The 288,358-nt window shown below is 41.4% G+C and overlaps 1 protein-coding gene across 1 annotated transcript; it reads right to left on the reverse strand.

Moving 5' to 3' along the window:
• Positions 1-1,464: 1,464 nt before the first annotated feature.
• On the reverse strand, positions 1,465-142,793 carry TTC29 (tetratricopeptide repeat domain 29). Its single transcript, XM_056855043.1, has 10 exons — positions 142,705-142,793; positions 140,337-140,420; positions 128,128-128,351; positions 123,727-123,912; positions 94,335-94,547; positions 92,400-92,485; positions 55,094-55,185; positions 48,501-48,624; positions 44,637-44,868; positions 1,465-1,658 (listed from the first exon to the last, which is right to left on the reverse strand). Exons 1-10 carry the CDS (start codon positions 142,791-142,793, stop codon positions 1,465-1,467), a joined length of 1,524 nt encoding a protein of 507 aa, XP_056711021.1.
• Positions 142,794-288,358: the final 145,565 nt, after the last annotated feature.

The raw sequence follows: 288,358 nt of genomic DNA on the forward strand, positions 1-288,358 counted from the left end.
CACACAGAAGGCAGCTGATTTAATTATCTAGCCAATTTTTTCTGGAAACAATTTGGAATTGGTTCCAATAAACGTACATCTCAAGCACGACCTTCCTGCTCAAGAAAGCAAGGTGGCAAGAGGCCAATGGTTCAAAGGGCTCCACCATAAATTGTGATAGAACTAAGACTAAAGACCATTAAGGAACAATCTTAGGTGTGTGTGGGGGAAACGTTGATTAACCCCTTAAGAAAATGTTGTGCCAGTCAATGAGAAAACAAGGACATAGCCTTCATTAAATCACAATAAGTGAAAATGGCCGCAAGGTGAACTTTAACTGAAGAGGACGCCAAACCCCTTGAAGCAAAGCAGAGTAGATATTCCAATAATTTGAGCAGAGGGCATGTAATTGTGGACAGGGCCCTTGACCTAGCCCACCTATCAAATTGTTCGCATTTTAAAAAAATATCTGGTGGAAGTTTTCCTAGCCTGGATTAAAATCTCCTGTACAGTAGGTGTGAACATTAACTCAGTGGTTGTACTCTCCACGCCATTAAGTGCAGTCTGTGAATGTTGTGGTGCAATAACTAGCCCACACTAAGCAAGCTAGTTAGGCCAATTGTCTGCTGTAGTTATGTCGATCGCGAAAGATTTCATCTACTGAATGCGATGGAGTGGGCAAGCGAGGTCGCCTAGGTCCCAAGATCAGAATTGATGTAACCGATCTTACTGACAGAGGTTGGGATTGCGACTCTGTGCTTGGGACCGACGGAACCGATCTTGCAGATGGTGGTTTAGACTGCTGCTCAGGGCTTGGAATCGATTGGACCATGGAGGATTCTGGTTGCAGCTCAGATCCCGAGGCCAACTTAGTAGCATCGGAGGAGGTGAGAGCTCTCTCCCACAATGCAGCTTTTAGCCTAAAGGCCGTGGAACTTCTCTCCGTGGGTGTAAATTGCTAGCACATCTTACAGGTGGGAACATTGTGAGACTCCCTCAGAAACGTGAGATCGTTCACATTGCTGAGAGTCATTTTTGTGCCACATTGCGTGCACTTTTTGGACAAGGCCTTCACTAACATCCTGTGCCCTGTGAAGACGGTCAATGGCAGCTCTGATGGGTATGGGATGGCAGCCCCAAAGATAAACTGAGCTTTGGTGGCCTTTGAAAAAAAAAGAAGAGGGTAGGTCAGCTAAAACTTCTTCACCCAACGGACACAGAAGTAGTAACTGGTATAAAGAACGGGATACAGCACACTCCTTCACTGTGTTTTCCCTTTCCTACAGAGAAAAAATAATGCAAAGGAAAGATGATGATGGCGAAAAAATGCTCAAGTGGCTAGAGGTAAGCAAAGAAGCTCCTATCTTAGCAGCAGCAAGAAAAGAACTGAGGGAAGGCGATACCACTTCTCCGGAGCATGTGACGCTTTGGGCGGGAGAAACCGTTGTGCTAGCTCTAGAGGGGAGGGGCACGCCCATCGGTTCCTTAGCAGCTAGAAACTACTATTCTGCGGACAGCCAACGTGGCTGCACTGAAGGTGGAAGATGAACCTACATACAAGAAGCTAGTAGTAGATATCATCTCCATCTTGTTATCCAACAGCTGAAAAGACAATAGAAATGAATAGTTCTGCTGCTTACCGCTACTTATTTCTGGAAGGGTGACTGTACCTGACTCCCCTGTAGAACAAACAGAATAGAGATGCTGTTATTCATCCTATGCATTGACAACAAGTACTGAAATCTATTGCCAGCATCTAAGATTGAGGCTCATTCTTGTAAACATTATGAAAGAATCCACTTGTTCCCAAGGAGGTTAATGAAAACAGGAGTGCCATTTTGATAACTGCTGGCACTGTGACACCCATTAGCACTACAGCTGAACTGATTGCAGAATTGTTAGCTGATTAATCATCTATGTTTTAACTAGTTAATCAATTAAAATGAAATAAGCTTATATACAACCAAAATCTCAGCATGGGTGCCATTTTGATATAATGAAGGGAATGTAATAAACCAAGTCATCTTTAATATTTTTTTCATTTCTTATGGCAGTAACACCAGAACCAAAATATCTTCAAAAATAACTAAGGGCTCATTGCTGAGGTTGGGGGGCGATTGGGCTTAGGAGGCGTTGTGACTCCACCGCCAGCATAAGTGCCTCTTATTCCGGGATAAGAAGCACTTAACGCTGGTGGCGGGGGCAGTTTGCAGCACTCAGGCCACTCCCCCGGCAGCACAGTCTCTATGGCATGTAAATCTTGGAAGGGACATGTGGCGCCGGCATGGGGGAGGGCGTTCCTGGGGGCAGACCTGATGTTAGTCAGCTTCCACAGCCCCTCTAGGCCAGGAACGCCCCCTCCAGGAACAGCGTTGCTGCACCAGGTTTGTCCTGGAGCAGCCTCGCTGTTCGTAATGGGGGGAAATGCCCCATTTTGTCTTTTTTTTTTAATTTAAAAAAGGCTTTTTGCAGCCTTTTGGAGGCTGGGGGACTTGTTTAGAGGCGCCTTGGCCACGCCACCCCCGGCCACTGAAAGGCTCAGGAATGGGCTGCCCACGTTCCTTTAATTCAAAACTCCATGAACGTAATTGTATTTGCCATCATTAGCAGAACAGATCTATGGGATCCAGCCCACTGCTTTTCCTTCTTCTCTGTGCCTGCACTGCCACTGTGAGGAAGAGATGGGAGAAAAGAAGGAGGGTGCACCATGCTGCTGAAGTAAAAAAAAATGTGGGAAAGGGATAATGGACTAATTGGTGACTCAACAATGAATTCCTCACAGCACATTCTCTGTTGAGATTCTGCATTTTGTTTGTAATCAAAGTACCCTGCTTGCCTCCCTTCCACAGTAAGTGTGATCAGTTCAGCAAGTGATAATTAAATTAAATGTTTGATCATTTCCTAATTTTATTTTGTCTTTGAAATACCAGCAACTGCTCATTTATCTTTAAGGGACCTTTCATCACAAAATTTCACACCCACGGGTCTATTTATTTATATTTATTTAATTAAACTTGTACCCCGCCCACCCCAGCAACGCAGGTCTCAGGGTGGCTCACATATTATTGTAGCACAACTACAATAAATCACAATACAATCATGCTAAAACAATACTTATGAATAAAACCAGCCCCATAAAACCAATAGATAATATCATCACTTATTATGGCATATAAGCCTCAGCAGGGCCTGCAGGCAATCAGAGCCTCCCACATAGTAATAATAAATTCAGATAGCAATAATGCCCCTACCCACCTGATCCTTAGATACTATGGTGTGAGCAAGCAGCATGAGCCAGAGGCACCAGGCACCATGTTGTTATTGGGGAGTATATCACTGGGAGAGCTACCCTATGACACCGTCAAATGTTCCCACAGCCATCATGGCTCTGGAGGCCTGTCCCATATCCCCAGCCTGGAGGCCACCTCTTCCAGCCGAGGCAGAAGCTGTTGTTCCTGGACAGCCATGTTGTGGAGCACAGCACATATGGCAAGGAGCTTGATGAAGCCCAAGGGCTACATGGCCCTGAGGCCCCCTGTGTGGTGTAGGCAACAGAAATGCATCTTTAGTTGGCTGAACACCTGACCAGTGACCATGTAGGCCTGACCAGTGTTAAGGCTGTTCTGTGTGGTAAATCTGCCAATCATGGTGGGTGGGTGCACCCCCAGTATGATTGCTCCCATGCCACCTGCTCACTTTTGCCTTATCCTGTGTAGGCAATTCACTCAGGAGAGAGGCCAGTGCTGGGCCGTTGGGTGCTAGAGACATTGAGTAGGTTTGTTTGCACGTCAGCTCGATGATTGTGGACCTGGAGGATGATGACAACAGTACTGTTGTGGGCCCATTGACTCTGCTGGATGACCTCTCGGCGGGGCCTTAACCTGGTCACTCCTGTGTCACTCATTCTGGGGTTGTGAGCCAAAAAGAGATGGGAGTCAGAAATGGGGCAGCCATCCCCAACATGGCGGCAGCAGGAGTGGATGAGGATGGAGATGAAGTGGCTGTGTGCCCAAGATCTGGCCATGGGGCGCTGTGTGCCATGGACACACCCTGCTGATTGATGTGTTTCTCTCCATTGCCCCCCCCCCAGCTTCATCACACTGACCTTCTCTCTGTTGGTGTCGAACAGCATAGTTGTGTCCTCACCACTTTGAGATGGGCCATGCAGGCTAGATCAGTCATCCTCCAGTCTTTGTGCATTAGAGGTCTCTCCGGGGCAATTGGGTGTGGGCAAAGCATCACAGCTGGTAGACTTGGACAGGGGTAGTGCTACAGGAGTTGGGGGGGAGGCTGGTGGGGTGACTCTGTACCCAGGGACAGCTCTGGATGCTGTGGATTGTGCTGCCCAAGTGGGAGAGCGGCTCACGAAGACTGAAGTGACATGTATGAATTCAATCTGAGATTAAGAATGACGAACTAAACATTCTTCCTTTTTTTAACCACTGCCTCCATCTTCGTCCTGTCCTTCAAATTTTCTGCTTTGTCAGATTTTAGATTGCAAAATCCTTAAGGCAGGGGCCTGTCTCTTACTGTTACTGCATAAAACTCCATGCACACTGATGCCACCATATGGTTACTTAACGTTAATCTAGTGAAGAAGATTAATTAACAGTTGAACATCATGATAAACTGGCGCTTCGACTAGTATCTAAATTAATATATTTCCGATTAATTTGTCCACTAATTTGTGTTTTAATCAATTTCTGCAACACTCCAGTCAAATACAAAATTTCCAAATTGTATATATCACTCAGGATGTTCAAGGGTAACAAATAAGCATTCCTGGCACCAAAGAGCTTTCAATGGAAATTAAACTAATAACTAAGGTACTTTTATTGTGTTTGCTGTACTTCAAATATCCAAGTATAGTACATAAAATAAAACTCAAGTGGTGCTGCTCAAGTTGCTTAGGTCTGCAAGATGTTCATTTTACATAATTCCATTTGTTGCAGCGTAAACTCTATTATTTGTCAGCATGTGAGTTATCACTTCAATATGCCTAAGTGTGAACAATATACATGCTATTTCCATAGTAACATACATTTTATAAAACTTGACCAGGATTTGACAGGATATGCTATACCTTCAATTTGGCACAATTCAGATGACAAGATCCATTTCCCTATTCTCGTCCTAAGTTTATTTGCATTTTTGAACCGTCATGTTTTTTGTGTGCAGGCAGCTTTAGCGCAACAAAATAAAAATACAACAGGAGCAAAGAACCATAATCACCCACTTACACAACCTCCACACACCCTTCCCAGAATTTCTGCAGCCAGAAGCTTTAGGGAAATGAGCAGAAAAAGTACAGTTCCTATTCATTCCAATGGGCCTTCCATATAAGAACCTCTTAGGAGTCATGTTCAATGTTTACCCGTGTTTCTTGGTTTTTCTGCTTTTATATTTCATCTAATCAGTAGTAGGAGCCCCGTGGTGCAGAGTGGTAAAGCTGCAGTACTGCAGTCCAAGCTCTGCTCACGACCGGAGTTCGATCCCGATGGAAGTTGGTTTCAGGTAGCCTGCTCAAGGTTGACTCAGCCTTCCATCCTTCTGAGGTTGGTAAAATGCTGGGGGCAAAAGGAAGATGACTGGGGAAGGCACTGGCAAACCACTCCGTAAACAAGGTCGGGATATGATGTCACCCCATGGGTCAGGAATGACCCAGCGCTTGCACAGGGGACCTTTACCTTTTTTAAAAAATCAGTAGTAACATAATATCTTAACATCTTATCAAATATTGTTGGTTTTACCTATTTATCTGGAATGACTTCCTTGAAACAGGTTTATTTGGTAGTTTTATGAAAATGAAGATTAATGAATGTGTAGAATTTGACTACGCAAACCACTTTATCCAGCATATTCTATTCAGAAAAGAGTAAGCAGTACACTGTACATAAAGGCGTTGTCGAAGTTTACAGAATAGCAGCCTCAGTAGCTAACACGTTTATCCAACAAATCAAAGGTATTGTTCTCAGCTTACATGAATATACAGTAGCCATCACCTTAAATTTAAACCTCACAATGAGCGGCAAACCTACCATGGAAATATGAAGGCCATATTGTATCAGTGGAGTCTGCAGAGATTTTTTTCATACAGCTTGGCTGTCTTGAGATATATATTGCACTTGAAAGCTAAAGGGATTACTTTTGAATAGTCATCGCAACGGTTGATTATATTCGTATTTCATTTAGCTAAACCCTGCAGGCTATTATTCCATTAGCTGTGCTTCCCCAATCCTGCATTGCCAAAAAGTTGATCCTGTAAGGTAAAAACCTGGGTAGTATGTTAGGCTATGAGAAGCTGCTTAAAAAATAATAATAATAATAGGGGTGTTGTTATTTAAAACTAATGGGTTGGATCCAGACTAAATTGGCAATGTCCACCAACTCCCGCTACCTGCTGCAGACCCCCCATGCCATTCCTCAGGGCCCCTTATCGCCCAGGAGCAGCATTTTGTGGAGATTACTAGGCTGTGGGGAGGCAGGAAATTTCTGTTCTGCAACTGGAATATTTAGTCTAGACCCAACTCAATAAACTGATTAAGGCTGCTATTTAGTATATTTACTTCCAAGTATCTAGCCTTTTTAGCTTGCAAGCTAAATAGCAGCTTAGATCAGGAAAATGGCATGGCGGAAAGGGTTAAACCCTCTCCTGATCAAATTAGAATCTACCTCCTATGGAACTTTTAGTAAAAATTAAGAAATGCCCCATTTCTCATGTTTGCACTTTTAAACTATGACAGGTAGAATAGTATCATTTAATCAGGCTAAAAGTATAGAAACAGGTAATGGCTGCCAAAGGGTTTACAGGACTGCTGGAATTTGTATTGTCCCGGTTGTATTCCAGAATAGAACAATTAAAAGCCAAGTACCAACTCATTAAAGAGGTAAGTGCAACAGGACAGACAGAGCAGTCAATGTGCTATTTCTCATTGATTTGCTCCCGTAGCCTAACACAATGAAGCACTTTCAGTAACTGAACACTTGTAACAGACGGAGAAAGAGAACTGGAGATATGTGATCGGGACAGTAACAATGATTGTCATAGAAATGTCTATGTACAGTTATAAGACAGATTTATCAGTTGTAATACCTGTAGTTCAACAGTCAAGATGTCTAATTTGGTAGGCATAGGAAGCAAACAAGGAAAAAAAAAATGAGACAGAATAGTTACAGTATTCACAATCAGATGCAAACAAATGAGTACTTAAGGGGAAGAGTGGCATAGACCCACTGCTGGTCTAGGCCACTGCCTCCTGTCTCTTTGCTGCCTTTCTCCCCTTGGTTTCCTGCCTCCTTTCCTTCCCAGCTACCTTTACCACCATTGCCTCACTCCCCCTTGCTCTCTCTACTGATCCCTCCCTTTCCCATCAATGTCCCTTGTCACTGCTCTATCCTCACCTCATTCCCTCTTGCCTTGATACTCTCCTTCCTTGCTGTTGTCTTTCTTCCACTGCTGCCATCTCCCCATACCCATGTTGCAACTTTGGCTGCCACCACCAATTTCAACATTTATGGGATTGCTAGGCAACAAGCAAAATGACAATTGAAATCTTATAGTATCATGAGATCTCATTTTTTTCTCCTATAAATTAGAAGGTGTTTTTTTTTTTAATCCCCTCACCTTTTCCTTCCATTCTCAGATTTTCTACACATCTGGAAGTTCTCTTGGGTTTGCAAAATAACCCTATCTCATGGTCCTAATGTGCAGATCTTTTGACCCACACTCTGGAACCATGTTCAAAATTAGATATATTGATTTCAGAGTTAGTCTTTTTCAGGAAAAAAAACAAGGAAGAGTCTTGTGACAGCTTAACATTTATTTTAGCACATTTGGTTGGATTAGAAAAATCTATAAAAACGACCAAATCTAGAGAGTTCTTACCATCACTAGATATGTAAAAGATCCATTAGCAACTGACTTCAAATACCTCCATCTTTCACATTCTTTTCTACCTCATCTTCTATTACAATTGGACTCTTTTGTGCTTATCTGTCTTTGTGCTTCAATACATCTTGATGATTAGGTACCGAAAGGCAATGCAACTGCATCAGCTTGACTCACTTTCTATTCAAATTGTCCAAGTATCATTTGTGTAAAATAAAAGTACTAAATACATGACTTTCAGGGCTTCCAGATGAATTAAGGCAGAGGGTCTTCTGCTTTTATTATACAAAGTTGTTCAGTGTAGATTGTAAAAATGTTTTATTTGGTTCTCTTTTGGGGCTATGTATTACACGAAGCAATGAACGAGTCTTTATGAGCACATACGGGAGTCCTAAACGAAAAGCACTTGGAATGTTTGAGTAGGTAGGTTTATTTGAACATGGCTTGATTGTTGGGACCCAGTTTATGAATTGGGAGCAGGATTTATTTTATATACTTTGATATGGGAAGCTGAACCTTTGGGATCGTCGTAAGTATAATCTATCAGCTGAGATAGAGTATGTAATAGAAATCCGCTTTTCTGCTACCATTGATATGTATTAATTTAAAATAGTTCTATCCCATCTTTATAAAAACTAGTTTCTAGGGCAATTAGCATTGTAGCCCGGACATTGTTCTGGTTCTAATGAGTAGAATTACCTCAAAGACCCCTAGAGTAGCATGTATTGTTTGCAACAGATGAATTCAAATGTCATGCAGTAAATATGTACATGTTTCTGTAACTGAAAAAAGTATCTCCATAAAATTATTTTGAATAGATTGAAGAAGAGTTGTTTTTTATATGCTGACTTTCTCTAGTTAACAGTGAAATAGTTAATAGTTAAACCAGCTTACAATCACCTTCCCTTCCCCTCCCCACAACACCCTAGGAGGTAGGTGGGGCTGAGACAGCTCTATAAGAGCTGTGACTAGCCCAAGGTCACCCAGCTGGCTTCATGTGTAGGAGTGGAGAAACAAACCCGGTTCACCAGATTAGCGTCCACCGCTCATGTGGAGGAGTGGGGAATCAAACTGTCCTCCAGATTAGAGACCACTGCTCCAAACCACTACTCTTAACCACTACACCATGCTAGCTCATGCTGGCTTTTTAAATTCTCATGTTAACAGTGGTTTTTGTTTATTTGGGCAATTCACCATTTTTCCCCCTCTGAAAAATTCTGGAGAACTGATTATTATAAAGCTTTTCTAAAATCTAGCTCTACGTTCTGCATACCCCGGGAGTCCTGTGCCGGCCAATAGTTTGTTAATAAATTCTGTGTGGTGCCATTTTGGTTCTGTAAGCTTTTGGTTTGGCAGTTTCAGTGAGAACTTTGTTCAGTGGTTCACTCACAGTTCACCATCTGTGATCATCACACCTAAATTGGAAACCAGTCTTTCAAGATCTGGCCAAATAAACTGAAGCGAGCAAAGCAGAGAAAAATCCTGCAATACATCTGCAACTAAATAAGATGCCAAGGAGATTTTCTGTAAGGCCAGAGTTTTTCTTTAAAGCTTTTAAGGAGCATTAGACTTGAGTGCATCCCTTCAGGGTAAGGAAGTTTGGGAAAAGCAAGTTAAAAACACTGATGCTTTCAGAGGAGATGCAAAGTTCCTGTCACTGAACTTTACCGAAGAGTCATTTTTCCTGCAGTCAGTTTACAGAAGAGCTAGTTTTCCTTCGGGGAGAAGAAAACCACCCTTCAAAACCATCTGTTTTGAAAACCACCCTTCAAAACCATTTCCATCTTTGTATAGGGTGGAACCATTCTCCTAGCAGAAACAGTTATCTTTCTCTTAACATGTACAGGGAATATAAATGGATACTCAGGCTTCATTTAGGGAGTAGAAAGGAAAAGTAATACCTCCAAAAACACATAACCACAGAACCTTCCCTTGCAAGGGAAATGATGTTCAAAAGGGTACTGGCTGCAGCTGGTGTGGAAATTGAGGCAATGGCTCAGAATCCGTCAGGAAGTAGTTATTTAAAGGAGCCAAAACACTAACCTCTTGTTTATCACATAGCAACCAGTGTACCATTTCAAGTACTAAACAGGCAAGTGGAGAGCAGGGTTGTCATGTGGAAATTGGAGTTCCCCCCTTTTTTTACTCAATTAAACTTCCATTTTAATTCAGGTTTTCAGTTGCTCTGTGTGCAATTGTGCTAAATATCCATGCACTTATTAACAAGTTGCTTTAATTCTCTGAGTCTTTGGTACTATCTTCACTACCAAAATCAATACAACACACCATCTATTGTAGCTGACAGTGCCATATATGTAAAGTGCAGATGTCAATCTCCTGGACTTTCACTCTAAGTTCCAGACAAGGTTACCTGACAGACAAAAGTGGAGTTCTGATCCAAATCGGGCCTCTCAAGTCATACCACTTGTAGCTGAAAGATTCCCAAACTCTCAGTCTGAGGCAAAATCACAATTGGTGCAGTCCTAAACAGAGTTACGCTACTCTAAGACTTAATTAGATTTAGAAGGGTGTAACTCTATTGAAGACTGCTGTTTGTCCTAGGAACACATTCAGGGTACTGTTTAATCAAGTCAACATTTATACATTTAAAACACTGAGCAAACTTTTGCAGACTTTGTGCTGAATTCTGGTAGCTGTTCTAGTGCACAACCAAACTAATGTACTCTGCATTATCCTACAGTAATCTCTCTCGTACATAGTCTATATTTTACAGGAGCGAAAGAAACATTGTAGATCTCACGCAAAACTGCTAGGTGGCTGATAACAAGTTGACAAGCTGAAAAAGGATTGCATGACCAAACACAGTTCTCTCTAGTGAACTGCTCACTGCAGCTTTGCTTAATTCTTAATCTTTGCTTTCTCTATTTAATTTCTGTCTGCTTTAGAGACCTGCTGTAATGCAGCAGTTTTTTAAAAATATATATCCGTATGTACTCATGAGCCTCCCCAAAGACCACTAACTTGACACACAGGCCATGACAGCTGAGCTTCGACTAGCAGGAAACCTAATCCAGGGTTTCCATCATGTCAGTTGTTGCCTTTATTTCATTACAGTTTGACTCAGCCCCTAATGGATTCAGCTGTATAAAGTCTGTAAAAGAGGAAAAGAAAGCAATTTATTCATGTTTCACTAGAGCTCATTGAAGACCTGAAATTTCTCTAAAAATGCAAATTGTTTTGTGCTAGGCAAGTGGAAACCGGGCAGCTAAAGCTTTTGGAGGAAGACTCTTTCCCAGGGCTAATGTTTTTATACCCAGTGATGGAATAAATCGATTCCTTTATTATACCATCTCCTTCACTCTCTATTTTCTAAAACAACGTAATCCAAGATACTAAGAAAACCCTTTTAGCCACTTGTTAATTTTGTTATTAATCCCCAATATCTCAAAATAAACACCATAAACACATGTAGGGGAAAAAATCAATACAGATCTCTCCAATACTGGGTCAGCAAAAGGCAGATTTACTTAGAATCCGAGATGTGAAACGCTGAAGCAGAAAACAAAGCCCTCACTTATGTAACAGGGATGCAAACAAGCGCAATATAAAGCAGAAAGAAACTATTACAGGAAAGCGGAAGCCTTGTACTTAAAGCTGCACTAAAAATGACCCCAAAGACCTTATTTACCAAACCTACAGAATTTAATGTGAACAGATGTTTTTAGAATGTTTGTACCTTAAGTCCAGACACTCTTGCTATTTCATGATAAAACACACTGCAAGACACACTTTTATGTTACATTCTCCAAATATTACACTTAACAAGTATAAAGCTGGTCATAAAAACGAATAAACCTGCAAGTTTAAAAGCCATGAGACTGAAAAGTATTTTCACCACTTGTCCCTAAAGTTCAAGGATCATTTGAAATAAAACTCACATACCTAGAAGCAGACATTGCTAAAATATTTTTGAACAGTTCTTGACCACTATTTAATGTATTTAAAAGGTTAGTTTAATTTTTCTAGCTATCCAGCTATATTGACCTGAATTTGTGAAGCCCTAGTTTACTTTTGTCCCCTTTCAATAGCCACGGCTGAGAACAGTATGCCTAAACTGATTAATTTCCCCAAACGTTTTCTAAAAACACCTACCGTTTAAGTACAAGGAAGACTGTAATATGTTTATTGCTTATATGTACAGTCCCTCTATATCTTCAATACGGGAGCAGAAAATCCCAGGTGTTTTTAATGTCCTATATGTTTGTTAACAATGTAGTCATTATGGAACTAGATATAACCTCTGTATAGTTGTTCCCTATACTGCAGAGGAAGCCCCTAATTGCAGACTGTCAAAGCGGTGGTGTTTGATCGAACACTGCAAGGTAAAGATGCCATTCCAACTAGTTTAGTGACTTTCAGTTGAGCCAGTTGACCTATCCCCACCTCATATCCTACCTTGATCAATTTTAGATGAATTTCTTCCCAGGAGAAAATTTTGGAGTCTTTCTGGCGAAGATGACTTATGCCCCTCTGGTTATTTAGTACAACCTTTGGTCAAGATGTTATCTGGAACTCCAGCAATGATCAGTTAATGCTCTGAGCTCTGATCTGTTGATGTTCATCTTGGATTCTAGTTTAGTCCAGTAGCCCTGTGCCATCAAGTGTACATGATGAGCCAGTGTGGTGTAGTGGTTAAGAATGTTGGACTAGGATCTGGGAGACCCGGGATCGAATCCCCACTCGTGCTATGGAAGCTTGCTGGGTGACCTTGTGCCAGTCACACTCTCTTAACCTAACCTACCTCACAGGGTTGCTGTGAGGATAAGATGGAGGAAAGGAGAACTACGTAAGCCACTTTGGGTCCCCATTGGGGAGAAAGGTGGGGTATAAAGGAATTTTAAAAATTAATAAATGATGAAATACATCCGCCAACCTCCTAAATTGACATCTGTAGATACTGGGATGTGTACAGCATGTTCTTTTTTTTTTTTTAATTATTTTTATTATTTTCTACAATTCAACTAAAATAAACATATCTCAACAATATATTCAGTTGTAACTGCTTGTAACAAAAAAAGTTCATTGCTATTACTGAGAATATGTTATCTATAATATTCTATGCTATCTACTATATGTGACTTCCCCGCATCTTCTTCAGTCACTAATTCTACTGGTTAACACTTTTGCATTTCAAATTAATTTCTAATCCTTATTTTCTCTCATACAGACTTGCTTTAAGCTATCTATACTACTTCTATAAGCAATTTCAAGTCCTACCTAGTTATAATATTATCATCATTGTCTCTATATAACATTCTATTATTCTAAATTAAAGGGATTAGATCAATACATAAACAAATTTTCCCATTAAAAATTCATCAAAGTAAATCCACCGTGGCTCCCTTACACCCCCAAAATAAGCATCATTTTAGCCATTATCTTGTTTTGGGAGGGGATCTGCCAGTCCTTCTTTATTTCCCAATCCCCACCCCCCGTTTTTCAATATAGTAGCTGCAATTCTGGCCTCTGAAGATGTAAAAGAAGATCCCGGTGATTGTATCCATTGGCTTCTTGTTAAAATTTCCAGCATCTTCTTGGTAAAATCCTTCATCATGTCTCCCTCCATCGCTGGCTGCCAGGAAGTGTTTTCTTGGGATAATAATGCTCCTCCTGTCAGCAGTGACTCAGACAAGTAAATTGTAGAGGTATTGAGTTCTCTCATGTTGCTCTCTCTCCTTGCCAGCTGGTCACTTGCAGCTACCTCTTTAAAATCTTGGGTCTTCATATTGTGGATCTCCTCAATAATTGTGTCCAGTTTTCCATTAATTGATTTAAATAGGATATTCATCACCTCAGCTAGTTGAAATGCTTGATGTGAGAGCGCTTGTTGTTTTTCGAAGACTAAATCTTGTTGCACTGCAAACATGTCCATTTGTTTGAGTAACATCTCTTCCAACCTCTTGTTTGACATATCTGCTTGTATTCTTATATAGAAGCAGGCTTTGTAATTTTCAAAATATCCTCAATTATGCTTCGAAGCAGCACAGATAAAGAAAAGAAAGTAGACAGGAAACTGCAGTACAGCATGTTCTGATCCAGCAACCACTTTTGTGTTTGGAGATGTTTGGAATGTGCTCCAGTTCTTGCCTGTTGTAATATCTGTTCCTTGCAAGGGAGAAGTCTCTGTAGAGGTTGTGTGCAAAATCTTGCCTCAATGATTACTTCTTAACAACAGAGGAACATGTCCAGAAGTGGGGTTAACAGCATCGTAAGTTCCGTGCTTAAAAATGGAACATTTTATTCACTTACTGTGAATTTCCCTTCTTGGTGGTTTGAGGGTGCTGCAGTCTAGACTGCTGGGGGAAGCGCGTCCTTCTGGATGCAGGCAGGGTCATGATTTTTTTAGTCCAGCTCCAGTAGGAGGGGCTTCGTCTCTGCTTCCCAGAAGGACATGCTTAAGCCCCTAACAAACTGAATTATATAAACAATCAAGTGAATGGACCCAGAATCAAACAAATCTGTAGCACTTTTAAAGGTTCAAAATTGTTGTCATGTGTACTGGGCCCTGAAGTCACAGAAGGAACCGAATAACCTTTTTCTTTTCTTGATTAAAATTAGTAGAGAGACTCCCAAATAATTCTGAGTTTGTGAACGACATACCTGGCAGCTACAAATGGAAACCACAACCTCTCAGTGTCTCACCCAAATACTTCTACATGCTGTCATTACTCTTGCTGTGAACTGATGTGTATCCATGGAGGAGATGGCGAAGGAAGCTGCTGAAAGATAAATCTTTTAATGCTAATTCTTGGCCTCCTTGGGGAAATCTAGGCTCCTTGATTCCAGTTATTTGACCATAAATAAACTTCCCTCGCAAATAAAAAATTAGCACTTGAAAGGCCCTAGAGCTTCGTCAAAAAATGTTTCTTAGGAATAGCTTGATATGTTTGTCACAAGGATCTTTACATTAATCCATTAACAATATCTGCTGGAATAAATGAGTGGGAACCTAGAATGAATCCACTAAGGATATTTTTAATTTAGCTATTAACTTATATAGTCGGTTACATATTTTGAAGTAAGTCTGTAAGAAGTCTTACAATAAACAGGTGTCATCCACTCTATGTTGACCAGTTCACTAAAAAGGTTCTGGGAAAAGCAGTGATAGATCTCCCTCATAAGGTCTGATTCTGTAGGAGTGGCTTTGGCCACTGGAGCACACTGCTGCTGGAGAGAAGAATAGCTTCTTTGGCCAGTGGAAAAGACATAGGACTTTTATGCATGGGTTGGCTCTCCCTGCTTGGACCTGGGTTCATCGCGCATTAAAGTAACCCAGGTTGGGGGAAACTATACGCATTGGCCTGAATGATCAGGGACTAAACTGTGTGCTAATCGAACCATGAATACAGAAAAGCAGTCTCCCAAGCTCAAATCAAGTCCCACTTCTTTAAATGCTGCTCTGTAATTGGCTTACTTTGCAGTTCTCCTTGAGAGAAGATTTCCCTCCCCCCCAAACCCAACTGCCACATAAAAAGCATTTTAAGAACAAAAAACCAACCCCCTCCAAAAAAAACAGCAATCTGAAAGAAGGGGGGGGGGGAGAGAAATCCAAGCCTTGTTTTAAAAAAGCCTTTCTTTTGCTCAGAAAGAGCTCCGAGGTAGCAGGAAGCACTTGAATCCCCGCCTCTTTACACACTGCTTTGTGATTGGCTGTGAGAGAAGCTTAACTTCTGTTTTCCCCTCTGCATGCTGCTTTGAAGAGGGGGTTGGAAAAGGGTGGGACATGATGGTGCGGGGAAGCTCAACCCGAGAACACAGTGTGCATGCTCTGTAACTCTGAAATGAGCCAGGATGAACAGTTTAATTTGGGCCAGAAGAGGAATAGGAAAAGCCGGGTTCGTTTTGCGTTGAAACAGAGTTGAGCTTCCAAGGAATGAGGTATCATGCATACTGAAAAATTTGATCCTGGCTGAAATGAGGCATAAAGGAGGTTAAAGCAACCATGCATAAATGACCATTGAGTATCTCCTCTTCCTCTAAGACAATGGTATTTGAGCATTTTACTATTAATCTCCACAATGCTCGATCTGTTGGAAAATTGTTACAATTTTCCTGGCCAAGCAGTGCAGAGGCCAGGTTGCTCTAGCTGAAAAAATCTCTGGAAAGACTGTCCCTTGGCCTGAAGGCAAAGGAAGGAGGTGACTTGAACTGAAGGCCAGAGGGATTATCCCTGTGCAGAAGATAAGGTAGACTACAGGAACCTCAGCTCAGGATGGACCACGGAGCACTGCTGAGCACATTGGCCAACACCTGGAGCATTCCAGAAAACTGAATCTGAAAAATATCTGATTGTTTAAAAAGTGCACATTCCTAATGTTATGTACTAAAGGTTTTAATTTTTGTAGGTTATCCGGGCTGTGTAACTGTGGTCTTGGTATTTTCTTTCCTGACGTTTCGCCAGCAGCTGTGGCAGGCATCTTCAGTGTTACTCCTCTGTAGATGCCTGCCACAGCTGCTGCCGAAACATCAGGAAAGAAAATACCAAGACACGGTTACACAGCCCGGATAACCTACAAGAACCAATGAACTCTGACTGTGAAAGCCTTCGACAATGTTTTAATTTTAATTAACTTTTCTATATTTGTTTCAGCTTTAGTTACCACCTGTGTTTTAACCAGTGTAATATGTTAATACTGAACTATCAGTCCAATTTAATAAACCTGGGGAATCAAAACGAAAAAGATTCTGCACACATATGGTTTCAACCTTACATTTCAAAGACCTGTGATATCATTTAAAAAGCTGGTTACTACTCAGCTCCTGTTAACAGATTTTTTTCCCTAGAACAAATATATGCAAGCTAGCTTCTAGTACAGATTTTGCTCATTGCATGCATAATCAATGTTGAAATAAGAGCAGCATGGAGTGTTCATGGATTATATTATTTGAGCTTGGGGTCAAAGCTGCCTTGTATTCCTTTGGGTTGGATTTGGGAATTGCAGGAGACTTCAGTTGATCATTACCCCTAAACAGTTTTATTTTTTTAAAAATGCATTTGTGTCTGTTGTTCCCTTTCCCTTGCTTTACCTTTGGTATAGTATGGTATACATAATTTAAATAACCAGGGAATGTCTCTGGGCTTGAAACCACCTGCTGGCTTATATTAGCTAATTAATGGTGATTTATCTGAGTTACTAATTTGAGTAGAGCTGATTGCCTTCAGGAATCTTTGTGAACGTTCTAAGAATTTTGATTACAATTATGCTTATCTGATGGGCAGTCTACTTGAAATACTTTCTAAAAATTGCCTGCTAGCTGAAAGGACTCCCCTTCTATCATTACAAACAAATGACCTTGCATTATTTTCTAGTTTAGATCATATATTCAGGTAGTTTGCTTACCCCCATATTCAATTTTATCTCTGTCTGGTTTCTTCTCATTTTCTCTCACATAATAAGGATTATTTGCCTAGCCTCCAAACAGAGACTATTTGAAAAATAGTACTGATCTTGTACGCAGAAAGCTTAATCACGTCCACAAAAACTAATATAGTAGATTCGTTTTAGTTAAACTTCTTTGTCATGCTGGCCTGATTCCCTGGGCCTTAAAGTGTGAATTTAATGGTGATATAATCTCAGAGGAAGAAATATAATAGAAACCTCTCAGCCTATTGGATCTATGTAATTTCTCTTTTTCTGTTCTGGTCTCAGTGTCTCTTAAGGCAATCTGCTCTGAAGATGGCAAAAAGGCTAGCCATTTCTTTTAGTGTGATCCCATTGCTACTTACACTAGACAAGGAATCAACTCCCAAGATAAGATATCCGGTACACATCTGTTAAATACACACTCCTAGAGGGATGTTTACTCTATTAAGAGGTTTATTCTTTTGCTCCCCATTTAAGAGAGGATTTTTTTTGTTTTTCCAAAAACTGAAACATATTTTCTGGGAAGCAACATAAAACATAGACATCGTTGCTTCCCAGAAAATATGTTTCCATTTAAAAAAACTAAAGACCCCCTCAACATGATAGGATTTCACTTTTTAGTATCGCACTATATTAGAATATATTGTCTATAAGATGGAGGAGAAATAGCAAAATGTTGGAAACCAGCAGAGCTTTCAACATTACATTCCTGGTATTCCGAACTGAGCAAACAGATATGACAGAAAAATTGACACATCAACTTAAGAGTAGTCAAAGGTAAAGCTAAAATATCAGATATCTATGAAATGGGACATGATTGTATTTCATACATGAATCAGAAAGGTTTTCAGCATCTATCTAAGCCAGGGATGAGGACATTTTCAGTGGCCCTCGGGAGCTCCAGGGCCCAGCTGCGGAGGTGCAGCACAGTGCAGCCCTTCCCGAGGGTGTTCCTGGGGCCGCGGCACCCTTTGGACCTCCTCTCATCGACTGTTGGTCGGTGAGAGGAGGGGGGAGGGGGAGGGACGCTTCCCCCAAAGCTGCCCCCTACAGCCGCAGCACACTGTAAGCCCCTCTCGCCACCTGTCAAGTGGTGGTGGGGGGGAGAGGCCGGTGGCTCCTGGCGGCGGAACATGCGCACGGGAGCCGATGGGGCTTGGAGGGCCTTTTGTGGACTCAGGGTGTGGGGGTGTGGAGGCTGGGGTCCGGTTGCGCGGGGCTGCGTGTGCTGCCATGTGTGTGTGTGTTGGGGGAGGCGGGGAGCCTGGGGCCCGGTTGCGTGGGGCCAGCGGGTGTGTGTGGGGGAAAGGTTTTTCTCTCTTCCTCTTTTTCTGTCACTCTTTCTCCTTTCTCCTCCTCTCCCCCTTGTCTCTTTCTTTGTCTGCCTCCTTCCGTCCTTTTCTCCCCCTCCATTTCTCTGTTTTCCTTCCTCCCTTCCTACCCTGAGGATCGGCTGCGGGCTGCGCCCCCCTGGCGCCTCATTTGCTTGGGGCCCACCGCTGGCTGCCCTCCCGCCTGGGAGGGGGGAGGGAGGGGGAGCAGAGGTACCCTCCAGGCCTTCTCTGTGTGGCCTCCCCTGTGGTTGCCAACCTCCAGGTGGTGGCTGGAGACCTGGCAACTCTAGCCTCTCCCCCCCCCGCGCCGGGAGAGCTACACCTGGCTATGGCCCCCGAATGATGTTATAAATGAGCAAATGCCCTTGGCAGGAAAAAGGTTCCTCATCCCTGATCTAAGCCCTTCCTCAGCTTATGGAAAAGGAATTAAGTCCAAAATACATAAAGTTTTTTTAATCCCCAATGCCATTAATGAATTCCTCTCTTATCTGTAATTGTAAGATAAATTGAAAAATGTGTTAAATACTAAGCCCTTTGTCAATAATCTGATTAAACTTTATGTATTTTTTAAATTATATTGTTTCTATGATTTAAAAAAAGGGTTTTTGTTTATTTGGGTAGTGGTTTTTTGTTTGGAAAATTAATTTAATTTTTTTTTTAAATGGAGAATGATGTAAGCTGCTTTGAATCCCCATTGGGGAGAAGGGCAGGGTATAAATGAAATAAATAAATGTTGCCCTGATGATCTATCCCAGTGGTTCCCAACTTTTTTGGTATGGTGACCCATAAGTCCACGTTCCCTTGGTATGGTGACCCTACTTGGTATGTTGATCCATCCAAGGTTTGCTCAAGATTTTTTGATGTCTTAGGCAAACTATGATCTTGGCACCCATCTAGTTCAGAATTCCATTTTCTACAGTGGCTAACCAGATGTTTTGAAAAACCAACAAACATCACATGAAGGGCACACCTGACCTCACTATGAACCTCAAGAGGCATTCCAGCATAAACAGCCTCTGCATATGAAGGTTACAGCCTAGCCTTTGACAGCCCTCTCCTCCATTACACCATCTAATCCCAAAGATTCTAAGAAACTCAGTATAGTAACCACCAGGACACATTTTACTTGATCAACATGCATATGCAATGAAGAAAAAATATCATCTAATGCATGACATGGAAGACACTGTTTCCAGGGTCAGATTTTGGTTTAAAAGATGCAAAAGAGAGCAAGGGAAAGGACAAGGGAAGCCATCAGGGAGGGCTGGCCTGCGACTTAATTTCAGTCACTTTGCAACCCACTTTTGGGTCTCGACCTACAGGTTGGGAAACACTGATCTAGACCCACCTACAGATGGGGAGCGTGTCACTGCATTTTCCCCTGGGCCTCTCAGCAGTGTTCGATATCATCATAATGGTATCTTTCTTGACTGCTTGGCCTGTAGGCACCTAAGTGGTACTGCCTTGTGTTGGTTTCAAAAATTTTTTGGAGGATAGGTCCCAGAAGATGTTGCTGAGGGATTTCTTTTCAGCCCCTTGGTCATTGGCCTCCAGGTACCATTGGGGGACTGAAAAGAAATCCCCAAGCAACATCTTTTGGGACCTACCCTCCAAAATACTTTGAAAACAATACAAGACAGCTTACATTAAGACAGCTGATGATATCAAATGCTGTGACCCCCCGATTGTGAAATTCCATCTGATTGTGCAGTTCATACCATCCTTGAAATCTTATGGAGAAAACTGAAGAGTTTTTAAAAATTTATTCTGAAAGGCCTCTGAGCTGGTGACTGAAATGACTGATCGCTGGCTTAACTGACTTGAAATCCTCCTTTGGTGGATTTTTGTTAGTTTTAAGATGAGTTACATCATTTAAATAAAGTTATATTTTTATTGTCCTTGTTGTGGAACTGCCTCTGGGGTCTTCTTTGAGGGTGAAAGGCAGCGTGAACCCTTAATAAATAAATAAGTAAACTTAGAATGTTGTCGAAGGCTTTCACGGTCAGAGTTCATTGGTTCTTGTAGGTTATCCGGGCTGTGTAACTGTGGTCTTGGTATTTTCTTTCCTGACGTTTTGCCCGCAGCTGTGGCAGGCATCTTCAGAGGAGTAACACTGAAGACAGTGCCACAGCTGCGGGCGAAACGTCAGGAAAGAAAATACCAAGACCACAGTTACACAGCCTGGATAACCTACAAGAACCAATAAACTTAGAATGTATTGGGGGTATGAATTCTATTTCAACGTATTTATAATCAATGCTAGTTATATTAATAATAATCACTAAAGTATCCCTTTTATTCCTATTATATATTAGATATTCTCAAACCAAGTCCTTCTGAGTAAAAACCACTGTGTAGTGTTCAGCCACAAATCCTGTAAAGTCCTCTTACCCTTCCCCAATCAAATAACCAATATATCAGCCAAAATAAGCAAGAGAAAGAAGGGATTCAGTGAAGCAGAAAAGTGTTCACAGTACTGAAAGGTACATATGTTCGGCATACTTAAAGGTACAGTACGTAAAGGTACATATGTTTGGTCTCTTATCTTGAAAACCCTACCATAAATCAACTGTGACTTGACATCAATCAATCAATCAAACAAACAAACAAACAAACAAAAAAGGCCACAAAAGCTGGAAGTGCCCACTCCTCTCTGGATTTCAGAGAGGGCCTGCCCAAGAGATGCACAGAAATTGGGCCAGAACAAGCTTAGGGTGCCTGCCTTATAATTTGAAAATGCACATTAGTTCTAGCTTAATTTTTATACCAGCAGTGTAAGGTCAACCCTCCCCTCCTTTACATTGCAACTGGTCACGGAGAAGAGGTCGGGGCAGAAAATGGAGCTTTCACTGGAACTTGCTGCCCAAAGGACTTATCAGAAAATAAAGAAACATTAATACAACAGGGCAGGCAAATATCAACTTCTCAGTGGAAAACAGGAGTATGAAAAGTAAGATAATGCAAAGTCCTTTCATGCACAAAGTCAGTGACTGAGGTGAGAATAGCAAACTTCACAAGGTCTTTCTTCTGAACCACAATGCTGTGAATTGTACATTTTCAGTTTATACCTTTGCCATTTCTTCTGAGCCTTATTCACATACTCTCTTGAGAATATGGCTCTCCTGCAAGTGTTTGATTTTATAAACCTTCCAATATCCTTTGATGCATTGCCCTCTGATCTTTCTTCATTACTACTATGGATCTCTATCTGACCTCTTGCCAATTAGTTAGCCTCCTTCATTATATGTAGCGGAAATTACAGTAGCAACGTTATTAACTCATTCTTGATTAGTTCATTCATGATCTTCAGCTACTTCACATTTATTTGTGATTACAACCATGCAATTACAACCCCCACACGAGAACAGAAACATGGTCAAACTATGTTCCCTGAACCCATACAGCCCATTGCAAGTGTTCTCCCAACCATTTTGACTTGTTGGCAAAATCTAATTCTGAGGAGACTTGTCCCCCTGAGATGCAACCCTGGCCCTAAGAATCTAGCTATTTTTGCAAGGAGTACTCTCCACACTCTGCAGGCCCTCCTTGCATTGGCTGGGAGCACATGGTTCAGGAGCCGAGGGCATAGGACCCCTTGGTCTGTTCAAGTAGATGTATGATGGTTACTAGCATGATGAGTATCATCTGCTCCATGGGTAGATTGTAGCATCTATGAGAATCGGTCTCCCCACCCACCTTTAAATGACATACACACACACACACACACACTAAAACACAATTGTGGCTGATTAAAACACTTTATTGGAGCGCTTCAGGGGCCCCAGAGGAGAAAGAACCATTATCTTCATCCACGTAACCTCAGGGAAAATGGGTGTAACTCTCTTCTGAACCACAATGCTGTGAATTGTACATTTTCAGTTTATACCTTTGCCATTTCTTCTGAGCCTTATTCACATACTCTCTTGAGAATATGGCTCTCCTGCAAGTGTTTGATTTTATAAACCTTCCAATATCCTTTGATGCACTGCCCTCTGATCTTTCTTCATTACTACTATGGATCTCTATCTGACCTCTTGCCAATTAGTTAGCCTCCTTTGGTGACCCCTCAGGGGTCACCAAAGGGTCCTCTCCACAACCCTAACCCGCCCTGCCAAAGGGTCCACTCCACACCCTCACCTGTCTGGCTCATGTCCACACCAACAGCTCATGAGGTGTCCTCCTTGGCATCTGCTCCAAGGCAGTCTGCTCCTGCAAGGGAATGTGTTCAAGGAATGTGTGGTTATCTACTCCACTCAGCACCCTGGCGAAGGGGAGCCTGCAACTGCCTGAGCTGCCAGTCCAGTGCAGAGCCAAAAGCTTGGGCCCCCTCCCCTGGCAGCTGTTCCAGGTCAGTCCCAATGCACCAAATCCCCTTGTGAGAGGGGGTGATGGTGGGGAAGGTTTGAGGTTCCTGCTGGCCCCTGGGCTCGCATGCAGGAGGCGGTGTTGCCAGGGCGCCTTCCAGTCATGAACGAGGGGAAAGGGGGAAGGAGGCTGGGGAACAGTCCCCTGCTTACCTCTCAGTGCACGGCTTCTCCTTTGAGTCATGGTTGAGGAGACTGGGTACCTGTTTGAGTTTAGAACTGAGAGAGGTCAGCCACAGAGTATGGACTTTGCTCTCCCTGTTCGGTGTTTGTAGAAAGTGCTTGCCCAGTAGTGCTAAGTGTCCTCTCTGTGCTTTTCCTGACACCATGGCGCCTCGGGGCTCGTTCTAAGCCCACATGGCAGGAAGCTTTCCGACACAGTCCTGTGCTGCATGCCCTACCTGCCTGGGGGTTTTGTAGGACAGAGGGGGACATGATTGGGTGCTGGGGAAGGGGCTTGGCTGCCACAGGAGAGAGAGCTGATTGGTAGTGCCCTTAGGTGGTGTTCTAAGCAGCTTGGGGACTCATGAATGTGGCCACAGCAGTGGGGGGACACTTTTTTTTTGCTGCTCTGTGGCTGCCTATGGCCTGCACTGCCTTTTTTCTTGGTGCAACTTTGAGTCGCTGTTAAGGGGTGTTCTCAGGCTGAAAGGGGCTGTGGCTCAGTGGTAGAGCTTCTGCTTGGCACGCAGAAGATCCCAGGTTCAATCCCTGGCAACTCTACTTAAAGGGACTAGGCAAGTAAGTGATGTGAAAGATCTCTGCCTGGGACCCTGGAGAGCCGCTGCCTGTCAGAGTAGACAATACTGACTTTGATGGACCAAGGATCTGATTCAGTATAAGGCAGCTTCATGTGTTCATGTGTTCAAAGGCATTAGGGAGCAGACTAACTCTGGCCATGCCCCACAATCTTCCCACAATAATGCTGGGGCAGAGCGCTGTGCCTGAGTTGTGCTAGTGCACAGCCACCACACAGCAGCACTAGTGCCTGACAGCAGCATAGCAGCACTGGGGGCCTGTGCCGGCATAACTAGCCCTTATGCCAAGATATACCAGAATTAGGGTCAGCCACCTCCCTTAGAATTGCGCTGATATAGAGGTGATATATACAAACAAGAGATCAGTCATCATAAAGGATAACACAAACCACCACGCAAAGTTTAGGTGGCCAGGTTACTTGCATAGTTAGGATAGCAGAATAATATTAATGACACATGTTTGACTGATATTGGAGCCCAGAGTCTGTTTCAGAGGCTACTGTCATAGAGTCTCCCGTATCAAGCATTAAGTGGAGATGTTAATTTCTGAATACGAAGGATAGCTGGAGGGCAGAATGCTTTTTAGCATCTATGGGTCCATTTCCCCCTAACTAAGGAGAAAACATTTATAAAAATGTCGTTTCCTGTAAGTTTGTGTGCCATCATTTCTCACAAAGATGGATCAATGAGTTCAGTCTCCAAAGCTGAGAACCTATGTGGACGTATGGATATGGTATAGGGCAAAACTTTTAGAACACATGCACAATGAAAGCCTTCAGCTAGGAGAGTGAAGCAATGTGAAGAGAGTGTTTTCCAAGAGCTCCAAAACCAGTTGTGTTTGTCTGTGGGAAATAGCACAGCATGGGTCATAAAGGCCAGCTTTGCGAGTAGCAATTTTTAGCTATTTTGAGCAAGGAATGATGTTGCAGCATCACACTATAGATCAGATAAATAGGATTTTTGTGTATCATTCTGCACTCAGGAAACCCAGCTCTTCAGAGTTTTCATCCAAAAGCTCACTGAACTTAGCTGACTACTCCCTGAAGACCAGTTTGCATTTTATTTTACGTAAAGAGTGCTATAAAAATGAACTGCAGTGGTGGCTTTTGGGGGATAATTCAATAGATTTGCTGTTTTTACTGTAGCACTATTTCTTCCTAAATTTTCTCAGTGATCACACCAGTGAAACTCTGCCAGTAGTAACAACAGTAGAAATGCTAATGATCTGCAAAACGTTGGCTTTCAATAATTTATCTTTGGATCATCTGATCATTCAAGGAGCAAGCAGGGATGAGGTAAGAGCAGTGTGTAGCAAAATTAATAAAATCTACTTGCATTCTGGAAACAAAGACACATTCTTGACTGCTACTGCAATTCCCCATCTTGTCCAATCCAAGGCTGTTTCATGTAAGAACACCTTCCTGGGAACAGCTCCACTGAATAAAATTAGACTTACTTCTGAGTAGATCATCTTAGGAATGTTCCCTCAATCACTGATAGGAAGTGAGAAACATGATGCTTAACAGTACTTGCATAATACCTAGAAAGCTATAATTTAATTTACATGTAAGTTCAATAATGCTTATTATTAGAAAAATTGGAAAATAGGACAATTACCAGCATGGCGTAGTGGTTAACAGTGGCAGACTCTAATCTCTAGAACTGGTTTTGATCCCCCACTCCTCCACAGGAGTGGTGGACTCTAATCTGGAGAACCAGGGTTGATTCTGTACTCCTCCACATGAAGCCTGCTGGTTACTCTTGGCCTAGTCACAGTTCTCTCAGAACTCTCTCAGCCCCATCTACCTCAGAAGGTGCCTGTTGTGGGGAGGGGAAGATGATTGTAAGCTGCTTTGAAACTTCTTAAAGGGAGAGAAAAACTAACTCTTCTTCTCTTTCATTACCTGGGATATGAATAACAGCAAATATGCCAGACCAGGACAAGATGAGGCATAGATGAGTTGGAATGTTGGGCTATAGAAACGACAAGGAGCCAAAGACTGAGACAGGGGAATTTGTACTGCCAGGATTTCCATTGGCAGCCAGGATCACACTTATGCTGGCAAGATGCAAACTATATTTACTTATACATGTATACGCAGGCATACATGCACACACAATGAAGCATTTTAAAAATAATATCCATGTTATAAAAATATATTCAAAATTCTTTCCTTTATGTGTTTGGACTGAACAAATAATTACATTACAACTATTCAGCTAAAACACATTTGCTATTCAGCTATAATGGAAGGCAAAATCAAGGTAAAGAATGCAAATAAAACGAGCCAGATAACAATTTAAAATACCCACTTACAAAGAAATTTCAGTATATAGCCTATGTAGAATTCTATACAAGCAACATTTCCATTCTGTTGAGAATCAGTGGTCCAGAGTCATAGAACAGCAAAAGCAAAACCAAGGAAAAGAGGACATTGGTGGGCTTTTCCTCTAGCACATCCACAAAAGCTATGCTATGAAACTGTGATGGAAATATTAGAGCTGTTATGCTTGGGGGAAAAAAAGAAAAGCAATGATCATTTCATTCTTCCTGTCTTTTAATGCTCCAGGGTTTTGGAGACGAATAGGAGCAATAAGTTCACTTTGCAGAATTAATGCTGTAATTCTTTATCATAAGAGCAAAGCATTACCTCAATCTGATTTTTCTACAAAATGGTTCAAAGTATTTTTTAATGATGGCCCTAATTTGTTAACACCTCCTAAATTATTAATCCCCCTTTATATTCAAGTAGTTATTGCATGTCATAACAATGTATCTATGCAGGGAAATTTAATACTATTTTCTGCATATCAAGAAAAAGCTTGTTCTGCAAAATGCTATTAAAATTGATAATGAGCTAAATATTTGCCATAGCAAAGGTTGAAATTACTGTATCAATCAACCTGGATGCTCTTATTCAATAAACAAAAACGATCATATCAACTTTCCCTAGTTATAAGTTGCAAAATGTTTTTTTTCATGCACACCTAAGGACTCTGTTGGTTATCTCAGGCAGCTCCCCTCTGTAGATGTTTTTAACTGGAGACAATAATACAGGTTTTTTCATTCCCTTTTGAACTAGCGTGTACTATGTTATCTTCAAATAAGCAATACTGTTGAAGAGAGCCTTCCTCACAACAAAGAAAATACAATAAAAATCATAAACTAGTATTCAAAAGTGCCATGCTCTATACAGTTTTTTTTAAAAACCTTGCAAAAACCTTACAGGACCAGAACACAAAATATTGAATTGTACATAACATACAAGATAGATACTGGGTTGAGTCAGTATCTTTTTTCGGCCTTCTAAAGGAAACACAGATGAGAATGAAATCACGCAGCAACTCCTATCTGTTAGCAGAATACAAAGAATCTGAAATGGAGCATCATTAAGAAAGGAATATTTGTCATGGAAGGATTCTGCTCTTGCATTAAGCAGCTGCCCCGGAAGCTGGGTTTGCCTTCACTTCACACAGCGTGTGGCCAAAAGGAATTAAGATTAAATCTCTCAAGTTAGAAATTCAGCTGCATATGGGACTAATCCAAACAAAGCATCAAAGTATGGTGTTCTGTACAACCAACAGTTGTGTGAAATCTGTTACGGTTCTACAGCTAAATTATCACCCAAAACAGAAAAGTGCTGTATTAATGTAATATATTTTATTCATTTAATTTGCAACATTTGTATCTTGCCTTATCTCCAAATGCAACACTAAGTGTATTTTTGTTTGTGCAGCAATATTATTTGTGTTGGTGATTATCAGGATCTCTTAAATGCATGTATTATGACTTGCACTGTCAGAACCAAATCTAGGTAGGGAGGGTTGTAAGATAAGATGGAATCTGATATATTTAGCTGCTCTGCTGACTAGGCAGAAGCAGGTTCTAGTATTTATATCAGCTCCTTTCTAGACAGAGCCTTCCTTTTCTGTAATTTTCCTTTTAAAAATGTAGCAAATTATTTTCTCTTCATAGCATCTGAAGAAGTGAGCTCTGACTCACAACAGTTCATGCTGGAATAAATGTTTAGTCTGTAGGGTGGCACTGGACTTCTGTTTTATTTTCTTATGGCCTGCCAATCCAAGGCTATCCTTTCAGCATCTGAAGAGGACTCTGATAGTTTACACACAGCCTTATGTAACTGGCTAAATCCTAGCCAAAGATCAAGATCTTCAGGTACAGAAAGGTACTATACCTGTACTTCAGGTACAGAAATCTGAACTGGCCACACATGGATGCCATTTCAAATCACAATTCACTTCAGCCAACTTGAGATTTGAGATCTATTCATCTGTTATAGAAATTATTCTAAGTTGACTTAAGTCTGACATAAAAAAACCACAACACTCAAAAACCAGTGGGGGAACATTTTAAACTTTCAGGTAATTCCATTGCTGAGCTCAAGCAGAGAAGGTTCAAGGGGAGATTACAACATGAGATTGCTGAATTTAAGTTAATTCACAAGTTCAGAACAACGCATCCCCTCAGGGCTTAATAAGGACATAGGATTCTTATCTCACTGCAGATGCTAATTTTCTCTCCTCAAGAATTTCCCCTCTGCTCTAATCAAGTGAATTACTATATGTATTGTACCTTTGTGCCCTGACCTGGATGGACCAGGCTAGCCTGATCTTGTCAGATCTCAGCAGCTAAGAAGGGTTGGCCCTGCTTAATATTTGGATGGGAGACCACCAAGGAATCCCTGAGTTGCTATGCAGAGGAAGGCAATGACAAACCACCTCTGTTAATCTCTTGCCTTGAAAACCCCATAAAGAGTTGCCATAAGTTGGCTGCAGCTTGATGGCACTTTACACACACATACACCTTTGTATCCTGAGTTCTTTCTTTGCCTCCCACCTCCCACCCTCTGTCTGGGATATAAGGACTCAGAGATCTCCATTTCCTTCTGGTGAAAGGAGCTTTGACTGTTAAAAGCTACACCCAAAAAATCTTGTTGGTGTCTAAGATGCTATTGAACTCAAATCTACTGTTCTACTGCAGACCAACATGGCTACATTCAAGAACTAGTTTTAAACTTTGTTATTCTGAGATAACTTGGTCACTTTGCTGAAGAGTATAGGACAAGATCTTGATTCTGAGTACCCAGCTTGCTGGGCGTAAAGGGAAGATGACTGGGGAAGGCACTGGCAAACCACCCCGTAAACAAAGTTTGCCTAGGAAACGGCGGGATGTGACGTCACCCCATGGGTCAGGAATGACCCGGTGCTTGCACAGGGGACCTTTACCTTTATAGGGCAAAGCCTTTAATTAATTGATTGATCAAATGAGGGCTAAGACCCAGTGTATAGTGCTGAGAAATATCAGGTAACGATCAAGAAAACAGTGTTTTATGGAGTCACACTTAACCTTACAACAATTTGGAATTATGAGAAATTCATTACATCCTAGGCCGGTTTGAGCTCTGGTATCTCTAACTGTAGAAATTCAGAGCTGGGATGCGAGCAAAAACAGTGCTACGTATAATACATGACAGACAGACATACAGAAAGAAATACAGAAGGTTTTGTTATGATGAAGCCATAACAAGGAATCATATACGGCCTTTTTCATTTCATCTTGAAAGTAGTATGCCTTGAGATAATGCTAAAGAACTAGTTTTCAAAATGAGATGGACCCTCTCAGTATCAGGTAAACAAGAAAGAGCTGCCAGTAATGTGCTGCATTTATCCCAAAGTTAGACATTGCGTTGGCACATCACCACATTGTTTTAATGAATTTCCTTCCTATTCTTCCATAGCAATTCCCACGCTGGTCCTTTCTATATAGCTGCACAATATCTAAGTGGCAGAATATGGATTTTGTGTAAAATCAGGGGTGTGATTGAGATAGAGCTGTATTAAGGTATTTTCTTATTTAAATTACATGGAAAAAATTACTCAGAAATGACAGAATTCCCCTCACAACAGTTTCCTCTTGTTGAGTATCTCATTATTTCCGTTTTCAAGGCAAATTACAGATTTAGTTATGAGATTTTTCTACTGAAGCAGGTTCTGCTCTTCATAATAACTCTTTCTATTAGAGGTACACAACTTAAGGTAAAGGTCCCCTGTGCAAGCACCGGGCCATTCCTGACCCATGGGCTGACGTCACATCCCGACGTTTCCTAGGCAAACTTTGTTTACGGGGTGGTTTGCCAGTGCCTTCCCCAGTCATCTTCCCTTTACCCCCAGCAAGCTGGGTACTCATTTGACCGACCTCAGAAGGATGGAAGGCTGAGTCAACCTTGAGCCGGCTACCTGAAACCAACTTCCATCGGGATCGAACTCAGGTCGTGAGAAGAGCTTGGACTGCAGTACTGCAGCTTACCACTCTGCGCCACGGGGCTCCTTACACAACTTAAGGTATAGTTATATTGCATTTTCAAAAACCCTGTACTTGTACTGAACATGCAACTGCCAATAGCATTCAACAACATTTTGGAGGCTCACCGTGTTTCCTGCCTTGACCTGTATCTACGTTGTGTCACTGGAGGGCATTTAGACTTAACAGAGCAGAGAGAGGAAAAAAAACCAAGAGATTTGGGGTGAGTAATGCTTCCAGAGATCTTCAACTTTAATGATGAGGACCTTCAGAGCTGGTAAAAATATTTATTGTGGCTCAAGGTTAATAGACATTTTCATCCCAAGCGATGGCTGGAAAAAGCATCTCAGATATTTTGAGACAAGTGCAAGATAAAAGCAGCTCTTCTAGTAGAACTGACACATAACAAATCCAAAAAGTGGCTCCTCAGTAATCATAAAGATCAACAAAAACTGGGCTGAATGATGCAACATGGCCCCATCCTATGACCTCCATATAAATATGGCAATCATCAAAGATCACAAATGAATCATGTGCAGAAGCTAAAGACCGTGCAAATGGTTCAGCTTGGTAAAAGAAATGGCACAGTTACTGAACTGTGAATCCAGAAGAAAAGACAATACCGTTTCTTTAAGTTTGGCAATCAGAACTCTGTGTTGGGTGAGATGGAAGCTGGGAAATGCATTTGTATAGAACAAAGTAACTGTATCATGCAAACAGGCTGAAATTATTTAAAGATCTGACTGAGACAGGAGAATCATGTGAACAGATGCATGGCTTGATGCACAATGGACAGAAACAGCAAACAAATTATATAACAAGAGGGGATCATGATTAGAGCATGTAATAAAGTTTAATGAACCAGAATGATAAACCCATACTGAAATCAAGAGTGTCAGATTAAGTGTGATAGGATTAAGGCCTGGCAATAGAAGCCACGCTTTGTATGAAGACAATTGTAGATAATAGAAGCATTTTTCTTTCGCTTTAATTTTTTCTTCCTTCCATGCCAATAAATGTCAGGTTCCTACAAAAATTTATAGATGCTCATGGCCAAGATGATTTCAGGTTATGTCTAAACTTACCATGCACGTTTTGGTAAATAGTTTCGCTAAACCTGCCACCTTTAATATTCTTTCTATTTTTCTGGTATTGCAGTCCTACACACACATGTAGTGTGAACACAAACATGTTTGCACAGAAATAGTCACCAGTAAATCCAGCAGGGCTTATTCCTAAATAATTGTAAATAGGACTACAGCTTTATCTGGATGCAAATCCCACTGTTATCAGATTAACTAGTGTACTGGAAGTTATACCTAAGGGTGGATTCAGACGATAGTGTTTTCACAATTATCAGAAAGTGGTTCTAGTTGCATTTCTGATGCATGGATGAGTTAACAGGATTTCTATTCCTGCTCTGAATGTCTTGCAAATAAACGATTGACCTGCCTTTAAATAAATTAATAATAGAAATGATAAGCCTTGATGCTTGTGTAAACCATATCAAGATATTCTTCTCTACCACCCCTCCTTAAAAAAAAATCAGAAAAAGGAAATGCTCCATTTATTTTTAAACATGAAGGTTGACACATATTAATCACTGTCTGTTTTTATTCGCCAACTTCTGACAGCTGTCAATAGGGAGATCTGATTTCTTTATCCAAGCTTCACAAATACAACATTAGTACCTTCAGAGCAAGATCTTGTCTGTGAGATCTCCAATTTCATTGCCCCAATTCAATTACTGCATTCTTGAACTGCAATGTATTCATTTGTGGGTACTGAGGCAGCCAGTGGGAGGGTATTGATTGGAGTATAATGTCATGTGTAGCAGCGAGAGCAAGATGAAAAAGCGTTTTCTGCTTAATGGGTTGGTATTAAGTAGGTGGGAATGGCTTCTAATTAGCCAACAATTGCTGTGTTTCCCAGTTTTCCTCCTTTCCCTCCTCCTGTCGGTCACCAGCTGCCAATCTCCCTCTCCTTTTTGTGTGTGTGTGGAGTTCATTGCTCACTGCAGTGAAAGCCTTTGTTTAAAAAAGAGGGCTCCCAGGGTCTCAGCTGCCGGGGTACAGCTTGCTGCCTGCCATGAGTAGCAACTGTCAGTTTATTTTATCTCAGCCTTTTCATCATTCTGCTGAAACTGGTCGAGTGAAACCACCTGAGAGACCTGAGGATTCAGTACCTACAAGTCATTAGCCAGGACTGCTCAGCCTCTCCCCACACAGCAAGTCAACTGAATGCAGCCTAAAATACAGTCCACTTTAATCCCATGTTTTCCTATGGACATGTGAGACTTCCACTGACATCTTTTTGCCAGACAGAATGCACCCGTAATGAAATAATCCAAAATGTTTTCTAGAGCCCTCAGAGCTGAAAAATATAATGCAGCAGTGATATAGGAGGGATTCATTGCAACCTCTTTAATCTGATATGCTCTCTCATGTCTAGATTACTTTCCAGAGCACAAATACTGAAGACAGTCATGCAACCAAGATTAAATTCCCCACTTATCTAAATATTTTTGACTGCATACATTTTTTTTGGGGACCGAAACAGTGTCACATTGGTATATATATTAGATTTTCTGTATATAATAAAAAATGCTGGCATTTGCAATCAGATCCGAATTCATCTTAATTTATATCACATAGGGAGTTCATCTATTTTTATAATGTTTGTAACTGTATTACTAATTTTTCTTGATCACCAGTTCATCAAATTATGCACCCATTTCTACTACATGTATACATATCTACAATTTGTTATACATCATTTCCTTTGCCTCCACCTACATTTCCAGTTTTGTTAAATATCATAAATGGTAAAAAATTAAATTAACATCATGAAAAAACTTTGCAGTAGATCATGAATGACCTGTTGCTTTCAATATTAGTATTAATAACTGTATAGGGATCAGTTGCTAAAGATATTTGCAATTCCCATGTGATGACAATATGATTCTAACAGCTTTCCCACATCTCCTTTGTGGTTCAATAGAACAATCCAGGTAGCTAAGAGAGTCTTGTGTGTTGCTTACCCTGGATTTCAAGGAGAATTTCATCATAACAACTGTAACTTGGTACAAATGCCATGCATTATACAACCATAAAGAAATTAGGGAACTGGATACATTCAAAAAATCCTATACATATTTTGGCCCACGTGAATTTGGCTTTTGAAAATAAGATTATCCAAATAATTTTCTTAACAAGGCCATTTGGGATATCACATTTTAGACAACCTGCTCAGTTGTTTTGGTACATCTAATATAATTTATATATGGTAAAAGAGGCATAAATAAAATATATCTGTGCATAGTGCATTCACTCTGAAACACAGTTATCATTAAATATTAATATATCACCCTATGTGCTCTGGGGCGCAGTACCAGAATGAAACCAGTGCAGAGTTTGGAGGTGGAAGTACCTTGTGGGTAATAAGACAATATTTACTTCATAGTTGTAAAATGGTATGCTTCTGTGAAAAGAACAATTTAAAATTATGTGGTAGTCTTCAGAATTCAGATTTAGTTCTGCTGATCTGACGCAAAGATAACAGTGACTATGGCTGCATTGAAACATCATAACAAATTCTGATTAAACAGGTTTGTCAGCATGCATTTCTCCTACCTCCCCTTGTGTTCACAGCTTGATTGAATACTTCCTGTTTTGATCAAGATCCAGTTTGCCATGATGTCCAAATATTGGCACCATGGCAAACAGGAGTTCATTTCCCCCTACAAGCTGCAGCAAACTGAAGCTTGTTCAAACTAGGAAGTGCTCAAACAAGTTCCATTTACTAAAAGAGGAGGGAAGTAGGAGAAGCAAAGGGAGATCACAAGCACATTGAAAAAGCTGTGTTTATTTAATGCTTTTTAAACCAGCTTTCCCCCAAAAAGTACTCAAGGTGGGTTACAATGATTTAAAAATATATTTTTTCAAAATAGATCACAGAACAGACAAACCTATATGTTGTTCCATGTGGTAGGTTGGAGTGGCTGCTTTTTTACTCCCCGCTCCCATCAAAGCAACCAACAATATAGTTGCGAGTGCTGTGAGAAAGCCCCATCACACTCATGAGTGGCTGCTTTTTTACTCCCCTTCCTCGTCAAAGAATTTCCCCACAAATTACTGGGCAGCATCAGGCATTGATACTAGCTAGCACACCAAAATTCCCTCCCCACGCACATCTACCTCTGCTCCCTGACAGGATACTTAACCTCATGGTGCCTTGTGCTCCAGGCTTCCTAGGATTGCCAGCTCTGAGCTGGGAAATACCTGGTGATTTGGGGGTGGGGGGTGGAGCCTGGGGAGGGTAGGGTTTGGGGAGGAGAGGGACCTTAGCAGGGTATAATACCATATAGAGTCCATCCTCCAAAGCAGCCATTTTCTCCAGGGAGACTGATCTTTGTCATTTGGAGAGCCATTGTATTAGTGGGAGATTTCCAGGTGCCACCTGGAGGTTGGCAACCCTAGAGCCTCCTCTTCTCCAGGGGTGCAGTGGGGGTGCCATCAGCCAGGAGCAGCAGGTAGAAGAGATGCTGGCAGACTGCACCTTTGTCCTCTGTTCTAGAAATGGGTGCAGATTAGACCCTCTCTGTGCCCAGAGAGAGCTGCTGAATGCCCAGCACCTCTTCAGCCTGCTCCTTTCAATCTGAGCTGTGTGCCAGGACAAGCCCGGGCCGGCAGGTCTGTATGCCCCACCCATTCCACGACGGGCTGACCTCTGAGGTAGGTTGCAGGAAGCTGCTTGAGAACTGACTGGCTGACAGCCAATGCTGGGCCCAGTTGCCTCCAATCATCCTTGCTTCCCCTCCCTTTCCACCTAGGCACAAATGGCCCCTCCAGCCTATGGCTGGGAGCCTGTCTTCCAGCAAAGTCTACCGTTAGTGTCCCCCTTATTTAAGACACATTCAGCAACATTCCAGGCACAAGCTTTTTCAGTGACTGCCTCATGTCTACGGTTGCCAACACAGCGGCCATGAAACCTCATTGGAGGTGCCACAGTGGCAGTGTGGCCACACCGTCCCCAGCCGCTGCAGCTTTCAGGAATGGGCTGATAATTCAAATAAGCATTCTGCCATGAAGCTTAGTGGCTCACCAGTTATTTTCTCTCAGATCAACCTACCCACCTCACAGTGCTGTTGTGAGGGGAAAAAACGAGGAACGGGAACCATTTAGTTATTTATTTAAAACATTTTGTATGCTGCCTTTCCACCCAATCAAGGTTCACAAGGCGGTGGACATTAAAACAACAAAATACAGTTAAATATACAATTAAGTTAAAAACACATAAACAACACTAGAAAGAGAGCTAAAAAATGATTGTTGGTATAACAGACAAAACAAAAAAGTCTTTACCTGCTGGCAAAAGACACAGATCAAGGGAGACAGATTAATCTCCCTGGGGAGGGAGTTCCAAAGTTTTGGTGCTACAACAAAAAAGGCCCTTTCTTGGGTCATCACCCGTCTAGCCTCAGATGGTGGGGGCAATCAAAGCAGGGCCTCCAAGGAAGACTGGAGTGAGTGGGTAGGTTTGTATGGGAGAAGGCATGTTGGTCCCAGGTCATATGTATACCTCAAGGTATGTTGGTCCCAGGCCATATGTATATTGCCATAAACTCTTTGGAGGAATCTGGGTTGGTACCGAAAGTAAAGAAACAGAGAGAACTTATAGTGACATTAGACTGGCTATTTGAGTGGAATCAAATTGTACCACTAGTGTATTAGAGATGCATTATGGTATAATGTTGGTCCTGATAAACATAAGGGGAAGAATCTGATAATTGTCTTGTAGCAGCTTTATATGATCTGGCTGAGTTGGTTTATTTCTGAACCGTACCCCTGGGCTCTATGGGGTAGCCAGTAAGTGGTCGTCACTGGTTTTTTAGCTTCTAGGGTACATAATGGCCTGCCTCTTAGCCAACTTCAACCTTTCATTTACATTTATTTTTATTTTATTTGATCTATACTCTGCCCTTTCCCTGCAGAGCTGGGCTGAAGGCAGCTTACATCAATAAACTAACAACAATCAATCAATCAATAGATAAAATACAAAATTAAAACATTATATGTAATAGCATAACATCCTAATCTAACAACAAATGGTGTTCTAAACTACATTCCCACCTCACATATAATTTAAACTAATATTCAGAGGGGGAGTCATCACTGATATAGGTGATGCTAGACCAGGAAGATAATAAGAGTAACACCAAAAGAAAGATGGGGGGAGATCTAGCAGACCTAATAGGGTCCAACAGGCAGGAAGGACAGAAGGGAAACATGGGGAAGGAGAAATGGCGGAGGGACGGGGGGAGGGAAAGCCAGCTAATGTGTAAAGCCATCAGTGCCCTCAACCATAGGCCTGGCAAAACATTTCCGACTTACAGGCCCTGTGGAACTGAGCCAGGTCCCGAAAGGCATGGGTTTCACTAGACAGAGAGTTCCACCAGGCTGGGGCCAGTGCTGAAAAGGCTGTGGCCCAGGACAGCTGGATAATTCTGGGGCCAGAGAGTTGTTTCCAGATGAGTGTAAATATCGCTGGGGGGTGTATCGGGAGAAACGGTCCTGTAGATACAAGGGTCCCAGGCTTTAAAGATAAGTAAAAGAACCTTGAACTTGATCCGGTACTCAATCTGGAGCCAGTGCAGCTGGCGGAGCACTGGTTGTATCATGTGCGTGAGTGTGTGTGTGTGTGTGTGTGTGTGAAATGGGTATTAGAAGCCAAGAGGCTGGTTTATATATTAAACATCAGAAGAGAAAGATCAACCTTGAAGAATCTTAATCATCTTGGATGTATTATTGGGGATCTGGGCTAGTTGTATATCTAGATGCAACAACTCTTTACCCCCCACTTTACCTTTCGTATGGCTTTATTAATGCATCTATTATGGCAGAGCAAATCACAATGGGGTACAATAGATAGAGGTTTTAAAGGTACTTAAAATATATATTTGATTTACATACTGGCTAACGAATTAAAAAATAATATGATGCCACTATTTACTCAGTCAGAATGGAAACATAGACAGAGTCAAGAGTTTGAACAGCAATGCTAATCTACTAAAACAGAGCAAGAAGGCCGAAACCTGGATAGCTCAGGCTAGCCTGTTTGTGTCAGATTTCAGAAACTAAGCAGGGCCCACTCTGGTTAATAATTGGATGGGAGGCCGCCAAAGAATACCAGGGTCACTATGCAGAGGAAGGCAATGGCAAACCACTTCTGTTAGTCTCTCGCCTTGGAAACCCTACTGGGTTGTCCTATGTCAGCTGTGATTTGACGGCACTTCACATACACACTGCAACAAGAAACATTATCGTCTGCATAGTTTGTTTAATTTTTTAAAATGTTATAATATAATATTCAATATAAAAAGGTACAGAAAAGATACAGAAAAAACACACCAAATACAAAAACATTAATACAAAACCTACAGAATATAGAAAAAGAATCAAATAAAATGAATTATAGTGAGATTACTACTATCCATAATATTGATCTCACATGTTTAAATCCAACTACTTGATGATTACCATCTTTAGTGTCATAACTACCTTCTTTAGCATTATTAATAGACCCAAATTACTACCTGTTAATTTCTTAATAACCTGTTACAGCACAAATGTATGATTGGTTTATGTCCTCTGTATAATCTATATAATCATGAACTGCCTCTTATTTGGTTTTTCTTATTTATAATATCAACATGATACAAAACAGATAATCTTACTTCATCTGGGAAATTTATCTCTCCGATCACATACAGTGAGGGAAAAAAGTATTTGATCCCCTGCTAAATTTGCCCGTTTGCCCTCTGACGAAGAAATGACCAGTCCATAATTTTAATGGTAGGTTTATTGTAGCTGTGAGAGACAGTATAACAACAGGAAAAACCCCAGAAACCCAGAAGACAAAAGTCAGCGATTGATGTGCATTATAATGAGTGAAATAAGTATTTGATCCCCTATCAACCAGCCAGTTTAGGGTTAGGGTTAGGGTTCTGCTGTCGACAGAAGCAATCAATCCATCAGATTCCAAACTAGCCACCATGACCAAGACCAAAGAGCTGTCCAAGGATGTCAGGGACAAGATTGTAGACCTGCACAAGGCTGGACTGGGCTACAAGACTATTACCAAGCAGCTTGGTGAGAAGGTGACAACCCTAACCCTAACCCTGTCAACCTCCCTCGGTCTGGGGCTCCATGCAAGATCTCATCTCGTGGAGTTGCAATGATCATGAGATCGGTGATGAAGCAGCCCAGAACTACACGGGGGGAACTTGTCAATGATCTCAGGGCAGCTGGGACCATAGTCACCATGAAAACAGTTGGTAACACACTATGCCGTGAAGGACTGAGATCTTGCAGAGCCCGCAAGGTCCCCTTGCTCAAGACAGCACATGTACAGGCCCGTCTGCAGTTTGCCAATGCACATCTGAATGACCCAGAGGAGAACTGAGTGAAAGTGTTGTGGTCAGATGAGACCAAAACCGAGCTCTTTGGCATCAACTCAACTCGCCGTGTTTGGAGGAGGAGGAATGCTGCCTACGACCCCAAGTACACCATCCCCACCGTCAAACATGGAGGGGGACATATAATGCTTCGGGTGTGTTTTGCTGCTAAGGGGACAGGACACCTTCACCGCATCGAAGGGACGATGGACGGGACCATATATCGTCAAATCTTGGGTGAGCACCCCATCGAAAATCTGTGGAGGGCGCTGAAGGTTCGAGTAGCTACACATCAGCCTCGAAATCTTACTGACTTGGAGAGGATCTGCAAAGAGGAGTGGAACAAAATACCTTCTGAGATGTGTGCAAACCTGGTGGCCACCTACAAGAAACGTCTGACCTCTGTAATTGCCAACAAGGGTTTTGCCACCAAGTACTAAGTCATCTTTTGCAAAGGGATCAAATACTTATTTCACTGATTATAATGCACATCAATCTCTGCCTTTTATCTTCTGGGTTTCTGGGGGTTTTCCTGTTGTTATTCTGTCTCTCACAGCTACAATAGACCTACCATTAAAATTATGGACTGGTCATTTCTTCGTCAGAGGGCAAATGGGCAAATTCAGCAGGGGATCAAATACTTTTTCCCCTCACTGTACATGACAGATCTTTTCTTCCCTCTTGTCCCAAGTTTTAAGAAGAATGTACATAGTAGAATTTCCATTTATCCTGAAGTTCTTTAATTGGCCTTCTATTCACAAATCTTGTCAGTTTTGCCATCACTACATATTCTGCTAATTTACTCTTCCCATCCTCTATATCTAGGCATTCATCTGATTTCCATTTTGCTGCCACTGTGACTCTGGCTGCTGTTTTCATATATTTGAATAGCTCTTCTAGAGTTTTTGTGATTCTTGTTGATAAGATTCCCAATAACATATTTTTTGGTTCCATTGGGAACTGAAATTTAAGATTATCTGCATTTCTGCATGGATTTCTATCCAATACTTCTTGATTCTTTGGCAGGACCACCACATATAAAAAGTCCCATCATTCTCCTTACATTTCCAGCATATTCCTTTGTGCTCCCTGTTCATTTTCTGAATGTCTTTGGGACTTATATACCATTGATAAAACATTTTATACCAACTTTCTCTCAACAATTGGCTTGCGGTACATTTTATTGCTTTCGTCCACAGTGTCTCCCATTGTTGCACTGAGATTTCTTCTCCTAGATTTTGCATCTATTTCACCATACACGGCTTAACCTGTTCAGTTTCTGTATCATATTTAAGCAATAGTTTGTAAATTCTTACCAAATAAGTGATCCTTATGTTGCATTATCAGATTTAGAAAATTGATTAAATCTCTTACCCCTTCTTTTGAAAACTGAGTCTTTCTTTTAATTTGAGCATAATTGAAAATATAAACGCCATTGGAAGTTCCCCCCCTTCCTTGAAAACTTGTCATGTTTTGATTTCTCCTTGAGTATTGATCATATCCTAATATATTATGTAGTCATGTATTTCATTACAAATCTGTCATAGTATGCTTCTATTGGAGACATTAATAGTGAAGGCATCGGACTTAATCTTCTTCAGCTGAGCTCCCATATTCTCAATAAGCTATCTCTAATTATCAGCTCATTCCTGAGCCTTGCAGTGACCAAGGAGGGCATGGCTGAGGCACCACTGCGGCGCTTCCAAAGAGGTTTCCTGGCCGCTGCAAGATTTAAAAACCCCTTTTAAAAAATGAAAAAACAAAAATAGGGAAAATAGCAATTGAAAACAGCGATGCTGCGGCAAGAAAAACCTGTCACACCAACGCTGTTGCTGGAGGGGGTGTTCCCGGGCTGGAGGGGCTTAGGAAGCTGACTTCAGTCAGCTCTGCCCCTGGGAATGTCTTCCTACACCAGCGCTGCATTCCTCTTTTGGGATTTAGGTCCCGGTGAAGCTACGGCGTTGGAGGAGCACTCTGGAGCTCCGCAGTGCCTGGGCACTGATGGAACTGCCCCCACCACAAGCGTGCCTCTAATTCCATGATAAGAGAACACTTACGCTGGCGGCAGGGTTATGCCACCTCCACTCCATTACCCATGTTTTGTCGTATTGTAATCCCCAACACTTTTTTAACCCATAAATGGTTGTGTAGTCCTTCTTTCATATCTGATTTCTCTAATTTTATTAACCTTGATTCAGGATTTTTGATCCAATCTGCTATCCAGACTAATCCAGACGCTTGATAGTATAATTCTATATTTGGTAGTGCCAACCCTCCTCTTTTTTTCTCATCTTGTAATACTTTGAATCTAATTCTTGGTTTCTGGTAATTCCATACAAATTTATTTATCTGTTGTTGCCAACTTTTCAATGTCTTGTCTTTGTCATAAATTGGAATAAAAAGTTAATTTTGCGTAGCATGTTCATTTTATTGTTGAAATTCTTCCAAGCCATGAAATCTTCAATTTTGACCATCTCAATAAATCTTTTTCAATTTTCCCCACACTACTTTATAGTTATCTTTAAATAGGGTTTTGTTATGTCTTATTTTTATTCCCAAGTATCTGACAGGATCCTCAGTCACTGTGCATCCTGTAATTTCTGTGACAACAATTTCTTCTTGTCTTGATTAAAAAAAAAAGTATTTTGTCTTTGTCTTTTTCCTATTAATTTTATAACCTGAGTACATTCCAAATTCTTCAGTCTGCTCCATTAAGTATCCAAATGCCAAGGATTAAAGACAGTCAATACTACATCATCAGCATAACTTTTCATTTTAAATTTCTCTCTTTCCATATTTATGCCTTTAATGCTGGGATCTTGTCTAATTTTGTTTGCTAGCACTTCCATTGCTACAATAAATAATAACGGTGACAGCGGACACCCTTGTCTTGTACCTTTGTCAATTTGAAAGCTTTCAGTTAGTTTTCCATTGATCAAAATCTTTGCATTTTTATTTAAATATATACTTTGGATCCAGTTGAAGAATCTTGAACCACACTTCAGAGATTCTAATGTATTTAATAATAAAGTCCAAGAAATGAGCATCTAACAGTGCATTCCTTGGGGGCTGAATTGCCTTAGGAGGTGCCATGACCCCTACACCAGCATCCATGCCACTTTCGTAATGCAAACTGGCACAGACCACAATGTAGTGCCACTTTTGCCAGCTCCCCTAGATGACCACGGCAGTGAGGCTCTAGGACGCTGGCATGGCCTCCTGCTGGCATCCTCCCGGCACAAGTCCTTGCACCAGCATCCCGGGGCGGAGCTGTCATGAGGCAGCTTCCTACCCCTTTCACATCGGGAACACCCCCTTACACTGTAGTGTTGCTGCGTCACCTTTTTGGTGGTGTAGCCTCACTGTTTCTTATGAGGCATTTCCCCCATTTTCGTTTTTTCCACTTGAAAAATTCCTTTTTTATGCTAGTTGCGGCCACGAAACCTCCTTGGAGGTGCTGCAGCGGCGCCATAGCTTCTTGTCCCCGGCCACTGCAGGGCTCAGGAATGAGCTGTTAAAAAATAAACACCGCTTTTTTCTCATTTTTCTTTATGTATTCTGTGTATTATGAAACGTACATTGTCTTTCATATGTCTTTTTGGAATAAATCCTGTTTGGTCTGGGTGTATTATTTTAGTTGTACATTTCTTAAGCCTTTCAGTCATTATAGCTGTAAAAAGTTTATAGTCTACATTTAAGAGTGAAATAGGTTGGTAGGATTGCAGCAGAGTGGGATCATTTTTTTCTTTATGTATCAAGGTTATATATGCTTCTTGCCATGATGGAGGCATAATTCTTTCTTTAGTTATTTCATTCATTACCTTCTGTAAATGGAGTACTAGTTGATCCTCTAGACACTTATAATACATTGCTGTCAGAAAGTTTGGTCCAGGTGCTTTGTCTTGTTTCAACTTGTGAATTGCTTGTGTAATTTCTTGAATAGTAATATTTTGATTCAGAACTTCTCTTCCCTCCGAAGTAAAGTTCTCTAGTTGATGTCCCTTGATATATTCTTCTAGGCCATCTTGGGTAGTAAGGAACATTATCGTTGAGTCTGCTGAAATATTGAGTCTGCTGAAATGCCCTTCTTCATGAGATGACCTACCAATTACCCTGCATCAAAGTGCAGAATCCTATGTCTCAAACACCGTGTTACAAAACCACCAGGAGGAAGGTTTTAATGCTAGATGTTTCAAAACTTCATAAAAACTTCATGAATGTGAACAAAAATCATCATCATAAGTGTGCAGTGATCATCAGCCCTACATTTATATGCCTTAATGGCACCCTAGTTGATATTAAGCCTCAAATTGTTAGGGAAATTATAATTTCCCATGGTTGTGAAACATATAAAAACAGAATTAAATTGCCAGTTTGGCCTTATTCATACAGTACTTTGGTGGTGTGGTAGCTGCTAAACTCAGGGGTACATGGGCACTGGTCTACACAGAAAACTGTTTGTGTGAACAACTTCACAGTAGGGATACTTCAGTGTTTACACATAATACATTTGAACATCAAATGTATATTTTGTTCTCTCTCTAGTCAAGTACCTCTTACGCTCACAATGATGATGTGTTCACAATTCAAAATGAGCAGTGTTTTGGGTAATTTTGCATCTGTTGCAGTAGCTGTAAATTCTTATGACCCAGGGACATCATGCACTGTGTTTAAATCAGCACCGTGCTGTTTTTGTGCCTGCACAGTTCACAGCATTCATCAGTCAGCAGCATTCATCACGTTGGCATGTGGTCAGAACTTATGGGATTACACAACGGTTCCCAGATGGCAATGCAAGAACACACAAAGTATTTGCGATCCAATTTGCAATCAACTTGACTTTGGTGGTAAAGCAGGTAAAACTCACCCTGTATACCCTTCAGCAGCTTCTACCCCTCCCTCCAAAAAAACAGGATCAAAGCAACCAAGGAACACACTTTTTTCGGAAGTCAGTAATATTTTCTACTGAGCAGATGATGAATGAATGCGGTTGAGGAAAAGGAAAGTACAAATGCACATGTGTAAAACAATACAATACAATTTTGAGTGCTTCATTAAAAAGGGAACACTTTCTATAATTGCTTAAGGGTGCTGCTTGGCATTTGCACCTGCCTTCTTACATCTGCGTTAAATTGTCATCAAACATTGTCAAGAATCTGAGTTTTCCGAAGAGAGAAGTTCAGCTTTCATACTATGCTTTTGGTTCTTTACAGCTCTACAACTTTTTGGAAGCAAATAAAAAAATGTAGAACTATGAGAGACATTTTGTAATCCCTGTCACCTGTCACTTGTGTTTCTTAGGGTTTGTGGTAAATAAGTACATAGGGTATCTTTGGCAATGAAGGTTTGCTACCTGAACTGTTGCACACTCCAATGATGCAATGGTATATGTTGATACTATTCCAATAGCAGTACTTACATGAAAACCATTTCACATTCCTATTTCCCCATTAGTACCCAGAAGAAGCACTTTTTTCAGTCTTCTGCAAGATAATTTCTTTTTCCTAACTGGTAAATACGTACAGTTTAACTCTGATTTCAACTCCATTAGCTGAAATAATGCACTGCTGTTGCGTCCGTATAAATGAGGCCTGAAAATACATATCAAGCAAAGGAATCCAGCTCTTGTTGCCAAATTCACTGTGTTTTTTTCCAGTATATTGATGAACAACCTGGACCCTCTGGCCTTCTGCAGAATTAATGAGATAAAGCTTGTTTTCTGGCTGATGTGATGATAGATAGGAATGGATAACAAAATACTCTATAAATGGGACTACATCCACCATGTTAAGGGTATGAAGTAACAGATTATACAGCCACAATAAAACAACATTGATCTTTGATGTACTTCTAATAATTTTAAATTTGTAATTAATCAACATTCAGCTTTCCCTGGCCTGTTCCAAACATTATATAGAGGTGACCTGGAGAACAAGAGAGGATGCTGGTAGCTTCTGGTGAAGATATCAATTATAATTTTAATACATGTATAAACCTATTTCATTTAATTTTTTTAAAAAAGTCACATGGTCCCAAATCTAACCTCCTTGCAGGAAAACAGGATTAAATTTAGCAAGTAATTTAATAAAACTATACAAGAAAAACGACTTAGCCATTAAGGACAATGAAGTACTAATGCTAGCATCTTACCAGCTGTAAAAGGGTCAGCGCACATGTCGCTTCTATTCTCCTTCCAATCCAGCAGGTATTCAATGCCGGCGTGATCTGCAGCTTCTGTATGACTGTTAACCTTCATCATCATGTTATGAGCTTTCCCAATGCCACAGTATACCTTTGTTTCATTCACTAGAGGCAAATCAGCAAGAACATTTGCTGCGCAAAATGCTTGATCAAAATATTCACAGGCTTTGGAGTACTTCCCCTAGTAAAAGAAAAACATATGCTTCTCAGTTTTTAAATACTTAGCTTATACAAGGATGAAATGCGTTGCTGATTGAACTAGTTAAGTAGCAAACTGTATAATTCTGGATGCAGAAAAGTTGACCTTGCTGTTTCAATACCTTCAGCAAACAGGAGAAATAAGGCCGCACCAGTGGGCAGGAAAAGACAACAAGAGCAAGGTGTGAGATTAAGCATTTATTTAGCTCTTCTTGAGCTAAATAAATGCTCCTCACACATTGCTCCTTTTTTGAGCTTTCCCAATGCCACAGTATACCTTTGTTTCATTCACTAGAGGCAAATCAGCAAGAACATTTGCTGCGCAAAATGCTTGATCAAAATATTCACAGGCTTTGGAGTACTTCCCCTAGTAAAAGAAAAACATATGCTTCTCAGTTTTTAAATACTTAGCTTATACAAGGATGAAATGAGTTGCTGATTGAACTAGTTAAGTAGCAAACTGTATAATTCTGGATGCAGAAAAGTTGACCTTGCTGTTTCAATACCTTCAGCAAACAGGAGAAATAAGGCCGCACCAGTGGGCAGGAAAAGACAACAAGAGCAAGGTGTGAGATTAAGCATTTATTTAGCTCTTCTTGAGCTAAATAAATGCTCCTCACACATTGCTCCTTTTTTTGTCTTCTCCTGTTTGAATACCTTGACATGTAAAACAGAGGTAACATTAAATAGTATACATTCTAAAAAACATTTTCCTGCTATTTCTGCTATGATAATGCACTACTCTCTTCTTCTCCAAGGGAAGAAAAAGATAAAAAATGTTGCTGTCACTAGTATCTTCCTCTACCTCTTGCAGAAGTAAGAGGCCTGAACTTTAAAAACAAACAGCTACAACAGGGAAGGGCCTGAAGTACATGAGTTCCCTTGTGTGAATTGTGTGAAACTTGCATTATTGCTGTTGCCACTTTCTTCCCACAATAATCCCACTCATTACAGCAAAATCTGCCACCACATTTTTTAAAATCAACCAGGATTATATTATCTATGTAACAAATCATGGCCACAAAGATACACAGAGAGGCAATCTTGATGGCTACCTCTTGGTGGTCCAGACTCCTCTTCCACTGCCAAAGCCTGTACCTGTACGTCTACCTTTCTAAATTTCTAAAAATTCAAAACAGCTTTTGCTGGTCAGCTGACAATCAAAAACATGTTTACTCAGAAGCAAGCCCACTGAGTTCAAATGGGACTTACTCACTAGAAAGTCACAGGATTGTACCCTGAAGGGGAGGGGTAGATAGGTGGTGGCCGGGAGTGGCACAGCCGCGCTGCCTCTACAGAGGCTTCTTGGCCAGAAAAAAAATACTTAAAAGGCATTTTTAAAAAAACCTGTGAAACTTTTCCATGGAGTTTCATGGGGCTATGCCAGCTATTTTGCAATACAGAGGGGCATTCCTGGGTGAAAAAGGCCTGGGAAGCTGCCTAAAGGCAGCTCCACGCCTGGGAATGCCTCCCTGGATGCCAGTGTGGTGAGTTTCGCTGGGACTACACCACCAGGAAGGCAGCAATGGTAGCTGAGGCCTGCGCTGCTGTGTTGCTCCTCGATGCTGGCATAAGTGCCCCCAGGCCAGTGTCTGTGCCATTTATCATGGTGCAAAGTGGCATGGATGCCAGTGCAGGATCACGCCAGCTGCTATGGTGTTTCAGGATTGCACAGAGTTCCCTGCTCCATGTTCCTGAGATGCGATGCCGGCGTGAGTGGCCCCAGCACTGGCGTGCAGGGCCGGGCGCCGCTCCCCGACTGCCGCTGCTTCTCGCCGGCCTCTGGCCACTGGCACAGGCTGCGGCAGCGAGCTGGGAGGCATTCCAACCCCCAGGAGGTGTTCCCGGGGTGTAATGGCACCCGCCGCAGGGTGGGGCCGACGTTAATCGGCTTCCTGAGCACTTTCGGCTCGGGAATGCCCCTTTTTATTTTTGTGAAGATACGCTAGCTAAAAGCTATGAGGATTGTACGGGTTTTTGGGGCAGAGGTTTCGGCAGTGCCGAAACTTCTCTAGGAGGCAACGACGCCAGTTTTGCTTCCTAAGCCCGGCGCGGGCATTCCTTTTAGGAATGCGCTGTGACTCTCCTAGTTTTACCTTACTTTAAATTATATGAATCCAGTTTAAATTTGCTGGATATTCATGCACGGGGTATAGTGAAGAGAGTGTTGGACTAGGATCTGGGAGACCCAGATTCGAATCCTTGCTCTGCCATAGTAGTTTGCTGTGTGCCCTTGGGCCAGTAACACACTCTCATCCTAATCTACCTAACCAGGTTATTGTGAGGATAACATGGAGAAGAGGTGAACAATGGAAGCTAATTTGGGTCCCTGTTGGGGGAAAGGTGGGATATAAGTGAAATTAAAAAATAAATAAATAGACGAAGTGCTGCCATGTCTGATGCAGAAGTGAAGGTAGCTAAAATACACTGAAATAAAGGATTTGAAATCCTACTCAGAAAGTTGAATTGAAAGTGATTTGAAAACTGGGAAAATCCGGAATACAATATGAACCACTATTTGAATTATGTGGCACAGTATTTCAGCTACTAATCGAGAATAAAGGTTTGACTAAAAAATTCTCTAATGGGCAATGTGAACAACAACAATGAATTATAAGCACATAAAATCCATAACTGGGACTATTTGGGTTTGTTTAAGCAGCAAGGACTAGGAAGCTTCAGGGAAGACAAGTGTTTACTGCTTTAGGACTCCGATCTACTACAGCATCCAGATGGAGAAAGTGGGATCGGGCAACATTTCTATGCAATACAATGTGGAACCACAACAGAAAAATTCAAGTAATAGCTGAACCTGTTCTGGAACAGAATCCCTGGTCCCACTTCAATTGGCTTAGTACCATTCAAAAATAAGATAAAGTTGGATCCAAAAGTGCTCTTCAGTGGCAAAATGGCACTTATGCTAATGAAACAGCACTTACGACCTCCCTTGGTTTTTGTTGATCCTCCCCTCCCCTGCTGCGGAGCCCACTTTGGTTCCTCCGTGTTGTTTAAAAGGGGGGGGAGGCAGTAAATTCTTGTAGCTTGCAGGGTACCTTGGGCTAGTCACAGTTCTCTCTAAACTCCCTCAGCCCCACCTACCTCACAAGGCGTCTGTTGTGGGGAGAGGAAGACAATTGTAAGCCACTTTGAGATTCCTTACAGTAGAGAAAAGCAGGGTATAAAAACCAACTCCTCTTCTTTGCTTGCAGTACTCTAGATCGAATGTACTCTAGATCGAATGTACTCTAGATCTAACCCCTGATGTCTAAGTAATGAAAGTCAGCATTTTGATACACTGTGTTGCATTTGCTGCCTGAGTCTTAGCTTCTAAAGTTAATTGCAAGCTTTAAAATGAGTTTTTCCTTATGTCACTTATGTTGTAATCTACTTCTAGTTTCCATCTAAAAGTCAAGGGTATAAAAATCCATTTATTTTAGCAAGTGTTGCTGCTCCAAAGCTGTGCTGTTTCCAAGGCAGGGCATGCCAGAAGCTTGGAAACACAACCTGTAAGCAGTGTTCTGTTGAAACTGCAAATTTATGTCAATACAAATATTTAGGATCAGATTCTATGAATATAGATTCACTATAGATTTCACCAATCAAGCTAGTACTTACTCTTCCATTGTAAATGTTTCCAAGGAATGTACACGCATCCACTAAGCTGTGTGTCAGTTGAATGTTCTTGGCAATATTCATAAACTCCTCCAAGTATGTAATAGCTTCATCCACTTCCCCCAGACTGAGAAGAAATAAAAGAGACCATACATGTAATAAGCAAGTTACTTTCCCAAAGAATAACTACAGTTGAGTGTCTAACAATCAACCCACGTATCAACTTGACACTGAGAATTCTATAGCTTGAAATTATTTGTGTACTTTGGAGAAAAATCGCAGACAGCCGCAACTAGTACACACCATGAAGGCTCCTGCTTAGAAACACGATGCCCCCCCTCAAGAGATAATGGCTGCTCTTTATGTGGGTAAGCCAAGGGTTGCTGGTGTCACACTACCTACCATATCAGCACTGAATTGCAGGTATCACCTCTAATCCCCAGTTCAATATATGCATCCAGAGGTCACTCCAAAATCTAAGCTGAATATTGGCCAATATACACTGACAAGACATTTGCACATGTTTTTAATAAAGGAAGCTACATTAACAATAAAATATCTCACACTATAGTAACAACTCACAGGCCAAGATACTCAAGTTTGTGAGTAAAAACATCACACACTTTCTTTCATGTGTCACGGCTGGTGACCTTAATATTAGCTGTGAATCTGAGTGTCTAATGTAGTCGTGCAGAAATCAAAATGTCAAGCCACCAGTGAACCAAAAGCTCAAGTCCTAATATAGAAATGTGGAGTTAACTAAAGTTTATATATAACAATAAAAGGAATTTTTTATCATCTTTAAAAAAAAGCTCCACGCCAATTTTCATGTAGCAAATGACTGAGCTTTAAGAAATAAAAAAGTGTCATGCATAAGAAAATGTGTAAAAATATGGTTATGTTGTGCCAGTGTTCTCTCTCACATGGGATCAACAAGAATAGTAGGACATCTGCAAACCTATAAGACTGTGACAAATCCAGATGACTGAAATGCAGAAACGTAATGCTACAAGCTGACAAGGTGCCTGAAAATTACCTAAAATTAAAATGGCCAATTTTATATTACAATAAAATTGTTTATAAACATTACAATTCAGAAGAGATGTCAACTGAACATTCCTGGAATGTAAAACGTATTGCAAATATTTGCCACATGTCAAAAGGTTTCTAAAGTTTAAAATCAGAGTCACATTTTGAAGCCCATTTTTCTTACAAAGGGGAGAAAAATCAAACATTTCCACAGTGAAAAACCTGAACTGATTTATATAAGTAAAAGGACAAGGTTAAAATGTTAGACAAATATTAATTCCAGTTTTTCTAGTTTTCTATATGCAGTGCACAGGTGCAACTTGAACAGCATATTATATGGTATAATCATTAAATTCATTCAACCAGACCTTAGAGAGTTAAAAACATATATTCTGAGGAAAAGTACTCCTCGGTCCAAAGAATGAAAATGAAACTGTGCAGAATATTTGTGTATCAAGGTGATTCCAGTTTCCAACTGGGAAAACAGGACTGTTAACACCCTCATCCCCTGACAACTGTCCAATTATGTATATCACACTTGGCCTACTGTTTGCAGTAGAAGTAATCAATAAAGGATGTGGTTGAGTGAACATAGATTTTGGTTGAACCAATGCATGAAATCTTAATCATTTACTCAGAGTGGAGAAATCAAATAGAGCAGAGATGAAACAGCCACTGAGGGGTTTGTTGATTGTGCCACCAAGTTTGTGGGCCAGAGGCTGAAAGTAATAAGTCAAATGGAATCAGTGATAGGAGAAAATGTTAAAAGGTTTTCTTAATGTAATGAATTAATAGAAATGTTTTTGACGTATTTTTGGCCATAGCAATATCCTATAGAACATTTATAGAAAACAGTAAAGTTCTTAAATCGTGTCATTTCTATAAAGCAAAAAAATAAAATTAATGTGATTTATAATCAAAACATAACGTGCAGACTCAACTCTGCTACAGGATTAAAACTGGACTGAAAATGTTTACAAGCTTACTATGTAGGAAACAACTCTAAACAATATCAGTATCATTTGAACATCTGTTTACCCTAACCAAGCTTTCCTTTGTTCGTTTAAATGATTATTCATTTCCTTTTATATTTACTTTACACAGCTTAATGGACTCTCCACAGAACCATATTTTAAACAGTATTTGAACCCAACTTCAGAAGACAAAGGTGGCTGTTTGATATCAAAGTCTAGCTAGAAGGTCCAATTAGAAGAAGAGCTGATTTTTATGTGCTGATTTCCTCTAGCTTTTTAAGAAGAATCAAACTGGCTTACAATCTCCTTCCCTTCCTCTCCCCAGTACAGATACCTTGTGAGGTAGATGAGGCTGAGAGAGCTCTAAGAGAATTGGGACCTAGCTCAAGCTGGCTTCATATGGAGGAGTGGGGAATCAAACCAGTTCTCCAGATTAGAGTCCACCACTCTTAACCACTACACCACATTGGCTCTCATAAGACCTGAAGTCTTAAAGTATCTTCCTCTCATGATCTGCCTAAGGTTATAGAATCAGCATTGCTGACAGATGGCCATCTAGCCTCTGCTTAAAAACCTCCATGAAAGGAGAGCCCATGACCACCCAAGGAAGCCTGTTCCACTGAGGAACCGCTCTAGCTGTTAGAATGTTCTTCCTAATTGGTTCTTGTAGGTTATCCGGGCTGTGTAACCGTGGTCTTGGAATTTTCTTTCCTGACGTTTCGCCAGCAACTGTGGCAGGCATCTTCAGAGTAGTAACACTGAAGGACAGTGTCTGAAGGACACTGAAGGAGACACTGTCCTTCAGTGTTACTACTCTGAAGATGCCTGCCACAGTTGCTGGCGAAACGTCAGGAAAGAAAATTCCAAGACCACGGTTACACAGCCCGGATAACCTACAAGAACCAATGAACTCTGACCGTGAAAGCCTTCGACAATGTTCTTCCTAATGTTTAGCCAGAAACTCTTTGACTTACCGTGCATTCCTGAGCCTCGCGAGCAGCCCGCACCAAAGTCTTCAGGAGGCCGGCGAAAGTCCACGCCAACGCAAGGGCCCACAGCACCGCCGTCCAGGAGGCACATGCCGGCGTTTGTGGCCCCAGCGCTGGCGTGCAGGGCGGGACGCCAGTCTCCCATGTGAGCAAGCACCTCTCTGGTCTTGCTCTGGATTTTAGCTCTCAACTTGGCCACTGTTTACAGGCATCAATCAGGCCTGCCCCTCCCAAGCAGGGAGCAGGAGCAATGCAACAGCTTAAGCCCACCCCCCTTTGTGTGTCAGAACTCTTTCTGGGTTGCAATTGGCGAGATCACTTTTCAGTTGAGGAACTGCTTTGTTGCCACAGGAGAAAGAGAGAGAGGTGCTAGGCTTCACCTTCCTAGCCCCTCCCAATAGGTGCATGGCAGTCAAGGGACCTCCCCAGTGCAGGGTCCAGGGCAGCTGCTGGCATTTGAAAAAATTAACAAAAGTATTGTAGCACAAGCTTTCATGAACCAGAGACTGTTTGTTAGATGCAAAATGTTATATTTGGTTGACAGATTTACGATTTACATAGGGTTGCCAACCTCCAGGTACTAGCTGGAGATCTCCTGCTATTACAACTGATCTCCAGCCGACAGAGATCAGTTCCCCTGGAGAAAATGGCCGCTTTGGCGATTGGACTCTATGGCATTGAAGTCCTTCCCCTCTCCAACCCCGGCCCTCCTCAGGCTACGCCCTAAAATCTCCAGGTATTTCCCAACCTGGAGCTGGCAACCCTATATTTACATCTCCCAACTGAATGTAACACTTTCAGAATGTGTGTGTGTGTACACATACAAAGAAACACTAATATTCAAACAGAAGGGAAGTTATTAGAAAGGGAAGCTAGAAGGCCTGTCTTTTAAACAGCCCGATGAACCCATCACTAGGGTTGCCAGCCCCAGGTTGGGAAATACCTGGAGATTTTGAGGGTGAATCCTGAGGAGGGTGGGGTTTGGAGAGGGGAGGGACTTCAATGCCATAGAGTCCAATTGCCAAAGCAGCCATTTTCTCCAGGGAACTGATCTCTGTCGGCTGGAGATCAGTTGTAATAGCGGGAGATCTCCAGCCACCACCTGGAGATTGGCAACCCTACCCATCACTGGCAAGGGGCTCTGGCTCAGTGGCAGAGTATCTGCTCTACATGCAGAGTCCCAGCTTCAATCTCCAGCATCTCCATTTAAAAGGACCAGGTAACAGGTGATGTGAAAGACCTCTGCCTGTAACCCTTGAGAGCTACTGCTAGTCAGTACTGAGCTTGATAGACCAATGGCCTAACTCCGTATAAGGCAGCTTCATACACAGACGTGCATGCACTGCAGAGCACGGCTGAAAACAGCATCAAATCAAAAAAGTAAATGGTTTAATCAGAGTAGGTGTTGGCAGCTCCTAAATTATGAAGACTATATTTAAGATCTCTGTTGAAAAACACAACATACATTAGAAGGAATGCATGTTCTTAAGGAAGTGTTCATGTGCTGGCTCCTACAGAAAATAGGGCTGGCCTGGGAAAGGGCTTCTGCCTATTAAAATGCAGGTCAGTGTTCTGGATTAAGAGTGAATGATTCCTGAAATAATCACTTGAAAGAATTATTTAATATTTGAACAGACTTGACCCTTCCTACTAAGAAGCTGAGAGGCTATTATACACTATTCACATTTCATGAATAACTTTAGTCCTGACATATAGAACAGAAATTTTCTCTTTCAAGAAGAAAGACTAGTTTCAAAAAGCAGCGCTTCAATCACAGTCCAAATGCAAGACTTTCTTAATCAATTTCCTTAGAATATGATCACTGCAAGATGGTCCCTTACAACAGATCCTGCCAAAGCAATCTCAGTTTTTTTAAAGGATGCCAATTATAACAATACTATTTTCCCAGGATGTACTTGTCCGCAGTTTATTGCCTCAACTTTCAAAACCTCTAAAACCTAAAGGACTTGGCAGATATGTTATCAGTAGTCTCAGTCTCTGGCAAATATTTAAGGAACAATGTAAGAATTTCAATTCAGTGATTTCTCAAATTAGCTATGCAACCATACATATACACACAACAATATATAGCTTGTTCTTAAGATTCTGAATTTCTTTCTAACATAAAACTCATTACACCTTTCTAGCTGTCCAGAGGAGACCTAAGTGGAAAATTAATTTTAAAATTGCATTGATAAATAAATACTAATATTGGCATTATTGCAAAGATAATTTTACTAATAACTGAGTAATGATGAAAGCACTTGGAATGATATCATTATGTGGAGCTTTGTAGCATTTTACCAGGCCATAAAGGAAACAAAAAGACATACAAAGGTATGTAAAGGCATTCCTCTAGAGAACCTGTTGCTTACTTTTTCTGAAGTGAAATTCAGGAGACTCCCAGAATAAAACTGTTGACTATAGCGTGATCAGAAAAGTGATCACTCAAGTACTCAAGAGGTCCACCAAGGTCTCTACATACTACAGCTTTTCCATTAATTTCTATAGGTAGAGTGGAAACACCCATGCTATCTTTTCTGTTGTAACCATCGAACTAGATGTTACGACTTCCTCGAGTCTGCCATGGGGGCTCGCAGGCACATTGGGGTTTCGAGTGGGAACTCCTTTTAAAATCACCATGGGGCTGCAGGTGAACCCCCTCCTGACTGTTTTCCTGAGCTGAAACAGCCAGGAGAACATTACTTGTCCCATCGGAGGAGCTCCAAGTATACGCTTCAGTGCGCATGCAGCCCCTCTGATGGAGCAAATAACACCACCTACGCCATTCTGACTCAGAAAAACAGTGAGGGGGGGGGGAGGCAGGAGCCCCTCCACCCCTTGTGCTGCTGTCCCAGGTTGAATGAGGCCCCTATGGCAATTTTAAAAAGAGTTCCCACCAGGAACTCCAAGCCTCAGTGTGTCTACAAGCCCCCATGTGTGAACAGGACTCTGTATATACAACGGACAGTATGCTGACCTCTTGACTGGGATGACTGTATGGTTTATTATCTGCAAAGAAAACATTTAAATTAGCTCATTTTACTGGAAAAAATGTTGATTTCCACCAAGTTTCAGTGTGATTTCAAAGCATTTCCTTCCAAAATCCATATTTTTATAGTGTAAAGTTATAATTTGACTTTATGGAAAGAGAATTATATTTGCCACAGAGTTTAGTCATATCCTGAAAGCATACACAGTGTCTTGCTGAAAGAAGTGAGGCAGAACAATAGATATAAAAATTTCTGAAGAAGAATTCTAGAAAGGTTATACAGTGGCACATTTACTGAAGCATGTTATAATTTTCTGTGCATTTTGTTTTTTTTCCACCAGTAAGGGATGACAAGATGTCAGTTTTCCAGCCATGTCTTTACACTTTTTGAAAGGTAAAATAATCAATCCATCTCCCAACATTTATAAAGAACTGTTTTGACTATGGACCCCATAATTTAAGCAACTTATGATTAAGGAGTCACATGGTAAAACAGGGCATTGATAAAAATTTGAGCAGCTAGTAATAGGAAGCAACGGACCTCTAACAATTTAATTCTTTCACAGTTGACTGAATTTATAGTGACAGCAGGGCAAGGATGCACTAACCTACCTCACCAGAACTTTGGCTAAAGCTTGATATGCTCTGCCTATTCCACTGTAGTCTCCCAATATTTTGGATAATTCCAGGTACTCTTTTAGCTTCTGTAAGACAAAGAAACATAGACACATTATTAGCCATGTCTGTTTTTAAAAGTTTTGTCCTCACTGCAGGGCCGAATAAGAAATTGCTGTCTGTAGTCCCGTTCCTTTGAAATTATTTACATAAAAGGCTTTCTTGTATAATTATTCCATATAACATAAATGTATATCTGTAAATATTGTACATAAGCTTCTGACTTAATTTAAAAAATCACCATTTACTATGTTAGTAAGCCAAATGAATGGATTCTAGTTTATAAAGCAATTTACACAATTCACAAACTGTGCATACTTGCATGGTGATTATGAGCTAATATTCATAAAATGATATTGTCTGTATCACTATATGGCATGCATCACTCACACGCAGTTCCCTTATAACAGCTGTTGAGAGGATCTTTAGGTTTGTAAAGAAATCAGTAATAAATTGTATATAATTTTTTTAAAAAAGAGATAATCTTGAAAAAAAGCATTTGTATATCGACTTATTGCATGTACCTCTAATTATCTTTGCACAAAAGTGATTTGTTAATATTCATTTGGAATGCAGTCTATTAATGTGACCTCTCCTGTAAGCAAAGGATTACATCTGCCACAGTGAAACATATGATCTTAATTTAATATAACACTGACATCATCTTTATTGCATAATTTCCCTTTCCATCAATTTTTTCCCCTATCAGTGAGCGGCAAGAAAGCATGTATATATAATGAAATCCCATTCTTTCCTCCGTCCCTCTCAGTTCTTTGACCCAATCTATTACACACATGAGGACACAAGAATCCTCTAAAGACTATCTATGGAAATCTTTTTTATATGTTTTAAAGAAAGGATTAGCAAATGTCATTTACCAGGTTTGAAGGGGGATGGGAAGTGCAAGAGACCATGGTGGAGAAATCTACACAAATGGTGAAGCTTGACTGGATGTTCAGATGTATCCCAATAGGAATGGAGCCTGGGCCAAACTGACCTTGACCAGAGCTGTTTACTCATTACTTTACTGAGGTGATAAGGCAAGTCTTTCTTAAGGAATTGGCCGAAAGGGTTCTGAACCAGGTCTGTTAGAATGCATCACTTTACCTTTGTAATGCTGGCAATGCGGAATGGATTTGGGTCAGCTGCCTCCAATGAAAAATATTGCAATAACACAGTGGGATGCTCAAGAGGAAAGTGACATAGCCAGTTTGAACCATTCATTCAAGTGATAATAAAAATTCCTTGTTAGATAAAGCTGGGACAAAAAGGTACAATGCTAGGTGGAATGCATCATTCAACTCTCAAGGTGTTTAAATAGAATGACTTTCTAGTTTCTTCTAGCCCTTCAGTCCTACTGTTCAAATTTTAAGCCGCCTTCACATTCTACTGCTGTAATTCGGCTTCTCTGTTGTTCACAGTGTTTCTGATTTAAGTAAGTCCACATTAGGTTGACACTCTCATATCTGGAAAATCTACATTATATGGAGAACCATACTTCTCAGTGTACACGATAGATTACATAGAACTTCTGTAACCTCCTTCCCAATCTTACCAGTGAACTATGGGTTAGTGTGGATTGGAGCTACTGATATTATCGAAGCATCAGAAAGAAAATGGACAATTCTGGGGGGGGATCTAAAATGATATGTAACATTGTTTCCAGGTCTTTCATTCATAACTATAAAATGAATAAACCCATAAAGCTGACTCAGGTGCTACTTAATGCATTAATGTCTACTAGAATTTGCATACGGCCTGAAGCAACTGATTCGGTAAATCTAATTAAAGTCTTCTAACTCTTCCACACATCTGTATTTTATAAGATTTAATAGTATTTTTAGACAGAAAGTGTAAATCTAAATCAACTGAGTTCTTAGCTTAAAATAGGAAGAGCTTTATGTTTTAGGAATATGTGGATCTAATATTTCTTTACAGAAGCTAAATCTAAAACAATTTTCACCTGTTTTCATTTAGTTAAGGAATCACAACATTCTTCTAAGAGATGGAGTGTATCTGATTAAACATTTGCTGCTTCTCTTTCTCCTCCCTCAAATAATAAATATAGCATTTCAATTTTAAGATGGCCTCTGTAATCATATTTTAGGGGTGTTTCCAATAACCAAAAAATACCTACAAAGGGATAGCTTAATATAGTTGCTTAGGTGACACAGAAATTTGTGTATTTATAAAAAAGGATTATTTTGTGGGAAGGAAACTATGTATGGCATGAGAAGTATGCCATTCAGATGTACTATGGCTAGTCTCTTTGTACTACATCAGATCTAGTGCATTACAGATTTTATTTTAGCTTTAATTCTCTTAAGAAACATAAACAAAAGTTATCATCTTCTATCTCCATATCTGCGTAACATCAGATAAATTTATATAACAATAAAATGTGGGTACAATCTGATTTCCAATATTCATATTTTTTTACAGGTAGTATTGTGGTAAATGAAGGCTGTACTTTGTAGGGTTTAACAATAGGTTTGTGGTCAAGAAGACACATTCAGAGGCATGTGAATAGGCTTAAAACATTGTTCGCCTTCTGTGGTGAAAGCAGTTGTACAATAAGGCTAGGGAAATATTAGCAGTATGAAGGAATAACAGCAAATGTTGAAACAGAGGATGCCAGATGAATAAAGAAAAATAAAAGAAACTGAGGTACAGAGGTGATATAAGACGAGAAGGGAAAAAACTGTTTTAGTAGAAATGTTTGAAATTCTCAAAAACAAAAAGAAGGATGTTTTCTTAACATTAAATATGTATTTCCAAGGTCAAACTTCAAGATGGAGGTCAGCTTCAACTCAACACTAGAGCTTGCGAACAATGTCATACAGCAGACAGAAGAAGAGTTGGTTTTTATATGCCGACTTTCTCTACCACTTAAGGCAGAATCAAACCGGCTTACAATCACCTTCCCTTCCCCTCCCCACAACAGACACCCTATGAGGTAGGTAAGGCTGAGAGAGCGTGACTAGCCCAAGGCCACCCTGCTGGCTTTGTGTGTAGGAGTGGGGAAATGAATCCAGTTCACCAGCTTAGCCTCCACCACTCATGTGGGGGAGTGGGGAATCAAACCCAGTTCTCCAGATCAGACTCCACCGCTCCAAACCACTGCTCTTAACCACTACACCACGCTGGGAAACTCTCACACTACACCATGCTGGGAAACTCTCGCACTACGCCACACTGGGAAACTCTCTTCTATACCACTGGTTCACAAATCAGTCTTCATTCTCAAATGTGATTTCCCCCCCTTCTGCTATACATCTTGAGAACAAATGTAGAAATCTGGAAAGATAGCAGATATATTCTAATGTACCACTTGTGCTGGGCTTTAAAACAACTTTCTGAAATCTTCATGGGTGTCTTATCACTGCCCAATTCTTCTGACTTCTGAAATGGCAGAACTAAAAATCAGGAATGGAGCATAGAGAGACCCATAAGCCAAAATCGAGGAATCAACTTTGTTTGGCAGCTGCCACCCAGTCTAGGTTTGAATCATCCAAAAGACTGAGTCCCGAACAAAGGCAACAGGTGATATTTTATTACTTCTTACAGTGCATTAATTATTCAAATTACTAGGCTCCATTCAGTATGCATTTTCTAACTATATTTCCTATTGGCTACAAAACTTTCGCTTACTACTCATTGGTCAGTTAGCATCTTTACTCGCTTTTAACTGGCTGCCTTAATTCAAAATAAAGCAATATTACTGGTTAATAAAAGATCTGCTTGAAACCCTCTATTTGCATATTACAGCATATCTTTCTCTACTGATTGGTTCTAAAACAACATATTCTACACAACATGATTGGTTAATTTTGGATACCTTGTTTGCATATATAAGTTGGCACTCTACAGCATTACTTCTTGCTTTCCCTTTGAAGCCCCCAATTATTTTTCTTTTCTTGGACTTCTCTGCCTCAATAGTCCAATCAACATTCTTTCTCTGTTCCATCTTGTTGGCACGATTCTCCTTAGTTTCTGCTTTCAGGCCAGAGCACAGATTTCACTTCAACTCCCTCCCTCCAGATGACCTTCCTCTGAACTTTTTAACTTCTTTCGAAGTTTTAGTAAATTTTCAGGTCTACTGTCACACTTCCCCTAAAGCATTTCTTTCATTTATGCAGAATCTGCTTTCAGTCTTCATTAAATAACTGCAACACATCTCTTATGATTCCAAATAATTGTCACTGGAAAATGTCACTCTGCCATGACAGTGTCCATGGATATGTAAAAGGTGCTACCCCTTTAATACCTAGCAAATTCTTGCCACTGTGCATGCAAACATATTCCATAACCATACCTATCCTTTTCAAATTTCATGAATTATATACATAATTGGGTGCTACCCCTTTAATTTCACATATCACACTTTATTGTCTCCTTCATAATTTTATTGATTTATTTCATTAGGTAATATGAGACTGCATACAGCTGAATTATGGTGACCTCGTTGGGTTTTCAAGGACAGAGGTAGTCTGCCATTGCCTGCCTCTGCATAGCAACCTTGGACTTCCTTGGCTGTCTTCCATCCCAATACTAAGCAGGGTTTACCCTACTTAGCTTCTGAGATCTGACTAGATCAGGCTAGCCTAGGCTATCCAGGTCAGGGCAACCACAATTACCAACTAAATACCAAAGTAGACACCACACAAAGAAAAAAACATTCGGCAAAAAAAGAAAAGAAAAAGAAAAGAGCATGCCTTAGAATTCTGACATACCACAATGTACACAAGGAACAGTTTCACCAGATAAGATAGCCAGTGTGGTATAGTGGTTAGACTGCTGGACTAGGATCTGGGAGACCCAGGACTGAATCTCTACTCTGCCATGGAAGCTTGCTGGGTGACTTTGGGTCAGTCATGCATAACCTTCCTCTCACAGGGTTACTGTTGTGAGGGGGGAAATGGAGAAGTGAATGATATAAGCTACTTTGGGTCTCCATTGAGGAGAAAGGATAGATATAAATAAAGTGAAAAAAAGAAAAGAAAATGAGTATGTAAAAGCAAACACTAACCAGATATATGGGGAAATAAATTTTTAGAATGAAAATAACTTCTACTTTGGGGCATCTTTAATACCAAATGTTACAAGAGGTACAGCAGCATTTGTGAAAAAAATATACACACAAGCAAAAAAAAAAGACAATCCTTGTGGTTTAAAGTTTCTATCAGGGCTAGCCTAAATGATACACTGATCACTAGGAGATTTAAATTTTCACACGATATATAGGTTCATTGTTTAGGACAGTTACCTTAAGTGTTTAGCACGTTTGAGTTGGCAGCTCACCACCTTAGAAATCCACCACAAGAATTCCACAATGACTTTACATTATATTTTTTTGCCTGTTGCATTCTGAATGTTCATGTTATTCTCACTGGGAACAAGATTTTTCGTTTCTTCCACCATAGAGTTCAGATTTCAAATAATCTGACAGAATGGAGATTATCTAGCCATTTGTGTTGACGGTTCTCCTTCTAAAATACAGCCCTTTTCAACTTCCTTTAAAAAATAGCTCTGGGAAAGAGAAGGGGAGACATCCCAATGAAACTTTAAAAAAAAATCGAAGACAAAGTGACGGAAAGGTGGAAAATAAAAGAGGGGGTATCATATCAAGAGGATAAAGGGGAGAAGAGCAGATGAGGAGACAGTGGGGACCAGCATTGGGGGAAGAGAAGAAGAACAGCACACAAAGAATGAGGGGAAGAAAGGCTGTGGGGAAGCAAAAAGCCATAGCAGAAACTGTGCACTACCAGGAAATTTCCCTTTGAGTTTCTTATGTGCCTCTGCTTGTGTATTATACAATCTGCTGAACTAAAGCAAGTGATTGCACTGTCTTCCCTCCCACAAACAAATGTTCAGAATGAAAAAAAGTTCTGAATACTTGGATGGTTTCAACACTTTTCAGGACTAGATTAAAGTGGATTCAAATCATTATCATCATGAGGCAGACCCTGTGGGCCTGTGTCTAAACCTATTTTGATACTGTCCACACAATCTGTCCTTGGAAACAATCGCAGTTGTTCTTGGACACTAATTGCACTATGTCATAATGTACACATTAAGTCAAAACTGGCCTCAATAAGGATAGCTACTGGAATATTTATCTCCCGAACCTAAAACTTGTGATCTTCTCTGCCTCATTCTGTCCGAATATGGTCTAAACCAGAAGCAAGAACATAAGAGCCATTTTTAACCACATCTAGTGGTCCATCTACACCAGCATCCTGTTTCACACAGCAGCCAACCAGTTGCCCCAAAGGACACCCCTGATGGTGCCTCCTAGCACATGGGCAGATATGGAGTGGGTGGATGGGAGAAGAGGGGAGAACCATAGCCAAATAATGTAAGAAAGTATGTGTGGAAAACATATTTTTGCTATTTAGAACTGTGAAAATTTGAATAAAATAAAGTCTTCAAAAATTTGAGATTGATTAGAATTTCGGATCAAATTGCATTGCGAACAAAGGGGTGATCAAGGACCCGTAGATAGAAATGCAGGACTTTTCTTTATTTCTCTCATATTATCAAGTGTTAATGTTACTTGCTGTATGACAATTAACTAAATCAATTTATGTCATGTATCATTCATGTCATTAATAACAATTTTGTGAAATTTAGCAGAGTGTGGGCATGCACAACACAGCATCTTACCCTGAAGCCTAGTGTGGAAATTACTATCACTGCCATATACAGAAGCAGAAAACTGCCGGTTAGAAACAGGCAAAATGGAGAAGCTGGATAAATCTGTATTTCAGAATGTTATCATCCAAGATAACAAAAATTGGCTCTTCCATTTAATCAAATCCCTTGGTCAGATGCAAAGAAGTGCAAGTGGTATTATGACATGGAATGTGTTATTTTTTTTCCTGAGTCCCCCTGTATCCTGCAGCCCTCTATGCCACCCAAAAAGCTGATCCTGAGGGTCAGGGGAGCCTCAGGAGCCACACAGGAATGCAGTTCAGGGGCTTGCAGCATGTGGAAAGAGGGCTTTGAAGATATTGTGGGGCACCCCTTTGTGTGAGAAGTGACTTCTGCTCATGCAAAAGCTTTTTTGGATACAATCCCCTTTTAAAAATTAAATAAGGATTTAATTAATTTGTTTATTTATTATTTTTATTTGTTACCCCGCTCTTCCCGGCCAAAGCCAGACTCAGAGCGGCTTACAGAATATAAAAGTCATATTAATCAATAAAAGCATTAAAACATTTTAAAATAGCTTTATAAAATCATAATAATTATACTAATTTACCTAGGCGCCTCTAACAAACGAGTCAAAATACAACAACCCAGCTAGGCAAGCAGATGGAAGGCACCAGATGGAATAAAAGGTGATAACCACAATGGGAAGGTTAGGGAGGCCAGTCTTTATATATAGGAACTAGGGCTGTCGATTCAGTTCATCCTGAACTGAAAAACAGCCGAATTTCCCCTGATTCGGCGGTTTTTAGTTCGGATGGAACCAAACTCAAAAAAGGCGGGAAAACGGGGAGCCGGATTCAGTGAATTCGTGGTGTTTGGCGAATAAATTCGGCAAATTCGGGGTTCGGCGCAGCAGCATAACCGTCAGTAAGCAGCATTCTCCCCCGGCCAATCGGTGGCCAAGCTGGGTCTTCTTCTGGCCAATCAGTTTGAGCGATTGAGTGCATGAGCCCAGCTGCTGCGCGGCCCAGGAAAAGAAAGAGAGAGTATCTGTTTGTGTGTGTGAGAGAAATCCCCATGGGGGGGGCTGCTTGTGCACATTTGCTCCTTTCCGTGGCTGCAGGGGGAGCATTTTTGGGGGTAGAGATCCCAAACTTTCAGTGGAGCTTCAAAGGACCCTTCTTGCGAGACCAAGTTTTGTAAACATTGGGTCAGGGGTCCCGAGATATGGGGTCCCCCCCTTTCCCTATTGGGAAGAATGGGATCAGCCAATCCTGTGTGCATCTCGAGAGCGGCAAATCCAAGGCAAAACCTCCCGTGCTTAAATGGAATTGTATTGGATTATCCAGTCCTCCCAGTACCTCCTGATGGAACAGAAGACATCCACAGTAAGACCCCTTTTGGGGCTTTAATCTATAATTTTTCTCCTGTGTGTGTGTGTGTGGGGAAAGCAGAGTCTGTGTGTGTGGGGGGGAGGGAGCAGTTTCTGTGGGTGGGGGGGAAGCCAAAGGGGGCTTTCGCCTGTTCTGTCTGGGGTGTGTGTGCCCCCTCGAGTCTCTCTCTCCCTGGTTTGAGGGAGGGGCTTCAGTTGTGTGTCCTCAGGTTTTCCCTCATTCATAATATCGGTTAGGTCTATTTTGATGCTTGCTCAAAAATTGTTTTCAAATTGTGACTTAAAGAATGCATTTGCCTGGTCCCGAGTCCGATGCAAAAGGGGAAATTCCACCCCCTCCTGATCCCGATGCTTAGCTAGCATGCCTCTGTCCCTTTCCATGGTTTGCAAACTCCCAGGCGTCAGGTGTTGCTTTGCATGGTTGCAAAGGTGTTGCTTTGAAAGGTTGTGTTGCTTTGCATGGTTTGCAAACTTCTTCTGTCCCTTTCCATGGTTTGCAAACTCCCAGGCGTCAGGTGTAGCTTTGCATGGTTGCAAACGTGATGGTTTTCATGGTTGTGTTGCTTTTCATGGTTTGCAAACTTCTTCGCACCTGCCCTGCCCTTGCTCCCTGCAGCTCAGCTGTTTGCCAGGGCTGGGAGCTTTGAGTGGGCCGCAAGCTCTGCTAATTGCAAATGCACATTAAGGAGGGGGGACCCCTTTCGGGGCCCATATCTCAGCCCCCGCTGATCCAATCTTTACAAAACTTGGGGGTTATTGCAAGAAGGGTCCTTTGAAGCTACGCTGAAAGTTTGGGACCTCTACCCCCAAAAATGCCCCCCCGGAGCCGTGGAAAGGTGCGGTTGTGATTTTAATGGCTTTATTCGGCCAAACTTTCCCCCGAACTCCGGACCTCATGCCGAAGTGCACGGACCCGAAGCGGGGGAGTTCGGACTTTGGCATTTCCCGAATAAAACGGGCCGAATTTTGCCGAATCTGAATTTTACTGAATTTTTTTTTCAACAGCCCTAATAGGAACCGTAGCTGGCCTCAACCATAAGCCTGGCAGAATAGCTCTGTCTTACAGGCCCTGCGGAACTCTTTGAGGTCCGGCAGGGCCCTGGTCTCGCTAGCGAGGCTATTCCACCAGGCAGGGGACAGAGCAGAGAAAGCCCTGGCCCTGGTAGAGGCCAGCCGGACACTCCTCGAGCCGGGGACCACCAAAAGATTGTTATTAGCTGAACGAAGAGTCCTCTGGGGAACATACCAGGAGAGGCGGTCCTGCAGATACAAAGGTCCCAGACCGTGTAAGGCTTTAAAGGTAATAACCAGCACCTTGAATCTGACCCAATATTCCAGCTGGAGCCAGTGCAGCTGTTTAAGCACTGGCGTGATATGAGCCTGCAACGAGGACCCAGTAAGCAGCCTTGCTGCGACATTTTGTACCAGCTGGAGTTTTCGAGGCAGCCTCAAGGGCAGCCCTACGTAGAGCGAGTTATAGTAGTCTAGCCTGGAGATGACCGTCATATGGATCACTGTAGCTAAGTTGGGGCGGGAGAGGTAAGGCACCAACTGCCGGGCCCAGCGGAGATGGAAAAAAGCCGACCGGGCTGCAGCTGTGACCTGGGCCTCCATAGATAAGGAGGCATCCAAGGTCACACCCAGGCTCCTGACAGCGGGCACAGGTGTTAGCGGTACGCCGTCAAGAGCCGGGAGTCGGCACCCCGCCCCAAGGCCGCCCCGGCTGAGCCACAGGACCTCTGTCTTCAATGGATTTAACTTCAGCCGGCTTTGCCTCAACCACCCAGTCACGGCATCCAAGCACCTGGCCAGTGTGTCTGGGGCAGAGTCTGGATGGCCATCCATCAACAGATAAAGCTGGGTGTCATCAGCGTACTGATGACATCCCAACCCGAAACTCCGGACAAGCTGGGCAAGAGGACGCATGTACATGTTAAATAACATAGGGGAGAGGACTGCACCTTGCGGCACCCCACACACCAAAGGACGCCGCTGCGACACCTCTTCCCCTAGCGTCACTCTCTGTCCCTGACCATGGAGAAAAGAGCTAAGCCCCGGATCCCAATGTCGGCGTCCTTTGTAATGACACTAAGCTACATTGCTATAACAATCACACCATGTACCACCCACCTCCTGAAAACCTCGTATTTTAAATCACTGTCAAATTTTATTGGAAATACATTTATTTCGATTTCTGACAATTTAATAGAGCTCAGACATTTCACAGTCACTGAGCGGTTAAGATGCTTCTGCCTCATTTATAGTTCTTGAACATGGTTCAGACAATCAACTGCAATATTAGTCAAAGACATCACTAGCTAATAGATTCTGACAAGCACCACAGTAACAGGCTAAAGACCAGACTGGGTAGCAGCTTCCTAGGATATTTTCCTGGAGCCACAAGAGGTGTTGGTAGACAAATTGATGCAGAGGGGAGTGGGGAGAGAGGGAAATGGCTAGTTTCACAAAAGGCACAGACTTCTGACTTGCAGTTAAAAAAAAAAAGCCTGTTCATTCCTATACCTATCTTGCAATTAAACTGAAATCTATTCAGCAGGAAACATGACCACATTGGACCATTGTTGAAATCAATTTATTTAGGGCACTCTTGTACTTCTGCTGAATTAAATATACTTTCTTCAAGTTTTGCATATTCTTCTTCTAGATGGTATTAAATACATTGACTAGTGAGAAGTTTACCAGCCCTTTTTAAAAAAAACTTGAAAACAAGAAATGAGAATGCCCCAGGCTTCTAATTAGTTTACCTGCTGCTGATTTAAATCCAGGATTGAAAACCATGTGCATCTTTCCTGTAGTAGTTCTCCGATAGGGAGCACTTTTTTAAAAGAAGGGTTTTTCTACACAGCATATATTTAAAACATTTAGGAAAAATATTATTATATTCTTTGAAAGCAGTTCTTATATTATCTATTACTTTCACCCCAATGGGAACCCAAAACAGCTTACATCGTTCTCTTCCTATTTATCCTCACAACAACCTTGTGAGGTAGGTTAGGTTGTGTGTGTGACTGGCCCCAGGTCATCCAGCAAGCTTCCATACCAGAGTGGGGATTCAGACCTGGGTCTCCCAGACTGTAGTCCAACTTTTAACCACTCCACTCCACTGGCTCTCCAGTGTGTGTGTGTGTGTGTGTGTGTGTGTGTGTGTGTGTGTATATCAGACTTAATAACACCATTTACAAAAGTAGGAATGTTGCCGATTCATTTCACAAATAACAATAAAAACACTCATGTAACACCCCTAGTCCTAATCCAAAGATCACTGCCCTAGTTCAACATGCTAGTAACAAAAAATAATTATTACACATTGCTGAAGCTTGTGCTCCACCTGTGGAACGCTATATTGGTTTACTCTGCCATAACAGAGTACGCTAAGTAAAAAGTAGAGGGCACATGTTTTTTTCGCTGAAGATATACTAGTAAGGAAGAGCCCCGTGGTGCAGAGTGGTAAGCTGCAGTACTGCAGTCCAAGCTCTGCTCACAACCTGAGTTTGATCCCAACGGAAGTTGGTTTCAGGTAGCCGGCTCAAGGTTGATTCTCTCCTCATAGGGCATGGATTCCAGACTGGCGACCAGAATGGTCAAAGGTCTGGAATCCATGCCCTATGAGGAGAGACCTAGGGAGTTGGGTTTGTTTAGTTTGGAGAAGAGAAGATTGAGGGGAGACATGATAGCCATGTTTAAATATTTGAAGGGATGTTATGTTGATGAGGGAACTAGCTTGTTCTCTGTTGCTTCAGAGACTAGGACACGGAGTAATGGATTTAAACTAAGAGAAAAGCAATTCCACCTAAACATTAGGAAGAACTTCCTGACGGTGAGGGCTGTTCGATGGTGGAATGCACTGCCTCAGAGGGTGGTGGAGTCCCTGTCTTTGGAGGTCTTTAAGCAGAGGCTGGATGGCCATTTGTCAGGAGTGCTTTGATTGTGGGATCCTGCATGGTGGGGGGAGGGTTGGGGTCACTGGGGATGTGGGGGGGGAGGTAGTTGTTAATTTCCTGCATTGGGCAGGCGGTTGGACTAGATGACCCTGGTGGTCCCTTCCAACTCTATGATTCTATGACTCAGCCTTCCATCCTTCCGAGGTCGGTAAAATGAGTACCCAGCTTGTTGGGGGTAAAGGGAAGATGACTGGGGAAGGCACTGGCAAACCACCCCATAAAATAAAGTCTGCCTAATAAACGTCAGGATGTGACGTCACCCCATGGGTCAGGAAAGTACCCGGTGCTTGCACCGGGGACCTTTACCTTTTTATACAATAAAACATAATTGTCCTATACTATGTTATCAGTTGCTCACACTATTTCTCACTGCGGTCACAGTTTGTAAAATGACAGGCTGGGCACTGTAGAATTGTACAAGTGTGTGCACTAAACAGAAGATCTTTCAACTTCCACTTAGTGAATGAGAGGCCTTGGAAAGGGAACACTGATCTGTAAAAAATTTTAACAAGGCATTTTCCCTAAGAGGCTAAATAAGGACAGTAATTTACCAAGAACAGGTTCTAGAAAACAGAGATTATCCCTAGTAAGTAGCAATGGTTATAAAATATGCCACAGTAAAATAAGGGGGCTGCACCAGTCACCAAGACGAAAGAAGGCAAGGCCAAATGTCCATGGTGCTGTGGGAAATGAAAGTTTATTCATAGAATTATAGAGCTGGAAGGGGCCATACAGGCCATCTAGTCAACCACCTGCTCAATAAAGGATCATCCTAAAGTATCCTAATTTAATACTTTAAAAAGCCCCTAAGGCCCTAAAAAAGTCCCCTCATCAGGGGACCTCTAAATATGCTTATACTTAGAGCCAGCATGGTGTAAAGAGGTGGTGAAAAGCGGTGGACTCTAATTTGGAGAACCGCGTTGGTTTCCTCACTCCTATGCATGAAGCCTGCTGGGTGACCTTGGGCCAGTCACAGTTCCCTCCAAACTCTCTCAGCCCTACTCACCTCACAAAGTATCTGCTGTGGAGAGAGGAAGGCAAGCGATTGTAAGCTGGGTTGTGACTCCTTAAAAGTAGAGAAAATAGAGGTATAAAAACCCATGGTGTGGTGGTTAAGAATGGTGGTTTGGAGCAGTTGACTCTCATCTGGAGAACAGGGTTTGATTCCCCACTCCTACACATGAGCGGCGGATGCTAATCTCTTGAACTGGGTTGGTTTCCCCACTCATACGTATGAAGCCAGCTGGGTGGCCTTTGGCCAGTCACAGCTTTCTTAGAGCTCTCTCAGAAATATGAATCCTTGCAACTCCTATTTAATGAAGTCATTAAAGTTACATACGTGAAGTGTCTCATTTGTATATGTGTGTCTCAAGCAGATGAATATCCCAAAAAGGGGGAAATGTGGAGCTGAGAATTTGGCAAAATGTCTACGGCATCTTACTGGAATACTCAAAACAAGATTACCTAGTGCCTTTCCTTTATGATGTTTCAGTTGTAGAACGATTGACATTCTGGAATTAAAACTATTCTGGAATTAAAACCATTCCAGAGGTGTAGCATTCTGTTCTTGCTTGGTAAGGGTTCTCTGAGGCTGAAGAAATGTCTCAAGGATAAATGTTATAGCCCCATGGTAGCAGGTTTCCAAGGGACTTCGGTTTTCTTGGCTTTTTCCTTCCCTAATTTATTATTTATTTTATTATTTACTTTAACCATTTGTTTAAAATTTATGTTTAAGAGATTTGACAGTCTGCAGTGCAAACATTCACAGCAATCTGAATCTGGTAATAAGGAAGGGGAGTTGATACTATTATAGGCATGTATTGTAGCATGGCTCTTTTGGCTGCTGACATAGAATCATAGAGTTGGAAGGGACCATCAGGGTCATCAAGTCCAACCCCCTGCACAATGCAGGAAATTCACAACTACCTCCCCCCCACACCTAGTGACCAGAAGCTGGCCAAGATGCCCTCCCTCTCATCATCTGCCTAAGGTCACAGAATCAGCATTGCTGACAGATGGCCATCTAACCTCTTCTTAAAAACCTCCAGGGAAGGAGCGCTTACCACCTCCCGAGGAAGCCTGTTCCACTGAGGAACCACTCTGTTAGAAAATTCTTCCTAATGTCTCTAGACGGAAACTCTTTTGATTTAATTTCAACCCGTTGGTTCTTGGGCAACAGAAAACAACTTGGCACCATCCTCAATATGACAGCCCCTCAAGTACTTGAACATGGTTATCATATCCTCTCTCAGTCTTCGCCTCTTCAGCTCCTTCAACCTTTCCTCACAGTATAGCCAGTTAGGGCCAAATTAAACTTGTTATTACTATGAGGATGCTGTCACCATTTTAAAATGATTTTAAAATGCTGTGAGGGACTCATCCTGACTGGGCCTGGGGCGTTGAGTTAAAAAGTACCTCAGCCCAACCCTATGGCCACTTTGTAAACTGCTTAGGATGGTAACTAAGCCCCATGTTGATTAACTTGGAAAGACATTAGTGTAGTGCCCCACTGATGCTTTGCTTGACTAAACCCACTGCTGGTACAGCTGCACCATTGTAGAAGCTAGAAATACACAACATGGTGGGAGAGGAATGGGGCTTTGTTGGTATCTTAATTGCCCTCAGTCTAGTTCCTGCTCTAAGTGCTGGCATCATGTTACTGAAGTGAAAATATTGGCCTAAATGGATGTGAAAAACAAAGCCACTGTTTCTGTCTCCCGCCACGCCTATACAGACACGGAGCAGCTTAGAATACCAACTAAGCCTGCGACTGATGAGAGAACACCTAACCACTATATAAACCACAGACAAAATACCCATGATAGGGTAGATGACACCAGGCTGTATCTGACTGGCCTCATGTCACACAGACTTAGAATACACATGACAAATTTGAGGATGGACTCCTAGAGAAAGACACTACTCTTTCAACTGGGAATGGAAGGACAATGCAAGCCACGCAGGTCAGCAAGGGAAGGGTATCTTCTGCTTCAAATTTTGACTGCTGCCAATGTCTCTGCTCCCATTGCATCACATACGTACTGTGTAATGTTTCAACAAACATTCTTCCCTCAGCATTTGCTAACAGTGCCTCCTCTACCAGGGCAAACAAGTGTAAAATCTGACTACAATGTCAGTGCAATGTCATGCTAGATATAACCCCACATAAAAATGGTGAAATAAGGACCACAACCACATTTCTCAATGATTACCAGCTATAGGCATGCAGCGATAAGGCAACTCTACCTGCAATCCCAAGGGCTGTCAGTGCAGGTTTCAAAGCAACAGGAACCTTTCTGTTCAAAGAGAACTTGCAACCTCATTCATCTGGCTTGCTTTCAGAACTCCATTTCTGATGCTGTTCAATAAATGTCTGGACTGTTTCACAGCTGCCTCGTTGCTTTAATGGGTTTTGGTAGGTACGGGTTGATTTCCATCCTGGGTCATAATTAACCTCAGCTGTCTTCAGCATAGAAGGAGAAGGCTGAATGGGTTCCGCCAATGTTTGCATAATGGTGATCTAGCAAGGGGGAGAGAGGCAAGCTCTTCCCGGTTCACAATCCCTCTGATTACTGCTGGTATGTGATTAACCATACAATTTATATGGTAGTAAGATTAGACAGGGAAGAAGAGTTGCTGGAGTGAATAGCAGCAGGCAGAGGCACTTAACCTCAGGACTGCAGCAGGGGAATGGCTGCACAGGAAGGTGCAAAATGACTAGAGTGTGGGGCAGCCAATCAACATAAACAGCCCATTCCAAGTGATTAGGTCTGATAGTGCAAAATCTCAGCAGTATGTGAGACTCCTTTTAGGTCTGTCCGGTAGTTAACCTCATATAGTCCTTGAACCAGGGACTCCAGGCATGCTAAACCTGTAATATTCCACAGTGCTATGCTCTTATTAGCAGTCTTTCCTGCCCACAGCAAGTTTCAATGGCAGGGCCAATGGAAGATTTGAAATGCCTCACTGTGTCTTTTTCTGTTCTGCCCAGTTGCTTCTGATCAGTATGTGCGGGCCAAAGGTGTTGCCGTATTCTCAGCTGCCCTGTTGGAATGATTTCAACTCCCACCCTCCTTTTTCTCATTAGTCTTTTTTTCCTAGTGAGTTATTGAGCAGAACAACAGTAAAGCCTTCTGTGACTGTTCTGTTGTAGTTCTCTTGTTGCTGTCCCCAGTGCCTGTGTCCTCCTTGTCTTCCTGGTGCATCCCCCCCCAGCATCAACCTTTTACTGGGAGAGGTTATGCCCTTTCCATGAGGGATTTCTCTGTGAAGTGAGTCGTCAAGGTATCTGGGTGATATGGTTAGAGTGGCTAGTACCCTTCCTTCCATTTGTATCCACTGTGCAGAAAGGAATATTTTCGTACAAGGGCATTTAACCCCCCCTTTGTAAATCTCTCAGGACTGTCATAGAGGGCATGTTATGGCATTCAAAGGGTGCTGTGTTGTCTCTGTTCATTACTTTCTTGTGTTCTTTGGTAGCATCAGGGAAGTGTGGTGGAATTGCAAGGTCCTGGTTTGCTGCATCTGTACACTGCTAACATGGGGAGGCATCATTAGTATGCCACTATATGATCGGTGGGTGTTGGAGTTACAAAAATAACTCTACTTGAGTTCTTGTAGGTTATCCGGGCTGTGGCCAAGTCTGCAGTATCTTTCATGTTCACTGTTTGTAGGTTATGTTTTTTTTCCAAAAAAAAAACAAATTTTCAATTAGGTCACAAATTAGATGATCAATTTCTTCCTTGAGAAACTGCGGTTCACAGCTCCATCTTGCACGGTCCATTAATGTTTTGATTATTTTTCTTTTCTGTCGAGGGGGTGGTGGTTGGAGTTTTTGTGTAAGTAGCAATCTGTGTGAGTTGGTTTCTGGTAGACCCTGTGACCTAATTGAAAGTTGGTTTTTTTGAAAAACATAACCTACAAACAGTGTTTAAACCCACCAAGAAAATACAACAGATGCTACAATCAGCAAAAGACAGAAGAGACCCCCTCCCTCACGTCTGCAGGAGTATATCGTATATCTTGCAATTGTGGACAGGTTTACATCGGGACCACACAATGCAGCATACAAACAAGAATAAAAGAACATGAAAGATACTGCAGACTTGGCCAACCTGAGAAATCAGCAGTGGCTGAACATGGACTGACACAAACAGGACATAGGGTCTTATTCCAAGACACTGAAATACTGGACAATTCTACCAACTATTTTGCCAGATTGCACAGAGAAGCCATTGAAAGTCATAAACATCAGCACAACTTTAACAGAAAAGAAGAGAGTTTAAGAATGAATAAGGCTTGGCTTCCTGTCCTGAAAACCTCCAGACTAACAAAGACTACAGTCCACAATAGCCATGCAGATTAGCTTCGAATTCCACATGTTAACAGATCACTTCAGGATACAATGGTTCCACATTAACATACCACACCCTAATTAGCACATTACCTTGATAGTTACAGGACAATGATTAGAACATTACCTTTGATTCTTTTGCAGAATAATGACTCAGCTCAAACTCAACCCCCTTCTGACTATATATATTACTCTTCCAACACAAGTTGACACTGAGAGACACTGTCCTTCAGTGTTACTCCTCTGAAGATGCCTGCCACAGCTGCTGGCGAAACGTCAGGAAAGAAAATACCAAGACCACAGTCACACAGCCTGGATAACCTACAAGAACTGATGAACTCTTGACAGTGAAAGCCTTTGACAATAACTCTACTACAATTTCTATGATCTCAGCTCCTTGGAACTGGGTTGTTTTTCCCTATTCCATTTCTGGGCAGGATTAAAATATACCAACAGTGAACTAGCATTCATGGCTTAAGACTGAGCTGCCTGAATTCATTTATAACTTTTCCAATAATATACCTACTAGTTTGCATGTTACAAGGCTGAGTTGGTATGCAGAGAGCATTTGGACACAGTGGAACTGAATGCACTATGCATCCTTTTAAACTTCAGCAAAACAGTTAGTGTTATCAAGTAATTCCAGAAGTTTGTATTCAGGCATGGCACAGGAGATTTACAGTGCAATCATAAACAATTACACCATTCTCAGTTCATTGACCTCAGTGGATTTAGAAGGATGCAACTCAGCTAAGGACAGCACTGTTACACTGCAATTTTAGTGTTGGGCTCCACTCTAACGCTCACCCTCTTCTCCCTGCCCCCCTGCAGTGGCCACAACTGATCCCCACCAGCCTCCAGACCTACCTGGAAAAGAAGTGACGGAAAGGTGCAATACCCCTCCACTGTTCCCAGCTGAAGTTGCCGAGTGTGACCCCAACTCTGTCCCAAGTGGCTCAGCCAAAACACGAGCCATGGGCAGGGGACTCAGAGTCGCACATCGGCTGAGGGTCGGCAGGGTCACAGCAGGAGGTGCTGGAGGGTAGCCCAAGGGGCTGGAAAGAGACCCGGGACACCATGGCTGCTGCCTCTGTCAGCCCCACCCACAGGAACACGGGCACAATGGAGGAGGGAGGGCTTGGGCCAGGAGGGCTCTGAACGGGGAAGCCACAGAGGGGGAGGAACAGTGAGACCTCAGCCGGCTCCAGGTGAGGAGAGCCAGGATTTGAGCAGATAGGAGGGGCACAGACAAGACCCAGTGGAGATGGCACAAAGGTACAGGTATCTGGGGGAAGGCATACACCTAGGACAGTGATGGCGAACCTTTTAGAGACCGAGTGCACAAACTGCAACCGAAAACCCACTTATTTATCGCCGAGTGCCAATGCGGCAATTTAACCTGAATACCACCCCCACAGGGGGCCAAGAGGGAGAGGCTAGGGTTGCCAAGTTCCTCTTCGCCATGAGTGGGAGGTTTTTGGGGTGGCGCCTGAGGAGGGCGGGGTTTGGGGAAGGACTTCAGTGCCATAGAGTCCAATTGCCAAAGTGGCAATTTTTTCCAGGGGAACTGATCTCTATTGGTTGGAGATCACTCAGGGCGGGGCAGAGCCAGAAAGGCCAGCAGCTTGGAGGAACCGCGCGTGCCGGCAGAGAGGGCTACGCGTGCCGGAAGTGGCACGCGTGCCATAGGTTCGCCAACACGGACCTAGGAAGAGGGAGGAGAGGAGCTGGAGGATTGGTGAAGGGGAATATAAAGGCACTAAACGTGCTGCCAGCCGGGGAGGAGATGGGAGTGTCTTGCCAAGGAGCCTGAGAGTTGAGAGAGATAAGTAAAGGTGAGGCATTGGGGCAGAGGAGAGTGGCAAAGTAGTGAGGCTCCAATCTCCCTGCACACTCTGAGGCTGCCTAGGGCAGAAGACTCATGGGGACAACCACATCCAAGGAGGCCAACACAGAGGAGAAGGGCAAGTGCAACACAGGAACACTTTCCTAGAAATAAGTCCCAACAAATGGGCCTGAGTAGGATTTCTGAGTAGATCTGGTTAAGATAGCTCTTTTAGCTTCATCAAGGTAACTAAGCATAGATTAGTTGGATAGCCAAGACATATATAGTGCACGGTCAGGGCAACATCACATTGGTCCTCAGTTACACAATCTGGATTCAGGGTTTGATGAATCATAAGAACCCAAGAAGAGCCCTGCTGGGATCAGACCAGTGAACCATCTAGTCCAGCATAGTGTTTCAGATAGTGGTCAACCTGTTGCCCTAGAAGGGCAACGGACAGTGCATAGAGTGCAAGGCCTTCCCCTGATGCTACCTCCTAGCACTGATACTGAGACGTTTTCTGCCTCTGAATGTGCAGGATCCCTTTACACACCATCACTAGTAGCCACTGATGGACCTCTCCTCCATGAAAAGCACTGCCATCCCCTATCACTCCTCCACATATTTGCTAATCGCAGCCTCCCTCACAGAGTGCTGTGTGCTCTACCTGGAAGCAGAAAATAAGGAACCTCTGTATTCTTGGAACTTCTTGGGTTAGATGGGTACTTATACTCATCTAATTCAATCCTCTGTGCTGAGGAGGGAGCCTCCATATTCGAGCCACCTTAAAATCGAGAGCTGTTTAACACTGTTTATGAGATACCTTAGAACAAATGGTAAACACAACAGTAAATTCTGAGAAGTAAGTCATAAAATTGAGCCTGGCTTTCGCTGGGGAGGGCAGGATTTAAGTTTAATAAAATGAATAAATATTGATTTTGTGATTTTTTTAAATTCTTAATTTTTAAATTATTAGGGGACTTGAGAACCTACAAAGGTAGAAAAGGAGCATACATATGCCCTAAATGTGTGTGTGTGTTAAGTGCCGTCAAGTCGCTTCCGACTCATGGCGACCCTATGAATGAAAGTCCTCCAAAATGTCCTATCTTTGACAGCCCTGCTCAGATCCTGCAAATTGAAGGCCGTGGCTTCCTTTACTGAGTCAATCCATCTCTTGTCGGGTCTTCCTCTTTTCCTGCTGCCCTCAACGTTTCCTAGCATGACTGTCTTTTCCAGTGACTCTTGTCGTCTCATGACGTGACCAAAATACGACAGCCTCAGTTTAGTCATTTTAGCTTCTAGGGTCAGTTCAGGCTTGATTTGATCTATACCCCACTGATTTGTTTTTTTGGCAGTCCACGTAATCCGTAACACTCTCCTCCAACACCACATTTCAAAGGAATCTATTTTCTTCCTATCAGCTTTCTTTACTGTCCAGCTTTCACACCCATACATAGTAATAGGGAATACGATGGCATGAATTAATCTAGTCTTGGTGGCCAGTGACACATCCTTACACTTCAAAATCTTTTCTAGCTCCTTTATGGCTGCCCTTCCCAGTCTCAATCTCCTTCTGATTTCTTGGCTGCAGTCTCCCTTTCGGTTGATGGTGGAGCCAAGGAATAGAAAGTCTTGCACAATTTCAATTTCCTCATTGTCAACCTTAAAGTTGTGTAATTCTCCTGTAGTCATTACTTTTGTTTTCTTGATGTTCAGCTGTAGTCCTGCTTTGGCACTTTCTCTTTTAACTTTTAGCAGTAGTCGTTTCAAATCTTCACTATTTTCTGCCAATAATGTAGTCAGCATATCTCAAATTATTAATGTTCCTCCCTCCAATTTTCACCCCACCTTCATCTAAACCTAATCCTGCCCTAAATAAATAATGCATATTTTGCATATCTTGTTCTGTTTACAGCTGTTCATACCAACTAGCTATAACTTTCTTCAAATGAATAGGTTACAAAATATAGAGGTTAAAATGGTTAAAGTACAGGTTTTTTTTAAGCAATATGAAATTCTTTACTAACCTTCACTACATTATTTTTATGAATCAGAATTTACAATAATACTTATAGTATATAACACGGTTTTATAAAGGACCTACTAGTTTAGCAGGCATACTTTTCTATTACTTTGCCTCATTAGATCAGTATAAATCCAAGTATTCAAAGCCTATTTAAAATCAAATCCTAAACAATTTAAATTTTACTTTCTTAAGCAAAATTAAAGCTCTTAACAAGATCTTTTGAAGTTTATAATCTGGGACATAATATTTTCAAACAGCAGCACTGTATGGAGAAAAAAAAAGCTTTGCCTATTGCCCTGTAGAGGTGATATAGGAGGCAAAAACAATTTATGTATCCTTTCTATCCTGACAGCTGTGACAATGACTCGCCTGCCAAGAGCTTTTATCAAGTATGTTATAACAACTAGTAATAAGTGTAAATAATAAATGCCTAAGATCTTATGGGAAACAGTAGCAATAGCAAACAATTTTTGGTGCTTGCTGATGGGGGTCTGCTGATCTTGGAATTCCCTGGCTTCCCAGAAGAGTTTTGGCCTGACAATAAACAACAGTTTAATACTTTATCTAATCCCAGCCAGGAGGTGAATTCAGCAGCAAGCTTTTGCAGATGTTCACATCCAATAATCTATCCATAATTGATGAAACAGGGAGGTCAGATGTAATGGCTGCTACACTACTCCAGCAACAAATAAATGGTTATTGACAAAACAAGCCAGTGTGGCGCTGGGTACTGAGCAGTGAGAAGCCTGAAAGCAGAGCAGAAACAGAAGAAGGGATGAGAATACAGTCCTTCATCTTGAGATTTCTACAAAATGATATGAGAGTTCTTCAATATGATAAGGGCCACCAAGATACACTCAAGCAGATGGAGATGACTTTTGCAGGGGGTTCTTCAAAGCAAAGATGGCGAAGAGAACAATGAGTTAGATGCAAATAAGAGACTGGAGATCTGGGTAAGTAGAAATGCATGCTCCTGTACAGTAACAATTTGATCCAGATGTTTGGGTTGCTTTTATCTCCCCGGTATACCTAGTTATATACCTAGCTGGCAAGATGATGTCACTTCATAAGATTTTCATATGCTATATAATATTTTATACATACATAACTATGAGTTCCAATTGCTGATTTGCTTGTATATGACATATTTATATCTCTACCAATTAATAATAATTTTACATAGTAAAAATCTTCCTAGATAATGGTATTTACATTAAATTAAAATTATTAAGTAAAAATGAACTTTGCAAAATTACATTTTCTACAGATCCTGAAACTGAGACAAAAGTTCCCATTCAATAACAACATGTATTTGTAAAGGCTAAGCCCACAGATAAATTACAGGAAATGCATTAAAACACCATATTATTGATTAAATATAATATAGACACTTAAATGCAAACAAACCTTGAAATCCCAAGAACTCATCTAAATGCTAAAATACGATATTTTATTATGTTTACTAAGCAGTAACTGAAGTACAGTAAAATGAAACAGTAACTGTTATTGCCATATGGAATCGTAAAAAGATTTCAGGCAGTAATAGTTTAAATATTGATATTAGCAAATTCACTTTTAAGTTGTAGGGAATGTTAGATCAATTTATTTCACCATTTACTAACAACCCTTCTGATCAGAACTGAAACTGAGATGCATATGCAAGCTCAAAGTGGTAGAATGAACTGTAGCAAGCAATGCTCCAAAAGTTTTATTGTATAAAGAATGTTCATGATCTTAGAATTTGCTTGCATTTTCAAAAAGGAAATTCAGTGAATTATATGAACCTTCTGTGTGTCCTTTGGGGAAAGGTGGCAAAATGTATTTTCAGAGGGGCTGTATAATACTTAACATTTATATTGAGATATAATCCTCACATCAAGCTAGCTAAGCAGGGCATATTTATTTTCTCCCTTTGTTATTAATCCCATAGTTCCTACAGTTTGTCAAATATTAGCATAGTATATTAGGCATACAATAACTCTGAAATGTAGTTTATCACTGTTAGCCCCGTAATAAGCAATAGTGTATGTGTGAGTGTGGGGGGAGCTAAAATGGCATCAGAATGGCTTACAACATCTTGCAATGTAGTTCACTGTTGTAATTCACTAACTGCCCACAAGGGTTGTTGCTAGGAGCGAGCAAAATAATTTAGTACAACTTTTCTTCAACTGCTTGTGCACAGATACTTGTCCTCTTATCACTAAAACAGACTGTTGGAGGTTTCCAATGCAACCAGAAAAGGTGGATGTGTTTGTGAGGTCTATTGTGTTAACCTTGCCTTTTCTCTCTAGAGGGAACGCAGTATCAAATTTAAAAAAATTACTGAGGCACATCTTTCAGTCTACTCACTTTGCCACCCACCACCTGCCATTTGCCTCATCTGCCGTGGAATTATTTGAACCCAGGGTAAATAGCAGTGCATGCGACAAGGAAGGGAAGGCCCACAAAGCAGGATTGCTTGTATTAGTCTTTGTAGGAACAGTCATATAAATAATGCATAGTAGCGGTAAATAAATGATCGGGAATAAAATAATAAATTAATAACCTTTTATTGTTAACAACCTTGCTCAGGTCTTGCAAACTGTGAGCTGTGGCTTCCTTTATTGAGTCAATCAACCTCATGTTGACTGTAGTGCCATCAGAGAAGAACCCCTTGAGGAGGAGGGAATGGTGTTTCGGGTAATTTTATCTTGGCTTAGAGCACATTGGCAGCTAGGTTCCATCAAAGTGGCTGCAGGATCGCTTCCTCCTAGACTTCAGCCTTCCTAATAAGGGTGTGTCAGGTGCAAGTAGTAGAACCTAACTCAGCAATGATTGCCAGTCGAGACTCATACTGGGAGGCTGCACCTAAACAGGTTACGAAGTATAAAAGAGGAAGAAGAAGTAGCAAGAGGGTGTCACTGGAGACCTGGAGCTGCTGGGAACAGTTGTTGCTGTAGGAAGCCCCCCAACGACTAAAGGGATGTAACAAACTGATTTTATGCATATTGTGTCTTGTTTTTCTCCACTGTAATTAAAATATATTTGTGTTTGCGAGGTACTTTGCCTCACTGAGCATCTTTTGACCACTCAAAATCCAGCGCGATATAGTGGTTAAGAGCAGTGGTTTGGAGCGGTGGACTCTAATCTGGAGAACCGGGTTTGATTCCCCACTCCTCCACATGAGCAGCAGACTCTAACCTGGTGAATCAGGTTGGTTTCTCTACTCCTGAACATGAAGCCAGCTGGGGCATGACCTTGGGCTTGTCACAGCTATCTTAGAGTTCTCTCAGGCCCACCTACATCACAGGGTGTCCGTTGTGGGAAGGGGAAGGTGATTGTAACCTGGTTTGATTCTTCCTTAAATGGTAGAGAAAGTTGGCATATCAAAATCAACTCTTCTCCTTCCTCTTCTTCTTAAAGGACCCCTGCCTCAGGCAAGAACACAGCCTCTGGCAAAACACTGGGTCTTCCTCCTTACTGTTGCCTTCACCTTTCCCCAGCATTATTGTCTTTTCCAGTGACTCTTGCCTGCTCATAATGTGACAAAAGTATGATCGCCTCGGTTTAGTCATTTTAGCTTCTAGGGAGAGTTCACGCTTGATTTGATCTAGAACCCACATTTGTCTTTTTTGTTGTCCACGGTATCCTTAAAAATCTCCTCCAACACTACATTTCAAATGAATCAACTTTCTTCCTGTTAGTTTCTTCACTGCCCAACTTTCAAACCCATACATAGGAGTCGGTTCAAGTCTTCACTACTTTCTGCCACTAATATGGTATCATCTTCATATCTCAAATTGTTAATGTTCCTTTCACCAATTTTCACTCTACCTTCATCTAAATCTAAACCAGCTTTCCTTGTATGCTCTGCGTAAAGATTGAACATAGATAAAATACATCCTTGTCTGATGCCTTTGCTAGCTGAAGACCAGTCTGTTTTTCCATATTCTGTACTAACTGTAGTCTCTCATCCAGACTATAGGTTGTGCATCAAAACAATCAGATGTTGTGGCACACCCATTTCTTTAAAACCAGCCATAGCTTTTGATGATCACACAGTCAAAAGCTTTGCTGTAATCTATAAAGCACAAGATGATTTTCTTCTGAAATTATCTCATATGCTTCTGTAGCCAATGTAAACTTGTAATATGATCTTTAGTGCCTCTTCACTTTCTAAATTCAGCTTGAACCTCTGGCATTTCTCATTCCATACATAACAGTTTTCTTTGTAAGATTTTGAACACCACTTTATCAGTGTGAGAAATTAATATGATGGTCTGATAGCTGCAGCTCTCTTTGATGTCTCCTTCTTTCAGAATTGGAATGTAGATTGAGCACTTCTAGTCTGTGGGCCATTGTTTTATTTCCCATTTTTGTTGGCATATTCTTGTTAAGATTTTGATAAGACTCCATTTCTGTGGCTTGAAACAGCTCCCATCTAGTCTTGGTGATTTCTTTCTCCCAATAACTTTGAGTACAGCTTTCACTTCACTTTCTAAAATTGCAGATTCTTCAAAAGATTCTTCTTTGAAGGAATCTATCATTCTTTAATCCCTTCTGTATAGTTCTTCAGTGTATTATTCCCATCTTTCATTTAATTTTGTCCTGATCAGCCAATGTATTTCTATGTTGATATTTCGGCATGCCTAACCATTCTTTAAATTTCCCTTTGATTTCTTTGATCTTGTGGAACAGATATCTTGTTCTTCCTTTTTTGTTGTTGTTCTCTTCTATTTCTTTACACTAGTTATTATAACAGTCCTCTTTGTCTCTCTGTGCCAGGAACACTTTCAGACTTCTGATTCTATTTCTGTCTCCTTTTACTTTTGATTATCATCTGTTTTTAGCAAATTTAAGAGTTTAAAGGAATGTAGTTGTTACAAAGTCATTCACACATGGTATCAGGCCACAACAGGTCAACCAAGCACAATCTAGACTGTACAAGCAAATAGCAAAAGCCAAGTCATTGCAAAGCACATAACTAATGCAGGTGAATCTGGACACGGACTACACATTAAGTCACATCTATGCAACATATTATTAAAGATTTAAGTATTAGAAAGACATATATTCTGGAAAACCCATCATGTTATAAACTGGAAACACAGAGGCAGAACATTTAGTCATAAGAACATCCAAGGAACCATGGTCAAGATCTCAAAGACACATGAAGAACAAATCTAAATTTGCCAAACTGCAGATTACAACTGATCACTACATGTATTACGTGGTCAATAATTAGCTGTAGAAAACATTTCGTCAATGCACACTATCACTTTAACCTTTGCATGTATTCATTAGACCTACTAACAACTAGGGGTGTGCATATCAATATGCCGAATAAACCCAGGTTTTTGTTTACTGGCAAAAAATGGTGGCAGTAAATGGGGCCTGAAAAAGCAGGCCCCAAATAACGATGAATGGCCCCACCACCAATTTTTTAGCCTCCCCCTCCCTCCCTTACTAGCCTGTAGTTTGCTTTGGCACGGCAGCACAGTTCTGCGACTGTGCTGAAGGACTGGAGGCAGGGCTAGATGGGAGCTCTCTTCGATCTGTACCTTCTGCCACTTCTTTTGCCTTCCACATGCCACTCTATCATTAGACAATAATATGGAAGCCATTTTAAACTATACGATTTAAGTCACATGGTTTCTAGTTCTTTCTCCCACACTCCTTATTCAGCTTTTAATGGCTACAAGTGACCTGCACTGCAGAACGTGTCTAGTACTTCTCTATCAATTAGTAAAAATGGTATCTTTTTACCCTGATTTTAAAAACTACACGATCGATTTTCCCCAGATACGATATACATTGGCTGAATACTTTAAGTCTGAAACAATTTGAGCCAACAGAAAGGTAATTTTAATGATCTGAAACACTTCTCTCTCACACACAGCTTTCAGTAGTTTTCATCAGATTTCTCTGAAACCTGGATTGTTAATTTGCTTCACCAAGAATTTAAGATGCCATAATATTTCAATATTTATACGTTGCAGAAAAGTAAGGACTAATAATGCTAACGAGAGATTTGCTAGAGAGCTGCTGAACAGCAGCTGTGTGCACATTCAAAGTTGTGGACCCCCAAGAACAAAGATGCCATGCTTTAGAATGGCTTTTTAAAATGTGTCTAGTGCTGTTCTTTTTGACCAAGGGTCAGTTAAAGGTAAAGGTCCTCTGTGCAAGCACTGGGTCATTCCTGACCCATGGGGTGACGTCACATCCTAAAGTTTCCAAGGCAGACTTTGTTTGTGAGATGGTTTGCCAGTGCCTTTCCCAGTCATATTCCCTTTACCCCCAGCAAGCTGGGTACTCATTTCACCGACCTCAGAAGGATGGAAGGCTGAGTCAACCTTGAGCCAGCTACCTGAAACCGACTTCCGTCGGGATCAAACTCAGGTCTTGAGCAGAGCTTTTGACTGCAGTACTGCAGCTTAACACTCTGCGCCACGGGGCTCCTAAATGTCACTTACAGGTGCTTAAATAAATGAATGCAAGGTAATTCCTGTTGTAACTCCAGATCACCTGTATGTTTTTTCCTCAAATGCTGTGCCTTCCCAGGAAGTTTTTACTAACAGCTTAGATACGGATCGTTATAAATAATATAATGATTGTACAACGCAAAAAGTGTTTTACAAATCTTACCCTCACAACACATGAATGCTTATCTGTCAGATGTAAATTAAGTCCTTCTAAAGTACAGAACTGGCTGGAACTCATTATAATTTAGTCCTATTCTACGAATCTGTATCAGCAGACTATTCCAGCCTGAAAACATTTTAATGCTGACAAGACCATCGTCTAACTCTTTGCACAACAGTAAAACATCTAAGGGGAAGTGGCCGTAGGATTAGTCATCAGAACTCCTTGAGCACAGAACTGGCGTAAGAAAGGTAGATTTATTCTTACTAACTAATTACTTGTCTTGAAGGAATCTGTTCACTGACGTGCTATGAATGTGTTATGACTTCAGTGCCAAGATCAAACTAAAGATGCATACAAAAGATCATTTAGCAAAGGCAAATTACTCCTTAAGACACTTTCAAGCACTCTTTTAAGCATACAAACAGGACGATTAGACAGGCAAAAGATGAGCTTTTCTCATTCTTTCAGTGCATGTCTACATGTGGAGGCAACCCTAATTTTTGTAGAGAATTGGTATTAGGATACAAATTGTAGTTTGAATTGATCTGGTATGGGAAAATGTGGGCATATGAACATGCCTTTAATATAACATTCAGCTCCTTCAAGCCTTGTACTTCCATGACTTGAAGGGTCTGTAAGGCAATGAATAGAATTTATTAAAAACTAAATCCAGATGACTGAAGAAAGATAATAATGGCATGCCCAACAGAGGAAAGCAACAATTCCAGGTGACCATCATATCTACTTCCTTGCAATCCCAAAGACAGTAGCCAGACAGCAAGTAATGCATGAGAACAAGGAGACAGACACCTTTGGGAATTTCTAAGGAGGGGGGGACACAAAGAAAAGAGAATTATACAAGATTCCCAAGTCTAGAGATGTAAAATTATGCGAAATATCGAAGCTACAGACAACACCCTCCCCAACGCCCAACCCCAGAAATTTGGTGGGAAATTGAAATACTTTACTATTAAATCTAAACTTATTTTAGCGATTTAACCTAAAAAACATCATTTATAACTTAGGCAGCATATAAAATTGCACTAATTGGCATACTCATGGAATTTAACAGTATAAATATTTTCATTGTCTATAAGAAAATTTGCAAGTATACCCAATAATTGAGAAAGAATTGAAAATCGCTATACCTTATGTGTCCTGTGATAGCTTCCCCCAGAGTCCCTATGAGCATGGAACTCCCCTTAGAGAAAGAGGGGCAGTGGAAGCTGTTCCAGTGGTACTTCCATTTATAAGAAGCTTGTTTCAGCAACTGGGGCTGTTTCATCCCAAGTAAATAATGTGATTATTTGGAGTATGAGCCAACTGTAGCCCCTGGTTGTCTAGTGTGCAAACTTATTCTGCCTTTCTCTGCATGCAGACTTAAGGAATACAACCCTCTATGGCACTAAAGCTGAAAAACACATCTTGTTTTTAACTGCAAAATAGAGTAATAGTTCCAGGACATGCCGTGTGTGAGTGTGTGTGGGGGGTCCCCTTGAAATAAAAGACTATTGTGAGCAAAGGAAATGACTGTGATAAGCTCATTATTTTCATTAATTTTGTGAGACACCTTGAAAGGCCATTTGAATCAAATGTTGGGATATAATGAATTTAATTTTTACCCTCAGAGGCAAGGAAAAAAATAAAACCTTGAAAGTGTAAAACCGTAATAAACACAAGAAAGTATATTATTTGGACAGACCCACTTGTAGTCACATTAGATAAGGAATACCAGCATGTTTGGATATTAAGCTAAATTTTATAACATTGGTGAAAACACTGCTCTTTAGTAATGTATCATCATTAAGCACATTATAACGCATTAACTGTTGCCAAATCGTTTACATTTAAATAAAAACATTTGGATGACCTGAGTTGGTCCACAAATGTTTGGGACATGCACCCTGAATTGACTAGAGAAAAGAGTGCAGCGTGACCACCTGGGATTGCACTCCCAACATCACAATAGGGCAAAGGATCAGTTAGACAAACTGTAAGCCACAAGTTGACAGGGCACAACAGAACCCATGGCCAAGGTCAAGCTAAGAAGTCAGGAATCCACAAGACAGTCCAGGGCAGAGGAAAGAAATAAAGTCAGGCCGGTAGAAGTCAGGCACTAAGATCAGCAGGCTACCTGAAACCAACTTCTGTTGGGATCGAACTCAGGTTGTGAGCAGAGCTTGGACTGCAGTCCTGCAGCTTACCACTCTGTGCCATGGGGCTAACTGTATACTTACAGGCCAATTTTATTATTGGATTCTCTAGTCAGCTGCTCCCAGCAGCTCTCACTGAACATCTCCAGGCAGAGTGTACTTCCTTCTCCAGACCTTGTCCCTACGATGCCTGACTGCGTATGGTGACTTCGAAGACCTACATGAAGGTAATGGACTGTTTTTTGGATCTCCGTATGGAAAGATTTATTGCTGAAAGTGAGAGAGGTCCCAAAAAGTTTCCAAAGAGTCCATATCTGGCATCACTGTAACCTATGCCCATAACTGCAGAGCCATTCCGATCACTGAGCCTCTGGAACACATGCTATAGGAACAGGAAACCCCAAAGGAAGCCCAGGCTCAGCAGATGTAGTATTACAAGAAAAATACAAAGGCAGAACATTTACCTCAGAGGCCAAGAATTTGCTATCCCAATATATAAATGTTGATAACTGTGATTTGGGCTGTCTGTTGCTGTAAGTATGATCCTACTATGCAATTTCTGCATCATTCAATGCATCATGTTAATGCTTATGCTTTGTATCACTTCTGTTCAGATTTCTAGGTGCTTCCAGACTTCTTAAGAGTTAACTTGCTGGTTGTTACACACTTACATGCTGATTCTATAAGCATACAAAAAGCCTGAGGATTTCCAGTTTTACAAATTACTGAGAGTACTGTGAAACTTTTCAGCTGAAAGTGTATTCTGCCTGTATACAGGAAAGTATCTACATACTGAAGAAATGTAATATGAGACCACAGTACATCCAGATTCCTGTATTTGCATGCAAGATTTTCTATAATGTGAATTTCTATATATAGTTTTGGCTTGTACTACAACATTCATTATATTGCTTGTGGCAAGGATTTGTAATATAATTGAATTTATTTTGTCTCATTCACAGTGTATGCTTTGGCATTTTTTGGTTTTGGTTCCAGATTTCTGCAATGTCAATCCTATTATATTGTTTATTGGACATTCCATTCTGTTAATTGTATTAACTTACACTGTGTAATCCACCTTGAGTCTCAGTGAGAAAGGCAGACTATAAATAGCAAATACAATAAATAGTGTAGGACTGCAAGAGGTGGATTCTCTGCAAAATCTTTCCTGGAAGAATGTCACCACTCACTTGTTAATTGGTAGATGGATGGGGCATGAAGTTCCCTTTGCCTTTTAGAGCTTCTACCTCTGGAGAAATAGTAGCGGTTGTTGCCATCCCTGCTACTCTCTGTACAACAGCCACTTGCCTCCTCCTGGTTCTCATAATTTGAAAGAGTAGAGGCCAGGTTAACAAAAGGAAAAAACCTGCCCCCTTTTTCTCCTATTCCCATCTCCTGCTCACATATTCAGCATCAGCTGTGCCAGTAACACGAGGGGTAGAGTTGCTGGACACCAAATCGAGCTTATCTGCCTGCATGGAGGATTGTCAGGAGGCTGGAATTCTTTACAGCCTCCCCATCCTTAGTAAGCAACAGAGTTCTGCCCTCTTCCACCAATATCTCAGGCACATGTCCTTGGACATGTGGTTTCCAGAACACAAGATGACTTAGCTAAATACTCAGGTGCCCTGCAAAGCCATATTTAGAAGTGTCTGTGGTGCCTATTTAAGCATTTCAAAAACCAGGGAAAAAATAGAAACTACTCAATTGCCTCTGCCACTGGGTAAATTTTCAGTGAAAGGAAAGGCTCAAGGTAAGGCTAAAGAGCTCACAGATAGGGCACACACACCAGAGTATGTCTGGCTTGTGGGGAAGAGTAGAGAGAGGAATTTGGATACAGTCATGTTTCTAATGATGTCTTCGAGAGAGTGACAGGCTATGAATTCCAGAACTGGCCTTGGACAAAAAGATCTATTTTCTGACTCTTATTTTGAAAAATAGTTCATATGAGGTGAGCCAAATTCTGAGCCAAGGGGAGATCATTTGTCAACCACTACCAAAAACTCAATCCCAGTCTGATTTCAGCTAGAACTAGGCAAAATTTGAAAATGGAGCACAAAACATTAGGATTTGTTCTGACTAGACAAGGAACAGACTGTCCTATTAATGACCTAAATATCATCTACTTTACATGGCCTTGTACACACAACCCAGTTCCAGGGAAAACACCCTACTCTATTTTTTTTAAATTCACACTGAAGACAAGGTTTGTATTTTTAAAGGCTGTAGCCTTTAAATTAATGTATTAGGTGATGACCTTGAATGTATGCTTTCCATACAGTCTGAATTAAGAGAGGGGAGTAGCAAACTAAATTGCAAAAAGAACCAACAGGCAACAATTGGAGGAAACAGTATCTGAAAAAGCTGCTCCCTTTAGATTCCCCCTGAAGGAGACTGCCTGAGGTGGGCCACAGGACAAAGGGATAAAGAAGATGAAAACTGTGATGCAAAGCAGGAAAATAACTGCTGAGACCCCCAAGTGTACACCTAAATAGTCCCATGCTGTGTGGCAAGACCCCTTTAGCATGCTACAGAAACTGGTGATGAACTACACATTACCATGTGGCAAACTGGCTCCTAGCTGTATTGTTCTGCACATTACAAGTAATGATAACCACTGGTCCTCTGGGAGCCGACTGCAATGATTTCATCTCTGTAAGCATCTGAGCTCCCCTTGGATAAAGAGACCATTAAACTGAGAACAGAAGGGTAAAATTTAGCCAATGATTTCTAATTGGATAGTAAACCTCACTGAAAACTTTTGGTATTTTACTGACGTATATATTGATCACTGCTGAAAATTTAAAGAACCTTTAAAACAATTCCTATTTCTACACTAATCTCCATGATAGATTGTGTACTTCTTTCTGCTTGATAAAATGAAAAAAACTCACATTATAGCTATGATTAAGCTTTTCTATAGAAATACTATAAAAAGGTATACCATTTAGAATTACACATTAGTATAAAAGTAATGCATTAAGGACTAAACTGAGGAACAGCTGCTGCTTCTAATTCACCCTCTCCATATTCTAATTCCTGTAAAATAAAAAAAAATAGGTTTATGCTTAAGGATAACAATTCTGCTTATAGCTTATTAAGAATTGTAATAGCCATCAGAGATGATGGTTTGGTTTCAATGAAGGGAACCTATGCTCCTATTTTGAGCAAAGTGTTCCTAGAACTGAAAAAAAAATGTGCATGCAGATTTTTAGCTCTATCAGTTTGTTTATTATCTTAACAAATATGTATGGCACTCATGAGAAATTATTTTAAAAGAAGGGGGATGAAAAAGGTTTTGAGCTGGTCTGTCCTTTAAAAGAACCCCAAGAAATCAGATTTAGTGAGTCCTGTTATGCAATAGCACACACTAAATAAATTTCCAAATCTGTTTTGGAGCACTAATTGAAGAAAGTCTGCAGTTCAAAATACCTTCAATCACTCCCACAGAATATAGCTCTTGGGCTTGAATTTTATCATTTTACGTCATCTGTATGTTCACTGTATTGCTAGAAAATGAGGACTTAACCAAAACTCTGCTTTTATCTCTTCTTCAGAATGAAGTCAATTTTAAATGTTTGTACAACTATATCTACTACGAACTAACATGAAGAAGATTGAACGGTACAGTTCGACAAAGTGGGTCTGTAAGCCTTTGTCTCCATGAGCTGAAATCTTTAAGTTCACTTTGAATTTAGCTACACAATTTACACATCAGAGCGATCACAACGTCTGTCTCTAAATCCCTGAGCATCTTGTAGGGTTCCATCTACACAGGCTCTTAATTTGCTTCAGGGCACAATTTAAGATGCTGTTATTGACATTTAAAGCCCAGCATACCTGAAGGAGCACCTTCTCCTATATGAACCTACCTGTCTTCTGAAGCTAAACAGATGGCCATCCAAGAAAGTTCCTTCTTTGCCATGGCACCAAAACGCTGGAACTCTCTCCCCAGCAAGATTCGTCTGTGTCCTTCTATCATCCAACAGCAGGTGGAGACTTTTTTGTATTGTTTGGCAGTTAACGTATGGCCATTTTGTTCCCACAAATGTGGCGAATTTTGCAAGTCAGCCAGCATCATTGTTGCCCGGCTGCTAGATTGTCCCACCCATTTCTGGGACTTCTACAGGTTTTCAAAGTCCTGCATTGTCATGATATAAATGGCTGCTTCACTGAAGCCACGGCAGTTTGCTGGTGCGTTTGCGGAAGCTGGTAAACTCCCCTGTGGGAGAAGCCACTGCTTGATCCCAGTGGCAGCAGCAGCAGCGGCAGTTGTTTGTTTACACCCCCCCGGTCCCATGCCTCTCTCTCTTTCCACTCTCTCCTCCCCCCTGCCCCCAGCACCAGCTGGTGTTTGAGCCCACCTCAAAGCAGGCTTCAGCCTACAGCCCGGAGCCCCACAGTCAGAGGCGAAGCGGCGGCAGGGGCTCCTTCCCAGCAAAGGTGACCCTGTTTGTGTCTTGTGGAAGTGCTTGGCGTTGGCTCAGGAAGGACCCGCTGCTTTGCCGGCAATGCCAAGCACTTCCAGATGGCGCATTCGGGGGTCACCTTTGCCGGGTGGAGGCATCAGTGGCTGGAAGCATGCTGCGTTGCCAGCGAAGCAGCGGCACCCAGCAAAGGCGTCCCCCAAATGCGTCAGATGGAAGTGTTTGGTGTTGCTGGTGAAGCAGTGGCTCCTTCCTGCGCCAACGCCGAGCAAAAGCGACACAACAGAGCCGCTGCTGCCACTTCGCCTCTGACTGTGGGGCTCCAGGTTGCCGGCTGGAGCCTGCTTTGAGGTGGGCTGAAACCCCTGCTGGTACTGGTGCTAGGGGAGGAGGGTGCGGGAAGAGAGGGGGAGAGAGAGGCGCGGGTCCGGAGGCAGAAAAGGGCCGCTGCTGCTGCTGCCCCTTCCTCATTTGTTTGTCCCTGTCTCCTGTCCCCATGTGTTCAATTTTCTGAATGCGGGATTGGAAGGTGTGAGATATGACAGGGACAAACAAATGCAAAAACAGCCACGAATTAATGGCCTTTGTTTGTTATTCTCCTACTAACTGTTATTGGTCCTCCTCCCTGGTTGGGTTATTATGTATTTATATGTATTTATTGCTTTTATTCAATTATTTTATACGTGCTTTGTTTTAAATGTTGTTTTAACGTCTCATATGTTTTAATGTTAACATGTTTACATGTTCACTGTCTTGGGTACCCTATGGGAGCGGAAAGGCGGCCTAGAAGTGTTTTAAATAAATAAAATAAAAATAAATAATGACGGTCTGATTTACACCTTCACAAAAAAGCATGTGATAAGTCCTCACCTCTCTACTACTTCAAAATACAAGTGGAGAATCCAATGTTCCAAAGTCAAAAACATCCTTCATGTAGAAATCAAATGTATTAGCGAGAGGGTTTTAGCTTAGCCTCCTTCCAGATGTTTAGCAATCTCTCTTTCATTTGTTTTCATTTCCTCTGTTCTGCATAATCTGATGTAATGCCTGCCCTATTTGTTATTTTCTTCCACTCCTGTTCTTTATTACTTTAATTATGCTACTTTAAAAGCATGGAATATCCTTCCTATCTCTATTCATCAAATCACTTTCCCTTCCTTCTTTGCGGCTCACTTCTTTTACACAGTATTTCCTGAGGATTCACTTTGACTTTATCAAATCACCATTCAACTATTATTTTGCTCGCTTTATTTGAAACGTACATTGTTAAAACCCAGATCTTTGCCAGATTGCTATCCTAAGTCTTTTTGGACAGGAATTGCAACTTTATGCTCTGCAAAGCACCTAGCACACTGTTAGCACTATTTGAACACATGAAGCTGCCGTATACTCAATTAGACCACTGGTCCATCGAGGTCAGTATTGTCGAAGGCTTTCAAGGTCAGAGTTCATTGGTTCTTGTAGGTTATCCGGGCTGTATAACCGTGGTCTTGGTATTTTCTTTCCTGACGTTTCGCCAGCAGCAGTGGCAGGCATCTTCAGAGGAGTAACACTGAAGGACAGTGTCTCTCAGTGTCAAGTGTGTAGGAAGAGTAATATATAGTCAGAAAGGGGTTGGGTTTGAGCTGAATCATTGTCCTGCAAAAAGTATCAAAGCTAATGTGCTAATCATTGTCCTGTAAGTATCAAGATAATGTGTTAATGAGGGTGTGGTATGTTAATATGGAACCATTGTATCCTGAAGTAATCTGTTAAATGTGGGAAACCAAAGCTAATCTGCATGGCTATTGTGGACTGTAGTCTTTGTTAGTCTGGAGGTTTTCAGGACAGGAAGCCAAGCCTTATTCATTCTTAAACTCTCTTCTTTTCTGTTAAAGTTGTGCTGATGTTTATGAATTTCAATGGCTTGTCAGATTGCACAGAGAAGCCATTGAAATTCATAAACATCAGCACAACTTTAACAGAAAAGAAGAGAGTTTAAGAATGAATAAGGCTTGGCTTCCTGTCCTGAAAACCTCCAGACTAACAAAGACTACAGTCAACAATAGCCATGCATTGGTTCTTGTAGGTTATCCGGGCTGTGTAACCGTGGTCTTGGTATTTTCTTTCCTGACGTTTCGCCAGCAGCAGTGGCAGGCATCTTCAGAGGAGTAACATTGAAGGACAGTGTCTATCAGTGTCAAGTGTGTAGGAAGAGTGATATTCAGTCAGAAAGGGGCTGGGTTGAGCTGAATCACTGTCCTGCAAAAAGTATCAAAGGTAATGTGCTAATCATTGTTCTGTAAGTAACAAGATAATGTGCTAATGAGGGTGTGGTATGTTAATATGGAACCATTGTATCCTGAAGTGATCTGTTAATGTGTGAAATCCAAAGCTAATCTGCATGGCAGATTTTTTGCAGGACAAGAATGCAACAAATAACAGCAGGTGCCCAATGGTTCTTTTTGTGTTTTATTCTTTTAAAACACATTTCCACACACGCACCCCTGCCCAATACACATTATCCTGGGAAGCCGTCCTGAAACTCAAGGAAGTTTCACAGACAGTTTGAGATGTGGCACAAGAGTTGCTACTCAAAGGAATGATCTAGTCCACCAATTTAAGAAACAAAACAAAACATTAAGAAAAGGGTTTGAAAGCCTCAAGAGGAACTTTATGGACTGCATTTCAGTAATAATTTCTATAGATTAGCGAATGCCTCAGAAGGAAGACTGCAGCAATGCAATCGAAGAGTTACAGCCTTCTAAGCCCAAGCCCTTCAATGGACTTAGAAGGGTGTAACTTTGCTTAGGATTGCTCTAGAAAACACTTATCAGATAAACTTACCAATATTGAGGTGTCTTCTTCTCCAGCTTCATGATATGCCAGACCCAAACGGAATGCAGCTTCTGCTTCAGTATTCCTGTTGTCCGCTAAATGAGGAGGGCTACAGTTACCATTAAAAAGAAATTAAGCTACAGCTAGCTGTACATGCAGTTTTCAACATCATGGTTTTTCTTAATATGTTATCTCCTTGATAAATATTGAATTTTTCTACTGACAAAAGAGGGAAGATATTCTTTAAAAGCATTGTATGTTTTCATAAACAACTCTACAACATACTATCACTTGTTTTATATATCAGGGAGCAATGTGCAAGGAAGCTGAGACAGAATTATGTTACCAGGAGAGTAAGTGGCATGATCTGTGACCTTAGGAACAACAGCAAATCTCACGGATGGGAAACACCTTAGGTTTCTTGCTCACTGACTTGAAAACCATAAAACCCACCCCTTTCCCAAACATATGACTAGAGCATCATGTACCTTCACAATTAGTTCTGTTGAACTCTTATTTCCAGAACAGCAACAATAATGTTACTAACATTTTTAAAAATTCACTATGCATAAGTAAATAAATATATCCTCCAACAGTTAATGTTTTCAGTAGTATTCAGTTTTAGAGTCCTGCAGAACATGTTCCTTTGGAGGGAGATCTGACAGAACAAATCTCAAGAGAAAACCATTTTGTGTTGAAATGGAATTAGGATATACTGCCTAAGGTGTGATTCCCATGGAAGAGAAGAAAAAACTCTGAACATATAATTCAGACAGATGATCTCTAGAATAAACATCTCCCCCCTTCCCTCCAAAAAAAACACCATGCTGAAGAACAATCTTCAGTTACAGGCTGAATGGTAAAATAGTGTTTTCTTTCAAATAACCTGGCGATCATGAACACAAGCGAAATTTGTACCCTAGCACTGTGTGGTTCCTCCCATACCAGGGGAAAAAAGACATTTGTAAAAACAGCTGGATGTGAAATTTAGTCCTGCATTCTGCTCTCATAATTAGTTAGTATCTGTGAACTGGATTTCTTGACGAGTAATGATAGGGCCAAGGTATGCTAGCTTTCAAGAATTGAATTTATCCTGCACCCAGAATTTTCTGACTTGCAGTGCTTCAACTGCTGATTACCAATGGGTCTTACTAACCATCTCCAACATTTGGTTGCATATTAGAAGCAGGTATGGTGGTCAAGAATCATAGAATTTGCCCCAAGCACAGTGGCTGTAATACATATAGCGCATCCAAATGGGAATCACTACAATTATGCAACCCCCCACATTGATTGGTTTGTGGGTGGGAAAGAGAGAATGGAGTGATAAAGTCTAAGCTACTTTGAGTATTACATTTTACCTGAGTAAATCACAAAGTGTATCTGACACACACATTATCTTCTCCAGGTAAAGGATGTTTGTCTCTACAGTAAATCAGCATTCAATACCTTTACTACAGGCCCCATCACCAAAATCTTTTCTTACAATTATACTTTTGAAATTTGTCATTTGTAAGAAACCCAAAGTAGTACACAAACCTGTCAGCTCTAAGATACAAACAAACCATCTTATTTTCATAATTAGCTAACAGCTTGTCCAATATGCAGTGTTAGTCAAGAAACAGTGAATAATCAGTGAACCGCAACCAGAAATGTTGCCAGTGACCTTACTTCCGATTATGGTCTCATTGTTTTACCACAGTACTCCCAGAAGACTGCATTTTCGGAGTTAAAAGCTTTCAAGGAATAAATGGATTCCTAGTTGTCAGCAAGTAGGTACTTCTGTTTTACAACAAGATTTAGAAATATATTGATAGCATTTGTCTTGAATTTCATAGAAAATAATCATCAAACACTTGCCGATGTTTTTTTTTTACTTTACTCCTGGGAAAGCGAGGCCTGCACATTAAAGAAAGAAATGCAGGAGTGTTATTTTCTACCCACCTTCTTTTGCCATTTGAAAAGCTTTTATTAGAGTTTTAATGGCCTGTCGGTATTCTTTATTTTGTAGCATTTTGTCTGCTAGTAATGTGTAAATCCTCCAGAGATGCTCACAGGCTAGCGTATTAAGAGTCCGATTGGTCTCATCTTTCCATATCCGCCCCACTGTCAAGTGATAGAACGCTTCATAATGTTCTGCAGCTTTCAGGAACTGACCTGAAGAATACAAGTCAGTCATAATTATAAGAAATGTACTTTACAAAATATTCTTTAAAAAAAAAACCTCACCACAAGATAATCCCCATAGCATATTATGTATTGATTGAAAGTATCATGTATTATAATAAAACAGCAGAAGTTATGAAAAACTGAAAATACTTCAAAAGCCCATTCCCAAAACATAAGGAAGAGGTATGCTCACAAACACATTAGAAGAACATTATATAAAATAGGATATTTGGTTTGTCAATATGCTGACATTAATGGTTCGAACAGGAAGGCAACATTTGTAGAAATTGCAAATAAAAATTATTTCAAGGGCAAATATATTATTCAAAATGTTATCTAAACAAATACTGAAATTAATATTTCTCTAAAAAATCTAGAGATCAAAACCAACCCATATCATTAATCTGGAATGCCTTCACTCTTGTGGCTCATCAGGCAGTTTCCCTACTATCATCTAAGCACAAGGCCAAAACATTTTTATTTACCCAGGTTTTTAACTTAAGTTTTATCTCATCCTTTTTCAGCTGGTTGCTATATGGCCGGTATACTGCTGTTTTTATAACTATTGCTGCCTTGACCTTCTGATTCTTCATTGGGGTTTTACCAACAATTTCTTGGCTAGTTTTCAATAGTTTTTATTTATGGTTATATGGTTTATGTATTAAGAACATAAGAGCCCTGCTGGATCAGGCTAGTGGTGTGTAGTGGTTAAGAGTGGTGGACTCTGGAGAACCGGGTTTGGTTCCCCACTCCTCTCATGAAGCCTGCTGGATGACCTTGGGCTAGTCACAATTTTCTCAGACCTCTCTCAGCCCCACATACCTCACAAGCTGCCTGTTGTGTGTGTGTGTGGGGGGGGGGAGGGAAGAGCGATTATAAGCCTCTCTTATGGTAGAGAAAAGCAAGATATAAAAACCAACTACTACTATTCCTCGTCCTCCTCCATCTAGTCCAGCATCCTGTCTCGCAGTTGCCAACCAGTTCCTCTGGAGGTTAATAACAGGGCATAGAGGCCGAGGCCTTCCTCTGATCTTGCCTCCTGGCACTTGTGTTCAGAGGTTTACTGCCTCTGAATGTGGAGGTTCCCTTTAGTCACCATGGCTGGTAGCCACTGTTAGAACTATTCTCCATCAATCCATCTAATTCCCTTTTAAAGTCATCTATGCCTGTAGCCATCACTACAGCCTCTGGCACTGAATGCCAGATTTTAATCACTCATTCTGTAAAAAGTATTTCTTCATCTTGAATCTACTCCCATCAGCTTAATTGGATGCCCTAAAGTTCTAGTATTTTGGGAGAGGGAAAAGAAAAGGAGTTCTCTTTGTCAACTGCCTCCAACCTGTGCATAATTTTATAAAGCTCTATCATGTTCTCTTTTGATTGTCTCTTTTCTAAACTGAAAAGTCCCAGATTCTTCAGCCATTCCACATGGAGGTGATTCAACCCCCTTAAAATCTTGGTTTTTACTGTTTTTACTTTGTTAGCCACCTTAACAAGTTATCTGAAAAGATTGCCTATACACTCATAAATACATACAGCTACTGTGTATGGTGGGGAGGGGGAAACGATGGATCTAGTCCAGCAACATAGGCATGCAATAGCGGGATGCTTTACACTTGGACCCTCAGGATGAAAATCACAATATTAGGAGTCGCTCTGTATCCTACCATGCCCTATTCCCATGCTTCTTATTCAACACTACTGCCCAAAATTTATCTGTGTGGTTTGTATCCTGGAGAAGTCCTTTCAAATTAATGAAATACATTGTGTGCACAGTTCCATATGCTACTAGGGATAAATGCACTTCAAAGAATTACTTTTTATCCTGTCCTTTAACCAAACAACCAAGAGTGGTTTTCTTCCTCCCTCTCTGCTTCATTCTCACAACTCCACTGAAAGGTAGATAAGGCTGACAGAATACAACCCCTCGAGCTTTACAGCTGAGTAGGGATTTGAACTTTGGTCCCCTTAATTCTAGTCCAATCATTTCATGATACTAGCTCTGAATTTAATGTGCATAGGCTTCTAGATAGATAACACAATATAACTATTTTCTCTCTATAGTTTCCTATTCAACATTGCACCTAGTAATATAGAAATGAAAGTGACTCAAATTAGCAGGAAATATATTACAAAATCCCCTGTTTCTAAACAAACAGTATTTCTATTTAGTTATAAAGCAAATAAGATTTGATATAAACCTTATAAAATTTATCCCTTTACAAACTGCCTCTTAAAAGTGAATCTTTTTGAGAATAACATCTTCTGTTTATGCCAGCAAAATTAGATGTAAGGGCTGAACAGAAATAGGTTATTTCCACAAACCCTATGCCTTCAAAAGATAGTTGGTAAAGAAAACTTCTAAAAGTTACCTTTTAAACTGTGTCAACACTGCAGAAGTCCCAAGAAACAGTATCAAATAAGATTATTATTTTTTAAAAAAACTGCTATTTAAAAGCTATCAACTGATAGATTAAACACTCCTGTACAAAACAGCTACATTTTCAAGATCAATCATGAATTTATCACAGGCAAAGAAACCATGGGTAGGAAAATCCAAGGCTTCAGATGGAGTGAGGGCACCCTATCCTGATGCCCCTGAAAAGCCACTCCTGAGGGTCAGGTGGTCTATCAGAATGGTACAAAGCAGGGGTGTGTGTTGTAGAATAGAGAATCTACTGAAATCACTCCTTCACTTATGCACAAGTGGTGCAAGCCCCATGAAGTGAGCAAAAGCTTGCAGACAGCAATTTTCATCTGGGCTTCTCTAAACAATCTCGAAGCAACCTGGCACTTTGATTCATGCGTCTTCCACTTACCTAGTTGTACACTGGAGTTTGCTGAAAATGCGAATAAATAAATAAAACTTCATGAAAAATATTGTTGGCAAACAATGGAGTTGCATGTCTAGCCAGCATGGTGTAGTGGTTAAGAGCGGTGGTTTGGAGCGGTGGAGTCTGATCTGGAGAACCGGGTTTGATACCCCACTCCTCCACATGAGCGGCGGAGGCTAATCTGGTGAACTGGATTTGTTTCCCCACTCCTACACATGAAGTCAGCTGGGTGACCTTGGGCTAGTCACAGCTCTCTCAGCCCCACCTATCTCACAGGGTGTCTGAGGTAGGGAGGGGCAGGGAAGGTTACTGTAAGCCGGTTTGAGTCTGCCTTAAGTGGTAGAGAAAGTCAGCATATAAAAAACCAACTCTTCTCTCTTCTTCTTCATCTAAAGCACTGGTTCCCAACCGGGGGTCCACGGACCCCCAGGGGTCCACGAGAACTAAATTAAGGTCCGCGAAACAAAGTTATAAACCCATAATAAATTAATATTTTCAGTTAAAAGTTCTCTATTATAAAAATATATATTCAAATATTATTCTAAGTTTAATGTTCAACTAACAGTTATGATTAAAGTTTATTTTTCAAATTCTCAGAATTTTTATTTTGGACCTTGGGGTCCCTGCACCGAACAAAAAAGTCCTAGTGGTCCCTGGTCAAAAAAAGGTTGGGAACCACTGATCTAAAGCATCTCTATCTTCTGTGACATCAAAGCAAAGCCATTTCACGTAGTCTTCCAAAATACACTGCGTTCTTGACTGCCCACTGGGCATAAATGTTGGCTAAATGTAAATATGGGCTTTCAGGGCTAAATCTGGTGACTCAATTCAGCAAATTCACTTTCAAATTCAAATTTTATTTGAGGGGGCAGTCAGTTTAATATGTTAAACTAGAAACTGTGATCTTGAGCTGACACCTCTCACGCTCATAACTCTGAGAGCCATTAAAGAACAAACTACAAAGCATTAAAGAACAGGGACAATGATTCTGATTAAAAGAGTGCCAAGATAACTAACAAAATGAAAGAGTTCAAGACAGCAGGAAAACACCAGGATAAAAATCTGGGCAATTATACATGAGAGAAGATGCTAAGTAACAGCTAGAAGGATTTAAAGCAAGAAAGTAAAGGCTGGTTTTATGTTTCTTACAGTGCAACCTTAAGTATGTATACTCAGAAATAAATCCCAAGGAGTTTAATGGGACTTACTCCCTAGTAAGTCTCCTTGGGACTGTTGCCTTACAGTGCCATGCTAAGCAGAGTTATACCCTTCTAAGTCAATGGACCTAAAAGGGTGTAACTCTGTTTAGGATGGCACTGTTAATTCCCCATATTGGCTTTGCTATGTGAAATGCATGCTCACATAAGTAGTAAGTGAGATAGTCACAACTAATGGCAACAGAAACATCATTTATCCACTGGGAAAACGCGCACACAATCACAGGTGCCCCTGGCAGTGAAGCAACTTCATCAACTGTTCACAAAATATATTTACTAATCCAAGCAGGCATTTGGGGATGTCAAGATGTTTGGGAGTATGAAAAAAAATCACCCATAATCTCAGAAGTTGTTTCTGGCCTTCTGAATCATCTGATTCACACATTACATCTGGTCACTTGGGGATAATTGTGACAACTTGCAAGAATGAGACAGTTATGTAATATCTGAATCAGATCTCTGAAAAATAGAAAAATGGAGTTTTCAGAGTTTCACAAGCACACTAAAAGTTAGAATTGATTTGTGCTAAATTAGAAAAGCTAATTGAAATGTTAAATACTATTACTGCAATTTCTTTGCAAATACCTACTGCTACTAACAATGTGTTTCAGCATTAGATTTAATGAAATATTAGAAAAAGAATGAGGAGTATTCAGAAGCAAAAGCTACAAGGTACCCAAAAAGTCCAAAATGTATGGTTCTACATTTTCAAAGCCAGCATTTAAAAGAAATCAGTTATCTGCAGAGAAAATTATGAGTGGAAGAAAAATGCAAAATATCTCCCAAATATCTGAGCAACAAACCAATACAAAGTTAGAAGTGCTTAAGCACAATCACTTCTCTGTGCATAAGCCTTTGTTGGATAGTAGCTCCACTGAATAAAGAAAATCTGTAAAAAAAAGTTTAAATACCTAAACATAAATGCTATTCATGCTGTCATTTAAAAAGGATCTAGCTATTCAATTTCCCCAAGCAAGGTTTTCAAAAAACCCACTAATGTAACATAAATTTCAAATTAAAAAATAGCAGCACTTCTAATACACAATCATGAGTCAACAACAAAAGCTAAAGCATTGCTAACAATAGTCAGAATTTAACAGGGCCCCAGGATACAGCATCAAATTAACAATCAGTAATCAATTCTTTTTAATAGCTAAAATGACGTATAACTACGTGTTTCTTTCAATAGGAGGTCCCATTCTAAACAATTATATTAATGCAAACACATCACATTAAAATGAATTAAATATCATAAATCATTCATTTTTCATAGAAACAAGAAATTTGAGTACAAAGGATTTCTGTTAGTCTCTTAAATAAGGTTATAGTTTGAACAACAATCTAACAGAGTTGATAGAAAAACATCCTTCCTGGGCCTTTTGGGGGTAGGTGGAAATGGGGTAGGGGTTAAAAAGTTTGCATGCAATAAATAGAAAACACACACCACACATATATATCTATGATTTTTCTGAATACTTTTCTTTATTTTTTTACACTTATTCTACCTATTTTATTAAGTAAGAAATATCTTAGGCAAATATGAACTGAAAAAAGAGAACGTATAAGATCTCTAACATTCTGCACTATTTTTTAACAGAAAGATTGACTAGATATTAACACAAATGGGTTTAAATGTGAAGCTGCCATAAAAGCAGGCACATAAATGTAATTCTCCCAGACGCTATTTTGATGCACATTTTTGATTCCATGAATATTTTATGAAATGGCCCAAACTAAAGCCATATAACATTCCTGCATTACTGATGCTTGCGCCCGTAAGCTACAAACATTAGAGGCATGATTGAATGCATTAAAATGAACTCATTCAGCAGCACATTGATTACCTGAAGGCAGGGGAAGCAAAAGAAGAGTTACTCCACTTAAGAAAACAGTACACAAATTTGAAGTTTCCAATACAGAAAAATAAAGATAGGTGATTGCATGAATGTTATATTAAATTAGTAAATAAATGCAAATATGTCTTACGTCTGTATAATACAATCTGACATTAATTAGATAAGCTGTTAATTAGGTCCAAAGATTGCTTCGAGTATTATTCAGGTACGGTAATTTAAAATGTCGCAATCTGCAAGATAACTGACTGACCTGTTCCAGCTTCATGTCTCAGCAATACTGAGCGCAGCTAATTATTTCCCTCTCTACCAGACTTTACATTTTGCAGTGAAAGTAAAACAGCTGAAAACAATGGCATAAAAATAATCCGAGAAGAGTTACAGGCACATTTGTTCAGCAGCTCTCTTATATAGTGTCAACACTGTATGGAAATCTTGTAGACACTGAGGTATAGAGACTCATGTACACTATTTAGTACAATTAAATCTAGAAATGCTGGAATCTTGTGGTATAAGTTACTGCACAGTAGATAAAAACTGTTTGGAATCAATATTCAATAGTAAGAAAGATCATAATTAACTGATAAAGTCTTGAATTCAAGTGTATTTATATTCTGTTTAGCCAAATACATATTTAGTGCTATTAAAAAGTTTTTTTATGGTTATGCTAATAACCAAGTCCTTTCCAAATAGATTCAACTTTGTATTTCCTGCCACAGAACTAAAACGCCATATTGAACTGGCAGTCCAGACAATGTTAATCAAAAACTCATAGTGGTAAAATCAAGAGTGTACATAGCCTTCCATCCTTCCGAGGTCGGTAAAATGAGTACCCAGCTTGCTGGGGGTAAAGGGAAGATGACTGGGGAAGGCACTGGCAAACCACCCCGTAAAAACAAAAGTCTACCTAGTAAACGTTGGGAATGTGACATCACCCCATGAGTCAGGAATGACCTGGTGCTTGCACAGGAGACTTCTACCTTTACCTTTTTACATAGAGCATAAATGCATTAAATCAAAACACACGAAAAGATTTCTATGAAACTGCGAAGCAATACAAAGAGGAGAGAAGTTAGTCTTGTGCAAGCAACAGTCTAGGCAGAAGACCAGTCACCTGGACTACAAATAGTGTAAATAAATAAATAATGAGGTAAATAATGAGGAAGTACCCTAGACAGTGGGGCCAGGAGTATCCTCTTTTGGGAGATCTGTCACAGTATTACAAAAAGTAAAGTACTTAAAATAGGCATTTTGGCAGTCAGACTTAATTCAGAAATGCTATCAAATTTGGCCACTGAAAACTGAAGTTAGCAGCCCAATTCAGCAACGTGAAATCCTTGTGAATTAGCAGGGGGTACATTTAAGCATGTACATCTTCCACGATAGACTTATGGACAAGTTTAAAAGTGCTTATCTTTGACTGGATGGTGCCGCACTTTGGATTTATTAATTTATAATAATTATAATAACTAGAAACATTAGCAATTTACAGCAAAGCTTTTCTACAGCCACGATAATTAGATGTGTCCTTTGCGGCGGTCCCGCTGAAAAGGCCATCTCTGGCACAAAAACTTGCCAACTACTGCCAATCAACTTTGCCTTTCGAAAGGTTTATTTTGTATCACAAGAGCTGCAAGTTCTAATGGAGGTTTCCAAAACCTTGTGAAGCTTTGAAGCAAAAGTAAGGGAAAAAAAATTCAGTTCAGGACGCTTTGAATGAAACTTCATGATCTCAGTACTACTCATTAAACAGTAAATAATTAAAACACCATGGAAGCAGATAGGTAAAATACAAGCAGCAGTGTCAGTAACAGACTTAAAAGAGAAGAGTGGGAAAATGAATTTTAAAAAAGCAATGAAATAATTCATTTGAAGTTTTAATAAATTTCATTTGCGGCCTTGTTTAAAGATATATTAGACTTTAGGGATGGAACCTAATTATGATCCAAATGGGCACCTGAATTTTTTTTTTTAAAAAAACAGAATTTTCTCTTTAGAAGCTACTGCTGGAGAAACCCAAACTGCTTTCTTAACTCCCGCAAGTTCTAAAAGAGATTTGGGGATTTAGCGTTTCCCTCTGTGTGGAATTCCAGCCCCCCTCCCCAGTTTCCCTTGATATTGTTCACGTGCCCCGTCACCAAACTGCCCCTTGAACACAGCTGAGCACAAATCACGGCTTGGAGACTGAATGGAGGCAAAAAACAGACAAAACAATTAGGTGTGATACATGCATGGACCTTCTGAATTACAGGCTATATTTTCCCACAAAAAGATCTTGGACTTTGGCTAGTGTTAACGAGACAAACATTTGTGATTAACAATGTTATATTTTTTTCATTTTAAATATTATTGTATGTACATATTATCATGCACATAGCAATTGGAATATCTAATAACATGCTTGTAAATCGTCAATCTAATAATAAAGATAAGGTATTAATATGCTGAGTGAAGACTTTCCAGCAACAGAGCATGCACTAGGCAGAAACTATGGGTTGGATCCAGTATAAATTAGCAAATTAATGCTGTTTCTCACCTTCCTGCTGCAGATACCCCTCCTGTCATCCCTCAGGGTACTGTAACCCTCAGGAACAGCATTTCATGAAGATCAGTGAGTTGCAACGGGGGAGAGGCAGGAAAGTTCCATTCTGCCACTGTAAAATTTAAGCTGGATCAAAGCCAATGTGATGTCTACATCAGATAAGGAATGGGGGTCATTTAGAGCATGCACTTATCACTTCCTCTCAACAACCATACTAGAGATTTCATTCCCTGCTTACTCAGCCTCTCTCAGAGTCAACACGTCCCCACAAGAGAGGTAAGAGAAAGCTGGAAATGAGATATGAGTCAGAGAAGTGAGGGAGAGGAGAAAGTCAGACTTTTTTTTTACTTGAACCACAACAACCTGCCTACAAATTAGTGTCTTACCTCACAAGAAGGCAGGGATATGCTCACTCAGAGATGAAATGCATGACTCACACACCCTAATATTTGCCCTGCCTACATCTCTTCTGCCATCCTTTGAGATGACGGCAGGGAAACCATTTTTGTCATGGAGAAAATGGAAGATGACATGAAAACACAGATTGAAAGGATCTTGGAAATTTCAGTTGGTACCAAATGTTGTGGCACATCTGCGTACAGGTACAAGATGAAGAGTACATATTATACCTATACCACAATGTCACCAGTTGCCTGTGCATTTCCAGGCCAAATTCAAGATGCTGATAGATTCAAGATGCCTATAAAGCCCTTCACAATCGGGTACCCATAACAATCTGGTACCCACAAACCTCAAGGATCACCTCTCCCTTTATCAGATCCACATGCCAGATGAGAGCCTCCTTGCAACATGGATTGCACATCCTTCCTTCTTATCATGGTGTTTGATCTGAAGTGGCAAGCTCTCACTTGTTCAGTTTTGTCCAAAAATTTTTGGTGTTCCATCATTAATCAGATTCCATAAAGCTTGTAAGGTGGTACTTTTTTCTAAAGGTTTGTGTGGATTGCTGTGGGACTTTTGATCACTTCAGTTGATGGTGATGATAGCAGTGCTGTAATGTTATTTATTTTTATGTGTTTTCATGTATGGTAATTTTTTTTATTCTGGTTTTCTTATGTAGTATATGTTGTAAGCCACTTCAGAGAATGTCGAGTTGCAAGGGGTAAATAAGCATTAAGCATGTATCTGCAGAAGCCCCTCCCCTTCCATTCCTTTCTACTCAGAAGAGGAGCCAGACCTCTCTGCACAACTTGTACAAGTTTGATTCCTCCAATCTAAGCAGCCCCTTGCTTCTTATAGGATTTCCCTCCACTCTCTCACACCACAATATCCTTTACTTCCATAGAAAGAGTGACCTAAAGGGAGCATATGGCCTAAAAGGAAGCAGGATATATGGCAGAAAATGGATGGCTAATGAGCAGGGAAATAGACTTCAGGGTGGTGGTGGGACTCCAGGTGGTTGCCAGGCAGCATTAGCTGGGTCACTATGTGATGAAACCAGAGTCCATCTCTGATTCCTCCAGGCTTGGGCTGTCCAGTTAGCAGTATAACCAAGGTATCCTGGGTATGTGCGGATATAAGCTGGGTATACAGCTTATAGGCATGGTATCTTCCATTGAAATAATTTTGCATGTGATTTCTAAAAGGGTTATCTGATCCTTCCTACTCCTGTGACAGTGTGGCAAGAAGGACAGATCCTTTTCTTGGGCCTCCTATACTAAGGAGAGAACTATTTCCTTAACAGCATGCTTGGAATCCCCCTTTTTGTCTATGGAGTGGTTTTACCCAGCAACCGTAATGGCACAGTGTGTCACTCTCATATTTTAAATATACACATGGTTCTGCGAGATGTTTGTAATTAATGCATTTTTATTAAGCACAATGTTGTTGATTCACAGAATCAAACTATAGACCCCACTGAGTGTAAATAGTAGAGCATACACCTGGTTTCCTAAATGTCTAGCTCGTTGATTGATTTCAATCTACTGACAACCCAAGCAAGCCTAATTCACTCCTGTTCACACTGTCATCCTTACCATTAGCAACTGTAAATGAGAAAGCTGTGGCAGGTGAGGGAAAGCTGCTCCCTTTCCACTCATGCTCCTGTCCTTCTCTGAGCCCAACAAATGCAAAAGAATTATTGGTTCTTGTAGGTTATCCGGGCTGTGTGACCGTGGTCTTGGTTTTTTCTTTCCTGACGTTTTGCCAGCATCTGTGGCAGGCATCTTCAGAGGAGTAACACTGAAGGACAGTGTCTCTCAGTGTCAAGTGTGTAGGAAGAGTAATATATAGTCAGAAAGGGGTTGGGTTTGAGCTGAATCATTGTCCTGCAAAAAGTATCAAAGGTAATGTGCTAATCATTGTCCTGTAAGTATCAAGATAATGTGCTAATGAGGGTGTGGTATGTTAATATGGAACCATTGTATCCTGAAGTGATCTGTTAATGTGTGAATCCAAAGCTAATCTACATGGCTATTGTGGACTGTAGTCTTTGTTAGTCTGGAGGTTTTCAGGACAGGAAGCCAAGCCTTATTTATTCTTAAACTCTCTTCTTTTCTGTTAAAGTTGTGCTGATGATTATGAATTTCAATGGCTTCTCTGTGTAATCTGACAAAATAGTTGGTAGAATTGTCCAGTCTTGGTAGAATTGACACAAACAGGACACAGGGTCTTATTCCATAAACATCAGCACAACTTGGAATAAGACCCTGTGTCCTGTTTGTGTCAGTCCATGTTCAGCCGCTGCTGATTTCTCAGGTTGGCCAAGTCTGCAGTATCTTTCATGTTCTTTTATCCTTGTTTGTATGCTGTGTTTTGTGGTCCCGATGTAAACTTGTCCACAACTGCAGTGTATACGATATACTCCTGCAGAGGTGAGGGGGTCTCTTCTGTCTTTTGCTGATCGTAGCATTTGTTGTATTTTCTTGGTGGGTTTAAACACTGTTTGTAGGTTATGTTTTTTCAAAAGTTTCTCCATCCTATCAGTGACTCCTTTAATAAATGGTAAGAATACCATTCCTATGGGAGACTGTTTTTCCTGAGTTTTCCGATTTTTATTGTCGAAGGCTTTCACGGTCAGAGTTCATTGGTTCTTGTAGGTTATCCGGGCTGTGTAATCGTGGTGTTGGTATTTTCTTTCCTGACGTTTCGCCAGCAGCTGTGGCAGGCATCTTCAGAGGAGTAACACTGAAGGACAGTGAAGGACAAACAAGGATAAAAGAACAATTTTAACAGAAGAGAGTTTAAGAATGAATAAGGCTTCGTTTCCTGTCCTGAAAACCTCCAGACTAACAAAGACTACAGTCCACAATAGCCATGCAGATTAGCTTTGGATTCACACATTAACAGATCATTTCAGGATACAATGGTTCCATATTAACATACCACACCCTCATTAGCACATTATCTTGATACTTACAGGACAATGATTAGCACATTACCTTTGATTCTTTTGCAGGACAATGATTCAGCTCAAACCCTACCCCTTTCTGACTATATATTACTCTTCCTACACACTTGACACTGAGAGACACTGTCCTTCAGTGTTACTCCTCTGAAGATGCCGGCCACAGCTGCTGGCGAAACGTCAGGAAAGAAAAAACCAAGACCACGGTCACACAGCCCTGATAACCTACAAGAACCAATGAACTCTGACCGTGAAAGCCTTCGACAATATTTTGCAAAAGAATTGTTTTAGCTGTTTGTGTGTTGGATTTTGGCCTCTGGTCCTCTGTTTAACGGATCGAGAACATCTAGTATAGGGCAAACAGAGCATTTCTCAGGTTTGGCCCAGCCCCTTCTAGGATATTTGTACCCCTGCTAGCAAGCATCAGAACATACCCAAGTGACTGGCTTAGCAGAAATTTCTGTACATGCTGCAAAAATGGAAATTTTGCTCATTGCAAGTATTTGCTTCCCTATCTTAAAAATGTTTAAAAATATCATTTTATAATATGAACAAAACAGTGATAGACATGGCTGTTCCATGACAAATCCTTTAAATCCGTTAAAGTCCCAATGAAGTTTAGCCCTTGCATGTATTTTAGCATGGTTAAGATTAAAAGGATAACGAAATATCTACATACTTTTCTGCCATGTCATATACAGCACCATTTGTAGATTTCAATATATTATTCATCTAAACTGTAGATACAAATAATCATTGTGGAATCAATTCAAGCTAATAGCTGTCAGTTCAATATCTATAGCAATATATTACTTCAGTGCAATAAGATTACATCCTTTATCTGAAAAAAAAAATCCTGTGCTTGCATGGAGATGAACTGAATAATCTAATAAGTCTTTCAATCATGCTGCTCTTCAGACTTGTCACTCTGGATTTATGGGTGCTTCCCTCTGGCCATGGAATGGCAGGGAAATGCACCAGAGTCATTCCACATTAACATACTGTAGAACCTCTCATATTGTCATCTAAAGTCAAACTTCCATTTGCTAATTAAAATAGTTACATGTTTTATGGAAACTGGAAAGATGAAACACATGCTATGTTACAGTAAAGGATTGTGTGCTGGTATCAATTCTCAAAGTAAGAATAACTTTCTAAAATGGGTTTCGAATAGGGTATAGCATCTGACTTCCATCTAACATTAAGCAACTATCTTAAAAAGGGTAGCACAGACTACCCTGACTCATAGTGACAAAAATGGACAAGAAATAACAAACAGATAAATGAGGGTGATGTCAAAATTTTGTATTTGTAAAACATTTACACTGGCAAGATTACAACAATAGATGGAATGTCTGAATATCCAAAATGTCTGCATACATTATGCATCACCAAAAGGGCAAAGCTAGATCCACAACTCAGGTATTCACCTCAGCAATAAATTTAGGATTAGGATGAACAAGTCCTACCCGCCCATTGTCAGTCTTCTCTTCTGCCTCCCACCTTGCCAGCACTGCATCCCCCAGTAGCCAGATCAGTTAATCCTTCCAGCTCCTTCACAAACATGACAATAAGCCACGCATGACCTATAGGGATTCCCAAACTCTTGAAAAATTCCTTCCTCTCATGTGAGTTCCACCACCATTCTGGTTGCCTTGGCAACACAGGAAGGCATCATGAGAGGAAACAATTTTGTGAGAGTTTGGGAAGCATGCAAAGTTTGCTGCATTGTTTCTAAGAAGGTCTGGAAGAGCAAGGAAAGAGGAAGGATTACCTGCTCTGGCTCTCCAGCAGAAGTGGAAGCAACTAGCCCCAGTCAGCACTGTGGACTGAGATGGCTGAGTATGCACACGACAACAAGACACAAAGCCAAACCACTTCAGTTTCCTCAAAAGTGGTTTCGAAATTAGAAGAAAATGTATACAACATTGTTTCATAATTGACCTGTAATGTGAAGGTTAGTATGTGTGCCTAATTTAACCAAACTTCAGGTATAAGTTGGGTTGCCCATTTCCATTTTTTATATTTAAATTGACGATTGATTGAGTTCCCAGGCACAGCTTAGGTTTCACATCATCAAGCACAATCATGGTCTCATGCTGATTGGCGCCCCCATACAACTATCATTTTAGTGGGCGATTCCCCAAGAACCATCTTTTTGCTGGAGAGAGGAAGTTCTTGACTGCAACCTACTCCTGCTCATCCCCATCAGCTCTCGTGCCCCACCACTCCCCACCACCCACCTTCATCATGCAGGTTGCATGGCTTAGTGATCGTGGGATTGTGCAACCTGAGGCGTCTTCCCCTTGCTACAACACAATTATGCAAACATCGATTCCCTCTCAGCGTGAAGACAGCTGAGGTCATGATCACGGGAAGGTAGTAGGTCCCTATCAACCAAACCCCAATTAAACAGAGGAAAAGCTGTGACCAATCCACAAACTTATTCATCAGGACTATTAAAACTAAGGCAGTCTAGGGGTTGCCAACCTTCTTGTTCCAGCAAGACTCCTGTGTTTGACAGCTGTGCTGACAGACTACAAGATCAGAGCTCTCCCTATTACTGTATGCCCTCAAGAGAGACAACTCTTCAGCAGCTTGTAAAGGTTCAGAAGCCAGGCTAGAACAAGACAGCAGGAAACCCCAGAGCAGCTAGATGCATGCTGATCATTGTGGCTGTTGATCTTGTTGTAGGTTCATCAGGTCAAGCCACTACATTAAACTGGATCCATCCTAGAGTCTCCATTCCAGTTGGATGGCTATCTGCCAAGAGAGACACAAGGATAGAAATACGTAATGTTCCATAGTAGGAATAAACAGCATGGTGCTCTGGCATCTCTCAGCTCTTCCCCCCCACTTGGGGATTCCCACACTGTGAGATATACTTGTTGGGGAAATAGTGTACCCACTGAAGCAATACTGACCCCTTCCTTGTAGGGATTTGCACTGTACGTGTGTCTGCAGTTCATGCTAGGGCTGCACAATGAGAATATGACCCTGCAAGGCAATATGTATTATAAATGTTAGCAAGTAGAAGTAAAGGAGTGGTTGTTCTTCATAAAAACCTATGGTTCACATATGAACACATGAAGCTGCCTTATACTGAATCAGACCCTTGGTCCATCAAACTTAGTATTGTCTACTCTGACCAGCAGTAGCCTCCAGGGTGTCAGGCAGAGGTCTTGCACATCACCTACTTGCATAGTCCCTTTAACTGGAGATGCTGGGGATTGAACCTGGGACCTTCTGCAAGCCAAGTAGATACTCTTACCACTGAGCCACAGCAACCTCCCTATGTCCTCCACAACATGGTGTCCTGCTGACAATAAGGTGATATGCTGCCAACATGTATGCATGATCTGAGGGGGCACTCCCTTTGTACACTGCATCCACTTACTGATAGTAACTGTTGAGGGAGAATGGGCTGCTGATGAAATTACAGAGTAGGTACATGTGGTGGGGGCATGAAGAAACATTTGCAGCAATTAAAGTCTGAGGAACTTGCTTACCTGTGTGAGGTGCATTATCCTTGCAACCCCACTTGGAGGAGTGGGGGCTACACTTTGATGCTTGTGTCCAGAGGAGGAGTCTCTGTAAGAATTCTGAGGAGAGAACTGTTAAAAATTCGCTACAACAGTGTTTGCGCTTTGCCTTGACTGTTGGTGTAAAGTGCTCCCTTTTGGTGCAAAGGGTCCTTTCTCTGGAGTTCCAATCAACCAAGTCCCCCAGTGTACATTCTAGATGTGCCCAATATGGAGCCAGAGAGACGCAGCCCCATGTCGCTCTTCTGAGCTATGGGTGTCCTGGCTGGAGTTGATATTATAGAGTGCTCAAAAAAGCTGTGAATGGCTACAGAAATATTGGTACTCTAAGCTGCATCATGACATGGAGGAGCGGACAAAGGTATGTGTGTGTGTGTGTGGGGGGGGGATTTCACTTTCTATCAGTTCTCTGATATTTTTTCTAGTTAAGCACAGTTGCTGATAAGTAATGCTACCCAGGGCAGGCAGCATGTTAGAGAGGCCTAAGATACCAGCCTTCTCCACTCCTCTCATGCTGCCCAATTCTGTGCCAGGGTTACAGTGGTGCAGGGCCGGTGTGGTATCAGTTATAGTCTGCAAGTCACTGTCATAGGGCTTAGTCAGTATTCTAAACCATTCAGAGACAGCATAAGGATTGCACTGTTCAGGTACATTTCCTGAAAAAAAATGTATCTAAATGTGCTTTATTGAAAAGTGTATGGACAAGGAAAAGAATAACCTAGACAGAACATAATAATCCAAAATTCTTTAAACCTTTCATACAGCCTTATGGTTTAATTCTTTTAGTCTTGATTGAATTAAGGAATCCTGTGGAGTCTCCTGTCACAAATTACTCCATCAGAGCAAGGCAAGTATTTTTCCACCTTCTTTAACAATGCTTTACTTCCATATGCAAAAAAAGTTAATAAAAATAGGCCTTACACTTATATCCGTTCTTTAAGTGGAAAAACAGTGTTGCACTTACCTGTGACTGTTGTTCGTAGAGTGGTCTTCTGTGCAGGCACACATGGGACTGTGCTTGCACAAGCCAGCCAACGGAAGATTAAAAAGCTTCTTGAAGAGTTTCGCTCCCCTCCCCCCCATCAGTGATCAAGCCTCAACGGCTTTTCCCGCCCAGAGATCACTTGACAGGGGGGCGGGGGAGCACTCTTCCCTCAGTTCTCCATTTGCCGCCAAGGGTCTGAACACACAACGGTGACAGCCCACAGCGGGGACAGGAGGGAGGGATTTATGCCTGCACAGAAGACCACTCTACGAACAACAGTCACAGGTAAGCGCAACGCTGTTTTTCGTAGTCGTGGCTTCTGTGCAGTCCCACATGGGAGAATAGCAAGCTTACCATCATAGGTGGTGGGTGTGTGCTGTCACCGAAACAACAATGTCAACACTGCCCATCCCACAGATGCCTCCGCTCGGGAATCGACATCAATGGTGTAGTGTCTGATGAACGTCATCGGAGAGGACCATGTCGCTGCTTTGCAGACCCCCTGTACATTGTGGATATAGGAGAATGCTGCGGACGCAGCCATTGCTCTAGTGGAGTGCGCACATAACTGTAAGGGGCACTCCACTCCTGCTGCTTCATACACCAGTTTAATTGCGGAGACCACCCATCTGGATAACGTCTGGGTGGTAATTGATTTACCTTTGTTAGGGCCTTGAAAACAAATAAAAAGATTATTCTCCAGTCTGAATTGTTTGGTTCTCTGTAAATAAAAAAGCAACGCTGTGCGCACATCAAGCGTATGCAACCTTTTATCCGCATTCGACTGAGGATCCTGGAAGAAAACAGGTAATGTGATGTCTTGGGACAGATGGAATTTGGACACCACCTTTGGCAGGTAAGTTATGCTAGGTCGTAAGACCACTCTGTTAGGAATTTTTTTTGTGAATGGTGGATCATACCTCAGAGCCCTGAGATCACCAACCCTTCTTGCTGAAGTAATTGCCACCAGGAACGCTGTTTTAAATGACAGCTTTGCGAGGTCACAAGTGGCCATAGGTTCGAACGGTGCTGACATCAGCCGTGTCAAAACTAATGATAAACTCCACTGGGGCAGAGGTTTATTAACTGGTGGAAATAGGTTACTCAGACCCTTTAGAATTTTTTTACACATTTTATTTGAGAAAAGTGACAATGTACCCACCCCCTCATGAAAAGCTGAAATGGCTGCCGAATGAGTCTTGATCGATGAGTGAGAGAGGTCTCTATCTTTAAGAGATAGAAGATATTCAAAAACTAGTGGTAGGGGGCAATTCTGAGGTGATACTCCTTTACCCGAAGTCCATGTAACAAAATTATTCCATTTTAACCCATAAGCCCGTCTTGTGGACGGTTTTCTAGAGGCTGTCAGAACCTCTGCTACTCTAACCGACCAGTCTCCTACAACCTTATTCTCCAAGCCGTCAGGTGGAACGTCTGGGAGTTGTGGTGCAACACCTGCCCTCTGTGCAGGAGGTAATCTGAACTCGGGAGCTTGATGTGTTTGCCCCGAGCTAGTTTCCACAACACTGGAAACCACAACCTCTTTGGCCAGAATGGGATGATGAGGATGACATTTGCACTGTCTGCCCTGATCTTCCCTAATACCTTCGGGAGGAGGGGGATTGGCGGAAACGCATACATGAGCTGTTCGTTCCATTGAAATTGGAATGCGTCTCCCATAGATTCCCTGTCCACCCCTGCTCTGGAGCAGAACCTTTGGCATTTTGTGTTTACCGATGTGGCAAATAGGTCTATCCCAGGCCACCCCCCATGTGTGGAAGATGGGGTATATAAAATCCCTGTGGATGGACCACTCGTGGTCTATAGATGAATCTCTGCTCAGAGCATCTGCTTCGCAGTTGGATGTGCCTGCTACATGAATAGCCGTGATGTCCACATGGTGTTTTATAGCCCAGTAGCATATTCGGGATGCTTCTTGACACAACGCTAGGGAGTTTGTGCCCCCTTGCTTGTTGATGTAAAATTTTGCGGTCATGTTGTCCGTGGCAATGAGGACCGCCTTGAGTCGAAGAATGTCTGAAAAAGAAATAAGTGCATTCCTAATCGCCTCCATTTCCAGCAAGTTAATGTGTTTTGACGATTGTCTATGAGTCCATCTACCTTCAGCCACTACGCCTCCACAGTGTGCCCCCCAACCCCCTAGGGAGAAATCAGTAAATAATTGCACATCGTGTGTGCCAACTCCAAATGTGATTCCCTGTAGTAGGGTATCTTGACCCCACCAGGAAAGTGACCTAATGACCACTCTTGGTATGGACAGTCTGTTCCATTGTTTTCCATCTATATTGATGCGGAATGCCCTAATGAACCAGTTTTGGAGTGGTCTCATTTGTAACCTAGCGTGTGGTACTACCGCTGTGGTGGAGGCCATCAGGCCCAAACGTTTTTGAATAGATACCGCTCTCTGGAAACGGTTGTTTGAGCACACGCGCACCATCTTTTGTAATGCCCTTACTCTTGTCATGGGAAGGAATGCCGAACCCCTCTCAGCATCCAGGACTGCACCTATGAAGTCAGTAACCTTAATCGGATTCAATCTAGACTTTTCCTGATTAATGATTAACCCTAATTCTAGTAGGGTATCCTTAACCAAGTCTACAGACTGATGTAGATGACGTTCCGAATGGCCCACTATGAGCCAATCGTCCAGATACGGAAAAATGGTGCACCCTTTGGTCGCCAGGAATCCGACACCACCTTGGTAAATACTCGAGGGGCTGGTCAAGTCCAAAAGGGAGTACAGTGAACTCATATGTCACCCCCCCTGCATATGAATCTCAGAAACTTTCCACAATCCCTATGTATCGCTACGTGAAAATATGCGTCCTTCAAGTTCAAGACCGCAAACCACATGTGTGTTGACAGCAAGGGCAGATTCTCTCCTATTGAGAGCATTCTAAATTTCCTGACCCTGACGTACTCGTTCAGGTCCCTCAGATCTAGTATTGGTCTTTTTCCACCTCCCTTCTTATCTATCAAGAAGTATCTGGAGTAGAAACCATATTGCGAATCAGATGGCGGGATTATCTGAATCGCTCCCTTTTGTAACAAATTGGTGACTTCCGTGAAGAGCTCTCCATTCATTAACCCCCCCTACCGGGGGCAGGGAACATTCTGGCATAGATGTAAACTCAATAAAATAGCCCTGATGTATAACATTCAATACCCATGAGTCAGACGAAATGCATAACCATTTACTGAAGAACCTGCACAATCTTTCAAAAAACACTGGTACATCATTTTGAACATCTAGTCATGCTGCTCCTTTTTTTGGAGCCTGCTCATTGGGGGAGTACCCTCCCCTCCTGCCCCTATTCCTGGGAGTAAATATTCTCCCTTGGCCCGAGTTGGGAAATGCTCGTTTGAGATTGTTGGTACCCCCATGCATTGGGCCTTTGGAACCTGTTTTGGAAGTACCCCTGGGTCTGATTGTAATATGGTCTGGCCCTATAGTAAGGACCCGACTGCTGGATCACTCCCAGTGACTTAGCTATAGCCTTTTGCTTACGCACATTGTGTAATATTTCATCTGTTTGATCACAAAACAATGATTTCATGTCAAAAGGGAGGTCTTCAATCCTTGCCCTAACATCCTGTGTTAGAGCTGACGACTGTAACCATGAGTGTCTCCTAAGGACGATACTACAGGCCGTTGCCCTTCCCGAACAGTCTGCTACATGTCTTGCAGCTGCAACCTGTTGTTTGCCTAGCCTTTTCCCTTCCACCTGGAGTGTCGTGAGGATTGATCTTTTATCCTCTGGCAGAGAATCTATGACCTCAGATGCCCTGTTCCACAGGGTCATCTGGTATCTGCCCATCAGCGCGCTGAAGCTTGCTATATGCACCCGCAGTGCTGCTGACGAGTAAAATTTTCGGCCGAGGCCATCCAGCTTTCTACCCTCTTTATCTAACAGGGATGAATGCCCTCCTGACTTGTAATTAGCGGACAACACCTCTGTAACAATCGAGTTAGCCTGTGGCCGTTTATACAGGAACTCGCAGTTGTCCTCTGCCACTTTATACAGATTCTCAATCTTTTTTATTGAAGCTACTACAAAGGCAGGCTTCTGCCACCCCAACATAGCCACTTCTTTAATTCCCTGTACTAATGGGAGTTTAGGTGGTCCTGACTCAGCACTATATAGCACACCCATAATAGGGTCTTCCGTTCTGGGGTCTACTTGCATAGCAGAAATACCCAGTGATTTTACCATGCGAAGTATCAACTCCGCAAAAGACTTCAAGTCCTCTGAATTAGAGACGGGGGTTGAATCTCCCCCAGCGTCTTCTGGAGCCGGCGTGTAGGCGCCCTTCGACTCCATATCAGATGCTAGTTCACCTTCCTCTTCTTCTTCCCCTTCCATGTCCACTTGCCTCTTGTTTGAATGCGAGCCCCAACTTTCTTTTTGGTGCATTCTCGAGTCTCTGGTGCCTACTCGGCGCCCTTGCATCATTTCTGCAGCTTCTGCTCTCCCTCGACCTGTCATGCCTGACGTCGATGGTAGTTCTCTCTCCTGAAGTCGCACCGGCTTGGCATCGACTCCTCCTCCCGATACCCGGGATGATGTACATGGAGGCTGTACGCTCTCCCAGCTTGGATAAGGTTGAAAAGATTGCTGCCTAGAGTCCATAAATCCATACCCCGGATAAAAAGGGGGTGGGTAATATCCATAAGGCATCCATCCATGTGGTTGAGTAAGGTGCCATGGTACCGACATCCCCTCCCATGGTTCCTCCTCTTCTCCCGAGGAGATCAGCTCTGGGATGTGAATGTCTTCCTCATTCGAGGATGACAGCTGAATCTCAGCCCCCGACAGTGATGGGGTCTTCTGATGCCCTAACGCAGGCATCACCGTGCTCTGCAGGCGTTTTACTGGGCTTCTTCCCCGTTCCCTCGGGGAGCCCACTTCAATCTCCCTTGGCACCCTCCTCGGAGAGGCAGACCTGCTTCTCGGCGCCGAGGATTTCCTGGAAGGAGACCTGTGTCTCGGCGACGGGGCCTTCATCGGCTCCAACATCGTAGCCACCATACTCTCTCCCTCCCCTTTTGAGTCCCCACCTCCCTTTCTCGCCGTGTGCGCCGGTCTAGCGTCCTTCGTCTTGGGTGCTTTAACTCTGTCAGCACCAAGCGACCCTTCCTTAATCATTTCCGAAGGGGGGGATAAGTGGCGTTTCTTAGATTTATGTTTCTTTGGAGGAGGCTCAGACGCAGCCCTAACCTCCTTCAGGGGTTTCTGCAGGAATCTTTTAATTACAGGACCTGACGAATTTGGTGATCCCACCGACCTTGCTCTGGGCATAGTGATTTCTTGTATAGAGCTGCCATACGTTTTCTGGCTCTCTACTGTCTGGACTTTTGCGTGAAGAGCGCACATTCCTTACATTTAGACACAATATGCCCTTCCCCCAAGCATATGAGGCAATCTAAGTGACCGTCAATTGTGGCCATCTTCGTGCCGCAAGTGCGGCATTTTTTAAACAAAGCCATCCTGGTCTAAAGGAATCAGACCGCTGTTTAAAATTTGTCAAAATTCACTTTCTTTAACAAGACTTATCGCAGTAATTGAAGCTCCGTGTTTGTTCCGCGGCGGCAGAATAAGAACTGAGGGAAGAGTGCTCCCCCGCCCCCCTGTCAAGTGATCTCTGGGCGGGAAAAGCCGTTGAGGCTTGATCACTGACAGGGGGAAGGGGAGCGCTCGAAGGGAGTGAAACTCTTCAAGAAGCTTTTTAATCTTCCGTTGGCTGGCCTGCGCAGTCCCATGTGGGACTGCACAGAAACCAAGACTATGAACACTACCATTACATTTTGATGTTTAGAAGAACGTCTCAAAATATCTGCCATACAATGTTTCATTATTCACACAGAATTTTTTTATTTTTCCACGTTGCCTTAGATTTAAAGATACTTAAGTATTGTTATCTTTCCCATATAATGTATTAAATAGAGAGGTTATGCTGAAGATTAATAAGGGCAGTGAGCCGCATACAAAACACTACTCTCTGAAGATATAAATTTTTATATTCTTTTCTTAAAACCACTTCCTTTGTAATAACTGAAAGGCAAGGTGAAGCTTTAAAATCAAACGAATTAAACGGAGCACGCACACGCACGAACTTAAACACAAAAGCCTCCCGCCGGAGGAGGAGAAGGACCTGGCAACCCTATCTCCACCCTACAGCATGAATTTCCAATATTGGCCTTAACTCCAGTGTCCCCCACTGTTCCTGCTGCAGCTGCTGACAAGGATTCTGCATGGTTTCCCTGCCCCAGTCCCTGGGCAGTGGCCACCCCCCATGACACCTGGGGAGGGGATGCATTTGAATAGCATTGCATAGCAATTGCATATCATATCAGTCTGTGTATCAAGTTCGCTGAATTCTTAGCTTTCATTTAAAATGTTTAAGTATCTAGCCCCTATGTGGAAATATCCCTTTCCCATTACCTCTGCAATGGAAGTGGATCGAGAATGACATTTTTTTAAATTAAAGCTGAGAATTCAGAGAACCTGATACACAGATTGCTATAATGATTTTTAATTGCTGGTTTTAAAAACTCTGAGCTGGGGGTGGGGAATGGCCATCACAGGGAGAGGGGCAGGGGAAATGGCTGCTGTGTAGGCAGGACCAGGAAAACCCAAACTTTCCCACCCACAGTATCCACCTAAGGCTTTGGTTCGATCCTTCCCAAAACCTCATTCCAAAGCAGATATGGTAAAGATCCAAGAAAACTCAGGTAAAATCCAAATAAGTCTGCTTCCTAACAGCATTAGACCCAACGCAAATAACCTGTGTGGAAAAGGTCTCTCTCTTACGTTAGCACTGAACTTAATGATGGTTAACACTACATAGTATTTGCAATGATGTGGAATACGCAGCAGTATTATTCCTGGAGTTACATATTTGAATATCTACAAAATAGTATATGTCGCTGACTTAAAATTATCCCCTTCTCAGTCCAATAACGAAAACAATTCATTTGGCAACTATTTTATGTCATGAAGACAGAAGCTACTGGAAATACAAATGTCCAGTATATCATTATTTTCCCCACACTATTTGCCCTTCACCATTTTAAAATTAAGATTTCATTTACACTAACATTTCAAACTGGAGTCATTGTGCCATAGGAAGATTAACAGGAGTAGTGGCTTAGTGTTAATGCTGTTTTAATTTGGTACAGGGAATCTCCTGTAGTTCCAATAGATTCACTACAAATTGTCAGCTGAATATTTTAAACACAGACTAACAGAGTAACTTGGTCATATTTGACACAGCCACAAGATGGGGAAGATGAAGGGCTGGAGGCAAGGCTAGATCAGTAGAACCTCTCATTCATTTTGTGGGCTGACTAGAGATGTAAAATTTCCAAAAATTCTAAAGCAACGGGAAAAATGGAAATTTTGAGAAAAACTGAAATATATGCAATATTTACCTTCCTATGAAATCCAATCTTCTTTTACTGATTTAACATAAAATGCATCATTTATAACTTAGCATAAAAAATTGCATGATTGGCATATTTATGGAATTTAAAAATATAAATATCAACATGTTTTATAAGAAAAACTGCAAGTATACCCAGTACTTGAGAATGAGTTGCAAATTGCTGTACCCTATGCCACAATAGCAAATGTATATTTAATTTTTGCCATCTGAAAGCTGGGAAAAATAAAAGCTGAGGGTAGAAAACAAACTGGAATAAACAAAAGAAAGTTTCTGTTCAAATAATCACAAAAAAGTAGGACAACTGGTATGTTTGGATTAAGCTAAGCTTTATAACACTGAAAACACCCAAGTATTTTAATAACATATTATTAAACACACTATAATATATTGTCGCCAGACTTGTTTACATTAAAACAGTATTGAAAATATTGCATATGTTTACATTATAAGATGTTTTTTCCCCCTAGTGCTCCCCCAAATTTCTAAGTTTTTCCACTGGAAAATTTAAGAAAATCCTCAGGAACACACACACACACACAAGTACTGGCATCTGCACAAATGTGGTGTAAAGGACGAAGACACCCATCTAATGCCACAATGCTATTCTATCAGGCAGACAACAGGCAGAGCAGGGTGTTCCAAGACAAAAACCTGCACTTTCATTACTGAATGAGAGCTGGAGCGTGTGAGCTCCCTCATCTTGAGCTGAGGAAGGGAAAGGAAGATAATAATTGGTTCTTGTAGGTTATCCGGGCTGTGTAACCGTGGTCTTGGAATTTTCTTTCCTGACGTTTCACCAGCAGCTGTGGCATAATGCTTATGTCTGGTGCAATGACTTACTTCCTTTTCCACTCAGTTCCAAAGACCTTTGAGACCTAAGCAAGAAAGTAATGACTGGAGTCTGTCCAGACTCAGTATCTCCTTTTTCCCCCTCCTGTAGTTCAGCTCCTAAACTGTCTTTTTTCCTTGACCCAACAAAAGCAACACAGCCAATTTAATTCGAATCTTTTTCGGCCACGGCAATAAACTGCAGCTGAATTAGTAGTAAAGGAAAAGGGAGAAAGATGGAGGGAGTAAGAGAGTAGCAGCAAGGCTAGCAAGCAAAAAACTTGAAACCCCTGTTCTCTCCCCTCTTCCTCTTAGAACAGGGGTTCCCAACGTGGTGCCCACCAACACGTTTCTTGATGCCTGCCAAGTACTTTTAGAAATTGGGTGGGATTAGGGGGAGCTCCTTTGGCCAGCAGGGTTTCTGATTGGCTGTGCACATTAAAAGCCATCCTGTTACACAAGAGCTTCTGCCTGAAATCTTGAAGAGGTACTATTAGAGTTATACATAACCTCTTTCCATGATATTTTGTAGTTGGCTCCACATTCTGCAACAGCCATTTTGTGACTGGCTCCGCCTCCTCTGGCAGCTATTTTGTGATTGTGTCCACCATCCGGTGTCGGAATTCCAAAGGTGCCTGCACACTCAAAAAGACTGGGGACTGCAGCCTTAGAATGTTCTCTCTTTCAATCTAAATTTCAAATCATTTGAGCTTTTAGATGTTGTGTAAAGAAATTTACACCGTCCACCCCTAAATGTATTCTGTACTCCCCCTGTAAAAGATGCACAATGAATAGTTTTTCATCACCTAACCCCATTTCAACCCACAAGAAAGCCTCCTTCCTTCCTTCAATGGTACGGTTTTATTGGCCATAGCCTTAAGCCTAACCACAATAATTTTTTAAAAATCTCCCTTTTCCCTAATACACCCACCCTAATTATAAAAGTTTTTTAGTTTTTGTTTTATGCTGAATTACTAAAAGATAAGAAGCCAAGGACTTAGTAATATTTAGATCCGTATCCCGCAGAAGAAAGGAAAAAACTTTGATCATTGTTCATAAACTCATCCTTATGCAACAACAGGATTATCCATCTCTCTCTATCTTCACTAAATAAAGGCAATCCTGAAAGGGGGGGCAGAACTGCTGAGGAGGCGGCATGACCCCTACACCAGCATAAGTTCCACTTGTGCCGGCTAAATGGGTATGGACGCTGGCGTAACGGCACTTACACTGGCGTAGGGGTGCTGCACAGCAGCATGAGGCTTGGGCGCCACCATCTCCTCCCCAGCAGTTTTCCAGCACAAGTCTTTGCACCAGAATCCAGGGGGGTATTCCCGGGGGCAGCTGCCAAAGTCCTTTCAGACTAGGAACACCCCCTTTTGAGGGCACTGAGTTACCCTTGCAAAAAGGTGGCATAGCCCCATGAAACTCTATGGGCGAGTTTCACAGGGCTTGGGGAAAAATCATTCCCCCCCCATGCCACTGCAAGCCACTCAGGAGGTGGAACGGCTGCGCCATCCCCAGGTGCCTCATAAGGCCCCCCCCTTCAGGATTGGGCTGTCTGTGAACCAAGGTACCTATATTCTCCGTGTTACAAAAACACCAACATTCTAAAAAAGGGACTCCTGCAAATCGGCCTTTTATTTCTGGTAATGGTACAGCATTTAATCCAGCAGCCAAAAAAATATTACAGTATCTGGGAACAGTCAAAGATTTTAAATATGCCAGAAGGGTTACCGGAGGTTCTAATCCATTATAGGAAAGAAAACACACTCTACTTGCTCGCAGATGTGGACTTCTAAAATTGAGCTTTAATAATTGCTTTTTAAAACCCAGGCCAATGCTACTTTATCACTCTCCCTAGATAATAAAAAAGCAGAACTAAAGCCTAACTGTTCCAATCTTTGATCAACCACCCTCTTCCAGTCACTCTGAAGGAAGTCTTCTTGTAGTCTAAAGAGGAGCCTAGATCTATAAATAGAATCTTAATCCTGAGTCTGAACGCATCTAGCCAAGCTGCTGATTTGAATGAAGGAACTGCAAATTCTTGCAGAATAGCCATACCCAATACACATTGTCACTGGGGCAGCCTGCTGACGCTTCCTCAGACCAGCCCTCGCAAATCCCGGGTTTTACCGTTCCTGTAATAACCCAATTCTTCGATCTCCCTGGAGATCAGCCTGGGTGAAATCTTTATGCATAAGTCAAAGCGCACAAGAGGGAAGTTGGGGTGTGTCATTTTTCTCACAATAAGAACTACAGCCAATTACAAAGCAGCCTTTAAAGGGGCAGGGACACAAATGTTTCCTGATTTTTGTCTCCACCCAGAGTTCTTTCTGAGCAGACATTCTCATAAGAAAGGATTTTAAAACAACACTTGGGTTTCTCCCCCCCTCCCCGTTCCTTTTAAAGAGCACTGGTTTTTGAAATTGTTTTGTAAAATGGCACTTGGGTTTCTGCGGGGGGGAAGAGGGGAGCTGGACATTTTTCTCACAGTAAGCAATACAGCCAATTACAAAGTAACATTTTCAAGGGGCAGGGAGACACTTCTGGATTTGAACTCAATGACTTTGCTGGTGCATAGCAAATTTTGGATTTACAACAGAAAAGTGTGGGTCGAGCAAGCATCAAACCCCAGGTAAATCTCCCATGCATAAACGACCTAAGACTCTCATGGCTTGGACCTTGGAATGGACTTTGACTTGGCATCTGAACTTTGCTTCTGATCGTGACTTTGGGCCCAGATCTGGAACAGCCCAGTATTGACCCTCAAACCCCTATTCAACTATGCTACCTTTCTATGGCCCTCATGTCTGCAGGCATTCAGGACACACATTTAGGCAATCTGCCAGTTTTTCTCAGGAATTTTAATGGAAAGGAATCAATGTCCTCGAAAATACCTTCTACCCAGACTTCAGTGCCATAAAGTATCATTTGGTTAATTTTTCACAAAAAGGTCCTACTGGCTGTTAGATAATATATTCCTCCTACTATGTGAAAAAATGTGATGAAACATTTAGACATGGTGATGTCTTTTGAGAAATAAATTGAAATTGGGCTTTCCAGGACAAATCCTGGGATAATAGCAGTCTTAGATATTTAAATCTAGTCACTAGTTCAATATTAACATTTGCCACTCTCCATTTTTTTCCTTCGGCCGAGAGTCTCCACAAGGAAGCTTAATCATCAATCAGCTTACTGAATTAACCCAGTTAATGGTTCAAACATGTTTGCTTTGAAAAATGGAAACAAAAAATCAATCTAATACCAAGCCAGCCTCCTTTATCTGTGCCACCATAACTTCTGCTTCTCCCTCTGTCCACTACCATACCACCTCTTCTCTTTCCTGCTGCCCTCCACCTCCAAACTACCGATTCAACATGATTTGCATGCCTTTGCTTTCTCTCCTGGAGAAATATAACTTGACCCATTTTCTGTTCTAATATGTATTTCAATGAATATTTTCCTCTTACTTTGTATCTGAAAATAAATCCTCTGTAGTAAACATAGAAATGTTAGATATAGCAACAGATCTGTTCTTGGTCTCTGAATTCTAAAAGAAACTAATTGGATACCATAAATTGGACAGAGAGCCAGTGTGGTGCAGTAGTAAGAGTATATCAGAGTAGGATCTGAGGACCAAGCTTTGACAAGGTTAACCAGCAAGCTTCCATGGCAGAGTGGGGATTCTATGACACACTCTCAGCCTGAACTACCTCATAGGGTTGTTGTGAGGCTAAAATGGAGAGGAAGCCTATGTAAGCTGCTCTTGGCCCCCACTGAGGAGAAAGGTAGGGTATAAATCTTTCTCAAACCTGATTTACTTCAAAGTTTTGGGGGAAATCTCAGTAAAACCTGGATGGCTGCCATGTGGATGTGAAAGTTTGGATTTTCCTACCCACGTGGTAGCTATTTTCCTTTATACTGTCCACAGCATTTCTCCCCCCATACACACACACAGGGGCTTCTAAAAAAATCAGCAGCTGAATTTCCTTATATTGATACATATAACAGTTTTTCTGAATTCGCAACTTGCATTAAAAATAAGTCTCTGTTTCATTCCGTTAGGATACATAAGAAGAAAGGGATATCTTTCCTACAGAAGAGGCCCAAGGTTTACTTACTTTAAAAAAAGCTGAGAATTTAAATATGCTATTATACATAGTGTTATAACATTATAGCAATAATGTTAATTGCTGGTTTTTTAAAAAAAAACTAAAAAAACCCAATGGCCTGATGGGATGGAGGATGGCCACTGCTGGGGGGGCTGGGGCAGGACAACTGCATGAACACCTGCCATGTGGAAGCCCCATTGCTGCAGCTCTGTGTCAGCATTGGAACCAGCCACCGGGAAATCACACAGGCCTTTCCCCCATATGGAACATACCTACAATTCTCAGAAAGCCAGAAAATGACTAGATTTTACAACAAATGCCAAATTCTGCCTTCTAAAGCACAACTGCTGATCTACACCTTTGTAGAAATCTCGGCTATAACGTCTGATACAGTTATATAAACTGCATGTTACTTACCTTGCTCCTCATAAACCAGGCCCATATTTGAATGTGCTTCAGCTTCTTTCCTCCCACCATCAATTTTAATTAGTTGAGCAGTTTTGTAGCATTGTTCATAGAAGTAATTCCTTAACCATCTGTCTTCAGGTTTGTTGAAGCAATAGGCCAAACTGAGTTGGTTCAAATACATCTCTTCATAGTATTCTTCAGTAAAAAAGAAAATAATTTTATCTGAGAGATGCTAAAATACTTCCCAATAGTAAACCTTAGTAAAGGTTAATAGTAAATAAACTGACAATGTTCTGTTAATCAAAGCTATGTAACATACATTTATGCTTTTGATATACCCAGACCCATGTATGTGTATATACTCATCTACTCACACACATGCAGAAGATTTGCAGAAGCATTTTGTTCATATTCTCTCTCTTTTTACACCTAATTCATGTTACTCACTCCCCTTGTTCATATCTCACCCTTTCTTACTATTTTGTGGCAATTTGGTTGGTCCTAATAAAAAGGTATTACATTGCTATTATTTTTCATTATAACAGTTGATGGTTATCATGAAAGCACTGCCTCCTTTCTATCCATCCCATTCAACCAACAGCTCTATCTGGTCTCAAAGATCTTTTCACCTAAGCAGTTGGAATATTCATAAATATTTCATAACATGAACAGCTGAGCCAATGGCTAGAGCAATCTCATTTTAGCATGCCAAAGCCAGTTCTTACAGCCCATACCGTAGCTACCAAGGTTTCAAGATTTGTAGCTTCTCCCCTTTTGTCATTTGCCTTTGGAGAGAACTTGGCAAAACTACTAATTTTGGCAAGCACCACATTGGGGATTACTGCTATAATGTAACTATCTTCTACCCCCACCTTTACATGTGTGTGTCTTGTGAAACAGGGCTAATGAAGAAATGTTCCGTTACTGATCACTGTACTCCACTTATATACACACCTTTAAAATATCTATATAGACAGCCTCACCCTGTGAGAGTGTTAAGTGCCATCAAGTCACTTCCGACTCATGGCGACCCTATGAATCAATTTCCTCCAAAATGTCCTATCTTTAACAGCCTTGCTCAGGTCTTGCAAACTGAGGGCTGTGGCTTCCTTTACAGGTTCAATCCATCTCTTGTTGGGTCTTCCTCTTTTCCTGCAACTTTTCCTAGCATGATTGTCTTTTCCAGTGTCTCTTGTCTTCTCATAGTCTCACACTAGTCCAGCCTATTTTGTGTTGAAATATTTTGCAATATCATCAGAACGTTGCTGCTATTCTGGCAGAATGTTATTATTTACAACTATTCACTAGACCATTCCTTCTTCATTCAGATGCATCTTTTACTTGGACATTCAGGGCTTGACCCCCACCTTTTCTCTCTCTTTCTGTCTCTTGGCCAGACTATTGTGACTTGCCATAACTGGCTAAATTAGATCTGCCTGAAGTGGTGATTCTTGCCTTCCCAAAATCTCTATTGAAACTCTTCAAGTCTCTCATGCTCCTCAGCCTGGCTTAAAGGAAGATGAGCACTATGTTTATTCTCTGAAACTACTTTGAGAAGACTTGAGAGGTGGCATGATTTTGCTTTGAATAGTATGGTGTGAGGGTCAGCAAGCAGGCAGGACATGATTTTATCCCAGACCTACTGATAAGCCTGCAATTCAAATATTAGATCAAATGCTCAAATAAACCCACTTATGTGTAAAAGCAGAGTTCTAAGCATTACATGTCACATTCAATAGTCAGGCTCTTCTTAAGAATCTGAGAGATCCAGGGATTGAATGTTTATGTGAGGGTTCCCTTCCTTCTCATTTCATCCTGTGACAATGATTGTTTTTCATCACAGGAAAAAAATGCATATAATCTGTTTTATGGCCACCTTTATCTGATACTAAAATTTAATTCAGTAGTATTTTAAGATTTTACGCCTTGAAATTTAAAAAAAAATTGTAAAAAAATTGTAAAAAAAATTGATAAATTTGTAAATCATGGCACTCTTCACAAATAGAATCCTCCCATTGTTTAATGGTTTTTGGACATGAAGTTAGTTGGAGACTGAAAAACAAAAGTTATCACCACTCTTTATCAGGAGCTTGAGGTGAGCCATAAAATATTCCTTGCTACTATTGGCTGAGATCATGGGTCTGTCTCTCTGTTCTTTATCCAGGCATAGATTAGTCTGTCTGGTATGTGGAAAAGAGGAAAGGAGTTGAAGGGCTATATGCTGATTACATTTTCAGGTTAAACAAGAAGAAAATCCCTGTACCAAAACTGGTTGTACAGTAAATGTCGTTGAAGCAAAATCCAAAGCACTGATTTGTGCCCCCCTAGATGTATGAGGCTGAGGCAATCTATTCCCTTAATACTGCATCTTCAATCCTCAGAGTTAACAGTACCACCATCAATTTCAATGGGTTATATGGATTGTAAAAGATAAAACAAATTCACCTGTTCAATGGTTCCATAAAATATCATCCCACACAAACAGATTAAATAAGGGAAAAATAAAGAAAAATGGGGAAAGAGCTAATTGGGAGAAAGTATATGTCTGTAGAGAGGATGGCTTTAACTTCTCTTTGATACTGAGTATCAAGGCAACAGTTTTGTAAAATTATGCAAATAAGTTGAGGTAAGTACCCTACAATTCTCAAGAGAAGAAAGTGACCTGCGGCTGACTATTGTTACTGTCACAGCCTTGATTGAATGAACTTTAATATGACCCTCAAAGGTCTGTCCTTCAAGTGAATAAGAATAAGCAGTGCACAAAGACAATATCTCACTATAATTATCTTGGAGACAAACTGACCAAGACAAGTGAGAGATAATGAATAAAGCACAGCAATTTAAACTTTTTTTATATAGGATAAGTCTCTTTGTATTTTTAAGAACCCAGAAAAATCAGGAGATAGTTGCGAAAGTACAGTTTTCACAGACACCATTACCATGGTTTAGTTACTAATCATTTCCCCACACAGCCAACCTTGTAGATATGATTAATTTTTACTGCCCCAGTAAAGCAACTAAAATATTGGTTGTATAGTTGTCAATAATAGACAATGCCGAATCAAACGGGGAAAGCTAGCCTAGAACCTTTCTTCCTGTCATGCTCAGTGCAGGATTTTGTTTAGTTTTCCCAAAGGAGAATTCTGAAATGTGAACACTACAGGGAAGTGGCACGATTCAGGTACATGCTTACCATTTCAGTGACAACTATTTATTTATTAGCTGCTTGTAACTGCTCTGTTGGCAAATGCAGCACAAACATTCAAACTTTGACAGACACCAGCATATACTATGAAATACAATATTAAATGTTCTCATTCAGATTCACGCTAGCCCCCTTCTGCCCCTGTCCCACTTGTTTCCATTATCAAATAGAAGTTTTTTAGTGCCTGATCTTCTACCAGGGATGCCCAGAATTGAACCAATCCGGATATCTCAGATTCCCCCCAACTGTGGGATGCTGGGCCCAGACCCTATACCACCTTTAGCTTCACCTCCTGCTTCTTCCTTGTACTTCTTTTCCCACTTACAGTCTGGGCCAAAGGCCCTGCCCCTACCCATTTCCTTCCAAGCAGCTCTAAGCTACCAAACATGCTGGCTTCTTTCCAGCACTATTAATTTATTTACAATATTTATAGTCCGCCTTTCTCACTGAGACTCAAAAGCAGATTGTACAGTGTCAATCAATGCAATCAGTATGATGAGACATCTAATAACCAATGAGCTAGGACTAGGATTACAGAAATCAGAACAAGCATGGCATATTAGAACATAATATAGAATGCAGGTATGATGTCTCTTCCCTCCTACCTCAAATGCCTTTGCTTAATTTTCTACTGCAGTAACCCAGTACAATTATTTCCACTAGTGCATTTAAGTATATATAACTGAATGAAGGACTGTAGCCTAAAGGTTAAAATAACTGCAATTAAAAGTATTTATATACTGATAATATTTACTGAAGCCTAAGAACAGAGAGGTGTAGAAAAATATACGGTAAATAGAACAGCTTAGAAAATTGACATTGTTAGAGAAAATATGACAAAATAGCATAGTTACTGCATTACAGAATCAAAACAGAAATAGATTGTATGAAACCTCTGAAAGAGGTCATAATTGAGCTGCTGGTTATCATGAGTATACATGTAGCAAAACGATCCTCGTGACATCATTACACACACACACACACACAAACTGGACTCCCTCTTATTTGAATGTCTCACTAACTGTAAGCTCATAATTCAGAGTTACCCATTATTTATTTTATAAATACAGTTCAGCTGAATAAGCCTGAGATGTGCTAAGTTCTAGTAACGTTTCAAATTCATACATGAAACAATCTGGAATCTTCCCTCGGGCACTCGCTGCTGCAACTCTTGCTGCTCCATTACCCAGAATCCCTCTATTTACCTGATCGCTGGGCTGCCTCAGCCCTGGTCAGGAAGTAGTGAAGCTGATCCAGTTTATCAGGCTGCTCCTCTAGGGACTTCTGCAGCCATATGGCTGACCCAGGCCCTGAAGCCTCCCTCAAGGCATTCCACTTCTCTATCAGAGTAAAGAGCTCGGCAAAAGACTTGTGATAACCCTGCCGCAGCATGTCTATGCAGATGTTCTTCTTGTACGAATTCCGGTAACTGGGAATTTAAAAGGGATGGTTTTAATCCTTTAAATCTTAATTACGCTCTTCTAACAAAAGAAATCACGATACAAAAAAAGAAACTCGCTCTCTCTATACATAAGTGATTAAAAAGCGGCAAGTGTTGTTTTGATCAGCTCCTTTTTTTTTTTTAACCTTATTATCTGCCAGAACCCTCTCAACAGAGAAAGCTGAAACAGGAGTTGAACAGTATTTCTAATAGAACTGCATTATAAATATAATAGTGTACTGCAATTGAAATCAGCTAAGAAGGTCAACTAAGTTAACCTACCCAAGGAAAGAAACCTTGCTGGCATTTGTTTACTGAAACACACGCTCACAGTTTGCTTAAAACAGTGAGCAGTGGGGAAAACTAAGCATATACTGCATGTCAAAACAATGTATATGTTAAATAGTTTTGCTGGAGGTTATGGTGGTTTGGTTTAAAATGTCTGACACAGTATTTGTTACAACCAGACTTCGTACATATTATTTGCCTGTGTTCAATATCGGTCTTCTGCTGGGACTAATTTAGTAACACAGAAGTTTAATAATTTTACCTAATTTTAAAACCAAATTACATATCCACAGAGATACAATGAAGAATTCGTATCAAAGTTATTCCACTAATATACATGGAACAGATATACATATTAAAATCTCATGTTAAATTAAATATCTTCAAAAGGTAACATATCTTTTAAGGGATAACTTATATAAAGCATTTAAATGTGCTTCCGAATGACAGGCAACAACCATAGAACCCCATACAGCCAGTCCACGAACCCTGTGGGACTTACAATGTATGAGGTGAAGCACAGCCCTCTTAAATTGGTGCAATGACAACAAGACAAGTATATATGGTCAGAGACTGTTCCCTGAAGGTTTTCATAAGGAAGAAAAGTTTACAAGTCTCGATCCCCACCACCAAGCTAAATATATTATTTTTACCTTCTAGTAAACAGGAGAAAATCCCATTTTTAGATCCAAGTTGACTAAAATATCCAAAGCAATGCAAGAAATATATCAATTTAGAAATTGCCACTGTAGCTACAACCTTATAGATGGAAGAGCAATGTTTTAATCTGAGCTCACTAATTCAAGTTCACTACCTATGCATACAGGAGCACATAGCTACATTAAGGCCATTTTCATACAGTGGAACATCAGCCAACTATTACTGCTGAGTGTTCAACTAATTCCTATTATCTTTCTCTCTCTATTTGCAAATAGACATACTATAGCAAACATACAAATAAGAGACAGCATGAGATTTTGGAATTTGCATGGAGCAAAGTACCACTAGAATAAGAAGGGTAGCAGAAATCCTATATAGAAATGGAAGCTAATGTAAAGCAGAAAGAATCATGTATAAACATTTTTTAAAAAATAAGGTGCGGAATTTAAAATTAAGGAGAGCGCTTGTCTAGAATCTAATCAAATGAGGAATAAAATATTCTTGTAACAATTGATGTGGTGATGGTCTACATAGCTGAATAGGTTTTTGTGGTAGAGTTCTCAGTAACTGAGGGTGCTGGCAAGGAAACATTCTTGGGGACTGGGATAGAGGAAGCCCTGTTCCCTAGAGCTCTACCTCTTCTGCATCAGTGTGAGAGAAACTGATTCAGTGGATACTTCTCAAGAGGGTCCAGAGAGAGGGCCAGCGTGGTACAGTGTTTAAGGTGTCAGACTAGTATCTGGGAAACCCAGGTTCAATTCCTTACTGTGCGATGGAAACTTACTGGGTGACCTTGCGCCAGTCACACACTCTCAGCCTCGACCCTGGCAAGTATCTGAATGGGAGACCTCCAAGGAATACCAGAGTGTGACATGGAGGCAGGCAATGGCAAACCACCGCTGAACGTCTCTTGCCTTGAAAACCCTACGAGGTTGCCATAAGTCAGCTATGACTTCATGGTAAAAAAACAACAACAACTCAACCTCGGGACACTTATTTTGTTTCAGTAGTGTCCAAGAGTGGGCCCTGGATCATGACTCTGGTTCATACAAAAGGCTGGATCAAAGAGCAGTACGATGATCAACATAAATCTAGACTGTAAGAATTAACTGAGCTGTCATAGATAATTAAAGGTTTGAGTTAAGACTTTAACATAGCAGAAGTAAAAGGACAAAAGACAGACCAGAGTGGAAAAGAGTCACAAAATTACACAACAGGAAAAGGAGAAATAGATACAAAAACAGAGATAGGAGAGACATCCACACTTCAGATGGAATGGCTGGGGAACTAGCAATGACTCTACTCTACCTAAACACTGATTGTGGTTTGGAATTCTTTCATGCTCTTAGTTAACCAGGAATCCCCCCATGCTTTGGGGACCAAAGTGAGAATGAGGCCATACTTGTAAAAAAGAAAAAGAAAGCAGTCTTGAAAGATACTTGTTCTATTGGGATAAATATTATCACAGGTAATAGTCTGGCCCTCTACTGCATGGGTCCCAAAACCTTTGAGCATGCAGACACATTTGAAATTTTGACATGGCATGGTAGGCGCAGCAACAAAAAGGATGCCTCAAAATGGCTGCTACAGGAGGCAGAGCGAGCCACAAAATAGTGACTACAGCTTAACTTTTGTAACACAGAGCAGATCCTTGTGCTGGGGTGGCACCTGCAGCCAAAACAACATTTTAAAAAATCTACACAGCCAATCAAATCTTCAATAGTCAATCAGAAGCCTTACTGGGCAAAACCCCAACCTGGCCCTGCCCACTTCCTAAAAACACTTGGCAGGCACCAGAAAAAAGGTGTCAGCAGGTGCCATGATGCTCACAGGCACCATGCTGGGGACGCCTGCTCTACAACATGGGTTACACAGGAATTTCATAAACAATAAACTAACCTTCCTATGAAGCAACCTACAAGGCAATGTGTTTCCCAAACTGCCCTGGCACATGTGTTGTTAAACCAAAATTTTATTACTTTACATCTAATGTATGGAGTAAACTGACAACTTAAGTTGTTTAAATTATCAATACATTTTACTGATGCTAATAATTTAATTAAAATTACAATGAATGGAATGGAAGTTATTCATATATAGTTCAAAAATTAATTCATTCTCTCAATGTGTGATGAGTACAACCTCATTTCTCTCAAAGGCTTAGGGAAAATGCAGAATGAATGAATAATCCAATGTTCCCATACCCTTGGGTGCAACTTATATTACATTAGCCCAACTGATGTATACTTTTTAAAACAAGGAACCAACATAATCTGGAATCTGCAGCCAGGAAGTGCAGGTTGTCAACGAATTCCAGAAAACTGACAAATAAATCATTCATGATATACGAACAAGTCAGAATGCGATTTCTTAAAAACCTTATGTTAAAGATCTACCTAATTACTTATTTCTAATAATTTCTATAGCTCAGTTTCAAACTTTAAGAAATTATTAGTAACTTAAGAGTATTTATTGTTACCATGCCGCTTGCTCTTCATATCAATATTACATTGTTTTAGGGAACAAAATTCTGGTGTTAAAACAAAGCTATTTCAATAGGTAGAATGGCCTCTGGGGGCATCTACTGGAAATATAGCAATACTGCAATCAAACCCTGATATTCAAGCAAAACCTACTGTAATGAGATACAATTGCAACACAAAAGCAAGTACAAAATGTAATTGAATGCACTGGATGTGAGCCTCAACCACTAACATTAGTGCAGGTTTTTCTACTGATGTCAGTGGGATATGGATTGCGCTTAATGCAAAAACATAAGAGAACTCAGCCTACAAAGTTAGTTGCTGTAATTATGAACCATCATATTGATTGGCTATTGCCAAAATACTGTAAGAATCATTCAAAGCTTTTAGTTTTGGAATTTTTATAGCAGATCACATCACAAATTTAGATCATTATAACAGACTGTGCCTACTGTAAAGTGGAGGCTTGGCTGCACATAGCATGGGAGAGAGGCCAGTACCTCTGACTATCACCATCCATTAAACTACCCAAGTGGTTCCAGTCTACACACAGAGAATCTCGCCTGATTTACTATACTAAGCCTTTGTCTGCTCGACTCCTCCCTTTCCCCCTCCCTTTCTGTACTTTTCTGTAAAACTGAGGTAAAGGGGTTTCTTTCTCTTACTGTACCTGAAGGGATGAGCTCTGTCTCATGAAAGCTCATAAAGGAATGAATGTTGTTAGTTAGTCTTTAAGGTGCCACTGGACTTTTGTTTTGTTTTGCTACGACAGACTAACACTGCCACCCCACTGGAACTGTATGGAAGAGCCAATAGAAATGCAAAAACAGCCACACAAGAGACAAAGGTCTTGCTATAGTGGACCTCATGTTTCTGCTGTGCTTCCCAGTGGAATGTCCTGCTTCATTCATAGCCACTCACAGAACAATAAGATTTGGAGCAAAAGTTCACACCTGCTCTTTGATATTTGATTGGTGGCTGTTTTCCTTATTCAGCAAGATTGGTTTCTGAGTAACAGAGCCAGAGAGGAGTTTCTTCCTGGTCCTGATTACCCTAATTTGGCTTCAATTTGGCTTCCTCACAGTCTGAAGAGTTATGTTATAGGCTGACAAACTGGAAATTTTACTTTTAGGGTCTCAATGATGGGGAGCAGAACCCAGACCTGACTAGGAGTCCCTTTGGCTGTTGCCTCTCCCTGGGTTTCGGGGGGGAAATGAGCTATATTCAAGGGAAAAGCTCAATGAGGCTGAGAAAGATCTGTCCCCATCTAACTGCCTAATGAGGGCAATGAAGTAGGCTCAGAGAGGTCAAAAGGTAGTTTGAGGAGGCAAAAAGCTAGCAGAAGAAGGCAGCAGTGAAGCCACTAAAGGAGGAGCTTTTTATTTTAATTGCCAACACTTCTCTCTCCCCTGAGTAATAACCAGCTAATTCTAACAAATCAGTTCCTGTTACTTTTCATTCCACATCAGCTGACTTGTACCTCTCTGAGTAGATCTCAACTGCCTTCTGCTGGAAGAGTCTATCTGAACAACCTAGATATGGCTGCCTTTCAAGTCAGTCATCTTAAACCCAAATATGTCATTTGCTCTGACACCCCCACCTCTCCACGTTACCAGCAGGAAATAAAGACCAGCCACCCTCCTCAGGCTCCACCCCAAAAACCTCTTGCCACTGGCAAAGAGGGACCTGGCAACCCTGCTCATTGTCTCCTCTTCAAGGGAAAACCCTTGGAAAACCCGCATCTCCCACCCTCATACTGTTATATGTATGATGTTGTCATAATACCTAGGCACATCTGCATTAGGCGGTGACCAGGCCTATACAGAACAATTATGATGAAATACCCACAAACAAGTGGGGTTTTGTTAAGAGGCCTCAAGGGTTTAGCGTCCCTGGACTAGTTTTACAAAAGCCTGAAACACATTTGTCTGCCTCTGTCCTATACCACTATCCTCAAAGTTCACTGCCTTGCATGATGAACTTTTTTCTTTCTTCTTGCTTCCACTGTGGGCACAATTTAGTATTTGGATCTACCAAGACAGATAACCCCCTTCCATTGATATATAAAAGTACATTACGTCTGGTTAAAGAGGGCTGGTCAAGCTCAGAAGAGCATAAGGATCTGTGGCCCTATCACACACTAGCCATGTTTCACAACCAGATACATGCTAGATACACCTACTGAAAACATGGTTTATCAAACACCTGGCAGGACACAATATGTGGCTAACAGACCATGAATGATCCAGGGCAAAGAATTTGATTGTTAGACATTTAAAAATATGTCTATTTGGCTTGTACTACTATTACTGGACTGATTTAAGATTGTACAAAATCTGCAACTGAGATTTCTGAAAGACAGCTTTAAAGAAAATTAAATAGTTATAAACATTAGTTAAAATGGCATTGTATGTTGCTTGGATGATTTACAAATACTGCTCTGAAGCTTTAAATATATTTTAAAATAGTTTTTTTCCCCCAATGTCCATATCATACTGGCTACTTTAAAGACAGAACAATCTTTTAAAAAGCAAATCTGAACATCTTCACATCCTTTTCACCAGGATGAAAACATAAGCAAAGTTTTCAAAATCAGTGCAGCAGAATTTAAGAAATGTTACAGTAAATACTACTCCTCAAGTGTTCTAGATTTAATTTTTTAAGATAGTTACATAAGGTTGGTCTGCAGTAGAAGAGCTAGATTCAAATCCAATACCATCTTACAGACCAACAAGATTTTCAGGGTAAAAACGTTCAAGAGTCAAAGCTCCCTTTGTCAAGTACCCTGAATATCTTATCAGTTGCTAAGGCACTACTAGACTCAAATTTATTTTTTTTTAAATTAATGATTTGCATATAATGTCATAAATTGCTGCTTTAATGCTGAATTATTTCATAACCTGATTTTTTACATAGCTTTAACTCGCTCCTTCAATTAGTCGCTGTTTATTTTTCACATTCACATTCCAGGAAGGAGAATTATGCTTGTATCAAATTAACCTTGCATAAGTATGGATGTCAGGAATATTTTTCAAAATATTACTGTCCATGTAATTTTTTAATTAGTAATGCTGTGAAAGCTGAGTACAGAATGCTTCGATTCAAACTTAGTACTCAGCTTTAAATATTTTCTTTAAATAAATATTTGATTTCTTAAACTTATCCTATAAATGTAAGCTACAGGAAATCATCCATGGGATAATAAAGTTACAAATTATGAGGTTCCTCTGGTTTGCCAAAGTCTAAAGTTTACTAAACCCAGAATCTAATCCTCTATCGATATATGTGTTTTCATTCACTGCAACAGTTTGAAAATTTGACAGCACACTTACTTCACTACTTGCTAAACTATATTTTTCCCAGTCTGCTTGAAACATTCTTGAAGAATGGAAAGACAGCAGACATGCAACCTAGGCATCAAGTGTACCAGAGCGCTTCTTACATTTCAGTATACACTATTTTGATATACCTATTAGCTACAAATAGCTAAGATCTAATATTTAATAGCTAAAATGTGACTATAATAGTGTAATTGTTTGTACAAATACTAAATATAAAAATAGGCATGTATGTTTTCAAAATAGTAATAAATCTGTTATCATCTGCAGAATTCTTCCTCTGACTCCTTGCCTTTGTTAGCAAACTGCACATTTAACTGAATTGTGCAATCAAGTGTGCCTTCACAGCATGTCAGTAAAGATTCGTAATCAATACTTATATACATCTTTCTTTTGTTTAGAGCCACAAAACCAATAGGAATAGAAGAAATCAATTATAAACTATCTACAGAGGACACTGATGAAATTATTGTAAATGAATTAAAACACTGCCCCCATCCCACCATAGGTAAATGTAAATTCATGTTTTGAAAGGTATTTGTTCTGTTTGTCGTGTACCTTGATACCATTCATTATAATTATAAACGTCACTGATAAACAGAACTTAGTTCCAAGTAAGTTTGTTTAGAAGTGGGGTCTACAAATGATTTAAGTTTAAAAAAAAATGCTTATACTAGAACATGGTAATATTAAACCAATACAAAAATACAATGTTGGAAGAAAAAGGTCAACACTGGAAGAAAATACTGGTCTCTAAAATCAATCTCTTTTCTGTTTCTTGTAGCAGAAGTGATAATAGTTTTTTTCCCTGTAGCTGAATGTTCTAATCTAGTGTCTTTTATTAACAATGCATAGCAACTTGACAAAAAGGGAAAACCAATTGAGAGTCACGTGGCACCTTAAAGACCAACCAATTTTGTGATCTACACCCCCATTATATAGGATGCATGAAGTAGGATCATGAACTGGTATATCATGTACTATGTATACACGAACACATGCAAGTGAGTGTACAATGCTGTCAAGCTGAAGCTGACTTACGGTGACCCCATAGGGTTTTCAAGGCAAAAGACTAACAGAAGTGGTTTGCCACTGCCTTCCTTTGCATGGTGATCCTCTAATTTCAGTTTTGGGAAAGTATCTTAAATTCTTTGTGGTTTTGGCTGCAATCCTAAAAACACTTAAAAAGGAGTAAATCACATTGAACCCAATGTGACTTACGTCCGAGTAAACATTCTGAGGATTGTGATATTGATGTCTTTCCCACAAAATCAAGACCCACAAGTCTGCTCGACAGAATAAAAACATTAAGAACTTGATATGCAAAGTTACAAGTTATGTTAGGTTTACACTTTTCAATTATAATTTATAGATTCATATAAACAATTTGCCCAACCTGATGGGGTTCAGGGTAAGACTTAAAAGCATTTGTATACAGTCCGGAAGACTGATTTTATAAATTCACTCTACATGTTTTGGGGCAAATGAAAATTCCCAGTTGTATTTTGTATCATTTTACACATTGACTATTTCCACAGAAACTGTGCATCATGCATCACCTCAAATAAAGCACACTTGTTTACTTGTATACTATTTCCTAAGTATTGTTAAACTATTGTGAAATAACAGGCTTAGAAGACAGTTAGGATTCAACTTACCAAAACAAGAAGCTATATAAAAAGAAAAACTTCAGTTCAGTGTCCTTCTTTATTAAAGTATGTCTTGTATTTTATCTTTGCAAGAATTTGATGAGTTTTTGCAAGTAAAATTCTGTTTCCTCTACACTTGCTAATAGTCATGAGAATCTGTAGTTTGCACCTTCCCATTAAAAATGTATTGTATTTTTTGAAATTATTCACCCCGCCTTTTATCCAGATCATGTCTTTGAAAGGAGGAAGTAGATAATAAATGGAATAATTCATGATTTCCCATTAAATATGAAACTTTCTTTTGCAGAGTTTAGAAAATGGAACTTCTACATAATGTACAGAAGTTGATTAGAACTTTTTAACCTTTTCAAGAGAAGTCCTCGGTATTACTCAAATGTATCGGCAACTTTTTCAGAAAGGTAAACTATTTATTTGTTATGCAATTCTACTATTTAAGAGTTTCTCTAATTACACTGATATGTATATTAGACTAAGCCAAAGTCTAGAAATCACAATGATATGCATAAAGACATTCATACTCAGTCTCACACACATACTTTAAGAATTACATTCTCATTTTGAATGTTGCTCAATAAAAACATGATCTTGGTCAGAACAAGCAAGATTATTAGGAATTATTCAGACAGAACAGAATATATATTTAAACAACATTAAATCTGTTAAATCATTAGCAGAAAATGCAGACAGTATCTTCCAGTACTATCTATAATGTGTGCTACCTTATAAAAGGGAGTTTTTTGGGGGGGAAGCTTTAATTGATAATGCTTTCTGTTATTAAAAAAGGACATAATTTATTTTTCTATACAATAACATATCAATTTAAATAGAAAGGTACATATGAACAGTAAAGGAAATTAGTAAAATAGGCTGGTGAGAAAAAGATTTGAAGCAGATCATGAAAAAACTACTGTTATTTCTTAAGTCATTGCTTTACATATTACATAAGAGAAATTATGAAGATTAATTGAAGTTGCTCTTTCATGTTGGGTTTTAGTTTGTGTTTTAATGCTTAGATATTGTCAGAATTACGCTTAAATATGGTCAGTTTGTGACACAGCTGTTAAGTGAAAAAATTCCTCTATAACATCATACATCAGTAAACATCACTGGCAAAACGTACAAGTAATTGAAAGAAAGGGATAATGAAAAATAGTAGATGGTAGCAGGAAGACGAGGGAACTGGGATGGACAGGAGAAACATAAGATTTCAGTAAAAATACATTAAATATATCACTATAAAGGGGTGGAAGTTTCAGGAAATGGGTCCTATGTGCGTAGACATTCAATTATGTAAGGCCTAATTCATTTTAAGCACTCTATATATGGTGAGCCCTGACCAGGATTGGCCAGGCTAGCCCAATCTTGTGAGATTTTAGAAGCTAAGTAGGGCCGGCCCTGGTCAGTACTTGGATGGGCAACCACCAAAGCAAGGTTGGTAAGCAGAGGCAGGCAATGGTGAATCAGCTCTGTTCGTCTCTTGCCTTGAAAACCCTATGAGGTTGTCATAAATTGGCAGAGACTTGACAGCACTTTCCACCTCATGTATGGTGAAGATACATAAAGACAAAGTTCTTCCCTTGCCTCATGACATGTCTCTGGAGATAAATTAATAAAACAATATCTACGTCTGGGCTATATGTGAACTGACTTTGGATTCTGTATATTTCTAGACTCAGCCACTTTCCCCAGTTTATTCATGAGGTTTATATTTGTGCAGCAAATTAAAATAGCTTCATAGTTGATTAAGGCCCTGAGTATAATTGGTACCAGTCCTTAAGGGCCGTTTTAAAAACATACTTTGCACAATTCCCTACCATTTCATATGTGGGGGTTGTTTAGCAATAACAAATATTGGGCTGACTCTCCATTGTGTCCCACCCCACACAATGCAAGATAAAGCTGCTGATCAGTTATAAAAGAAATGGGCTAGGGCTTTTTCCTGTTAGATGGAACAAAGGAAGGCAAATGTAAGAGCTGAGACGGATAGTTTAGTTTCCCCTTTGAAACTCCCTTTTTGCAAAAGAAACATGAGGAGGCACGTGCACTGTTCACTAAACCCCACTGGATCTTAGTCCTTGTGTCTGAATTCGCTACTACTCTGTGACTTTAAAAATGGACAACTGGAATGGTACTGTGTGCTCCAGAGCCTACCCCTGAACAACTTACTGATTAAGCACTGAATGTTTTGAAGGGGGGGAAACATTTTAGGATTGCAAACTGCCTGGAGAAAATGTCTTGTTCCCTTAACAATGGATTAGTGGGATATTATTTACCAGATAATGCTATTTACCTCCATCCAGAAAATTTTAGCTGCTCGTTTCCACTCACTGAGCCTCTATTAAAGGGACACGGAATTTTATCCAGGTAATGGGCAACCTACTTTCTCGCAGTCTAACAACTTTGGCCTGTACCGTCTGCTAAGATCCTAGTGGGATCATGACCACAGTGAATCAGTTGGAAATGTAACAGAGAATTCCTTAACAGAAAAAAGGAAGGGAAGGAGACAAAGGAAAAGAGTTCCTAATGGATGGAACCAAACTATCAAAAGCCCAAATAAGCTGCGTTCCATAGAAGCTAAGGAAGTAAGACTATGGACCTGTAAGGATTCAACTTCATAGAAATCCTGAACAGATCACAAAACCTGATTACCCGAGGCACCAGGAAGCGAAATGGACCTTCAAAATGAGATCATACGATGGGTTACCTCAAACTAGTGTTTTTTTTAGTTTTCGTGCTTTCAACAGTAACCTTCTAAAAACCTGTCTTACCTTAAAGATTAAACTACTGACAGGTACCTTTGGTCAATGGGTGTGCATATATTTTGAATCGCTTAAGAAAGAAGGATACTATTAAAGAGAAAGAATGTTCAGAAAGGACATTCAGATAATAACCCTGCTCCAGGTGTACATGTTTGAGCAAAGAATCACATTCAGACACCAGTTCAACATGCTTTGTACGAAGCAAACTGTGTCAAGCACCACTTGCAACTAGGGCACTGATCTCCAAACTAGCAATTCCTGAACAAGAAGCGTGGCTCATGATAGTAATTCCAATGAACCTGAACCTCAAATGTATTTTTAAAAATGATAAGCACACAAAGCTTTTGTTTAACATCATACAGAAAAGCACTTTCTCTAGACCAGGTAGTGACTTACGCAGAACTAATGTGCATTAAAAAGTCACTGTTGCAAATCTTTATATTACTTCTGTAAGTGGTATTTCAGCCTTAAATTAGAGACTTTCAAAAACTAAGATAGAAAAACAGATAGTTTTAATTACAGACAAACAATTAAATGTTGTAAATGTTATAATACTTTAGTAAGAGGGAGAATTAACACAGGCATTGAACTAAATGCTTTGATATATGCAAGATAAGTAGCAGTGAAACATAATTATTTCATACCATTTTAAATTTTTAAGTGCCATGTTCCTCAGGCAATTTTCTGAGGAACTTTAGATTTCAAAGAATAGGGCTAGAAACAAAGAAAACAATAAACTTACACCATAAAAATGCCTCAGAAAGACCGTACTTACGCAGAAGCCTCTTGTTTTGACAATCCTTTGATATGCATGGCCAAATAACGATCTATGGCATCTTTGCCTTTGATCAAATGCATCCTAAATTTAAATTAAAAAATTAGAACTGTGAGGTGATTTAACGTCAAACTCTGGTACATGTATTATGTATTAATCTTTGCCAAGCAAAGACAGATAAATATTAAAATATTGACAAGGTATTTTATCAAACACATTTTATAAAGATGGTACAAGTATCATTTTAACTTTTTGGTCTGTTGATATTCCAAATCTTTATTGTTTGTGCAAGTTACACATGGCTTTAGCAGAAGATTTCTGATATTCCACTTTCAGTGTATATACAACAATCTATGTTCTGAAGGGATTAGGGAACAGATGTGCAGCTTTTCTTTTTCTTTAAACTTTAATTCAAGTGTGATAATCACAACTGTGCGTTGCTTGAATGGACAAAGACTGTACATTCACCGCCATCAGGAATAATTTACTCAAGTTATATTTAGTTTTTAAACAAGAACAAATATACTGACACTTCAATGCAGAGTTATGAACTAAGGGCATATTCCAATAATAAACTCCTTCGAAGAAAGCCAAGTGATGCCAACTGATAAAGACCTAAAGTCTTTGGTAAAATGTCAACTTTGAAAACAATTCAGGATGGATGCACATATTGTTTTTCAGGTATACACCAAAAATAGTATACACCAAAAATTCCCCAAATAGAATTTTTTTTAATTTTTTCCCCATTATCTTTGAACATAGGTATAAAGGAAAATTGCTTGAAGGTGTTCGTTTGCTGCCATCTAACGCTGGTTACTTTGGCTAAAATTTCTGGGCAAGCAAACAGGTGCTGAAAATGTGATAACAAAATTTGTTACCTTTTTGGAGAAATTGTGATTTAGTTTTTAAAATTTTGGACTTTCGTTCGTAAAGAAATTACAAATACAACAGGATATACTTTTGAAATGACTCCTCAGCTTTACTTATTTAATCTGATTTCAGAAGATATATATCCGAAAAATGTAGCACTGGTAAAACAATTAATGATTGCAGCCAGAACGGTGTTAACACAAGTTTGGAAACAAACAAACAAAAAGGTATCAATGGCTAATGAAGGTTTGGCACGTGATGATAGATAAGAATAAAATTACAATGTTTAAATATATATACTGTTCATAAATTTTGGTCAAGTAAAAAATTTGCAGAGGTCTGGTTACCTTTTATTAAACACTGGAATGTCAGTATCATAATTCTAACGTGAAAGAGGAGATGTTACAGTGTATTTAGGATATAATTACAGATAAGATAGTAAACTGGTATAAATTGATATTTTAAAAATATTCTGGCTATCTTACTGAACTTTGAGCATTTGATAATTAGTAAAGGTCCTCCTATCTCACTGAGATAATTAAGCTAGAAACTGTTTTCCAAGACTGATTATCAGAGAATGGAAGTTCAGTTAATTTTTGTGTGTGGAGGTTACATATATGTGATGGGGCCTTATTTCAATTACATTGACATAGATCTGGAAATCTAAAAACTGTGATTAATGACTCAATCTGCTGTTGTTCTGCCTTATTCCACTTCCTTATTGTATAATGTATATGAATATAGGTATACATTTTTTATTGGAAATAAAAAAGACTGCACACAAATTGAAATTGTGAGCAACAACAGAAAATAAGGTTTTATTTGCAAGCATGTGTATATAAATGTATGCTTCAGGGAGTCAGATGGGCGATAGCTCCCTATCTCATGTATTTTCAACTGCAAACCCAGGTCTGCAATTGCATAATGTGAGAGAAGGTTCTCCAGCATCTCTCACTACTCCAAGATTTAATTACTGGTTTTGTTTTATTTATTTTTAATTCTTTGGAGGCACTACATCCTCCTTCATTGTTAAAAAGCAGACTTAAACTGAGAAATCAGGGAGGTAGCATATTTACATGCATCAGTTTATGTGCATGGCATATAATTATTTCTTTGCCGGATCACTGCTGTAGGAGCACAGTAAATAAAATGTAATTGGGACATGCTTTGATAATTTAGAAAGGCTTGAAGTGTAGCTTTCTGAGAAACATAAAGGGTAAGAAATTTTGAGATAGGTAAATATACTATTTAAAATATACATATTTACAAAGCAGCTTTTCATTTAAAAGATGAGAACCATTTGATTTTTTTCATTTTATGCTAAAAACACACCCCCAAAAACAGTTTATACTCTGCCCTGCATTTTATGCATAACTATCATTCCTATGAGAAGATAAGCTTGCTATTGTAAATAATGTGACAAAGCTAGACAAAACTTTTTATTTCTGTTAAAAAAATTATTATATTTAATAGTTAACTGAACACAAGTTATACACACCTTGCAAGTTCTGGTGAAGGACATCTAGTCTCTTCCATATCTGGATGCGCTTGGGGGCTTTGCATTGACACAGGAGGTAATATGCTCATTTTGAACTAAATAAATTAATACAGAATAGTTTAATTCCTGTTAGATACCTTTTTTAAATATTCAGTTCAAGTGTGAATTATCCATGTAAAATTAGGTCAAAACCATTCAAGGCCTTGCCACAAAGAAATTTGTAGAATTTTTAGATTCTATGAAACTGATCACATTAGACATTTGTTGTAGTAAATTCACACTAGTGCAACTTTATATTATTATGACTAGGCATTTGCTTAACAGGTTATCTGATGTGGTCATCTAAAACTACTGGCCAAGCCTTGAATGAATCAACGTGCACTGAAATAAACATCACTGAGAAAAAGTTCCCACAATATACTTTAACTAGTCCTTAAAAAGTAGGGTCAAACTGATTCAAAGAAGAAAAAACTGGTAAAACTAGGTTTTGGAATCTATTCCAACTGTAAACTCCTCAATGAGGTCAATTGCCCTGTGATGTTTCAGGCTCCCCTTTCTGCTGTAGTTTTTTTGTAATAAATTGAAGTTTACATGCTGACTGTGTTGTGGTTATTTTTTATGACTACTTGCAGTGAATGGAAACCGAAATTGGCAAACTGGGTGACTAATCAAAACTTCCTCTCTTAATTTTCACATATTATCCCCCCCTGGTGTCCTTGCAACTGCTCTGTTCCTTTACTGCCAAAGGAAAACACATAATGAAGGACTGACCATGAAATCCTGAAAGGGGGAGGCAGAGCTGCACAGAAACCGGCGTGATACATAAGCCAGCGTCCATGCCACTTGTACCATGCAAACTGGCATGGATGTCGACACAGGGCGACTTACACTGGCCCCGGGGCACCACACAGCAGCACGAGCCTCCTATGTCTGTACTGCCTTCCTGGTAGTGTAAGACTGGCGTGAGTGCTCGCGCCGGCATCTGTGGGGTGGGCGTTCCTGGGGTGTTCCCTGGGGAGGAGCTGCTTTTAGGCAGTTCCTAACTCCTTTTGCGCTAAAAAGGAGCTATTTTGCAGGTGTCAAGATATGCCTGCAAAATCATGGTGCAGCCCTGTGGAACTCTATGGGGAGTTCCATGGGGTTGTTCTCCAAAAATACTTTTAAATTTATTTTTCAGCTTGCTGTGCTGGCAGCTGGTGGCATGATCACTACAACTTCCAAGGTTTTTTTCCCCCTTGTATGGTTTGCTTTAGCATCTGTTGGACCATCCCATACCAGACTGGTAAAGTATTCTTTTTGTTTGAGCAAATGCTGTGGGTGTATAGTTTCCAAAAAAAAATTTTTAATTAGGTGAATCTGGGATACAAAAAACTAATGTTTTGTAAAAAGCAGTTAAAATAATACTTAAGTCTATGACCAAAATATATATATGTTTAAAGGAGTAAACAAAGCATAGTAATGTTAGACATTGACATAACTATAACAAGTATGGAAAGAGCATGTCTAATCAGAAGATACATTCAAACGAATTTGGTTCTGACTTAATTTTTTTTACTGTGCTCTTCATGTACTTTTGATAACCAAAGACTTGCAGATAATTTCTAATACTGTAAATTTTAATGAAAACTGAGCCTAGATACTTGTGTTAGGCAATATTAAAACGGAGGCTTCTTAATGAAATGGACTAACATATAATTATTAACTCTATTATATCAATAGCTATGGTAAACTATTAGTTATGGAAAATTGAAGAGTTGCTATGACAACAGACTAGCAACTTAATACTATAATTAGTCTTATATGAACACGAGCTTCATTTCTTTTAAGCAGAAAACCCCCCAAAGACGAAGCAGTCTAGCTTGTCATTTTGAAGTTCATAAATGCTAATGGGACTTTTTTGTCACACAGTACTGTGTTCTTTTCCCCGCGTACTCGGCTTACACTTCCCACCATTAAAGTTACAGCTGCCACTTCCTTCATTTTACACGACTGTGATCTGAGAGTGTTAGCAGCAGGAGCACCCTTATTTTTAAATTTGGTTTAATGTAGGTATTGTAAGCCCTGCTGGCAGGCCTCAAGGCACAAACTTTTAATGGCGGCAGAAACACAGCATTGTCACACTGGAGAGGATTCTCTAATTGTTAGAGATATTGCTAGGAACGCAAGTACAAGACAAGTTGATAAAATACAGTATCAACTACAGCCAATAGATAACTGATAAAACTACCTTCTGTTACATCAGACCTAGTGAATGATGCTGACACGGTTTAGTACTGGAGAGTTTGGAATATGAACTTCTCTTGTTTGGAACTGTTAAGCCAACTATGAGCTGACCCAATTCTCTGGAAAGTTTCAGTTCAGCTTGTAATTGGCCAGAGTCCGATCTCCACCCCCTCCTGTGGCTTCCCCTTCCCAGTGAAACTCCTGTTGGTGGCAATGCGAAGGGCTGCTGCTACTGCAGTCTTCAATAAGCCCTATTAAGGACCCAGGACACCTGAAAAGTTACAGTTTCCATGAATTTTGGTACCCAGGTCACTATTCCCGCACAGTTCCAAGACCTAATTAAGGCTGCTGTAATAGCCCTTCTCATTACTATTGCCACTGCCAGGTGAGTCTTGAGAAAACGGAAGCCAGGAACAGGGGAACTCATGAGAGGTTTGAAACTTGCTTCCAGGTCTTACTGTGTTTCCAAAGACATCACTGGAACTTGGGGATCAGAACAAGAGCATGAAATGGGACCAAGTTTAAAGTAAGTTAATTTGGGACTGATTAGAACTGCACCCCAAAAAGTTCAACACCCCTATTTTGAATCAAGCTTGCTACCACTAATCAGACAGAGGATAATCTATATAAATTAGTCCTTTTGTGTAGAAGAAGTAGAAGAAACTTTTGGACTTATTGCTAAGATTGTGAATTCTTTGATCAGCAGCTGTATAGTGCCATCAACGAGGTTGCAATAAAAAAAAGCTCAACTGAAATGAAAGCACTTTCATCGATTCCGCATACGGATTCCACATAAGGATCAGAAAGCAAGGACATAAAACAAAGGGCACTTTCACACATGCCAAATAATGCACTTTCAATCCACTTTCAATGCACTTTAACGATCGTTTGCAAGTGGATTTTGCCATTTCACACAGTAAAATCCAGCTTTCAAAGTGCATTGAAAGTGGATTGAAAATGCATTATTCAGCATGTGTGAAAGTGCCTTAAGTCACCACATGAAGTCAGTTTTAATTTGCTCTATGTAGCAACTACCAGCTCATGCAGCAAAAGCCTGTCTAGCACTTTATTGGGCACTTGGAATCATTTTCAGCCATATCCTGTCCACAAACAGATGTTTTGTACTGGGATGGTCACATAAACAAACTATAGTTTAAGAGTAACTAGCTGCTGCCATCAGCTCTTAGAAACTTAGCAGATGTTATTCAAAGACTGAGTAGTAATAAATCCAAGATGGTCAACACTTACAGCTTTGCAAGACACAACTCTCTGACGCTTGTTTTGTTAAAATGTCTAAAAAGAAACAAATTACAACACTTTTCAAAAATAAACCAAAACTATTTACTTTCTCCAACAAATTCTTTTAAAACGCCTGCCATTATGATGACTGTGATATGGGTGGATGGAGGACATGTCTGCTCCAAGAGGATTTGTATGCTGCATTTAATGAAGAGACTCATCACTCCCCACAGAAACTCTGTCGGTCATATGCACAGGGCTAAACATACTATGTGTACAGGGCTGAATTCACACTACAGTGTAACACACTGCTGAGAATTGACTTTTACCCAGCCAAATTCATTGAACAGCAAGAGTCAAGTCCAGTAGCACCCTAGCGATCAACAAGATTTCCACGGTATAAGCTTATGAGAGTCAAAACTCCCTTCATCAGACGTGACAAAGGGAGCTTTGCCTCTCGAAAGCTTCTACCCTGGAAAACCTGTGGTGTTTAAGGCGCTACTTGACTTAGAATCATAGAGTTGGAAGGGACCACCAGGGTCATCTAGTCCAACCCCCTGCACAATGCAGGAAATTAACAACTACCTTCCCCTCACATCCCCAGTGACCCCAACCCTCGCCCCACAATGCAGGATCCCACAATCAAAGCACTCCCGACAGATGGCCATCCATCTGACTTAAACTGTGTTCTTCTACTACTGCCTAACATGGCTACCCTTCAGAAACTAGATTAATGTACATGATTAATCAGAGAGGGATTCCTACCTCAACAGCAACTTCTAGTTGGTAAAAACTCCCCAAGATTCTACATTGCTGTGAGTAGATTAGTGACCAAATGCAAGACTGGCCACCTAACAGAGGCACAAGCTGTTTCAAGACACCTGCTCTTGTTTTTATGATGATTCCAATTTTCCTTCACTTCCAAAATTCAAGTTGTTTGTCAGCAAGACAGTATTCCAAAAATCTCTTGCTGTTTTGCTTATGGTATTATTCAGTAAATCCCTATCACAAGAAAACCACTACCTCTAAACAAGTAAATTAAAAAAAATACAAAAACAAACCATAGGTGTGGAACTCTCTCAAAAACAAAGCTTGAAATTCCATCCATATTTTCCAGGAAAATGTTTCATACTCATGAGAAATGTGACTTTTCAAGTTTGTGCATTTCGAAAAATGCCTTAAAGCCTAGCCGACTTGTTGTGATATAAACTTTTGTGGACTACACTTCATCAGATGCACCTAATAAAGTGGGTTCAAGTCCACAAAGCTTATGCCACTATAACAGTGCAATCCTAAACAAGTCTACTCAGAATCCTACTCATTTCTACTGAATGGGGCTTCCTTCCAGGAAAGTGTTCTTAGAATTGCTCTGTAAATCTGTTAGTGTCCAAGACTCCTTTTTGAATGCAGCCTTACAGGGGAGAAATATTGTGTTTGCTATTTCAAATATTGGAAAACTACAGGACTCCGATGAAGCACCTGCTATTCAATCAGAGACAGTAGCTGTGTTTTCAGGCCCCCCCCCCTCCAAAAAAAAATTCTTGAACTGTGTTCATGAACACACAGCTTCTGGTGACTAAACCTATTCTCCATTGCTGTGTTTATACACTTCAGAGGATGAACTCCCATTATAGTGAAACATTATTGACAACTGGCAAAGGATCCTTGCAGAGCTTAAGTGTCTCACTTGTTCTGCTGCGCTCTCTGCTGAATGAACCAGAGAAAGAGAAGCAACCTGGCAATCAAATGTTGGTTGATGGAAGCATTTTGTACATTTCATGAGCAACTACATACAAGGGGCTCTCTCCTCCTCTTCTGTGGGTGCAAACCCTCAACATGTAGGATCCAGAACTGCTCTTTGAACAAGGAGAGACAGGCTTTTCAAAGAGTCCAAGGGAAGAAGAAGGGTAACAGTCCAAGGGTAGGGCCCTTACTGGAGGGTAACTGTCCTGCATTCTTACCTCTTTCCCGTTACTCCGTCCTGCAGCTCTACACCACTTTTTACACCTCTCGGGAACTACAACGGGGAGGGGAAAGGCTGTGAGGAAGAAAGGTGCTGCAGAAATCCCCCCCTACAGAATCCACACACCCCCAGCTTGAAAGCCTCGCATAAACGCGGAGGCGCTTGCAAAAAAAAGGAGCTGCGAGGGCATTTGCTCGTTTTAACTGGGCTGGAGGCTAATTCTGAACAGCGCCGATGGATGGGCCCAGTCTTGGGCAGCCCCCGCGCAGACTCCCTTCTCAGGCGCGCTCCGCCCGCTTCTGCAAACCTCTTAGGCCCTTTATGTGCACGGAAGGTTTCGCCTTGGGTCTGCTGCTCTCCAGATGCCCGTTTTGCCCGTTCCAACTGTTTAAAACTCAACAATAACCCCTCGTGTAGAGTTTTGAGCATTTGGATGGGGGACACGTGCATCTGGAGAGCGGCCCATCCAACCCAAACCCTTCCCATGCATAAACGGCCTTACTTGGGAATCAAAGTCGCCACGACGACGACGGCGACCTCGCGGCCCCTCCCAGAGACCCCCACACGCGTCTCCCCGGGAGTCAGTTCCACGGGACGCGACGGGGGCCGACTGCCGCACGAACCCCTTGCGGGTACCCGCCTCTGCCTCTTCGACGGAGAGAGAGAGCCGAGCGAGGGCCCTGCCCCAGGGAGGGAAGGGTGCAGCCCGCCCCCAAAAGCCCCCGAGGAAGAGGCGACTCGACCCACCCTAGGCCGCCGCCGAGGCCGTCCTTTCCCTCCCAGGCCTCAGGAGAAGGGCTCAGACGAGTAAGGACGCCCAGGCGTCGCCATGGAAACAGGGTCGCGAGCCCCGCCCCGCCCTCGCGCGACCGGCGAAGAAGGGCGGGGCGAGGCGGCAGTCTTCGCAGTCGCGGCCCTGTTTCCATGGCGACGCCTGGGCGTCCTCCTCCTCCTGAGGCCTGGGAGGGAAAGGAAGGCCTCGGTGGCGGCCTGGGGTGGGCCGAGTCGCCTCTTCCGCCGATGGCCGCCTGGCGTCTCGCGATCCCTCTTGGCCGCTGTTGCACCCGCCGTAGTGGACGGGAGGCTCTCCTGACTCCTGCCCAGCTGGAGCCTCGTGAGGGCCTTGTTTCGAAGGGATCGCCGTTGCTCGCGATCAAGGAAGGAATCCTTCCGGACCTCCTTCCCGGGCGGCATCAAGTCTCCATCACAGCTGAAGTTCGAGAGGACTCGAGATTTGGGATCGCTGTGCACGTCGAGAGAGAGAGAGAGAGAGAGCGCGCACCCTTTGGATCAGGTGCAGTTCTAAGTCACCACACCCAACGCCTCTTAGGCCATTTATGCAGGGGAGGTACTGCCTTGGACTTGCTGTTGGAAATGCAATAAAGAAATAGGATCTTTTCATCACATGTGGTGGACTTGTGAAAAAGCTAAGAAATTTTGGGAGGTGATATATAATGAAACAAGGTTGCTTTTACCACAAAAGAGCCCTAAAACACCTGAAATGATGCTCTTAAGTATGATACCGGATACCACTTTTACTCACAGGACTTTTTTGATGGATGCCACCACGGCTGCTCGATTGATAATAGGCAGCTACAGTTGAGATACCAGATTAAAAAGACTGGATTAAAAAAGATGCTGGAACTGACCGAGATGGCAAAGCTTACAGCTTTGATAAATCAGAATGACAGTGAACAATTTTGGGGGGAATGGGAGGTTTGGAGAATGTACTGTGAAAATTATTTTTTAACGGGACCATTTAAAGGATACTGTTTGATCTAATCCTTTATTTATACTTTGTATTAATTTTTATATTAGGTATTGATTTAATAATGTTTGATACGATAAGAACAGGTTAATTAAAATAATATTGGGATTAGTTCCGTTAGTAAAAGTTTATACAATTTAATTTTAGATGGAAGAGGGAGAGGGGGAAGTCATTTGATTGTTATATTAGAAATATTATTTTCTTTTTTTATTATTACTACTATATTTGTTTCTGTATATATATATTAAATGAAGACAAATAAAAAATATATTATAAGAAAAAAAGGATTTGCTGCTCTCTAGATGCACGCTTTCCCCATCCAAATTCTCAAAACTAAGCAATAAGCCCCCGTGCAGAGTTTTGAGAATTTGGATGGGGAAAATGTGCATCTAGAGAGCAGCAAATCCAAGAGAAAACCTCCCATGCATAAATGACCCCAGTCGAAGATGAAGGCAGTAAGTGCGGGCAAAGGTCATGAATAGGGCTGCTAACCTCAAGATGGTGCCCTGGAGATCTCCCGCTAGTACAATTGATCTCCAGACAACCAAGATCAGTTTCCTTGGAGAACATGGCTGTTTTGGAGGGTGGAGTGGATTCCACCCCCAAAATCTCCAGGTATTTCCCAACCCAGAGCTGGCAACCCTTGTCACGAACCCCAGCACCTCAAGCGTACACAAAGATGTAGCCAACAAACCATCAGAAACACATATATGACGCATATATGATCCTTAAGTAGTCTGTGCAATCCAAGCCTACATGCATGGTTTATATGAAAGCAAACTACAAAACTAATGAGCTTATAGCTGAGTAAATGCAAACACCTGCAACCTTATTTATTTTTAAAGGTAAAGGTAGTTCCCTGTGCAAGCACCAGGTCATTACTGACCCATGGGGTGACGTCACATCGCAACATTTACTAGGCAGACTATGTTTGCAGGGTGGTTTGCCATTGCCTTCCCCAGTCATCTACACTTTACCCCCAGCAAGCTTCAAGTTCATTTTAATCAACCCCCAGCAAAGGGGGCCAGAAGTGGTTTAACAGCTTATAACCATCTATTTCTCAACTCTGGGAAGGTGGGTGCATTTGTTGTACACTAAGACTGCAATCTAAAGAACCTCCAATAAACTGAACTGAGTATCTGAGAAAAGCACACCTAGATTTGGGCACCCAATTCTACCACCCTTCTACTCTTATGAGGAATTAAGCATGCTTCAGATTGCTGTGCATGGTTATCATTCATCATAATGTGAAGGAAAACAAACAGGTGGGATGGATGGCTCATTGGTTTTCATTGAGCTTGGTGGCTATCTGTTGTTTGTAAGCTGCAACCAATAACACAAGAAATGCCCACATATTTTTCAAACATCCAGAGCTCAGTATTTGCTACCAAAGGAAGATTACTAACTTGCGTATTCCCAATATATACAGTGTACTATGCACCCCTGGAGAGGTAAGGTAAGGAATAGTGTGGATGACCATCTTCTCCTTTATACACCCTTACATGCATGTCAGAGTTCCCGGTATAGAAGCCAAAGGCAAAGCCAAAAGGCGTACTTAAAAGTTTAATGAAAAGTTCCCTTTTTCAGTTGGAAGTATAATATAAATTCCCGCCATGTTTCTAGAGTCTTCCTCAGGAGAATTTTTAAAACAGACACGTAGTATGTGAACACTGCCATGTCTCCAGTACAGGTGCTCTGCAAAAACAAGACTGCTGTTCCACCACACAAAGCCAGGCAAGTTGCATTATTGGAATGGTATATAATTAATTGCAAAATGCTTTGGAAGCCAATCGGGGGGGGGGGCAATGGGGGTAAGAATATAAATAGAATTTCTCCTTTGGGTGAAACATAAGTGTTTGTCTGCATTCTGTTTTATGTAAACCTTTAACTGCACCTTTTGGCTTTTACTAGCCTGGTGTTTGGTGTGCCCATGTTCCCCTTTAATGGCTGACTTGGGCCAGCACCTGGCCTGTTCTCTGCTGAGGTACCTGCAGCTCTGTTGGAGACTTCCCCAACACTGCAGGAGCTGAGTGGGACCCACCCATCTCCTTCATACCTCAAGCAGCCACCATTGACTCAGCCAGAACACCCAGGTCAGGACCCTGGACAGCAGTTAGCTACAGCAACTGGACATGAGCCCCACCACCTCCCTCCTGGGCCCCAGAGCTTTAGGCACCAGCTGATGACATCAGCTCATGACACTGGGGAAACAAAGATGATGCCAGGGAAGAGCAAGCCTCAGAGGCCATCAAACTGGACAGCAAGTATATTATACCACAGAAGCAATGTTTTACCACATGTGGTGGACATGTAAAAAAGCAAGATTTTTTTGATAATGATACATGATGAAATGCAAAAGATATTAAAACTTAGGTTTGAGTTAGATCCAGAAAGATGTTATTAAATATTTTGAAAAGTAATATTTCAAATAAATATAGTGAATGATTCAAGTAAAGGTGATGGTGGCAAGAACAATATGTGCGGCAAAATGGAAGGGAGAGAACTACCCAGATTTAACTGAATAGATGAATATGCTAAATGAATATGCTACTATGGCCAAATTAACGTCTTTGATACATAATAGACCAATGTTAGAATTTCAAGAAAAATGGAATATTTTCTTTAATTATATAGCTAACAAGAATAGAATTAAAGTAAAAATAGAATAAAAATGGCTAAGGTTTTGTATGGATTTACAATAAAAATATTACTTGAAATGGAAACTTATGAGAATATAGAGCATTGTAATTTAAAGAGGCTGATTATTAAGATGTAATTTTAAAGGGCGGGGGAGAAAGAAAGTAAACTCCATGTAAACTATAGTATGATGATCGTGCATGTTTGTATGTTGTTATGTTTGTTTATAAAAGAAATAAAACTTTATTTAAAAACAAACAAACCAGCAAGCAAGCATGGAGGCAGCCAGCAGATGCCCAACGGTGATGGCCTGGGCAGAGCATGGGCAGGACCCAGTGATGCAAAAACCTGGGGGGAGCCAGCTAAGGAGGGCCTTGCTGAAGACCTCCCACCAATGAGAGAAAAGGGGAGGGCTAGCAAGGTTGAGCAGGAGACTAGAAGGAGTGGTGCTCCAACCCCTGGGCCAGATAATGTATCAGGGCATAGGAGGGGGCCAAGGAGGGGGGCTGGGGCTGATTGATGGGGTGGGGGTCAAAGCATAAATGGCAGCTTTGTAACCAGGCCAGCGAGGACAGAGGGAACATAGTTCTGCCCAAACAAGGGTACGACTTGAGGAATGAGAGAGTGGACTTGGGTAATGCAACCCTTCACCCACCCCGTTTCTATTCTGATCCCTGGGGAGACCCCAGGGAACAAAAGTGATGCAAGTGCAACACCTGAGAGCCAGGGGGCAGTGTTGGCAAGGAAGGAGCCTCACAATGACCAATGTAGAAGTGGTATGTTACTGTTGGTTCCATAGCATACCCACTTTTTCACACTTCTGTCTCGCCTCCCTCACTCTCAAACATACCCTTAAGAAACATCTGGGGCATAGCATGCTAACTTTACTGACCCTGAACACATTTATGACAATATGTCCTTTAAAGTTATTAGGATATGGCACAGCTTTCATTCTGTCACCTTGTTTTCAAGTAACAGGCTGGTTTTCTGTTGACTGATTACTGAGACAGCCTGTTTACGTTTGTCTAAACGTACATACTAAAGCAAACTGTCTCTTCTTTGTAAAGATTGATGTATTTTCTATCGACCGATCCTCAAAAATGTCTCCACATTGTATGATTCTTTGTTTTAATCTCTATTAGAGGGATGTGATGGAGACAGTAATACTGATGAAGATCAAATACTCTTTCTGCATAGGACAACTGAAGGAAACTTTAGCCTGCTTTTCATTAATACGCTTTGATGTACTGCATCAATGTCATGTCATGTTTCTTGTCTAAGCCACCTTTAACCAAAAAAAAACTCACACTTTCAAAACTTTTGTTTCATTCTTGGGTTTTGTTTTTAAAACACTGTGGCTGAAATCATAAAGCTAGTTGGGGTTTGGCTATAGAAATCTTTTTTAAAAAAACAACAGGTCAGCTTATAGCTGCTGCAAGAAAACATTCTGATGTGTGCAGAGCCAGGAGTGTGCATCTTTTCCAACATGCTACATTTAGGGATATCTAGCAGCTAATTTCACTAGATTAGTGTTCTCAAACTGTGGGTTGTGGCCCAAGAACAGGGTGCAACTATCTTATAGGTAGTTGTGAAAAACTCTGAAGCTGGGAGAGGAAGCTCTGCCTCCTCCCCCAAGCTGTGAGAGAAGAGCAGTTACATTCTCTCCTCCTCTGCTCTGTGGCCGTGGTCATTCTTAGGGATTTGACTGACTCCTAGCCACCAGCAGTGATGAGGTGAAGGGCATGGCCTTTTGAGTCTGTGGGCCCATTTGGAATTCTGACACGGCATGGTGGGCTGTGGTGGCAGCTGCTGCCAAAGCAACATCTTTAAAAAGGTGCCCAGCCAATCAAATCTCCAATAGTCAATCAGAAGCAAAAGCCCTCCCCGGCCCCACCCACTTTCTAAAAACATTTGCCAGGCGCCACAAAAGGTGTTGGCAGGAACCATGACCCCTACGGACACCGTGTTGGGGACCCCTGGTGTAGCCTATTGCTATAGCCCCCCCAGACCCACACCACTGAGTCGAAGCTCAGCAGTGCTGCTAGGCTGTAAGTTCTTTGCTTGCTCCCAGCTGGTGACAGCATGAGAGGTGATGAGCAGACTCTATGACTAATGCCTCTGAGAGTCACAGCAGCCAGAGGTTTGCAGCATGGCTGAGGTAGATTGCAGAAGGCAAAGTTTAGAAATGAATCACACTTCAAAAAGTTTAAAAAACAGTGCACTAGCAGGTTCTTTGGCATATAAGAAGGGGTACCATAATGGTTTATTTGGATTTTTGTGATACAACTACTTACTATCTCCGTTTTCCAAACTGATGCTTTTTTTCTAGTCTGTATCTTATTAGGGTCACAGGAGATTGAGACTAGGAAGGGCCGCCATGAAGGAGCTAGAAAAGATTCTGAAGTGTAAGGACGTGTCACTGGCCACCAAGATTAAGTTAATTCATGCCATAATATTCCATATTGCTATGTATGGGTGTGAAAGCTGGACATTGAAGAAAGCTGATAGGAAGAAAGTAGATTCTTTTGAAATGTTGTGTTGGAGGAGAGTTTTACGGACACCGTGGACTGCCAAAAAAAAAAAAAATCAGTGGGTTATAGATCAAATCAAGCCTGAACTGACCCTAGAAGCTAAAATGACTAAACTGAGGCTATCGTATTTTGGACACATTATGAGAAGACAAGAGTCAGTGGAAAAGAGAGTCATACTAGGAAAAGTTGAGGGCAGCAGGAAAAGAGGAAGACCCAACAAGAGATGGATGGACTCAATAAAGGAAGCCACAGCCCTCAATTTGCAAGATCTGAGCAAGGCTGTCAAAGATAGGGCATTTTGGAGGACATTGCATCTTTTCATTGTCTTGAGATTTACTGTGCCAGTCCTAGGAGTGGGTATACACCAGATTGAATTATTCCAATTTTACCTCTGCTCTTGTTATTTGCCTAAGGGACACTCTGATTGCAGTAACACAGGATGAGTACCATGCTGAAGACAGCTGAGATTTATTCATGAGCAGGGGTTGGGAAATGATCCGTACCTACCGAACCCTATTTAAGCAGAGTCATAACTGTGAAACCATCCAAATATTTGCTGAACAGCATCAGAAACACAGTTCTAAAAGTAAATCAAATGAATGGATTTGCTGTCTTGTTTTGCAAGCCTTATGTGCATTTAAAAGTTGCAGTGACAGACAAGTTGAGTCACAGGCAGAGCTTTGCCTGTCACTGCATGCCTATGATAGGTATAAATGTACTGGTCAAAGAACTGTCAGTTAAACAATTGTGCAGGAGCCATAGAATAACAGGAGTGTTTGCCATATACAACAGCAGCTAGATGTTTTTGCAGAATTTGCTTTATTTCCAAACATACAGGTAAAACACAGGTGGAGGCACAGAGGCACCCCTGTAGGGCAACAGATTTAGTTAGTATCCCACATAAAATCCTCAGAAAGAGGACACAGATCTTACACCTGCTGGGTGGGTCCCATTTCAAATGTTTTTGAGAACCACTGTCCTAAGGAGTTAAAAATAGTGAGTCAAGGTACTATGGAAATTAGATGAAGGTATTTCATAAATTACCTGCATCCTGTTCAACCCGATTCCATATATGTACTAGCTGAATCATTGGTGTTAAATGAAAACTTTCACTAAGTTGTAGCCAAACTAAATAAAGTTAACGACATGTCCATATCTAGATGTCTATATGGTGAGATACATTATATGCATTAACACTGATGATTCAGCTAGTACATATATTCACACATATTGAAAGTTATAAACAACATGAACAAAAAGAAATCAAACAATCATCGAAGATATAGTTTGTGCAAGTACAAAGTAGTGAGCTTGTATAGTCGAGTAGTAAGAGCAGCTGTTATCTGTCTTTCCTGAGCATGAAAGACCTGGAGTTCTTCACTGCCTCAGGCAAGTGAATTTGAAGGTCTCCTTCATGAGTGAATGAAAGATAATCAGAATATAGGCCAAGATACAATTCATTCTATGTAGTTTGTGGATACTTTGGGGTTTGGGTTTATTCTTCAGGGGAAAAAAGTTTAGCCAGAGTTCGTAAGAGTAACTTATTCAACGTAAAGGGTTTTTTTGTATCAATGTTTTTCCGTCACACAGGTTTGCCTTCAGTACAATTGGAATATATCAGTTATAAATAGCTTCAGAATTAGATAATGGTGATTTTTAAAACAAAGTGTAAACTGAACAGTTCTAGAGATTACTTTGGAATCCAACCTTGAGAGAAGAAGAGTTTGGAGAAAGGAGTAATACTAGGGACAGTAAATTAAAGTAAGAATGTAAAGAGAATAGGGACACAGGGAGGAAGGAAATCCTTCACAAGAGAGAAGAGACAGAGCTAGAATGGATGGGGGACATTTTAGCCCTTTTCATATGTTATGTTCATACCATGTGTCAATTCTCTTGATATGTGTTGTCCCTATGTTGCCTGACCAAGGGCACTGCATCCGTTTTGCATGCACAGACAGCTTCAGTACATGCAAACTGACCACTGGATTTTCCAGGGTTTTTGTTCATGCAGACCAAAAGCTGCACACGCATACAAAATATGTGCAATGCCCCTGTTCAGACAACATGACAGCTGTGCATATAGGGAGCATCGCAGGTGTGCTTCCAATATGCATGGTTGCCAGTTTCCCGGTACACATGACCACAATATAGCAAAAGGGCTTTTGTTAAGAGACAATCTGTATTTTTAGCCTTCTTCCCCAGGGCGTTCCATGCTCTTGATATGTGTGTGGTGTATCTGTATGTGTACACTTCTGTGAATCGACAGACAGGGTACCAGCACCTTTTTATCAGGACTTTCCCAAGACCTGAGGGGGAAACTGGTGGAAATCAGTGCAACCTTATATATGAGTACCGGCACTTTCTTTTCTTTTTTTCTTTTTACAAAACACTGGATAAAAGAATGAAGACTGCAGGTCTTCTGTAACTTTTCTTTAACACTACTGTCCACTCTGAGATAAAGCAGGCTATAAATCAAATGAATGTTAAATACAGTACTATGTTTATTTTATATCTATTGCTTGTGTCATTATTTTTAGTTTCTAAAAGTATGACTAGGTATCCGGGGAGGAATAGTCTCTGTTCTGAGGACTCAACAGATTAGCTACTGAATTTCTAAAAGAGGACATTTCAACATTTCCTACAAGTGACATGAATACAAGCCTCTTTTATTAATTGTAGCTGATTAGCCACGAGGCAAACATTTAATTAAACCTTGAGAGACAATAAAGTGGCACATAAATTATCCATTCAGGAGTACAAAGGTCTTTACATTTCATTAGACATAGTTTAACCAATAATTACACATCTTAAGCTCAATTTGTATTTTAGCAGGATTGAAGACTGCAAATCCCCATGTGGATTTCCTGTTGTTGTTTTGTCAGCCATTTATTTTTTTATGCTCTTTGACTTGTGTTTACCTTGTCCCTTATTCATGTTATTTCCCCAATTATCAGAACTGTCAGTCAAATCACAACTGTCATTCACCCTGATTAACATTTGACTCCAAAATCTTTTCCAATTCTCTTTTTTCCCTATCGTTACCAAATTTCAAACGTACTCCACAGGTGCAACACTAGATGTTAAATTATTTTTTAAAAGGTTTTGATGCATTTGATTTCTTTCTGTTCTCTAAATCTCTGCTGTAAAAAAAGATATTTTCTTTCAAATGAAGAACACGTTTCTAACAGCAGTTCAGATGAAACTAAAATAAATGCATATTTGAATGTGGCCTTCTAATAGAATTTCCCGTGCAGTTAGATGTAGAAGAAATTTCCTTCAGTACTAACAAAATTGCAACAAGGGATTGTAGTGTAGGATATCCTACTGCCATAGCAGTTTGATTCAGAAAATGTGAAGTACTTTTCCATGTGCTCAGAAGATAGAGAAGACTGCACCATTACAGTACACAATTCCAATTACATGGGGTCGAAAAGCATAGATGAACGGGATTTTTTGTGAGAAGAGAACGGTCTTTTATGCATGGCTGTTTCATTCGCTGTCACCCCTCCAACGACTTTGGGTCTTTGTGTTGATTATGCATGCCGTTTCCGACCATCAGAGACCTGTTTTATCTCAAATGTGAAAACGCTGGCAAAACGTGGGGAAATGCAGGGGGAGAGCAAGGTGACATCTGATGGTAGGAAATGGTATGCATAATCAACACAAAGACCCGGTCGTGGGAGGGGTGAGGGCAAGTGAAATAGCCATGCATGAAAGACCAACAAATGGCTTTCTACAGATGTAAGATAAACCAATACCAGTATCAGAGAAGTTGCCATGGGACAATTAGAGCATCCAGCAGAAGCACTAACCCTGGGACTTTTGATCTGATTCCTTTGATGGGATGTGAAGACATCAGACTTCTATCACTGTTAGATTTTGGCCTGAGGATCCTGGGCTTTCCTAAAAGACTGTGTTTGCTCCTGCCTCGTAACTCTTTCCTGCCCCATCCAAGAAAAAGAGTTTAATGCAGCAGAAAGGAGAAAGAAAGAAAGAAAGAAAGAAAGAAAGAAAGAAAGAAAGAAAGAAAGAAAGAAAGAAAGAAAGAAAGAAAGAAAGAAAGAAAGAAAGAAAGAAAGAAAGAAAGCTTTAAGCTCTCAGCTTGGTCCTAAATCCAGGGTAGATATTTTATATGGTTATGTTCACCATATTTTTTATTCGTACAGACATATTTTCTTCCAAATTCTGATCTAAACATAGAAGGTACATACTGGCATCTACCGGTCAGAGTGCAATTCAGACATGGAGGTTTTTAACAGGACGCAGATATCCCAGAGCTTCGTCCACTTACCTTATGTTACTTTGCAGAGTATATGGTAAATTCACTTAACAGAGGTGAAACAAATGTATGATTTTCAGTCAATTATCTCTTTGGACCCTGTTTTTGTGAATTAGTTAACAATGTGTCTGTTGTCCCACCACATTGTACCAGAAATTATTCAAAAATAAAACTTGTTTCTGTTGCCCAGCCAACAGTGGAGGGACTTTTAAAAAGGGTTTAAAGTGATGTTTCAAGTAGATAGCAAGGGTCATGTAGAAATCAATTATCAAATAAACGCAAAACAAAAACTAACTAAACAAAATCTGAATACAAAAGATTTGTGGTGGTACTTCTGAAGTTAAATATAGGTTGCTCCATTCGTGTACAAAGACGGCAAATGAAACCTAGCTGCTGTGAAGCACTCACATTCATATATAATTGAAATACCCAAGAGTAAAATACTCAAGCACAGTAGATGACAACTGATAAAAACAAGGGAAGGCCTTTCAAACAAGATACAAAACTCCAGGGATTATTGAGAATTTCTAACACAGACTGAAGACCCTTCAACAGCTACATCTAAATTACCACCAAATAAAAAAAGTAAAACAAAAAAAATTGAACTTCTGAAGCTGGAAGATGAATGGATGTTCTTCAGAATGCACTAGAAGAGCTTTGTGCCAATTCAGAGACATGCAGATAACAAAGCTGCAGCTTTTATCTTCTGCATCTAGGTTCAAGAAGGGACAGAGTCAGGGTTGCCAGCCGAGCACTGGCAACTGATGGGAGGCTCAGGAGGGGCAGGGAAACACAAATCACTGTCACTCTGATGGCATGAGGTCACTGAATAGGGTTTCCAGGTCCCTCTTCGCCATTGGAAGTAGGGCTGTTGATTCGGTTCGGCCTGAACCAAAAAACAGCCGAATTTCTCTCAATTCGGCGGTTTTTCAGTTCGGACGAACCGAACTCAAAAAGTGGGGGGAACCGGGGAGCCGAATTGGCCGAGTTCGGGGTGTTCCCGAATAAATTCGGCCGATTCGGCCCCTTTCCCCCACCCCACGCGCCTTCAGGGAGCTTCCCTGGAGAGGCGCGGGGTGCCCTTTAAACAGATCTGATCTGTTTAAAGGGCACCCCGCGCTTCTCCAGGAATTCCCTGAAGGGGGGAGGGGTGCCCTTTAAACAAATCTGTGCCTCCCGGCCGGGAGGCTGGAAGCAGCAGATCTGTTTAAAGGGCACCCCGCGCCTCTCCAGGGATTCCCCCTGAAGGGGGGCGGGGTGCCCTTTAAACAAATTTGTGCCTCCCGGCCGGGAGGCACCAGCTATAATAAGAATAAAAAATGATGACACATGAGATGCATGAAAACAAGTTGTGAAGCATTAATTGCCAAAAAAATGTCTAAATTTTAGGCTCACTTTGAGACTAAAGCCCTATGAATACTTAAAACAGATCATAATCCTTTCCCTTCACAATCCTGCAAAATCTTTTAGAGTCTTTTGCCATTACAGCTACATCACTGCAGCTCTTGATTCCCCAGGGCACCCCTTGCTTAGTTGCTCTATAAATTTGGTAGGAAGGAGGGTTTGCCATAGGCCACAAGCAGCATCCCTGGGAGCATCAGCAATTTACAAGATTGTTTGCTCTTCCTAGAAGGCTATGCTAGAGAAGCGGGGGAAAGGAAAAATCATTAGTTTGCTGATGCATCCAAGAGCATTCTAGGATACAGCAGGAGCTTGGCAATAGAAACAGTGATTGGTCCTCACTGATGCCAAACCACTACTGCCAAAGCAAGATCTAGGGATGCCAACATCCAGGTGGGTCTTGGAGACCTCCCGGAATTATAGCTGATTTTCAGACAACAGAAATCATCAGTCCCCCTGGAGAAAATGGCTTCTGGTGGACTCAATGGCATTATACCCCATTGAAGTCTCTCCCCTCCCCAACTCTCCACTGCTCAGAATCCATCCCCTAGTAATCTCCAGTAATTTCCCAACCCAGAGTTGGCAACCCTAGCAGGATCTCCCCAGGCACAGTACTTGCCCCGCAGCAACAAAAACTGGATTGTTCTGTCGTAAGAACTCAGCAGGAAGGAAGACTTGCTACAAAGCATGCTGCTGCATTCTGGGAAATTTCAGGCTACAGCTACAGTTTGGGAGTGATTATGGTAGCCACTGGACTATTCTGCATTCTTTAAGCAAGTAACATCAATACAAATAATATTCCTCATGCCCAGCCCTACCATTAATCACACTGGCACTTCCCACCCCTATTTTACAGTATGAACAGGAATATTAGTATAGCCAAGCAAGACTAGCAAATTTGAACGGAGCTGCATAACTTCAAAGTCTGTATTTTTACTAATGTGACTTGTAAAACAATGCAATTCTCTCCAGTTACATATTCATACAAATCCCACAATTTGTTTCTACCTAATAATAATTATATGTAGTTCATGTTGTGTTTGTGGATGCGGTGTTTATTACTATAATTGCAACAAGCACTGAAATTAATTACAACACAACCGCTTGCATCTATAGGCCAATTGTTACATCTTCCGTTAATTTGTAGCCTTTTTTATTCCCCCGCCCCGGTCTTTGATGTGTTTTATCCTCCTTGTTGGGTTTCTCTGTGGAATAGTCTCAGAATAATCCTGCCGTTTTCTTTTATGACTGAAACTTTGCATTTTAACAGTTGTCTGGAGAAAGATCCTTCCTTGTGAAATCAGTTTTAATAACCAAAAAGGAAAAAAAAGAAAAAGAAAAATGCCATAAATCTGCACTAACCACATAAAGCTGAAGTCTCTCAGAGACTGATTAACATTGAGACTCTACACAGGTTTTTCAATAATTAGAGGATGTGCTTGCATGGAACCAGGACTGCTCCGGCCTTGATGCCTTTTCCCTGGGCAGCCAGCAATTATCACAGCCTACAGTATATTTCCTACCTTCCCTCCCGTCAGCCGCTGATCTTTGGCTGGGGGGCGTGGGGGGAATGTAAAAGGCTTCTTAATTTCTCACAATCTCATCATCATCAGGATAACGACTGCAACATGTTCTAATTATTTATCGCTGTTTTTATTTGCTCAGGATCAACTAGAAGCAGCTGCCTATTTGCCAGGATGTGTCTTCACTCGGCAGCGGGGGAAGGAGAGTGTTATGATCACCTCTTTGACTATATTAACATAACAGATGACAGTTTTACATTACAAGGTAAGATGGCCTGTAGCAACGCAGCTTCTCTTTCACCAGGGCGCCACTGACTCAAAGCTGCCCTGTAAGCATTCTCTGGCGTTGGCATTACATTTATTTATTGCTCTTGGATTCCTTTTGCCTCCGTGTTTCATAAATAACAAATTAGATAGAGGGGTAGTTCTTAACGTCGCCTGTATTTTGTGGAGGCATTTAGAAGTGATTTTCCTGTGTCATGCAAGTACCGAATACAGCTGTAAGACATAGCGCCGGATCCCTTCAACTTCAAATTAGATATTTGCTAGTTGCTGTTTAGCTTTTCAGTTTCACAATTTAACTTTTCAGGGTCTGGAATGGAGCAATCTTGGTCTTTCTCTGTGGTAGCCCTTCCCACTGCATAAAGCATAATATTTAGGACTAGGGTTGCCAACCTCGAGGAACTAGGTGGAGATCTCCTGCTATTACAACTGATCTCCAGCCGACAGAGATCAGTTCACCTAGAGAAAATGCCAACTTTGGCAATTGGACTCTATGGCATTGACTACTCCCCTCCCCAAACCCCACCCTCCTCAGGCTCCGCCCCAAAAACCTCCTGCCGGTGGAGAAGAGGGACCTGGCAACCCTATTTAGGACCCTATACTTTCTGCTGGAGGATCTCCAAATTGAAACGAATGAGAGATGTTACTGAATTGTGATAATTGATTTATCATGATGTTTATATGAGGTGCGTGACTGTCCACTAGTGAATTTAAAAAGTTGATGATGAAATATTAGTAGATGATGTGAGTAATAAATTAAATAAGTACTTTAAAAAGGTTGTGGGTAACTGTAAAAGGAGAGATTAAGTTGAATCGCCTGGGGTATGTATTGGGACAACAGTGAAACAGTAAAACGTGACAGAAGAATAATGGGCTGGATCCAGCCAGCTTTTTCACTGAATCTCACCCAACTCTCCTCCGTACCACCACCTCCATCCCACATGGCTTTTGTTCATTCAGGTCCCCTGACCCCCAGTTCAGCACCTTGTAGTGGTCAAAGGACACCCCCTCATCCTTTTTGACCAGTAGAAATGCTGGTTGGAATAACTCATGCTTTCCACAGTGTATTATTAGAAAGGGCACAAACTAGAATGTTCACTTTCTTTTTAAATCTGTACTTTTCAGGCTAGCTAAATTCATCAGACAAAATGCACTTTAATTAAAAAAATACAAAGTAAATGATTTCATACTTCAAATAATATCAGTTTTCAAAATGTAATCAATACTACCATAGTTAGATCAGAACACTAAAGGTTTAGGCTTCACATTCTAAGAGCTTTGCTTGGTAGATAATATATTTTGAAAATCAAAAAGTTTTTCCAAGGATTTGTGTAGATGGCAGTCTCTTGCTCTCTTGATTGGGTGCACCCAAGGAAACAGTTTCTTTTCCCTTGATGTACATTCCTGGCTTAACAAGGGAAGCCACTTGTTAGGATCTCAGAGCCAAGGCTGATCGTCTCTGTCAGTCTCATCAGCACAGGTCAAAACACCTTCTATATCAGGACAGGAGAGATCAGAACCACTGAACCTGTTCCTGAAACTAGAAATTCTACCCACTTGAACATTCCTAAGGATTGGGCTGGGGCACATGGCATAGTGATGATGCACAGAGGGAATGCTATGATGTCACTGTGTTCGAATCAGAAAATGTCTTATGTTCTAAGCAAGCAGGAGCATGTTAGAGAAAGAAAGAAAGAAAGAAAGAAAGAAAGAAAGAAAGAAAGAAAGAAAGAAAGAAAGAAAGAAAGAAAGAAAGAAAGAAAGAAAGAAAGAAAGAAAGAAAGAAAGATGCTATAATGGAATAAGAGAACAAAGTAATAAATATTTAAAAGCAAGAAGATAGTGGTTCTGTTCAAACTTAAAATGAACCCACAGCCCGGATAACCTACAAGAACCAACCCATGGCTTATTTTAGCTGTGGTTAGTTAGTGAAACTGGGGTTTGATCCACACACAGTCATTGAATCCTGGCTTGTCTTGGCAAATCCTGGCTTCACCGTTGTTACTCTTTCCTCTGCCTCCCTATCAGAAACCCAGCTGCTATACCAGCCTGCCTTGTGGTGTCGAACTGATAGCAAAGCCTTACCACATCACCATTGGTTGCCAGCAACACAGGGGCAGGAAAGCGTGAGGACATGGAAATGTCTCTTGGAAAGGCAATTGGCTACTGCTGAATCATGCCTCCTCTTCCTGGATGTTAGACAAGAAAGTTGTACTGCTTTTGCATTCATCCTTTCCTCAACAATACCCAGAAAAATAAACTGCTGCCAATTTTGGTGCACCACCCCCACACAAACTCGACCAAACTCCATTCCTAAGCATCCAGTCTCTGCTCCAAGGCATACAAGATTCCCAACCCTCGTGTTACTTGTACACCCCTGCGTGTTTCCATCTGCATGCAAATGCCACCTGCTTGCCATTTAGAGAGAGTGTGCAGTACCAGTCCCACAAAAGCCCTTTAAAGAACATGCACACATCCCTCCTATTTGTTGCTGGTGAACAGAGGCAGGAGTCTGTTGCAGGCAAACAGTGGCTTCAGTTTTGATCCATTCTTGCCAAGTGACTCTAGGCAAGGCAGGTGTGGAGTGTCGATGGGAGAGCAAACCAGTATTAAGCCAGGATACCATGTTCATGCATAACGCAAAACCACAGTTAAACTACCTGTGGTAAATTATCCTGGCTTTGCATCCTGCTTTGAACTAACCATAGTTAGCATGGTGGCGGGGGTTCAGACAATCAGCTAACTATGATTAGTTTCATTAAAACATGGCTTCATGTCATGTTTGAACCGAGCCCATGAGAATTATTCTGGTGGAGTACTGTATGTGGAAAATATCTCATGTAGATTTTTAAGAAAAGATCTGTGAGTAGAAGCTAAGTGGAATTTAGCATCTCGTATCCTGAATCTTTTCTGGAATATCTATTTATTTTATTCTTGAATCATTTCCCCATATGTATTCCTCCATGGAATTCATTCCCAAGGGAGACACCCACTGCTATATCTGGCCCACTGCATTATAGTGTGTGTGTAAAGTGCTGTCAAGTCACAGCTGACTTATGCTGATCCCAGCAAGGGGCTTTCAAGGCAAGTGAGAGATGGTTTGACATTGCCTTCCTCTGAAGAGTATTTCTTGGTGGTCTCCCTTCCAAGTACTGACCCTGCTTAGCATCCGAGATCTGACGAGATCAGGCTATACCTTCCCTCCCCACTATATTATTACTGTCACATAACAACCTACGCTCAAGCCTGATCATGCTTTTGCATTCTGTGCAAAAAATAATTACAAGGCTTCACATTCATGAATTGAGACTTTCTTGAAAACGATGATGAAATGTCACTTCTTAATGAGCTAAGCCAAGCCTTCCTCCCCCCCTTCCCAAAAGTAGCTCTGTAAAAATGAGACCCTGGTGTTGCAAAGGTGTTTGCTTAGTAACTTTCTTCCTATGCTTGCTCAGTTTACTAGTCAAAACAGGGTTTTGATCATTACACCACTGTCTAACAAATGTGAAGCTGTGTTCTTTGGGCTTTGCGCATCATCCCATACAATAGAAAACAAGCTGGGAAGCCTTTTTCTTCCTGTGAGTGAAGGTGTCAGGAGCACAAAGGCTATAGTTTTCTTGAAAAAGAGACTCACACCTGTAGTCTTCCTTGTACTCCATGTTTTTCTAAACTTATGTGGATTTTCTCGTGACTGGTTGCTGATCATTCACAGATCTGTTCTAAAATTTTAAAAAAGCAAGCGTAGGCATGTATAAAAGAGCTCAGCATGGAACTGAAAGTTGCAACACTACAAGTGAGCTCATGAGAGCTCTCTGTCTAAATTGTCAGACTGCCTTTTCCTTTGATTCACAAGTTTAGCTTTATGTCCCCAGGAACAAAGCTTCCATCCCAATTGCAATTAATAGTAACTATCTATTGTCTTCACAGGAGTCATGCCTTTTTCATGATCGTTAATATAATTGTATGTTCTTCACTTCCTTGACTGGGGAGAAGTACATGAGTATTGGTGCAGAGATTGATTTCCTTTGGAGGAGAAAGCCCTTGAGACTCTGGGCATCTTTGAAATATCTGTTTTATTTACAAATATGCAAACAGAGCATAGTGAAAGCAAACAGGCTGTGCAGCAGATAGCACAACCACAGATCCTGCTTCAGATTCCCCAAATGCAACTTCCAATTCCAGGGCTGCATCCTAGTTTTTAGCTAACTCCAGCAACAACATTTCCCTGTCTGCCTGCTTCTATTTAAATTCAATTACCGGTAGTTCCAAAGTGTTTCTTTCCTCCCACCCACAAGTTGGAAGTACGGCCTTCCTAAATTTTGATGGGCACTACATTCTGAAGCCTGGAGGTAGATTACCACTTCTTAAGCAAGTCTTTTTTAAAAGTCCTTGGTCACTAGGGTTGCCGGGTCCCGCTTCATCCCTGGCAGGAGGTTTTTGGGGCAGAGCCTGAGGACGGTGGGGTTGGAAGGGAGAGACTTCAATGCCATAGAGTCCAATTGCCAAAGCGGCTATTTTCTCCAGGTGAACTGATCTCTATCGGCTGGTGATGAGTTGTAATAGCAGGAGATCTCCAGCTGGTACCTTGGCAACTCTATCGGTCGCTCATTAGTTGCTTGTTCACACTAAACATGACAGCCCAGACACATATAACAGCAAGAGTCCAAACAGTCTCAAAAGGCCAGGTGGAGAAGCCTGCTTTCTACTACTTATTTAGCAAATTACTCCATATGTTTGTTTTAGTATTTTCATCCAGATTTTAAGGCCAGAATTTGCTATTTAAACATTCAACTTTGCCTCAACAAAACTTTATAAAAGAACAACAAAAAGTTATGTAATATTTTTTAAAAATATATTATTCACACTAATCAAGGAAAGTAAATTATGGTCTTCAGACTGCTTATGACAAGGCAGGACAGTCAGTCGGGTAAGCAAATTTGATGAGAGAAACGTTAATGCTCAGGGCTGGAAAAGTGTATTTTCCCCCATAGAATGCAACATTCCTATTGAACACTTGAAATAGAGGGAATGTTTTGGATTTTCATCTTGACTCAAAAAGAGATTATTTCTATATTGGGATCTTGGTGGGAAAGGTCATGATCTTATAAAGAGAAAATTAAGAACATACTTAGTGGTTATATATCAGCTTCATGCCATAGCAGTTACCCCAAGGGGAACTGAGAAGATCCAGCAGGGTGTTACAGGATCTCCATAGCAACCTAGTGCAATCAGTGATGTTATCACACCGTTAGAAGGATGCATTCTTACAGAATTGGTCAATCTGTGCAATACTACCCTTGACTGACAAAGTGTGAAATACCTGAACACATGAACACATGAAGCTGCCTTATACTGAATCAGACCCTCGGTCCATCGAAGTCAGTATTGTCTACTCAGACTGGCAGTGGCTCTCCAGGGTCTCAGGTAGAGGTCTTTCACATCACCTACTTCCCTAGTCCCTTTAACTAGAGGTGCCGGGGATTGAACCTAGGACCTTCTGCATGCCAAGCAGATGCTCTACCACTGAGCCACAGCCCCGCCCTCAAAAGTCTTCCCTGCTTTTAGAAATGGTGGTGCAGGAGGGGCGAAATGCAGCATGACTTATAGTGCAGTCCTAAACACTGAAGTCAACAGGCCTAGAAGTGTGTAACGCTGCTTAGGTTAGCATTGTATTTTGTTTTTAAACTGATACATATGATAGGTAATAACAACCCACTGAAAGATCCCAAAGGGCAGCCCATTTGCCAATCTAACCACTGCTCAAGATCCCAGTGTTAAATTTTGTTAATGGTAACTTTGGGGAGTCTTCACTTCCTCACACATCTTGTTCTACCTCTTTTCCACTGGGGCAGTGCCAAGCAGTACAGACGGCTTGATTTTCTTTTTCAAAACATTCAAAGAGAGCATCTTCTCTTCTAAGCAGAGCTGACCTTGTGGCTCATGTTCATTAAGAACTTCCTGTGAGTCATCTCTGAGATTTTAAAATTATTGAAAGTACATAGGGATCTGAGGCCACTTTTATATATGCAGCAGCCCCTGTGTTCATCAGTGCATATAAAGAGTGAGTCAGGGGCAGAAATCTTAAATAATGGTGAGAACTAAGAACAGCCTGTTTGAAAGAACTAATCTTCCGGCTCCCTGCCCCCCCCCCCCCGTTATTCCTTCCCTTTCTCGGTGACTTAAACTATTTCTGGATATGACGGGTTTGGATTTTTTAGCTGTGCTCCTACCTTAAGTGGCAGTGAAAGATGTTATAGTGTTTATGATATCTCTTATTTGCAACATATTTTCAAATGTCAAAGTCCATGAAATGATATTCTCTCTCTCTCTCTCTCTCTCTCTCTCTCTCTCTCTCTCTCCCTCTCTCCCTCTCTCTCTCTCTCTCCTGTATCTTACTCAGAAACTTGGTAACCGTACAATGAGAGACACTGTCCTTCAGTGTTACTCCTCTGAAGATGCCTGCCACAGCTGCTGGTGAAACATCAGGAAAGAAAATACCAAGACCACGGTCACACAGCCCGGATAACCTACAAGAACCAATGAACCGTAAAATGCTTTCTTCAAGTGAATTGGTAAGCCGGCATTAATGACAGCCTTTACTGAGTTATTGCTATCAAACCTTGCAGTTAAGGTGATCCTTTATAGGTTCCGCTTAAATGTGTCCAATAGGCCTGAACAATGTATAGTTTTATCTTGAAAACAAATGCATAATAACTCTGAAACAGTACCTTTGCCCTGGTTAAAAGTAGTGTCTTTGCTCTGGCTAAGAGATTATTAAAACTGTCTACTTTTTAAAAGCATGAACGATGAAAGTAGGCATTGAAATGAGCATTGTTATGAAATTTTATAAGCGCAATATTTCACACAAAAACCCGATTTGAAATAATGAGAGATTTTTTTCAGTGTCTGTTAAAACTGGGGGTTTTTTTTTTGCTCACATGTTCTTATGCAAGCGAGGTAAAGTTCTTCACACCGTTTTACAAATGAAGATGGAAGGACAACATTATTAAAATTAATCAGATCTTTAATTCTCCCCTTAACACAGGTGCATGAAAACCAGAGGGTTTGTGTTTCTGAATACCGCCATCTACACTGCAGAAACTGTAGTATATAATGAGAACAGCTGTAGCAGAGACCAGCAGTATTCAGACTGCTTTTGGCGGTATGCGGCCTAAGCTTTGACTGGAAAATCGGAGCAAAAGGTCACCTAATACTAAGTTATTCTGTTTGAGCCTGGAGCTTTGAAAAGGGGGCTAGTCATGAAACATAAGGTCCCTTCGAGTGCTCAGTGATACAATGTAAATAAAACATTGGGGAGCAGAAATACAAGTGGAAAGATCTTTGGAGATGAGAACGAAGGAATTGGATTAAAAAAAACAGATAAAGAAAAAAAGTTGCTTTGTCAAAATTAAAGTGAAGTGCAATTGATGAGAAGTGAAACCAAGGGGAGGGATATATTGTCAAAACATAATATTTGTAAAATATGCCATGCTGTTTAAGCCACGAAGGGGAAAAAAATATGCCACCTCTTTATGTTTCATGCAACATGATCTGCATTTCTGTCATCCACAGAGAAACAAACAAAAAAACAAAACAAAGAAAAAGCACACCCTGATCAGAGAAAGCATAAAGTTTTAACACTTGTGATACTAACTTTCCTACTCTGCAATGCTTTTCACATTACAATTTAATGACATAGGAGTGCACCTGAGAGTCATTCCTGCATCTGAAAACATTCTGTGGGGATGATTAATATATGTACCTATCTCAGAGAAAGTTTCATTTGCCGGGAAGCTACTGTTGGAGTCTCACAGTACATCCATCAGTCCAAGAACTAAGCACCTGTCTTAAACACTCTTATTAGGAAGTTTGATATAACTGATTTGTTATCTATGTTTGTATAATAAAAAAGGGGGAGATCATTTGAGGTTCTGCTGTTATGGGGTGCTCAGGCATCTTTCCTTTGGGATGTGAAAATCAGGTCTTAGTCAAGCGAATTAGTGTAGATAGCTAGAATCCTCAAGCGTGTGAGAAGACCCTGTTATCATCCTGATGTAGAAAAGGAAACTTTTGCATGGAAACCAGCTTCCAAGGACAGAACACCCATCTGGTTAAGGTCACAGACACACTAAAGGGTGTTATAAGTCTGTGGCCATTTATGCACGGGAGGTTTTGCCTTGGATTTACCACTATCCAGATGCACATTTTCCCCATCTTGATTGCCAAAACTCTGCATGGGGGGCTTATTTTTGAGTTTTGAGACTTCAGATGGGGAAAAAAAGTGCATCTAGAGAGCAGCAAACCAAGGCAAAACCTCCCGTGCCTAAATGGCCAGAGTGTGAGGGGGTAGGGCATGAATCCAGCATTTAGGGCTTCGTGCACAATGCTCTTGAACATTAAGTTTCCAAAAGTAAGGGACTTGCGTCACAGCCAGCAGGTATATGGTCCTGTCAGCTCTGACAGCACCAGTGACCTCTGTGGTGTGTGACGGTGAGTATTCCAGGCCTTCCCTTTCTTATACAGGTGACCAAAAATTGTCAAATTAATGGCACCAGTCTGTTCTGCAGGGGCGTATCTTGGCATGCAGCAGCTGTTCCTTGTAATGCTCTGTGTAAAATCAGGGCAACTTATTATAGCATCAGCTGAGAACGGCACACCTCAAGCAGAGAGCAGTTGTCAAGCTTTAATTTATTTAACTGGAAACACTGGACATTTAAATAGGTGGCCAAAAAATACACAAGGAGAAGCGATTCTGCTTGCAGAAAATCTGTCTCCAGCACAACGAAAGAAAACTATTCCCTGCTTGCTCACCCTTGATCTCTTGTCTCTTTGCCTCAAGCATGCTTTCTGATTCTCTCTCTCACCTGTATTTTGTATTTTTCATCTGGGATGCTTCTGTGCCCAAAGTCACTTGCTTTCAGACACATAATGCTTGTGTTCCTAATGCTTAGCATGAACTAATTCAGGTGGGTCTTCGTATTTATTCTCCTTTGTGCAGCTGCTCTGTTGCACAGAAGAACCTCACAGAGAATTGATAATGCCTAGTGTCTTGTTTCTTGTTAGACAATTTCGACTCAAAACAGTGGCTCCACACATACAGTCATGTAACTCATTCCCTGAAGTTACAGGTGATTGGTTGTGAACTCTTCCTATAATTCTTAGAATTTGTAGAAAGTTTTTTGAGTGTTCAAAGCTCCTAACATGTATTGTTTCAATAATTGTTACAACAATCTTGTAAGGAGGTCAATATTTTTATCCCCAGCAGAAGCTAACAGAATGGGTTTAGGGAGCCAACTGACCCATACGCTGGCTTATCTGGGAGATACAGTGGTATAAAGGCCCGTTATGCTGGTGCAGGCCCTCAACACTACTGCGCTGCTCTTGGGCACAGCAGCTGCACACTGGTGTAATGCGGGCCCAGGCTCTGTGCAGGCATGGTAGTGGGCAGTTCTGGGGGTGTGGCTAGAGTCAGCCAGCATCCTGAGCTAAATGGTGGCACCTGGGTAAATTTAAGGCCACCTATTTATGACTGAGGAGCCCCGTGGCACAGAGTGTTAGTCTGCAGTACTGCAGTCAAAAGCTCTGCTCACGACCTGAGTTCGATCCCGACGGAAGTCGGTTTCAGGTAGCCGGCTCAAGGTTGACTCAGCCTTCCATCCTTCCGAGGTTGGTAAAATGAGTACCCAGATTGCTGGGGGTAAAGGGAAGATGACTGGGGAAGGCACTGGCAAACCACCCCGCAAACAAAGTCTGCCTACTAAACGTCGGGATGTGACGTCACCCCATGGGTCAGGAATGACCCAGTACTTGCACAGGGGACCTTTTTATATTTATGACTTTATTATGAGGTTTTACTGATGTTTTTGATGTTTTAATGATACTGATAATTTTATGTATTTTAGTGGTTGTTACCCACCCCGTGGCACAGAGTGGTAAGCTGCAGTACTGCAGTCTCAAGCTCTGCTCATGACCTCAGTTCGATCCCAACGGAAGTTGGTTTCAGGTAGCCGGCTCAAGGTTGACTCAGCCTTCCATCCTTCCAAGGTCTGTAAAATGAGTACCCAGCTTGCTGAGGGTAAAGGGATGATGACTGGGGAAGGCACTGGCAAACCATCCCATAAACAAAGTCTGCCTAGAAAATGTCGGGATGTGACGTCACCCCATGGGTCAGGAATGACCTGGTGCTTGCACAGGGGACCTTTACCTTTTTACCCACCCTGAGCCTGGTTTGCTGGAGATGAGGGCGGGCTACAAATTTGAAAAAAATTAAAATAAATAAATAAATTTCAGCCAGGGAATGCCCCCTGAAAGAGGTCCAAAGTTATGCCAAGAAAGAAACACGGCGTAGTCCATAGGAACCCATTAAAGCAAAAAATCAAGTGCCTCTGCCCACTGCCATGGCTACACCCACGAAGCCCCACGCAGCTCAGGATATCAACCAAGGGCACGACCAATCACTTTCCTTCCCTGTGGCGGCCAAGCCCCCATCCCAGCACCTAATCACAGCCCCCCAACCACTACCAAAAAACCAACCAGGATGTCCCACATCTCAGTAGGTAAGGCGCATAGCATAGAATTCTGTCTGACAGCTCCCTGCCATGCTGACTTAGAACAAGCGGCGAGGCATCTTGGTGGTGGGAAAAGCACATCGAGGACACTTAGCACTACTGGGAGAGCATTTTGTACAAACACCCAACCGGGAGAGCAAAGTCCACACTCTGTGGCTGACCTCTCTCAGTTCTGAACCCAAACAGGTACCTCATCTCCTCAGCCAGAAACCAAAGGGACAGCCACTCACTGACAGGTTCCCTGATGCCGCCTCCCGCATCCGAGGCCAGTAGCCAACAGGGCCAACAGGGGCTCCAGAGACCCCCCCTCCCACAATCATCCCTCAGCACAAGAGGCTGTGACGCTTGGGGGCTGGGCTGGAACAGCTGCTGGAGTAGGGTGCTCAAGCTGTTGGCTCTGCCCTGGACTGGCAGCTCGGGCAGTTGTGGAGCTCCCCCTAAGACAGGGTGCATGCTGAGTGGAATGGGTAAGCACACAATCCCTGGACTCATTCCCTTGCAGGAGCAGACTCCTGTGGCGCAGATGTCAAGGAGGACCCCTCATGTGCTGTTTGTGTGGACGTGAGCTCCAGACAGGTGAGGGTGTCTGGGATGGCATGAGGTTTCTGCTGATGGGGGTGGTGGTGGCAGGAAATTGAATTTCCTGGCTCATCACTCACGTCTAGGTCACCATAATACACCAGAGGCTGTGTGTGTGTACCTTTATTTCATGCATCTTCACTTAAAATGTAAATAATGGAGAGAGTCTTCTGCTCCCACAGGCCAACTAGTAAGCACAGCCATTTAAAAGAATAAGGTCATATAAGGTAAAGGTAAATGTCCCCTGTGCAAGCACCGGGTCATTCCTAACCCATGGGGTGACGTCACATCCCGACATTTACTAGGCAGACTTTGTTTGCAAGGTGGTTTGCCAGTGCCTTCCCCAGTCATCTTCCCTTTACCCCCAGCAAGCTGGGTACTCATTTCACCGACCTCGGAAGGATGGAAGGCTGAATCAACCTTGAGCCGGCTACCTGAAACCAACTTCCATTGGGATCGAACTCAGGTCGTGAGCAGAGCTTGGACTGCAGTACTGCAGCTTATCGCTCTGTGCCAAGGTAATTTACAAATCAGTTAATTGATTATAATAGTTTTAATTAAATACATTGGTGATACATTTTTCATATTCTAAAATCGTGTAGGTTTCAGCAAATTAATTATATTGTGTGGAATTAATTCACTCTAATCTAATTGATTGAATGGGCTAGTAAATGGATTTATTGTTGTTTGTAAATTATTACAACTTCACTGAACAGACTCTCTAAATGGTTGGTTTTCAGCTGCCGGGCTCAAAAAGAGGTTGTACCCTAAATCAAGGTGAGGTGTAGAAACAGTATCAGTACCTTTGCGTTTTGTAGAAAGTGTTTTTTTTTCCCTCAAGAGACAGAGAACAAGAAAAAGGAAACAATAAGAAAAAGAGAAAACAAGGAGAGAAAAATGTTGAAACAGGTGCAGAGAAAGGAAAAAAATTGACAAGTATGGCGACTAACAATCGTTACAAATAAAACACACCCCTATAAAAGCAAAATTTCCAATTAAATTGGAGTGTCACCAGACCCCCTTAATCTTAGTCCTTTGAGGCCATCCCTAGAAGAAGTTTCATAGCTTTTTCAAGCATCATATCAGCTCAGACTTGACAGTCTTCTAGAGCAGTGATAGTCACTCAGCCAAAACAGCCACATTTACTTCCCTAGCTGCCGTTCAAAAAGGCTTGGAGCTCGCCTGTTCCTTCAGCAGCAGTTTTAAGGTGGGAACCATGTGCCATCCACAACCCCCTTCAGTCAACTTGCCCAATTTTCCTGAAAAATGGAGCAGTTGCCACACTGGGGAACAGTGGCCAGAAGGCCCACAGGTGGTGTCAGAGGCTGCCTGACAACAGATTCAGACTCTGACGAAGACCAGAACCAGGGACAGAGAAAACAGCTGATGACGATGTATTGCCAAGACAAACCTTAAAGTCACCGGCTAAAGAGCAGCCTAAGGAAAACCAGACGCCGGCCGACCAGGGAACATCAAGGAAGCTGCCCAGGGAGCCGGGAGACCACAAGGAACAGATGTCTCCTGGGACTCGTCGAAGGAAAATGGGCCGGGTCCTGGCAGAACAACGCCGGCGTTCAGCCAGGTTGGAACAACAAAGAAGGAACTGGGACAGCCATGAAGATAGTGAGTGAGTCTTTACAGAAGCTGCCTCCCCCAGACAGCTGCAAGTATTTAGGAGGGCTGAGTCAGCAGAAGCTGTGGAAGCAACGCATGGCGAACCCGCGGCACTCCACTCTGGCTGACGGTGTATCGACTCGGACTGCTTTCTCAACCCTGAATTCTTCTGGACTCCCTGCCTGACCTTGGACCGGACCGACCTTGACTCTGCCTTTTGCTCTGACGGATTGCCTTTCACCCTGACTGACCTTTGGACTGTTACTGGACTGCGTCTACTACTCCCATTCCCAATTAGTACAGCTGCCAGCTGTAGAAGCCTCAGCTTCAGAAACCCCAGCCTGTTGCCCCGCCTGCTGCAGGCCTCTTCATAGCACCGCGCTGCTACAGGAGCACCCCGCCCTGGTGGGCCAGCATAGGTGGGATGTTAAAGAGCCACAGGTGGCTCCTGGGCCGCCAAGTGAATATCACGGCTCTAGAGGATTGGTTTTACAGAACTGAATGTTGTAAGCCACTTTTGGTCCTCAGTGAGGATAACAGTGATATATAAGTGAAATAAATAAATCTCAATAGGATATCTGGGAAAAGCACAAAAAAGGACAACCAAAATCACCCAGGGTTGAGGGGTTTGTTGCAAGGATAAAAATTGGCTTTTGAGTGGGCGGGGGGGGGGGAGGACAAAGTGTGTGGGGAGCATTTTTACAACTATGTGTGATGTGGAGAAAGTGGATAGAGATAACTTTTTCTCAGTTTGCAGTAATACTAGAAATTAGGGTCACCCAGATAAGGTGATAGGCAACAGATGCAGGACAAAGAAGTATTTCTTTACACAACACACAATTCACTTACATGTATTGCCACAAGATTAGTGACAGTCACTAGTTTATAGCCAGTGTGAGCCAGTGTGGTGTAGTGGTTAAGAGCAGTTATACATTTATTTAAACCCTAATAATAGGTCTGAATAATAAACCGAAAATAAAGTAAAAAGTCATTTGGCAAGTGTATGCAACTATTTTCCTATGGAAGTGGGATCATAGCAGGTCCGCAAAAGCGCTGTAAATTCCCAGAATAACCCTCTCTTCCTCCCTTGCTTAGATTGGTCCATGTTATCACTTCTAACACAATTTTGGGTGACTCCATTTTAAGAAGAACCCTGTGGCGCAGAGCGGTAAGCTGCAGTACTGCAGTCCAAGCTCTGCTCACGACCTGAGTTCGATCCCAACAGAAGTTGGTTTCAGGTAGCCGGCTCAAGGTTGGGTCAGCCTTCCATCCTTCCGAGGTTGGTAAAATGAGGACCCAGCTTGCTGGGGGTAAAGGGAAGATGACTGGGGAAGGCACTGGCAAACCACCCCGTAAAAAAAAAGAGTCTGCCTAGTAAACGTCAGGATGTGACGTCACCTCATTGGTCAGGAATGACTCGGTGCTTGCACTGGGGACCTTTCCCTTTTTTACCATTTTAAATGGTTGGGAGGATCCTAGAATCTGACACTGTGGGCCTCCTTGGCCTAAAAGGAGATTGGCCTATTAGAGCTGACAGCATTGATCATGTGGTGTGTCATAGTTTGCATTCGCCAGCAGTCAGTGTTTCCTATGGAATCCTTATTGTCTCCCTCACCCTTTCCCACATATGCCAGGGGTTCGTCTACAAAGAAATCCTACTTCCATTCATGGAGAGTTCTTGTTGAACAAGTTTATTAATAAAATAGAGATTTGAAACCTTCCTGAACATTTTCATTTACTGAGCAGAGTAATCTGTGGAAGCTGGAGTTTAGCCACCTTATATACTTTTCTTTTCTTTTCTTAGTTCTCTTACAGAGATATTTTCTTTTTTAGAAATATTTATTGGAATCTTTGGAAGGAATGGCTGAAGTCAAATTATTTTATTGAGAAAAAAGAAGCACCTGTTTTAAAATCTGAAATTGCTCCATAAATAAAATAAAGTTTTATTACAGGTAAAATTTCAAATGTCTTGCTTTAAAATATATTGTTATATATATATATATTATTTATATTCTAATGGGATTTGCCTAAAATGTTGGCAAACCAAGCTGGATATCAAACTAATAGTGGTGTACCAACTGATTGATTTAACCTTTAGTTAAGCAAATACTTTAGTTTCCTTCGGTTTTAAAGCAAGCAAATAATTATCAACAGAACACAAGGACTTAAACCTAAATTCTTTGGGTCAGCTGTTAAGATTTTCCCTGTATATATTCTTAAAAGTATAAATAGCTATTAATTAGAGCTGATTTATCTAACCTCTTTCAGATTATATTTTGTAAGGTTACAGGCATATGGAAAACTGGGGGAAGGGGGGGAAGCAGCTTAATACATCCATTTAAATTGCCTGAGAGGAAACACTGCATACAGCTTTTTAAAAGCCTTTCCCCTTAGGCTATTAAATAAGAAACCGGTCACTAAGTGCTGGTAACAACCTATTTTGGAGGGATTATGCCTATTACTAGTATGCAATGGTTTATGGCTACATTTTGTAAAAGGCATTAGGCAATGAAATACGGATTACCCAAGTGAGCTGGGTTGGGGAAATCATTCTTCTCCCATGAGGTTAGTAGTTATTCTCCTTATCCATTCTAAACGCACTGGGTGTGCAGGGCAAAATGTATTCACTGCTAAAACACAGCTTTTGTCTTACAGTGTGAATTCACATCTTCGAGAAACACACTGATAGCAAAGAGGAATAATTCCTTATTAAAATATTTTGCAAATATGGATATTTCTAACATTCAGACTACAACCATAGTTTATTGCAACACATTGGCTCATCCTTGCTTTCCCACAGGTAGAGAAAGAGGGCTATTCAAGTGACTTCTGTGATTATATGGAACTGCATAATAGATATGTGAAACAGATCTGTGAAACATTAAGGCTTTACAATAACCATAGAAACATAATCTGTGTCTAACTCCTGGAACTAAGCAACTCAAAGCAAATTTGGAAAAACGAGAGATTCCAAAGAAACTCAAAACTTCTGTTACAAAGTTCTAGGGAACACCCCCACAACACTCACCTGCATCTAATATTGTGACAGCTTAGTAGTATAAATGATGTTATCGAGGTAGAATACAAAGTACAAATAAGTTATTTGCATGGGAAACATGTTTTTCACTTCTGTTCTGTCCTTTTCTCTACCCCTCCTCCTCTTTTAATTTAAAAAAACTAGATCAGAACATATCATTAGCCATGCTTCTTAGTGAACCTGACTTTTCTCAAGAAATTTACATCTTTCTCTCATTTTCTGTTAAGGTTTCTTACTCTGTTTTTTCACCTAAAGAATTATAATGAGGTACAGTGAATGAGATCTATGGGGAAAGCAGTGGACCAAGAGACTAAAGGTAAAAGGATGATTGATGGTATGAAATTACCATAAAAGTACAATCAGGATCAGATTTTAAAATGAATTTTTAAGCAGCCTAAGAGATACTCTTTGATTTGTAGTCTGGTGGAATGAATAATGTCTCATTCAGTGAATAAAGTTTCTCACTGTGTGACTTGAGCTTTTTCTGATCTTTCTGACTGGGAGTAAAGTGGAACCAAAGCCTAAAGTGGTTTTTAATGCTGAAAATATCAAACACAATGTTCCTAATGTCAAAATCTGGGCTTAACAGGCAAGGATAGAAAAATAAATATAAGGCAGCCCCAGTATTAGTATTAAACAATGATACTGCCCTCTGTTCTAAGGGCCTTTTTGATTTGTACAAAGCATTCCAAAACATAACAGAGTCAAGGGCCAGGCAGTTACACGGCATCCACGGATAAAAACAAACCTTTGAATTGAGTTTACAGAGGGACACGTCAAAGACCACTCAAGTACATAACACTACTGTAGTGTTAGTTATTGCCATCATCTTTTAAAATAATGACATTAAATTCAGTGTCATGTACCTTTAAACAATCCACTGCAAGGCACACTTTATCTGCGCAGAGCAACTCTACGGTAAACTTAGTAAGAACTTGAGAAGGTGAACTCATCATTATTCTGAGTCTTTGTACGACTATGAATAAATATGCATCGCTGTTTCAGTATTACTTTTAAGACAGACACATGTGTTAATTGAAGTCACACTTTTGTGCAGAACTGGTACAGCTATATTTACTAATTTACTTTTCATATTAAAATACTGCTTGGAAATATTCATTGATGTTGTTGAGTGACCTATATGTTGCCTATTGATTTGAGTAAACAGGTTTTGAATTTTAATTTCCATAGGCTTCTGTTTTTCTATACTCTCCCAGTCATAAGCATAATATAATCTAGAATTCTTAAATAAGCTGCAGTCAATTTTTATTAGCAATTAGTTCACTCAAAACAATTTTTTTTAACAACAACTCTGTGCATTTGTGAAAACCACCAAAAGGTATGCTTTAGCTAATTTAATTTGTTTCCTAATAACTCTTCTCTCTAGGTCCCACTGGAATCAACTTTAGAGTAACTGTACTTCATGTTTAGGATTGCCAGGTCTCTCTTAGCCGCCAGCGGGAGGTTTTTGGGGTGGAGCCTGAGGAAGGCGGAGTTTGCGGAGGGGAGGGACTTCAATGCCATAGAGTCCAATTGCCAAAGCAAATATTTTTTCCAGGTGAACTGATCTCTATCAGCTGGAGATCAGCTGTAATAGCAGGAGATATCCAGCTACTACCTGGAGGTTGGCGACCTATTCAGATTGGGTACTGGTTCCATTAATATCCTTGGGGGAGGCTGGCTAATGTCCAAGTTTCTTTGCTTTAACTGGGTTTGGAACCAAACTGTAATTTTATTTCCACTACTAAGATAATGAGGGAACGCTTTGACAGTGATTAAAACCTATGCATGTGTGCATATGTTGAAGACTGGGGTAATGGTACTGAATTTTGTTATTTAACTTGAATTATAGTTTGGAATCAGGACATTAAAATTAGATGATTTAATTGAGTTTAACATTAATTTTTTTTTAAAAAGAAAACCCTTCTGCCAGTTACATTTTTTATGACATTTTTCATTTTTCCGCCCTGCTGACAGTTCCCATAATGACTTTAATCATACTGTCTGGAGAGTGAACATGTTATTGAACAGCAACCATCTCAATGGTCAATGTCAGTGTCACTTTTCACGGAGCAGGACTCTCTGAGCATCAAGGAAGTACCACAATTCTAACAGCCGCCTAGAAAAGTGTTAAGTGCATTAAATCTCTGTCAATCACAATTTTTTAAAAATCTCACTGGCCAAATTATTATTACTTAGCTGAATATATTCTCTGGCAACTTATTTATGGTGTCCTTATCTGTGTACCATATATGACTAATGATGATTGTTTATGGAGAGCTGCCTGTCCAATTATTTTTGAAGGAACACAAGAATGCAGAATGACTGGAAGCATCAGGTTTTTGCCAAAGAATGCCTCAGGTAAGAAGAGAATGGCTAGAGGCTATAAGGAATCACAAGAGACAAGTCAGAGTCGTAAATTGGGAAACTGACATATCTCATCTAATATACTTGCTAACTAGGCCTTTAAAAACCTTGACGTTTAACTAAGTTTGTGGAAAAGTTATGGATTTTTGTCCTTTCCCATTGACTATAACTCATTAATATGATGAACTGAGATGTTTATAATCATTTTCGACATTAGCAGACTAACCTATGGAATGATTTAGTGTTACAGTTCAAAACCCTGTACCTGTGGAACTGCTTATGTAGATTGCATCCATTTCAAAGACAAGTCAGTCAGAAAATGATACTGCGAGTTATTTACCTTTTTCATTCTTTGCTGGCATGAAAGGCATTTATTCTGCATGGGCATTCAAATAATACTTCTGTGTGGAGAAGGCCAGCATTTTAGTTGAAATAAAGAGAGGTTTCTAATGGTTTAATTAAAAATAAAAGTCTAAACACAGAAACTATGCCGCAAATGCTGCTTATTAGCAGTCTGATTTAAATATGTATGAGAAACCTAGACTATGACTAAGTAATCTGGGGTTTTGGTGTGAGTTTTTTTGCATGCTGGTGTTTTCGTTAACATCCTTAATACACGAGGATGTTCCCTGTGATAAGGTACAGATGTAGGTCAATAAAGTTGAGAAGAAGGCAGCCAAAGTAAAATAAAATTTAAATATTTGCAGTGGGACTGAAGCTCAGTTGTATACTAAGTTGTTCAAAGGATTATGAGGATATTGATCTTGATAATCCATAATTTCAAAAAGGCAGGAAAGAAAATGGCACTGTGATCCTGCACTTAAATTATGCCCACTAGACAAGGACAGGATTGATAAATCTCTTTGTGTTGGTGGAACACAAAATATGCTGGCATAATTATATTATTGCCCCTATATTTCATGATGTCAGTGAAACCACTGTGGTCAATGGTACATCACTGGTTCCACAGGGTGAAATCTTATCTTGCATGTTATTCTACCTCTGTGTAAACCCCTTAGGAGAAATCATTCATAGCTTTGGAACTGGATGTTATCAGTATGCTAATGACTACCTCTCTCTATCAAGAGCTGGTGGTGATTCTGTACAGGTCTTGAGCCATTGCCTGACTGTCGTGGTTAAATGGCTGAAAGTGAACAAGTTGAAACTGAACCCAGACAAGACAGGAGTGAGGCTGGTTGGGAAGGCAGCAATCTTAAGGGATATCATGCTAACCACTTTCGATGAGGTTCCAACGACTCTTGCTGACTTGGTTAACAGCCTAGGGGTTATACTGGATCCTACATTGCTGCTGAAGAAATTAATGCAGCTACAAAAAAAAATATGCTTTTTCCTGCTCACTTCAGCCTACAAGATGGCCTCCAGCTTGACAATGATGATCTGGCCATCTGGATCTATGCCACTAGACTACTGTAATGCACTTTTCCTCTAGAAGACAACTGGGAGACTCCAGTTGATGCAGACTGCCGCAGCTCAGTTATTATCAGGGCCTAGGTGGAGGAAGCATCTTATTCCCATCCTGCAGTCACTCCATTAGCTGCCCATTAGCGCAGTCACTCCATTAGCTCCATTAGCAGGCTCAATTCATGGTATTGGCTATCATATACAAAGCCCTTCATGGCCTTAGCCCCTCATACCTGGAGGACCCCTTCTCCCCCTATGCCCCACCATGACAGCTTTGCTCATTTGGGAAGGTCCTCCTGCAGATGCCATGGTACAAATGAGCAAAATCGAAAACTGTCCATACACAGGCATTCTCTGTCATGGCCTCCATTTTATGGAATGGATTGCCTAATCTAATGGCTTTCCTAAAAGTATGCAAAATTGAATTATTCGGGACAGCATTTTTATACAGTTATTAGAGTTGTACTGCAATGAAGTGGTTCAGAAAGATGCCTTGGTAAAGGGATCAGGGACTGTAGACCATACTACTGTGTATAGTACATACTGTCTGTTGCTGTAAGTAAGCTCCTACTATGTAATTTCTGCATCCATCGTTTAATGTGTCATCATAATGCTGAGGCTTTGTTTCAGCTTTGTTACAGCTCTGTTTCACAGTTCTGCTTGTTTTAGATGTCTGCAATCTAAACCCTGTTGTGTTGTTTATTAGATATCCCATCCTGTTGGCTGTATTGATTTACACTGTGTAATCCTCCTTGAGTCTCAGTGAGAAAGGCAGACAATAAATTAACATAAATAAATACAGCAAGAAACATTTCTACTCTAAGATAAATTTTCTAATTTTCATAGCAGATCATAGACATAAAACTGTAATAATGCCATGCTACCATGCTATTTAACGAAGCTTAATTTTACCCATGCTTCTATTGCACATGAGTTGGATCCAGCACAAAAGTTTTGCTTGTGCTAGAGCTCTTGTACCAGCAAAAATGGCAGAAAAAGACTGAGGTAGCTTGAATAAGTCAAACTTATTCAAACTTATTGAATCCCCCACTTGTGATTCTGCTAGCTCAAGATGGTGTGCAAGCAATTTCTGGGTACTATGTTATATAAGGAGGAAAGTGCTAGGTGTCGCACAAGATCTTGTGATCTTGCACAAGATAAGTACACTAACTGTGCAATCCTGAAGACAGGGTGGAGCCAGCGTGCCCTCTGCACTAGTGTCCATGCCACTTGCCCTGTCCTAAGTGGCATGGACACCGGCATGGACACCAGCATAGAGTGACTTACAGTGGCTCCAGGGAGCAACACAGCAGTGCAAACCTCGTTAGCTGGTGCTGCTTTCCCGGTAGAGTTTTTCTGGCGCGAGTACTCGTGCAGGTGTCTGGGTGGGCATTACCGGGGTCTTTCCGGAGGTGCCTGGGAATGCATCATTTTGCAGGCATCGAGTTATGCCTGCAAAATAGGTGGCATAGCCCTGTGAAACTCAATGGGAGAGTTTCACGGGGATTTTCAAAAAATGGAGTTTTAACTTTTTTTTTCCTGGCCAGGAAGCCTCTCAGGAGGCGACACGGCTGCACCGTCCCCGGCCGTCAACTAACTACCCACCCCCTTAGGATTGGGCTGCCCGTCCATTTATGTTTCTGCTTGAGAATCACTGGGTCCAAGCCTTTGGGCGAAAACGCATGGTCGCTTTATCCTCCTTTAATCCCTGTTTCAGCCAGGATTCAGCCTAATGTGCGTTCGATCCTGGCTAAAACAGGGATTAAAGGAGGATAAAGCGACCATGCGTTTTCGCCCTTTGTGACAATCTTTGGTTTTAAAGAAATAAACATAGCAGATTAATAAATACCATCTGTGCCAGAATGGTTTGGGATTATACTAGATAGGAATTTATTTTTAAAAAAGAATTTACATACTGATTTATGACCCAATAAATTCCTATTAGTAATTATGAAACACTGAGCCATGTTCAGTGGTATCTGACTCCACTGTTAATTTGCCCAGTAGTTTGGTCAGTTCACTTGCCACTCCCTTTCTGTCTTTGGTCTACGGATAATACAATAGCTCCAGAGAGAGAAGCATTTCATCTGTTTCTTCAGTTATGTCTTTTGTTACTTCAAGAGCCCAATTTAGATCAAAGTGGGTCTTAATGGCATTTGTTATTTTATTTGTAACTACAATTAATTGGTTCTTTTAAAAGGCAGTTGAGAAGTCAATTTCTTCTCCTTGTAGTGAATCCTCTGGGTTTAATAATTTACTGTTATCTATGCCTTACTGTAAGAGATGTTATTATCTTTGCAGTTAGAAGAACTGTCATTTTTAAACTGGATGTCAATAACACACGATGTGTTTTACTCAATACACCTTGGGTACTATTAATAAGGAACTCTAAAACTGATGAAATTCTGGTAAATTATCACACTCCCTAGATCAGGGGTGGGGAACGTGAGGCCCGGGAGCTGTTTAAGGTCCACTAAATCATTTGGTCTGGCCCTTCGTGGGTTCTGGCAGATCTCTAGCTCAGAAGGATCTAAGACTGGTGATCCACTTCCTCTCACAGACAGGAATAACCTCTATTCAAGGCAGATGTGAGTTTGTTTTGCCAAGAAAAGAAACCTCCCCCCCTTGCAGAAGAGTCATTAGCTATGGAGCTTCTAGGTCCGCCCAAGAAATTATGTTAACCCTTTCCCACCCTGGCCATGGAGAAACATATTCCCTCTGTACTACAAGAGGGCTGGGGGCGGAAGTGGCGACAATAGAAGGGTTAAAGGGGGCAGGGCCAGAATGCATGGGGGGGGTGAGTTCTTAGCCTCATTTCATCCCTACAGGCAGAGGTAGCAGGAGCCGGCTGTAGAATCTGGCCCCGACCATGCGGAGCAGGAGCAACTCCAGCATGTGGCTGGACAGGTATGCCCGGCTGGTGCAACAGACCATCCTGTGCCACCAGGTGGGTGAGTGCACCACCAGTTGGATGCCTGCCTGCTTGCCCGCATTGGGGGGGTCATCTGGGGCAGCTGCCTGCTTGGGGCTTGGTCAGCTAATTTTCAAGTTGATCATTTTGTATGGCCCGCGAATGATGTTATAAATATCCAAATGGCCCTTGGCGGAAAAAAGGTTCCCCACCCCTGTCCTAGATTGTTATCACACACTTGAAATGTGAACTTGTAGCTCTAGGGTTCCCAAGGTAGCAAACATTAAAACATTTAACTAAATTTAAAATGTATATGTAAAATATTTAACAGTACTATAGGTAAAGGTAGTCCCCTGTGCAAGCACCGAGTCATTCCTGACCCATGGGGTGATGTCACATCCCGACGTTTACTAGGCAGACTATGTTTATGGGGTGGTTGCCATTGCATTCCCCAGTTGTCTAAACTTTACCCCCAGCAAGCTGGGTACTCAATTTACCGACCTTGGAAGGATGGAAGGCTGAGTAAACCTTGAGCTGAATACCTGAAACCGACTTCCATTGGGATCGAACTCAGGTCGTGAGTAGAGCTTTTGACTGCAGTACTGTAGCTTACCACTCTGCACCACGGGGCTCTCTAACAGTACTATAAGAACATATAAATATACAAACACACCACCTGCAGGGAGGACGGCCAGTAAACATACATATGTATTTAGGTGGCAGGGAAGAAATACTTTTCAAACTTGAGTTTTAATTCTCCAACAGGTTGTCACCCATCTTCATTATATCACCTTGACTATTTTACTTCTCTGCTATGCCACAATGATGACCTATTTTGATTTTCTCATGACATGTACAAAATATATATATGATGACACTAAATAAGTAGTGTGAAATACTGCCCAGTTTTGACTTTCAGTGTAACATACCTCAAAACTCTGTGTTTACAAGTTTCAATTTCTTGTGGAGCAACTGGTTTCAGAGGACCTTAGAATGGGATCTCTGTCTCAGCACTGGCATTTCCCTGCCAACCTCACTGGAGTCCTACATAGAATCATCAGGGTTAGAGCTTTCTTTCCAAAATCTTTTTATAGTCTTGCCCCCTTAATAAGTCCACCCATATGATGCTTCTATAGATCAGCCAGCTGGGAGATGTGAAATTCTAATAGGGCTCTAACTGATAATGCGTGCCTGTTTTTGCAACAATAATTTTGAAGGCTGTGCACTAGGTACTTGAAGCATCACTTCCAAGCCATTCCTCATAGCCAAACCCTCTCTAAATTCATTGTTCAGTTTTTTATAGTAAGCGTGAGCATGATCCAGTCACCACAGAGCACTTTAAAATCCCACTGATTTCAGCTGGAGGGATTTAAGCAGCATATAACTTTCCCACTGAAATCAACGTAGCTTCAAATTGCATAGCTGTGGCTGGATTGTGCCCATCGTCTTCTGTCTAGCAAAATGGCCATCATGGATCATGAATGTGATGCGTATGGAGAGACACGCTTCACCCCTCAGTGGAATTCTAGTTACTGAAGGCCAACGGATCAAGGAAAAAGTCTTGGCCAATTTTTTCACCCCTGGACTAGGTTTCCGATCCCCGCCCCCATCAACGCTAGCACTGCTGTTGCCAGGTTTTGTTTTAGAAAAACTTCGTTTTTTAAAAGTGAAAATTTCTTAATCCTACTTTATTGCTCTTGCGTAATCTGTGTAGCCACTATTTGCATGGAAGGGCACCCAGAGCTGCGTGAGAGGATGCAGATATCACTGCAGTGTTTCTTCACACTCACCCCCTTAAGGCTCAATTGAGACTGGAGAGGGAGGGTGGTGAGTGGCAGAACAATGGGGTCATGTGGCAGCAGTAGTCATGGGGCATCCTCTCACATCTTCCCTGAGTGACCCCCAAGCCTTGATTGTGCTATGGCAACTGGCCTTTTAACATCCGATGTTGGCAACTTTACCTCGTGTTTAAGAAAGGAAGGCAGTGCTTCCCTCACAGGAATGAATGGTAGCTACTTTGAGGGGTCACAGCCCTGGGTAAGAACCAAGTGTGATCTTGGCCTCCAGTGTTCAGAAGCCTTGTAAACAAAGCTTGCTTCTGTCAGCCTTGCCAACCCCCAGGTGGTTAGTACAGGAGCAACACAGCATATAATCAAAGTGCAAAAATAATCTATTAGTGAGCTAACAAAATAACATCCCATAATACAAATGTCTACATGGTCAAGGCAAAAAGTTCTTGCATATATTTTCTCCAATGGTATCAAGTTGGTATGATCAACTTGATACCGGAAGGATCACACCAACTTGATACCATTGGAGAAAATATATGCAAGAACTTTTTGCCTTGACCATGTAGACATAGGATATTGATGTATAGATTGTAGAACATTTATATTATGTGATGTTATTTTGGTAGCTCACTAATAGATTATTTTTGTACTTGATTATATGCTGTGTTGTTCCTGTATTAATTTCCTTACTTTATAGTACCAGTACAGTGGTTTCTGTTTTTTTTCTGTCAACCTCCAGGTGGTGGCTGGAGATCTCCTGCTATTACAACTGATCTCCAGCCAACAGAGATCAGTTTACCTGAAGAAAATAGCCACTTAGGCAATTGGACTATGGCACTGAAATCCTTCCCCTCTCCAAACCCCACCCTCCTCAGGCTCAGTCCCCAAAATCTCCCAACCTGGAGCTGGCAACCCTATGCATCAGTTCTGTTTTTAGTCCCCTTTTATTAATCTATTGCTTCGTGCCTAACACAATAGTGATTTTGAGGATAGTTCACACCTGCAGAAAAATAAGGTGGTAACGAAATGACATAACCTTGAGGTAAAAGAATGGACTGCACCACTTGATAATGCAGGTGGTATTTTCCAGATTTAAATATTCCTCCACATAAAAATTCCATGCAACTAGAAAAGTAGCACAGCAAGGAGAAAAGGTTCCAGTTCCTGTCTGTGCCTGCTGTGCTGTTTTGTTTTCAGGGAGTTGTTAACATAGGGATATATCCCAATATCTGATCTTCTGCAATCCTCTGCCAGCATTCTGAACTGGTCCATTCCTTTCTATTGCATGACAGGTCTCTGCCCCACATTCTTCTCCTTCCTGTGGGAACCAGATTTGAATTCTACTATTAGACGGAAGAAGCCAGTTCAGTTCTTCAAATGTGTATTGTCTGAAAAGAGGCTTTTGCAGACAAATAATTGCTAACCCATTATAAGAGTACTGTTCCGAACAGTGTAACAGACTTGTCTCAACATTTCTGTGAGAGAAGTGAAGTATTTTTTAAAGCTAATTGTCCATGAGAAAGAAAAGCACAAGAAAAACATCATAAAAAGGCTATTCTCAGAAACAAGTAGAATTTTTTTTGGCAGCAACATCATAAGACCCAGCCTGCCTGAGCAATACAACTGCAATAAATTTAAGCTGGTCGTTAACCTAGCAATCTCCTCCTCTTTTGGATCGAGAAGATGAAAGTGTACCCATTTATTGCCACTCAATCCACATATTTCTTAAAGCATCTCTCGAATCCCTGATATTTTTGGTTTGCCTGGCTGTGGAAAGTAGTGCGTGTAACAACTTGCAGGCTTTCATTTTTATAGCAATAAGGGAAAGGTGTGTGAATGCTCAGAGGACTAGTAGAAATTGGATCTCACCTCATTAGGAATAGGGGCTGCCCTGTGTGTGTACTCTGCTTAGCGGCTGCTGTCATTGGCATTCTAATATGTTCTGTTTTTAAAGAAGCCATTTGTAGCAATGGTAGAGGTGGGAAAATGAGAAAATAAAATTCCGAGGTGGGTACCGAGCTCCTCTGATCTCTTCTTAGCTCATGGAAATGACAGTGATACCTATTCCTTATTGTTAACCCCCAGAATCTGATATATTGTCTGAAAACTGAGGTTGTGCATTGGCTATTGTGGTTAACAGTGTGACCTATCCTCCCCTTATAGTATTTAAAAAATGTGTATCTCATCAAACATGAGTCCATGAACTCTAGAGCAGCTAACAACTTTCCTGAAAATAATTAGAAATAGAGTCAAACTGATAACACTTTCCATTGCATATATAAACAATGCCATCAAAAAGCCATATTGCAGCAGAGCAAAATAGAAAGACCCATCTGGCAGATTCAAAGCACAAATACCAATGCTCACTCATACTGTCAACATGGCAGTGTCCCTCTCTCCCAGTGAGACTTACTGGAACAAAATGATTTTCACCAGCCTTCTAAAAGTTAAAAAATTGAGTTAGCTTGGGATTTCTATTAAGAAGCTCAAAAACAGGGGTGCCACCAAAGTAAAGACCACGTTTCTTGTTATATTCACATATCAGAAAAGGAATGTATCTTGGAGGCCACAATATTATTATGGTCAAATGTATTTAGTTAAATTTTCTGTTTATCCATTAAATGGATGATGGAACTTAAAAATAACATTGAGCCGGCCTGAGCTTTTCTGAAGCACCTTCTACTCCAGGGAAGAGGGAGAAAGTCAGGAGTGGCTCTTTACATTAGGGAAAACATGTTTTGGAGAAGTAGTAACTGCGTGCCACAAAACATACAGTGGGTTCCATGACCCCATGGGTACCATGTTGCAGACCTCTGGTTTAATGGCAAGTTTTCTTAAGAGAGAGCTGGATTTCCGCTGAATCCCCCCTCCCACTGCAGATTCCCACTTTGCCCCTATGCTGTTTCTGAGGATTTATTGAGCCCCTAGGAAAAAAGTTTCAATGGGCTCAGCGAGAGAAGGGAATTGGCAGAAATAGTCATCCCCTCTTATGAAAGCTCAAGTTCCCTTAAGTCATTGGAGCGATGTGGTTGGGTACAGGCCATTTTTTTTTTTTTTTTGCGTTTAGAATGTGGGGAGAAGAAAACCCTGTCTAAGTGCATAGATTTCAACTGGCTTAAGCATACTTGTCTTTAATACTATTAAAGTCTGTTTATGCTGGGAAAGATTGCTAAAAAAATTCTGGCTGGAAGAGGCTTCTAGGGTATTAGGATGGGGAGCTAGATGAATGGACTGGTGAACTTTAAGGTGCAGATAAGTAAGAGGAAAAAAGGACACAAGTAGCAGATTTTTAGATGCATAAACAGAGGTACTCATGAGCCTTCTAGCCTATTGTTCACCATACTGGCATATAAGAGTGAGGCTTTCTATATACTGGATCCAAGTTGTGACAAAGAAATATTGGTTACAGCAAATATGTCAAGGTAAAACTAATGGGCTAAATTCATTCTTGGCGTCACCCTATTGACAACACCAAGGATAAATTTAGCCCTTTTTTTTACCTTGAAATTTGCTGCAATAAACACTTTTCAGGGAGAGGGGGAAAATGCTGGACTTTTAAATGTGTCTGGTTTAGTAGTACCTCTTTCATTTCATATTTCCTGTGGTAAGCTATGGGATTTTGGTCTTTGAATTAGATACTGTTAAGTGTATGCTTTCATAACACATTCTCTTTGACTGCACTATACACAATTGTATGTCTTACTTTTTGATTTATAAAATATGCTTATCAGACTCTACGAGCGCATACAAAATAAAAATTCATTACACAAACTGAGCTGCTGTCTCTTTTTACAACTCATCCAAAGTCTCAGGGAAAAATGTCATTTCTAAGTCACCATTTAGGCTAAATGCACAATATTAGAAATACAGCCCGAAGCTCAGAAGGTCTACCCTCAGTTTTTTGCCTGCGAACTGGTGGGACTAAAGTGCTTTTAGAGATACTGTTGAAAATCTTCAGCTCCCTGACTTGGTGACTTTAATACACCTGTGGGCAGCCCAGTGGCCCCATGAAGCCTGGGAGGCTAAGGGTCATTCTAAACAGCTCGGCTGAAAGTAAACACAGTTGGGCTGGAAGTGACAGACCCCTGTCAGTGGAGGGGTGGGGCTAGGGTTGCCAACCTCCAGGTACTAGCTGGAGATCTCCTGCTATTACAACTGATATCCAGCCAACAGAGATCAGTTCACCTGGAGAAAATGGCCGCTTTGGCAATTGGACTCTATGGCATTGAAGTCCCTCCCCTCCACAAACCCCGCCCTCCTCAGGCTCTGTCCCAAAAACCTCCTGCCGGTGGCGAAGAGGGACCTGGCAACCCTAAAGCCACCACAGTGAGGAAGGGGAGAGTCATGTATGCTGCTCTGAGCTCTTTGAAGGAAGTGTCAGGTAAAATTACAGTAGTTCACACACATCTGCAAGTCTGGTTTGGTTTTTGTCCAGTCATTTGAGACAACACTCGCAGACACTGTACTCTGGCCAAATTGCATAGAGGTAGGAGAAACTGTCCTTAGCAACTAATATTCTGGTTTGCAAAGCAGGGTCAGGGAATCGCTTGGCTCCCCCAAAAGGCAGGCAGAGTTACACAACAGGCACAGAGGCTTGCATTTGGCACCTCAAGGAGGCAGACACACAATCACACTCTCTCACATACAGCAACTGCAAAGATGTGGCAAGACTAAGCAAGTGACAGAGAAGGGAACGCACACTAAAGAACTCAACAGAGGCAATGAAATGGGGCACAGCTCCATGTTTACATGCAATCCAAAAAATTCTCTCTGACAGTGAAAGAAATGGCAAAAATGCCCAGAAACCTATCAGCACAATCCCCTTTGGTGGTGAGATCGATAATACACTCTGCTGGTTGCTAAACGCGCCTGTCACATTATCTGCTGATTCACTCTCTCTTCTCTCTCTCCCTTCCCTCCCACTGCTCTCCTGGAAGAGAGAGACAGTGTAGTGCAATTGTTAGACCAGAGCAACGGAGAGGCCAACCTTCAAATCCCTATTCAGGCAGCATGAAGCTCCTGGGAACCTCGTGGGCCAGTCATACTCTCTCAGCCAAACCTACTTTCCAGGGGTGGAGTGAAGATAAAGTGAGGAAGAACTGATCTACGAACACTGCTGTGAGGGGAGCCAGTGTGGTGTAGTGGTTAAGAGTGGTGGTTTGGAGCAGAGGAGTCTGATCTGGAGAACCGGGCTTGATTCCCCACTCCTCCATATGCGTGGCGGAGGCTAATCTGGTGAACTGGATTTGTTTCCCCACTCCTACACACAAAGCCACCTGTGTGACCTTGGTCAAGTTACAGCTCTGTTAGAGCTCTCTCTGCCCCACCTACCTCACAGGGTGTCTGTTGTGGGGAGGGGAAGGCAAGGTGATTGTAAGCCGGTTTGATTTTCCCTTAAGTGGTAGAGAAAGTTGACATATAAAAACCAACTCTTCTTCTTCTATAGAGGAAGGGCAAGATAAAAGCGTAATGTATTGGTAGTGATATTTTATCGCCAAAAAAAGTCGACAATCAGTTGTATGAATTTCATTGTTGAATTTGGCAATCAAGAGACACATTTAACTTCAGATACAATGGGTTGGATGCAACGAGCTTTTCCATCATTGAAAATGAGACGATGGAGTACCTATGACTGCCAAAAAGGGTATGCTGGGAATCAGGGAACCAAAATGGACAAAGGCCATGTGGGACAGGGGGAATATTAAGGAGGAGAACTGGGCAAGATTAAAGGACAGACTAGACATGACAGTGTTCACCACCATTTTAGAGGTGAACGTAGGCCACTTAAAAATGCTGCAAGAGAGCAGACAGGGGAGGGCATGGGGGGTTGACAGCAGTGGGCCCTGCCAGAAGGCCCACCTGAGGATATGCTGACACTGGCCCAGGTGCCGAGTCTTTGTTTCTCCTGCATCCCCCTGCATGCATGTGCACATGCAAAGATAGGTTTCCAGTGCAGAAAACAAAACTGGAAGTCATTCTAGCAATGCCCTGTGTCTTTCTCTGACTCACAATGGTACAAGGTGTTGTTACGCTGACAAGCTGGAAGAAATTCACAGCGATGGCTAATGCCCAGATGTGATAGAAGATAACTTTGGAAAAACAAAGTAACCTAGACATTTCCTAGTTATCTAGCCTTTCAGATCACATCTTGTTTCTCATGTCTGTGAGCAAGCTACACAGCAGAAGTGCTAATTAGTTCACAGCGTTATCCTCTCTAGGTTCAGAGATGCTGGGGCTATCTTCAAGTGAGCTCTCCGAAAAAGGGCAGCAAGAGAACAAAGTAGATCACAAGTCCTCTGCTATCATAAGGTAACGGATACATTTTAAATATTAAAACCATACATCTCTGGTTACTTCTGTGGTTCTCAGTCAGACCCAAAGTTGCTGCTCGATCACAGATGGGTCACAAGGCCATGAGGGAGGAAGAGGGGGAGATAGGGAAGAGGCCCCAGGAAGAAAGGTGGCAAATTTGGGTTTGCCTCAGCAGAATGGCCATGAAATACACACAGGGATGCCATATATATTTATAAGCGCTGAATGTGAAAAATAAAATATAAATTTGTTTAGTGGTTAACTGATGTGAGGCTCCTGTGTTTTATGTTGAGGAGGAAAGTAACATGGAGTTACTTTGATAGTGGATCTTGAAAAGTACAGTGGATCAAACAGTTCAAGGTTGTTTCAGTTTGATTGTAGTGTTGTACATCACTCCTTGATGTGTGTCAGTTGATAAAGGACAGACTTTATCGAGGTTCGTTCACACGGGTGTGACAGGAATTCTCCTTCCCTGAAGCTCAGATGTGTTTTTGTCTTAGCAGAGCCACAGTTTTCACAGAGTGTAAGTCAGTGGACTTAGAAAGCTATAGCTCTGCTTAGGATTGCGCTGTAAATCACTACAAAATACCTTGTCTGAGAGGGCTTTTCTGAGATCCTTATTATTCCTTCCCTTGACAGCAAAGTGTGTTGTTGTTGTTGTTTTGGTGACCCTATCATGGCATAATGCTGCCCAGCACTAGCAGTATGAGTCTCCTACTGCCTGCTGCTACTGGTCATCAATCTAGCCCATTCCACAAATTTAAATGGACCAGCTATTTTGGTTTCTCATCCATTTTATGACTTATTAGCTGTATATGGTTCTACTAAGTTGTCAGGAAATAGGTTGATGGGATGAAAACAGCTTGCTTTCAAAGGCTTTGCATTATTTGCTCAAAAGGGCATCGGAACAGTACTTCTGTGAATATGATCCCCTCAGGGTTATTTATGCACAGAAGGAAAACTTCAGCATTGTTAACGAATGTCGCTTCAGCCCACTTGCAGGCAAACCCAGAAGTCACAGCAAATCTTTCCTGCGCTAGGTGTTTTCATTTAGCATTGCACATAAAGGTATTTTGCTGTCTTTCGCTTTTCTTCTGTTTCTTGTATGCACATGAATGTGCACGTATGATAGATACAATATCCAAAATAATTATTACAGTTACTATAATAGTTATTATAGTTACAAAGGGGTTACTAATGGTCTGCTAGGCAAAAACACTGATTTATTTGATTTTGGAGCTTATCTTACTAAAAAGTGCTGGGACAAAAAATAAGTGTAATTCATGCAAGAATGCCATAATTATAATATCTGGTATGAAAGATAACATAAATGTACATTGTAAATGAAGTCTTCTTTGGGCTCAACAATTGTCTATATTCACTCCGGTCTAAATTCCTTCTAGGTGTAGTGTGCTAAAAGCTCATGACCTGAGTTCGATCCCGATGGAAGTTGGTTTCAGGTAGCCGGCTCAAGGTTGACTCAGCCTTCCATTCTTCCGAGGTCGGTCAAATGAGTACCCAGCTTGCTGGGGGTAAAGGGGAGATGACTGGGGACGGCACTGGCAAACCACCCCGTAAACAAAAGTCTGCCTAATAAACGTCGGGATGTACCGTCAACCCATGGGCCAGGAATGACCCGGTCCTTGCACAGGGGACCTTTACTTTTACTTGAGGGTTGAGTACCTGAGCATAGGGCAATAGAACTGGAAATGAAGGTGAGGCTGTAAAGGTGAGTCAGAGGGCTTGGCTGGCTACTTGATGAGATTACTGTGTCCATCTGAATGGCGTTGATGAGATTTGGCAGGGTCTGTGCAGTCTACTGCCGGAGAACTATAGAAATGCTAAATGGTTGTCCATTGTCTCTTTGTTTGCACTGCACCTCCAGAGTCTTCTTGGGGAAAGCATGGTAAAACAAGTCTGGACTTAGCCCAGTCAGCTTTCTGCAGCATTGGCCCAAACAAGATAGATGCCAGGAAACCCCTGTTTGTCTCTGGCTATACAGCAGTGTTCCACCCTTGCACACTAGCTCCAGTCCTGAACACCTTGCTGGGTGTACCAGGGTAGCCTAGGGCTATTAGGATACCATAACAATAGGCATCTGGCCCAATGCCCTTTCAGTGGACATTGTTAGGCAACTACAACAGTATTGCCAGCCTTAAAGCCTTGGTTTCTGTCAGTAAAAGATGGGGGCAGGCCCTTTCCAGGGCTGTTTTGGCCCTTGAGGGCTGCTTGCCACTGTTCAACAGCAGCCACTCAATGCAATGCAGTGTTGTGTAGTGGTTAGAGTTTCAGACTACGATCTGGGAGACCCATGTTTGAATCTGCTGTGGAAGCTCACTGAGTGACCTTGGGCCAGTCACACATTCTCAGCCTGACCTATCTCACAAGGTTGTTGTGAGGATAAAATGTAGGTAAAGAGAATAATGTAAGATGCTTTGAAGGGAAAGGTGTGGTAGAGCTGAAGTAAATAAATAATAAAGGCAGCTGAAGATGGGAGAAGATAAAAGGGAGGAGAGCTGTGGTTGAAAAGGAGAGAAGTAAGAAGGGAAAGGCATCTATGGGGGCTGACAGGAGGAAGGAAAGACAAAATAGTGTAGAAAGGTTGATACAGAGGAAAGAGAGGGGCCCCTGCAAGTCCTTGCCTGATCTCCACCATGCAAATGGGCCTGGTGGTCGGCACTGCACAACTTGGCCATAGTTTTTGTGAATAGAGGATGCCAGGGGGAGTGAAGGAGAGAAAGTTGATGACGGGGTGGATAAATGTAGATCGGCTGGTGAGTGGAAAAGAGAAGGAAACAGGAAATGGGGAAAGGCTATGGGGGCGTTCAGGAAAGGGAAAGAGGAAATAGTGGGGGAGAGGAAATTAGATGCTTCCTGCAAGTCCTTGAAGGTCCCTCACTTGTTAGATATATTTGTAATATAATCCTAGCATAGCACATCTCATGGCAATCCTATTAAAATCCAAGAACCTTGCACTAGTAGGAGTGGATTCAAAGAACAGCCAGTGGAAGGGAAGTAACTGCTGGGGCTTTTCCATTACAACATAAACCCTGTTGTGCAAGACCCTGCACAAGCTTGTGCACCTTTGGATTTAGTTTCACTTTTCTTGCACAATGCTCTAGTGCAAGGAACAAAAGAGCCCTTCTGCATGTGGAAGGGGCCCCTTTGGATCCAGGTTTTTAAGAGTCACATTTTGCACATTTTTCCATCTTGTATGTAAGGTTATAATCTAACCAACGCTCAGCTCTCACAGAATTAGACTGGGAGGATGAAGTCTATGATATCATCAGTCAGAAGATTATCTCTTGTATTTTGGTGGAGGTTTCATGTTCTTTAGAGAGCCTGTGGTGTGGGCTGTCACTCTCTGCCACACTCGGAGGCTTTTTTTTTTATTGTCCCTGTCAGTTAGCAGCCCAAGGTTACTGCCAGCTCTCTGTCAGTGCTTTGATTTTTGTCAGCTATGGCCAGGTCCTTTTAGTTATCTGCTATCTTTTCAGCTTTGTTCCGTCGGAGCTCTACTTGTCTACTAATTAGCTCTTTGGAGATTTCCCTTTTAAAACTCACTATCACAGAGGACAGGAAACGTTCAAAAGTTTTGTGCTTCATAGAAATTCCATATTCATCCACATTCCATGCAGCCATCATTTTAAAATTAAAAGTGGCAGCTCAGGCCAATTTAAGGTATATAAGGAACAGAGCCTGGTCTTTTTTTAAAAGATACCTTCAAGGTTCTTGATCAGGTATGGAGATGAATGTCAGAGGCAGCAAGAACCATTTCCATCCAAATGACCAAGTGTGCAAATTAAGAGGGGGGGGGTGAAACCACCAATCTGTATAAGTTATTCACATTTTCTTTATCTTCTGGTGTGCAAATATTGTGCTAGCTGAATATAAAAGTAGTACAACTTTAGGGTACAAAAAAACCCACACTGTAACAACATCAAGAGTGGTCTTACATCTAAGGAGGGCCCTGAGGATGTCTTTGTTGTCAACTTCAGAAGAAAAGAGAGGAACAGAAGAGGAAACTGGCAGAAGGAATAGATGCCAAAGAGAACTCAAAGGATTAGGTCCGGGTGAGGTGATCGGTATTCGAAAACAGTCTGCCTTCTGGCTCTGATCTAAGGGAATCGGCTGCCAGCCAAGCCAGAGGGCATAACAGCACAAACACACCTTCAGCACACTGCTGGAGGCTTGCCTCAGTGCCTTAGAAATTGTGCTAGCAATTAGAAAGCAAGGTGCAGAGCTGCAATAGGCAAAAAAAAAAGGTCTCTGCTTATAAATAAAAGTAATCTTTTTTGCATAATGCCCCAACTAATTTCTTTTGTCTTTCCTGCTACCAGTCTCCTTCTTTCAGGCACTTTTCCTTGTGGCTCAATTCACCGATGCTGCAAGTTGCTGCTCCGATGCACTTACACAGTGTTAATGCCTGGAAGATGAAAGTCAAAAACCTTTGAATATATTAATGTTATAACACAGATGTCTTACTTTTCAGACTCTTTTTTTAGAAATATGGTGTGGTTAATAATGATGCAGATTGTGCCGGATGGATGAGCAGATGAAACAGGGGAATACAGATTAAATAAAAAAAAAATTCTTCAAAGCTGAAGTTGGCTTCATAATTTAACTTCCCTACTTGTCAGGCTAGCAAGTTGTTAGGTGTAACTGTACATCATCACATTGTTCTAAAGCATCTGTGTGTAAAGGAACAACTTTAATCTAAACAACACTGCCAGAGTGGTTCAGAAAAACTTGAGAAAGGGATAATTACAAAAAAGGACTGGCAGCTGAACTCTAGGATTGGTAGTAATTAGACATAAGGTTATAGCATGCGAAAGTTTGATAGAGTCAGACAGTTCTTATTCCATGCTTCCTTCGGCTCAGAGAGCAAGGTTTGCAAACTTGCTCTCTGGGGCTAACCTTTTACTTGAATGACATGATTCTTTCTTGCATTATACTTAAGAACATAAGAACGTAAGAAAGGCCCTGCTGGATCAGACGAAGGCCCATCAAGTCCAGCAATCAGTTCACACAGTTGCCAACCAGGTGCCTCTAGGAAGCCACAAACAAGACGACTGCAGCAGCACCATCCTGCCTGTGTTCCACAGCACCTAATATAATAGGCATGCTCCTCTGATACTAGAGAGAATAGGTATGCAGCATGACTAGTATCCATTTTAACTAATAGCCATGAATACCCCTTTCCTCCATGAATATGTCCACTCCCCTCTTAAAGCCTTCAAAGTTGGCAACCATCACCACATCCTGGGGCAGGGAGTTCCACAATTTAACTATGTGTTGTGTGAAAAAATACTTCCTTTTATCTGTTTTGAATCTGTCACCCTCCAGCTTCAACAGATGACCTCGGGTTCTAGTATTATGGGAGCGGGAGAAAAATACTGGGAATCTTCTATTGCCATGAAAGAAATGGTCCTGGCGCTTGGTCCAGATCCCCATGCATGAAAGGGCACAGAGGACAACTAATCCGATGCAGGTTTACATACAGACGAGATGTTGATAACTATTCTCAGGTAACACTGGAGATGGCTAGCAGTCCTCCTTGTGATATGTACAGCTTCCCTTATGAATCGCAGCATTTGGCACCACTAGGATGCTGATAAATGTGTGAAGACTGATCTTTGGATCAGCTGTTTCCCCCACGCACAGCTATATTGGGTATGAGTTAGCAACATGTAACAGCTGTTTGCTACTTAGAAATCTGTTACCACATCTGCAACCTGATCACTGAATTAGGGTGAGTGTTTTTAGTAGATGTGGTTTTATACCCCATGAGATCCGTTTGTGGATTGGCCTTGAAGAACAGGACTTTCCTAATTCCCCCTCCTGCAGCAGCTCACTAAGCCCCCTAATTTCATTCCTAAACCGGGGGTGGAGGGTCAGCAGATGTCAAGAACAGCATAGGGACAAAGTAGGGGGTCAGGAGTGGGAAAGGAGATTTGTAGAAATTGCTGCCACCTCTTCCCAAGGCAGAAGTGCCTTTCAGCCTTTTTGCATCCAAGCCAGTGTCTCATTCATTTGAACTTCTAGTGCCTTCGAGTGCCAGAGCCTATCCAAAACAGGTACAATGTAAAAAAAACCCTATATTCAATCATTGGTGCCATTTAACACATCTGTGTAGGAGCTTCTCCTACTTCTATTTCAGGATTGTACGACTGAACTGTGAATTTTGAGAGGTCTTTTAAAAATGTATTTTGTCATGTGAGGCAATTTCACACATTGAGATACGTAGACAGAAGATACCAAATTGGTCTTCAGTTTTCAATGTTTGTCATATAGATAAGGAGAGTATCAGCACAAGTGGATGTATGCATGACAGCAATCATGCTGTGAGCACCAAAGAAAGTCATATGCAGATATGTGTTCTGAAGCACCATTGTGCTCCTCTGATACACACTCTGGCACCAGCCGTCTCTAATATGCTAAGATTTTTGAGAATATGAACTGAGTTGAAGCTTTCCATGTACTTGTTACCATTATTTCTATGTAGCTGAAGCTTCATAATCAACCCTTTCTAAAAACGTGCACCTGGATTAAGACAGATATTGATATCCTCTAAATAATGTATAACTTGATTTTGAACATGACATGAAAATAACTCTATAGACATGATTGCAGATTATTCCCAAGTATCATGCTCAAAGTATTAAAAGAATAACAGAATTTGAGTTGTCTGATTTTAGATTTTGACATTTTTAGGGACCAAAATTTAGGCACGTTGCCCCTTGCACATACTTCTCTTCATAGTTTAAATGTTCATTGAACTTCTCACATATCTTCCTATCTTCTCATTGGGCTGCTTTATAAATGAAGAAACACGACCTCATGGCCTCCCCCAAGGAATCTTGTTGGCTACTGTGAGAAACAGGATACTGGCAAGTTTAGAGTTTTGTTTTCGTCCAGCAGGCCTCTTATGTGTTTCTCATGAACTTATGAAATCACTCATTTTTGTTCAGTGAGACAGAATGAACGATCACTGTTCAACTGTCAAGTCTGAGGCAGGACAACTAATTTAAGTACAAGGATTTTGACCCAAAGTTAGACAATATAGGCTACAATTTTCCACAGCATTTAGTAACTGACAGTCACTGAATGATGGTTCCCAGAGTTTAGCTTCCAGCTCTTCTCCCTGCACATTGCAGAATGATATAAATGAAGGATACCGGGCAATGAACCAACAAATACTCTGAAGGAAGGGAAATGTATACAGCTATTCAGGCAGAACATAAACTTTCTGCCCATACCCCATTAAAGTATCCAGTAATAGATCCCTGCAGTAATGAAATGGGAGAGAGATATCTTGAACAAAAGGTAAGCTTAAGTTTCTTGAGGAAAAGCAAAAGTGAAGACAAAAGGACACATCCCAGTCATACAGGGGAAGGCATGGAAAGGATGACAGCCCCATCAAAAGGAGAAGCCCGTTGGGGAGATGGGTATAAAACACTTGTTAAGCCTCCTTTGACTTCCACCGTTCTTGATAGTGGAGTAGACAACCCTCAGTCTTGGTCCTTCTCCTAATTACCTTTTATACCATAGGCAAGCATGAGTAAGAATAACCCATGGATTTGATCTCCCTTCTGTTCAGATCACAATTCAGTCGCACATTATGAACAGCACTTTCAAGCAATAAACCTGGGACATATATAACCCAAACAAGCCAGTCATTGGTTACCAGGTCAGCCGCCATGTTAAATATTGCCACTGCCAAGATTCAAAATTGTTTTGAATTGTGAGTAACAATTGTGAGTGCAATTGTAAGGAGAGTTCCTCCAGTCTAAGCCCATTCATTTCAATGGCCTTTGATTGGAGTAACTCTGCACAGGATTTCACTGAAGTAACAAAATGAAACTGTAGCATCTCTTATAACTGCTACTATGAGATGGAGTGAAGATTTTTCAAGGAAATTCTACATCCTCTCTGAAATAAATTATCAGGTCACATCCCTCTCAGTCTGAGCACCTCATTATTCTAATTCGGAAATGCTGCCCAAAATTTCATACCAAATTTGCTAAATATTATTTAACAAAAACCTGGTCTAAGATCAGAGGGATATTCAGTGAGCTCTGTACTTATGGACATTTCTTCCTATAAGCAGCACTAAATACCATTTTCCATTCTATTCATGCATTGCTGGATTCAAGCCAGAAACTGGAAATTCTTGGCTTATTTTACAATATTTTGTTAAATGAATTATAAATTGAATTATACAACTGGGCAAATTTGGTTTAAACATCTATAAAAATAGTATTTCTTTAGCAAACCTTCTGGTTAAGCCCAAACCATCAGTTTCATCTTTGATGACACTTATAATATTTTAAGTGTGTCAGAATGCACAAGAAAATGGCGCAGTACGACAGACAGATCAACATCTCGTCTTTGGGAAACTAATCGATTGTGGCCTGCTGGTGTTTACAGTAGTTCTGGACAATTTTTGAAACATAGTTTTCTTCCAAAGAATAGACTAAAGTATGAGTGAGGTGAAAAATATAATTAATAACTAGGCAGGAAATGTAAAAATGCGACTTCTCTGTGCCTTACAAGCAATGAGCAGCCCACCTGGTCCCTTTTGGGCTAAGCTGTTTGATCAGCTTCCTTCAGTCTCTGTGGATGTCCTTATACGAGTCTAATTGAAGGACCCCTGTTCTCTTTTTATTTTTGCTCTATGAAAAATGCATTGGAGATGTCTTATAATGAACTTTGATATGGTGAAATGATAATAATGTCCTAATTATATATAAAAATGTAATTACACTTGCTACTATTATAGAAAAACTCCCTTTATAATGAAGTGTTATGTTGGAAAAAAAGATTTCATTATAGGTGCATTCCTTTACTTGTTAATTTGGCCTGTGATTCATCACTTTAATATTAAAAAAACCTTTCTAAGTTACTTTTGATGTTTCTCATTTATGGTTCATTTCATAGCTCACACCTTAAGATGCCACAATGGCAAACTTTTAAAATATTCACTTAAAATGCTTTCCTTCCTTCCTTCCTTCCTTCCCCTCTCTCTCTACCTCTTAAGATATTGATGATTTTGCAAAAAAGAATTAAAACATTGAATCAACATATAATCAATAAAAACCAATAAAACCAGGAGTAAACAACATTAAAGTAATGGAAACATCAGATAATGATAACATTTGATTCACTGCTCATTCCTGAGCCTTGCGGCAGCCAGAGACGACTGCTGCTGCAGCGCCTCCACAGAGTTTACCCGCCTGCCGCAAGGCTTCAAAAAGCCTTTTTAAAACCTGGTGCAGCGACACTGTTGCTGGAGGGGGCATTCCTGGGCTGGAGGGGCTTTGGAAGCTGACTACCATCAGCTCTGCCCCCAGAAACACCCTGGGAACACCCCCACACACTGGCACTGTATATCTCTTCCAGGATTTAGGTCCCGGAGAAACTGCGGCATCAGAGGGGCGGCGTGCAGCTCCGCGGCACTCAGGCGTTGACGGAACTGCCCCCACCGCCAGCATAAGTGCCTCTTATTTCATGATAAAAGGCCATTTATGCTGACGGCCGAGTCATGCCACTTCCAGAGAACTTTGGGCCCCCAACCTCAGGAATGTGGTGTTAGTTCAGCAACAATACAAGCCATACAGTTTAAACTACCAAATGAAACTACCCACATACATATTAAAACAGTTTCCTGGGAGAATGAAAATACTTTGGCCTGGCACCTAAAGCATAGTAGAGAAGATCCCAGGCATAGAAAGGAAACATAGGAAAGGTTCTCTTTCATTTCTCTCTCTCTCTCTCTACATATATCTATTTGTGCCTGTTTATCCTGTTGTTCCTCCAAGGAACTCGGGGTGACACTCATGGTTCTCCCTCCCTCCTTTATCCTCACAATGCTTAGCCTTTTTTGCCAGATCCTAGTCCAACGCTCTAACCCCTGCACTGCATGGGCTTTCAGTTCGTCTGATTAATAAAAGTATTATCTGAGGAAAAATGGGCCTGTGCAGATCCAAGAAAAGAGTTTTATCAGCCAGACAGTTTCACTGTTAAATCATTTTCCTTGAGAGCTTTATTGAGTAACATTATTGATGGAACAGCTAAAATATAAACATGGAAGGAAGATTAGTATAAAATATGATGATATCATTGTAAGGTGGGGTCACAAGGCAAGCAGCCTTTATTGCCCCCAGATGAAAATGCAGCTGTTAAAATCAAAGGACTGTTGAGTTCTCTGCTTTACCACAGGGCCAGAATAAAGGGATACAGTGTACAATTATCATCTGTGGAACTGACACTTCAGATCTATGGAAATCTGAAACAGGATAACATTAATTTATAAGGGGTACTTCAGGCATATGGAGCCTAGACTTGGGGTATATTCCCACTCCTTGTTCTCCTAGCAACCTCAAGGTTAAAACACAATCAGCACCGTAGCCAAGTATAACACAGTATCAGTGCATTCCTGAGCTCTAAAAGCGAAAGCCCTTAGGACTCCAGGAAGGCACGGGGCCGGCATTCGGGGCTCCCGCTCAGGCGTCTGGGCAACTTATGCCAGCGTAAGTGGCCTGGACGCCAGCAGGAAGGCCCAGACAGTGGTTGCTGCCATCAAAGCCCGTGCCGGTGTCCCCGGAGGCATTCCCAGGGCGTTCCGGCACCAGGCTGGGGGAGGAGCCACCTTTAGGCAGCCTCCAAAGACCTTTTGGGCCAGGAACGCCCCCTTTTTTGGCATATGTTTTAGGTGGCGCATCTCCCATGCAACCCTATGGCCTATTTTTTAGGTGGTGTATCTCCCATGCAACCCTTTGAAGGGTTGCACAAATGTTTAACAGTGTGAGGAGGTTTTGGAAGGGCCGAAACTTCCCTTGGAGGCAGCGTAGCCGCACTGCCTCCTATGACCGGTGCAAGCATTCCTCTCAGGAATACACTGTATGTGTAATTGTGATAACAGGTGCTACCTAAAGTTTTTCTGTCATAAAACCCTTGTAGGATAGCAGAGAAAACAGTGTGGTCAAAAGAAAGCAAGTGTATTCAAAATCTGTATTTGGTGAAGGATATAGTTAGAAGCCTCATGAGACAGCAAATTGGCTGAAATTCACAGAAATGTATTTTGCTACTGCCTGGTGGGAGACCTCATAGGAACATAAGAAAAACCATGCTGGATCAGACCAAAGTCCATCAAGTCCAGCAGTCTGTTCACACAGTGGTCAACCAGGTGCCTCTAGGAAGCCCACAAATAAGACAACTGCAGCTGCATTATCCTGCCTGTGTTCCAAAGCACCTAATATAATAGGCATGCTCCTCTGATCCTGGAGCGAATAGGTATGCATCATGACTGGGAGTTCTTCATATTCTATCTTGAGATTTGTGGAGAAAGGAAGAATATAAATGTAATATATAAATAATTCCCTTAAATTCAGTTAGGCTAGGACAAGCTTGAGGGCCCATGATGAATTGTGGGTAGGGGAACAATCTGGAAACCCTGCTCTGCCTGCCAAAATATTCCCTACAAGTCCTCAAGGACTTGAACAGGCTATTTCCCCATGGCTCTCTTTCCTCCTCCATCTATCTGATTCTCTGTCTTCTGGAGCATTCTCAGTCCTACAGGCAATTTTTTTGGTTTTGATTAACTTACAAAGTCATAGTGTTCTGCACACGTGTGGAACCCACTGAATAGAAACTCATAGTTTGCCTTCTGGTGACCCAGGTTTGCTATTCTTATGATCATCAAGGGAGCATCACTTTAGTATTAGAAGGAGTGATGGAATGGCTAAGTTGATACTAGGCTTAGTATCACCTTAAGCCTAATTAGCAAGAACTTGTAGATGACAAATCAGCCAGTTCTCATGGATATAGTGGGAGGAAATAAAAATCTTCAATATATCTAATTCTCAATGTGACCAAATCTGTGGATACTTAAATCCTCAGATTGGAGCCATGAACAGACAAGACAGATCTTTCTACAAACCTGAAAATGCCCCAGGTTTTCAAAACATACAGAAATCAGAAAAAGAATACTTTGGGGAGTTAACCGCCCACATACACACACACACAAACAAAATAATGGAAGCAGCACCTGTCACTGTAAGAAATTAATTATCTTGTTGCCAGCCTTCAAGTCTTGGTTTCTATCAGTAAAAGGCAGGGGAGGGGGCAGAGCCTTTTCCTATACTGCTCTGGCCTTTGAGGGAGGACTCATTGAGGTGAGGCCCACCAGCTACAATTGGGCAACTTGCTACCACATAACTTGCGTGACTCACCCTGACCCAGCTGCTGGCTACTGCTCAACAGAGGAAATGGTGGGGAGGAAAAATGTGATGCCCCATGCAAGTCCTTGTGGGTCTGCTGCTTATATTCTAATATAGTATTTATCAAATATAATACAGCATATATCAAAATATAACACCAATGAAGAGTATTTTCTGCCACTGAAATAGAAGAGAACAAACTTTACTTGAGTAAAATTTTGTTGGCTGAAATCAGCTTTCCATTATACAGTTTTGATCTTACACACACACACACACACACAAACCTCTGTTGTCAAGGTCAGCAGTGTAGAGCAGACTCAAGATCCAACAACGTATGTCAGTTGGATTAGAATAACAGATGATAACCTACGAGGCTTAATGAATGAAAATGAGATTTTGTTTTCTTATTGCTCAGCTCAAGGGCTAGATATTAGTACATTTTATTTCTGCTGACCTTTAATAGCCCAAGGCTTTCTAGAGTAGAATGAAAAGGGCTGGCCCCAGGAGAGAGAAAATGTGCAGTGCATTCTTCAGAAGGACAGTGTAGTCCAGGCTTTCTCTTTATAACTCAAATTAGTGCAACACTAATTTGCAACATTCGCACGCACGCACACGCATTTTCCTCTCTGACAGTCAATCTGACAGTCTGCCAATCAGATCAGTCCTGAACTAGCACTGCTAAGGCACACAATTAATACATGAAAAGGGGAGGGAAACAGTGATCAAAAGTTAATCACTCATCCATCACTAGTTATGATATGTGTAAAATAATAAACCATTGATGGATAGTGTGTAAAATAATAAACCAGTGTTTATGTGTAAAATAATAAACCAGTGTAAAATAATAATGTGTAAAATAATAAACCAGGGGTGACTTGTGTGTTTGTCACTCTCTCTCTTCCCACGTTTTCTTCCAGCACTCTATCTTATTTTCATATCCCGCTTCTTTCTATCACTTCAGATCTGTAATCCCTTTCCCTCTAAGATCTTTTGAATTAGAAACTGACCAAAGACACAACAATAAACAACAACAAAACAATAAAAAAATCTTATTAGCAATATCTTCCTTTCCCAACTACCTCACTTTACAAATCCTTACCTATCTACCCTAGCCCTTCCTATGATGATCTTCTTTTCCAAAATCCATACCCTGTTCTACTTTTCTCTCCTCGGTCTCTCCAATATATCCCTCTCAATCACATCCTCTCATCCAATCAGAACACTTCCCTTTCTTCCATCCATCCATCTCTCTAAGTCACTCAAAATCACTCGAAGTCGCTCCACTTCTCACACACACACCTCCAACCAAACAATCAATCATCCTTACCTTTTAAAGCCCCTGTTATACACTATTCAAACATTTTAGGGCATTATTTACACATCTTACATGCATCATGTCACTCGCATATGTACATTGTGTAGTTAAAATAACTGACATTAACATCAGAAAATATGAAGAAAAGTGATAAATCAGGCCTGGGCATTAAGCATAATCTACACAAACACATAGATCTCATTGCCACTAACATACCCAGAGGGTGCTGGGCAACCCTCTGGTTTATATAGGATAATCTGACCTGGATGGCTCAGGCTGGCCTGATCTCATCAGCTCTTGTAAGCTAAGCAGGGTCAGCCCTGGTTTGGACTTGGATGGGAGACCACCAAGGAAGTCCAGGGTTGCTACACACAGGCAGGCAATGGCAAACCACCTCTGTTCATCTCTCGCCTTGAAAACCCGATAGGGTCACCATAAGTCAGCTGCGACTTGATGGCACTTTACATACATGCACACACACACATATCCACAGTTGCTGTTACAGACAATGGTGTGAATCCACCTGGAAGATCTGTTTTACTCATGCAGCTAAACCGTTGACTTGGTAGGAGTACCAATCTAGACTTCATTCTCTTGTTTTTACTTTGGATCACAATGGAGCCATGCTGTTTACCTTTCAAGACTCTTCTACATGCCAGTGGAGTTATTCTCCATTTGCAGCATTCTAAACTTCTATTCTTAACATATGAACCATTTATATCGAACTAATAGTTCACCCTAAACTGTAAAACAATATACAAATCATACAATGGAAAATGCCAAGATTAGAAACATTAAAAAAGAATATTGGTTCTTGTAGGTTATCCGGGCTGTGTAACCGTGGTCTTGGAATTTTCTTTCCTGACGTTTCGCCAGCAACTGTGGCAGGCATCTTCAGAGGATTAACACTGAAGGACAGTGTCTCTCAGTGTCAAGTGTGTAGGAAGAGTAATATATAGTCAGAAAGGGGTTGGGTTTGAGCTGAGTATTGTCCTGCAAAAGTAATGTGCTAATCATTGTCCTGTAAGTATCAAGATAATGTGCTAATCATTAGCACATTATCTTGATACATACAGGACAATGATTAGCACATTACTTTTGCAGGACAATACTCAGCTCAAACCCAACCCCTTTCTGACTATATATTACTCTTCCTACACACTTGACACTGAGAGACACTGTCCTTCAGTGTTAATCCTCTGAAGATGCCTGCCACAGTTGCTGGCGAAACGTCAGGAAAGAAAATTCCAAGACCACGGTTACACAGCCCGGATAACCTACAAGAACCAATGAACTCTGACCGTGAAAGCCTTCGACAATATTAAAAAAGAATATTTGCTAAGTTATTTCTTACCATAAGTATAACACAAATTATATTTTGGAAAACTTTTCAGAACAACAGAGACTGACTCCTCTCCCGCTTTAGATGTGCTTTGTTTGTAACCTAATCTCCAACAATTTAACCATGCTTAAATTTCTCAGAACATATCCATGGCTAAATGCCAGCACACATCAACTGCATGGCTCATGCTGCTTGAATCTTGTTATTGGCTCTGTGGAATGAGTCATTTGAAGAACCCCCTGCTTAGTAACAACACGGTCTCCTGTTAGGGGAGTTTTCATATAGTCTTCATTCATCCCTTCCTAACTAGAATCTCTGCTGCTTTACTGGTGAGATGTGATCAAGTAGAAAAGAGAAGAAATGACACAAGTCATCTTTGAGAGCCACTGAGAAAGAATCTCTTGCATTAACCAGAGGGAGTGGATATGTTCATGGAGGAGAGGGGTATTCATGGCTACTAGTTAAAATGGATACTAGTCATGATGCATACCTATTCTCTCCAGGATCAGAGGAGCATGCCGAATATATTGGGTGCTGTGGAACACAGGCAGGATGGTGCTGCTGCAGTCGTCTTGTTTGGGGGCTTCCTAGAGGCACCTGGTTGGCCACTGTGTGAACAGACTGCTGGACTTGATGGGCCTTGATCTGATCCAGCATGGCTTTTCTTATGTTGCCCAACACCCTCTGGGTATATCTGTGACAATGGGATCCATGTAAATCCTTAGGTTCTCTTACAATGTTAACCAAAAATGTGGACTAAGCTGTAGGGATGAAGACAGAGACCAACATTAATAAAGATACTACATATTTTGTTTAAAATACTACAAATTTGTATTTCATTTCCAAAATTGGTCACAATGTTTTGGTTAACATTAAGTAATATTGGGCATGGCTTTATATATGTTGGGAGATCCTTGATGGGAATTCATTTTTTAAAAAATTCAAACTACCAAGAATCCCCCTTGAATCAGATTGGGGAGAAAGGCAGTTTGATTCTCTCCCCAGTACTAATCCTCTCCAAAACCTTTGTGCAGAAATCGGAATTGCAATGAAGTCCCTTTTTTGGTGCCTTATTCTTTCTTCTGGATGGAAAATGGTAGCTTTGGTGGGGGTGAGTTTAAATTGGGAAAATGATGTATGGTTAAAAGGGTTGACCCTGCCCCTTATAGCTTCACAGCATGATTTGGGCTTCTTTCTGGCTTCTTGTAATTTATTGTCAATAGTAACCTCTTGGCATTGAGTCACCCCTCAAATAGTCATATAAAATAAACAGAATTGTTTCAGGATTGAATGCAGGAGAGAAATATAGACATATTTTGATATCATAGTTTTGGCTTACCAAAGCAGGAATCAATTCGAGTACCACAGTTGTAGACTTTTAACTCTTCAAGTTAAGGACTTGATGGGCTCTCTAACACTTCCCACTTCTAGGAGACGCTCAGGGTATAAAGCTTTGTACCACAGAGTAAGTATAAAAACTCAGGAACTAGTATGACATTAAAAAAGACTGGAGGAGACTGCTAATATAAGGGGCAGTAGTTACCGAGGGGGGATCTCTATTATCAAATAACAAGTTTGCGCTTGTCTAGTTTTACTCTGTTCCACAGATGCACTTTTAAAAAAAAATATCAGCTAACCTTTTCAAAAGTGCTCCTGGGGGAGAGGGGGATGACTGTAAAATTTTCCATAAAAGCAACTACCAAATCTTTTTGACAAAGCTCAGCTCCTTCCATCCCTTGGGTTGGATCCAGAAGAGGAGTTCACTGAAGCAGATGGCAGGGTGGATCTTCCCCTGCCTTCTTCAAGGACCCTGCCATTTGTCCAAAGACTCCTCTAAGGATTGGGAGAGCCTTGCAAGCAAAACACACCACATATCTGATTGGTACATGGTATTTCCCACACAGGGATAGGCTTGCGTGGTGTAGTGGTTAAGAGCGGTGGAGTCTGATCTGGAGAACTGGGTTTGATTCCCCACTCCTCCACATGAGCGGTGGAGGTTAATCTGGTGAACTGGGTTTGTTTCCCCACTCCTACACATGAAGCCAGCTGGGTGACGATGGGCTCGTCACAGCTCTATTAGAGCTCTCTCAGCCCCACCTACTGCACAGGGTGTCTGTTGTGGGGAGGGGAAGGGAAGGTGATTGTAAGCGGGTTTGATTCTGCCTTAAGTGGTAGAGAAAGTCGGCATATAAAAACCAACTCCTCCTCCTCCTTCTTGCGTGGTTTCCCTGTTGCTGCTGTAGCTGCTAATACAGTGCAACAGTCACAGGACTTCTACACAGTCTCCCCGGTAGATTTTTTAATCAGCAATTTAATAGCATCAAATTGGTATGCCATTATGGTAAAATATGTATCCGGTTTTCTGAATTCCCAGCTTTCATTTTTAAAAAGAAAGTCTGTTGCCCATTTCCTTGCAGAGATATGACCCCCCCAATATATATCTGTAAGGAAAGCAGCTAGAGACTTACCTTTAAAAAATGAAAGCTGGGAATTCTGAAAACCTGATGCATATTTTGGTATAACGGTGCATCAATACCATGCTATTAAATCAAAAAAGAAAACCTCTTTGCAGTAGGGAGAGGAAATGGCTTCCATGGGCGAAAATTATTTATTTTTAAAATTTATACCCCATTTTTCTGCTCTCATAAGGTCCACCGAGGTGGCTAATAGATTAAAACATGCATAATAAAATCACATCTTAAAATTATTTAAAATCACACCATTAAAACCAGAATTAAAATACAAAAAATTAAAACATTGGGCAGGAAGGAGGGGTCACTAAAGAAAGGCAAAAAAAAAAAAAAGTCTTCACCCGCTGGAAGAAGATGGCAACAGAAGGGGACAGATTACTCTTCCTGGGAAGTGACATCTAGAGCTCTGGTGCCACAACTGAGAAGGCCCTCTCTTGGATTGACACCTATTCTTAGAAGGCGGAGGCAGCCAAAGAAGGTCATTGGAAGATAACCACAGTGATTGGGTAAGTTCATAATGGAAAAGGTGGTCTTTCAGGTATGGTGGTCGCAAATCATGTAGGGCTGCAGTGTGGGCTCAGAAGAATCTGAACTTTTCCACCCACATGACATCTAACCAGGCTTTGCTGCAATTTCCCCCAAAACCTCAGAGCAAAGAAGAAAGAACTGATAAAAGCCTGGGAAACCCCAGGAGGTGCACAATCGTACCATGCTGATGTGGAAAAGCAATAAAAAATCCACTTCCTGACTGCATCAAACATAGGACAAATAACCCATGTGGAAACACCCCATGTGAGAATTATTCTCCTTGATTTTCAGAAGATGATTTCATTCATTAGTCAATCAGAAACATGGGCATGCGACCCTTGGGATGAAACACTTGTGATTTCTGGACTCCATAACCTCAGGTTAAGATGCTATGAAAATATAAACAGTACCAAAAGAATTAACAATATGTCACTCTTGCCAGCAGATCTACAAAATGTTACATGCTGGCCTAACTAGACAGTGAAATCATGCTTTATCAAAATGCTTTATCCCACAAAGTCATTCTTTTTCTTTCTGAAGAGCATGACACTTCTTGCATGCACTTTTTCTTCACCAGTTTGAATCTTAGCCTTTGGGGAGTGCTGGAAGACATTTTAGCATCTAATTCTTCAAGCTCATTAGGGTGATGAAAAGTACATGATGAAGGGACAGTGCTATGTTCGAAGAGCTAGGGGTTCCTGTTGCCTTGAATTATTAACCAGTCAATATTACAGTGGACTGCTCCTGCCTGCCTGCCTGCCTACAGCAGGTGGTACCCCACTGCCTTTCACTTGGCAAGCATCTGCTTGCTCAGAGCCTCCCAAGAGCTTGCTACAGTCATTTGTTCGATTTAAGACAGACACTGTCATTATTCAGTGCAACACTTCACAGAAATATTTCCTGCTAAATGCTTGAACCATCTGAGCAGCACCAGGCAAGCTGCAGGCTTCATTAATAATGCATCCATGCTTATCAATAGATTTAGACAACTGGTATTTAGAAGTTCTTCAGAAGGGTGGTTTTTTCACACCAGTTAGCTTCATTCTGTCAGTTCCTTGATGTAGACATTACATCCAACTGAGTTCTGAAAGCCAGAGGTGCTAAAATTGTGTTTGAGCTTCTCCCTTGCTTTGGAATACTACTTGACTGATGTAACTCTTAAGATCATTCTTTCTGTTGCATTTCTTTTTTTTTCTTCTTCTTTTTTTTCTTCAAGGGGGAAAATTTTGGTATTCACACTTTTTAAAAAAAGGAACACTTGTTCTTATTTTGCTCCGAAGTTGATGGAAGAGGTGGCTTTTCTTTCAAAAAATGGTACGGTTCCTGGACACATTCGGAAGGTACAAAATAAAATGTAGTGAAGTTTGAAGGATTACTGTTGATCACCCCTACAGTGATACTAAAAGAAGTTGGGGTTTAAATATGTCAAATAAAAGCAAAGTCTTCAGTTTTGCAACATCCAGGCAGCAGGTTCTTGACCTTGTCACTTGCAGTAGCTGATGTCAGTAATATTCCAGTCCTCAAAATTGGGGTTGAGATCTTAGCACAGCTTCCACTCCCACAGCAAACTGAATATCATCCTGGATCTCTCTTGCTGGGGAAGGAAGAGTTGTTTTCCACCAACTGTGGAAAGCAATTTAAATGCTGTGAAATGGAATTCCTTTAGCAATGAGAGTGATTGGACTGAAATATCATCCAGTTTGGTGACACATAGCTGTGAAGTTTCCTCCAGAAAAGCCACTGCATTGGAGAATTCCCTCTTTTTGTCATTGGGAGTTATTCCACTGTATTGATGCAGGGAGGAAGCTAGATTTGTAGGCTGGTCAACTCCAAGCCCAAAGAAGCTGTGTGGATGGGAGACATTCAGTAGATGCGGCATCTCCGGTCACTGTGATGCAGAGTTGCAAGATGCTCCCACCCAGTGAACCTACCTGCAGTTTTTACAGACGCAAGATCACCTTTCAAGGCTAGGCACTGGTAATCCTGCACAGCTCTAGTTACAATGCCACTTGATATAATGAAAGGAAAGATTGACAGAGTGTTGAGCGGGTGGATTGCCCCACCTAAAACTCAAGGATTCAGATCCCAATTCAGTTGAAGATTTATCGGATAGCCCTGGGGCAATATGTCATTCATCCTCTGTCCATTTTCCGAATAATGAGAATGACATCCCCACAGGACTACTGTGAGGATGACCAACAGGACTGGAAACTACCAACCACAGTCATATTTCTAAAAATGCACACACAAATGCATACAATAGTTAATACTTGTTCCAATATGCAGGAGGATGAGAGGTGGTGGGTTTTCAGGGAACACGGGATGACATTTGCATGTGCTTGCCCCGAAAGCTTCCTTCCTCTCATTAAGAAACATGGCCACTTTCCCACTGACCCACTGCCAGTTGATTGTGCAGAATCTGGCCTCAATGAATAACTCAATTGTCAATCCTCTTCTGTTAGAGTAAATACCTGCAGGTGGAGATTGGAAACAGCGCTGAAGCTGCCCCGGTGCACACAGCAGAGCTTTCCTTTTCAAGTACCTGCCAGAAGCACTACACTCAGAATAATGGCAATGCCCCAAGGACAGAATTCTAACATGGGAAATACATCTATTATTTCTGATTTTGTAAGGAAGAGAAAATATTCTCTCTCAATTGTTATATGCAAATGTACATAGTGTGAGAAAACGGCATGAAATTGTTTCAGCTATGACATTATCCAGTTTAATTTTTTTTAAAAAAATAGAGAATGTTCTCACCATCAAAGTTGCAAAAGAAATGTAGTGCTTAGAAAGTCAAGAACTTGCAACATGGACTTCTCTGTATACTTGCCAAACAGTTAGATAAAGAAATGTAGTACATGCCAAGTCCTGGCAGTATTTTGTTGTGAACCAATGATGGGAGTCTAATGGATAGGTTGGGTGAGGGAACTAAATAAACAACACAGTGAAACAATATTATCTTGACTTTTTTTCACCTTCCTTTTCAGCAGAGATCAATATTCAGAAGAAAGTAAGTTTATCCAAATTGATCTTATAATAAGCAGTTATTGGTCTGTCTTTGATGTTCATGTTGATTCTTTGCAAATCCAAATGTTTGTCAAGCTGATTCTTCCCTGGAAGAGAAAGGGACTTTGACAGCTGCCCCTCAGGAACTGCAGCTATTCAGTCAACATGGTAGTAAACGATGAAAAGGCATTATGGGTTGGTGAGCTCAGCAGGACCCAGTTCAGGAAGCATTTGTACCTTTTTTCAGGCCCTGTTCATTTCAGGTATAAGGTATTACCCCAGGAGGCAAAGCCAGTAAGATGACTAATAAGCAAGGATTAACATTGTAGCCAATGTTTACGATCAATGTGTTGAAGGTTTGGCCACTTAATCTATAAACGCAAATTCCATTCCAGGCAGTCCCGGACAAGGATGAATTGAGTGGGCATAGCTTGCCAGCGACCTGCAGAGGGAAGTTGCTGGCATTTGTGTACATATGCATTTGCAAGCAGGTGAATGGCATGAGGGACAGGCAGGTAAAACCTTATTTAAAGCACCACAGCACTGCCCCTGTCCTTTGTGACCTGCCTTGCATGTGTGCCCTCATCCTCATTCTGGTGCAACTTGTCACACTATTTTTATGCATAATTAGTTTTGGATTGGAGTATACATCTTTTGCTAAATCTGTAGATAATACTCTAGCCTACACAAACTGCCTAGGGATGAACTTTCTTTAGAAACACTGCTCCTGCCTGATTTGTTTGCCATACTTAATTTCAAAGGACAAATGAATTATTGCATAAGGGCACAGAACTGCCCTAATCCAGGGTGGGAGAAGAAACTCAGATCTCACATTCAGAAGTGTGCATAACAAAGGTCAGAATTATCCAGAGTCCCTGGAAATGGTTTATGTGGCACGAGACATAAGCCATTTCCAGGGACTCTGGGTGATTCTGACCTTTGTTATGCACACTTCTGAATGTGATCTGAGTTTCTTTTCACACCCTTGATTAGGGGAGTTCTGTGCCCTTAAGCAAGAATTCATTTGTTTTAGTTGTGTTTTAGTTGTGTTCTAGTATGTGTTTTAGTTGTGCTGACCCCCCCTTTTATCCTATTGACTATTTGTGTACTTTCAGAGACAACAAAGCGATGGAAAGGCTCCAGTAGACAATTTTGTGGAAGAAGTTGGTGGAGTGGGTGCTTCCCCACCTTCCCCATTCCCAGGCAGCCTCTTTTGGGAAGGTTGGAAGAGCTTCACAAATGAACTGTGCCACTGTTCAGGGGGCATCAATAGTGAGAGGGAATCAGGTAAAACTGCCACCTCCTCCCTCCTCCACTAGCAGTTGCTCTCATAAAAATACACTCTTGTTGCCTTTGGATTTTATTCTAATAGACCAGTAAAGTTTCTTGCAATTTTAGTCAGAACTTATAAGATTTTAAGCAAGGGGAGTTGTTAGAGAGCTCAGTTTTAGGTCTGGTCTTCCTAATTTCACAAGATACTGGTTATTTGTTTGTTGCCTTTGGATTTTATTCTAATGGACCAGTAAAGTTTCTTGCAATTTTAGTTAGAACTTATAGGAATTTAAGCAAGGGGAGTTGTTAGAGAGTTCAGGTCTAGAGCTGGGCTTCCTAATTTCACAAGATACTGGTTATTTGTTTATCTCCCCTTCTTCTTCCCACTTTTGCTTCTCAGAAAGGAATTCTATGTGTTGTTATCTGTCATCTGTGGAAACAGGCTGTTGCTTTCACTTCAAAAGGAGTAAATACATGAAATACATGAGAGCCAGTGGGGTGCAGTGCTTAGAATGATGGACAAGGGCCGGGGAGACGTGGGTTCATGTCAGCCATGGAGCTTCCTGAGTGACCTTGAGTGAACCAGTTCCTCTCAGCCAAACCTACCTCACAGAGATTTTGTGAGGATAAAGATGAGGAGGGGGAGAACCATGTAAGTTGCCCTGAGCAAGCTGGAAGAAAGGTAAGATAAAAATGTGACAGATGTTGCCTGAGATCCTCAGTGAGCCAGTAGTTCGAAGGCTTTGGGAATACTCGCAGAAGACGCATAGCTTGCCCAGACCCTTAGGTTTGACAGTGTTCTCAAACTGCTTGCTAGCCATAATAAGTAACAAGGCACAGTGAGCTAATTCTTTACAAACCTGTCCCTTCTCCTTTAATGTCTCTTACCTGCTTACTTGAGCTAGTTGGTTGTCATTCGAAAATGTGGGTTGGTGGTCGGGTTGCACCCCCTGTGTAAGTAAATGCCAATTAAAGACAAATCTTTACAATCCTGTCTCTTCTCCTTTAATGTTTCTTATCTGATAAAAAAATCATTAGTTTATTCAGTTTAACGAAGTCAAGTCACTGTTTTTCTTACAATGTTTGTTTTGAAGGGGGGCCAAAGGGAATCTTTATCTGGGGGGGTCCGTCTTAGTGTCAAGAGCCTGTTTGAGCCATATTCTTGTCCAATAGCCATATTCTTGTCCAATAGCATCAACATAAGCTTCTGCAAGCCAAAGCTCCCTCCATCAGACTTCGTCACAGCCATTTATCCCTGAAACACTTTGTTTTGCCCTCATTCTATTATTTTGTCACCCCAACTGTTTCTTCTCATTGAGTGCCCAGCTGAGAAAATGCTCTGGTAACCTAATAATTTTTAATTATTTTAGAGGATATCACACTATCTGCTGAGATTGAAACAGTACTGATGTCCATGGCTGACACATTCGGTAATCAATACAATAGGTCAGTAAAGCATCGTTCTTACCAGTGAGAGGGAAAAACATTCTGGTTGAAATAATGCTAGTGTAATTCATTTCTGAAAACTATGGAGACCTCCTGTATGAGGAATGTAGTTATTAAAGGTAAAAGTGCACAATATGTTGTAATGAAATGTTTGTGCTATATACTTCATTAAATGGTTTGTGGGCCACCTGGGAAATTCCATTTCTCACGCACTAAACAACAATGTTTATACATAGTTATCACTAGAGGGAGCACATACTGCAAACCTGACGAAAAAAACCCACAGATTGCTTCATAATTTAAGCCCGGAGAGGAAAATAGCTGAGAGCAAAATCTGTGCCGAGACTACTTTAGAGGAGAGAAGAATTCTTATTTATCCTGCTCCTGCAAGAGGTGTGGTTCTGCAGCTGTGCCAAAGCATTTAATACAAACAGAAATAAGATGAAACTGGAGCTCTGAAGTTACTTTGGAACAACGGAATTTTAAAAAGCTGACAAGACTACGTGAAAACTTGTGTCCAAGTTTTTTAAAAATCTGTCATATAAGAGACACCAAACAGGTTAAAAATTCAGACAGCATAGTGGGGGGTCTTCCTAAAGAATTCAAAGATCTGATAGGCTTTGGATTTGATGACTGTTTTGATTTACAATATTTAAAGGAAGAAAATATAAGGAAGAAAACAAAACAGAATTTCACATGAACTCCAGAGGGGCTCCTGGACTACGGGCACGTTACCTAGAATAAATACTCATGACATTTTCATGAACATTTCATGAGTTCATCATTTGAATAGGGAAATGTGCTTTAATATTAGAGGCAACATCTTGAAATAGAACTGGTTGCAGTACATGTTTTACAGTTTTAATTTGCTCTCAGCTATTCTTTATGTCAGAGTTTCAGCCCACTGCATAAACTACTTTGAAGACAAAAGAACGGGTGAAAGAGACATTGTCTCACATCACCCGAAGGTTTCCCCACACACATAAACCTTGACATTTGTTAAGGTGCCTTGCCTTCTCAGTATGAATACAGTAGCATGCTATAGGTATATATGCAGCAATCTGTATTTATGAGGGAATATGAGTACAATTGCTATAGAAAATTTTAGAAAACATGAATTGCAGGAAATTTCTCATTCTGCAGGGAAGCGATCACTGTGCAATGCAGCTTCTTAACATTCATGTTTTCCCTAAGTATAAGAATTTCAGTTAGCTAATTTCAATAGCATAATATGAAACCAAGTTTGCTTATATTCTTTTAAGATAGTTACAATTTTGATCCAATCCCATAAGGCCTTACTTTGATTTTAGTCACTCTTTAATAAAAAGATGATTGGATGTCAATCACAATTTGTCTAAGTAATGCATCTCTGGTGACTGACAGATTGTTTTCTTTGAATTTGTCTGAATCTGGGTGGGGTTGTGGAATTTTAGGAAAGATTCATACAGTGATGCTTTTCATTCCCAGGATGTCTGTCACTGTGTTTATTCAAGTATCAATATAACCCACTAGAAACTAAGGGAGTGCTAGAGCCACAATCCTCTCCTCAGTAAGGGAGCACTCAGTAAGGCAGCACTATACTTTCTGTTTTGTGTTTGTCAAACAGTTGCCAGAATGGCAGTCAGTTCCCGGAATTATAGTTGCACATATGCATTTTTGATTCTAATGCATTTTTTAAAAAAATTAAAAGGCTAATGCAACACAAAAAAGAGAGCCCTCTTTTTAATTTGATAGATAGTTCATAGAAATGTGGCTATGTAATAAAGAAATTCAGCACATATCTTGCAGGCAGATTAAAATCTCAATCATAGATGTCTACTACTGCAGCTCATATGTATAATCAACACTCTTCTCCAAGGGAAGAAGGGTAGCCAAGGGAAATGCTGAAAGCTATTGAAAACTGTAAGCTTTCATATTGTATAAGGACTTCCATTCACCAAGGGCTTTGCTACATGTACCAGACATAATAGAAAATCCATTTTAATAGTCCTAAAACTAAAACTTCCAACAGTCAGATTAGACAGTTCAATGCCAGTGGAAAATACTGTAGTAGTAGTACACTGTAGAAACATTAAAATTTAATATAGAAATAGTGGTTCTTTGCTACCCCACAATATTCCCTTGTTTTATGCAACCAGAGGCTGATAATAGTGCCAAAGTCATTGTTTCAGCCTGATCATCCTTCACAGAAATCAGATTGAAAGGCGGCATCAACAAGAGCATTCACAGTGCAATCATAAACAGGTCAATTCAAACTCCTGTTTAAGTCTACTCAATGGAACTTACTTCCAGGACTGTGTTTTAGGATCCCACTGTTAGTCAACTGCAGACTCCTGTGGAACAGATGATAGATCACCATGAAGTCTTCTCTAGGTATAAGGGATGAGATTAGAAGGCCAGTTTGTGTGTAGATAGATACGAGTATGGATGGACCAACTGTCTTTCAGAACCAAATTCAGAAAAGATAGGGAGCAAAAATGGTTGTGGACCAGGACAGGAATCTCAGCGTAGGGAATTCCAACAAGGAGGGTAATGAGGAAACAGATTCAAAGGCTAGGAAGACAATGAAATTAATGGGAAGACAGAAAACTCTATCTAGAAGGCAATTCAGTATGCCTTCTAGATAAAGTCTTCTGTCTTCCCATTAATTTCATGTCTTCCTAGCCTTTACAAGGCTTCCTTTTATAGAAAAGGAGCTAATATGAACAGATTTTGCCCTGACCTGCATGGCCCAGGTCAGCTCGATCTCGTCAGATCTCAGAAGCTAAGCAGGGTCAGCTCTGATTAGTACTTGGGATGGGAGACCACCAAGGAAGTCCAGCGTTGCTACACAGAGGCAGGCAATGGCAAACTATTTCTGTTCATTTCTTGCCTTCAAAATTCCCCAGGGTTGCCATAAGTTGGCTGCGACTTGATGGCACTTTCCACCACCATGATAAGAACAGATTTCAGAGACTGCTTTGGTAACCATCATTTCTGATGACGACAACAATTCATGAAATAGTTTACGATAATAAAACCAGTTAAAAATGTAGCAAGATAAAAGCAAAGTATACAATCAAAAAGATCTTTAAAAAGGGATACATATTTGCATGCATAATAGGAACCCTACAGGACATGTTAAATGCACATCTAAATTTATCCTTAATTTATCTATGGCCTTTGCCTCATTAAAGTGATATTTTTAAAGATATGGAATATCTAACACTGTCTCCAATTGACACTGGTGCACATGATGTAACTGTGTCAAATTAATTAACTGTGTCATATAAGAATCTGTCATTAACACAAGCTTTTGTCTTTGCTATCTTTTGTTATTATAAAAGACTCAGCAACATATTTAGAGCTCTGCTATTTAGACACCCCTTCCCCAATTGATGTAATCTTACCCAGAGGCTGGAGCCTATATTAGGAACCTGTAGAAATTCAGACCAAAAAAATCATGCTGGGGAAAAAAAGAATCTAAACCATTTGGCAATGTGACATCCCTGTACCATTGTTCATTGCACAACCTACTGTGGAGAGAAGCACGCTGTCTTGGTGAAGCATTAAAAGCTGAGAGAGTAAATTGATTTAATCACAAAAACATGGGAGGAAACTGAATGACTTCCGAGGGCTTTCAGGACAGAGGAGAAATACACCTGGTGAATCACAATTTAGATTTCAATGAACATGAACTGCCAAGTTCTATATCCGTACACTGTCTAGTAACTACAGCCTATTATAGGATGCAAACTTACTGTATGTTTCTTTTCTTTTTCTTTTTTTTAAAATCAGATTACTATTGAAAAGTGTAACAGCAAGTGAGGACTATAAAGCTACGGAAAGGGATCCCACTTGAATCGCGGTAGTTGAACATCTTCTCATAGCTCCACCACTGAATCTGGATGCCTTTATCAAAAGCAGCATCTCCCTCACTGTAATTAAGTCAGCATTTCCCATAATAAACTTAATTTTTCCTCAGAGTTCATTATTCAAACATCTAGGTGTTAATTGATTTGAAACTTGGTTAACTGTATCATTTAAATTCTCTCCAGCTGTGTGGGTTGCATAAATCAGCTATTTTCATTAAAGCTGAAAAGACGCACAACTTGATATATGGGCCTTGTTACTATATGTTTTGCATTCCTCTCAAGGAAATCAACAACTTTTGAATTAATTTTTACTCAGGTTATTAATCCCTATTGTTTCTTATTTTCTTTTGGTGTTGCAACAAACAAATGAAGAGCTTTATTTAAAAAGATGGCACATTCTAATTAAAGTAATTTAGAGTGTTCTCAAATAAATATGCAAAGGGACTGAGAACCTATACCAATAATTAATGAAATAAAGTGATGTATGTGTCTTTGGTAGGAGCAGAAGAACAGGAGGGGCCACTCCAAAATACAAAATGAGCAGCAGACTTAAGATATGGGCCAAGCTGCGTCACTGGAGTCCTGGAAATAGAATTTGACTCTAAAAAGCCATAGAAGTGGGGAAGGGTTTTTTTTTATTTTAAAAGTCTACTCCCCCAATGGTGTTTTCCTGTTTAAAAATGCCTTATCCCCAGGCTACTTTGAACTCTGATAGGAAAAAAAGACAGGTACATAAGAACATAAGAAAAGCCCTGCTGGATCAGACCAAGGCCCATCAAGTCCAGCAGTCTGATCACACAGTGGCCAACCAGGTGCCTCTAGGAAGCCCACAAAGAAGATGACTGTAGCAGCATCCTGCCTGTGTGCCACAGCACCTAACATATTAGGCAGGCTCCTCTGATACTGGAAAGAATAGGTATGCATCATGACTAGTATTATTTTGACTAGTAGCCATGGATATCCCTATCCTCTGTGAACATGTCCACTCCCCTCTTAAAGCCTTCCAAGTCGGCAGTCATCATCAGCACATCCTGGGGCAGGGAGTTCCACAATTTAACTATGTGTTGTATGAAGAAATACTTCCTTCTATCTGTTTTGAATCTTTCACCCTCCAGCTTCAGCAGATGACCCTGCATTCTAGTATTATGAGAGAAGCTTTTCTCCCTACCCACTCTCTCCATACTGTGCATAATTTTATAGACCTCTATCATGTCTTCCCTTAACCGCCTTCTTTCCCAGCTAAACAGCCCAAAGTATTTTTAACTGCTCCTCACAGGGCAGTTGCTCTAGCTCCCTAATCATTTTGTTTGCTCTTTTCTGCACCTTCTCAAGCTTTGCAATATCCCTTTTTAGGTGTGGTGATCAGAACCATTCACAGTGGTCCAAGTGTGGTTTCACCATAGATTTATACAAGGGCAGTAACATATTGAGCCTGTCTTTTTTCCTTACTGGGACCCAAAGTAACACAGGGGGTTAACAGTATAATATAAATTCCCCCAGTTAGGAGGACCACACAAATCAGTTATTTTCATTAGAACTGAAAGGACATATAAGTTGATATGTGGGATATAGATAAGCAGAAATGGCTTGTGTGGTAGTGGGGGAACAGTTACATACAACCTTTCTTAGCACCCTGGCTAATGACAGACCCCCCCTCCTATAGATGTTTTTAAGGATTAACAGCGTTAATCTCAAACAGAGGGGTGTGTGTGTGTGTGTGTGTGTGTGTGTGTGTGTGTGTGTAAAGTGTTGTCAAGTCGCAGCTGACTTATGGTGACCCCTTTTTGGGGTTTTCATGGCAAGAGACTAACAGAGGTGGTTTGCCAGTGCCTTCCTCTGCACAGCAACCCTGGTATTCCTTGGTGGTCTCCCATCCAAATACTAAGCAGGGCTGACCCTGCTTAGCTTCTGAGATCTGACAAGATCAGGCTAGTCTGGGCCATCCATGTCAGGGCGCAGAGTTATACCCTCCTAAACCCTTTGACTTCAAGGGACTTAGAAGGGTGCAAGTCTGCTTTGTAATTCACTACAAATCATACCTCAGAAGTTCTAATCACAGAATGCTGGTGTCATGCGTAGTTTGAACTTGTGACTCTGCAAGGTATAGAATTGCATGATTAGATACTTTTGCCCCTGAATCACAGGTTACAATATTTTTTTTTTTACTATGCACAAGACTTAGGTTTTCCTCTCCTCCTTTCTTGCATCTTTGATGGGTCTTTTCTTCCTCTGTCTGTCCTCAGAATACTAAACACAAGTTCTGTTTTATAGAGGACTTTTCTGGAATGCTCCTCATCTGTGTGGGAGTCAGATATGAATAGTATGAAGAATGCAAAGTACGTAGGACTTTGCAAGACGTCTGCTAGAGGAGGTCTCTAGCTAACCTGCCATTTAAATAGGTTGAGCTGATTAAGAGGTAATTGTCATGAATTTGGGAACCGCTTTTTGCTTGACAAGCTATTTCTAATCTCTGATTGTGAATAATTGACCATTTTTAAAGACAGCGAGCTCACTACCAGAATCTACCTGCCATTTTTAAAAAATGTGGGCTCTCTTTGACCTCCACATCAGATTAATAAAGCAATTTTTTTTGTTCGAGTGAGGCTTTAAATGCCTTCTTATATGGAATTCTAACATCATCTTCTGCATACTCCAGTAAAATGTTAATATCTCAGATTCTATGTATACGTATTCCTATTTTTTATTTTATAGTAAGAGAGGCAAATGTTTCTTTTACAAGGACTGTTGTAACCTGTGCCATATTTGCAGCTTATAAAATATACATTGATTCAATGTGATGGAGTATTTGCTCATCTGCTTGGTATGGATTCCCTTGATGAAGGGCCATCTGTGGCCTGGAACACATTGGATTTTTATTGAATGAAGCTGTCTCTGCACCCAGGAGTACCTGAGCAAACACTGTCAAGGAGGTGATAGCATTCTCTGAACACATTTCTACGTCCTCTTTCCCTCCCCTGCCTCTTTCCATCTTGTGTGGAGATTTAGAAGTAAATGAATCTCAGCAAGGTCTAAACGTGTGCAGAAATGGCTCATGTAGTAGTTTGCTGGGGGACTACCAGATTTTGTCACTCAGTACTGCTTAATGTAGGGTTGCCAGGTCCCTCTTCGCCATCGGCGGGAGGTTTTTGGGGTGCAGCCTGAGGAGGGCAGGGTTTGGGGAGGGGAGGGACTTCAATGCTATAGAGTCCAATTGCCAAAGTAGCATTTTCTCCAGGTGAACTGATCTCTATCAGCTGGAGATCAGTTGTAATAGCAGAAGTTTGGGAACTCAAAGAATACCTTGTGCTGAGAATAAGAAAGTACTGCGAAGCAACAGCACTGTTGGTCCTATGTCCAGTATACTAATATATCAATATTGTGTGTGTGTCTGTGTTAAGTGCTGTCAGGTCGCTTCCGACTCATGGCGACACTATGAATGAAAGTGCTCCAAAATGGCCTATCTTTGACAGCCTTGCTCAGATCTTGCAAATTGAGGGCTGTGGCTTCCTTGATAGAGTCCACCCATCTCTTATTGGGTCTTCCTCTTTTCCTGCTGCTGTCAACCTTTCCTAGCATGACTGTCTTTTCCAATTACTCTTGTCGTCTCATGATGTGACCAAAATACGATAGCCTCAGTTTAGTCATTTTAGCTTCTAGGGTCAGTTCAGGCTTGATTTGATCTATAACCCACTGATTTGTTGTTGTTTTTTAGCAGTCCACGGTATACTAATATACTAATATTACAACTATTTAAGTCCAATAGAAAATTGTTTGTGTAAATAAGTTTTTATAGGTAAGTATTTTGTAATACAATTGCTTTTAACTGCAGTGAAACAATAATATAATGGATACAAAAATGACAGTCAAAGTCCAATTCATTAATAAAATTCACTATTCCATTAATTTTCACACATACATGTGTTCAATCAATTGCGCCATTGATGCCACCGGATTCCATAAGATGGGTTTCCGGTATTTATACCCATTTCGCCTATTCAGGCTTCATCAATCCAAGAAATTCTTGGGTGGCTGCAGGACAGGGTGCTTTATCCAAACACGAGGAGTATACCTCACTTATTCAAACGGGTGGCATAGTAAGTCATTTTTGTATCCATTATATTATTGTAATATTGGTATATTAGTATACTAGACATTGAACCAACAGTGCTGTTGCTTCGCATTACCTGGAAGTTGGCAACCCTAGCTGAATGGTGGAGGGGGATCATTGTGAGGCAAAGACGAGGGTGTTGCTTCTTCAGCACCAATGTGTTGCCAGATGGTAGAAACTAAAGTGTAGTCTGCTGACACTGTTGCTGTGCCCATGTTCTCAATTCAGCAATCATGTTGAATTGAAGTTGCAGCCCTGGGCCTCCACTATCATCTTGCAGTGCTCCTCAGAAAGGGTGCCCTCCTCCCCTAAGCAGTGGCAGAAGCTAGCTATCTGCTTGCAAGATAGTGCCTAAGCCATTGCTGCAGACGCTGTGCATGAGCACATGTGTGTTTAAGGTGCCGGTCTCAAAATGATTACATCCAGTACTTACACTTATTCACTGCTAATCACTTGCTGGAACTCTTCATCTTAATCTTACACGTCATGGATTAAAATGGTCCGGGAACAAGCCAAGTGGAGCGGGCCCTTTTGCGCCATTTGTCAGCACTGCAATTTGGATGCTACCAGCAGTGCTAACAATAGGTGTTGGCTCACTGCCTTTCCCCACAAACTGGCAACAGTGCAGGAAGCAACAGGCGAGTTGACCCTGATCACCTTTGCCCCAGAAGGGTCCAAGACAAGATGTCCCTAAAGCATTAGTAGAGCTACGGGAGACTGAGCTCTGCTTTCTCTTGTCCATCAGCAGCCCTCTAGGGCAGTGGCCCACTGGTAGGGTTGCCAAGTCCCTCTTTACCACAGGTGGGAGGTTTTTGGCGTGGAGCCAGAGGAGGGCGGAGTTTGGGGAGGGACTTCAATGCCATAGAGTCCAATTGTCAAAGCGGCCATTTTCTCCAGGTGAACTGATCTCTATTGGCTGGAGATCAGTTGTAAAAGCAGGAGATCTTCTGCTATTACCTGGAGGTTGGTGACCCTACCCACTGGGAAATTCCCCTGCAAGTTAATGGCGCAGTCTGGCCCTGTGCGGCCTCCAGCATCTTTCTTAGAAATCAATCACTGTACAGTTGTCTTATCCATTTTCCTGTGTTGTCCATATTGTACTTTGGTTATTTGGACATACCATGATCCAGAATAATGCCCAGGACATTCCATAATAGCTGGGCTGGCATCAGCATACCCTGTGGCGGGGCATCTGCCAGGGCCCAGGGCTTCTGGCAGGGCTCACTGCCACCAGCCCCCACCTGTACACTTCCTCTGCCACCTGCCTGAATTTCCTTCCCTCTTCAACTTGTTTGCATGTACCCCACCTCCTGTGCTTCTAGCTACCTGGGCAATCCAGCACTGCCAGGGAAGAGTGTGTGGATGGGGGCGGTCACAGCAGCGGCACTCCCAGCTGCACATACCTCCCAGTGCCACTGAAGAAAGGCCATGCAAGTGGAAGTGAGAGGGGTTACATGCAGGCAGGGGAAGGATGCACAGGCAAGTGGGGGTACACGGGTAGGGGCAGGAAGGGATGTATGAACGGGGGTCCTGGTGGTACGCATAAGAGGTGGCATCCCGATCACTCTCTGCCCAGGGCTTGTCAAAACCTGGAACCAGCCCTGACAACAGCCAGCATGGTGTAGTGGTTAAGAGCAGTGGTTCGGAGCGGTGGAGTCTGATCTGGAGAACCGGGTTTGATTCCCCACTCCACCACATGAGCAGCAGAGGCTAATCTGGTGAACTGGATTTGCTTCCCCACTCCTACACACGAAGCCAGCTGGGTGACCTTGGGCTAGTCACACTCTCTCAGTCCCACCTACCTCACAGGGTGTCTGTTGTGGGGAGGAGAAGGTAAGGTGATTGTAAGCTGGTTTGATTCTTCCCTAAGTGGTAGAGAAAGTCAGCATGTAAAAACCAACTCTTCTTCTCTTCTAAACAATGTATCATCTTCTGTCCCAACTTGTAAAAAACAATTCTATCTGATTAGATTAACATTTCTAAAGTTCTCTGGGGCGGGGGGGAAGGGGAGAAATAACATTGTATTTGGCATTGCAGTTTGTGTAGCCCTTTTCCTGACAACAAAAGAAAAGAAAAAAGAAAACAGAATGGCAGTTTTGGTAATGTCAAAACTTGACATTCTTTAGTGCTTTTTAACATGTAAACAATCCTTGTCAGAATAATGATGAAGGCATTGGTGGGAATGATGCTTTTAATCTGTCTGACATTTCAATCAATGATCCACACAAACATCCACCCAACCACCCCTTGCCCCCCAAAATCATACACGTATTTTGAAATATGCAGCACTGGGCAGGCTGGCCTATGATTCCTATTCTCCCCCCCCCCCCCCGCTGGAACACTGACCCCACTACAAGGGCAGAGCTAAAGATGTTGTACAAATAAAGCTATGGAATTGGTAGCCTCTCCCCGAGTGTGAGCTGACATAATGGGCCAATTTCCTTTCCCCTGGGAGCAACCACTCCATTCGCCAGCAGGAAGAGTGACCTCTAGGAGAGGAATCCAAATCCAAGGGTTTGCTTTTTCTATAAATTACAGCTTGGGTCATAACTTCTTTCTGCTAGTCACCCCATTAATGACCACTTTTTTTCAATTTAAAAGGGACACAGCACTAAATGAAGTGACGTATAGCACATTGACAAGCATAATCTATCTTGCATGCTCTTTACCACGATGTTTGGCTTGGTTCTGCTGTTGCTGGGACGGGGAAGGGTGCTCATCCTCAGGAAGAATTACTCAATGCTATTAAACCATTCTGGTTTATTTTTTATTTTTAAGTGTTGTTGTATAGTGTTGGCACACATTTTAAACACTGGTCTCAATTCCACTTTTATCCCCTCCCCATAAGGTTGGATTAGAAATCCTAGTTATTATATGTTAATGTAGATTATCTGAATCTCATGAGACTATTATTTTATATTTTCAATTAAAAAAATGTCGAAGAGCAATTTGGATAGCATCTATTTTGATACTCTCTGTCCAGGTATTGTGTATGCCAATAAAGGTTTGATTGATTGATTGATTGATTGACACTCTGTGTCACTGAGACTCTTTGTGTACATAGAAAATGGAATATCGTCTCATGATCTACAACCATGAATCCACTGCATTTGTGCATCAGTTGGGCCTGCCCTGGGCACAGGGATGGCCCATCTGTTAGACACACCTAGGGCAGCAGAGGTAATTGGGCACCCAAACCAGCCCTATTGCTGCCCCACCCATACACCCATGGTGTCAAAGTCTGCTGTAGCAAGCAGCAGCCAGAGGTGTGTGGCCTGCAGGGAGCCTGCCCTTCCCTCCCTCCCGCTCTCATCAAGGGGTTGGGCCATGGGTGGCCCAGGGGAAGAAGCCTTTTTCCGAGGTTGTTTTTGCCTCCCAATCTGCTCCTGTTTGGAGGTGTGGCACCACAGCAAATTACAGCTCTGGACCCAGGGAGTGGGGGTGGGGAACAGTAGGGCAGTGGTGGCTTCCCAGTGGCATGGAGGGTTGCCAGCTCCAGGTTGGGAAATACCTGGAGATTTTCTCCTGGTGAACTGGTCTCTGTCGGCTGGAGATCAGTTGTAATAGCAGGAGATCTCCAGCTAGTACCTGGAGATTGGCAGCCCTAGGGGGGAGGGTGGGGGGCAGAGTCCCTGCACCGCGGGTAACGGAGACGAAGTTATTCACCTAGAGTGCTAAAAGTTCTTGGGCTAGCCTTTGACTGTGCACACATTGCCCGATTTAAATGACACGGAATAGCACTCATTTGCTGGTAGGGTTAGAAGGAAGACATGAGCAGATGAAATTAATCCTGAAACATCCCTCTTGAAGAGCTGATTGGTGCTACCAAGTAATTTTTTTTTATTGGGGACTCCTACATGCTTGACTGGAGCCTGCATTTATGTGCCTATTTCCGTATCCAACTAGGAATATGCATGCAGAAACCTACTTTCATGAACATGCCTCCAAGCCAAACTTGGGGTAGATATCCTACATTAACATAGATTTGTTGTGTAATTTAAGAATATTGAGACATGGACTTTCCTATGCAGTATATGATGTGGTTCCAAATATGGCTGGAAATTATCAAGCAATATATTATTCAATACAGATAAATCATCACATACAGAGAGGGTTCAAAACAGATACCCATATCCACTTTTATCTACCAGAATATACTAGAAAAGTGGTTCGGAAGAGATCTCATGGATCTAATCACATTTTTCTTGATCTTTGCATTCTAAGAGCACTGTAACACTCCTACCTTACCCTAATTTTCCTCCACTGCTGCCTTGTTTTTCTCTGGATCAAGGTGGAAATTGAGATTTCCCACTGCATTTAAAAGAAGGGAAAGGGATAACTTAGCCCTTAAAAAGAAAGCATGGCAACAGTCCCAGTTTAGCCTGTAGAGGCAAATCAGCTCCTTCACACAGGTAGTTAGTCCCAGATTTGTCTCCTAGCTTAGGTTTGCAGAGGTAATGCCATATAAGGGAACAGTCTGGGAAGTCAGGCAATAGATATATCACATCAAAGGTGATTTGGAAAACCATGAAAATAAAATGGAGAACACAAGAGAAGGAAAACAGATTAGGCAATTTGTGTGAGGAAGGTACAAAAACCTGCCGTACTTTGGCAAAGAAACTGAGGCAAAAAGCTTCCTTGAAAGTGCCCTAAGTCAATGTTATCTCTGAATTTAGGACAAGCACCATAAAATGCCCAGGCTAGCCTGATCTCGTCAGATCTCAGAAGCTAAGCAGGGTCAGTCCTGGTTAGTATTTGGATGGTGTCCTGCCAAGGCAGGGGTTCTTTAAGATTTGGAGGCAATGAGCACTCTGGTAATTGAAGGAAAATCAACAGTTTAATTACCAAACCACAGCAGGCAAAACAACACAAAGTAACTCAGTACAAATACCACTGTACATGAGTGTCTCTCCTTCTTGGGTGCAGGGGGCTCCGCGTGCAGCATCCAGAGAGATCCCACGGTCAACAGTCCAGTCACACAGCATCCAGCCTGATCTGTGTAGAAGCCCATTGTTCGTCTCCTTCTTGGGTTTTTCACTCCAGCCAGGCACTTTGGGTTGACTTAGGACACCTGGCCCACAGCCCTGCCTCCCTAATCATGCACACCAGCTGCTGCATGAGCCAGCATAGACTGCCTAATCAACTTGTAAGCACACCTGGCAACCCAACACACTACAGAAACAAACTAAACTAACATTAATATGGAGGAATATGTGACATGTCAACCTAAAACTCCTCGTACAATATTCTTCCGCATATTGCCACTACAGATGGGAGACCACCAAGGAATACCAGAGGAAGGTAGTGCAGAGGAAGGCACTAGCAAACCACCTGTTAGTCTCTTGCAATGAAAACCCCAAAAGGGGTCGCCATAAATCAGCTGCGACTTGACGGCACTTTACACACACACACACACACACCATAAAACTTCAGTGTAGGGTTAGAAAATCTCAGCAAAGAAACTGTTTGGATTATTGGATTGTGATTATTTAAAATATTTCAAAAAATTTAACTGATCGCCATTACAACAACCCTGTGAGGTGGATCTTCAGTATGTCCATTGATCAGAGGGCTCATGGATGAACTGATCTGAGACTGGGCAATTTCTGGGCACATAAATACATTCCCAGGGGAAATGCAGTTGGGTTCAGGTCTACTTTACATACTGCTTGTAGTTATAATAACTTCATTAGTTTTTTCATATAATATGCAAGAATTATGGCGCCCTTGCAATGGGGTTTAGGACTAGGAATGGTTCACCTATGCCTCACTCACCTAATGACTTTTTAGCCACTATGGAGCCAGCTGTGCATATTGCTCTATGCACGACTACAAATTTATGACTCAGGAATGGCCAACTGCTCACCCACCAACTTGTTTTGCTGTTAAACAGCATTAATTTAAAAGGCCTCAAATAATCTTACTCGAGTTCTTGATAGACCCATTCTCTTCCTTTTAAAACCTTTGTTCTTCCTGCTGTGCCTTTCACAATCTTTTAAAATATGAAATTTGTCTTATTTCATCTCTTAATAGATTCAGATATATACTGTATAAACTGAAAGCTTTAAAAAAATTCCAGCTAAACTAAAGAGCTTTTAGGGCACTTGGCCAAGGAAACTGTCTCCTTCCTGTGCCAGGGATATTAGTCTCCTGTTTACTGTGCTTTTATCCATGTTTATCTTGCAAAACTAAATGAATTTAAATGATATCTTTATTTCTTAGTGCTTAGACTTCCTTAATTCTGTTTCCATCATATATGACTTCCTAGAGTGGCCCATTTTCTTTTCAACAAGAGTGTCATAAATAATCACAGATGGACAGAAATGTAACAGTTCTAGTAATGTGGGCTATGCCTAATGCTCCAGAGCTGGGAAAGGGATAGATTTCCCAGCATGAGCCGTTATGAATTAAAATGAATCTTTGTTTTCAGAAATAACTGACAATATTTTCTCATCCCTTTGCACTTCTGCACTCCATGCTATTATAGGCAATACAGCCAAATGGTCAGTTTAAAACAGATAGATTTATATACCATAAATAGTGTATAAAAGAAAACATGGGAGAGAGTCAAAAGAGATATAAAGCTTTCTCTGAATATAAACTATTGCAGCACTATAGTATATGCAACTTATAAGGCTGGAAATCTAAATAGCCCAGGTTAAAGATGTCTCTCCCACATTCTGCAAGTGTCTAAAAGAAACTAGGTTCCTTCTTGGCATACTTGGGATCACTGAACTAACTTTGCACTTCCAGAGTCTGGAATATCCTGGCCTTAAAACTCTCTGGGAAGCCTGACAGCATGAACCTTTGAGAAAACTACACAGCAACTAAAAAAGCAATAATGAATAGAAACTCACATGAAATCTTCATTTAACATTATTTATCATCACTTGCTGTTTAATGTATTTGTTTAGAGTCCTTAATTTTATCTGTATTTTTCTACTTATTTATTGCATGTTGCATCCTATGTAGCACACAATTAATCTTAAAAGCTAAAATATCATGAAAAATAAACATGCTGTGACCGATTACATTAAGCCCGGCTGCTAAAATCCACCTCAAGATTGCTGCCCTTTAGGAAAAGCTCATGGTCAGGTGAGTGTCTTTTAGTGCATCTTAGAGCGAAAACGCACGGTCGCTTTATCCTCCTTTAATCCCTGTTTCAGCCAGGATTCAGCCTGGATTGAACGCATGCATTTCGCCTAATGTGCGTTAGATCCTGGCTAAAACAGGGATTAAAGGAGGATAAAGTGACCATGCGTTTTCGCCCTTAAATAGAGTTCAGATTCGACACCCATTGTTTTCAATGGATTTAGAAAGGTGTAACACTGCCTACCATAGCCCTGTTTGAATACCCGCAGCTCTCTTACCCTGAGTTATACCACTGATTCATCTAGCTCAGTATCATCTAGTTGGATTGGCAGTGGTTCGCAGCCACAGAAAGGTCTTTTACAACACCTACTATTAAGAAGAAAAAGAAGAAGAAGAAGAAGAGTTGGTTTTTATATGCCGACTTTCTCTACCACTTAAGGAAGAATCAAACTGGCATACAATCACCTTCCCTTCCCCTCTCCACAATAGACCCCCTGTGAGGTAGGTGAGGCTGAGAACTCTAAGACAGCTGTGACTACCCCAAGGTCACCCAAGGTCATGTGTAGGACTGGGGAAACCAACCAGGTTCACCAGATTAGCGTCTGCCGCACATGTGGAGGAGTGGGGGATCAAATCCGGTTTTCCAGATTAGAGTCCACTGCTCCAAACCACCGCTCTTAACCACTACACCATGCCGGCTCTCAATTACCACACTTACCTCTTCAATTAATAATCAATTTAAGCCAGTAGGTGTTGCAAAAGCAACACCTTAAGGTCCAAGGTTAGAAGACCTTCTGCACGCAATGCAGGTGGCCTTGTAAGGGAATGCCCTGCAAGAAAAACAAATCCTGTTTGGGTCTTTGCGGTACAAACTTAGCGCACAGACGATAAATTTCAAAAAGGCTGTGATCGATGTACACGTGTCCCATTTGATTTCAAAAGTATTACATATTTTTGAAATGTATAAAATGAGAGAGCAGAAAAGCATCCTCCATGACACACAGGCAGTTTATGCTTGGTAATGAGCAGCGCGTTTCAGGCTGAAGTGCCCCACATTTTTTTTTTATTTCTTCACGCTGAACTGTCATTCAGACCTCACTGCGAAGCCGGCGCATACCTGCTTCGCATTTCTTAAGAGCCCCTTTAACGCAACCTGTTGTATTTGCTCCACCCCCGCATCGAAGCATTCACTGAAGGAAGCATGCAGAATCCCAGCCGTGGCTTAGCTATGCAAACGACTAATACTAATGGCTACGCAAACGAAAGAATGAAGGAGCAGGCGAGTGGGAGGGTGGAAGTTGTATGACTTTCTCCTCTTGCATTGGGACCATGAATAGTAATTTTAAAGGTCGGATTGAAAAAATCAGCATTGAGCGAGGAGCAGAACCGACCCTGCATAAATGGCCACAGACTAATTATACCGACACGCAATGCACTGCAGTTGCACAGTATAATTCTCTGAAATGTCCTATTCCACACAGCAGAAAGGGCAATAAGACGCTTGGGGGAAAGGCTCGTAGCCTCTGATGCTCTCATGCTGACTGCAGAACTATGGCTGCAAAGTCTTCATTTCCACAATCAGGTGGGGTTTGTTGGGGGGGGGGAAGCACATCCAATGCACAGGAAAAGTGCCAGGTACTTGCTGAGATGCACACAACAGTTTGGAAGAGAGTATCATAGTAGCACCTATGCCAAAACAACAACGCAAAAATATATACTCTGGTATTGTGGCAGAGTTACCCTCACTGGGACAGTCAACAAATTTGCTGGTGAAAATGTTTAGGCATGGGAATCTGGGATCCTGAATAACTGAAAAAAGCCAGATACAACACACATGCCTGCTGGAGAAATAGCAGAGTCTGACAATTCCCTCTCTCTGACTGTTACTTAAAAGTATCAGGTGTGTGTGTGGGGGAGGGTGGATCAAGCCTCACTGTAATTGCTCTTCTCCAGAGTCAGCAGGAGAGAGATTCAGCTGCAACCTCTACAGTCCGCAGAATAGGGATCAGTCCTTGTTAGCTTTGCATTTGACATGAGTGCTGCGTTAGAGAAAATGTGGGTGTGTAAACCCTCCCAGTGAGAAAGAATGCCATCGCCTCCATTTCCCCAAATAGCTCCATGGCATCTCCTTTGCAGCCCGATGATGAATCAGTAGCTGCCACAACGTTTCCAGTAAGGAGCTCTAATGGCTTCAGGGCTACCCAGTAAAGGTGGGTAAATCAGCCGTCCCGAGAAAGTGATGGGCCATGCCTAAGAAGGTATTCGTCTCTGAGCAAACTGTCCCCGCTTTCCTCTTCCAAAATTACATTTTTTGGGATATATTATTCTAAATTGTTCTAAATGGTTGTGGATGCAACTTTACTACTGCGTTCACGTTGGTATGATGACAGGGTTTAGCAGTCATACTTAGCAGTAATGTATTGACTCTGATATTTTGCAAATGAAAAATTTGGCATGATCTACCATGAGCAAAAGACATGTCTGCTCCTGTAAGCATGGGATGTCCAGTTTCCACTGATTCCCAAACCCAACAAAACAGGTGCTTTTCTTACTTGTCCCAATTCTGTGGTAATGGCAATGGTGAGGAAACTACGGGGCTTATTTCTCTATTAATGTAGCCTTATTTGTTTTCCTTGCCTGATTCCCATTGGTGAGAATGTTTGTGTTAATCACACGTCCTAAATTGGATCGGAAATACTTTGTGTATTCTAATACTGCTTCCTGGGAACTGTAGCTTGCTCCAGCAAGGTTTGGGTAGGTGGCAACATGAACACATGAAGCTACCTTATACTGAATCAGACCACTGGCCATCAAAACCTATACTGTCTACTCAGACTGGCAGCGGCTCTCCAGAGTCTCAGGTAGAGATCTTTCGAATCACCTACTACCAGATCCTTTTCACTGAAGATGCCAGGGACTGACACTGGGACCTTCTGCATGCCAAGCAGATGCTTTACCACAGAACTATGACCACTCCCTGAATATATGAAGAATACCATCGACTGAAGAATTTGTGTGCAGTTATAAAGCAACACATGCATGTGAGAGATAGCAAGTAAAGAGGTCAGCATGTGTCAGCAGCTGCTGCCTGGACAGTTTTCACATAAAATGTTATCAACTGGGCAGGTGTGAAACTGCTCAAAATACTGCTCATTTGAAATCACAAACTAATACGATCAGATAAGGTGCTGAGCCCAAGAGAAAAGATCACCAAAGTCAAAGATAATTTTAAATTTTGTTTAAGGCACAGTATATGAGAATGAGGATGGAGTCAGGCAGAACTTTAACTTTTTGCAAGAAGCTTGACTTCAGGTCACCTTAAAGTAAAACTTTTTATTAAAATTAGTGAAGCCGTTAAACGTATCTTTGCAGACTGTTCTGCTGAACTCAGTTCTTTAGAGTCATGAGCAAAATTAACAGCAAGCAATGAGTGAATGTGTACCAGAAAACATCTCATCCTCTCACCCTTAATAATGAAATAAAACTGGGAGTTGCGCTGACAAGCAGGTCTCCAGAAACCAGGGTTCCCCATAGACTTCTCCTTGATCTTAAAGCTTAACTTGAAACATTTATATGCACATTGCACCTGACCAAACGATACTTTTATCATATTGGCTGTATTTCTTTCTTAAATAATAGATTTCCTGCTTTCTTCCCATCTCAGGCAACAACTGACTCTATTCCCAATAACTTTTTTTTTGTTCTTCTAAAGTAGTTTTTGAACTGCAAGACAACTTCAAGTACTGATTTTGTCACTGCCCGTTATCATCCTAATTCTTAGGAAGATGTGTAATCAGGGTGAGAGAAGCTCAGTCAGCACAGAGCTTTCTTTAAAAAAGAAAGAAAGAAAGAAAGAAAAGAATTCCGGTTAACCGATTGCAGATTTGTCATGACAATAATTTCAACATATTGGGGTACATGGAAACAAAGCTTCGAAAGAAACCCCCCCCCCAATTCTGCATCGGTGGAATCCAAAGTCGGGGCTGCTTTAGTGGCCTAAAAATGACACAAATTTAGCACATTTTTTTACTTCTTTCAGTAAACTGTTCTTTTTCTTATGGACACAGGCAGGGACAAGGGGTTATGGATGGTACAGAACTTCACCCTTTTGATTAATGGAAATGTAGCCATCTGTTTACAGACATAACCTATACGATCTTAAGTTTATTACTGCTCTCAGAAGAGCAGGAAACTAGTAAGGTTTTCTAGATTTTTGGTGATTGGAAATTGTGCTTGTGGTTTCCTTTTCTAAAATATTTAACTTCCCAGAACAGGATAATTGAATAGTTTTTTATATAGTGTCTCAGTCAGCATTCACAATTAACTGATATGGCCATTAAAAAAACCCCACCATAGGTTAACATTATTATCAGTTTGCGTTTGTCTTATTTTCATTGTTATCATTGATTATTCTTTTGTCTCTTTTATCTATATTCTAATAGGGAAGTTAGCCACATCTGAGGATACTTAAATCTGGTGACAGAAGTTGTGAATGGGCAAGACAGATATTTCTGCAAACCTGAAGAATGCCCCAGGGCTGCAGAATAACCTGAAATCTAAAAAACAAAACAAAACAAAACAATGGGGGGTTTTAAAAATGCAAAAATGATAAAAGTAGTGCCTGTAGCTTTAAGCAACGGATTTCCTCAATGGCTTTTGCTAGGCAATCATAGTATTCCAGGCTGGATTTCTGAGAGTAAAAAGGCAGGGGGAGAGGGCAGGGTCCTCTTCAGGACTATTTTGGCCTTTGTGGGAGGGCACTTCGGGGCCAGGCCTGAATCCTAGAGTTGCCCACTCCAGATTGGGACATTCCTGGAGATTTTGTAGTGGAATCTGAGGAGGGCAGGGTTTGGGGAGAAGCCTCAGCTGAATATAATGCCATAGATGCCATTTTCTGAAGTAGGGAAAGGGGAGAGGACATGGGAGCTGCCAGGAGGAGGGAAAGAGGAAATAGTGTGGAAGGGGGATTCAGGAAAAAGTGAGGTTCCACCCCAGAAGTCCTTGAGGGTTCCTTAGCATGGAAGTGGGCCTTGCCCAGTGGCCGGCACCACACAACTAGGACATAGTATTCCTAGGTAGAAGCTACCGGAGGTGGGAGCAGAAAAGCTTAAGACACAGGGGAAGATAAATGTGGGATGGCTGTTGGGTGGGAAAGAGATAGGGTTACCAACTCCAGGTTAGGAAGTCCCTGGAATTTTGGGGGTGAAGCCTGAGAAAGGGGGTTGAGGAGGGGAGGAACCTCAGAAGGGTATAATATCATAGACTTCACCCTCCAAAGCACCCATTTCATCCAGGGGAACTAGGGTTGCCAGCCTCCAGGTGGGGACTGGAGATCACCCGGAATTACAACTGATCTCCAGATGACAGAGATGAATTACGCTGGAGAAAATGGCTGCTTTGGAACGTGGACTGTATGGCATTATACCCTGCTGAGGTCACTTCAGGGGGAACTGATCTCTGATCTCTGATCTCTGCAGTTGAGAGATCTGTTTTGATTCCAGGAGATCTCCAGGCCGGTCCTGGAAATTGGCAACTCTAGAAGGACAGAAGGAAGGAAAACAAGAGAGGATCTGGGAATTTTCAGGCAATGGGAAGAGGAAATTGTGGGGGAGGGAGACATGAGATGCCTCCTGCATGTCCTTGCAGGCTCCTACTTGTACTATGTATAAGCCATTTTAATCCAAATTTTAAATTTTATTTATATGCAATTAACATATAAATGCATTCATTTTAAGGTGAAAATTTGGCAAGAAGAAGATCTTGTGAGTTCACTTCTCACAAGGAAGAAACAAAATCGAAACAGGAACATTTGAACCGAGCCAGAAAACTTTCAAAATTTGGTCTCACACCTAATCAATACAAACACTATTTCCTTGAAGATTTGCACGCTATAGATGCCAAGGAGTATATGGACTCCAGCTTATATCTGCTGCATTCTGCTGTGATTTTCTTCTATTCATGATTTTGTTCTTGATCTTTTTGTTGTAGAGCAAAGAACAAATGGGGGTGGTTTCGGAGGAGGAGAAATGCTAATGGTCCGTTTTGTGGAATACGTGGCCTCAAATTGTTTTTTTGGCTTGGCAGGAAGTCAAAATGTCCAAGCTTTATTTCCTTCCCCTCCTGCAAATGAAGTATTTACTATGTTAATAGTTCTAGGTGCCTCTATCCAGAAAAGATTTATCAGAACTGTAAAATGGTCCAATGACAGGCAACAAAAATTACCTGCATGAAACATCTTTCAGAAATTAAATTTAATCCATAAACCAGGTACGCAGTAAGCAACCCATGTTGGATCCTATGGAATTTATATCTAAATATGACTGGTTGATAGGGTTGTATACTGAAATTCTGCTACATTCTACAGATATGCAGAAAAGACAGCCTAGTGATGGCGAACCTTTCAGAGACCGAGTGCCCAAACTGCAACCCAAAACCCACTTATTTATCGCCGAGTGCCAATGCGGCAATTTAACCTGAATACCACCCCCAGAGGGGGCCGAGAGGGAGAGGCTAGGGTTGCCAAGTTCCTCTTTGTCATGAGTGGGAGGTTTTTGGGGTGGCGCCTGAGAAGGGTGGGGTTTGGGGAAGGACTTCAGTGCCATAGAGTCCAATTGCCAAAGTGGCAATTTTTTCCAGGGGAACTGATCTCTATTGGTTGGAGATCACTTGTAATAGCAGGAGATCTCCAGCTAGTACCTGTAGATTGGGAACTAGTTCCTTAGTGTTTTCTCTCTACATATCAAGACAAATGGAAACGTGTTTGGAGGATGGCTTGTGGGCACTTCAAAGGTGGAAAAGGACTGCACGCCCCTCCGCCCGCACCGACCCAGAGGGCGCCGGAGAAGCCTCTGGAGGGAAAGAAGGAAGGACGGAAAGAAGGAAGAAAGGGAAGGGAGGGGGAAAGGGAAGAAAGGGAGGGAGAGAAAGAAAGAAAGAAAAAGAGAAAGGGAGAAAGAAATGGAGCAAGGGAGAGAAAGAAAAATAGGGAAAGAAAAGGACGGAGGGAGACGGAGAAAGAAAGAGGCCCCTCAAGTATGGGAAGTTTTGCCTTGGATTTGCCACTCTCCAGATGCACATTTTCCCCCATCCGGGGCAGGGCAGAGCCGGAATGGCCAGCGGCTTGGAGGAACCACGCGTGCCGGCAGAGAGGGCTACGCGTGCCAGAAGTGGCACCCGTGCCATAGGTTCGCCAACACGGGCCTAGAATGTCTGCTTTTTAGTTGACTGCTTATTAAATAAAGCTTTCTTAAAATTATTGAATGTCAGTTTGTTTATTTTAAATTTCCACTTGCAAAAGTAAGATAAGATCATAGGTCAGTCAAAGAATCTTTAGTTATCTGTTAGTGGATGCATTTACAGATATTAACCAGTGTGTTTTTAAAACCCATTTTCTAAAGAGTCACATTTTTACACCTCAGAAATCATAAACCATGTTTGGTTTGGAACACTTTTGATGCCATTTATCTGTTTTTAAAAAAATGTTTTTATTCCTGGGTCTAAATTATTAGCTTTTCATGTTTATAAATCTTGAATATCACTTCCCTCTATGGCAGGGGTGGGGAGCCTTTTTCCTGCCAAGGGCCATTTGCATATTTTTAACATCATTCGGGGGCCATACCAGGTGTAGATCTCCCAGCGGGGGTGGGGGGAGAGGTTAGGGCTGACAGGTTCCCAGCCACCACCTGGAGGTTGGCAACCCTAGGAAAGGCTACACAGAGAAGGAAAGGAAAGGAAGAGAGAGAGAGAGAGAGAGAGAGGGAGGGAGGGAGGGAAGGAAAGAAAGAAAGAAAGAAAGAAAGAAAGAAAGAAAGAAAGAAAGAAAGAAAGAAAGAAAGAAAGAAAGAAAGAAAGAAAGAAAGAAAAGGATGGAGGGAAACAGAGAAAGGGACAGTAAAAGAACTCCCCCCCACACACACATACATACACATACACTCCCAGCCGCACCTGGCTTCCCAGCTCCCCCCCCACACACACACACAGGAATCAGGGGAAAGCCTTCCCGGCTTCCCCTTCCCACATGCACGCGTCCGGCTGTGCAAGCAGCCGGGAGTGATCGGGTGGAAGCCTTCTTGGCTTCCTGCACATATGCGCGTGGCCCTGCAACGGCAATGGCAGCAGCTTCCACGGGAGAGTCCATGGGCCACCGCCAATGATGTTGCGGGCCGTTTCCGGCCCCTGGGCCAGAGGTTCCCATGCCCTGCTCTATGGCTAAAGGTGGTGGAACGTGCTTCTCATAGGATTTTGCTACCAGATGCAGGAAGGTGCAACCTAGGGTTGCCAACCTCCAGGTACTAGCTGGAGATCTCCTGCTATTACAACTTATCTCCAGCTGATAGAGATCAATTCAACTGGAGAAAATGGCCACTTTGCCAATTGGACTCTATAGTATTGAAGTCCCTCCCCTCCCTAAACCCCGCCCTCCTCAGGCTCCACCCCAAAAACCTCCCACTGGTGGTGAAGAGGAACCTGGCAACCCTAGTGCAACCACAAGCAGAAATGTTTGAGGTGCATTTTGGACAATAATTGTCTGCTTCATTATAGAAGTTCTTCATGCATGAGCTCTAGGAAGCCAGCAGCTGAGTAACTGATATGTCACATGCACTATTCTTTGCATTATCTTCTTATGTGTGAAAAACTGTGAAGTACAAGCCTACATAATGTCTTGTGGAAAGCAAGAAGCATAGATCTGCTTCTTTCCATGTTTGTAGCATAATGCTCAGTGCTTTTGAATAGAGAAAACTATGGGGCACTAGATCCAGTGGGTCAAACACACACCATAGCAACACATGCAAACTTCAGCCCAAACATGAAAGAGGGAACCAATAAGCCATTCATTTATATTATTTTTGACAGTAAACAAGATGTTTTGACATTAGAGCTGAAATGAATTTTCTCCCAACAATTCCCCTCTGCAAGTTTTCATGCTGGAGATCCTTCTGTTGTCTACTGGGTGCTCAAATGTCGTCTCAATATTGGATGCAAGGTTCACGTGTTAGATTAGGATTTGGGAGATCCAGGTTCAAATCTCTACTATGGCATGCAAATTGCTAGGTGACCTTGGGCCAGTCACACTCTCTCAGCCTAACCAACCTCACAGGATTGTTGTGATACAATGGAGGAAAGAACAATGTAAATTGTTTTGACTCTTCATTGGGAAGAAAGTCAGGATATAACTGAATAAAATTCATTTCAATAACATATCTGGCAATTGATACTTTGCAGTATTTAAGAGTTGACATTCATTGGGCATTTAGAGAGCAATCCTAAACAAGTCTATTCCGAATCCTATTCAGGTCTATTCAGTGGAAGCTTATTGGCAGGGAAGTGTTTTTAGGATGGCACTGTTAGTATCTGATGGTCTGTACATTACAGTGATTTTCAGATTTCCTGCTTTTGGAGAGCACTTTCTGCACTGAAAGCATTCAGAAAATGATAACAAGAATAAAGCATTCCTATATTTAACAGTAAAATGGCTGGCCCCAGTGCCAATCATACAAGTAGCAAAACCAAGTAGCAAAAATGCACCCCAGAATCTAAAAGCTGTAATGCAAACCCTGACAGCTGTAGTGGAAGCCTCCACCCCCTCCTCAGTAGTTCTCCAGTTCTCCATCCTCTGGAAATATATTCTATATGGTGATTATTATGTTTGTTATCATTTTGTGTGGATTTGTTCCAATTGTTCCCTGTAATGGTGATTGTGCTTCCAGTCTTGAGTGTAGAAATGGAATTATAGGATATACATTTATTTTAATTATTTAACTTATAAAAATAATTGTTATTTTAAACTGCTCTGTATGCAGAATAATCTGTATATTTGCACATCTTGTTATTGTTTTGGACAATCTGGTCGGTTTTGGAAATCCCTACAGTGATTAGCTGAAGGGAAATATTGTCAGTTTATTACAAATTAGTATTGAATTGTGGAATATTTTTACCTAATGAATGTGGGTGGCCCATGCTTTAACAATTGCTTAGTTATGATATTAAATGCAATTTAATATTCTATGCTGTATTTCTCAACAGTTATTTAGGAAGACATGTCTCAGAATATACCCGTAATAATATTCTCCTTGCGGTCAGGAAACTAAGAATAATCTTTAGTTTTTTTCACCATATAAGGTATTAACAAACTTTACAGACCTAGATAGCAGAGACCAATAGTGACATCTAGTGGCCATTATCTGTGTATTTATACAAGGCAAACATTTATTTATACAAGGCAACTGTGTTGCCCGCCGCTAGAAAGGGGACCAGTGTAGTGTTCAAGCATACAAATAAAGAGATATAAACAAAATAGTAACCCTAGAACCCTCTGTTTGCATTTTGCATAATGTTCTGTTAAACCTATGTATGACCTTGTCTGTGCAAGGGTTTATCATGTGTGATTCCATGACACATTCTAGGATGGTAGCAGTGTTAGTTCGCTATAATTTTTTCCCCAAAAGGAGTCTTACAGCACCTCAGAGAATAGCAGATTGACTGGGGAGTAAGATTTTGTGCTCTTGGGCCCACCTCATCATAGGCTTGAAGTGAATCTTCACTTGACACACACACATACAAACACATAGGCATGTGAGAGAGAGAAATGTAAATAGAGCCAAAATAACATGGGATGTAAAAGATACAATCTGTTATTTCTATGCAAAGCTCAGCGCTATATAAGGTAAATGCAATGTCCATTTACAACAGAAATAGTTTGGCAATAAAACAATTTCCCTAGCATTGCTAAGCTAAATTGATAGCTGCTGTGAATGAGAAACCCTTCACCTCGTTTCCACTGAAAGGCAAATACAATCCATCTCCAGTTCAGCAATTCCATGTCAGCCTCCCTTTGAAGTTGTTTTGTTGGGAAATGGTTGTTCTCTTGGTTACTGATAGTTCTTTAATGCACATATAATGTGCCTTGTGCCCTGCCCTGGATGGCCCAGGCTAGCCTGATCTTGTCAGATCTCAGAAGCTAAGCAGGGTCAGCCCTGGTTAGTATTTGGATGGGAGATCACCAAGGAATACCAGGGTTGCTGTGCAGAGGAAGGCACTGGCAAACCACCTCTGTTAGTCTCTTGCCATGAAAACCCCAAAAGGGGTCGCCATAAGTCGGTTGTGACTTGAAGGCACTTTACACACACACACACATACACACAATGTGCCTTGTAGGTATGTGGGTGCTGAAAGTTTTCCTTTTTTCTTTTTTTTGCTTTCCTATTATTGAAGCCTCTGTATGATGTCATTCTTGGGGCTGCCGTCGATGGTTGAAACCTGCTATGTCCTTTTACCCTGTTTTATCTATCCCCTCCATACATTAATTTAAGTGGGGGGCCAGGGCTCAGTGGAAGAGCCTCTGCTTGGCATGCAGAAGGTCTCAGGTTCAGCCCCCCAACATCTCCAGTTAAAAAGGACCAGGAAGGAGGCGATGTAGACCTCAACCTGGGACCCTGGAGAGTTGCTGCCAGTCTGAGTAGACAATACCAACCCTGATGGACCGATGGTCTAATTCAGTAGAAGGTGGCTTCATGTGTGATCTTAACTGAAATCAATGGGCTTATACTGAAGCAATTCTACATAGGATTGCACGGTAAGCCTACCAAAATATCTGGCTCCACAAAATTACCTTTGTTGCTATTATTGCCATCAAAAACCAAATTTTTAGTAAGGTGACAAGCATTTCACAGTAGTACTGAATATGATAATGCACTTGAATTGGCATTGCATGAAATACCTGTTCATATGATGGGTTTATTTTTCAAGTGTCAACATAAACATAAACCAAATTTTTCTTTTTTTGCCTGTGATTTCCCATTTCCTTTTAAAAACAAAATGTTCATCTGAGGCATGACAGTCAAAGTAGAAATGTATAAAATTAGGCACCAGTCTAGTTTGTAGCCCACAGGCAAAATATAAAATAGCTATTAAAATTGAGAGGACCCCCCAAAAAAATGATAGTAAATCCCATCCCATGAACTTCCACTAAAAATAGCCAACATTTGTCATGTGATATTTACTGCAGCTAATAGCACACCATAAGGTATATGTAATGGGGGTTAACAGGATGATTCCAGAACATTCTCTTTGGAGACTCAAGTAATTTTACCATCTAGAAATGTAGGTTAACTTACCACAAAGCCGTGGAAGCCTTAGAAGCTACACTAGACATTAGGAAACACTTGGAGAAAATTGTTTTCCTACTAATTAATGCTTATTATTGCATGCTGCACAAGAGCTGCCAGAGGTCCATAGCCCCAGAAGACCCAATGCTCCTTTCAGAAAGGGAGTCTTATGCTTCTCTCGTATTTAAGCAGAAGGCAGCTTTGGACCCAGTGCAGTATTCAGTAGGAAATGGCTTTTAGAGCCACCGACAGCAGTGGTAGGATTAGGGGTTCAACATTCCCTGAGCCTAGAGTCACAGAATCATAGAGTTGGAAGGGACCACCAGGGTCATCTAGTCTAATACCCTGCACAATGCAGGAAATTCCAAACTACCTCCCCCCTACATACCCCAGTGACCCATATTCCATGCCCAGAAAATGGCCAAGGTGCCCTCCCTCTCATGATCTGCCTAGATTGCTCTGTGTCCCCAGAAAGCCAAGCTGTCCCCCTGCCTCATTTTGCTGTCATGAAGTGTCTGTATGTGCTCCTACATTAGGGTTGCCAACCTCCAGGTAATAGCAGAAGATTTCCTGCTATTACAACTCATCTCCAGCCGATAGAGATCAGTTCACCTGAAGAAAATGGCCGCCTTGGCAATTGGACTCTATGGCATTGAAGTCCCTCCCCTCTCCAAACCCCACCCTCCTCAGGCTCTGCCCAAAAAACCTCCCACCGATGGTGGAGAGGGACCTGGCAACCCTATCCTACATAGAAATGCATGTATAGGATGCGCCTACATAGAAAGGCACCATTTAGCTTACAGCCTGCCATTGCACATGCTACAGCTAGTGGGGTTCATCTTAAACTATTAAATGGGACTAGGCTTTTTCTTTTTTTTCTTTTTTTGCTTTCTTACATATCTTTAACCAAACAAACAAATACTCTCTTTGCTTTTAAATCAGCTGGCCATACTCAGACTGTGACTATGTAAAGTCTAGGTTTCCTTTAGGTAATAAACCTATGACTGAGCTTCACCACTTCAGACTGAAGCTGAATGTTTTCTTGATGGATAGGGTTGTCAACCTCCAGGAACTAGTTGGAGATCTCCTGCTATTACAAATAAACTCCAGCCGATAGTGATCAGTTCACCTGGAGAAAATGGCCGCTTTGGCAATTGGACTCTATGGCATTGAAGTCCCTCCCCTCCCCAAACCCCACCCTCCTCAGGCTCCACTCAAAAAAAAAAAAAAAAACTCCCGCCGGTGGCAAAGAGGGACCTGGCAACCCTATGATAGACTGTTCTGCCATACAACCCCTCCCTCCAGACACTAGCATGTTGGGGGAAGTCTCAGAGAGCTAGATGTCAGGCTAGCTATTTGGAAGGAGTTTTTTCTATGATAGACCATTCAGACATGGGAAAACCCCTCTGCAGCCTAAAGTGGTACAGGAGATGAATTATGTGGATGCATTCTAACAGTTTAAGACAAAGCTATTCATGCATTAGGGAAGAGTACATGGAGTGGTCTATTAGAAATACATGGCCATAAAGAAAGAAAAGTTCTACAGAACAGGGCAGAAAATTAAACGTTGTGGTTTTTTCACACAATGCATAGTTAAATTGTGGAACTCCCTGCCACAGGATGTGGTGATGGCTGCCAGCTTGGAGGGCTTTAAGAGGGGAGTGGACATATTCATGGAGGATAGGGGTATTCATGGCTGTTAGTTAGAATGGATACTAGTCATGCTGCATACCTATTCTCTCTAGTATCAGAGGAGCATGCCTATTATTTTGGGTGCGCTGGAACACAGGCAAGATGGTGCTGTTGCACTCGTCTTGTTAGTGGCTTCCTAGAGGCACCTGGTTGGCCACTGTGTAAACAGACTGCTGGACTTGATGGGCCTTGGTCTGATCCAGCAGGGCCTTTCTTATGTTCTTATGTGTTGTTATAATACTAAGAGCGATAATAATGAGTAAGTTGGCTCATTAACAATGTCTCAGATTCTAAATAATTCTGTTTTGCTATTAAAATGCACATTGTAGCATTTATCTTTCCACATTTTCCAATAAATCAAAATGAAAAGCATCTCTGTGCACCAATCTAGTGATTATATTCACTTCCCCACAATGATGTGTAGCATTTCAATATAATTAAGGTTCCAGTTGTTACACCTATATTAGAGATGCTTTCGCTTTTCTTGATTATTTTCTTGTTACTGTTTGCTTACTGCCACAGTGCCTCGCTTTGCCTTCCTGACTTTTCAGCCTCTTTCCAGATGAACTGTAGAGGTTTACAGAAAATGAGTAGCTTTACAAACTAGGCACACAGCCAGACATTGTAAACTTTGAACTGTGATCAAAGGCTAAAACTTTCACACACTTTTCATTTTCCCTTCTTCCTCTTTTCTCCGAGCTACACATCATTTTGTATAGAAATGAAGGAATAAATGTACTAGATGGAACTCTTCGAAATATAATGGTATTCCTGAAAAGCTAGGATTAAAGGAACTCTTAATCTTTTACCCCGAACTCAGACTTATGTTCTGTTCAGTTATCCTCTGTGTCTCACCCTATGTATTTTATTCATAGACATCTTTGTGCAGCAAGCTAGTGATCATATTCACTTCTGACAATGATGTGTAGTATTTCAATATAATTAAGATTCCAGTGATTACACTTGAATCAGAGACGTTTCAGCTCCTAATGAGGCTGGGCAGTATACTACTACTTTTTGTGTAGAAAATGGAGTATTTCTGTGTTCCTCTTGAGCGATGTGGCTCTTTTGGACCCCTAGGTAACAGAACCCCTGCAGAGGAACAAGCTGTACAGAAGGGAGGGGCACCTGGAGTGAGGAGAGGCCAGGAGTTGAAATTACCTCTCTTTCCTGCCCCACAAGCATAGCTCATTTGAGCGGAAGCTGCGTTTTTGTCCTCTTGTCTCTCCTTGCTCCTGCCAGCCCACCAAACCTCACAGCTCTTCCTTTGCATGGATCTTGTGACCCAGGAGTTACAGAGATGGAGGGGACAGTGGGAATCATAGAGTTGGAAGTGACCACCAGGGTCATCTAGTCCAACCCCCTGCACAATGCAGGAAATTCACAACTACCTTCCCCCCTACACTTCCAGTGACCCCTACTCCATGCCCAGAAGATGGCCAAGATGCCTTCCTTCTCAAGAACTGCCCAAGGTAATAGAATCAGCATTGCTGACAGATGGTCATCTAGCCTCTGCTTAAAAACCTCCAAGGAAGGAGCACTTACCTTACTGTGTGCCTTTGGAACACAGATGGTAGGATACTGCACACCTTATTTTATCCTTGAGAACAATGCTGACTATTCCCCAGGTAGGTGTTCTTGTGACTATTAAGTGAGGTGAGCAATCCCTCCTACGAAACATACAGAGGCTGAAATGCTTGAAGTTGGGGCTTCTCCTGCATTGGATGGTAAGTCCATTCCACATTTAACTGTTACTTCAACTGTAGTTCTGTTGCGCGCCCATATCCGAGCCTCCAATTTTCCTGAATGCCATTGTTATAATCCCGATTATTCTTACAGTCCCTTACTCAACTTTTTAAATCTTTAATGAGCTTGCATACACAACTGGAAAACTCTGTATCTAATTTAAACATTTATCCACTGATAGTGAGCTAGAATCCCAACTGATTATATATTGATGTTACCAAGGCCAATAATAATAAATATTATATGGTGGTATTCTCTGAATCCTACCCTATAATATTTATATATATAATATAATATATAACACAAATTACATATAAATATGTAAATTGTTTTTGCAGACAATTGCTCTGGCGATGCAGAGTGGCAACAGAAAAGCACCATCATCATCATTCTAAGTAGATATTTATGGCACTGAATTAATCATTGCTATTGGGACATCAATTATACAAGTAGAATTATACAAGAGGAAGAAGAGGAGGAAGAGGAGTTGGTTTTTATACCCCAATTTTCTCTACCTTTAAGGAGTCTCAAACCAGCTTACGATCGCCTTCCCTTCCTCTCCCCACAACAGACACCTTGTGAGGTAGGTGGGGCTGAGAGAGTTCTGAGAGAACTGTGACTAGCCCAAGGTCACCCAGCAGGCTTCATGTGGAGGAGTGGGGAATCAAACCCGTTTCTCCAAATCAGAGTCCACCGCTCCTAACCACTACACCACGCTGGCTCTCTATAAGATCTATAAGCTATTATTTTGATAAACACAGGAATATATTTTCAAAGACACCAATGAAGATACGTTCAATGAATTGTATCAAAGCCAATCAGGACAGATGAAATATACTGTAACTGGAGGAAAGAGAAACATAGAACCCCTTAAAGTACCACATACTATACTCCTTTTAATTAAGGACGGGGGGGGGACCCCAAATACAATGACAAACAGCAGTAAGTGACAGGAAATGAAGGAAGATTTATGAACATTTAGAATACAAAGCAGAGGGAAAGAGTTCTGCATTTGTTTCCTTTATATACTTACTGGTCATGGACTGTAATAATAAAGAACTGCATTTGCAGGTAATCTAAGTGGGAATCCAGATTTCCAGTTCAGATTCATACCTGGGTTTGTCTGGAAAAAAGCATGGAGTCAAATGTCTTACATTTAACATCATTATCAGTAAAACATTTTGCTGAATGTGTGTATAAATAGGGATGCATATTAACACTGCAGTATGTAAATGTGTTGTAAATTATGCATATGTATTTATGGCTATGTGATAATATTATTCCATTCCAGCTTTTTTAAAGCTGTTCCTATACAGGAACTAAGTTTGTGTACATGGTTAGCAAATACGATTCAACAGAATTTGGAAAACATTGACCTTTTATGCATGGCTGTTTCCCTCAAAGTCACTGACTATTTGGGGGCTTTGTTTTGATTATGCATCCATTTTCCAACCTTAAAAGGCCGCCTCACTCTTCCTGTGCATTTTCTGGATGCTGTTTAGCCAGCAACCAGAAAACATGGGAAAAACAAGTGGAAATGCACAGGGAGAGTGGGGCGACCTCTGAAGGTCGGAAAGGGCATGCATAATCAAAACAAAGCCCCGAAGTAGTCCGCGGGTGACCACGAGGGATACAACCATTCATGAAAGGCCATTGTTTATATATTTTCATCAGCATCACTATAAAACACTTTATAACCTGTATGTGGGGAGTATTCTAGTTCACTTTTCTTTGATGTCTTTCCAGTACTCAAAATATTCATAAGTTAGACAGGCTTTCCTTCTGAAATATATATATATATATAAAATACTGCAAACTCTTCCTTTAGCCACAGCAGGTAAAGGTTGGGTTTGTCTGATCACTTGATCCAAAGACATTTTCAGTAGGAGGACTGACCAAATTTCCTTTAGGCTTAAGGAAGTTTTAGCGCAGGAAACGGACAGATCAGCATGACAATGTCTTCATAAATCCTGCTCACTAACCAGTACAGGCACAATAGTTCTCATCCAACCTGCAGAAATGCTTATTTGTAATAAGTAATCACAGCGATGAAAGCAGGATGCGTGCCTAAAAGTTACCTGCTTACGTTGAGGTGGATATTTTAAGGGTATTCCAGGTAAGATGATTGTCAGGATTTATACCAGCAAATATTATTTGTTACTTCATACTTGGCCTTACAAATATCCTGATTAGCATCCTACAGTTTAAAAGAAGAAGAAGAAGAAGAAGAAGAAGAAGAAGAAGAAGAAGAAGAAGAAGAAGAAGAAGAAGAAGAAGAAGAAGAAGAAGAAGAAGGTTTTTCTATGCCGACTTTCTCTACCACTTAAGGGAGACTCAAACCAGCTTACAATCACCTTCCCTTCCCCTCCCCACAACAGACACCCTGTGAGGTGGGTGGGGCTGAGAGTGTGTGACTGGGCCAGCCCAAGGTCACCCAGCTGGCTTCGTGTGTAGGAGTGGGGAAACAAATCCAGTTCACCAGATTAGCCTCCGCCAGTCATGTGGAGGAGTGGGGAATCAAATCCGGTTCTTCAGATCAGAATCCACCGCTCCAAACCACTACACCATGCTGGCTCTTAGTACTTCCTTAAATTGGCACTGGTGTTTCTCACAATTTAAGGAGATTAGGCTGGGCTGAAAGATAGCTCTTCACCCAAGCTGACCTTCATGGTCAATTTGAACTCAGTTCCAGAACTCCACAACCCGAGTCAGCCACTGCATTATACCATCCTTAAGATAATGTTAAAGCTTAGATAAAAGAACTTACTGGAGCTGTCCTTTCAAGAGTTTTCTAAGATTCTGATCACAGCCATCAACTGTACCAAATAAAAGTCTGGATAGTGGTGGGCTGAAGCTCTACCAAAAATGGTGCGATAGGTTCTTTCTCCAGTAGGGGCATTTTTTTCCCCCGGCTGTTCAATGTCCATCGTCTTCTATTCAGCTGTGGCCAGAGCTGTGTGGCAACTGGCAACCATTTTGTATCCTTCTCAAAATGCTTTACTTATCTTCCTAAATATGTCTTATCTATTTTGAATTTGTTACAAAAGTTAATGACTGAAAAGTGATTGATTGACAACTGACTGAAACAATCACAATATTACACAGTTTCCTTTTAGACTAGCTGACTAGAGGGGCATTATCAACAGAGCTTTCTGAAAGGGCCTAACCCACAGAGGAAGAGATATTCCTTCAGGTCAAAAACGTAAGACTCAGCACCTTGAAGACTTCCAGATTATTCCAGCAACCCTTCGCTGTATATATTCATTCTTTCACTTATTGTCATTTTGGGTAAAAGTGCCCATACAACAGAAATTGAAAAACAGCAGCCAATTCAATAAAACAAGCTGGCAGTGGCAGGCATTAATTCTATAGGGCTAGCCACATTGGCTTGTGGTTCTACTGGGATTCCTGCGTTCTGATTTAATTCTGGTGGGCTTGTGTTTGTTCTTGGCATGGGAGGCATTGACCAGTGGTTGCTCACAGGAATGCCTCTGCTTTTGCCCAGCAGAAAGAAAAGCTGTTCTAGGGAATATTCTGGGCATAAAGACATTGATTCATGTTATTCTTTTCAGGGCTGAAAACCGTTAGTTAGCTAGAACAGTGGGAAAATGCATGTTTGCTGATTTACACAAAAACCTAAAACCAAACTCTCAGGCCCGCCATGTTCTAAACGATAGTTTAAAGTTAAATTCTGCAGTGCAGGACAATGGATGCAGATAACCCATCCCATCACACGTGGAGGCAATGCAATGAAAATACAGTTAAAGAACACTATTTCTGTGTATGACATCGGTGCTTCCATTTTCACACACCTGCACCTAACCAGTATAGAATTTGTCTCTAGAAATACTAGATAACGATACATTATATTAATGCTAGATATAGTCTGTAAGGTTTGGAAAGCTTCACAGATCTGACATAAACACTTACCAGGATGCCCAAGTATTTATCATGTTCTTTAAATTTTTATATTGTAGCCTTAAGGAGTTATCCTGTGAAGAACCTTGGCTATGCTGCTTCATACTTCTCAATGAATATGGATCAGGTATGCGAGAGAGGAAAGCCACTTGGGACCCTGTATTCCCCAGCCTCCTAGCTAATACTGAAATAGCCTCAGGAAGTGTGGAATACGCCAGAGGGAAAGAAACCTATACAGATGACCAAGTAAACCCGTACAGATGTCTTAGTAAGAAATAGGTACATACACTTACCTTTGATTATAGTTCTCACTGTATAAATGCACTTAAATCATACCAAAAGCTAGCTATCCCTATACATATTAAAACCCAAACCAGAAGGAACCACATAATGCATTCAAAAAGACTCTGTTCCCTGCATACCACCAATTTTCAAAAGAAAAAACGCACATGTTCATCGTATTGTGAAGAACCAAGTATGGCAGAATGTGTTCAAGTGATGAGAGTATGGATGGGAAGGTGCAGACCCAGATCTCAGTTGTACTTTCTGAAGTCATCCCTCTTGTACTAACTCTTCCATTGTGTATTCAACTTTTGAGCAACAGTTGCTTTATTATCTCAAAAGCAAAACACAGGATTGCATAGTGCATATTGTGCCTACAGTGCTCAATAAGAGCTGCCCACTGCCTGCAAAATCCAGAAGTGTAATGAATATGTTGTTACCACATGAAAAACATGGGAACCAGAACCATCAGTTTTGCATCATGCAGTTCACAATCAATCTTTGTTATCCTTGTGTGTGCCTTTGTGGCAATATCAGGCTGAAGAATTCCCGCTCTAAAGAGTCCTTGGCATCTCCTGTAATATTCTGTCCATGTTTTATTATAGCTCCAAGGTACCAGGATCTGGAGCATTTCCAGACCAGGTTTTACTTAGGGCTTAGATAGGGCTGCCAAGCCCCTACTGGGGGGCGGGGAATCCTCCACCCACCCCCAGCAACCATTTCTCCCTGCTACTCCAAGTGGTAGAAAAAAATACTAAAAAAAGCTTGACAAAAAAAGAGGTTGACAGCATGACATCACTTTCAGAGAAAACACAGAAGTGAAATCAGTCCACTCTGAGAATCACCAGAAACTATGATTTTACCATAGTGCTTCTGGCTATTCCTAGAGAGGTGTGGCATCTCTTCCAGGTGTCCCCCGGAAGTGATGCCATGACATCGCTGATGGTGCCCCCCTTGTCACTGCACCCCTGGTCTCCATTGGGTTGCCAGGCCTGGCAATCCTAGGCTCAGGGTAAGCTGGCTATACAAGCTGCTATAAAGAGCTTTGGTAGGCCTTGTGTTCTTTTCTTTGTTTATTGTGAATAAAATTATACTATGTTTCCTTAAGAAGACCCTCAGCATATTCCTGAGTGGTAGCAGAATCTTACATCTCAATTTGTAGGCTACTTCCTATCTGCCATACAACTCACATTAAACACATGAAGCAGCCTTATTCTTTGCCAGGCCATTGGTCTATCAAGATCAGTATTGTCTGGTCTCAGTTTTCCAGGGTCTCTGACAGAGGTCTTTAACATCACCTACTATGTAATCCTTTTAACTGGAGATGCGGGGGATTTAACCTGGGAACTTCTGCAAGCAAAGCAGATGCTCTACCACTCAGCCACAGCTCTTTCTGAAGCTGTTCTTCATCCTAGTCTACTATCTTTTCCCTCAATGCTGTTTTTGTTCTTTTCACTGGCAAAATCTGCCTTTCTTCTCTGGTGAATAAGCTTATCTGACATCCCTCTCATATCAAGGGAAGAATTATTCTGGAACAATCCACTCTAAACAAATTAAACTTTGCTGTAGTCAATTATATCTTAGTTAATACTAAATTTCTTCCTATCAGCAATGCCATGATGTGTGTTCACTGTGCTATGAAACAAACATATATATTCCACACTCTTAGCTTTCACTCACATGGCTGAAAACAACAAAGCAGTTAAAATAGAATATTAATAACAAATATACAGCTAATAATAATAGGACTTTAAAAACACCAAAATAGAACACAAATTATTTAACTAAAAAGCAGCAGAAAATTCTATATCACAAAAAGCAGCAGCAGCTGAAATACAACCCAATCAAAGATACATTAAAAAGAGAAAGAGGTCAAAAACACAAAACCTGTGGAAATAGACAGGTAAAAAGGTCAAGGTCCCCTGTGCAAGCACCGGGTCCTTTCCTGACCCATGGGGTGACGTCACATCCCGACGATTACTAGACAGACTGTGTTTACCAGTGCCTTCCCCAGTCATTTTCCCTTTACCCCCAGCAAGCTGGGTACTTGTTTTACCAACCTCGGAAGGATGGAAGGCTGAGTCAACCTTGAGCCGGCTACCTGAAACCGACTTCCGTCAGGATCGAGCTCAGGTCGTGAGCAGAGCTTTTGACTGCAGTACTGCAGCTTACCACTCTGCACCACCGAGCTCCTAATAGACATGTACTCGCCTATATATTTCATATATCTTTCACACATATACAGATACAACAGTGTACTACAGCAGTCGGGGTGCTGGGCTAAGATCTGGGAAACTGCAGGTTCAAAATCCCACTCTTCCATGGAAACTTGCAGGATGGCCTTGTGCCAATCATATATTCTCAGCCTAATCTACCTCACAGGGCTGCTGTGACAATTAACTGGAGGAGAAGAGAATGATGGGTCCCCATGGGGAGAAAGACAAGGGATGGATGGATGGATGGATGTAATGTTTACCTAGAGAGCCCTGATACCCAGTGTCACAAAAACTGATCCGAGCTCAGCTTTGACTGCTGGCAACCAGCAACATCTTGACAGCAACTTTGACCAAGCCCTCTCATATCTATGACAGCACGGCATCTGGGCAGACATCATTCATGCCCAGCCCTCAGCAGAGAAGGATAGGCAAGTGTTTGAGCCCATGCAAACATCCTTTTTGTGATGATAATAATAAAGGGAGTTAATATTATTTCCATTTCAAAGCCAAAGTCTTCGAGAATCACTCAGTCATATTTCATGGAAATGGACACAGCTTTTCAGAAACTTCTTACGTGTCAAGTAGACAATAATTACGTGTCAAGTAGACAATTGTGCCATTGCCCAATTGCCTCCAAAACCTTATTTGTTTACAGAATCTCCTGGGAAGCATTTCTTGTTTGCACATGCTGTGTGTGTGTGTATGTCGTCAAGTCATAGCTGACTTATGGTGACCCCATAGGGTTTTCAAGGCAACAGACTTTCGCAGGTGGTTTGCCGTTGCCTTCCTCTGTGTGGGCTGACAGAGTCTGAGAGAACTGTGACTGGACAAGGTCACCCAGCAGGCTTCATGTGGCGAATCGAACCCGGTTCTCCAGATTAGAGTCCACTGCTCTTAACCACTACACCACGCTGGCTCCTTTTACATATGCTACCGATCCCTTTTCTTTCTAGGTTAACTTTGACTCCATTCAGTGGATAACAGGTCACAGTGACATATAAAGATAAGCTGTCCCACTGCATGTGAACGGAGCCTGTGGGTCATATCTGCAGTGAAGTACCTGTTTTTCCTCTTTCTTTGCAGCATGTCACAAGTTGGCGATTATGACGGGATGAAATTCAACAGCCTTCAGGTCAGTAATTCCAGGGGCCATAGACACTTCGAGAAGAACAGATTTTTGGCTGCTAAACACAAAGGACTCCAGCGCAGTCCCAGGGCAAATGAGAGTAATAAATGAAGTGTTCTGCAGTGCAAGGCTCTAACTTCCTGTCACAGAAACGCCACACTCCCCATTGCTAGCACTGTGATATGTCTGGCTGCATTTAGCGGCTTTTACCAGCAGGCTGCCTATCAGGAGACCCAAAGCGGCCATTTAACACATTGGGTGTTCTGTCAGCACAAAAAGCCAAAGACGTTAATTAGCCTTGCCCAGCCCATTAATGTTTGAACCAAACATAAATCGAAGTAACTCAAATGAATGCAGGGCATTCTGCCTAGACTCACAAAGAGGGAGGAAAGAAAAGTTCCAGTGACTTCAGGTTAAAAACCCCAGACCCGACTGTGTCTTCCTGTAACTTCTTGATATGAGTCCCAGATTTTTACCATTGCTGTTTTAAACCCATTTGGACTTTGCAGCCGCTGTGTCGATTTTTTTAAAAAAAATAATGAGTATTTTCTAGAACTGTATTATTTCTATGCAGGAAATGTTCCAGGGGAGAAAAGTCTTCAAGAGGTTTCCACACACATACACCAAAACATAATTAAGCATGCGATGCTTATTTATTGTTTGTCGTGTGGAGAAAATCTATTATCATCTGTAAAACAAAAGTGAAAGATTCCCAGGGCTTTTGCCTGGACTGGTGAGCTGCCAGTGATGATTCTAACCAATAAACTATCTGAATTGTCAGAAGGACAATTTTAATAGCTGGTGGAACAGTATCAAGTAACAAAAGACTGGCGCTCTGGCACCAGTTATACAAAGGGCAGGACAATGCATTGAACTAGTTTTATAGCTACAGTAGTAGGACTCCCACAAACCTTTGCAGTATCTTTGTCTGCTTTAAAAATGTGAACGCTGCTAGAGATGTCTGCAGACTCTTGGCACGAATGGCCAAAAACTGAAAGCTAGCTGAGAATTACAGCCTTTAACTTCTCTTTTGAGTTAGAGAACAATTTATCTTTATTTTCAAGCTTGAAGATAAAAATTTAGAGTGGTTTCTGGAATGAATATATATTTTGGGATCCTAAATGGATGTGTTCTTATTTGACTGTTGAGTCCTTTAAACTACTTACTGTGGAAAATTGAAACAAGAACATTGGGGGGGGGGTAATAAAGGTTTTCCCAAAGTTTTCTCATAACCTGATATCTAGAACTGTACTGTGATTCAGTGCCAAAATGTACTGAAGCAGTTTAATAAAAAAAAAAAATCCAAATGAAACTTGTTTTATGAGAAAGGCTCACACTAATTGCTTAGACAATTATTGTTTAAATAGATTTTCCTGAATTCCATATGGAAGGCTGGGAGATAGCCTTGACTGATACAGATGGTCCAACAATCATAAATGTTCTTGGATGTTTTCCTCCAAGGTCAAGTCCACTTAGTTCAGGCACTGAGGGCCAGTTTTGTGAGATCATGTGTAGCATACAATTATTTGACATATCAGAAGCACTTTGTTTACAATGGGCTGCCTCAGAAAAGCTCTTCATGCATAGCGCTTTCTTATTACACGCTCTAAGAGAAGAGATTCCCCCCCCAACTGATAAGCTTCTCAGTTGAATGGCATCATCTTTAGATGCACCTAGTGTCTTCTCTAGTAAAACTTGCTTTTTGGATTTAGGGTGTCCAGGAATAAATACAATTAAGTACGTGTTCCAGAAGCTGGTTTGTAAATCCGGTGTTTGGAACTCAGAACACATTGGAGGTTAGGTTCCCAGGTTGGCCCACAGGAGACTATTTAACCCATAATGTAGCTAAAATATTGTATATTTCTGAAATAGAAACAGAGGAAAACAATATTATTGTAATTAAAGGTAAAGGTAGTTCCCTGTGCTGGCACCAGGTCATTACTGACCCATGGGGTGATGTCACAGAACGACGTTTACTAGACAGACTAAATTTATGGGGTGGTTTTCCTTCCCCGTCATCTATACTTTATCCCCAGCAAGCTGGGTGCTTATTTTACCAACCTCAGAAGGATGGAAGGCTGAGTCAACCTTGAGCTGGCTACCTGAAACCAACTTCCAGCAGGCTCAAACTCAGGTTGTGAGCAGAGCATGGACTGCAGTACTGCAGCTTACCCGCTTACATTAAGTGACTTAAGGGACATGGAGACTCACAGTCCTGCCTTTCTTTACTCAGCTTCTGTATGTATGTTAGTGTGGATGCAATATGCATGACGTACCATCCCTGTGTTCCTTCTCCCTTAGGGTTGCCAGCTCCAGGTTGGGAAATATCTGGAGATTTTTGGGGTGGAGCCTGAGGAGGATGGGGTTTGGGGAGGGAAGGGGAGGGACTTAAATGCCATACAGTCCAATTGCCAAAGCAGCCATTTTCTCCAGGTAAATTGCTCTCTATTGGCTGGAGATCACTTGTAATATCAGGACATCTCCAGCTAGTACCTGGAGGTTGGCAACCCTATCTTCCTTGTACTGCGTTACCATACCCTGCCAAGAGCAACTTGGAATGAAGACATGTATTGTATATGGTCATCTTTTCTTCCCTGCCACTCTGTTTGCCTTCCTGAAGACTCAGTTGCTGCCTGGCCATCAGAGAGATATGAGCTTAGCACTCTAATGATGACATGCTATAATGAAACTAAACACATTTGCATAAGACAAACAGTGCATTTTATTTTAGGTCTATCAGTATGGATACCTATAGCCAATGATCACAGTGCCTCATAACGGCCTAACTACACATTACATTTTTCCCCAAGCATGGATATATCTAAATATCTATAGACAACTATAGAGTTTCAGAGGCGATTGCTAGAGCATCTGCGTCACTTCTGGGTAAACCCGGAAATGACATCGGCGCATTACACAGGTTGTGTGAGCACCAATCGCAGCTGCCAGCCATGCCCCCACAAAGCTCCCACCTTAGTGAGGAGCGACCTGGCAACCCTACAGACAACCCATGTCATGTTGTGAGTTCCCCTGATGAGAATACAATTCCCAGACACAAAGGGCCCAATTCATATTGTGACCATGGTGTGCAAGAAGGTGTTTTAGCCTTCCCCGTGCTATTTTCTCAAGCTGAAATGGCCCCAGGGGACACAAGCTGCCCCATTAGGGGGTGCACCAAGTTTTTCTAGTGGAAAAAAGCACTCCTCTGAGAACATTTTGGGTCAAGGAAGTGTGGAAACCAAAGTGGGCAACCAAGACAATAAAAGTGTTGGAGCATCTTTCCTAAGAGGAAGGGATAAAGCGTTTGGTACTTTTCAATTTAGAAACAAATGAGTAAAGAGGGGAAGGGACATGATAGAGAGAGTGGATAAAGGGAGCCTCTCCCCCATCCCCCCAAAAAATACTAGAACTCAGGGCACCCAGAGAAGTTGATGGGAAATAGATTCAGGATGCACAAAGTAAACAGTACTTTGTTCAACAAATAAACTAAATTGTGGAATTCAGTGCCACTGAATATAGTGATGGCCACAAGCATGGATAGATCTAAAAAAAAGCCTAGATAGAGTCATGGAGGATAGATCCTTCATCAGCTACTAGCCATGGGGATGAAAGGGAACTTCCATATTCAGAGGCAGCAAACTCTGAATTCCAGTGGTGGGTGGTAACATTAGGCAAGGCATTGGCCTCTATGTCCTGTTTTTTGTCTCTCCAAAGAAACTGTGTCAAAGAGGATGCTGAGCTAGAGGGACCACTGGTGTGATCCAGCAGGCTCTTCATATACACCATCTGCCCACATGCCACTGTCTGGATCCAAATTGAGCCCCACGTACCTGGGAATTGAATTGAATTCTTAAAAAGAAATTCAGAGGTGCATTTCTGACAGAAAGCCCGTGTAATGTCCCCGGATCTGACCTGAAGACTGTGTATTGTGTAGCTATAGGCCCTTGGGCCTATAGTGATGTTTACAATAGTTTCTTTTTTCTGTGTTAATGTCCAGATTGTTAAAGGTTTGGCGGCTCCTTTCAACATTCAACCCATTGCTGCCATTTCATAGAAAGAAGAAAAAAACCCTGTCTTCCAGCAATCACATAAGAGCGCAAATACTCAGAGAATGATATCAACAGAGGGATTTCTTAGTGAAACTGTTAAAATCTGTGCAACCCAATCTGTTGCATTAAGGAGTGCAGTTCCTAAAAAAATATACAATTAACAAGAACTTTGAATACTTGTTACACTATTTTCATTTTGATTGTGATGGGTTCGTTTCTGTTATTTCCACAGAACGATGATTATTAAAGGAAGATAAACAGAGAGTCTGAGCAGGTTGGATTGCTGGCTTCAAATTACTGAAAAAAAACAGACCAGTTGATTGCAAAAGAGTTTTAGCCTCATAAAGGCCAGATTCCTCTCCGCCTTGTATTTAAAGTTTTGAAAGAGCTTGGCAGATGCTTCCTGACAGGCTGAATATTCCTTATTTGGAAATAAAGTCATGGTACAGAGGGAGGAAAAGAAATGAAGAATCTTCTGAGAAGATTCAGATCATGATAAACTAAAATCATCCAGCATCCTAGCTAGAGGGAATCTTGATGACATGACTATTTCATATGTGATCAGGATTGACTAAACAGTTGTTTTTTATAAAGTTGGAGGAGTCACAACTTCACAGGGACTTGGTTTGATGTAATGCAAACGCATGGCTTATTTAAACTCTGGTTACTTTATGGAACTAGGATTTGACTTGAGGACAATCATTCAGCTTTGGTTTGTCTTGTCAAACCCTAGTTGCAATGCCTTCAGCCTTTTCCTCATGTTATATGCAGTGTGAGAAGCAGCAAGCCAGGACTCCCCTTTCATACATCAGGCAAAGCCACAGTTCAGAAACATAACTGTAGTTAATAAGCCAACTTCAAATCCTGACCACAGTAGTTATAGTTAATGGGCAGGACTGAATTCAGACTACCAGCTAACCATCACTAGTTTAATCATACTATGATTTGCTGTGGCATTTGAACTGAGGAAAGAACTGCTAAATTACCCCACCCCACCACACCACACCTCCATTTATTCTGAACCTTTTCCTCTACTGTATAAGCAGCCAGAGAAGTGCTGCACAGGATTTCCGAGTTGGGAAATTCCTGGGGATTTGGGGGTGAACTCTGATAAGGGTAAAGTTAGGGGAGAGAAGGGAGCTCAGCTGGGATGTGATGCTATAGAGTCAACTCTCCCATTTCCTCCAGGGGAACTGTTCTCTGTAGTTTGGAGATCAGTTGTAGTTCTTGGAGAACTCCAGGCCCCACATTAGGGTTGCCTGGTCCATCTTCACCACCGGCAGGAGGTTTTTGGGGTGGAGCCTGAGGGGGGCGGGGTTTGGGGAGGGAATTCAATGCCATAGAGTCCAATGGCCAAAGCAGCCATATTCTCCAGGCGAACCGATCTCTATCAGCTGGAGAGCAGTTGTAATAGCAGGAGATCTCTAGCCACTACCTGGAGGTTTGCAACCCTACCCCACATGCAGGTTGGCAACCCTAACTGTCCACATGTGAAAGCATGCCCAGAATTTTGTCTAATAAGAGGAGAGGGAGGAAAAATAACAGAACGAGAAAGGAAGGGGGGGCAGATAAACACAGGAAGAAAGCAAAGAAAAATAACAGAAAACTATAGTCATCTTAATTTTCTATTTTTTTAAAATCTTTTTATACATTTAATAGAAACAACCTAGCTCCTTATTAAACCTCATATGTCCAGCTGCAGAAAAAAACCTTCCTGCTGTACAGTTTTTTTTCTTTTATACAAAATGTGTCCAGCTGCATGTTAGAATAAACTTCATTCGGTCCCTTGTGCCAGAACTGTATATGGATAAGAGCTGAGGGAAACCTGTTGTGGGAACTATTTCATATTTTCCTCAGTAACAATCAGCAACTAAACAAATGTCAGCTGGCTCAACAGCTTGCATTTTGTTCTTCAGGAATGTATTTAGTATCACACAAGCGGAAGCACAAAGAGTGGTGGGGGCAGGTAAAAAAGAGAGAGGAGGGAGGTCTTTGTGTTGATCTCTCCCCCTCCCCAATTTCTCATGTGGCAGCCAAAAGGACCCTGAAGAAGCTGGTGGTACATCCCTAGGGTTCCCAGGTCCCTCTTCGCAACTGGTGGGAGATTTTTGGGGCAGAGCCTGAAGAGGGCAGGGTTTGGGGAGGAGGTTCAATTGCCAAAGCGGCCGTTTTTCTCCAGGTGAACTGATCTCTATCGGCTGGAGATCAGTTGAATTAGCAGGAGATCTCCTGCTACTACCTGGCAGTTGGCAACCCTATACATCCCGCAAAAGCTGGGATGAAGCAATGGCTTCCACATTATCTCCTGGTAACTTCTTAGGTTTTCTGAGAGGGGTGAATGCATTTTTTCTGGGAAACCTGCCTTTGTCCTGCCGCGCTGCTCCTCAGTGTGGAACTCTTGCACTGTATGGTTGTGGCATCCACAAATCAAAACTAGCAAGCTGTACCTGTTTCGTTTCATGGTCTTCTGAGCCTACAGTTTATAAATAATTCTTCATATGCATGTGTATTAATTATTTAGGGAATTTTTATGCCGCCTGTCCTGGGGGAACCTGCCTGAGGTGGCTTACAAAATAATATAACATGACATTAAAAGTTATACGTCAAACTCAGCATTAAAAAAACCCAGCCAAGGATTTCTTAAAAGTTTACACCAACAGATGAAGGGGCTCCAGTCCACAAAAGTTTATGTCAAAATAACCGTCAGTATAGGGTTGCCAGCTCTGGGTTGGGAAATACCTGGAGATTCTGGGGTTGGAGGCTGAGGAGGGCGGGGTTTGGGGAGGGGAAGGACTTCACTGTATAGAGACCAATGGCCAAAGTGGCCATTTCTTTCCAGGGGAACTGATCTCTACCACCTGGAGATGAGTTGTAATAGTGGGAGATCTCCAGCCTGCACCTGGAGATTGGCAACCCTGCATCAGTACATTAGAAGACACAATACTGTCTTTTGTTTTCACAGACTAGGCATTCTTCATGCTTCCTGTAACTTTCGCTGTTTAGAAAACAGTGATTTTAGAAGGAAGATGAAGTGACTAAAGAAAGCCAAGCTGAGGTACAGTTAGAGGAAAGGTTGGAGTTTTGTTCAGGATACCCAAATTCCTCAGGGTAGGCTGTGTGTGAAAAACCAAAAACATAAGGTCAGAATAAAATTAAAGAGTGTAAAAATAAATTTAAATGATCAAGAGACAAAAATGATAAACCCTGATTGGAAGATGCAAAAATAAGGTTAAACTACAAGACACTATTTGAGCTATAAAAAAAAAAGTCTTATTGTTCTCCAAGCTACCATCATTTGAATTTGGCAATAAGTTGAGTAAAAAATTAGCACAACTGATAGCAAATGCGGACCAAAATAACACAATCAAAGCTACTAGGTCAGACTCTGGTAATATGTTGCAAACCTCACAGGAAATGGCGGATGAATTCAGACTCTTTTTTGCCAGACTGTATGATAAGGAGGAAATTAAGAAATGCTGGGTAAAGGAATTTCTCAGCAAAGGTTCTCAGCCAGTGAGCACATGAGACTTCAATGAACCTCATAGAAGAGATAAAATCAGTATTCAAAATCTAAAACTGAATAATCCCTGAGCCTAGATGCTCAGAGAAATTATTTTAATATTTACAAATCCACAGTGAAGTAACACCCCAGTAAGCTGAGGCTAATATCAGCCAGATTGATAAGGAAGGAAAATATCCAGAGATCCATATCGCTGCTCAACACAGATTACAAAATCTTGGCATCCGTTTTAGCCAAATGTCTTAACTCTTTTCCAGCTCAATATATTGGTCTAGACCAAACTGGGTTCTTGAAAAGCAGGCAAATGTCCTGGAACATTTGGAGACTGATCAATGTAATGGATCTGCCCAAGAAACAAGAAATTCCACCAGTCTTTTATCATTCATACCAACCAGAATTTGTTTCACTGAGCAGTGTTTTGATTTTCCCACTCAAGTAAGTGCAATTTTTGATTGCATAGCATGTTCCACACATCCCATAAATAACAGTGTCAAAGAATCCTTTTAGCCTGCATACACTAATTATGACTTGATATGTTTGTAATGGCCTATGGCTAAATGCAAATAAAACCATTCATTCATTCACTAATTATGAAAACTGAAACTAAAAGAATACATCATTTATTTTATGTCTTTTTTGCTAAAAGTTTTGTGATTTGCACTTACCTGTCCATTCAAGAAACCGACTAAGCAATAAGTCAGCTTCAAGAAATTTGTCCACACAGTATTACTAGGGTTGCCAACCTCCAGGTACTAGCTGGAGATCTCCTATTACAACTGATCTCCAGCTGGAGAAAAAGGCTGCTTTGGCAATTGGACTCTATGGCATTGAAGTCCTTCCCATCTCCAAACCCCACCCTCCTCAGGCTCCGCCCCCAAAAGCCCCAGGTATTTCCCAATCGGGAGCTGGCAACCCTAAGTATTACAGATCTTTCTGCCAGTGTTTTGGAGGTAGCACTCACTTACCATTAGCTTTTAAAATATACAGTAGTTTATAGTGCAAAGTTGTCCTCCAGTCTAAGCCAATTCAAGTTAATGGACTTAGTCCAGAGTATCTCTACTTAAGATTGTACTGCAAGTGCCAGTAAAGATTTATGAAGTTACCACCAATATACCTAGCAATTCAAAATCTTTATACCAAAAAAGGCTTCAAAATACTCACTAATTCTTCTCATACTTACTGAGAGAACATACAAATCCCTTAACAGCAGTGTAGGAATAGGGGTTTATCTTATACTGGGAACACTTTAAGTGAACATGAAGCTACTAAATCCTTGCACATAGTACTGAAAGTACTCCTGCTTTCTTGTTAGCCCTGCCAGTTTTTATTAACAATCAACCCATAACATAACCTTTCCTCATAATTTACACAGAGAAAAATAACATTATTGTCAGTTGTTCTGGTTCACATCAAAGAGACCTAGAAGGGGGACAATTCAAAATCATTCATTTTATTAAACATTAACCCTATCCATTTTGAATTTAGGTCTGTGTTTTCATTGGGATATTCGTTGGAGGTGTATCCCCAAAAGCAACCCTGATTCGGGAACATATTTTTAGGCCATCTTCATGACATCTCAGGCCATACTAGGGTTGCCCAGTTTTTCACTCATTTCAAGCACAGGCAAAAGATTTCCTGACCGGAAATCTAGAAATGCATGCATGAACAGCTTTTGCACAAATACTCCAATAACAGGGATAGCAAGCCCTTCTCCCACAAACTCACTACTCAACTTTTCCTGTCTTCTTCCTTTCCTTTAACCTTATCTGGTAGTAAGACAGCATGCTCCTGTTTCTTTCCAAATGTTTCAATAGCCACATCCTAGATATGAGGAACCCTTGGGAAAAGTGGAATAAATAGGACTCTAGTGGCATTTAAAAATTTATTTCAGCATACGTTTACACAAGAGTTCACTTCATCATATGCATGAAGAAATGCATCTATGCTGGGAAATGAGAGTTTTCCAAGGCTCCTGAATCAGGCCTGGAGACATATGCTTTTCATGGGTCCCTTGTTCTACCATTGCTACTGTCCTACCACCAGGTAACTTTAGGAGAAGTAAAAGGTAGGACCATGGGCTATGGGCGAGGATGATGGGTTTTTTATAAGCTTTTTACAAGTACTTGCACAGAACTCAAGGTTTTTTTTGAGCAGTCTCAAGGAAAGCTCACAACAAGTGAGTCCTGGCACTCTGGAGAGCACATCACTAGTTTCCAAACAATACCAGTTGAGACCTGGTTGGATTGTCCAAGAAGCTATCATCACACTGGCTGGCTGCATTCATTCCTCTGGTGTTCTCAACCCTTGTAGGAGCAATGATGAGTAAACAAGCAATCCATCTAATATCGAAATCCGTTTGGCACCTCAAACGGTTGATTAGGCATTTTTCAACCCACCCCAGCAACAGTTTTGCCCAATAATAAACCAAATAAAGGTTTCACAGGATTCTTTGAATGTTTTAGATCAGATGGTGCAACGGGCAAGCTGATCTTTTCCCTTATCCTAACACCTTGTTCTTGATACAAAATATATTATTTGTACCAGGGGAAATGAACATTCCAATCTTTCATCTCCAGACACAAAGGGGTGTTTTCATTCCTCCATAATGGTGATGGTTTGGTCTGGTTCTTTACTACGAGTCATGCTTACAATGGCCTGAGAGAACACCAGTAGACACAATCTTGATCTCCCCCCACCCTTCATGCATTTATACCACACCACTACATCACATAAACAGGGCTGTTGTAATAAAAGCATAAAAACGTCTGAGTATTATAACATGCTGCAAGCACAGACTGGTAAATATAACCCTAACCCTGTACCTTTCTTTGTTTTATGAGTTCTAGCGTTTGGCCCTATTAAAGTGGATCACATCCGGAAAATATTAATCAAAAATAACAGAGCTCGGGACCATTGAGAGGGAAGGGCTACAACTGCAAAGCCCTCTTCTTGGGTCACCTCCAAGACCCTAGGAGCTAGCAGTCAAGATTCCACTGGGTACAGTAACTATATCCCTTTTTTAATCAAACATCTTGTGTGTGTCCTTTCCCCCAAAAAGAAGGGGGAAGCCCCAAGGGAATCTTTGCCTAGGAGCCTGTAGTGGTTCTTACCAGCCCTGCCTGTGCCGTACAAATGTAATGAAGCGATATAATTGTATCATGTACTGTTTGCTGCTTTTCTTGTTCTAAAACATTGCCTAAAAAGGATACTCTTTCTCCTATTTGGCCCAGGGGTATTTGGGATAATTATTAATCACTACATAAGATAAAATATCAACCGAAAATCAAAATAAATCATCAAGGATAACTGCCGAGTCCCCACAAGGAGAGAAGAGGCTCCAGCGCTTCCCAGCTGAAGAGTTGTAATTAAATCTCCAGAGCCACTGGAAAGAATAAGAAATGTGGGCTTTAATTGCAGAGGCTTTTAAAGCAGAGATGTTACTTTTTTTAAAAAAATCACAGAATGGTACAAGTGAAGTGTGTAATATAAGGAAAGATGAAAGGTAAAGCAAGTCCAGATTCAAAAGGCCGTAAGATGCTGTTCATTTTCTGCAGAACAATTTTGCTATCTTTGTTTGGTTTTCCTTTTTGTGAAGAGGGGTTTTGTTTATTTTTTTAAAGAGGACGTGGCATAGCCAGGCTTTCCATGTGCACCACTTAACAAAATACCTGAAGTGACAGGACAGAGCTAATTTTACCTCTGTTGACCCCAGAACGCAACAGGGCACACATAACTCTGCCACTACTCAGGCAAAGTGAGGAGGCTTGAACTGAGGCTTCGGCTTCTCAGTGCCCTCGTCTGCTGCTGTGATGTTCTCACCTCTTTTTCAGCCCAGTCCCCAGAAAGACTCTCTCCATGCTTGCCATATATACCTTCTTCAACCAAATGCCTCTCAAGCCCACTGTGCCTGACATTTTCCTGTGCATTGTAGCCATACTCTCCCTTAGAAACCTGCTCTCAGAGCCCTGGTGAGACCTCCCCAGGTCCTGTGCTTGGTAAGGTTGCCAGCTCCCAGCTGGGCAATACCTAGAGATTGGGGGGGGGGTGGAGCCTGAGGAGGGAAGTTTGGAGCGGGGAGGGACTTCAATACTATAGAGTCCAATTGCCAAAGCGGCCATTTTCTCCAGGGGAACTGATCTCTGTCGTCTGGAGATAGGGTTGCCAGGTCCTTCTTCACCACTGGCAGAAGGTTTTTTGGGCAGAGTCTGAGGAAGGTGGGGACAGCTATTCCCCAATCAATAGTTTGTCGAATGTTCAGCTATGTAGAAGGAGGCTGCAGTAATGCACCAAAGAATTTCGGAACTGCCAAACAGAAGTTTCAGCAAATAAACAGAAGTCAGACTAGACTTTCTAATTCCATGGCAGGTGTGAGCAAAAATGTGCTTACAGAACTGATGGAAGGGGATGCTCAAAACTAATCACCACAGAATGGAAATGTTTTGGGTGTTGCTAACAATCCAAACGGATCTCAAGGAGAGATGGAGAGATAAGAGGTGCAAGTCACGACTGGAACATTATTCAGAGTTACTATAGTAAAATCAATATGGTCACTCCTGGGAAAGTGTCCTCTTTGAAGATGAAGATCATGTACAACAGGCAAAATGCATTGTAAACTACAGCTAAATAAACACATTGTAAGGTATGGGCCTTCTAATAAAATGCAACAGAAGTCAGTACCCTAGAAACGTAAGGGGTAATCAACAGAGAAAGGATCCAACGTGCTTTCCTAGGGCTTTGGGAGGGAATTAAAACCTGAAGGGAACCAAACTAAAAAGGGGGTTGTCGTTGTAAAAGTTGTCCTGTCAAAGATGCCCCGTTATAAGCGAACCAGAGCCAGGAGGTCTGAGATCAGTTTCTCTCAGAAAACAACAGAATCCTTTTCATGCTGCTCATTGAAACAATATGCCACAGCAAAGGGGCCTCTTCTCACCAAAGCCATAGCTAGAAGCAAAACCCTAATTGAAAGCAAGCCTACCTTTCTTCTTCATACGTCCAGCATTTTTCGTTAGTTTAACGTCTTCTATTTATTTACTTTATGTGCTTAGAATAAAATTTTTGTTTATGTTATTCATTGTGGCTGTCTCTTTGGGGTTTTTTTTTTAAAAAAAACTTGCATTGAAAGGTCATAATACGTTGAGGTATATTTACAAAAACAGCCGAGGCAGTAATCCAAGTGCAAAAAAGAACAATCTGTAGTGGAATACATAAACCATGCCATTCGGTTTTACATTTTTTCCAGAGGCAGAAGAAAAATCTGGCCATCACTCTTTTACAGGAAGTAAAAACATTTAAAGTACAAAAAAACAGTTTAAAAAGAGTTAAGCTGCTTAAGTTTTATTTAATGGAACATCAACACATGGAGAAATGCACATACACCCTATTTCAATGGCAACTAAGCATATCTAACTTTCTTCTGAATGTGACTCATAGCTCTGATCCAAAGCGATGGGCTTTTATATATGCAGATTTCTACACAAATAGGGGTTGTGTCATTGCCTACATTCCTAGTCCCTTCTCTGAGGAATTCTCTAACTGTGACATGAATGAGGACATTCCCATTCATAAGATGTTGGGAGAATCAGGATGGAGCCCAAGGCAGGGACCAAAGAGACCTCCTCAAAAGATGAAAGAGATTACTTATTCCAACATTGGAGGCTGATTGCAAGCCACATTGTTCATTAACTCCCTATCCTTGAAGACTCAGACTTGTTATCCTGTTCCACTGGTTCAGAGGAAGGTCACTCCTCTTCCATGCCCTCCCACTCCCTTACACACTTAATTGAGCCTTTCTGATAAAATGACAGATATTTCAAGAGTGCAGGACCTAACTGATTACATAGGGTTACCAACCTCCAGATACTTGCTGGAGATCTCCTGCTATTACAACTGATCTCCAGCCAATAGAAATCAGTTCACCTGGAGCAAATGGCTGCTTTGGCAATTGGACTCTATGGCATTGAAGTCCCTCCCCTCCACAAACCCTGCCCTCCTCAGTCTCCACCCCAAAAACCTCCCGCTGGTGGCGAAGAGAGACCTGGCAACCCTATGAATACAGAAACAGGAAAGTACCAACAGAAGCGCTTCTTAATTAAGAATAGAAAGGGGTTATGGGGCTAGCCAAGTATTTCAGTCTTCAGACTGTTCTGGTGTAACATTTTAACCCTGCTCTTGAATTCATATTCCTTTATGTAACCCATCCCCCCATCCTACAAAAAGTACATATGGAAATGTGGTGAAGGTGACCCTAACTGTTAAAAGCATGCAAATCCCTGTCCAGAATCTGCCAGTATGTGGAATCTCAACCAAGAACAATTAGAGATATTCCTAAAGTGCTGGGGGGGACACCATCTTGGAAGTTTTATGTAAGTTAGCGCAACCCATAAAAAGAACTACCCTAGATATATCTTAGATGCACCCAGTCCTCTACTGCTCCAACTGAGGGAATATTTTATTAGAGGTGTTACAAGAAAAGAATCATAGTTTGATTCTGATTGCTTCTTAAATTTGAGTTAAACTCTTTAATATTTTATTTATTTAATTTAAATATTTTTATACCACCTTTCAAAGTTCAGAGTCCCCAAGGTGACAAACAATCAAAACACCAAAACAAAATTAAAATGCATGTAAATAAAAACAACAAAAACAATTCAACAAAACACAAACACACACATAAACAAGAAGGGGGTGAACGAGGCTCTCTGAGGGAATGCAAAAGAAAAAACAAAAGTCTTCAACAGCAAAAAAAAGTGCTAGTGGAAGACAGTGATAAAGGAGACAAACAAATCTCCCTGGTGAGGGAATTGGTGCCATGACTGAGAAGGCCCATTCTTGGGCTGCCACTATCTAAACTCAGATGGAGGATGCACCCAAAACTGGGCCTCTGAAGATGGCCATAGTGGTTGGGTAGATTGATCAGGGCATATATATGGTCCTTACAGTATGGCAAGGTAATATCAGAATGGGCAGCCCGTTCTTGAAAAGGGGGAATGCCCACAGGAGCTGGCGTGACCCCTATGCTGGCATCCATGCCATTTGTACTGTGCAAACTGGCGACTTATGTTGGCCCCCTTGGACCGCAGCAGCAGCATGGCTCTTGGATGCCAGCGTGGCCTCTCACCGGCATGCCCCCGGCATATCTCCTCACACTGATATCCTGGGAGCATTCCAGGGTTGTTCCTGGGGGCAGAGCTGCCTTTAGGCAGCTTCCTAACCCCTTCTGGTTTGGAAACACCCCCTCATGCTGCGGCATTGCTATGCCAGCTATTGTGCTAGTGTAGCCTCGCTAAAGTGAATAGGGCTTTTTTCTGGATTTTAAATTTTAAAACGATTTTTCTCCCTTTTTTCCGGCCGGGAAACCACACATGGACAGCATGGCTGCCCTGTTCATGGCCACTGGCGTACCCCACCCGCCTCAGGATTGCTCTGTTAAACTAGTTGTATTAAGAAATGAAGGGAAATGCATTTAGGATGCTATCCCCCTTCCCCCCTTAACTGGAATGAAATTCTAAGATATTATATACTTTGCCCAGGGAAGAAAATACAGAGGAAATGTCTACGTTTATTCTCTTTCTCTTTTTCATGATAAAACATAGAGTGGGCATTAGTTTTTCCTTTATATTTAAAAGAGCTTTTCATACAGCTATGGGTAGAAATTTGTTGCCAGATCTGGGTTGGGAAATTCCTGGAGATTTGGGGGTGGAGTCTGATGAGGGTGGGATTTAGAGAGGGGATAGACCTCAGTGGGGTATAATAATTATTATTATTTATTTGATTTATACGCTGCCCAGGCTCAGTGCGGCTCACAATCTTTTAAAACATCTTAAAATCATACATAAATGAATAACATTCACAACAGTAAAAATCAGGCACCATCAACTATAGCAGCAACAGTCTAATGTACATACCAACTTATGGGACTATAGCAGAGGCAAGAGAGGAGGGGAGGCCAGCCAGATGGGAAAACTGTCGCTGCCCTCAACCATATGCCTGGAGGAACAGCTCAGTTTTATGGGCCCTGTGGAATTCCCATGGAGTCTACGCTCCAAGGCAGCCCTTTTCTCCAGGGGAACTGATCTCCGTAGTCTGGAGATCAGTTATAATTCCAGGAGCTCTCCAGGCCCCACCTGGAGATTGGCAGTCCTAGGTAGAAGTAAGAATTGCTCCACAGAAACCTTGTCACTGACTCAGCCCAACATACACAGAATATTCTATCCCTCCTTTCTCTCCCATAAGACAAGTTTTGACTACTGAAATTCAATCCATTTAAAAACCGGCAGTAGGCAATTCATGAGAGAAAAAATACTCAACACAGAAAAAAGGAGGAAAAGTGAACTGCTGACCTTATAGAGTATATTTAATCTTTACTAAATGTCACAAATATTTAGCCACAAAATCCTTATGTTTGGATAAACTATCCAGCCAAGAAAATTAAGGGACACTAATGGTGATGTAGTTTAACCCCATTTATTTACTGACTGAATAAAAAGCATGTTAAGTATTTCGGAGCTGGAGTAAAAAAACACAAGGGTTATTCCATAACTTTTTGTGTGTGGGGGGGTACATATTCATAAAGACAACAAAGCCCAAAAGTTCTGGAAAATTGCTTGTCTGATAGCAATTACCCTAAAGATCAAAAGGATAGGAAACATTACAAGAAACAGATAGAAAAAGTCTTGCTGTAGTACTAGTTTCCAGGAAAGCTTTCTGAGCTATTTGGAATGGATCTCAGGTGCTTCCAAGATCCCACACAAAGTCAAAACTGATTTCTATTTACTTGGGTTGTCAGGCACACATTACTCATTTATAAATAAGAACATGGTGGTCTCTCTGGCAGAACAGAAAGGAAAGAGAATGACAAGAGCTTACTGCAGGAAAGTGGACAGAACTAGTTATATTTGCTGAAGAACTTCTAACAGCTCTTTATAGTTTCTCAGGGTTTTGAGCCAGAAGACTAGAAGGATGTGAGTTATACAGTATGTGAAAAGCCCACCTGCTTAGCATAAGAGATGAAAAAGCTCTGCTGTCTCTAAAGTCAGGTCATTGTGCAGGAAGTAGGAGGGGAAAACCCAATTAACATCATTTCCTACTATATCTCCCTTAACACCTTCACAGGTCATGCCTGATGGCAAGCTTATGAGATGAACTCAAGATATCAACTTTTGCAGAATCCTGGTGGCTTTCAAATTAACATGATTATTTAAAAGCCTTCACAGTGATGTTTTGAATCACTTCTCCCTTGGGAAAAAATAGGCAAATGGGCCCTTGATCAAAAAGGCTCTTCAAGATCAGCTGAATGGTCACTTATCAAGGAAAGGAAACAGGTGGTGATTCTGTAAGTGGCAATGCCCTGGACTGTAAATTAATATTACCTGTACCCAACTTAGGTCATTAAAATATGTCTAAAAAGTTGAGCTCAATCTAGATTCAATAAAGAGATTAATTAATAGCTGGTGTCCAAACCAGAAAGTTGCATAGCCTTTTTGGGGGGCTTTTACAGAAGAACTTTTTTTGAAAAAATCATACTGATGGTTCCAAATATTTTCCTTAAACTAGAAAATCCATTGTGAGCAAATGATAATTTGTTCCCAGTACACACATGGCAATATTGAGGAACAATTTTCCCCCACCCTTCCAGCTATAGTGCAACTATCAGGGAAATATATTTGCAATATACATAGGCTTTTATTGCCCAAGGCTACCAGGCAAGATTCATGGATCTGGATCCATGATTACACTGCCCTGGTTCCCATATTTCAGGCAAAGGATATTGTTGCCCCTGTCTACTCAAAGAATAAAGTATTTCCCACTAGCATATATTGAAGGGTGGAGGTGGTTGTAGTGGTTTAATTGTATCATATTGGCTAATTGGAATGTAAACCAAATTCCTACAACTAAGAAGGGAAGTGATTTCTCTGAGCTAAGCAATAAGCACTAAGGACTGAATGTTTTAAAAAACTAATCAGACAACAAGACACAGAATTGCTCCTTAAGCAAGCAACAACATTAAATTGAAAGTTAGTAATGGAGAAAAAAACTTACTTCCTGGCTTAGGTGGTGGTTTGTGATGCTTTTTAATCATCTAATGTGCAACACTGCAGGAAAGCGCCATGGAAATGGGGAAAGGCAAAATGGGGGGGCATTTGCATATCTCCCTTGAATTTAGGCTGTGTTGCTGCTGCATGCGCTGTGCGTGTACGGATTGGGGTGTCAGCCGAGTTACATTTTCCTCAAGGTGTCATGGGTGCTTGTCTTACCAAATTTGATAGAACTGACAAGTGTTTTCATGTAAGAGTGGGGAAAGGGGAGGGCAAGATGTAATTCCCATCACCTTGTCAAGCTGAGTGAAGGCAAACTCCAGCATATTCCTTCACAAGCGATGAGGTGCTCCGGAGTCATTAAAAGTCATAAAGTTAGTCTGCAGCGATGCGCCGCGCATACGAGATGAAGTCAATGAGGGCTGTCCTCCCTGAAACAGGTGAAGGCTCCTCTCCCGCATACTTTCAACTCTCAGACTGAACCACAGGATTGGGCTGAATTGGAGTGCTTTCTTTTTCAGCGTACTTTGGAAATTTCACGAGAGCTGTAAGTAGAATTTTGGCCGGTATAACTTCCTGCCACCTGTCTCATTAGGCAAGTATCTAAGGGCTTTATCACTTCCCCAGCCATTTCTGAAATATCTGAAACTGCTCAGCAGGTGCTAGCCTACTGTCATTTATTCCTGCTGCTTCTCGGTCTGTAATAACGTAGAGCTTCCAACTAAGAATAGTAAACAAGTTGGGGGAAGGGCTGGTTTCTTACTCATTGCCTTTCTTTCATCACATCTTTCTGAAGAAACAAGTACAGTTTTAGTCTGAAGTGATGGAAAGGGCCACCAAGGACACCAAAGAACTTTTAGAATGTTTAGGATTTTCTTTTTATTTGTGTCTTATTTTAAGATAATTCCAGATGGGTAGTTGAGTTAGTTGTGTTACTTCTTACACGAGTTCACCATGGAGACTTGTAGGGTTGCCAGGTCCTTCTTCGCCACCAGCAGGAGGTTTTTGGGGCGGAGCCTGAGGAGGATGGGGTTTGAGGAGGGGAGGGACTTCAATGCCATAGAGCCCAATTGCCAAAGCGGCCATTTTCTCCAGGGGAACTGATCTCTATCGGCTGGAGTTCAGTTGTAATAGTAGGAGATCTCCAGCTAGTACCTGGAGGTTGGCAATTCTACTTGTGGCCATGCAAGTCCTCATGGTGAACATGTATAAGTAGTAATATCTACTTTGGCTCCTACTCTACAGCTCCAGAATAAAATAGGAGTTCAGAAACATCTTAGAGACTTAAAAAAATTGATTTTAAGAATAATGTTTCTTTTAAAAAGTTAATTCAAGAACAAGTAAGTAGTTGATGCCTTCGAGGGACACTGCTGCTTGAACTTTCTACAAGTGAAAGGGTATGCTTCGGCTGCCCAGCCTATGTTTAAAATAAATTGAACACTATGGCAGACATAAAGAAAAATAGGCCACTGAGTAGACTTTATAAACCGCCAATGCCTAATCAGTTTCTTTTTCTAGGGCTTAATGTGTACATGTGTTCAGTTTATTTTTAGGAATACCTTACTCATTTTTGTAAATAATAAATGTAATTTAATTTAAGCCTTGGTGCATTAATTCACCAAAGAGAACAATTAATTGGTCTGGCTATTTCATGTGGTTGTCTCTGTCATTGTTCTTCAGGTGTTTGTGGAGAATAGGAAAGTTTATGTCTGTGTGTATATATATATATAAATTTGTTTCAACAGCTTATCTTGCTGGAGAGCCAGCGTGGTGTAGTGGTTAAGAGTAGTGGACTTTAATCTGGAGAACTGGGTTTGATTCCCACTCTATTGGCTCTCTATTGGCTGGAGATCAGTTGTAATAGCAGGAGATCTCCAGCTAGTACCTGGAGGTTGTGGGAAAGAATAGTACTAGGTTCTTCAAAGTTCAACAAACAACATGTATTGAATATGGTGAAACTGTGAAAAGGTGCAAACATACATCAAAATGCACTGGTAACAAACTCACGAATAAACAAACAAGGCAGAAACCCACACAATGTAGCTCTTCTTCTAAGCTACAACAGTATCAACAACAAAGATGTTATAAAACAAGAGTAGTAAGATTGTTATTGGTTTCATAGGACTCTCATGTTTTTGTTAATTTAGATTTTTTTAACACGTCACACGGACACGGGAGAGAGCAGAAACGCCGTCCGGATGTGCTTCGCGTTTTCACTGCCGCGGAGGCAGCTTCATCAGCCGTCCGTCTCTCAAAAGTCAAAACTTCTTAAAGATAAGAAAAATATTTCACTAACAGGTCTCGTTCTCCTGTGCAAGGAGAAACATGCAAGGCTAGAATACAGAGACTGCCCACGTGGCTTCCCTCTCCAGCAGAACCCTTCTTTATCTTTATAGTTTAAAATGTCCCTCTCTAGACCTGCTGGAAGTGGGGCTCACAATTAAAACAATATAAACAAATCACACCAAAAAGACAAGTCAATAACACAAGCAGTAAAATGAATCAATAAAAATCAAGGTGCTAAAAATAAGCCAAGGCTAAAGCAAGCAGGACATAAAACAAAGAGTAGCCTAAAATGATCAGCCCTAGACTGCAAGTGGTAACAAACTCACGAATAAACAAACAAGACAGAAACCCACACTTGCAGTCTAGAGCTGATCAGCCTTGCAGGCGCACAGGAGAACGAGACCTGTTAGTGAAATATTTTTCTTATCTTTAAGTTTTGACTCTTGAGAGATGGATGGCTGATGAAACTGCCTCCGCGGCAGTGAAAACGCGAAGCACATCCGGACAGCGTTTCTGCTCTCTCCCGTGTCCGTGTGACGTGATAAAAAAAACTAAATTAACAAAAACATGAGAGTCTTATGAGACCAATAACAATCTTACTACTCTTGTTTTGTAACATCCTTGTTGTTGATAATGTTGTAGCTTAGAAGAAGAGCTACATTGTGTGGGCTTCTGCCTTGTTTGTTTATTCGTGAGTTTGCTACCAGTGCCTTTTGATGTATTTTGATGTATGTTTGCACCTTTTCACATTTTCACCATATTCAATACATGTTGTTTGTTGAACTTTGAAGAGCCTAGTACAATTCTTTCCCACAGCTTGTCTAATTAGTACCAGTGCCTAGTTTTTTCTAGCCAGTACCTGGAGGTTGACAACCCTAATGGCTAAGTATCTGTGCTCTGGACCTAATGAAGATTGAATCGACCTGGCAAAACATGCAAGGCTAGAATACAGAGACTGCCCATGTGGCTTCCCTCTCCAGCAGAACCCTTCTTTATCTTTATAGTTTAAAATGTCCCTCTCTAGACCTGCTGGAAGTGGGGCTCACAATTAAAACAATATAAACAAATCACACCAAAAAGACAAGTCAATAACACAAGCAGTAAAATGAATCAATAAAAATCAAGGTGCTAAAAATAAGCCAAGGCTAAAGCAAGCAGGACATAAAACAAAGAGTAGCCTAAAATGATATTGATCAAACAGCCACTGCCCCCAAAAAACCTGCCTTTGGTTACCACATGCCTTACCTCTGTAGAGAGAAGAGTTGGAGAAAAGGATCTTAACTGGTTTGGTAGGCTAGACAAAGATGGTTGATGAATGATGGGGAAAGTTGAGTGAGAATGTGTCACACAATGCGTCACACAACAAGGAAAGTTGTGTGAGAACATTTTCAATCAAATTTTGGATAATCAAAAAAGAACAGATTAAAAAAAAAAAAAAGATCTGGGTGACCAGCTTCCAAATTGCAAATCTGACCAGAGAGGTTATTGAGCATCCCAGGAATTTTGCATTTTGAGGTTTATAGCTGGCTTGTGTAATATCAGAGATTCAGGGGATTAAAATAATTGTGAAAATGTATCTTATGAATACTCCTTAACACAATTGCTTAAAAGTAAGTCCTACTGATTGCAGCATGACTTCTCAGCACGTCTGGTCAGGTTCATAACTCAAGTCCATTTGGGATTGCTCACATTCAGCAGCATACATAGACACAGCAATAGAGTGTTCAGTTTGAACAAGCTACTTTATGTCACTGTTGACAAAGACATAAAAATTGCATACCAGGTGGGGGGCGGAGGCATGAGGAGGTAGAGTGTTTGTTGGAAGGGTCATTCCTGGATTGGGGGAGGAGAGAAATTTGTACACCAATCTGAGCTCCTTGGAGAATAAATATTTACATTCTATTTTCTGGCAGCTGCTGTTTAGAGTTACCCTTCTTTACAGGAGACACAAAGCCGCAGTTTCCATCACTGCTCTGTTCCACAGCCACGCAAAGGTTTATTTTAAGCCACATCCAAGATAAAAAATTACATTATCAACAGTGCCTGCGTAGGGTAGCTTATTTCTCATTTACAGTTAAAGCACTGTAGAGGTGTAGCAAATCCTCTTGGAAAAGATAGCGGGGCATAAGTGGACAAGAACTAGAATAGAATGGTATGCATCAATCTTTGCTCACCTCTTGATAAATGAAAATGCAGCACCTCTTAGGAGGTGAACTGTAGGCTGCTTGTCTGACTTTAGTCTCATGAAACTCAGTATGACTGCATCCAGGGTTGGTGATCTTTAAATTGTGTCTTTTTGCCATCAGATTGCAGCCAATTTGACCTCATAGGGTTTTCAAAGCAAGAGATGTTCAGGTAGTTTGCCATTGCCTGCCTCTGTGTAGCGATCCTGGACTTCCTTGGTGGTCTCCCATCCAAATACTGACCAGGGCCAACCATGCTTAGCTTCCAAGATCTGACGAGATCGAGCTAGCCTGGGCTATCCAGGTTGAAAAATTTAAATCCTTAAAGAAAGCCTACGAACAAACCTATGTCTTCTAAGCTGCTCAAGTGGGGAAAAAAATATGTTTGTGCTCATTGTTATTTACCCATAATACCACATCGGATAGGAATTCAACACCTGCCTAGCCACCTCAAACAACCTCAGCGCATTGCAAGTTCTGAGAGTTGCATCTCAACATCATCAAACACATTGCAAGGGGTCCTGGGGTCACAGTGTGCACCACTTCATTGGGTACCCCAAAATACTACTTCCCCAAGAGGTTCCTTCATTTATTTGTACAGGGCCAGCCTTGCTGGTACTAACATGAATATTTGTGGTTGATGATTCCTCTAACATTCATGTCTAAGTAATATGTTTAAGATCAGACTACAAGTATTTTTTCCCTGTTGGCTTAAGAACAGGATCCAGTTAAGAGCCCTGTTGACAAGCAGTTTAACAGCAGTAAAGTAGTGAAGGGAAAAAGACATTAAAGAATGTTTTGGAGAAAGTGCAAAATTACTCTAATCACAGGAACAGTACATACAACATTCGGAAAATTAGATGTCAAAGTTAAAAGCAACTCAGAGCCTATACTGTTAATGGCTTGTGGGGTGTTTTGATGTGTCAATATTTTGTATGTATTTTGTTTCTGTGATTTAATGTGGGGTTTTATATATACATTGTTATGGTTCAAAATGTAGGCATCCAGAGTAAGAAAGAGGGGGGCGTGGACGGGTGATCGAAGTAGCTATACCCTAGCGAGCAGAGTTGACTGTGTTTGAGAGAGACTGTTTGTGCGAGAGAGAAAGGAGAAGAGTGGATGAAGAGATTGAGTGAAGTGCTGTGTTCCAGGTGGAAGTTATCCTAAATGGCAAGTGAGGAAATTAAGCTTTGTGGAAGTTATTAGCCTAAGCTTTGTGGCTAGGTCTGTTTAAGGAACTTTAGAGAAAGAAGAACTGTACCTATCTGAAATGATACTGAAACTGTTATTCTACCAAATATAACTAAGCCATCATGTTCTGTGGGGTCAACTAAGAAGTCTAAGGCAAGATCCTTTGGTAGCAGGGAAAATAAGTAGGAAATGAAAGAAGGAATCTAACTGCATGTGGCCTCCTTCCGGCCCCCCCCCTCAGATCCAGCCCTGAGGCAGTGCCAACACCAGCCCGCCCCCTTGCCACTGAGCGGCCCGGGGCTCTGGTGAACAGGAGCGGGTTGGGCAGCCACAGCTTCTGACCTGGCTGCCGCTGCCCACCTCTCTGCCTGCCATCCAATCTCCCATTTCTATGGTTGTACTGATCCAACAGCATGTTGTCAGACATAGAAATACTCTGTTGGATTCATGGCATTGATTGGCCCGATATATAGGCATCTGAAGAGGGTTTTGGAACCATTGATGGAAATGACACATACAGCAGAAGTTGAGCATATGTTGCACAATGAAAAACTGATATACTGAACCCACTGTCTAACAGGCGGGAATTATAAGACCAAAACTACACATTATGTGGCATAGATGGCTAGCACATAAAGCAGCAGCCCTGGAGAGAGCCAACGCGATGTAGTTGTTAAGAGCAGTGGTTAGGAGTGGCGGACTCTAATCTGGAGAACCGGGTTTGATTCCCCACTCCTACACATGAAACCTGCTGGGTGACCTTGGGCTAGTCACAGCTCTCTTAGAGCTCTCTCAGCCCCACCTACCTCACAGGGTGTCTGTTGTGGGGAGGGGAAGGGAAGGTGATTGTAAGCTGGTTTGATTATTCCTTAAGCAGTTGAGAAAGTCGGCATACAAAAACCAACTCTTCTTCTTCTTCTTCTTCGTATTCTTTTACACTCTCTCCAAATAACTGTTGCTTTCATAAAGCATGTGCTGCAATGTCATCTTGGCTGGGGTTTGTCATGTTGGGTTTTTCTATTGGTTGTAGACCATTTAAAGCTTGTACATGCTTTAAATAAGTAAATAAATCTTGGTGAATATTTTCCTTTTCCTCTTCAATCAATTTCCTTGTCTGCCATTTGTGGAAATGAGGAAAGCTCATAACAAGACAATGTTATGCCATAGATCTTGCATACGTTATGCCATAGATCTTGTAGTAGCACATGTTAGCAGAAGACATATTAATAGGGCATACAAGGTTGCACAGATGCTCCCTAACCAAGCACATGTTATGAATTCTACTGAAATCAATGCATCCTATTTCTAAGTAAATATATTTAGGATTAAGGTGACATGATATAATATAGTCACAGTAGATTTACCATAGATTAATAACCTGGACAATAGCACCTTAAAGACCAACCTGATTTCCAGGATTTAAGCTTTTGAGAGACAAAGTTCTCTTTGTCAGATATGATAAAGGAAGCTTTGACTCAAAAACGTATACCCTGGAAATCTTGTTGGTCTTTAAGGAGCTACTGGACTCAAATATTCTACTGCAGAACCACCTAAACCAACATTGACAATAAAAATGGTACCTCTGCACTGACAGACAAAGTACATCTCATGGCCAGTCTATCAAAAACCAGTTCCATCATGTTTTGCAATGACATCATGTCTTTTTTGTAATGTTAAAACAGTACTGATGTGTCTGGAGAGAAAAAAGTCTTGATGACATACATATATCCGTAAGCACATCTGCTATGTATCTTTTGATAAATACATGCCAGTCAAACATTACAGAAAAGATGTGGTCTGTCTACGGTGGAAACATGGAGCCCCATCTAGGGTTGATTTTGAAGTTCTCATCACTGCTTTTTCAGCCTGAAAATCTTCATTTCTATTTTGCTTCTCTCATGTCTGAAGAGAAACCATAATTCTTTGTTTTTCTACCATTTCCCATGAAGATAGCTATTCTGTAATGTTTTTGCGCAACAATAAATCTGTTTTATATTATATGTAGAAATGGCATACAATATTTTTGTCATTCCTGTCTAAAAACATGCAAACACAATAGAAACAAATCTACAGATCCAACCGTAAGCACCTGTGTGAACTCTTTTTTAAAAGGATCTATATTATTTTTGGTATCAGGCTTAAAAACAGTTATTTTAAGTATGGAAGCTTTTACTGAAAACATTTATTAAATAAATAGTTCAATTGATTCCCTCACAGCACCTTCCTATGCTCCCAGTCAGAGTAGCAATAAGAGGTTTTTTTAGGACCAATTAAGCATCAAAACTGACATAGCAATCTTGACAAATCTACCCTATGCATGGGAGAATCCTGGGTGGGCAGAAGGATTGAGTGGCTACAATTTGGATCATTATCACTTGGGGTGGGCACTGACCACCACCTAGGGTTGCCAATCTCCAGGTGCTAGCTGGATATCTCCTGCTATTACAACTGATCGCCAGCCTATAGAGATCCGTTCACCTGGAGAAAATGGCTGCTTTGGCATCGTTTGTTTTTTAACCAGACATTTTCCAGTTCTAAAAATAGATTGGAATTGGAAACAGTTATGTCACAAATTAGAAAGTCATGTTTCTTCCCTCAAAGTCCTCAAGATGGGAAGTGAACCCGCTATCCTCACCTCAGCTGTTGCCCTGATCAGGGCTTGCTTATTTATTTATTTATTTATTTATTTATTTATACTCCACCTTGCCTCCTCAGACTCAAGGCAGCTAACAAACAGCAAAAGCTGCAAAGATGCAAGAACATCATAAGCATCCAGCAACAAGTTAAAACGAATATTCAATACGCACAGTTAAAATCCAAAACCGATCTATTTGCACATATTTATTACCTCACATTACTTTTGTTATCACGTAGCTACCAAATACAGCTGCTCTCTTGTAGCCCGATATATCAGGCTTAGAGCTAGAGAAAACATTATTAACTGATATCCTTCCATCTTACTTCAAAATAAGCTACTTACCTTCAAACTGTATACTTGTAATGATAATCGAAGTAATCTTTAATGGTTTGCCAGCGCTAACATTTGACTGCCAAAATAAGAACAAGGAAAAGATCGTGAGACCCTGCAGATAATCAGCAAGTGGTTAAATTGAAGCAGGATGACAAGTTTCTTCTGGAAGCAATGAAAGGAAAACAGAATAGTTGTGTCAATAACGTTTCAGTTCCAGCAGTGGATGTCTTTCTTACATTATTTAAACATTGTGGGATCAAGGTTCTGCATTGCCAGTTTGGTCTATGTCACAATACGCAGTTGTCCCCAGGCAGGATTCACAAATAATAGTGAGCAAACATGATAGTGAGCAACTTTTCCATGGGCAACTGCTCAGAGTTTTGTCCGTCATATTGTGGGGGGTATACAAGGAGCGGGCCGGGGGTGATTACTAGCAGTGGGAAAAGGAAGCAGCCCAGGGCTATATAATGTAGATGCCTTGGCAGTGGCCAAGAATATCCGCTGCTAGCCCTCTCTATACAGCATGCAGCCTCATTGCCCTTTTCTTGGCTGCCACCTAGCAGAATACATATCTTAATTCTTTCTCTAGCAACAGTGGCTGAGTAACACATTCTGCCTCCCCCTTGGCATCTCCACAGTGTTGTTTTTTTAACAAGGTCAGTATACATTGTGTGATGTCGCCCAGTTGGACACTGAAGAATGTTAACATGCTAACTGAAACAGAGGAGCAGGTTCTCACTCTCTGCCTGCAGTCCTTAAAGGAAACCTCTCTCCCTTCTCAGCGGTTTGGTAAAGGGGCTTTGAAGAGAGATCCGATCATGAGTCTCAAATCTGTAAATTGTATCTGAAAACAGACACTCTAATTATTGGGTCTCTTGCATAGCCTCTTGTAGCTCCAGTGGCATACTAGGCCAAGGGCTGTATTGTTTCCGTAGCACAAAAACCAGCTGCTCATTAGAGGTGTGAGAGGTGGCTAACTGCTCCTCTGTCGCTAAAAAAATCTGTTAACATTTAATTGTAGCATGATACCATTTTTTTAAAATACATTGAAAAACTTCTGGTTTTGTGGAGTGATGGGCTAGACTCCTTACATTTCATTCCAACAGCCTCTGGTACTCAAAATTCTGGGTGTTAGGTTGGTGGACTGGCCACCTGCTGTGAGAAGAATGACCGTCCTGAACCAGATTATCAACACCTTTAAAACTCTGGCCTACAATTTTTTTTAATCGCTTTCTTCTGTGAGGCTTCCTGGGAGCCCTGAGATTTTCTGTCTGAAGACCACGTGACTTAGAAGAAACATTCATGTGTGACTACAGAAATCAGTCCCCCTGGAGAAAGTGGATACTTTTGAGGATGGGCTCTATGTAGGGTTGCCAGGTCCCCCCTCTCCTCTGGCAGGAGTTTTTTTGGGGGCGGAGCTGAGGCGAGGATCGTGTGCGCATGATCGCGTCACTTCCAGTTTACACGCAGAAGGGCTGCATCGCAACGGGCCTTTGAGTGGTAAAAGACCCGTTGCAGATGCGGTGCTTCCAGATGTAAACTGGAAGTGACACAATCACATTGGTGCGGCCACATGCGCAAGCGATCCCCACTTCCGAGCTGAGCAATGGATTGACGGGCAATTGCCCACCAATCTAATGAACCTGGCAACCCTAGCTCTTTGGCATTGTCCCCCACTGAGCTCCATCCCCAAATCTCCAAGAGTTTCCCAAACTGAATCTAGCAACTCTACCCCCTCATCCCCTGCCAGTGGCCAGGGGGGACACGGCAACCCTATCTGGTATGCTGTTTCAAAGGTTAATTTTTGTTTTGTTTTCAGAGGACCTAACAAATGTAGGAAGAGCCCTTCTCAAACAAACCAAAGGTCCATCTGGTTTAGAATCCCCACAGTGGCAAACCATATGCCTAGGAAAAACACTTACAGCTGCTGATTCTGGAGATGGCAGGTATATGATTTCTTCATAAAAGCAACAAGATTGAAATGTGGAAACAAATTCAAAGTTTATAAGTGGGATCAGTGTTGCAGCTCTATTAAAAAACAAATAACAATGCCTGCTGTGGATAAATACCACTTGTGAAACCTTTGTAGATTTTTTAAAACGAAGACTATAAAATCCATGCTTTACTGGTATACTGTACAAAATTCATAGCTGTTGTTAGATTATTCTTCAATGCTTGAAGTTAATGATGGAATTTTTTTTTACTGGTACAGAATAATTACCAATGGAGCCATGGAGATGAAAAGGGATTTTATGTCAAGAGTGTTGATGCCAATTGATATTTAAAGAGCCAGACGCTGGCACATTGCATTCATTCCTTATTTTAATGATATACAGCAAAGTTTGAATTACTTTGGGCAGATCCTTACAGACACCTTAAAACAGTCCCCCCCCCATTTGTTTTCCAAATAAGAATTGAAATTGTTGCAACATGAGAAAAGCTGTCATGGTTTAAATGATGCCTTGAGGCAATTGTACTGCACACCTTTAAAGGAGGGATTAATTTGCCTATTAACTCCAACAAAGTCCTTTATGAGTACCCATCTAAGTACGTTTTGTTCTTTTTCAAACATTTGCTGGCAAATTTGATAGGGTGTCTATGTACAGATATTTTGAATAAAAGGACTTTGGAATGCTCCTCTCTATCTCCTGCTCTCGCACCAGAATGATCGCACACATTTCTTGACCAAAAATGGATAATGCAGGAATGTTTTTCATTCTGTAATTGTTTTCTGTCCAGATGTGTTATAATAGGTATGCTACAGAGACCAGCGTTTACTGGACAAAATGTGATGTAGCAACATAAAATGTGGAAAATATGTTACTTTGGATCCCATGGATGAAACCTCAGTCTAACACATCTCACTGCTGTTTTTTGGGGGGTCCTGCTCCTGTCTTGTCCTTCAGGACTAGCATTTTGAGATACTACAGACTGGGGGAGGCAAGAAAACCAAGGTCCAGAGACAGAAGTCCCTACCATCCACAGAAATCTTCCATGGGGAGCAACCTGTTCTCTTGATGATCATCCAGGCACAGTGACTTCCATAGCTGCTCATGCAAGACACACTAGGAGTTCAAGATACGTCCCATAAAAATACAGGTATATATCCCTGGACAAAGACAACACTATTCCTATAATTCATGTGTACACACTTGACACTGAGAGACACTGTCCTTCAGTGTTACTCCTCTGAAGATGCCTGCCACAGCTGCTGGCGAAACGTCAGGAAAGAAAATACCAAGACCACTGTCACACAGCCCGGATAACCTACAAGAACCAATGAACTCTGTCTGTGAAAGCCTTCGACAATAGCATGAGAAAATGTTCTGTCTTTTCTATCCAAAGGCAGGGCCACCATTAACATACTCCATTTTCCCACTTCCTCTGACTGTGAGCTTTTAATAGAAATATGGTAAAATTGAAGGCTACAGATTTTCAGGAGCAGTTCCCAATGCTGAAAGCCAGTATGGTACAGTGGTTACAGCGTAGGACTCTCCTGTGGAGATCCTCCTTCAAATTCCCACTAGCCAAGAAATTCCCTAAGGTGACCTTGAGCCAGTCACTCACTTTCTATCTAATCAATGTCATATGAAGGCAGGGAGAACCCCCTATGCTGCACTAAGCACCACAATAAATAAGTATTCTTAGAGGATCCCATGCATTTTACTGGATGGAAGCAATGTTCAGGAACTGGGCATCAGTTATGTCATGTAAGCCACTGAGCAAATTGCCCCTGCCTTGGTATGAGGCTCTGTAATGAACACAAACTTCAATTTCATATGTTTTTAAAATAGAAATTCACAATAGGTAAACTCCATGACAAGAGTTAGGAGGGTAATCTTTGTTATTTTACAACACTCCTTTTCTCTGGCTGTTTGGGCTAATAAAAAGTTGAGTGATTTGAGCCCTAACACTTACAGGCACTAACAATTTAATTATTTAAGAATTCCTGGACTGCTGATATTTTCAGCATGTGGATGTAGCTACAAGTTCCAACCTGGGGAGTCATATTACTGAACACAGATTATTAAATAATGAAATACAAGCTCCAAAAAGCCTCTGAGATGTTTACCTTCAGGAATAAGACTGGCATTAAGAGATTTCTAATGAAATATTGAATGAATTAAGGGACTTCCTTTTTCTGTACACTGAGGTTACATTTAAATCCCCTTGCTCCTTTGCAGCCTTAGGCAACACAACCTTCCTTGACGCTCTCTTGTCTTGAAAAGGATGAAGCAAGTCAGGGTGGTTTTTTTTATACATGAAAGACAAGTAGGTCTCTTCTTTCCACCGCTAACTCTTTCTCTAGGCTCCCTTGTTGAGCTAGGCAGTGATGATTGAACTGAAAAGCCCTGGGAAGGGTTCGCTTGACTTCTCTTGTTTTGTGTGCCTGCACTTATTTTCCTGTATTGACGCTGAAGTGAAGTTAACTTTTCTTTGTGCAGCCCACACCAGATACAGCCCCAAAGCAATATCAGGTCAGGCAGGGCTTTAGGAGAGCCAAAGGTCCTGACCACAAGTTGGCAGAAAGAAAGGCTCGAAGCCTGAGAAGGACTGCTGAGTAATTTGAACAACGTTGAAAAAAGATGGAGGGAAAAACATGCCATGGGGTGATGTGTGTAAATATATACGCTGAATGATAAGTGAAATATGGGAGGAGGTAAATTTACAATTTAGAACTTTCTAAAGTATTTAATGCCTACAGAGGAAAGGCAAAACATTAAGTGCACAATTCTATTCATGTTACACTCTAGGATCATTCATATAATCACAAATAGGGCATGTTTGTCTTTTCTTTCTCTCTTTCTCTTTCTTTCTCTCTTTCTCTCTCAGTTGTCATTTGTCCACTAACAGTGGAAACCCCCTGCCAGCAGTCACCATACCCAGCTGGCACTCAGTAGGGTGGAAGAGAAAAATGGGGGGGGTGAGACATCAGTTCCTTCTGCTAACTGGGAGGGTTGTCATCACACTGCAGGATGCTCTTGGTTTCATCAGAAGTCCTGGATGAATCCTAGAGCATCCTATGCTGCAGTTCTCTCACTTACAGCAACTGAGATGGAAGTTACATCATGGTGTTGCAGGATGTAGTTAGGATAAGTCCTGACCTCACCAGACTCCCAAGGAATCTACAATTCACTATCATTCATTGATTGCTCACACACCTTGGGTACAATCCTAGAAACACTTCCCTGGAAGTAATCTGGGGCTTACTTGACTTGCTTAGGACTTCTCCCACAATGCAGATACTTCTCCCGTCGTCTCCTCCTCCCATACATTCCTGTGTGCCAGTTATGATCTTCAGGCTGCTTCCTGCTGCCTGTAATAATTTAGGGTTCAATCATATGAGGGATACACCAAAGTAAAAATAAATGCAATAGTTTATTGCCAAACGAACACAGTATTCGCCTAGCTTACCTGAAATCTCTCTGAGTCCTACTGCCTGCAGCTCCTCTAGGGTTACCAACCTCAAGGTGTGGCCTGGAGTTCTCCCAGAACTACAACTAATCTCCAGACTACAGAGATCAGTTCTCCCGGTGGAAACAGCAGCTTTGGAGGGTAGACTCTACAGCATCATATCCCTACTGAGCTCCATCCCTTCCCTACACACCACCCCCAAATCTCAAGGAATTTTCCAGGCTGGAGGAGGCAACCCTGAGCTCTTCCCTCCTAGCCAGCAGGTATCAATTTTCTATGTGTTCCTATAAGGACGTGTCTCTAAATTACGAGTCACTACACTGGCTGTTCCCCCACTAAGGGTGGACTGCCAGGTATCAACCAGAGCCCCGGTCTTCTCTATCCCAGCCCCCACACTGTGGAACACACTTCCTGAAGAGGTGAGGGGAACTCCCTCCTTGGAAGTCATCAGGAGATGCTGCAACACTTGTTGTATGGCAGGACTTTTGATAGGATGTGAACAGCAGGCATCTTTGGGAGAGAGTATTTGGGGTGGCCCAGGCTACCCTGATCTCATCAGATCGCAGAAGCTAAGTACTTGGATGGGAGACCACCAAGGAATACCAAGGTCATCATTAGGGCTGCCAGGTCCCCCCTCTCCTCCGGCGGGAGACTTTAGGGGCAGAGCTGAGGGGATCTCGAGCCTGCACATCACTGCGAGGTTACAACTGGAAGTGCCGCCTTGCAAGGGGCCTTATACGAGTGGTATAAGGCCCCTCACTAGGCAGCACTTCCAGTTGTAAACTGGAAGTGACGTGCCGCGATGTGTATGCCCGCGTGCACATTTGCTTGCCGACCCTCAGCTGGTCAGCGGGCAGAGGGGTGAATTGCCGGGGGTTTGCCCGCCACCACCAGGCACCTGGCAACCCTAGTCATCATGCAGAGGTAGGCAATAGCAAACCTTCTCTGTTAGTCTCTTGCCTTGAAAACCCTACTGGGTTGCTTTTCGTTTGTAATGTTTACATAACAACTTGTAAGCTGCCTTGAGCAAAAATGAAAAATGGGGCATTAATATTTTAACTAATAATCATGATTTGTGCTTGGAACAATTTTTTTTTTCTTATGCAGAAACTCCTGTTTGGAACAGACTATAAGAAACTGTTCCTACCCCCTATTGATATAAATGGATAGAAGCAGTGAAAAGTCCTTCAACTGCTAATTCAGTGTTCACATATTACACAGGATCATATTCAGCAGTTGCAAGCTTGCTTCAAAGGACTTAAACATTAACATCATAAATGGCGGGGTGCTTGTTTGTTTTAGTTGACTGCCCTAAATATTCAGTGAAACCGTAGTAATTTGTGGAACTAAAGAATCTGGCTGGATTTTTTTAAAATAGATTTCCCAGGAAACACCTGGTGTTCAAACATCTAGCCCTATGATCTTTTGTGCTCATAACTAGAAAATAATACATAATTAAAGAATATTTATATCATGTTTGGCAGCACAGTGTGATGTGCAGCCAAAGACTACATGTTTCTCAGACATGATATTCATTTCCCCTACTCCAAGATTAATCAGAGATAGGGATGGGATCATTCATGGCTCTTTATCAATCACAAGTCCACGGACTGAGGGAGTTCAGCCTCCTAAACTCATGCTCTGACACACTTTAGTATTTCCAAAACAGTATTTCATTTTCTTCCTTAGTATCCATCCATGTTATGGTCAAATTGTAGGAATGTGTAAGAAATATTTTTGAGTTGTACTGTTTAGTTCAGGTTTTTTTTAAAGTTTTATTTCAGTTCTTTTATGATCAGGATTAAAAGGATACGTTT

This window comes from Euleptes europaea, chromosome 9 (assembly GCF_029931775.1).
Source record: "Euleptes europaea isolate rEulEur1 chromosome 9, rEulEur1.hap1, whole genome shotgun sequence".
In the NCBI taxonomy this organism is placed as follows: domain Eukaryota; kingdom Metazoa; phylum Chordata; class Lepidosauria; order Squamata; family Sphaerodactylidae; genus Euleptes; species Euleptes europaea.

Excerpts from the sequence above, each read along its gene's own strand:
- TTC29 (XM_056855043.1), bottom strand. The coding sequence starts at position 142,793 with ATGAGCATATTACCTCCTGTGTCAATGCAAAGCCCCCAAGCGCATCCA. Across the intron at positions 140,421-142,704 it reads CCTTCACCAGAACTTGCAAG|GATGCATTTGATCAAAGGCA; the intron begins GTGTGTATAACT and ends ATTTAAATTTAG. Across the intron at positions 1,659-44,636 it reads CGCTGACCCTTTTACAGCTG|GGGAGTCAGGTACAGTCACC; the intron begins GTAAGATGCTAG and ends TTTGTTCTACAG.